Below are 288,358 nucleotides of genomic sequence, written 5' to 3'. Positions count from 1 at the left end.
TCTCAGGCACTGATCTGGGTGCTGGGGACACAAAGATAAAGTAGAAGACCCCACTGCCCTTGAGGAAGTCACAGCCCATTAACATTTGGATATTGCTTTCCTGCTTACAAAGCACTTAGACTCACACGCTGCACTTGGTTTCCCCTCCACAGGGCTGGGAGATGGTGAGGGGAGGGACCAGTGCTACTCTCAGTGTAGAGACAGGTGACCCGAAGCGCAGATTCTTAGTGGTCTCCCCACAGTCTTGCCATCAGCTGGTGGGAGTTGCTTTCAAGCCCTTCTCTTGCCACTGTGACCTTGGGCAATTTTCTCCTCCATAAAACAACAACCTCACTGGGTTGTTGTAAAGATCAAATGTGTGACATAGCACACCTCTGGCACGTAGAAGGAGACTATAAGGTTAGTTTTCCTTTCTTGGGCGTAGGAGCACATCGTTTGTTTATGCCATTCTCCGTGAATGTTGATTGAGATGGAAATTCCTGCGTCCACCCCTCTCCCCTTGCCTCGATTCTTGATGAGAGCCAGGCGGGCTGGGACAAGGTAGTGGGGAGGCTGGAGGGTGCCGCCCACAGGATAGGAGAGAATCTGGGGCTTTACGAACACAGGAACTGCATCCTTGGCTCATCCCAGTGGGCGGAGGTTGGGCAAGTTGGTATCCTGCCCCGCCTGCTGGCGGAGGCAGCTTATGGATTTGGTGACAGATTCCTCTGAAGAGATGAATGAAGCAATTGTGCACTTGGTGTAGAAAAGATTCCAGATAGAAGAGATGTTTTCAATGGCAATAACCCTGAGATGGAGTATTTCACTGAGTCAACAAACAGAGCTATCGGTGCCGGCTTGCCTTTGATGGTCCTGTGAGCACTTGTAAGCCTCTGAAGCTGTTCTTGGCACGGCCGGGCCATGTCTAAAAGCTTTTATTCTCTTCTTTGTTTTAATCACCCTCCTACCTCCTGGAGAGATTCCTAACTCAAATTCTTGGACAACAAAGGCGGCTAACGGAATCCTGGTGGGTAAGGTCCCAAACCAGAAAAATGATTTTCACAAGGCTCCGTAGATGTTCCTCCTGGCTCAGCAATGGTTTTCAGAAACATCTGATGACCAGACTAGAAGGGGTTTCTGAGCCGTTTAGGGGGCTTTGTGGGGAGAAGGGCTCTCCTCACCTGCTTATTAGAATTTAAGAGGATAGGTAAGGGCTGGTGGAGGGCAGAGTTGGACTTGAAGAATGTTTGCTTGGTGAATATTGGATTTGTAAAAATTTTCCTCTGGAAGCTGGAGGTGAGGCTCAGAGTGGTGGAGGACCCAGAGATGTTGTGTGCCCCTGGCTTATCAACGATGAAGGGCAGGCCGCACACATGAGGCCCCATCTGATGCTGCTGAGAACTGGGTGTGGAAAGCAGTCAGCATGAAGCAGTGCTAGTGGACAGCCACAGAGCAGCAAGAATGTGGTGGGGGTGGGGCTAGGGGACAGGGTCATTGGTGAGATCTGGAAATTGCAGGAGATGACAATGGAGATATCCAAGGGAAAAATTACTTTCTCTTCAGAGACTTAGAAGCCTCTTCCATCTTGCCTTAGGAGTCTTAAGAAGGTACCCCAAGACCACATTTTCTGGTATTACCAGAGATTGCTCAGGACTTGCTGTGAGAATGAGTGAGCTTGGCCTTGGAGAGAACCCTCCAGCCCTGAGGCTCTCTCTGGGTGGCACCTTGGCCTGTGGTAGTGTCAGCCAGGACGGTGCCCTTTCATTGACACCACCACAGCCAGGCAGGGCAACATGGCGGCTCCCGGGGGTGGGAGAGTGAGGTCAGAAACAGAAACTGTAATTAAATCTTTTTTTACCCACCCTCACCCCCAGCAGGAAGTTATTCTTGGTGCTCAGTGAGGGGGAAGAAAGGGCGGAGTGTGAGCAAAAAGGCCACTTTTGACCTTGTGGCCTTCCTGGTGATTGGGTGGAGAGGTTTTTAGATTGAAGAAGAGATTTCCTTGAGCATCTTCTGAAAATAGTGACCACGACTTCTAGTTGGCCTCTTTGCAGATTCTACTGCTTCTTCAGGGCCGAGAGAAGGCCAAAGTGTTGAGCATTGGCGTTCTCCAGCTAACTCCAGCTCCCTGATCCTCTTTTCTTGGACATCAGGGTTGAAAGTGGACAGTATCCTGGAGAGACAAATGGAGTCGCCTCGCTTGTGTGGGCGGAGGCAGGTGGCTGTGGTCAGCCAAGGGCTTGTGTTTTCCAGATTGGTGGCCTGTATTTTGGCTGAGCAGGTCCTGGAAACAAGCTCCATCAGCAACTCCTCCTCCCCTTCCCCTGGAGTCAGATAAGGGTCGAAACTCCAGGCTGTGGATGCTGAGCGAGAAACCAGAGGCAGAGGATTAGCTGTTTTGCCAGGACTCCCTTCCCGTCCTTCCATCCAGGGGCTGTTGGGAAGGGTGTTCCATTCCTCCTCCCTCATCCCCCTGTGATTTCTCCACTCCATCCGTCTCCCAGCCCTTTCCTCTCCCCTCAAAACTGGAGCCAGAGCCAGGGAAGCGAGGCCAAGAGTGCAACTTGGTCTGGTCTCCTGCGGAAAGGATTCCAGCATCTCCCATTCGACAAAAGCCAAAAGTCTGCAAGAAATAGGACGTGGGGTCCAAGTTCTTGGAGCAGGGACTGCAAACATTTCACCTGCAAGAAGAAAAATTACTGGCCACTCAGGGAGCTGCCTCCAAAATGAAGACTTAGGATCCTGTTCTTCTGCTCCAGCTGCTCCTTGGGGCAAAATTCTCTTCCACTTGCATTTTTATGTGAAAGAAATCTCCATTTAATTGGGAGCATCTCTCCCCTTTAGTTCCTTCCTGTCTGAGCTCAACAACCCCCCCTCCCCCGTCCCCCCACCTGTGGAGCCAGCTGGAGCCTGAAGCATTTCCCACATGTGTATATGCAATTTCCTTTCTGCAATTAGTAGTCAGTCACCCTGATGGTGGCAGCACGGGTGACATTGCTGGCATCTCAGCAGAAGATGAATGGGTTGGGAAGTGGAGGAGAGTTATGGTAGGGTCCTAAATCTTGACGGTGGCCAGGGCTGTCCAGCCCTGCCCTCATGTCCAGGCTGTCTCCCCTCCTCACCCTGCACTTACAACCACTCCCCAGTCCTGCTGTCCTGTCCTCTCTAATATTCTCACTCTGTCCTCCTTTCTCCATCCCTTGCCTCCACCACCTTGGCTGAGGCCTCCCAGATACCTGCGACAGCCTGTCCCCTGTTCTTGCAGCCTGCTCCCTTGCTCCTTCATTGCATCCCCACGCCAGAGTGATTTTTCTAAACTTCAAGGTGGCCGTGCCAGCCCCTGCTTGGAGCCCTCCATTGGTTCCCATATCTTCGCAATGATGTCCAAGTGGCTCAGTGTGGCCCTTCTGAAAACTGCTAGGATGTGGCCTTGGTTCACAGCTCCTCCTCTCTTGCCACTTCCACTGAATTCCTGCTCTTCCCCGTCAGGGTGTGCTCTCAGTCTTGCCTGCAGATCTCTGCAAGACCCTCCCTTGGCCGGGCACACCACCCCCTTCCTAATGTGTGCAAAGTGTGCCAGCACACATACATACATACACACACACACACACCCCCATATACTATCATGGTTCCACTCCCTTCTGGGAATTCACATGGCCTATGCGTGGTTCAATTCCCTTCTGGGACTACGATTTCCAGGAAGAATTTATAATTGGACTCTCCACACCTCGCTTCCCCCCTACCCCCGCCCCCACCACTACTATACAAAACACACCCACTCAACTTAGGTGTCCCTTAATCTCTCTGTTTTTACTGCTCTTGACCACTTTCTCCCCCTTGAAAACTCTCATCTGTGATACTTCACATCGTGATTGCCTCCTGAACACCCATTCTTTCTACTTTTTGGTAATATGATAATTATCCTGCTTTTAATTTAGGGAATCTACTCCTCTGTCTATGTGCTTTGTGGAAAATCAACTCCATTTTCTGCTCCTAAGTCTGAGGAAAATATTTTTGGCATAATCTAATCAAAACCACAGAAATTGGTTCACGGGTAGGGATGTGACCACATTCAAGCCAGTGAGCTTGGGGAAAATTTGGTAGTTTTCTGGGCATGAAATGTCCTCACTCCTCTAGGAAGTCTCTGGGTATGTTGGTCTTTTCCCCCTGGACTTGGAAGGGGCAGTATGAAATGTAGGATCAGACGGATTAGAAGAAAGCTAATTCTACAGAAGGCAGAGCCAAGAGACGGAAAGAAACTGGATCCTTGATGTCATTGTTGAACGGCTGAATCCAGCTGAACCTGAAGCCAGTCTTGGTCCTGGATTTCCAGTTACATGTGCCTTTAAATTGCTTTTATTATTTAGGCCAATTTGAGTTGTTTTTTTGTTACAGGCAGAAAAGTCCTAATGTACTCCCTTTCTTTCCCCTCCGACTTTTCTTCTATCTCTTTAGTCACTCTTTTCAACTTTTCCCAGGTTCCTCTTCCTTTCCCTTTCTGTTAAGGGATGGTGTTCCTTGGGGGGAGGGGGTATCTCCTTGTTGTCATTGACAAACTGGATGACTTCATTGGCCATTGCCTTCCAACCTGTAACACCTGAGGTCCAGGCAGGACCGTCTAACAGCTTTCCAGTGTCTCTTATTTGTCCCACAAACAGCTCAAACTCAACAAGTTCTAAATTGAACTTTTTATCGTTCCTCACAATCCTGCTCCTTGTCCATATTCCCTACCTTTGTTAGTGATGCAACGACCCTCCCTGTTGATCAAGCCAGAAGCAGGGTGTCATCTTCCTTCTTGCATGCTCCCCACATCCAGTGAGTCACCACTCCCTCCTTAAATCCGTCAAATCTGCCCCTTCCATCCTACCCTCACGCCTGTTGCCTTGGTTCACTTGTTCATCATCTCTCACTAGACAAAGGCAGGATCCTCCGAGACAGCGTCCTCCAACTCTGGACAGTCACTTTCTGAAATATCAGTCCGACCATGCCTGGGCTCTGCCTAAAGCAGAGGGGTTCTCCTGTCCTGTCTAAGGTCCAGCTCCCAGAGCTATTGCTGTTCCAGGCCTTCCAATCTTCTGGAAGGTTCTAGGTCTTCAGGGCCTTTGCCTATGCCCCTTCCCCTATTGTTAGCATTCTGTTTTCTCCAATCTCTTCCTATTCTTCAGGCTTAGGTGCTCCCCCACCCCCAGGGTTAGGCCCTCTTCCCCCGCCCTGGGTTAGCTGCTCACTTCTGTGTCCAGTAGCCTACCAGGCTGACCCCTCTCCCAGCCTTATCACATTGTGTCAGCTTTGATGCTGTAAGCTCCTCGAGGGCAAGGACAGGGAACTCCCAGCCCCTCCTTCCCACAGCCCGTCCCAGGTACCTCCCACTAATGGTGACCTTTATCCCACTGTCTGCTCCTTATCTCCGGGAGGATGAATGTGTCTGGTGTCCTCAGTCACCAGCAAGTACTTGGCCTTTAGTGAGTGCTCAGTAGATGTCCAGCCAAGGAAAGGAATGAGTGAGGTGCCCGGGAACTGGAGCCTTGAAGCTCAGCCCGGGAGCCCATGCCTGCAGCACCATCCTTGTTTGTGTGAGCGGCAGCCCCAGCCAGCCCTGAGGTGAGCCTCTCCTGGAGGGAAGGAGACCGTGAAATATCTAAGGGGCTCCCTTGGGCTGAATCGTCCCCCATGGCCCTCTGACAGGTGGCAGCAGTAGGTGTGAAGAGGAACTGAGATGCGACATCCTCAACACCAGGTCTATTAAGACCACTGTGATCTCCAGAATTCCCAGGAAAATGCTTTTTGCTGCTTTGGCGGCAGACACAGGGAAACTGCCAGGCTAGTAAGGAGTGTCAGGCAGGGGAGCAGAGGCATGTGGTGAAGGAGGAAGGAGGCTCTGGCTGCCTTCACTGCTCTTCCGCCTTCAGGTGCCCCTGCCTCCATTTTGCTGGGCCCAGCTCCGGCCCCTCCTCACTCGAGAGGTCTTCCAGCACCGCCAGCACATGGATCCCTCTTTTCTGGGGGAGGGGAGGCTCCCTCTCACTTTTAGGCAGGTCTAGAGGCCTGAGGCCTTGATGAAGCCAAGTGCTTGTGGATTCAAAGTTGGAATGTAGGTTTGGGGGAGCCTGGCCCTGATCAGCCGATCCCAGGGCAGCTGCAGCCAGTGAGAGGGCACTGTCCTGACTTACGAGTCTTGAATCATGATGAAAACTACTGATAATAACAATCACATGATGGGAACTCGCTGTGATCCCTAATCCTCTTTCCAGCAGGCCCTCTTAACGAGGTCACGTTCTGTGGAGCAGGATGAGATTTCCAGTGAGCACCTGAGAGCGCCCCCTCCTCCTCTCCCCCTCCTGCTCCCTCTGCAGTGGGATGTGGCAGGAGAGCCTTTCAGCACAGCCTCAGCAGGGTGCTCGGTGACCCGGCAGGGCTGACATCCACGTGGGCTGCCGGCGCTGGGAGGAGAGGCTGGAAGGCAGGCCTCTGACTGCAGCAGCCCCGCTCCTCCATTCGCGCCCGCGCCCACTGTGGAACTTCGGTTAGTCCAGTCCGTGAGGGGAGACCCCGCTCTTTGATTACAGAGGAAGTGACGGGGATGCAGGGCCCAGGACAGCAGGGAGCCGGGGTAGGAAGGTGTTTAGGACAAGCAGAACACAGCAGGCAGCTGCTCAGAAGCCACCTGGAGCAGCGTCCATCTGCTCTGTGGCCACAAGTGGACGCACAGGCCTCTCCCCACTCTGGCCATTGGTGTGCTCCTACCCAGGGCCCAGGAGCACTGGGGCTGTTGTGTTTGTCACTGCTGCCATTACCCCTCCCACCTGCTTTCCTCCACCTTTGCCAGACTCCAAGCACACCCTTTGTCTCCCTGGAAGAAAGCTCCAAGAACTACCATTTCCAGAGATATTTGAAATTTATTGGCGCTTTTCAAGGCCAAAAGGTCTTTGAGAAATGTGGCAATATTGGTAGAATCTGACAGACTGTTTTGGAGGCGATTAGCAGACAGGAGGCTCTCTGAGGCTCCACTCTGAATAGTCAGGCCTGGGGAATCCCTTCTCTCCTCCCTCCCTCCCTGGGCTCACTCTGGGCTTGGCCCTGGCTTGACACCGGGATGCAAAGGGGACTGAGACCTGGCTGTTACTGACTCTCCACATCCCTGCCCTAATGAAGTGCTGGTTTCCCCAGAGGAGGGGGCAGGGCTTCTGCTGGAGATGAGCTTGTGAGTGAATTCTCTGCTCCCTCTTGGGCTCTGGATCACACAGAGCCTTAAATGGATTCTCCCTGGAGTGGGCTCCACCTTGGTGACCTGGGGGCTGACGGCATCCAGCCAATAGCAGCAGTTTCCTCAGGGTTGACCTGGTGACAACTCTAGTGGCCGTAGAAAGATCTGCAGCTGGCACCAGCCCAGGGCCTGGTGAATGGACAGAAGTGAGTAAGCATGGGGATGAGCCACCATTGCACGCCCTGTGCACACCCAGAGCTGGGAGACAGGGGGACACTTTCTGACGTCCTCTCTGGGACACAGTGAGACCCAGAAGCTCTCAGCTCAGTGCTCGCCTGGCTTTGGTGACTTGGGAAAGGCTGGTGAGGGAGGGGCAAGAAACAGAAATTGGCTCAGCTTGAGGAGGTTCCCTGAGCTGCTGGGGGCTGTGGCATCTTGTGCTCTGTGGCCTGAGTGGGGCGGGGAAGCTAGCCCTACTCTCAGGGACAGCCCTGTTAGTCCTCACCAGTCCCCTCCCACCTGTCCCCATCAAGAGCCTATCCTGTCCTGCACCCTGGTCCTGAAGAACCTTGCTCACCACTGACCCACACATTCACCCGTATAGTTGGCAGGGCCCAGCACACACTGAAAACGCAGGGCGTCTCGTTAAAAACCTATTAAGAATCTCCAGATGGCCACAGCAGAGCATTAAACCAAGAGTGGGGCCCTTTAAGGGCCATGAAGCCCCTGGCTGCCCAGTATTGACTTCTCAAATGGAGACTTTTGGGTCATCTCAGAAAATGACTCGAAATGGGAATTTTCAGTCATGGTGACAGGTGGCGGAGGAATTAGTCCTACCTGATACTCTCAAATTGCACCTTGGGGAACGGGGACCACCTATTCCAGTCCCCTCGTGAAAAGTAGTTTTGTGGGCTTTTCTTCTCACCTGTGTTCTCCTTTGAGTTTTCATGTAAGGGGCCAGGGAAGGAGGAGGTGTCTTTATGTGTAGGGGTGTGTGTGTGTGTGTGAGTGTGTGTGTTGGAGGCAGAGGAGTGACCTGAAGGAGAAAAGGTGGTATACAATCAGGGTCTGGTTTTCTATTAACCTCTGCCCCAGCCCTGTTCCTCAGGAGGGGGGCCATGACACTGGGTGCAGTTCCTGTGGTTTGGGTGACCCGGGGCTCCAGGTACGGTCTCTTTCCTACTTTCCCCACGCAGAGATAGACCCTGTCATCCACCCAGCTGCTCGGGAGGGAAGACAAACACTGCAGAGTGCCTGGGAGCTCGTGCTGAGAGCAGAGATGGGGCTTTAATGGGCTTGTTATCAGGCACCTGCTGGGCTGCACGTCCCTTTCCCGAGAAGACAGGACACAGAGATAAATTACCTGGCCGGAGCTGCCTTCCTGGTGGGAAGAGAAATGCCTCAGAGCAGGAAGGGGTGAATTTGCAGAACAGGCAGGTCACGGGGTACAGACAGAGACTCAGCGGCACTGATCTGGGGGCTAAAAGCAGCCTTCCCTCAGCACTATCGTCGACTGTCCAATTCACCAAGTAACCCAGAAATATTTGCTGCAGGCCTCCTGAACTGCTGCTGCCATGGGGGATGCAGAGAGGTATCCGTTGCCTCCCGCCTCCGGTGACTTCAACACTTGCTTCACCTCCCTGGGGCCGGGGCCAGGGCTGGGCAGCTGACGGGGCCTGGCACATGAAAGGAGATGAAGAGAGGCTGACTGAATGAATGAATTAAACTGAAAATGTGGGGGCAAACTGTAGCAAGGACAAAAAGAATTCAGAATGATGAAAGATAACTTCCATTTGGTCGAAGGTGGGGGCTGTCAGAAGAGACAGGATTTGAGCTGCATCTTGAAGGACTTAGATTGTTGGGAGCTGGAAAGAGTGGGGGTGTCAGGCATGCAGGGTAGAGATTGAGAGCAGGATGATGGAATGAGGATGGCATGGTTTCCAGTGCTGGCTCGACTTTGAACAGCTCTGTGGCTTTGGGCAAGTCACTTAACCTTTCTGAGCTTGATTTTGCTGTATTTAAAATGGGGAGAAATATGTCTACCTCTTAGAAATGCAGTAAGGACTTCAAAACATACTACAAAGCTACAGTAATTAAAACAGCATGGTACAGGTACAAAAACAGGTGCACAGATCAATGGAACAGAATTGAAAGCCCAGAAATCAAACCACACATCTATGGACAGCTTATCTTCGACAAAGGAGCTGAGGGCATACAATGGAGAAAAGAAAGTCTTTTCAACAAATGGTGCTGGGAAAACTGGAAAGCCACATGTAAAAGAATGAAAATTGACCATTCTTTTTCACCATTCACCAAAATAAACTCAAAATGGATCAAAGACCTAAAGGTGAGACCTGAAACCATAAGGCTTCTAGAAGAAAACGTAGGCAGTACACTCTTTGACATCAGTATTAAAAGGATCTTTTCAGACACCATGTCTTCTCAGAGAAGGGAAACAATAGAAAGAATAAACAAATGGGACTTCATCAGACTAAAGAGCTTCTTCAAGGCAAATGAAAACAGGATTGAAACAAAAAAAACCCCACTAACTGGGACAAAATATTTGCAAGTCACATATCTGACAAAGGCTTAATATCCATAATATATAAAGAACTCTCACAACTCAACAACAAAAAATCAAACAACCCTATCAAAAAATGAGCTGGAGACAAGAACAGACATTTCTCCAAAGAAGATATACGGATGGCCAATAGGCACATGAAAAGATGCTCATCATCGCTGATCATCAGGGAAATGCAAATCAAAACTACACTAAGATATCACCTTACCCCCATTAGAATGACAAAAGTATCTAAAACTAATAGTAACAAATGTTGGAGAGGTTGTGGAGAAAAAGGAACCCTCATACACTGCTGGTGGGAATGCAAACTGGTGCAGCCACTATGGAAACTGGTATGGAGATTCCTCAAAAAATTAAAAATAGAACTACCATACGATCCAGCCATCCCACTACTGGGTATCTATCCAAAGAGCTTGAAGTCAGCAATCCCAAAAGTCCTATGTACCCCAATGTTCACTGCAGCATTATTTACAATAGCCAAGACACAGAAGCAACCTAAGTGCCCATCAACAGATGAATGGATCAAGAAGATGTGGTACATATACACAATGGAATACTACTCAGCTGCAAAACAGAACAAAATCATTCCATTTGCAATAACATGGATGGACCTTGAGGGAATTATGTTAAGTGAAATAAGCTAGCTAGAGAAGGATAATCTGTGTATGACTCCACTCATATGAGGAATTTAAAAATGTGGACTAAGAGAACAGTTTAGTAGATACCAGGGGAAAGGTGGGGTGGGGGGTGGGCACAAAGGATGAAGTGGTGCACCTACAACACGACTGACATACATTAATGTACAACTGAAATTTCACAAGATTGTAACCCATCATTAACTCAATAAAAAAAAAAAAAAAAGAAATGCAGTTAAGGATTACCTAAAATATTCCCTATGAAGCACTTTGCAGGGTGCCTGGCATATACGAGATACTCCAGAAATGGGGGCAGCTTATTGTTGTTGACTGCAAAGACACAAAGAGGGAAAGGACAACATGTTCGAGCGAGAGGCAAACACTTCTGTTTCACTAGAGAAAAACGGGGTTTATTTAGGGTGCATAAGGCTTTAAATTTTATGATGGGGCTAGACTGTGTAGGGTCTTGAATGCCAGGTTCAGAAAGAGAGCTTTTTTGGAGAAGATAAAATTAAGTAATCCTTTGGGACCTCAGAGAGTCATTCCTCTCCCTCTAACTAGTTCTGTTGAGTCATTCTTATGTTGGTACTAACATATTGTCTACTCTATGTGTGTATCATACACTTTCTTCCAATTATTTTCAGACGTGATGAATTTTGTCTAAATTTGGAAATAACCATGAAATCTTTGGACTGTATGAGCAAAGGGATTATCAGAAATTGAAAGAGGAAACACTTGGAATCTTAGAATTAAAAAAAAATATTCATATGCAAGGATTTGCCTGGTTTCCACCTGTGGTCATGCACAGGAAGGCATGAGAAGATGTGATGTTCCCCACTCTGCCTCCCAGTGGGAAGTGACTGGACAGCCAATGGCACCCTTTGTCATTCCCTGAGCTCTTGATTCTCAGATAGGAAAGATAATTCTTTACATAAGATCTTCACAACAGGCCTCCTTTCTAGAAGGTGATCTAGGAATATACTTCAAAATGTAAAATATGCAACTCCTTTGGTTCAGCATTTCCATTTCTGGGAATTTATCTCAAGGAATTTATCTCAAGGAATGTCCATTGAAGGCTTGTTTAGAATAGCAAAAACATGAAAACAGCTTAAATATCCATTAACGTAGTGTTGACTAGTAAAATTGGGGGTTTATCCAACAGAAAATTAAGCAGTTCTTAAAAATTATGGTGTACTGTACATCTATATGTATGGTCATCGAAAGCTGTCTATAATAGAAGCTAGAAGAAAAAAGCAGGTTTCAGAACAGTATATTTGGATGATCAAGTTCATGCAAATTACATTCATATTTATATATGCATTAAACCCCTGGAATGCTATAAACCAGCCTATTATAGTGGTAATCTTTGGGAAAGAGGTTATGAGTAGATGTTTGATGTTTACTGTAATATTTCTGTATTATATGAATTTTAACAATGTATCACTTTTATCATAAGAAAAAATATATTGCAGATTTTTAAAAAATCCTTCTGCCTTTTTTTCTGAACTTGAAAGGGAAAAAAAGAATCAGTACATGTCCTTGAAAAGTAGCTGATCTGAGAGTAAACAATATGAAAACGAGCGACCGTAGAAGAGAAGAGGTCTCAATGGTTGGCATAATTAAAGTCAATATCAGTTGTAAGAAAAAATTATCTTCACCGTAAATTATTTTTAAAGATTGTTTTGGTCAAACCTACAGCTCGTGATTGACGCTGAACCCTTAAATTCACACGACTGTTGTGAGGGTGACATCTGCGCTCCTCCTCCAGGTTCCTCAGGTTCCGGGGTCCCCTGTGAAGTCAGAGTTGAGCGGGATCCGGGACAGGTGGTGCTCAGCGGCGCCGTCTGCCAGGGACAGATTGCAGGAGGGCGGGCTCCCACGGTGAACACAGAGGTTAGTGGGCAACGTGGTTACCTCAGTCCTTCACACCCAGTCCTTGTCTTGGCCATACATCAGCAAGTGAGGATTTGACTGGGCACTTAGTACATGCCCCACTGGCTGAGGAGATAGATCTGAAGAGAAAAAAGGAATCTTGCTCTCAAGGAGCCCGTAACCATCCCCTTCTAGGGCATCAGCAATATTAGAGCAGCAATTCACTTAGAAGGCTGTTGACCAACCTACACATTAAGGAATCAAGGGGAGCGGGTGAGGGGAAGGGAATAGATGAGCGGGCAGGGAGCTCTGTCCTGGAGATGAGTAAGACTGGGCCGTATACGCTCCTTGCTTGAGATGCAGTGGCTGTGATTTCCGAGGCGAGGACGTGGTGCCCTAGAATGAGGTCTGAGGTAGAGTGTGGCAGCACGACGTGGGGGCTAACGAGAGCAGGGGTGGTGGGAGCAGGCCAGCTTGGGTTTGCATCCTGGCTCTGCTGTTTACTAGCTGTGTGGCTTTGGGCAAGTTTCTTAATCCTCAAGCTCTAATTTCTTCACTTGTTGAAGAAAAAAGAGGAATAATAACAATGTGAGATCATATAAGTAAAGCACCAGGCATAAAGTGGCTCCTTTTAATAACTTTTCCAGTCAGGTGTTATGGTACCCATTTTACGGAAAAGGAATCTGAAGCTTAGGAAAGAAAGTGAAGTCTAACTTCAAAGCTTAAGCTCCTGCTTCATGTCAGCCTCGCTCCCAACTTCCTCGACACCTGCCCGCCTCCTCCAGCCCCCCTGAGCTCTTCTCCAATCTGCCCCTCCATCCCTTGTACAAAACTATACACGGTCTTGTCGTGCTCACCCTTCTGTCACGTTTTGTGTGAAAGACTGGACTCTCATGTGCTTGAATAGGGCATGACTGTGAGACTGGAGAGAAGAGTGAGAGGAGTCAGAGAGGAAGGGTGAAGATGAAGAGATGACTCAGGCGTGCTGACTTCCAAAAGGCAGCGGAAGAGCAGCATCTCCGGGACTGAAGGCTCAGGAGAAATGGGGCTAAAGGCCTTGTTTTCTGACACGGCTGGAATCTGGAGAACCCAAGTCTGAAGAACTTCCTGTTGCCTTGGCTTGGGAGAGAATCCGTGGGCTGGAATTAGAGAAGAGAAATCAGCCTGCAGGTGAGGGAAACATGCTGAGAAGGGAAGACTCACAGATTCATGGACAGCTGGAGGCAGTGAAGTAAGGGGACAAGGCCAGAGTCTGAGGACATCATGTCCCCATCATTGGGGGACCCCAAACTCCAGGGTTACATGGGGATATTTGCACATGAATTAAGCTGTTATGAATTTATTATTTTCACTTCATAAACTTGTAAGCATTTAATTTCCAAACCTGATTCTTTTATTTTCTTCTGTTTTTTCTGTCACATCTTCATTTTCTCCGATGTCATGTGAGCAAGGACCTCTCTAGGAAAAGAACACACAAACGTGCCACCTCCTCGAGGATCCATACATTATTTTCAATCAAGGAAGACTGCTGGAAAGTTTGCAAACACCTGCTCTGAAGCTCTGAAGCCTCCATGTGCTGGTGCCGGAGCTGATGTGCAGGACGGAAGGATTGCAGCCCAGGAAGGAGGCCCCTCCACACCCAGCGGCAGGGGTGGTGGCAAAGGGGGTAGCTAGAGTCCTTGCTGGCTGGAGGAGGGTTGGCTGTCTCCAGGAAAGAGAAGGGAGGGTGGATGTGTGTGCGTGGGGTTGGTGTTGGCTCAGTGTCATGCTTGACTTCACCCCTTCCAACTGTGGCACTGTGAGTTTCCTCTTTACAGAGATAAGAGTAACATGCACGAAGCAGCTGACCTGTGGTCTAATGGAGAGTAGATACGCAATAAACGCTCCCTCTCCTCCCCTTTTGAGGGTTCCCTGAGGCCAGTGTCTCCATGTGGCAAGACGCCCTCGCCTCCTGGTATGCTTGGAATCCAGCGGATAGTTATTCAACCTGCAAAGCTGCCACAGTCCTTCTCTGCCAACTCCTGCTTTCTGACGAGGCCCACCTGGCTAACTTCTGTCTGGGCAGGTGAGATGGCAGGCAGCAGAAGAGTCAGCTATTTCTAGCATCCCACGTAGGATGACGTACATGACTTCCAAGGCCACATACCTGTACCGGTGCTTATCAGACATATGCACATAGACGCAGCATTCAGTGAAGAAGAAATCTCAGTAGGATAGCGCCAGCAAAGGGGCCTCCTCCTGGACCAGGCAGAGCACAAGCATTCCATAGTTTGCCCTAGCCAGGCATGCAGGATGAGGTCCCAGCCTTTGGAAGTTTCTTCTGGAAGGTGCCACCTTTTCACACAGCCCTGTAGCTTTGCATCCACCATCCCTCCCTACACTTCTTCTTAGGCCCTGGTGAATTCCTACCAATCTTCCCACACCTTCTCCTGACTCCCCAGGCAGTGATAGGCACCCCATGGGGGCTGCCATACCACCTCTGCTGCCTCCGTTCACACACACTGTCATTCATACACACTATTGCTAACAGGCACCATTGTTAACAAACACTGTGACAATCATCTGCCTCTTAAACCAAACCAGACCTTGCTGAGGCCAGGGCCCTGCCTGATCCTTGTTTGCAGTTCCTGGATATTGCATGGTAGTTGGCACATGGTGGGTGTTTGTTGAATGAATGAATTATATGGACTTGTCAATTCTATGACATCTTTCCTTCCTCTCGGCTCCCACAAAGTACTCTACAATTTTGCATTAATTTTTTAAAAAAATGAGTTCAAATTGCTTTTGTTTTGAGAATTTCACAGCCCCCCACTGAAGCCACTGCAGATCTGGGGACTCCAAAAGAGAAGGATGAGAATTCCTGTCCCTCATCCTGACATTAGAACATGCTTGTCTCAGGGTTGGCTGCTGTCAGCAGGGTGGGCGTAACCCCGGCAACACAGTGAGGAACACAGAAGCTGGTCAGCTGTGTGCCTGGGGCTGAGCTGCACCTGACAGAAGCTCCTGTGCTGGGTCACTGGTGGGCTGGCTGGACCTGGCTGTCACCAAAGAGCTGCCTTCACAGTGGGTTAAAGCAGCCTGGAAAAGCTGCTGCTCTAGGAAGTCAGGGCCAACCCGGGGTCTCCCCTCAGAGTTCAGGTGTGCATTTGGCATGTGGGCCACCTCCACCCTGGGCTTGATGAACACAGATTGGATATGAATGCCCAAAATCTGGGACTGGTGTATACCCTGCTTCCCTCAAAAGGCTCAGACTGGTATGTACCTCAAATTCCCTGGGGGCGTCCTCATGGGGATGCCCTCCCGATCTCCAAGGGGTCAGGGCAGAATGGAGTGGCTGAGGGGCTCTGCTCTGCTTGGAGCTCTCTGCTCTGGATACAGGTGGCTCTTCTGCTCTGGTGGCTGAGCTAGAGGGCCATCCTATGGTCTCACAGATAAACTGACTCAGTCTCCATCATCTCTGAGGGGTCAGGATTCAGTGGGGTTAGAGTTTAAAGATGCTCCAGGGAAGATGCCTGGAAAAACTATGAGCATTTTAAGGGGAGGGCATGCAGATTACAAATATGGCAAGAAAAAGAAGAATTAAGCCCAAACTTGGACTCGGAGAGAGCCTCCTGGTAAAATCTTGGAGGCTGGTTGTGAAGAGCCTAGTCATGGTGGGGGCACTAGCAGCCGGGGAGTTGGGGCGGAGCGGGGCGGGGACTTGCCTTGAGTCCTGTCCCTGGATTTTCCCTATTGCATCAACAAAATGAGATACCAGAGCTCTGAGAACATGTTACTTCAGAGGCTGAAATTACAGACTCATAGCAGCCCAAACGGCTATTTGCGGTAATAACTATTCTAGCGCAGGTTGGAAAAGCCTCGTAAATGTTGCCCTTGTTTGAAATCTTCCCCTGATCCCCACCCACCCCACCGCCTTCCCGGTGCTGGACAGGTTGGGAGGCAGAGTGGCTATTTTCTGTTTGTTTGTGTTTCAGAGCCACGCTGTCTGGAACTCCTGTCTGGAAGAGCCTCTTCCCCATCCGGCAAGTGTACCCAGCAATCTGGGGCCATTGCCGGACCCCGGGCTGCCGGAGAAACATTCAGACCCTCCTGGGGATCATTAGCAGGGGCAGAGGAGGTCTCTGAACCTCTGACAGTCACCATCAGTCCAAAGTGACCTCGGTCATTGCTCTTCATCTCATAGGAATTCAAATGTCGTCTTGGGAAGGAGAGAGAACAATTTAGTCAATTCAACCTTGCCTGCACTTTAGAATCACCAAGAAGTCTGAATATTCCAGATGCCCAGGCTGCCTCCAGAGGGTTAAATCAGAACCTCAGGGGTTGGGACCCAGGTGTCTGTAGTTAATGCTCGCCAGGTGATTCCAATATGCAGCCCAGGCTGAGAATCTCTGACTTCCACGGTCCTTGGGTTTCTGCCAGCCGTTCTACCTGTAGAGTGAGTATGCGATGGGAGCTGTGGCTCGTCTACTCCCGTGGGGGGCCTGCTTCCTTGGGTTTCTCACGCGATGAGTGTATCTCCATGCTGCGTATGATTCTGGGGTTTAAAGGTCGTGTACTACAAGGCCCTGGAACTTTATGTAATTCAACCAAAGCAACTGGACTTTGTGGGTAACCTAAGGGATTTTCAAGTAAGATGTTGACCAAATGAGAGTTTATGTACATCCACACTTACAGCCCTGAGCCCCGCCTGACTCCCCTGCATTCTCTTTCTCAGTGGATAGTTCACCATTCACCAGTGGTCCTGCCAGAATCCAGGCATCGTCTTCATCCTCCTGCATTCCCTCAGCCCTACGTGGGTCCCCAGGTCTCAGAGATGCTACTCCCCAATCTTTCTCTGCACCTGCTGTGGGTCAGTCCTTCACCTCCCATCTATCACCATCACCTCCTAACCGGCCGCCCTGTCTCTGGTTTCATTCCCTTCTGCTCCATCATATCTGCCACCCGTCAGAACAAACAATCCAGATACAAACCGCCCACATGGTCCTCTGCTTAAAATCCATCAGTAGCTCCTCATTGTATTCCCAATAAAGCTTAAACTTCTTGGCATGGCGTTTAGTGCTCTGATTGCCAAGAACCTTTCCATTCTCATCTCCTGTTACATCACCCTAAGGACCCGATGCCCCAACCACATAGAACTTTGCTTTTTCATGAGCCTTTGCTTAGGCTGTTCCCTCTGCTGGGCATTCCTTTCCCTCTCCTCCTAGACTACCTCTTACTGGTCTCTCAATAGTCAATCAGCCCACATACCCGATCCTCCTCCTTCCCCAGGCTGCATCAGGTGCCGGTTCATGCCCCTCCTCTCCGTGCATCACTCATTGAAGCACTTTCAAACTGCGTCATGAGCATCAACTCCCTTGTGTTTCTCCGCACTAGACTGAGCTCCTTGAGGACAGGAGCTGGGTCTTTTCTTTGCATCCTTGGTGCCTCCACAGTCCCGGACTGCAGAAGGTCTTTGGGTTCAATGCCTGAACTTGCTCCAGGGCATTGCTCCTCTCCCCCCTCTTGCTGATTTGAGACCTGGCTCAGACTCAGTTGGTCTCTGCAAAGCTCTGAGACAGGGAAAGTGTGGCATAGGGCCCTTCCATCTTTCTATGCTACAGTTGTTTCTCCTTTCTTTGAGGCTTCTCTTAACTGTTCTCAATTCTCTTATTCTCTAATTCTTTCTCTCTCTATCAAAGTATGCTCTCAGAATAAGTACATTTTCTCTGAAACACAAATAACTGCTGTTACCCTTTCCCCTGCTTATTAGCATTTTAATGGAAAAAAGTTGAAGGAAGTAATTTCTAACTGTGGAAATATCTGGCCATAGGAGAAGCCAGAGAAAAAAACTGAGGGTGAGAGCCTTCCATGGGGACTTTCTTCAAAGAGTGTCATGCATTCTCATGTACCACACTATGGACTGGAAAAGGGTGAAGTTGACCCATCTTCTGTGGCAGAAAGAAGAACAGAGAGAGCAGAGATCTTTTTCAAGACTGGTTTCTCTCTCTTGGTTCACCCCACACACCTCCCTGTCGGGACGCTACATGGGGGCGGTGTGTCCTAGGGCTTGCAAAAGGTGCGGTTCTTGAGGCTTAGATCTGTCTGTGGAAGTACCACAGCTCAAGGCAAGAAAGGAGAGAGCTGAGAGGATGGAATCCAAACACGAGACAGGAAGGTACCAGTCAGGGCCCAGCTGGAGGGTACTGCAGGCAGAGCAGAAGCTGGACAATGGTCGTCAGGGAGGAGAGTGAAGTGAGCACGGAGGAGGTGGCTGCTCATGACTGAGACCACCAACACTGGGCAGCTTGGAGGGTGACTTTTAGGTAGGTGGGTCCTGGTGGGACTCGCCCGGCTGGGCGAGACCATGTTCTGGGCAGGGTTCAGGGCTCATGTTCTGCAGTTAAGCCACAGGAGAGCTCCGCTTCCACTGTCTGGGGCTGAGGTGTGACCCCTGTGCCCAGAGGCTATGACTCCCATGACATGAAGACCATCACCAGTGGGCAGTTTGGCGTCCAGTAGGCCGAGTATTTTCTGTGAGGTCAGCACTGTGCGGGTTTCTGGTGGGCAGGGTTCGTGTTTTCCACGGGGCAGAAGTGCAAAAATATATGGAATTCACCTGCAGACTTGCAACCAGCACCCAGTGGTCTTTGGCCAGGTCATCAAGGTGCTTATCCCTGCCGCATGGCCCCTCCTTCAGCAGTGTGTGTGGCTGCTGGGCAGAGTGTCCAGCTTTGGCCACTCACTGAGAGACGCTCACATCTCTATGTGATACCGGCTCTCTCCTTTGACCGTGGCAGCTGCAGTTTCCACCACCCTGTTCAGAGGCAGGAGACTGTGGCAAATGCAGGAGCAGGGAGCTGCCACTCGGCTTCGAGGGGCTCCGCAGAGACCCCTCACTCTCCTTTCCCCCATGTTTTATTACACTTTGCTTAAACACCCTAATTCCTTATTGGGATTTCACTTCTTGGTCTTAAGACACTACTTCTTGTGAGGATACAAATAGCCTGACTTCTTCTTCAGCCCCTTAGCTCCCGTGTGTGCTCGCCAGATCCTAACTGGGGCTGATTTCATCAAAGGGGAGGCAGAGGGAGGATGGAGTGGGGTGGGTAGCAGGCAGCACTGTGTGAGGGGAGAGCAGGTAGCTGACAGAGGCCATGGGACATTCAGAAGACCAAATACACCTACTTTCCCATCAGCCTCTAGCTGCAATGATCATAGTTTCCAAAACCCAGCTGGGACATTTGGGCCAATGAAATATTTTGATACCAACTCCAAATGTGAGGGGGCAGTTTTGAAATTGTAGTTTGGACACTGAAATGTTATAATTTCCAGGCCACTAGGATAGTTTATGAGGTCAACATTTGAAACTGGAACTACCCTAGGAAATCTAGGCTGCCCGGTGGCCTTCACTGTGGTGAGAGATAGTGGGTCTCACTGGAGACCACCGTCTGCTGACCTCTGTCTAATCCTTTGTCCATAAGCATTTAGAGGATGGGGCGAACGTGCCCACCCTGAGGTCCTGTCCTGTCAATGGGACCCTCCTCCCAGCACAGGCTCTGGCTCTGGCTCAGCCCTGACATGAACCACTGTGGCCCCAAGAGTTCAGAGAAATGGGGGAGAACCCAAGAGATTCTCTGCTCTTCTTGTCTCGAGGTCTAATCATGAGTTTTTCTTCTGTGGGAATGGAAAGAAGAAAACAGGGAGCGGAAAAAAGGACTGGGTGGGGTGAGAAACCAGCAAAACACAAACAGAATGGGAACATGCTAACCAAAACCCCTTCTGAACTTCTTGGAGGACACCGCAAGTGTCTGGTTTTTGGCAAACAGCTTGGAGCCAGCATCGAGCATGCTTTGCATTTCAAGGGGGAAAGGCAGGGGTCTCTAGTTCTCTGGTGGAGAAAGAAGGCAGGGTGTGAAATGCTCCACATTTCTATCTAAATCCCTCTTACCCTTGGAGGGCCAGAGGAGAGTCTCTATACTCCCTCACCCTCACTGACAGATCCTGTCTCTTTGCAAAGAGAGTCTTGTCTTTTAACTTAGTCTCCTGCTTGCTGGCAGGCTCTGGGTCTTGTCCATCTTCATTCTTCCCCATGGTGCCTAACGGCACTGTGCGTGTAGCAGGCGCTCGGTAACTTGGCCATGTCCCCACTGGCTTCTCTTCAGCTCTGGTCCTGAAGCTGTGGGGGACCTCCCCTAGCATGATCCACGCTCCCTTAGGAGCAGAGAGGCTGCGTGATTGTAATCGGGTGGGAACAGCGCTATCACATCCACCTGCATTTCCCTGTGACCTTGGTGGAGGCACCTTGACTCTCTGTCACGCCCCTTCCTGGCCCCCACGGGCTCTCCCATCTGTGCACAAAATGCTCCAGATTCTGGGATGAAGCCTGGTCTGTCCAGGTGCAAATGATTGCTGCGTTACTACTTCAGACATCCTCCCTCTTTCCTTTTAAGTAGTCTTTGAAATTAAACTAAAAAAGAAATATTTGCACAGAGATTTCCCCCAAGGCCATTTTTAATACAGCTGGTAATCAGCACTGGCTTTCAAAAGTATGGTTATTATTGCCTTAAAATTATTGCATCATTTGACTAAAATCCTTTTGCGAATGTTTCTGATAAAATTTTTTATTAAAAAAAGTTTTCTAATGAGGCTATTTTCCTCCCTTTTCATCTGAGGGGCAGAGCAAATTCACTGTCACTATTTATTTAAATGGTAGAATACTTCCCCGACTATATCTCACGCTTTTTCTTCTAAGGGCCTTAAGAAGATTTCCGTATCCAGGAGAAACTAGTCTTACCTCTAGGATGAAATTGAGGCCCGGAGGATGGGGTGGCAGTGGCTGTAAAGGGCTTTGCCCCAAATCACACAGTGATCAGTCCTGAGCATGGAAAAGGATCTTCTGAATCTCCCTTTGTTTTTTGGGAAAGTGCCTTTGGAAAAATTATGATGGAAGAGATTTATCTTTATCACTCACCTTTCCTGTTCTAAAATTTTTCTCCTTATCCAGTCCACACCGTTCTGGTAAAGGATGTTTGGTGCTCAGTAGACCTTGTTAACTTCTGACTTAGCAGTATTTTTCAATTTTTATATATATATATATATATATATTTTTTTTTTTTTTTTTTTTTTTTTGAGTAGCATTGCAGTGTCCTTTGGGAGAATTAGCGCTCCTCTTCTGGATCACTTGTGATGGTTAATCAGATGCTAACTTCCTCTAGCCAAGGAGTGAGCACATGAGCTTTCCTAGCCCAGCTGAATGCTTATATTTATTGGTAATATTTTAACACTTTCATAGAACTCAACTGGATTCTTTGGTGTATTCTTAGTGTTGCCAAATTTAGCAAATAAAAATACAGCACACTCAGTTAAATAAGAATTTTCGATAAACGACCAATACTTTTTAAAGTATAAATATGTCCTCAATATTGCATGGGATACATTTATACTACAGAAGTATTCATTGTTTATCTGAAATTCAAATTTAACTGGGCATCCTATATTCTATCTGCCAACCCTGTAGGTATGCTGAGAGGCATTCACTCCTGTGAAAAGTTTAGTTGTTGGTCCAGCAGTTGAATGGAGCCCAAGCAACTGAATGTTGCTATCATGGTTTTCTTATAAGCAGATATTGGGGGGAACAGGTTCTACATGGAAGTACAGCCTCTCTGAATTTCTAGCTGAGCAAACTCAAAACAGTGCCCCTTCTCTTTGTAAAGATGAGGCAGGCCAAGAACTCTGCATATTTTGTCGAGTTTCACAACTAGAGGTGGAAATAATATAGAGGTTTAGAGATGCGTTCCTGGGTATGAGGCAAGAGACCTTTAAAAGCAAAAGAACCATTAGATAGTGATTATAATATTGGTCATTGGGCCAGAACATCATGAATTTTCCATTTTAGGGCAGCGGTGAATGGGGCTGGGAGAAAATCAGCAGAGACTTAGGAAGGGACAAGCTCTGAAGAGAGGAGACCGGGGTGGACAGAGGGTGCTGGGGTGGGCTGGTCCAGATTCTGGGAGAAACCAGAGACGAAGCTCTTCTGCTGCTGGAGCCTCGTCACTATCTCCAGGGAGCTGGGACTCTCCAGCAAGGCCCATCACAGATGGGAGGGATGGCTATTTGCGCCACAGGTAGAGCTCCAACGTTAGATTGTGGATGTTCTCTGCAGATAGGGTTTCACTACGGGCACCGAGCTACCTGACAGGCATGGAGTAGGGTCCTCACATGACCCTCAGATGGCAGACGTTTCCCCCACCACACCACACGGCCGGAGCACGCTGAATTCACAGGGGTTTCAGTAAATCCTGCAATCAATCATCTTGTGAATTTCACAATTATACTGCACTGTATATTTATCGGGGGGGGGGGGTTAAATGTATCTGTTTGCTTAAGGTGAACACTTATAATGGGCCCCTCTTTTGGGTGGAACTTCAAAAGCTGAAGGTGGCCCAGACCGACCATGACTTCCAGGAGGACCCGCCATCTAGGGGAGAGTCCTTGAGAACCTTGTGCTCCCAGCTTTCCCCCCTCACCTAAGTCATTGGAAAACAGTCAAGACCCTAAAGTCAGGTTTACATCCATGGCCAGCTGGGTATGCCTAGAATGGTCTTAGGCCCTCCCCACTGACTCTCTCAAGTCTCTCTGCTTCCAGTGCCTGAAATTACATTCTTAGACAAGGAGACTAGTTTCAAGGTGAGTGCGGGTGGTGAGGAGGGGGTGGAAGACCTGAAAACTGGCACCCAACTGGGGGAAAAAGTTTCAGCAGAGAGAGGAGGCTGAAGCCAGAACACAGCTTTCAGAGTCTGTACAAGTCACCCCAGGCCGTGCGGTACAGTAGGGAGTGCAGACTCCAGAGCCCCACTCCAGGGGTTGATCCTGGCCCTGTCATGTTCTAGCTATGTGACCTAAAGCAAGTCACCTGACCTCTCTGTGCCCTGGTTGTCCCATCAGTGTAATGAGGATAATAATAATGTCTTCTTATAGGCTTCTTATGTGGAATGAAACAACAAACATATGCAAAATGCTTGTGACAGAGCCTGGCACAAAATAAGAGTTATCTTAGAGTTAGCTATTTGGCCCCCACTGTTTGCCTTCAGTTGTTTGCTCAGCCATTCCAGTCCTGCAGGTTTAAGGCCAACAGCTGGGTCTCACCTGATTTAGGAAGATTTAGGAAAGATAGGTGTTTTTTTTTTTTAATACGCTCACTCTCAAGGACAGAACACATTTCCCATAGGATTTTTAATTAATTATCTCTATAAAACTATGGCAAAATACCTTCTGATGCACTTTCATTTTAACAGATCAAGAAAGTCTGGGTTTCTGGAATGCAGTGCGGGGGAATTTTAGGCATCCCTCTGTTGATAGCATCCAAAGACGCCACTGGTACAGGAGGGATGGCTGGGGCTGCAATGGCTCAGGAGGTAGAAGTAGGATTTCACAGGGCTGAGTTAGACTGAGGGTTCTTGTGAGGGTAGAGCTGTGCCATAGTCTGGAGCAGGGGTTCTCAAAGCACGGCCCCTGGACCAGCAGCATCAGTGTCACCGGGAACTTGTTAGAAATGCAAATTCTTGGATCCGTCCCAGACCTATTTAATTAGAAGCTCTGGGGATAGAGACCAACAATCTGTGTTTTAACAAGTCCTCTTGGTGATTGTGATGCTAGCTAACGTTTGAAAACCTCTCTGGTCTATAGGATAAGTAAAGCCAAGGTTCAAATAACTGAGGTGAAGTCAGAGCCAAAAGACTGGAGGAGGGTGAGATGGAATCTGAGCCAAATCAGAGAATGGAGGTTCTGGGAAATTGCTCTGAACACCCATGGCTATTTTCAGCTAGTCTTTATCTTTTGCAGGTGCAGCCTGCGGATGGGTTGGGCTAACTTAAAGGGCCAGAAGCAAGGTGGCTAGGTAGAGAAGTATTTACAGGTGTTTTTGTAGATCATTCTGACCCCTTTGGAATGAGAAGTTGTGGTCTGTCACCTTTTCGGCATTCAAAAGGATGAGATCTTGTCAGCGCTTTTCTGAGAGAGTTGACCTGGCTTGAACACCATATTATGGAACCAGAATTTTGTCATCAGATGGGCCTTGCAGGTTGGAGTCTAGCCCTTTTCCCCAATACAGGAATCAACTCTGCAGTATTCCTGATAAGAGGTCAGGGATCTTCCTCTGACAATACAGCGAGATGGAATTACTTCTGTTTGTTGGAAAGTCCCTCCTTTGGATGGCCCAAAGCACCTATCACCTTGCGTATAGCAAGTGCTCATGCATATTAATTGAAACACTAATGCCTTGTATTGAACAGACATCTAATCCATACAACTCACCTCTCTAGCTGTAATACTCCCGCCTGGAGCAACACAGGACAGGTCTACTTCTGCTTTCATTTGGAGATGCCCATTATGCTTGCCACAGTCTCTTCTCCAGGGGAAATGTTTCCTGAGTTTCTTCAAAGTTCCTAGTATGAGCTGGTTTTCAGAGACCCAAAACCTACAAGTAGGATGAGTAAGGAGCAGAGATATGAAAAAAAGGTCTAGGAAACCAATTGTGCATAAAATGAGAGGGGTTAGGTTGGGGTACAGAAGAGAACAGGCAGAGGTTGGAGTCAGTGTGGGGCCGATGAAGCAGGGTAATTTAGGATCTAAGTCCATGGGTGCTGGGCGACCACTGGGGAGTTCTTTTTCTGTGGGCCCCATGTATCTCACCAAAGCCAGGAGGATTTGGGTAGGAGCTGAGCAGGACCAGCCAGGGTCAGGTTGAATTTACGGTCACTAAAACCCCCAGGTCCTTTGTCCGTGAATTGCTGCCAAACCAGGGCACAACAATCCTGTGATTCACAATTGGTATTTTGGACCCAACTTCAGGGCTTTACCTAATCCTTATTAAATTTAATCTTGTTTATTCTAATCAGTTGGAACCATTTGAACCTCATTTCTGGAATGTGTTATCTGTCCCTTTCAACTTTGTGTCGTGCATCAAATTTATAAACTGGCTTTAATCTCGATGTCTAAAATGTTGACAAAAATGTTGACCAGCAGCCCATTAGAGACTGCCTTTCAAATTGAACCTACGTTAACCATCACAATGGGCTATGAGCTGTTCAACTAGCCATTTGTTCATTTGTCCGTTTGTTCACGAGTAAAATGCTATTCAGATGATAAGGTACCTTGTTCTGATGGTGCTGGGAGGAAGACTATGTTAGAAATGTCTCCGTTGGTGCCTGCTGCATCCACAGGCCCTTCTAAGGAAATCATCCTCCTTGAAGTAGCATTCGGTCACAATATTTTATACCATGAGAGCCCACTCCTCCTCCAGCTGCATCCCATTGGACCCGACTCAAAAGCAGCCGATGCATGGGCTGCCCACAGCCTGTGTGAGTCTTGGAGTGAAGAGCTCTGCCTAGACATGGTGAGCTGGTCCAATCAAGTGTCTAGTCCCAGGGATTGGCACTAAGAAAGGTGGCGAGGCCAGGTCTTTGATGGGAGGAGCTGAGGCTGACACAATGCCCAGAGAGGCAATATAATTATTAATATGAGAGTTATGAAGAATCTGAGTAAGCAAACTATGAGAAAGCAACAATTATGGAGGATCAGACTTTACTTTGTCAATACAGTGAACTAATATAATTTGGGAACTCTTTTGCTACAAAATACCGAGAAATCTTGAATACACTATAACAAATTCCCTTTTAAACATATAGCTGAGCTTATAAAAAAGTAAAAGAAATCCCCAGGGCCAAAAATGAAGAGCAAACTGAAAACCAAAGCTGGTAAAGATATGGTCAGAGACAATGGCAGCCCTAGGAGAGGACCAGCTTGTTATCAGACCTGGTAATGGCTAGGGGTTGGGTCTGAACCTCCTAGGAGACAAACTGTGCACTTGCATCAGGCAGAGGAGTTGGAACTGAGGCTCTTGCTTAAAGCTAGGATCATTTATGGGCTACATGGTCAGTAAAATAATAGACTAAAAAATATCCACCCACCTACAGCAAGAGCCAGCAAGGACACTTGTCTGCTTTGGCTCGGGTCTGGGTGGGAAAAAGTATCCCCCGAGAATCTGTAGTCACAGCCTGTATCTTGCCTGAGGTTGGTTCTAATTTACGCTCTGGGTGGTCCAGGAATCTTCAAACTAAGATGTTATCATTCAAGTGGCCCAAGGCCGGTGATACCTCTGGGGAGACTGGCAATAAGCAAACACAAAATCCCACTGGAAGGACACACCCTGATCCCAGGCCTTACAGGATTCGCACAGATGGAGTTCTGCTGAATGTGGGCTCACAATTGAAAACTCACAAGGAAACAATCCATCATGAGCGTGTGTCGGTGGACATGACTAAGAATTGTGGAAAATGTGACTATTAGATAGGAATTCTTAAAAATATATGCTTAAAATGATTAAAGACCTAATGAAGTAATAAAAAATAGAAGACAAAGATATGAAAAAATAGTAGGCATATGGAATGAAAAATATAGGCACTAAAATGAAAACATAATAATTGTATGAAACAGCAAGTTTATATAAAACAAGAGAATAAAATAAAAGCTAGAGCTGAAGAAATTGTCCAGAATTCATTGCAAAGGGTTAAAGAGACATGAAATATTAAAGAGATGTTAAAAGACATGGGGGATAGACTAAAAAGCTACCATATCTATCTAACCAAAGTTCCAGAAAGAAAAATAAATACAAGAATGAGGGAGAGTCAATGTTTCAAGGAGTAATGGCTGATAACTTTTCAGACTTGATGAGACACAAATCATAGATTCTTAAATTACATGGGTTCCAGGAAAAATAAATTAAACTAAATCCACAACTAGACATGTTGGGGTAAAAATGCAGAGTCTCAGAGACTAGAAGGAAGACTTAAAAGCAACGAGAGCAATCCACAAAGATTAGACTATTGTCGGATTTCTCGACAGTAATAACAGAAGCCTGAAAATCACGCAGCAAAATTTCAGAATGTTGGTAAAAATGTTTATGCCTGGCTAAACTATCATTCAAGAGTGAGGGGGGAAAAAAGCCACTTCAGAATGAAGACTGAGAGACACTAAGACACTCTCACTGAAGGAATTAGGAGAGGAACTTTAGGAAGAATAAAATTGAAAACAGAAGGAAGGATTAAGGTGCAAGAAGAAATGATGAACAGAGAAATTAGTAAACGTGTGTAAAAATCTGAACAAGCATTGATTTTATAGAACAATAATAGCAATGATGATTAATTTGCGGATGTAACAAAAGGTAGGTACTGGACACCTATGGAAAGATGGGCAGAAAGCATTGGAATTAGAATGCTAAAATCCTAGTATTATTTAGGAAGAGGATAGAGATGTTGATGAAGCCAAATATACATGCTATGGCAGACATGGAAATGTACGAGCTAACTCTTCCTTTGGGAAAGGACTTGCTGCCCAGTTGGGAGGATACCTGACAGGCTTCAGTTCTTAGCTTCATCAGCATCTGCCTCAGCTTTCAAGCTAAGGTCATACCATTCTTGGAGCAGCCTCTGGCCAATGACTGAGCAAGATGATAGCAGCTAAGGTGGTGGAAAAAGGGCCTGGCTATTTCTGCCTGATGTGGGGCTCCACAGGCCCCCATTGGACTGCCAGATACTTTGTTGAACATGGGTTGTGGTCTGAACGCTCCGCCTTGTCCAATTCTTCCTTTTCTCTTTCACAGTGTTACTCCCCAAAAATCCTCTTGCACACTTAATTCCATCTCATCATTTGTTTCTCAGAGAACAGAAACTTGTGATACATGTTAAAATTTTTATGGAAGCACTCAAAAAAATAGAAATATAAAGTATAATTTCTAAAACAGTAGAGAGGAAGAAAATGGAATTGGTATGGAGAACAAAACCCCAGTCAAATAGAAACACAATATAACATGATAGAAATAAATCTAAATATATCAGTAATTATAATGAATGTCATTGTATTAGCTTGGCAATTAAAAAAACCCAGAGATTTCCAGATTGTTTTAAGGAAAAAAAAAAAACAGGCAAAATCCACTGATATGTTGTTAACAAGCACACCTAAAATATTAATCTACAGGAAAAGTTGAATATAAAAGACAATTCCAGCTAAAAGAAAGCTGATGTAGCTCTATTGATAACTGACAAAATAGGGTTCTATACAAAAAACATTATTAGGGTGAAGACACCTAACAATAACGTACAAATCCTCAGAGAAACATCAATTATGAACATGCCTATGTCAATAGAATAGCCTCAAAATATACAAACAAAAAAGGACAGGCTTGTAAGAAGAAATTGGTAATGTTATAATCATAGTGGTGGATTTTTACAGTTCTTTCTTGGTAATTAATAGATCGACCAGACCAAAAAAAATTAGAGTATAGAAGATTTGAATAGTACTATTTTTAAGCTTGATCTAATGAATGCTTTCTTTTTTGAGTACACATAAAATCTTTACAAAAATTGATATGCACGTGCACAGAAGGCAAGGAAGTCAGCCAGCATCAGGAGGAGAGCATCTATGTTCAGGGAGAAATAAGCATGTGACGAGTAACTGAGTTTCATTATTGACACAAAACTTGAGGGGAGATCTGTGAATACTTGCTGGATTTTTTTTTTTTTTTTGAGATCTTATCTCCCTTACTTGACTCATGTGCCCTTACAATAAAGCCTCATTACTTGATATAGTCAGAGTAAATTTCTGTTCCTTGCAGCTGAAAGAGACCAGCTAAATCAGGACATTCCAAAGGGACTCAAGAACATCTCCCAGGAAGGCTGAGAAATCGTTGTCTCACCCTGGACACCAAGCAAGAGAATGTATGTCGCAACTTGGCAAAGAGAAAATCCAGTTTCTCAGATATATTCCTCCAAATCCCCTACTATTTATTAATCCCACACTGGCAATTAACTGTCTGACAAAGAAGTATGTACTGGAATATATTTTCTTATGGGGCTGCTACAACAATATCACTTCTCTCTCTTCATTTACTATCACTCCTGTGTTAACCACTTTGCTTTCATCTTAGAATCACAGATTTCCAAAATAGGTTAGACTTTCTTGACCCAAATTGATGAACTACCCTTTGATTTACAAAAAGATCTATTTCTTTTGAACAAGTGTATGTTCCTCTTTTGCCATGCTGCACATCTGGGTCCAATCTACCCTCTTCTTGACTTAAATAGCAGATTCCCTTGTTATTGCTTATATCCCATCCATGGACATGTGGACATCTTGGACCATAAAGTAGGGTATTCCTTGGGATAGTAGGATTCAATTTACGTTTCCAGTCTTACCCTCCACTGCTGCACTTCCCTACATGCATCATGTTTACTTCCCATTTCTGATCATGCCTATTTCCACGTCTTTGTTTATTTATGTTCTTTTTCCTGGACCATTCTCCCCACCCCTCTTCACCTGTCAATGATAATAGTCATTTAGTCAGAAAGACCCTTCTAAGCATGACACAAAGTCCAGAAGACATAATAGAAAAGATGGAAAAATTAATTTACATAAAGGCTAACACTTACTATATGGTCCAAAATACCATCAACCAAATCAAAATACAAACAACAAACAGAGAAAGGTATTTACACCATAAACAACAGACAAAGGGCTGTTTCCTCAATATATACAGAGCTTCTACAAATCAACAGGCCACAACACAACATAAAGGAAATGCACAGACAATTCACAGAAAGGACAAATAGCTTTTTAAATCATATGAGAAGATACTCAATGGCACTTGTAAAAGAAATACAAAATTAAAACCCTTTGAGATGTTACTTCTCACCTCTGAGACTGGCAAAAACCCAAAAGTTTGATTTCTGGTTTTTTAGTAGAGATGTGAGGAAATTGGCCCTCTAATGTATTGTTGGTGAGAGCATAAACTGGTATGAGCTCTACGGCGGGTAATTGACAATGTCTATCAAAATAACACATGCCCTTTGATCCAGGGATGTTTCTTCTAGGAATACTCCTAGGGATCCTAGGTCCCTCATGCAAAGATAAACATGCAAGAATATTAATTGCAACATTGTTCATAATGACATAGGAAATAACAAATGTATCAATTACCTACCTCTGTGTAACAAACCATTTCAAACTTAGCGGCTTTAAATAAACATTTATTGTTGCTCTTCAGCCTACAGATCAGCTGAGTGGTTCTTTTGTGTCACCTGGGTTCCCTTGAGCAACTGGCCAGCTGCGGTCAGTTAGGAACCTCTGCTTCTGGGGTTGCCTGGCTCTTGGTTGGGGTGACAAGGATGACTGGGCATGCATCTCTTACTACCCAACAGGCTAGCCTGGGGTTGTTGGCATGGTGTTATCAGGGTTCCAAAAGAGCGAGTTCAAACGTGCAGGGCTTCTTGAGTCCTAGTCTTAGAAGTAGCACCGTGTCATTTCTGCTGCATTCAACTAACCAAAGCAAGCCACAGCGCCACCGAGACTCAAGAGGCGAGGTAAAAACTCTCTCTCTTAATTTGAGGAACTCAAATCATGTTGCCAAGGCGCGTGGATGGAGGGATGAGTGAAGGATTGTGGCCATTTTTGTGTCTATAACGAACACAAACGTTCATCAAATAGACAGTCTAGTTAAAATAAACAAATAAGGAAATGGCCATAGAGAAATTCTATGCAATCTTTTAAAAGAATAAGGCAAACCTGTATGCATGAGATGAAAAGTTCTTCAAGATTTACTGTTAAATGAAAAAAGCAAGGTGCAGAACTGTCTACAGTATTCTACTTTTTGTAGGTATTTTTAAATGGACATAGACATTTTTGTTTGTAATATGTATAAATCTGTGGAAGGTTACAGAAGTGGTTGCCTTAGGAGAGGGGAATTTGGGGGCTGGGTCATGGGTGGGAGGAAATTACATTTCATTACATAGTCCATTGACTTAAAAGTTTTTTCTCCAGTTTTCAAAATTATCATACAATAAATTTACTTATTTTTTCCTTTGGTGTACAATACTATGCATTTTAACACATGTAAAATTTGTGTAATCAGCACTGTAATTAAGCTACAGAGCAGTTCTATCATCTCCAAAAACCTCCCTTGTGCTGTTCCTTTATATTTCCCTTCTCCCCCAACCCTAACCCCTGGCAACCACTGATCTGTTCTCTGTCACTATATTTTGTCTTTTTCACTTTGACCTTTGTTCTTCCGGAATTTTTTTAAGACAATTTTTTTTTTTAGCAGTTTTAGGTTCACAGCAAAATTGAGGGGAAGGTATAGAGATTTCCAACATACCTCCTGCCTCCACACATGCATAGCTTTCCCATTATAAACATCCCCCACCACAATGCCGCATTTGTCATGGTTGATGAGCCCACACTGATGCATCATAATCATGCAAAGTCTATACATTACGGTTCATTCTCGGTGTTGTACATTCTTTTGGTTTGGACAAATGTATCTATTTTTACAGTATCATACAGAGTATTTTCACATCCCTAAAAATTCTCTGTGCTCCACCTATTCAGCTCCCTGCCCCCAAGGCCTGGCAACCACTGATGTTTTCACTGTATTCATAGTTTTACCTTTTCCAGAACGTTGGAATGTTCCATTTGGTTGGAATCATATGATATGTAGCCTTTACAGATTGGCTTCTTTCACTTAGTAATATGCATTTAAGGTTCCCCCACATCTTTTCATGGCTTGATAGCTCATTTCTTTTTAGCACTGACTAATATTCCATTGTCTGAATGTACCACAGTTTATTTATCTATTCACCCACTGAAGGACATTTTGGTTGCTTTCAAGTTTTGGAAATTATCAATAAAGATGCTAGGACATCTGTGTGCAGGTTTTTGTGTGGACGTAAGTTCTCAGCATCTTTGAGTAAATACCAAGGAGCATGATTACTGAATCATATTGTAAGAGTATGTTTAATTTTGAAAGAAACTGCCAAAACTGTCTTCCAAAATGGCTGTACCATTTTGCATTCACACCAGCAATAAATGGGAGTTCCTGTTGCTCCACGTTCTCGCCAGCATTTGCTCTTGTCATTGTTCTGGATTTTGGTCATTCTAATCAGTGTGTAGCGGTACCTTATTCTTGTTTTAATTTGCCTTTCCCTAATGAGGTATGAGGTGAAGCACCTTTTCAAATGCTTATTTGCCATCTGTACATCTTTTTTGGTGAGTTATCTGTTAAGGTCTTTTGCCCATTTCTTAAATCAGGTTGTTCGTTTTCTTATTGTTGGGTTTAAAAGTTCTTTGCATATTTTGGGTAATAGTCCTTTAGCAGATGTGTCTTTGCAAATACTTTCTCCCTGTCTGTGGCTTGTCTTCTCTTTATCTTGACAGTGCTTTTTAAGGGCAAAAATTTTAATTTTAATGAGTCCAGCTTACTGATTCTTTCTTGTATGGATCATGCCTTTGGCATTGTATCTAAAAGTCATTGTCACACTCAAGGTCATCTAGATTTTCTCCTATATTATTTCTAGGAGTTTTATAGTTTTGTATTTTACATTTAAGTCTGTGGTCCATTTTGAGTTAATTCTGTGAAGGGTGTAAGGTCTGTGTCTAGATTCATTTTTTTTTTCATGTGGCTGTCCAGTTGTTCCAGCTCCATTTGTTGGAAAGACTACCTTTGCTCCATTGTATTGCCTTTGCTCCTTTGTCAAAGATCAATTGACTGTATTTATTTAGATCTATTTTAGGCTCTCTGTTCTGTTCCATTGATCTATTCTTTTGCCAATACCACACCATCTTGATTACTGTAGCTTTATAGTAAGACTTGAAGTTGGGTAGTGTCAGTCCTTCGGCTTAGTTCTTCTCCAATATTGTGTTAGCTATTCTGGGTCTTTTGCCTCTTCATATAAACTGTAGAATAAGTTTATGATTCAAAAAAACTTGCTGGAATTTTCATGGGGATCACATTGAATCTATGGATCAGTTTGGGAAGAACTGATATCTTGACAATATTGCATCTTCTTATTCATGAACATGGACTATCCTCCATGTATTTAGTTCTTCTTTGATTTTGTTCATCAGAGTTTTGTAATTTTCCTCATATAGATCCTGCATGTATTTTGTTAAATTTATACCTAAGTATTTCATTTTGGGGGTAAAAATGTAAATGGTGTTGTGTTTTTAAGTTCAAGTTCCACTTGCTCATTGCTGGTATATAGGCAAGCAATTGACTTTTGTATATTAACCTCATGTCCTCCATTCTTGCTATAATCACTTACTAACTCCAGGAGTTTTTTGTTGATTCTTTCAGATTTTCCACAGGGACAGTCATGTCGTCTGTGAACAAAGACAGTTTTATTCTTCCTTCCCAATCTGTATTCCTTTTATTTCCTTTTCTTGTCTCCTTGCATTAGCTAGAAATTCCAGTACGATGTTGAAATGGAGTGATGAGAGGGGACATCCTTGCCTTGTACCTGATCTTAGAGGGAAAGCTTTGAGCTTCTCACCATTAAGTATAATTCTTTTGGAATTAAAAAAGATCATGAGCATGTATCATCAATTAAAAAATAAATTTTGTTGTCCATTGTCCAAATATACCTCTGCCCTAAAGCATTTCCTGATTCTCTCAACCAGATGATTTCTCCTTCCCTTGAAAATCCCATGCCATTAATCTTGATCTTTTATGGCATGTATTATATTCTGTCTTGTTTTATAGTTACTTGTAGACTTTTCCTAAGTCCTTCCTCCTGGATTTTAAACTTGAGAGGAGGCACCCTGCCCTACTCATCTTTATATTCCCAACTGTCCTTAACTCTATGCCTTACATCACTGAGTTCTTAATAAATATTTGTTTCTTTTTTTTTTTTTTTAAAGATTGGCCCTGAGCTAATATCTGTTGCCAAAAATTTTTTTCTTCTTCTTCTCCCCGAAGTCCCCCAGTACATAGTTGTATATTCTAGTTGTAGGTCCTTCTGGTTCTGCTATGTGGGACGCCACCTTGGCATGGCTTGATGAGTGGCGCCAGGTCTGTGTCCAGGATCTGAACCTGCAAAACCCTGGGCTGCCAAAGTGGAGCGTGCGAACTTAACCACTCAGCCATGGGGCCGGCCCCCTTAAGTATTTGATGAATTGATTCCAATTGAATCATTTGACCACACACTCTTACAACTTTTATTTTGCTGTTGTTGACTATTAGCAGTAAGCATGCTTCTCCTACTTCTTGCAATATATTTCCATAGTGCAGCATCTATCAGAACGCTTTCTTCACTTCTTGTCGTGGAGCAGGAACAAGCTCAAGACGTTTTTTGCTCATAGCATTTTTCTGCCTGGTCTGTGTCACTCTATAAGGGTTTGTTCTGTGAAATACATGGTGGAGCTGACTTCTTGGTAGCCTGACAGCCCTTACTTAGCCATGCCTCCTTGGAGAAAGTTTCTTGATTTCTGACACTTACAGTCTGAGGGGAGGAGTATTGAAATCCTCTGAAGATGAATGCTGACAAAGACCTCTTTGTGCTGCTGCCAGTGTTGTTCAGTGTCTGGCTTTGGAGTGATAAGGGCTGGGACCTGTTCTCACCTGGGCATGTCTCTGTTGACGGAAGATAGCTGTCTGAGCTCAGGTCCAAAGTGCACAATGGAGGGCACAGCCTATCCGGTGGGGGCAGCAGTCTGTATGCGACACTTTTACAAATCAGGTTCAGAGAAACTCGCTGCAGCTGGTGGATGAGGAGGACTCTCAATTTTTTTGGAGTGTGATCTTGAAACAGCATGATTTTTTTCCCAATTGCTGCTTTTATTTGTACAGTGTAGACACTTTGTCCCTCTGGTTAGTGCATTCCTTAATGACTCCTCAGCTGGGTGCTGACTTTCCTGTCACCTTGAATCATTTGCACAATCTTATTCCAACCTTTAAGACTTGATCCTGTTAACTTTTCAAAATTTCAGTCTTAAGCACAATGCAACACTTTTCTTCTCCCTCCTCCTAGGTGGCAAGAGCGTTGGCTCCCATCTGCCTAGAGGGCAGGAGGAGGGGTGGAATCTACTTTGGAGACCCTTCCTCCTTTTCTCTCTCCTAGAAGGGGCTGGCAGGTAGAGGAGGCAGAATTCTCTTACCCCGCCAGCCCCATGTCAACGTGGGGAGATGCCCTGGGCTGGCTTTCTTAGGGGCAATATTTAGATTCACCCTGGCCTCCTTCAAGGTGAGGAACACCCTTCAGGGTGGAAGCAGAGAGTCTCCCTTTGGACCTGTCATGGAGCATGCCCCACTCTGGTTTGGATGTACTATTACCCAGCTCTGTGGCTGCCCCGGAGGCCCTGGTTCCTGTCTCCCTGCTAACCACAGGCTCCTCCTTGTGCAACCACAGGAATCCCTGGTCCTCTTTATATCCTCCGGAAGCCATGCAACTGGAATAGATGGGAATCACCCCTCCTTCTTTTTAGGCAGTCTGTGCTACAGTCCCTTCAAGTCCAGCTAACAATGGCCAGTCCAGTGAGCCTCCCACCTTTATAAATCTGTGATCCAGGAACAGTACATAATAGTAGCTGTTATGGGTGGAATTGTGCCCGATCCCCCTGAAAGGTATGTTGAAGTCCTAACCTCTAGTACCTCAGCATGTGATCTTATTTGGAAATAGGGTCATTGCAGATGTAATTAGTAAAGATGATGCCATACTGGAGTAGGGTGGACCACTCTCCAGTATGACTAATGTCCTTATAAGAAGAAACCATGTGAAGACAGGCACAAGTTTTCAAGACCCAGGTTGCCTCAGAATGAAGCTTATCTAGGTTTCAAGCCATATCCAGGGAGAGCTGGGTCTCAGACAATCCCTGAGGGCAAGTGGGGATCTCATTACATTTCTCTCCCCGGATCAGTACTCTTCAGTGGGGGTATCCCACTGTGAACATCCAGGGCAGCCCTGCAAGTGGAAATGGTCACAGTTTGCTGACGTCCGAGATGGCTGTGGAGATGGGGAGAGTCAGGCCTCACGCCTTGCCCACGTTCTAGCAAAAGAGGAGGGAAATGTCCTCAGTGGAATCAGTTTCCCACTCATGCCTTCTCCAGGTTCCTCTCTGAGGGGCTGCCTCTGCATAGGGCTAATGCTGAGCCCCAGATAGCTATCTTGCCTGGGTCACCCTGAAGACCAAGGGGACAGATGCTGACTTCCTGTGGGGGCTGGAGCAGGCCAAGCTGGCTGCTCTGAGGTGATGGGATCGGGGGTAGCCTTGACCACATGTCTGCCCCATTCCACATCTGGAGCCCCATCTGGAAAGCAATTAAGCTAAGATTTGCTTTGCTTGGCTCTGTCATCTACAAGGAACCTATGCTCCCCAGACCACCTGGAGAACAAGGGACTTGTGATGCCTCAGAGCTAGAACCAGAGAGTTGCTAGTTGCTAAGGCAGCTCTGGGAGCTGGATCCCCACAAGCTCCCTTGGGCCATGGGGGCTCCCTGTCCTGGCACACTCGCTTCTCTCTGTGGGTCTCATTTTTGACTAGCTCCCCAATCTACTCTTTTTGTCTATGTCTAACATGGAGGAAGCTAGTCAGATGGGCCAAATTCTTCATTTTCAGGCCACCTCAAGGGTTGCCAGCTGGCCTGTGGGCGGGATGCCCTTGGGTCAGGCACCTAACTCTGGTCTCATTATAGGCCAGCCCTGGGCAAAGAGCAGCTTAGCACCGCACCCTGAGCGGAGGCTGTGGGCAGGGCAGAATGAGGTAACAGGCCAAGGTGGGCTTGGCAGCTCTGAGACTAACATGTCTACAGCTCTCCCTCAGCTTACGATCGGGTTATGCCCGAATAAACCTATCATAAGTTAAAAATATCAAAAGTCGAAACTGTATCTAATATACTTAAGCTACTGAACATTGTAGCTTAGCCCAGCCTACCTTAAACATGCTCAGAACACTCACATTACCCTACATTTGGGCACAGTCATCTAATGCAAAGCCTATTTGATAATAAAACGTTGACTATCTCATGTAATTGATGGCTACTGTACTGAAAGTGACAAACAGAATGGTTGTCTGGGGACAGAGTGATTGTAAGTGTATCAGTTGTTCACCCTCATGATCATGCGGCTGAGGGGAGCTGTGCTCGCTGCCGCTGCCCAGCATCATGAGAGAGGATCAGACAGCACATCGTTAGCCTGGGAAAAGATCAAAATTCAAAATTCAAAGTAGTTTCTACTGAGTGCGTATCACTTTCACACCTTTGTAGAGTTGAAAAATCGTAAGTTGAACCAAGGTAAGTCAGGGACTGTCTTACTGTGGTTTGAGCACTTGCTTCACAGTGATCTGTCTGTCCCTCCCTGACTTCTCCTTTCCTTCCTAAATCAACCCTCTGGATGGGCTAAGGCTGTAATTTTCCCCACTGTAAATTCCTCAGGGACAAGAGAGGCAACAGGAGGGCAGTGGGTGCTGGTGGCAGGTGGAAGGGTGCTGAAAGTTGGGAGAAAGGGTGGTGAGGCCCTTGTAGTGACCAATGCAGCTCTTTTTGTCCTGCCTGAAGGGGTGAGACCACGGGCACCTTCAAGGTGACAAAGTCTCAGAAATCCCCCTTCCATCCCTGCCCGATGAGATGAGTAACTCGATGCTGTCTGCCAGCCCTCGGATCCTCCCCTTCTTCCACCCTTCTGAAAAGAGGCACCAGGTAGAAAAATCCAGCAGTGCCAGAGCTGACACCAAGCCTACTCTTAGACCTGGAGACCCCAGGACGTGATAGCACAGGCTGGGACAGGGGTGAAGCAGAGCTTCCAGGAAGGAGTCAGACCACGGGCAATTCTCACCTGGAGCTAGGGAGGATTAGGGTTAGTATCAGAAACACCTGGAGATTTTAAAAATGACACACGGTTTCCATCTCTTCTTCTCCTGAGATTCTGATGGTTCCTGGCAGGGGGCTGGGCAGACACATTTTGAAAAGCTTCTCTCCAGGCATTCTGATTCTCTTAGCTACTTCCCATTGACTGCTTGGAGAACCACTGCTCTGCACCTGTTGTCTCTAAACTTTTTCCATCAGGCACCCCAGGGATAAAATTTTTAAGTATGTACCCTCAATATTGAGATATTTATTTATTTAAAAATAACACCCAGGAACTTCTGTATTCACACAGTATAGTTATCATAAAAGAAACACAAAATAGAAATTAACAGAGGGCAAGCTTAAAAATAAATAGAATAGAACTTCCAATATTTCTTACTGACCCCTAACTCGCCTGGCGTCCCTCCCCAGGGTGCGTGTAGCCCTATGGAGACCACACTCTCCAATCGTATTTGTGCCCCCCATGCATAGCTCAGGTCCTAGCATGCAGTTGGTGTTCAATAAACAATTTTGTGGGATAGATAAATAACAAATGAAAGAATTAGAGCTAGATCTTAAAGAATATGAATATTTTGAAAATATATGAGTAGCAAGAGGGAGCAAACTGAGAGCCTCCTTTGCAGATGGACGCTATGATTTATTGACCTTTCTTAATAGAAACATTAAGATTAGACCTTATGGGAGTACATTATGTTTGAGTAATGATTGATTTTTTAGTTAATTAAATTAAATGTATTTATTTATCCCTCATCTCCATTAGCATAGTGGCCACAATAGTCCCACATTCTAAGTGCTTGACCGTCTCCTGGCGGCCAGTCACCCTGTGAGACGCGCTCTATCAGCAAGACACCCAAGGGGCCCAGGAAGCGCTCTGGGGGAGGGATTCAGGGAGGAGTCGCCCAGGAGAAAAAAGCCCCAAATCTCAGCTATTAGTTAATTGGGTGCTGTGTAGAACAGGCTTGAAGGGCTGAGTGAAAGAGACTATTGCAGGCTTCTATGGCTGGGAGTGGATTTATTAGCCCGGCACCACATTTGCATGCAAGACAGAAAGTGGGTAATAACCCAGAGTGGAGGCTTGCACGCAGAGGGGTGAACGGTTCAGGGCCACTGGGGTAGCCTCTCCGGGGATTTCTTTGAACTTCTCCCTGCCCACCCACTTCGGGAGCCTTTGTTGGGGGGAGCAAAGAGGTGCTGACTTTCCAAGCAGGACACCATTCTCAAAGACTGCCTTTAGGAGTACCACCCACTTATCAACAGAATGCCAAGACTGTCCGGTCTTCTTCCCTCATTCTGTAGATAATAATAGTAACACTTATATGGTACTTACTTACAGCTTGTGTGCCAGGCTTTGTTCTCAAAATGCTTTACAGATCCATTGACTAATTTAATCATTACAACAACACGGGAGGATGGAGCTAAGAGTTTCCCTCTTTTACAGCTGGGGAAACTGAGGCACACAGTGGTTAAGTAACTTGCCCAACCTAGTTAGTAGCTAATAAGTGGCAGCTCTAGGCTTCAGATCCCAGCAATCTGTCCTCAGTAACTTGCCCTCGACCACTGTGTCATTGATGAAGGAGCAGAACTTTCCCTGACTTGAAATGACTTAGCTTGTCTTTGGCTCAATTCAGTACTTCCCTTCCCCTCAGAACCCTGGTACCCTAGACTCCCGCCTCCTAACTTTCTAAATTAATCTGGTCTCAGATCCTTCATTCACGCTAAAATGTAAATGACTGAAAATCTGTTAAAAGGCCACCCCACCCTGGGAAAACATTTTAGCAGGATCTGGAGTGTTAAACACCAGGGATGAAGCTTTGAAAATGGAATCTGAAGCAACTCCTGGAATGTGTGTTGTGGGTGGGTATTTGGATACTTCAAGGTCACACTCTGCAGACTGGCGGGCAGGCAAGTGCTTTTTCCTCTGCCAGGAGGCCGGAGCTGGACAGAGCCTCAGCCTTGCCCCGCTCTGGCTGCAGGCCCATGCTCGTGGTCTCTGCTGGAGCCACTGGGGAGCATCGCAGAGCAGAGCAGAGCAGCTGCCAGCCATGACCAGCTCCATCGTTAGAAAACCTGGTTCAAAGTATATAGCACATTTCACAGGTTTAAAAGTGTGTGTTTGATGTAAATCTTCTCAAACTACTCATTCTCATGGGGCAGGTTGGCTTGGTCCTTGTGCCAACCCTGCAGCCGTCCTGGACACGTGGGACTTTGAATGGCAGTCCCTGCAGCTGGGATCAAAGGCGGGATGTGTGTGTGTGTGTGTGTGCATGTGAGTGCGTGCAGTATGCTGGTGATAGGATTGGCCTCTTAGAAGGCATGGGGAGAGAACAGAGACCCCACTGAGTGGACAGTAGAGGTCCAGGTCCTCATCAGGTGTCATTACACATGTGGCCTACAGAGAGGGGTCCTTTGATGGAATCCTGGGGAGACCAGGGTTGCAGGTGGAGATCACAGAGACTTCTGAGGCTCCCCTACAAGGGAAGCAAGCCCCGCCCTGACTCCATGACTCGTGTGTGGCCTTTATGGGCCGTGACCAATGGCTCAAGGCCTGGGCTGGCAGCCGTAAGCCTTCATCTTGGGCAGGAATTCTAATTAAACTGGGGCTCCCGGGTCTCACTTACAAAGAGCTCAGCACCAGACTCTGCCTTTCAGGCCCCAGGCGGATGGTCGTACTCTGGAACGCCACCTGCAGAGAGCCCAGCTCCGAGATTCCTTGCTTGCCTCTGCATTGGGCTGCAGAGGACCAGGGCCCAGTTTTGATCCTTGGGCCCTGTGCTTTGATTCAAACACATCTCTAGAGAAAACACTTTGTGGCCTTTCAGATCATTCTAGTGCTTCTCTTCCCAGACACTCTTCTTGCTATTTGTGCCACTCTTCTGTATGTGTTACATTCATCTCTTTTCTTCACAATGAATGGGTTGGTTTAGGTATTCAGGGATCTGGGGAAATTTGGGGGGATAGAATCCTCTCATCCAGGTTTCTCCAAGGGATCAACAGGTGGAGTTCATTTGGAAATACCCAAATGATTACTAGCCCTGGTGGTCTAGAGGTTAAGATCCGGCGCCCTTACCGCCATAGCCAGAGTTTCTCACCCAGCCAGGGAACCTCACTACCTGTCTGTCAGTTGTCACACTGTGGCGGCTGTGTGTTGCTGTGATGCTGGAAGCTATGCCACCGAGATTCCAAATACCAGCAGGGTCACCCATTGTGGACAGGTCTCAGCAAAGCTTCCAGACTAAGCCAGACTAGGAAGAGAGACCTAGCCACTTACTTCCAAAAATTGGCCATGAAAACCCTCTGAATAGCAGCAGAGCATTGTCTGAGAAAGCACTGGAAGGTGAGAGGATGGAGCAAACAGATGAGCAGGGTTCCTCTGCTGTACACAGTGTTGCTAGGAGTCAGAATCGACTCAACAGCACTGAGTACCAGATGGACCATGAGTTATGAGCATTAAGGTCCCTGGCTCATGAGGGATGGATGAGCAATAGAGGGTTTCTAGAGAAGCTGTACCTGGAGCTGAACCCCGAGGGGTTGGTAGGATTTGTGTAGGCAGAGAGGAAGCCCACAGGATGAGGAAACAGCTACCTTGCACATTTTAAATAAAATTGGAGGTTCATCTGCACATTAGAAATCCTTACTTTCCAAACTCACCTCCTGATAATTCCTAAAGCAAAGAGCTGGTGCAACCCTGCTCCCTTTCCATATTTGACATTCAGATTGTTCTGTTGCTGCTTATTTTTCCCTTTAAATAATGTCCATTAGCCTGATTTCAGCAGCATGAAATGAGAATGTGTGTAGGTATGGCTGATGATGCCATGATGGGGGGTGGGGAGGCAACATCCCCCCAGGGCTTTGAGTGAAGTGTGTCAGCAACTGTATCACTGCCCCCGACGCCCTCCCCAGGGCCACCTGTCCTCTTCACAACCCCCACCACCCCCACTGAGCCCTGGCCTCCAACCCATTTCCATGTCCTCCTCTGAGTCCCATTCCTTGCTGAACAGAGTGCTCAGTGAAAAAAAGGTGGAGGGTCTAGGGTGAAAGAAGAGATCCAGGGTGTACCTGGTGCAGCCTTTTGGGAACAGAAACTTGCAAGTCTCTGTGGGCCTGCGCAAGCTAAGGCCTGGGCTCCTGGCCGACTTTTCTGCTGGTCCAGAAGACACCCACACGCCCAAACCTCGGGGAATGTGGCTTGCTGACCTTGGCAGGAAGGAGGGCTGAGTCGGCCTTTTGCATAACATAAATACTCAGCACAGCTGCCTCCGACCTGCCCACTTCTTGTCAAATCCAAGAAGGAAGGGACCTACTGGCCAAACCTTTTACCCCACTGCACCTCAGACCCCAAGGAACTTGGACTCTGCTCAAGTCAGTAAGTTGGAGCTCCCCACGTCCCCAAACTGGCCGCTCATGGAGGAAAAACCTAGGGAGGAAGGACAGAGAGAAAACCCGAGGAGCTGCCTGTTATAATGGAAAAATAAAACGTCTTCTTGGGAAGCTCCCTACAAACTCTGTTAGGGAAGCTCTGGTCCTTTCTGCCTTGGCTGATCCAGAGGAGAAAAGGAAAGAAGAAAGAACAAAATAATTTAACTTGGCAAAAGAGCTCTTTCCCAGTGCTTTTCTCACCCATCCTCACCATGAACGCTGGACCCTGCATCACCTTCCCAACCCCATCCCTGGGGCTGATCTTGACTCAGTCCTTTGTTCAAAATGTACTGTCACCACCCCCATCCTTACCACCATTGGTAATGCCCTCCCTTCCTCCCTTCTGCCTGTCTACGTCCCACACATCCTTCTAGACCTGACTCAAGTCCCAGGACTTCCACGAAGCTTTCTCCCACTCACTCTGATTTCTCTCTTCTTGGAACTCTTGACATCCTGGAGTCAGTCCCACACACACTGTTAGCACTTAATTTTTCTCTAATACTTTCATGAAAATTAGCTCTGTCTTACCAGCTTCTTGTCATCGCTTAGAGAGCACAGCCCAGTTGCGTACTGGGATGGGCTCAGTAAGTACAGGTTGATCGATGGGTTCCTGGAAAAATGGCAAGTTCTTCCAGCGTATGAGGATTGGTCACCATGCTCATCTTCCAGGGTCTACCACACCATAGGGTAAATTGGAAGGAGGGTCTTTGGTCCTGGAATTTGGAGATGAGGCTCCAGCAGGAAGGAGAACTGAGCTGCTATGAGTGTAAGCATTTTTGGTGGAGCCTACATCAATTCCAAGGTGTCATTGGTAGCCCTTATGTGAGGGCTTGTCAGGAGGTAAGTGGGCAAGATGTTGCTTCAGCATTTCAGGGCCACAGTTTCCTTACCTGTATGAACGGTTTCAGTAGGTTATCTCCAATGTCCTACTGCTATGGGCTGAATTGTGTCCCCCCAAATTTCATATGTTGAAGCTGCAATCTCCAGTTTGGACATAGGGCTTTTGGGAGGTAGTTAAGGTTAACTGAGGTCATAAGGGTGGGCTCCTAACCTGTTAGAAGTGGTAGCCTTATAAGAAGAGAGAAAGAGTGAAAGAGATCTCCACACACATGCACCGAGTAACGGCCACGTGAGGACACAGCGTGAAGGCAGCCATCTCCAGGAAAACAGTCCTCCCTAGAAGTTGAACCCTGCTGGATGTTGATCTTGGACTTTGCAGCTTCTAGAACCGTGAGAAATAAATTTCTGTTGTCTGAGCCACCCAGTCTATGATATTTGTCATGGCAACCAAAGCTGACTAATACACCTACCTTTGATTCACTTACTGACACAACCAATATTTATTGAGTGCTTACTGTGTGCCAGGAACTCTTATCTCTAGTGAGGTGGTAGTATTGAATGAATAGATAAAAAGCCCTCTCCTTATGGAGCTTAAATTCTAATGGGGGAAAACAGATAAAAAAAGAATAAATAAGTACAATAAATAGTATGTCAAATGGCGATAAATGCCATAGAGAAAAATAAAGCAGAGAAGGGGATAGGCAGCGCTAGAGAAGTGTACGTAGGCAAAGCCTGAGCTCCTGGTGGGCTTGTCCAGAAGGCCTCAGCAAGAAGATGACATGTATGCAAACACCTGGAGGAGGCGAGCAAGTAATCCACATGAATATCTGAGATTTTAGAAAATATCCATTGTACAAGTAAAAGTTTGGGAGACCCTAGTCTAACAGTGGTTCATAATTTAGGGCTTTAGTTGATGGCAAGTTCACAAAGAGTCCCGAGTGTCCAGTGGCAGCTCAAAAGTTAATATAGTCTCAATAGAAGTATAGTGGCCAGATGACGGTGGTGATACTACAACTGTGCCTCATCTAGACTATTGTATTTAGTTCTGAGCATCACATGTTGGAGCATTCTAGAAGACCACAGCAAAGGTGTTCAGAGATTTGGAAACTATGTCCTTGGGGAACAGTTGGGGAACTGGCAATGTTTAGTCCACAGAAGAAAAGATTTATATGGCTATGAGAGGGATCTTTTCAAGTATGTGGACAGTTGCTAGCTGGAAGAAGGGCGTATTGCCTGGAGATACTGAATGCAGAACAAGGACCAACAGGTAACGATCCCAAATCCAAGAAATCAGTGTCAACAACAGAACAGACACCAAACAAGTATATTTGATAACCAGGCTTTAGAGTTTCTCCTAGGATTGTTGGAGGACGGTGAGAGCCAGCACAAGGGTTGGAGGGAAGGGGATAAATGTCGTATGTATTAGACATGCTATAGAAGAGATGTCTGGGAGGAAAGAAGGACTGATGGCTTTTTGGTCCAGTCACTCTAAGAGGTCAATCAGACCGTACATGAAACACTATGGCATAATGGGAAGTCACTGAACTGGGAGAGGGGAGCCTCCTCTCTGCCATTAACTTCTCTGGGTCTCAGTTGTCGCCTGTGAAAAATGTGGATAACACCTGCCTTATTCAAAGGAAGGGGCCAGCCAGATGATTGCATAAGGGTCCTTTCAGCTCAAAGATCCACTAATATAAGTTATGAGACGGGAAACGGCTGTCTCTCATATAAAAGAATATTTCTAATCCTAAGTGCCATTTGACAATGGAAGGGTTATCTTGACAATGGATGTGTTTCAACGGGAGCTGGGAGACATCAAAGGGGATGCACTAGAGGCTAGATGACTTTCGAGGTCTACTCGAGCAGTCAGGGTCTTCTATGAGGCTATGACTCATGCCTCTTTATGCTCCTTGCCCTTTGCTCAGCCAGCATTAGCCACTTATAGTCAGATATAACCACATATTATACCTGAGTGTGAAAACCAGAGCCAAGTTCAAATGTAAGGTTCTCCAGCTCCCCAAATTGATAGTTATTACCATTTGCCTCTTGAGTGGGGAGATGCTTTGTGTCTCCCAGTCTCAGGACCTGGGACTTCCAGTCATGGAAACTTAAACAGAATAAGACATATCCTGGCAAAGACATCTAGTGAGATGGGGCTTTGAGGGTAAGGATATATGATGGATATGGAGCAAATAGGCACAGAGGACCCTTCCCAAGAGTGACAAGGGACTCACTGCCCTACTTGGGTTCTTGCAGAACTGCCCAAGCCTCTCTCATCTCTCTACTAACTGCCCACCTGTCTTCCTTTAGAGCCTCACCTATATTCTATTCTAGTGGACATTTCTACGGATCCATAGAACCCCAGCATTTCCCATCTGGAAGGATCCTTTGAGAATATATAATTCAGTCTTTCTCCAAATGTCAGTCTTTCACACACCACTTTCACAGTTATTGCTATGTACATATGCCAACTGCTCTATTATTTACTCATAGCTTTATTTAAATTGAGGTTTTTCCAAAACCTGCATGTTTTTATAATACCAGTATAAATGGAAAACCAGCCTTATTTGCTATGTATTTAAGATAAGCATGATTAATATTAACCATTAAAATTAAAAAATATTTGCCCATGTACCCATGTAAAATTATCCCAAGTACCTCATCACGGAAACCTGGTTTGGAAACATGGGTCTACTGCAACCCTGTTTCTGAACAGATATGGAAACTAAGGCTCAGAGAGGTTTAGTGACTTGCTCAAGTTCCACAGATGGTGAGTGGTCCGCACTCTTGATTCTCAAACACTTTTGGTTCATTCCATCTCATGCCTCCTCAGATGAAGCTGATGGGGGTTAAAGATATTTACTATCTGTATTTGTTTCCTAGGACAGCGCTAACAATGTACCACAAACTGGGTGGCTTAAATTTTTTTGTCTCACAGTTCTGGGGGCTTGAAATCCAAAATCGAGGTATTGAGGGAAACTTACTCCCTCTGAGCCCTCCAGGGGGTTCTTTCTTTGACCCTTCCAGCTGCTGGTAGCCCCAAATGTTCCTTGGCCTCTGGTAGCATAACTCTAACCTCCACCTTTGTCTTTACATGGTGTCCTCTGTGTATTTCTGAGTCTTTACACGACCATCTTCTTGTAAGGACTTCTTACAAGGACCAGTAATACTGGACTAAGTGCCCACCTTACTCCAGTATAACCTCATCTTAACTTAACTAATTACATCTGCAATGACCCTAGTTTTAATTATTTGGTCATGGTCTGAGGTACTGGGGTTAAAACTTCAACATATCTTTTTCGGGGAATACAATTTAACCAATAACACCATCCCTTGAACTTGAATTTCAGAGGGAACATTAAAAGACCCAGATACATCATAAATAAAATTTAAATGATGGAATTACATACATTGATAAGATAATAACTTACATTGTACATGGCGGTGTGCAAGCACCATCTCATTTGATCCTCACCATAGTGCTCTGGAGTAATGGTCCCCAATGAATCATTCTTCCTATATCCATGTCTTTGACAATGATTCTGGGCTTGGCCTTGTGACTTGCTCTGGCCAATGGAGTATTAGTAAATGTGTTGCAAGTGTAGGCTTGAAAAGTGCTTTTATACAGCGGTTTTGCCTTCTTTTGTTGCTGGGAACTCTTCTGCTATCATGTAAAGAAGCCTGGACTAGCCCATGGAGGATGAGACTTCACGAGCAGAGATGGGCCATCCCAGCTGAGGGCCCCTAAAGCAATCAACCTCCAGCTGATCTGCCAGCTGACTGCAGCTGCATGAGTGACCCCAGGCAAGACCAGCAGAAGAACTGCCAACTGAACCCAACCCAGCTGGCTGACTCAGAATCATGAGGAAATAAAAGGGTTGTTTTAAGCCACTAACTTTTTGGGTGGTTTGTTACTCAGCAATCCATAATTAGCACAGCGGATATTGCTGCTATTTTATAGAAGAAGAAATTGACTCTCCAAGGATTTGATTGACTTGCTCATCAGGACAAGGACTGGAAAGAGAGAGAGAGAGACTTGTCCTTCTTTGATTTAAGAACCTAGCAGTGGAATGCAGTGCTATGGGCATTTCTGATCTTGTCTGACCAGCAATACGTGATAGAGTTTGAGAAATTCCAGAAGAAAGGAATAAAGTATACTAGGGGCTGAAGTCTGGCCAAGTATAAAGAGACTACAGAGATGAGGCCCCTTTCGACTGGAAAGTCAAATGCGTGTGAGCTAGGAGAAGTGAAGGCTGTAAAAACATGATAGGAAGTTAGACACAGGCATGGATACCAAATCTGAAAATTACAAAACTGGGGAGCAGGGGGAGAGCCTCTAAAGCTTGAAAGAGGCAATTTTAGGACAAACAAAGGAAAGGGCTGCTTTTCACAGTGGGCATTCAATTAATAGGACTCATTACTTACAAGTGTGGTATAGGTTTAAAATACAAATAATTTTATTTATTTATTAATATACCTGATCACATTTGTCGAGGGCCTATTATACACTAGGCACCACACTGGGAGATGGGGATTCAGAATTAATAGCATCCAGTCAGTTCACTCATATGCCAGCAGGAGACAGACATGTTGATTACTCAATCAACAGATGCTGATGGAGCATTGCCCATGCCAGATCCTGGGCTGGTACTGCAGACGGAGTGGCGAGCAAAACAGAAATCGCTCCTGCCCTCCTTGAGCCCACAGTTTCCTACAGAAGACAGATGTTAGAGAAATAACTAAGTCACAACACAAGATTAATTCATCACTAGTGAACATGGTGTTGTAAGAGAGGTACAGGGAACTTTAGGAATATATAAAAAGGAGTTATTATTTAGCCTGGGGAGTCATAAAAGACCTTGCTGAGGAATTTAGGCGTAAGCTGACAACAGGAAGCTGAACAGCAGTGAGATTGGCAAAGAGAGGGGAGAAGAACATCTGTAGAGGGAAGATCATGTGGCAAAGGGGGGGAGAGAGTTATTTGAGGAACAGAAAGATGTCTAATACGGCTGTGTTGGAGGGAACAATAGGGGCAAAACTGGGCCACAGTAGGTCCTTCTCTCTCTGCTCTGCACCCCAGGAGGCTGAACTCCAAAAGCTGTATCACCTGGGCCCCCTTGCCCTCTGGCTTCCAGTTGGGTCCAGGTAACGGAGGCATGAGTAGATCAGAGAACATAGGGGAGAGAAGGTAGGGCATTTCCTCTCCTGCTTGCTCTCTGCTTGGGTGCTGAGGTGCTAACAGTGGCTGTATCTATAACAACAGCATATGTTGGGTGGCCTCACTCCATGGCCTCAGCTTTATTGGTTCTGGCAGCACCCTCTGTTCACTCTGCCCATTAGGGCCGAGCAGTCACAATGGCTTCCCACCTTTGCTAGTCCCAATGTCTTAACCTCCCTTTCTGTTTCCTCCAACTTCTGTAAACAGTCTCTTTATTGAACTCTGTTTAAAATCCCAGTTGAGAATGCCCTCTGTTTCCTGCTCAGGAACCAAACTGAAGGTCACACTAAGGATTCTGCACTTTATTCTAAGGGCAATGATAAGATGTTTATGAGATTTTAGCAGGGGAGTGACATAAAATTTGCTTTTCAAAATACCCTGGGATTTCTGCTTCCAGTAAGGACAGAGTAAGTTCTCACCAGACTGACTGTCCTGTGAAAATCAACTAAAAGTCTGGACAAATAGCAAAACAGCAGCTACATGAGACACTGGAGAGGGAACAGAAGCAGACAGACTCTTCAGGAAAGTACACACTCAGATTAGAGGAGTTTTACCAAAGTGAATTCTCATTTTTGTGGCTTTTTTCCTGGGGCCAAGTGCAGTGATGCGATGTGGAGGTGGCAGGATGCTGGTGGAAAAACTGGAATCTTTCTGGATTTGGAAACCAGGAAATTGAAACCAGAGAAATTGTGGGTGCTGAAGAGAGTGGAGGAATCATGGAAGAGAAGGAGCTGAAAAGAGGATCCTAAATTCTAATTACCCATATCGCCCCACAACTTCCTGAACCATACACATGCAGAACAGAGTGAAAGTGATTCAATTAAAGAGAAAATACTTGAACAGATATAGGAACTGCCATCCAAGAAACAGAGTTTGTAGATCTCATCAGAGAAAAAAAACAGAATCAAGATTTTCTCCAACTTAACATTTACAATGATCAAGATACGATCCCAATTTATCTGTCATGCAAAGAGCCATGAAAATGGAACATATACTCAAGAGAAAAGAAAATCAACTAAAAATGACCCTGAGATGACTCAGATATTAGAACTAGCACACAAGGATTTAAAAATGACTATTAAAACTATCCTCAATGAAGTAAAATAAAATACGCTCATGATGAATGAAAAGCAGGTAATCTCAGCAGAAAAAGAGAAATGATTTTAAAAAAACCTAAACAGAAATTTTAGAACTAAAAAATACAGTATCAGAAATGAATGGACTTAATATCCAGTGGAGATGACAGAGGAAATAGTAAATGAACTTGAAAATGAATCAATAGGAATTGACCAAGGTGAAGAACAGAGCAAAAAGATGCATCATAGTTAAACTGTTGAAAGTCAAAGATAAAGAGAACATCTTGAAGGCTCTAAAAGAATATGATACTTTACATGCAAGGGAACAACTGTTTAGTTTAGGGCTGATTTCTCATCAGAAACCATGGAGGCCAGAAGAGGAGAATATCTTTAAAGTATGGAAAGAAAAAACTGTCAGCCCAGAATTCTATCCAGTGAAAATATCCTACAAGAACCAAGGTTAAATACAGATATTTTCAGATGAAAGATAATTCACTGCCAGAAAACCTGTACTACAAGAAATACTAAAGGAAATTTCTCTCTCTTTTTCTCAACTACAACTTAAAGGATGGGGTGGGGTGAAGGAAGATGCATCAACACAATTACAAGGTTTTCATAATTTGTGTGAAATGGTACCATGTTTACTCTAAGTATTCTGTAAAAAATTAAAGTGTATTGTAATCTCTAGAGCAACCACTACACATAATACGAAGAAGGATAGCTGAAAAGCCAATAGGAAAATTAAAGTTCAATCTTTAAAAAAAGTTCAAACAATAAAAAAAATAGGAAAGGAGGAACAGAGGAACAATAACAACAAGAACAAAAAAAAGCAAGAGGAAAAAATAGAAAACAGACTTACATGGGAGCTTCAAACCCAACCATACCAATAATTACATTAAACACTAATGGATTAAAACACTCCATTTAAAAGACAGATATTGCCATATTGGAAGAAAACAAGATCCAATGGTATGCTGTCTACAAGAGACATACTTTTAATATAAAGACACAGATATGTTGAAAGTAATTGGATGAAGAAAAGAGATACAACATGAACTGTAAACATAGGAAGACTGAAGCAGCTATATTAATATAATGAAAAAATAGAATGCATGACAAGGAGTATTACTTGAGGAAAAGAGAGACATTTCATAATGATAAAAGGGTCCATTTCATCATGAAGACATTGCTTATAAATGTGCATATGCCTAATAAAGCTTCAAAATATATAAAGCAAAATTAATGGAAGTAAGGAGAGAAATAGACAATTCTACAATCATAGATGATTTTTATCATCTCTCCCCCAGAACTAATAACACTAGACAAAAAAAATCAGCAAAACACTGAAGATTTAAAGAACAGTATCAACCACTTTGATTTAATTGGTACTTATAGACCCTTATACCCAACAATGACAGAATACACATTCTTTTCAAGGGCACATGGTATGTTTACCAGGATAGATCATAAGTTAGGCCATAAAGCAAGTCTTAAATTTAAAAAGATTGACATCGTAGAGAATATGTTCTCTGATCATGGTGGAGTTAAATTAGAAATCAATAAGATGGGGGCCAGCCCCGTGGCTGAGTGGTTAAGTTTGCGCGCTCAGCTTTGGCGGTCCAGGGTTTCACCAGTTCGAATCCTGGGTACGGACATGACACTGCTCATTGAGCCATGCTGAAGCGGGATCCCACATGCCACAACTAGAAGGACGCACAACTAAAAATACACGACTAAGTACCAGTGGGGCTTTGGGAGAAAAAGGAACAATAAAATCTTAAAAAAAAAATCAATAAGATAACTAGAAAAACTCCATATATTTGGAAATTGAGTAACACACTTCTAAACAGCCCATCAATCAAACAAGAACAACACATCAAAATTTGTGGGATGTAGCTAAAGCGGTGCTGATTCTAGGACTGGGACAAGGAATATACAAGATGAGCCTGGAAGATTCTGTTCCAGAGACTAAGGAAACAATCAAGAATCAAAAGGATGGGGCATATTGAAGGGATACAGGAGCAACCTAAAAATCACCAAAGCGGGGACAATTTGAGCTACAAAACCAATAATGGAGTATTGGATGATAGGCCAAAATATAAAATAAATATCGATGAATCTATACTGATATAAATAAATGGTTGAATAAATAAATGTGGGAGAAAAGACAAGTCTTCTGTACCAAAGAATTCCAGATAATTTATGTAGATGCTATACCCTCACCTTGAGTAGAGGCTGTACTTAGTGATTTGCTTCTGAAAAGAGAAGTAACTTTACAGTGGAGAAACGTGACAAACACAACCTCAGCCAAATTTTCCAAGTTAACATTGGCATTGATAAGCCATGCTGATATATACCCTTGATATGATGTGATGAGAAGAGAGCTTCACCTTTTTGGTCTTCCTTCCCAAAACCCATAGCACCAATCTAACCATGAGAAAAACAAACTGACAGAGAGTCCACAGAACACCACACTGGTACTCTTCAAAACAGTCAAGGCCATCAAAACAAAGAGTCTGAGAGAGAGACTGTCACAGCCAAGAAGGCACTATGGAGACCTGACGCCTAAACATAAGGGAATACTCGGGATGGGATACGGGGAAGTAAAAAGGACATTAGGAAAAAACTAGTGAAATCCATAAAAACTGTGGGGTTTAGTCAGTAGTAATGTACTAATGTTGGTACCTCAGGTGTGACATGGACAGCAGCAACATAACATGTCGACATTAGGGAAATGGGGTCAGGAGTATACGAAAACTCTCTGTACTACCTTTGCAACTTTTCTGTAAATCTAAAAATATTCTAGAATAAAAAGCTTATTTAAAAAATTATGTAATGGACCTAGAGTCATGCTTAGAGGGAAATTTATAGCTTTAATGCATATATCAGAAAAGAAATGGGGTGAGCCCTGTGGTGTAGTGATTAAGTTTGGCATGCTCCACTTCAGCAGTCTGGGTTTGTGGGTTCAGATCCCAGGCACAGACCTATACCACTCGTCAGCCATGCTGTGGTGGCAACATGGGAGGAAGATTGTCACAGATGTTAGCTCAAGGCAACTCCTCTTCAGCCAAAAAGAGAAAGAAGAAGAAGAAAAAGAACTAAAATCAACAACCTGAGTTTACAACTTTAGATGTTAGAAAAGAAGGAGAAATTAAACCCAGTATAAGTAGAAGGAAGGAAATAATAAAGCCCAGAGGTAAGTGAAACAGAAAATGAACAAACAATGAAGAAAATCAAAATAAAAAGCATGTTGTTTGAAACGATCAATAAAATTTATAAGATTCTCATCAAACCGATCAAGATAAAAAGAGACAAGACAGAAATTAAGAATATGAGGAATGAAAGAGAAGACACCGCTATAGAGCATACAGACATTAAACGGGTCATAAGGGAATACTGTGGACAACTTTATGCCCAAGGATGTGAATACCTAGATGAAATGGACACATTCCTTGAAAGAGTAAAATTGCCAAAATTGATTAAGAAAGAAACAGAAAACTTTAACCGGGCTATATAAAATAAAAAACTTGAATTCATAGTTAAAACTCTTCCCACAAAGATAACTTCAGGTCCAGGTGGCTTCACTGGTGAATTCTATTAAACATTTAAGGAAAAAATAATACCAATCCCACAAAAATTCTTTAAGAAAATAGAGGAAGAGGGAACACTTTCCAACTTATTTTATGAGGCTAGTATAACCTTGATTCCAAAACCAGGTAAAGACATCACAGATAAAGAGGACTACAGACCAATTCCCCTCATGAATATAGACACAAAAATCCGTAATAAAATATTACCAAATAGAATCTAATGACATATAAAAAAGATAACACATCATGACCAAGTGAGGTTTAATCCAGGAATGCAAGATCCGCTCAACATTTGAAAACAATCAGGGTAACTCAACAAGTTAATAGAATAAAGAAGGAAAACAATATACTCATTCTAATAGGTGCAGAAAAGCATTTGTCAAAATTAGGCACCCTTTCATGATTGAAAAAAAAAAAACTCAGCAAACTAGGAACAGAAGAAAACTTCCTCAATCTGATGCAAGGCATCTTCCTAAAACCTCCATTTTCCTCTAAGGCGAAAGGCCCAGTGACTTCTCCCTTAGATTATGAACAAGGCAAAGATGTCTGCTCTCACTAATTCTACTCAACACTGTACCAGAGGTTGTAGCCAGTGCAAAACATGTCACTCAGAGGAAATAAAATGCATAAGCATTGGACAGGAAGAAGTAAAACTGTCTTTATTGGCAGATGATGTGATTACGTATGAGGAAAATCCCAAAGATTCTACAAAAGAGCTATCAGAACTGATAAATGAAGTTAGCAAGGTCTCAGGATATAAGGTCAATGTGCAGAAATTAATCTTATTGGTATATATCAGCAGTTAACACTTAGAAAATATTTTTTAAAAGTCTCCATTTTACAACAGCATCAAAAAATACTTGGGAAAGATTTAGCAAAAGATGTGAGAGATCTGTGCACTGAAAGCTAGAAAACATTGCAGAGGAAGACACACTTAAACGGATCCACGGTAACGTGCCGGAAGAGTCGATGGCATTAGGATGCTATTCTCCTGAATTGACCTGTGGATTCAATGCACTCCTGACAAAAATCCTAGCGAGCATTTTTGAAGAAACTGAAAAACTGACTCGAAAATTTACATGAAAAGACAAAATACATAGACTAGCCAAAATAATTTTCCAAAAGAAGGAAAAGATGGATGACTTACCTTACCTGATTTTAAAATTTATAAGTAATAGTGATTAAGACAGTATGGTATTAAAATATAGGTAGATCAATGGAACAGACTAGAGAGTCAGAAATAGACCCACCTTTATAGTCAATTGATTTTATAAAAAGACTTTATATTTTTTTCTTTTCTTTTTTTAAATAGACTTTATTGTTTAGAGTTTTAGGTTCACAGCAAGATTGACTGGACAGTGAAGCGAGTTCCCATATACATCAGTCCCCCCTTATCTGTGGAGAATATGTTCCAAGATTCCCAGTGGATGCCTGAAACCGTGGATAGTACCAAACCGTATATATACTACGTTTTTTCCTATATGTACTTACCTATGATAAACTTTAATTTATAAATTAGGTATGGTAAGAGATTAACAACAATCACTTCTCTTTGGCATATCCAAATTGCCAGCATCACTACTCTTGTGTTTTGGGGCCATTATTAAGTAAAATAAGGGTAGCCTGAACACAAGCATGGCAATACTGGGGCAGTCCATCAGATAACCGAGAGGGCTACTAAACGACCAGTTGGCGGCTAGTGGATACAGCATGCATACACTGGACAAAGGATGGCTCATGTCCCCAGCGAACATTTCATCATGCTACCCAGAATGGTGCGCAATTTAAAACTTATGAATTGTTTATTTCTGAAATTTTCCTCTTAATATTTTTGGACCTCAGTTGACTGCAGGTAACCGAAAGTGCAGAAAGTGAAACCGTGGATAAGGGGGGACTACTGTATTTTCTACTTCTACACTCACAGCCTAACCTACCATCAACATCCTGTACCAGAGGGGTATGTTTGTTACAACTGAGGAACCTACAGTGACCATCACTGTCAAACGTGTGACAGGTATCCAACATATGGTATCACATAGAACGATTTCACTGTTTTAAGAATCATCAATTGATTTTTGACAAGGATACCAAGGCAACTCACTGGGAAACAAGATAATCTTTTCAACATATGGTGCTGGGACCACTGAAATATCTGTATGAAGAAAACGAAACCTTGTTCTTTACCTTAAACCATGCAGAAAAATTAACTCAAAATGAATCATAGACTTAAATGTGAGAACTAAAACCAGAAGAAAATATAAAAGAAGAATCTTTGTTACATTAAGTTAAGCCATTATTTCATAAAGATACAGAAGGTACAAACCAGTTGATAAAATTAGCTGGATCAAATTAAAGACTTTTGCTCTTCAAAAGACAGTTAAGGGCCGGCCCCATGGCCGAGTGGTTAAGTTCGTGTGCTCTGGTTTGGCGGCCGGGGGTCCACCAGTTTGGATCCTGGGTGAGGACCTACACACCTCTCATCAAGCCATGCTGTGGCAGCGTCCCACATAGAAGAGCTAGAATGACCTACAACTAGGATATACAACTATGTGCTGGGGCTTTGGGGAGGGGGAAAAGAAAAAGAGGAAGATTGGCAACAGATGTTAGCTCAGAGGTAATCTTCCTAAAACAAACAAACGAAAAAAGGAAGTCAGCACCTTAAAAAAAAAAAAGACAGTAAGAAAACAAAGAGCAAGTCACTGACTGAGAAAAAAATATTTGCAAAGCATATGTATGACTTAGGATTTGTATTCAGAATATAGAGAGAACTCTTACAACTCGATAATAAGACAAGCAACCAGTAAAAAATGGGCAAACAATTTGAATAGATACTTTCAAAAAGAAGATATGAGAATAGCCAGCAAACATATGAAAAGATGCCGACATCACTAGGTATGAGGTAAATGCGTACTAAACTCCCACTGAGATATATTACACACCCACTAAAATGGGTAAAGTTAAAAAGACTGATAAAACCAAGTGCTGGTGAGGATGTGGAGCAACCAGTATGCTCCCACATTGCTAGAGGGAATGCAAATTGTGCAGCCATTTTGGAAACAGTTGGGCAGGGGCCAGCCCCATGGCCAGGTGGTTAAGTTCACATGCTCCACTTCGGCAGCCCAGGGTTTCGCCAGTTTGGATCCTGGGCGCAGACATAGCACTGCTCATCAAGCCATGTTGAGGCGGCGTCCCACATAGCACAACTAGAAGGATCTACAACTAGAATATACAACTACATACTGGGGAGCTTTGGGGAGAAGAAGAAGAAGAAAACAAAAAAAAAAGATTGGCCACAGATGTTAGCTCAGGTGCCAATCTTAAAAAAAAAAAAAAAAAAGAAGTAGTTGGGCAGCGTGTTACAAAATTAAACACATACTCACCCTATGACCAGCAATCCCACTCTTAGATATTTACCTAAGAGAAATGAAAACATATGTCCACACAACGACTTGTACACGAATGTTCACAGACGCTTTATTCAAAATAGCTAAAAATGAGGAAGAACTCAAATGTCTACTGCTGAGTGGATGAACGGATTGTAGAATATCCATACACTACTCAGCAACAAAAAGGAATGAACGAACCTCAAAAACATCACGCTAAATGAAAGAAGTCAAAACAAAAGACTGCCTGCTGCCTGATCCCATTTATATGAAATTTTAGAAAAGGCAAAGCCATAGAGACAGCAAATAGATCAGCGGTTGTCGGGGGAGGGTATCAACAGCAATGGCTGCATAAGAAAAGTGTTCACGGCAGTGGAAACGTCTGCATCTTGAGCGTGCTCATGTTTCCAGGACTATATATAGTTGCTAAAATTTCATCAAAACTTTACACTTAAAATGGATGAATTTTTTTTTATTTAATTTTTTTGAAGGTATGCTTTCTGGTGAGGAAGCTTGGCCCTCAGCTGACATCTGTTGCCAATCTTCCTCTTTTTTTTTTTTCTCCCAAAGCCCCAGTACATAGTTGTATATTCTAGTTGTAAGTCCTTCTAGTTCTTCTATGTGGGATGCCACCACAGCATGGCTTGATGAGTGGTGTGTAGGTCCATGCCAGGATCCTAACCCTTGAACCCTGGGCCACTGAAATGGAGAATGCAAACTTAACCACTACGCCACTGGGCTGGCCCCAAAATGGATGAATTTTATTGTGTAAAATTATACCTGGCTGCAAAGTGCCGAATAGTTTGGAAGGGAGCAAGGGTGGATGCTGGGAGGCCAGTGGGAGGCTGAGGTCTCTTCTCATCCCCACCTTTCATCCAGTGCCCCTCCCCGATTGCTTTGCAGCTGGGGAGTCTGACAGAGCAGAACTGGGGGACCTGGCTCTTTTCCAGCTTGCTATAATACAAAGGATCAAATCACCACCACTGCTCTGGTCACTATCTCCGTCTCTGGCTGGTTCCCAAGGATGTTATTGGGTTAACTGAGATCTTGTCTACAAAGCAATCCCACTTCCATGGAGACCAATATCAACTAAGCCCAAGGAGGTTAAGCAGCTCATCCATTGCAACTGGATTTCTCTAGGCCTCTGCTTTGTCTGCAAAGGGAAGGGCTGAACCACATGGCTTCCAAGGACCCTAACAGCTTGTGATGTTAAGTACAATGCAGATTTGATACGGGTTTTTATTTATAGTCTTCGTATGTCTGCTCCTCAGCAGGAATGCCCTCTCTTCCTTGGCACCTGATTGCGTCTTACCCTTCAAGGGCCAGCTGAAGTCCCCTTCATACCCCATGAAGCCCCTTCTTACTATTCTAAGTCCCACTGATTGGCCTCCTGTGGCAGTTGTGGTCTGGACTGAATAACTTGGCACTTACAGTCATACGCTTGCTCACATACAGTGTAATGCAAACCACTTTGGGCTGTTCTTTTATATATAACATTGGTCGTTTCTCCTCAACCAGTTTGCAAGCAGCTTGAGGGCCTGTGCTTCTCAGGTGCTCCCCTTCTGCAGCTTCCCTGCCAACACACGCACATGCGCACACACGCGCACGCACACACGCACACGCACACACCCACACATACAAAACTGCTGAGAGTTTTGAGCACTAGGTACACACTCAGTACAGTCCTGTTAGATGCTGTCGTCTTTGCTCTGCTTCCACAACTTGCTTTTCTTTATTCTGCTTCGCTCTCAGCCTTCCAGTCCCAGCACCGGCTGCTCTTGAGCAGGGGTCAAGCAGGAGACCTGCAGCTGGTTCTCAGAAATCATTAGGAAGCAGAAATCCTATCTGGCTGCCCAATGCCACCCACTGTCCTTATTGCTCCTAATTTCACTAGAAGTTGACAGTATTTGTACTCACAAATCTGCCCACCAAACAGACGCGTGTCTGAAGACGGGGAAGAGGAAAGCTAATGAGAGGACATTTTCCATGTTCTCTCAGAGATGATCACTGGCCCCAGAGCATGACCAGTTTTTAGGCATAGACCAATCTCTATTTGGTCCTGAGCACATGGATCCCAAATACACGTAGATCAAGGCTTATTTCCAGGCTTTTATAGAAATAAAACCAACTTGCCATATGTTCAAATGGGGGGTCTTGGAAGTCAGCTACACTTAGGATCAAGTCTTAGATCTGCCACCTACTAGCTGTGTGACCTTGGTCTAATTACAGAACCTCTCTCTGTCCCAGTTTCTGTATCTTTAAAAGTCTGTGAGAGAAATAGAGAAAGCAACTCATGTGCAGTTCTTAGCACTGGGGCTGGCACACAATTAATTACTCAACAAATGGTACTTGTTATGGTCTTCCTGTCGTGCCCAAAATGCAGGGTGCAAAGCCAAACTGTTCCCTTTTTCCAAGGGGGAGGCCCAGGCTGGGTGTGCTGTAGAGGAGTGGCTGGTGGGACACTCTGATTCCCATTCCAAGCGAGGAGCTCTCCAGCGCCCGCCCGCCCGCCGGGAATGCTGCCTGCGGCTGGAGGCTGTGCTGTTCTGGGCGGTCCTTGCAGGCTTCAAAGGCTCAGCCCTTCCTTTTGAAGGGGAGTATTTGCAGTTCATTAGCTCTGTGGCGGGGACCACCAACCAAATCAAATAAGGTTCTGGTTTAGCCTCTGCAAGGTCCCAGAAGGCCTCTGCAGCTTTTCTGGAGAAGAGAAGTTTGCTTCCCCTCCATCTTTAGGCTAACACAGCAAGGAGAGGCGGGGCGTAGAACACAATTGTATGAGTGTGTAATTAGAGAAAGCTTCAGACACTGCAGAAAGACCCAGCTTAACCAGCCCATCACCGTGTCGTGAACATCTGGACACTTTGAAAGATAATGTCATTTGACGATGATGTTGGTGCGATGACATTGCTCCCCAAAGAACTCTCTGGCAAGATGCACATCAAAATCCAAGACAAATGTCCTCCTGCTGTGCCACCCACACACCAGGCGGTGCCGCATTTTGATCAGAGCCCTAGAGAGAAGGGGTGGGGCTTCTTGTTTCCAGCTCGGCAGAAACCAGGGGCTGGGCCGCAGAGAGCCCCACAGGCACAGGGCTCGCAGAAGCTCCAGCCCAGGGTTCTGTCTGGCAGGACTGTGTCCAGGTTAATCTAATTGTGATGAGTACACTGAGTTCCATCTTTCCAGTCCCTTGAGCGGGAAGATTTCGCAAGTACGCTTGTTCCCCACTGGTGGCATTTCATGGCCGTTTCTCCACCCCAGAAGTGAGGACAGGAGGCCTCTTCACTTGGCTTCATGGGATTGGGCCCTCAGCTGACTCGGAGGGAAAGGAGTCCGCAGCTGCCTGTACGGTCTACAGCAGGAACAGGGGAAGAGCACTCAGCCCCTTTAACACTTTCCCCTGGAGGATGCTGCCTGCAGTAATTGTAAGGCCTTTAATTCCACAATTAGGGGAGATTGAAAGGCAAATATCTCCAGGTTAACCTAAGCAGGGTTTTTAATTCACACACGAGTATAAATGATTGAGCTCAAAGACTTTCCTAAGGGCATGTTTTGCTAGGCAGGCAAGGGGTGGGTCGGGTGCTAGGTTTTACAAACCTGGTGGGGCTGGGGCTGCGAGGGAGCAGAACCAGTACCCACCAAGCAGCTCTACCCAAAGCCTTTACTTAGGGTCGTGGATTAAAGGCTGGTGTGGACCAGAATGGCCCTTCCTTACTGGAAGTCAGTAGAGGGTAGACGTGGATTGATGGGCGCAGGCTGGGTGATGCCGTGTGGCGGGCACTTGATACCGATTCCTGAGGCATTCCTGCCAGCAACGGGCTGACATTCTTGTGAACACTGAAGGACACATCTTTTGTCTTCTCTATTTGTTTAAGACGCTAGATGTCCCCAAGGCTGTCAACACTCTACCTCCATTTAATCATAGGGACTTACAGGGAAGGAGAAAGAGACTGCACCCACTAAGAAAGGGACACTGGGGAAGTGAAGAGTCAGATTTATTCAGGTACTTGTGAGTGTCCACGAAGTGGGTTGGGGTTGAATCTGAGAGGGGCAGGGAACTGGGGGTGAAGAATGAAGGGGGTAGGAGGAGGGAAAAGGAAGCACGAAAATGCTTTTATTTCTTTCTTTACATTTTAAATGGAAACGGGTGCATGGAAAAACGGGGAAGGAGCGGGGAGAGAGGCAGGCAGTGCAAGACAGAGACTTTTCAGACACAAAAATGGATCTTTCACTCCCTTTACTCTCCCTGCAGCCAGGAGTCAAGAGGGTTTCTGGAACGTGCTTTCTTGTACAGCTGTGCACGGTACATCCCATGTTACTCCCATGGCCTGGCCCTCCTTCTGAGACTGAGATTATTTTTTGAGGCTTTTTCTCTCTGCCATCTGAGCTTCACAGCTAGCCAGCAAATAGTTAAGGCCCTCTCACTTTTCCCCTCCTCTCCTCACCTCTCCTCACCTCTCCCCTTCCCACCCTGTCCCCTCCCCCGGCTCCTCCTCCAGCGCTGACCTCTCTCTTCTCCTCTCCCAGGCAAGCCTGGCCTCTGCATTAAAGGGCAGACAGGATTGTGCCGAGCAGCCCACAGCTCTGGCAGAAGTGATGGAGACAACTGGCCCAAACTAACGAATTCAAGACCTGCTGGGCTGGCCCAGAGAAAGAGTTGGGCTTCAGCCTTGCAGGAAAAAGCAGAAAACTGCCCCCTTGTTGGCGAGATTTACACCCAGAGTCCCAGCAGGCCCTATTGCATCAGGCAAACAATTACTTGGAAAACGGCATTTTGTTGAAACAAAGAACACATCAAAAAAAGTCCTTGAATTCCTTGTTGCTGCCTCCACAACTGCAATTCTGCTTTCCCCAGTGCTGGTGCCCTTTCTCATGGGGTCCCGCGCACTCCCGAGAACCGCGGTTTGGGGATTCAGGGATTCAGCTGCTTTGAAATCCAGGGAGAGGCCAGAACACTGTCTCTGGAGGAGAGCGAGCGGGAGGCAGCAGAAAGCCTGCAGCCCAGGCCTTGACTCCTGTCTGCGCCCTGCAGCCCTCTGTGGAAGCGTTTTGGAATTCCCTCTGACCGGCCGGGTGGGGTGGCGTGGTCCAGGACTCTGACAGGGAGTTCCCAGCATGGCAGCCTTGCTACGTGATCAGGAGCACTGAGCTCTGCCTGGCTCCTAGATCCTAACCAGTTAGGGGCAGCCGCAAAACACTGGCAAAACATCGGCTCCCCCAAAGTGCCCACAGGTCTGTGGAGAGCTCTCTGTGGGACTTGATGACTGTTTTCAAAAACTTAAAAGGCTGTCATTTGGAGAAGAGAGAGATTTATTTGGTGGGAGCCAGAGGAGAAATTTAAGACCAAAGGTGGAAGTTATAAGAAAACAGATTTAGAGCTCGATAAAAAGAATAATTTTGCTGCTGGTGTCACTGGGCAGAGTTCTCTGTGACCTTGGGAGGTAGTGAGTTCCCCGGCACTGGAGGCGTTCCAAGAGAAGTTGGAGAGGGCTGTCTCGGTATTTGCTATCTTTCCCAAATGCTTCTGGAAGATAGGTACTCTGCTTTTTACGGCCATATACAGAGCCTGGCACACGCATAGCAGGTACTCAACGTTTGTTGAGTGAAATAATGATTAAAAATCATAGGGCAGAAGATTGTGTGAAGTGATGTCTAAGGACTTTTCCAGCAAGACTCTCTGGGAGTCTCTGAATGTTTTCTCACTTCTCAGAGGCCAGGCGTGGAACAGTTTCGGCTGGGAGAGAGCTGGGCCCACACCCAGCTCATGGGGGCGGAGGCAGGGATGGGCGTGGAGCTGTATCGGTCCTTTCCTAGGGCGCAAAACCAGGCTGGTTTCCAGCAGGATCCAGCACACACACAAGGGGCTGGAGGGGTGATTTCGTTCCCTCTCAGCTTTGGATAGAACTCAGAGCGCTCTGAGAGAAGCCCGGGGATCTGTGAGCCCCTCAAATGCCACTAAAGGGAGTAATGGGATGAGGGGCACAGATGGAGCAGGGCTGTGTGTCCCTACCCCTTGGTTCCAGCAGGGCCACTGTGCTGTCCCCTACACTCTTTCTTGAAGAAAGGGCCAGATGCTGAAAAGTTGAAAGTCACTGTCCTAAAGGATTCATTCATTTATTGAGCACCTACTGTATACCAGACATTGTTCTAGATACTAGGGCTATAGCAGTGAAACAGATGGACAAAAATCCCTGCCCTCAGGAACTTGTATTCTAATGGAGGCAGACAGACAAACAAGAAAATGAATTAGAGTATGTTAGAAGGTGCTAAGTGTTATGGGGAAAAATAAAACTGGAAAAGGAATAGACAGCATGGGGGAGGGGCCATTACAATTTTATTTATTTTCCATATACATATTTTTTATTGAGGTCATATTGGTTTATAACATTATGTGAATTTCAGTTGTATGTCATTATATTTCAACCTCTGTATAAACTGCATTGTGTTCACCACCAAAAGTCTAGTTGCCATCTGTCACCCTACACATGTGCCCCTTTACCCCTTTTGCCCTCCCCCACCCCTTTCTCTCTGGTAACCACCAATCTGCTCTCCGTATCTATGCAGTTGTTTATCTTCTGCATATGAGTGAAGTCATACAGTAATTGTCTTTCTCTGTCTGACTTATTTCCCTTAGTGCAATACCCTCAAGGTCAGAGAAAGCCTCACTGAAGAGGTGACATTTGAGTGAAGACTTGAGGTAGGTGTGCAAGCCTGTGGGAAGTGCATTCCAGGCTGAGGACCAGTGAGGACGAAGGCCCTGAGGTAGGAGTGTGCCTGATGTGTTGCTGAAGGAACAAGGGAGAGGCCAGCGCAGATGAAGAAGCAGGATGTGCTAGACAGCTTCTAGGGTGGCTCCCAGGACCCCTGCCTTCTGGGATCCATACTTTTGTGTAATCTCTTGCCCTTGGTTGTTGGCTGGATCTAGTGATTTTCTTCCAATAAATATAACACAGCAAAAACAGTGGGGTGTCCTTTCCAGGAATAGGTTACCGGGAGACTCTGGCTTCTGCCTTGTGTGCCTCCTCTTGTTGTCTCACTTGCCTGCTCTGATGGAAACCACCTGTCATGTTGTGAGCTGCCTTATGGAGAGGCCGCACAACATGGAAGTGAAGGAGGCCTGTGGCCGACAGCCAGGGAGCAGCCGGAGCCCTCAGTCCAACAGCCTGCAAGGAACAGAGCCCTGCCAACAACCAGGTGAGTGAGCTCAGAAGTGGATTCACCCCCACTTGAGCCTTGAGATGACCACAGTTCCAGCCAACACCTTGATTACAGCCTTGCGAGAGACCCTGAGCCCTAGGGCCCACCTAAGCCACATCCCTCCTCCTGACTGGAAACTGTGAGATAATAACTGTTTGCTGTTTTAAGCCACTAAGTTTTGGGGTAATTTGTTATGCAGTCATAGATAAGTAAGACCCAAGGGGAGACTAGTAAGAGATGAGATCACAGAGCTAATGGGAGCCAGATCGTACAGAGTTTGTTGGTCATTAAAGCCCCTTGGCATTTCCCCGAGGGAGCGGGAAGCCATTGGGGGGTTTAAAGGAGAGGAGGGATGTAATCTGACTTAAAAATCTTTAAAAAGATCATTTCATCTGTTGCTTGGAGAATAGAGTTAGCAAAGAAAGCAAGTATGGAAGCAGGCAGACCTGTTTGTAGGCTTCTGCAACAACGCAGGTGCCACATGATGCTGGCTTGGACATGGGTGTAGCAGCAGAGATGACCACGGGAAGTAGTCAGAATCTGGATTTATTTTGAAGTAGAGCCAACAGAATTTCCTCATGGACTAGATATGAAATGTGAGAGAAAGAGAAGTGGGGTCAAGGCGGTTTGTTTTGTTTTAAGATAGGCAAAATAATAGTATGTTTGTATGGTGATGGAAATGATAGAGTAAAGGAGAAACATTAATGATGCGGGAGAGGAAGGGGACATTGCTGGAGGGATGTCCTTGAATAGGCAAGAGGGGATGGCGCACACATGCGGGAAAATATGGCTCTACCTGAGACCCTGAAGGTTCCACTAATCCTAAACTGTCTTTCCAGATTCTCCTCTCTACCTCTTCATTTCACTCACGTTGTAGAGATACCATCTCCTCTTCCCTGAGTGAGCCACCAACTTTCCTGTCCCTGGACCTTTATGGTGTTTCCCCCACAGGGAGTGTCCTTCCCTCACTGTGGCACATCTGCCTCCTGCCCTCTCAAGTCCCGCTGAGGGCTACCTTCCTCTCAAGGGCTTGCCTCCTCACCCCACGGAGAGGGAGTTCTCCCTCCCCTCCCCCCCCCCCCCCCCCCCCTCCGCAGTGCTTCATCACGCCTTCCTGATTTCCTTCTCCACCTTCAAATGCTGTCTTATCTCCCTTTCTAGACTAACAGCTACCTGAGGGAGGATTCACACCGGCTCCTTCATCATCACCACTATCTTCGCAGACATTTACTGAGAGCTTCCTCCATGCAGCACTGTGCTAAGTGCACTACCTCTGTTCACGAGATTGACGAGTAATTTTACATAGGAGCACACAGAGGCTGGGATAACTTGTCTGAGTCGCAGAGGCAGAGAGTGAGTCATAGGGGATCTGTGTGCTCTTACCTGAGGCTCGATACTGCCTCTGCATCATCGCTCATTTCTGCTGCTCGGGACCCAGCCCAGAGCAATGCCCAACAAAACTTCTTCATTCCATATACAGATAGACCTAGAGAAACAAAGCCTGCCCTAGGATGAATGGCTCCACACCTGTAACTTATTCCACCTTTTATCTGAACGCTGTCTTTAGAGACAGGCAAGAACAAGACACCGCAGCCTTGCCTGCTGAGTGCAAGGTGTGGGCGGCACAAAACAGTGAAGAGAAACAGGGACTGTCTCTAGGAGGCACCCCGCCTGGCTGAGCCCTAACAGCTTTCCATGAATAAGAAAACTGCCAGAGAAATGCTCTCTGTGGAAGAGGAGGAGGAATCAGAGGGAAGGAAGAGGAGAAGGAAGAGAGAAGGGGAGAGGGGAGAAAGGAGGGGGATGAATTGGGAAGGAGAGGGCAGAGTGGGGAAGCGGAAAGACAATTCCTTGGGCCCTCTGATGGGGTCCTCTGGTGGGATGTGGTTGGGTTTGCAAGCTGTGGGATGCTCACCCTTACAGAAGAAGTGAGCACCTCCCTCTCCCTCCCTGCTGCCCTGTTCTACAGAGAAGGAACTTGATGACTCTTCCTGGGAAGCAGAAAGGGGCCTTCTCTAGCCTGCGAAGTTCGTCTTGCTGTGTGCAGGCCAGCAAGTTGAGAGGAGCCAGGCAGGGGCAAAGCCTGGGCATCCAGCCTGTGGAGAGCTAGCTCCTAATAGGGGGCTAGCCTTGGACTATCCTGTGCCTCACACAGTCCTGCTTTCACATGCCTTCATCCAGTATGCGCTCAGTGTAGTCTTAACAGTTATTGTGTCTAGTAGATACCTTAAAAAATTATGAACTGGTGCCATTGTGGAAAATGTGCTCATATGGAATCACTGTTTCTCCTGGTGCCCTACTCCAGTGAGTACTTTAGGTTGGGCGCATAGGATTCTCAGGCTCTCTCTTGAGAGCTGCTTATGGCTGGGGAAAGAGCCTCAAGGGCACCAGACTGTAGGGAGTGGGAGAACGGTACAGAGTGTGAGGCCAGAGAGAGCTGTGGGAATGCTGTCCAGCTCCAGAACACATCCATCTTGAAGGCATCGGAGGCTCTGGACAGCTGGGCTGCTCTGGAGGCAGGAGTTCAATCAGTGGACTCCAGGGCCCACGTGAGAGGCCATGACCTTCATTCTGGTCCAGGAATACTCTGGGGCCTCCTGGAAAGGAGCTAGCTTCCCAAGTTCCTCCTCAGGACTCTGGCCTCTGAGGTGTGGGCTGTTGAGGTGGCCAAGGCCTGCCAGAGTTGGCCCCAGGGGACAACATCCTGTCTCCACTCTACCCTTGAGCCCGTGGCCTGAGGCAGTGAAAGGGGTGGGGAGTGTCCCAGGGCAGGGCCTCTACCTTCTACACAGAGGATCTGATCTCAGGCCTGAGCCATTAACGGAATGCCATGGCTAAAAAAGAGTTTGGCAGGATTCAAAGAGAAGATAATTGGCCATCTACGCCAACAGCTCATTAGCTCAAGCTGGATGCTTCTGCCCAGACAGACGGCCTCATACCCTGGGCAGAGGGTGCCCCAATTCCTGCTGCCAGCTGGGAAGGGGTGCCTACAGATGGGCTTGCTTGTCAGCTGGCTCCTCATCCAGCCTAGGAGACGAAACAGACAGCCATTCCTCAGGACGATGGGCAACTCGGCACTGAAATGCCTCCTGCTTTCACACTCAGCTTCCAACACCCAGTGAAAAAGCAGAAGAAAGAGAAAGGGGAAGAGGCCTGGTGGGAGGTTGAGATCCTGTGCTCTTAGACAAGATGAGAGCCTTAGAAAGTGGCTTTATTCACAACTCAAGATCTCTATGGGGACCTGGGAGGTCTCCCCATTGGCAAACATGACTGCTAGGTTTAGATTCCTGTCATCCCACCTACCCACAGTAAAAAACTCAGCATTTAGAGTCAGAAGTCCTGTCCTGCCTATTTGCCAGAAGTGTGACCTTGGAAAGGCCCATTGGCCTTCTGAACCTCAGTTTCCTCATCTCTATCTATATTGGGATTGGTGTGATTTTATGAGATCATGGGAGTGAAAGTGCTTGATAAATAAGGAATCAGTAAATAAGGAGTTTATAAGTTGTGGGTAAAGTTCAAAATCAGTGAGTATCACAGTGGGAGCCTTATAAAATCTGGTTAATCAGGTCTGGCTACCAGGTCTATGTTATGAGTCAGAGATGGAGAGGCCATCTTTGGGGCTAGTGGTTAGGTCTGTCTAGGAGAGTAGGATTGTCCTGTCCCGACCCCGGGACTGTTAGGACATCAGATGGCGTACCCCGAGTTAGAAGTCTCATCGTGGGGGAGGAGACTGTCCAGCGTTTGTTCAATTAACTCTTCCCATTCCAGGGGCCTCCAGCGTGTTCCTGGATGAGAACGCTGATCAGAACATCTCAGGTCTGCTCTGGATGAGCTAATTCTGAGCTCAGGCCTCCAGAACCTTCGGCAGCAGAAAGGAAGAGAGCTCACATCTGGGGGTGGGAGCAACCTTCACTGACATTCCAGCACATTCCAGGGAGGGAGAGTTTCAAAACAGGATATAAAGCCAGGTCACTCTCAAGACCGGATGCCCCTGAAAGCCATGGGGCTCATGACCCACTGACTCCTGGGAGAGTCCAACCCAGATAGAGTATGCATGGAAATGCTCATGTCCTTCGAAGAGGAATCAGAAAGTTAGATTATCTTGTCTTTCATTTTTTAATTGATTACATGTAAATTCCATGAGAGGCAGATTCTGTCCAAGAATGGAGGCTGGTACCAAACTAGGCACTTAGTAAATATTCCTTTAATTGAATGAATGGTATAGTCTTCCAACTTGCTTTTTAATCTCTTCCCCTATGTTCTCTTCTTTTTATTTTATTTTTGCCCATCCCTACTCCAGCATAGGAACCCATAGGATAAATGAATTATATACTGACAAATGAGTTTTTCCCTAGGGATAGACCATTCTTTTTTTTTTTTTTTTTTTTTTTTGCCTATTTTAACTTTTCATTTTAAATTTTTCAAACACACAGAAAATAGAAATAGCACAATAATCATATATCCACCATTTAAATACAATTGTTAACCTTTTGCAATATCACTTCACCAACATATATTTTTATTTGATTACATATAAATTTTAGTATTGTAAAACAATTGATTATGCCTCATGATTCGTGGATCAGCTGGGCGTTTCCTCTGCTGGGCTCACCTGGGCTCAGTCCTATTGCTGCAGTCCCCTGGGAGGTCAACAGAGCTGGAAGGGCAAGATGGACTCAGTCCCAGGTGCAGTGGTTGGTGCTGGCTGTTGGCTGGGCACTCGGTTCTCCCCTACGACAGTTTCAGAGCAGGTTTCAGGAGGGAGAACGTGAAAGCTTCAGGGCCTCTTGACGTGTATGCTCACACAACATCACTTCTGCCATATTTTTTTAATCAGTTTTATTGACATGTAATTTACATACTATAAAATTCAATCATTTTAAGTGCACGAATCAATGATTTTTAATCAATATACAAGGTTGTGTAAATATCACCATAATCCAGTTTTAGAACATTTTTTTCACCCCAAAAAGATCCCTCATGACCATTTGTGGTAAATCTCTCGACCCTCAGCCCCTGACAACCACTAATCTACTTACCGTCTCTATAGATTTGCCTTTTCGAGACATTTCGTATCAATGGAATCACACAATATGTGATCTCTTGCATCTGGCTTTTTACTTAGCATAATGTTTTTGAGGTTCATCCCTGTTGTAGCACATGTCAATAATAATTTGTTCCCTTTTATGGCTCAGCAATATTCCATTGTATGGACAGATGACATTTTGTTTATCCATTCACCAGTTGATGGACATTTGGATTGTTTCCATTTTGAGGCCATTGTAAATAATGTTGCTATGAACATTCATATACAAGTCCTTGTGTCAGTATATATTTTCTCTTGGGTGGATACCTAGGAGTGAAATTACTGGATCACGTAGTAAATTTACATTTCACTGGGATAGACCATTCTTATATTTATTCAACAAAACTGGAACTATACATCAATGTTAGGTGTTTTATAGATACTTCTTTTAAGATTTTATTTTTTTCCTTTTTCTTCCCAAAGCCCCCCGGTACATAGTTATATATTCTTAGTTGCGGGTCCTTCTAGTTGTGGCATTAGATACTTCTTTTAATTCTCTTTTTTTTTTCTTTTTTTGTGAGGAAGATTCACCCTGAGCTAACATCCATGCCAACCCTCCTTTACTTTGTATGTGGGATGCCTCCACAGCATGGCTGACAAGTGGAGCATGTCCGTACCTGGGATCCGAACCAGCAAACCCTGGCCACTGAAGCAGAGTGCACAGAACTGTAACCACTCAACCACGGGGCCGGCCCCTTTTAATTCTCACTTTTAAAGTCAATAAAGAGAAACAAAAAGTAAAAGGATTGAAGAGGAAGAAATGAAACTATCATTACTCACAGGTTACTTGATTGTGTGCTTAGAAAATCTGAAAGAATCCTCAGATGATCTCAGAATTAATCAGTGAGTTTAGCAAGGTCACTAGATATAAGAGCAACATGCAAAAGTCAATTGTATTTCTATATTCCAGCAAAAAACACTTAGTAAATGAAATTTTTTAAATGATACCATTTATAACAATATAAAAAATCAAATATTTAGGAATAAATCTAACAAAAGATATGTAAGATCTCTTCAAGGAAAATTACAAGCATTATTGAGAGATATTAAACAAGAGGTGATTAAATATACTGTGGAATATACCATATCCGGGGATTGAAAAACTCAGTCCTGTAAAGAGTCAATTCTCCTAAAGTTTATCAATGGATTCAACATAATTCCAATAGAAATCCAAGCAGAGTTGTTTTTTTGATGGAAATTGACAAGCTGATTCTAAAATCTACTTGGAAATGGAAGGGGCTGTGCATAGCAAAGACAATCTTGAAGAAAAGGAACAAGGTTGGATGAGTTATATTATCAGATATCAAGACTTATTACAGATCTACAAGGATTAAAACTGCCTGGAATTGGTACAAAGAGAGACACGCAGACCAACAGAACAGAACAGAATTCAGAAATAGATCCACATATGAGCAGTCACCCAGCTTACGGCAAAGGTATCACCGAAATGTAGTGCGATAAGAATGGTGTTAATAAATGGTACCAGACTAACTACATGTCCAACTGGAAGAAATAAATTTGATCCCTACCACATGCTATACACAAAAATCAGTTCCGGGTGGATGATAGACAAGAGCGAAGAGTAAAACAATGAAGCTTCTAGAAAATAACATATGTGAACATTTTCATGACCTTAGGGTATGTAAAGATTTTATAAACAGATCACAAAAACGCTTGTCAAAAAGGAGAAAACTTCATTAAAATTAATCATTTCCACTCATTAAAAAACACCATGAAAAGAGTGAAAAGTCAATATATGTTTTTGTGTTACACATATCTGAGAAAGGAATCATATTCAAAACACACAAAGAATTCCTATGACTCAATAGAAAAAGAAAGACAACCCAATAAAAAGAGAATCTGGCAAATGACCAGAATAGGTACTTCACAAGAGAGGATCTCTGAGTAGATCACAAGCACATGAAAAGGTGCGTGTAGAGGATGCAGCTCAGACCCCCTTTCACGACTAAAGAGCTCATTCCCCTAGCTTCTGGGAGTGCTCTCAGCTGTGTTCCTCTCTGGGAATCGCCTCTGGCAGAAAAGAACTTTTTATCCAAGGTCTTACTCCTCCCCAGGGACAGCCCATATTCAGTGATTGGTCAGGGCTGGGTATGAAGGCCTGGCCCCCCTGCCTCAGGGCAGGACCACTCTGAGGATCTTGCCAGCTCCAGAGCTGCCCATGGGATCAGCCTATTACAATGGGATGTCAATCCTGCTGCCTTCACTCTCGCATGGGGCATTCTCTAATAAACTTCCTGTGCACAAATCTCCATCTCAGTCTGTTTCTCAAGGAACCTGACCTGAGACCTTACTCAACTTCATTAGTTATCAGGGAAATGCAAATTCAAACCACTATGTGGCTGAAATGGCTAAAATGTAAAGATTGACAATACCAAGTGTTGATGAGGATGAGAAGCTGTGGGACTGTAAACTGATATAAGCACTACTTTGGTAATCTGGCATTATCTACTAAGTTAAAAATACAGATACCCTATGGCCCAGAAATCCCAGTCTTGGGTATATACCCAAATGGAGTGTGAGCATATGTTCATGAAAAGACCTGGATGAGAATATTCATCGCAGCAATAATTATAATAGCCCCAAACTGGAAATAACACAAATGCTCACCAACAGCAGAATGGAGAAGTGAATTGTGATCCATTTATACAATGCAATAAAAAAAGAATAAATTACTATGATACCAGATGAACCTAAATATCAAAGAAAAGAAACTAGACACAAAAGAGTACATATTGTTTGATTCTATTTATACGAATTCCAAAGACTGGTTAAATTAATCTATGATGCTAGAAGTCAGAATAGTGGTAACTTTTGGGGGGAGGTAAACCTGGGGCCCTAGGGGATCTAGAGTGCTGGTAATTCACATCATTTATGTGGGTGCTCACTGGAAAAGTTTACTGGGCTTGAATGTATATGTGTTATGCTTCAATAAAAAGTTAGAGAGATTCAACGATAAAGAGAAATTAGCTATCAAGCCATGAAAAGACACAAAAGAACCTTAAACGCTTATTGCTAAATAAAAGAAGCCAATCTGGCAAGGCTACATACTGTGTGATTCCAACTATGTGACATTCTGGAAAAAGCAGGAAAAAGATCACTGGTTGCCAGGGGTTGGGGCTGGAGGAGAGACGAATAGGTGGAGCGCGGAGGATTTTTAGGGCAGTGAAAGGATTCTGTATGATATTGCTATGGTGGATACATCTCACCGTACATTTGTCAAAGCCCATAGAATGTACGAGACCAAAAGGGAAGATATTAACAATAGGGTGGTGGATGAAAGAGTATAAGGGAACTCTGTACTTTTCTGCTCAATTTTTCTGTAAACCTAAAACCGCTCACAAAAATATAGTCTATTAATTTAAAAAAAAAATTGAGAAAGTGAGAGAAAGGCACAGGGAAGTGAAGTAATATGCTCCAGTTTCCACTGATAGGAAATGGTAGAATCAAGAGTGAATCCAGTCTGTCTCATTCCCATGCTCTGTGTTCTTGCTGCCAGTCCCTGTTCTGAGTGCTCACCCAGGTCTGCCGTCCCTGGGGAAGGTACCCTGTATTCTGAACCTTCTCTTTTAATATGATTCTTCACCCAATTCCAGTATATGGGTTTTTTCCCCCGGACACCAGCTGGGTGTCCTACAATTCAACTTAATTCTGACTATCTACCTGGCGATAGTGTCAGATCCCACAGGTTAAGGGCTTGGTTCTATAAGAGTGCCCCCGCTTCAGACACCAACTGCAAGTCCAGGCTGTCACCTGTGCTTCTGATTGACCTGCTATAGATTAGAGGTTCCAACAACCCCCTCCTTGGGTTCAATTAATTTCCTACAGTGGCTCACAGAACTCAGAGGAACATTTTACTTACTAGATTACCAGTTTATTATAAAGGATATAACTCAGGAACAGCCGAATGGAAGAGATGTATAGAGCAAGGCATGTGGGAAAGGTCGTGGAGCTTCCATGCTCTCTCTGGGCCCGCCACTCTCCCCACATCTCCACATGTTCATCAACCCAGAAGCTCTGTGAACCCCATCTTTTGGGTTTTTATGGAGGCTTCATTACATAGGCACGATTGATTAAATCATTGGCCATTGGTGACTGAACTCGATCTCCAGTCCCTCTCTCCTCCTGGAAGATGTTGGTTGGGGGGGGGCTGGCGATGGGACTGAAAATTCCAGCCCTCTGATCGCAGGATTGGTTCCTCTGATGACCAGCTCCCATCCTTAGGTGACCTGGAGGGCTTTCCAAAAGTCATCTTATTAACATAATAAAAGATGCTTTTAGCACTCTCATCACTTCGGCAACTCCAAGAGTTTAAGAACTCTGTGCCAGGAATGCAACGAAGACCAAATATATATTTTTTATAAATCACAACATCACAAATATTTATCCTCGAGTTGTGGAAAAATTAGAAAGTAATGATAACAGAGTATTGATGAAAAGTAATACCATTTGAGGATTGTTCCTCTTCAAGGTATTTTCATTGGAGCCCAAAGGAATGGACATACCCATGAGAAAGAGAGGAAGCCATCTCCGTCCCCCTGGTCCTCTCGTGATCCTAGGGCATTACTAGAAGCTCGCTGACCTACACATTATCTCTAAATACCAGCCTCCCTCCTTCCCTCGCCATCATAGCAAAAGCTTCTGCCAATTGAAGGGAGGAAAGGAGGGAGGTGTGAGAAGCTACTTTTTGGCCTCAGAATCACAAGCTCTTGAGGTGGTAGTTATTTGGGATTGATCCCGGGTCATAGGAAAGTGAGAGCACTCATTTCTGAACATTCTCAATGGATAATCAGCCAGGACGTAAAGCATCTGTCATTGTACCTGGGACATGAGGAATCTCAATGAATATCACATTTCCTTTTCTCCCTAGGTTGCAGCGTTGTTTGAGGATCCTATGGGGGAATACAAAGAAATATAAGGCACCGTCCGGGCCTTCAAAGAGCTTAGTGACTTAACAATATTCAGCCATGAGTTCAACCCACCAGAACGAAGGAAAAAGCACCGAAGCCCTCCCCACTGAGCCTCAGCCCCCTTGGAGGTGGAAGTCAGAGGCATCCGTCCCAGCCTGCTAAGCCCCCTGCCCCTTTCTTCCCAGCCCTTGAGTTTAATCTGTTTAATTATTTCTTCATGTGTGCTCTAGAGAGCCTGTTATTTTTATGGGTCTGCGTCTATTAATTTTTCTTCCTTAACCTTCCCTCTTTCAGCACGACCAGAGCAGTGCAGACAGAGGGCTGGAGTCAGGCTCCAGCGAACAGAGATTACATAGATATATATAGAGATGAGAGGAAGCAAGCAAGAAAATGCGGTTACCTCTGAGGCTGCAGAGAAGCTGTTAAGTGCTGGAGATTTAAAGCTTCATTCGCCTTTGTGCTAACTTCAAGCTGTTCTAAGCCCAGACGGCAAAACTCAGAGCAGCTGCGAGAGAAAGGAGATTACTCCCTCTGGAGCCCTGGGTCTGATTTAGAGGGTGCTTAGAGGAGGCAACTGGAAGGAAGGAGTAGAACACTCAGAGTTTTATTTCTGGGGAAACTTTCTCTGCTGAAGAGAAGGCTAAGGACAGAAAAGAAACACTCATCAGGCGTTTGTCACTGATGCAATGGATGAGATGAGAATTGGGGCCTCAGTTAGGGCAGGAAAAAGTCAGGTTTCATCTAAAGAAGAGCTCACCTACAAGAGTCATTGCATAGTGCCGGGACAGTCAGAAGGTAGGGTGGAATAATTGCCTCATAAGATTTGGAGATTCACCTTTCCAGGAGCAAGAGGCTGGACCCAATCACCTCATAAGGTTGTTTCCCACTGAGTTTTATTGGTCTTAAGAGCCTGTGGTTGGGTACCCCGGAGCAAGGCAAATTAGGTTTCCAAATAGGACTGACTTGGTGGGGGTCACAGTAAGGAGGCCAGCTACAGGGTTGAGGGGACTTACCTGCCTAGCTCCCCTACTGGAGCAAGCAGAAATAACTTTGAGGAGGCTGTAGTAGGAAAAGCCTGAATCTGGGAAAGAAGCAGCAGAGAAAAGACTTTTTAAAGTGGCCGTTGTGAAGGAACGTGGAAGCTGAGGAATAGCAAGAATGAAGAGAGCTCCCCATCCACCGGGAAACCCAGAGAATTTCAGAGATCTGAAACTGAGTAATCTCTCACACAAGGGCAATTGGGGCTGAGCCTGGGCCGGACCCTGAATCCCAAGGGCAGGCTTTGGGAATCTGAGGGGCAGCAGCTAACTGCCGGTGAGGAGGTGCTGTGTTCATCCCTCAGTCAGAGGCAGAAGCTTTATGTAACGAAGGGTTCTCTGAGCCAGCTCTGCAGCTGGTTAGGGCTCAGGCTTAAGGATCTACAGGTAGAGGGTTGCCTTTTTTTCCTTCCAAAGGTATGTGATTGGGTAAAAGAGACAATGCTACATTTTCCTCAAAGAAATATCTGGCCTACAGATCAAGATGGACCTTCCATCCTGGAATGGAACTGCTACAGGGAACGACTGGGCATGCCTCACCTCCTGGAGCCATGCTGGTGGCCTGCATGTATCATGGGAATTTCTCAGAATGGCCTAGCCTTGGCAACGGGTTGAGACAGGGGAGTTTGAAGCTTGTTTTAGGATTCTCCCTTCACCAAAAACCTTTCTAGCCACCCACCCTGTGCTCCATTCTTCTGGGACTTCTCTATCAGTATTTTGCCTTCCCAACTAAGGGGTGGTTGAGAGTCAATGAAAAAATATTTATTGAGCCTACTATTTGTCCAGCAAGCATAAATAGTCCATTCATGTTACTCCTTATGCCTCGGCTGCCAGAAAAACAAAGGTCAAATTTATTGCTAAAATAGAAGCAGAACATTCTCCATGTCTGAAACCATCATTCCTTCTGGTTCTTTCAGATGGATTCCATTTAAACTGATCCCAGACTGTATCCTTCTTTAGAGGCACCTTGAATGATATCAAAAGTAAGTTGGGTACAAGATGAAATCAATTACTCATTACATTTCCTGCTCTGGACAATGGCAGGCAAGTGATCGGGAACCAAAAAGAACATGAGGCATGCATCATCTCTAACACATGTGAGTAGGGAGAGAAGCAGCACACAAAGGTGAGAGCTGCATCTCGAGGTGGTTTGGCCCTCTGTGGTCAGAGCTGGAATAGAATGAAAGATAGTTCAGACTTTGCTCTTCTACCGTCCTTCCAGTCAGAGCTTGTCCTTGGGCCTAGCCAGATTTTCCTGCTTCAGGTGAGGGTTTCTCTTCTTTCAGTCATTCCACAAAAAAGGAAGCTGTGGTCCAGAGAAGAAAGGTCACCTGCCCAAGGTCACAGAGCAAGTCACCGATGAAAAGTGCCAGAGAAATCACGTAGAATGCTAGGATTTTGAAGAGGGGAGAGAGCCCTTTGCACGGGCTAAGAGGATATGGCACCCACAATCCCACTGGGAGTCTTTCAAGGCCCCCAATGAATCTAATAGCAGAACTCAGGGAGAGCATACTTTTTTGAAAAGGGAAGGCCTCCTTGCAACCCTCAAAATGCTTGATGATATGAGGCTGGCCTGAGCACTTAGCCTGCAGTGAAGCACTTCGTTTCCATGAGAATTGGAAGCTTCCAGGGCTTTACTCCTAGGAGAGCAGAGGGGAGAAACACGAGAGGAAGTGTCCATGGAGAGGGAGTGAATTTGGAGAGAGGCATTTTACAGGGAAAGCAGTAGGTCCGCTTGAGACAGGATGGCTCAGCAAAGGAAGAGAGGGGCGAGATGCTTAAACATCCAAGCCAATGGGAGTGGAGAGACACGAACTTCCGTCTCGATGCCTCTCTGGGTACAGAGTGAACTCTTCCTGGAGAGCTTGGTTCCTCTCAGCTGAGACAATGATTACATAACCTCTCATTTTCAGCCAACTAATGGGCTGCATTAACAGCCTTTTTTATTAGCTTTTTATGAGAGGATGATATAGTCCTGGCTCTTCAGTAGTTAGTCAAATTGTCAAGTTGCCCATAAACCAAGACAAATTAGAAATGACCACCCTCTCTCCTGAAGGAGTCAGACATGTTAGTGATGATTTTTCGAGACGGTTCTGACTGGAAGGAGGGTGGCTGCGGAGACAGTGGAGGTGAGCAGATTGTTCCCCAGAGCTTATGCCCTTTTAATTCAACAGCCCCAGGGATGGAGGAATTACTCAATTCTGGCCTCAGTAACAATAGGCCAAAAGCAGAAGCCAGGAGTAATGATTTAATGGAGCTTAATTAAGTATCATTTCCGTTTGAGGAAGATTTTCTAGGTCATTAATCTGCAATCTTCCTATTACAACTGATTCCTCTCTGGGAGAAGGGGAGAAAGTTTCTTCTTCCATTTGAAGGAGTGAAGCAAAGGGATTTTAGGAATTTAAGGCCCAAAGTTCTCTTCTATGAGGTTGTCTTACAGCCGCACAAGTTCAGGACAGACAAGGGCTGGGATTTTTTTTTTTTGAGGAAGATTAGCCCTGAGCTAACATCTGCCGCCAATCCTCCTCTTCTTGCTGAGGAAGACTGGTCCTGAGCTAACATCCATGCCCATCTTCCTCTACTTTATATGTGGGACGCCTACCACAGCATGGCTTGCCAAGCGGTGCCATGTCCACGCCTGGGATCCGAACTGGCGGACCCCGGGCCACCAAAGCGGAACATGTGCACTTAACCACTGTGCCACCGGGCTGGCCCCAAGGGTTGGGATTTGAAGTATAGTTAGAAATGATGTTGGGCTCAATGGTGGTTTCTAAGTGAATTATATAACACAAGAGCTAACAGACCTTAGATATCAATTCATCTAAGTGCCTCATTTTAGATGTGAGGGTCAGGAGGAAAGCACACCTGCCCACCCACAGAGCAGAGCAGCAGAGACCCACTGGAATTCTGGGTCTGCTGCCTCTCCTTCTCTTCTTATCTTGTATCACGGCCTTCCTCCCATGAAAGTTAAATATCCTCTTTGGCTGGTGGTCCCACCAGGGGGGTACACTTTCTTTCTCCTCTGGTAGTCTTCTGCTTCCATCTATTCCCTTCTTTTACTTCTAGATCCTACTTATCTTCCTACGTTCTTATCCATCCCACATAGCAAGGCTGGAGCACAGTGCTTTGCATCCTTATCAATGCACAAAGAAGGACAAAACCCAGAGACTCCATCTGTGGCTGGGATGCCTAGACCTTCCCAACAGTTGCTGCAATGGCTTGACTTGATTTCGAAAATGCTGGACACTCACGAGGGCTAAATCTTGCTCCTACTCATGCTTGGTTCTTTTCCTTACTTTGTTCTTTCTCCATGTCATTTATGTATCCATGTCGGTTTGGTGCTGGGGTGAAATATTGAATGATGGAGACGCCAGCCTTCTAACTCCGGAGCAGATCCAGAAGTGGTAAAGAAAAGCTGTTCTGACAGGATTCTATCTCCTCTCCGGACAGTGGCCCCGGCTCTGTCCATTACCAGGAAGAGGACATTGGCTACAGCTCATCCCTTTACAGAAGGAGGCTGGAGGCATAAAGAAGATAAGCGTCTGTCCAAGGTCACCGAGCAAGTTAGGGGCACACGGGAAGAGGATTAGACCCCCTGATTTGTAATCTTGTTCTCCTTCCACTGCACTTCACTTTTTGAAACCGATTGTCAATGCGCTATAGCAGGCTTAAGTCCAAATTAACGGAATCTTCAATGGATAGAATTCTTCAGGTATTATCACTATTACTCATTTACTAGATTTTTACAGCTATCTTTCTAAAAACTTCAAGACACATTATACATAGACATTGAGTCTTGTCATGAAGGGTAAAGTAGAAGGCAAGGAAATTATGTGAAAAAAATGGGTAGTAGGAAAACACTAATTTGTGCTTTTATTTGACCAGTGTTTATAGCTGGCTTACTCTACTTTAGCACACAATGCTGGCTGCCGAAGGAGATATAAGAAAAACATACACCAGCATTTGACTGTGTTAAAAAACAAAATTCAGCTGAGTAAATTTGAAGATCTAATTGGCTTTATTTAATGATTTATGAATCGGGGCAGCATCCTGTCTGAGCAGGTAGAAAGGAGCTCTAAAGAGCTCTACAAAATGAAAGCCTTTTCCGGGCAGAAGGCGGCTGGAAAAGGAAGTTTCTAGCAAAGAGTGGATTGTTTCAGGCAAGGTCACCTTCCTCTGGGGAAAGGCGGGCTCTATCAGGCAGGTGACCTCACTAGTGCTGACCAGGTAATTCCAGACTGACTGGTTAAAGGTCACATTCCTGGGAGAGGCTGACTCTGCAGTTAGGTGAGGTATGAAGTCTGGGTTTGCTGATGAGGGGCTTAGCACAAGCGACTCCATATAGGGCCTCCTGTTTCTTTTTTAACACTCTTCATGGGCTTACACTGAATTAAAACACATGGAGGGAAAAATCAGTGGAGGCTTGAGTCGTCAGGAAGGGCTTCAGAGATGAAAATAAATTTGAGGTGGACCTTGAAGGGTTGAAATTTGGATTGGCATGAAGAGAACAGGGAGAGAAATGGGATTCCCAGCAAAGGCACCATTGGAGTCAGAATAAGCCTGGCTTAGTTCAGCCTTGATGAGGAGTAGTATTTGCCTTGGGAAAGGAATGGAGATAAAACGGAACAGGTAGGGCTAGAGCATTGAATGCCATGAGAAACAGGGGCTTATGAGCCAAGTGGGGGAAAAGACTAAGTAATGCTTGATTTAAAACTTCCAGCAGGCTGAGATCAAAAGGAAAAAGAAGGAGCCTTTTTAGCCCCGCCTACCCAAGATCAACAAAAGATTCTGGCGCAAAATGATGAACGTGACCTTGCCTCAGAGTCTTTCCATAGAGAAGACCTAGGCGCCTGGGGTGGGTAAAGGACCCTCGGGCTCTCGGCGCCCGTGGACATCACAGAGGGAGGGCGCCATAACGCAGTTGCCATTTTCCTGCATGTGTTTGAAATCTGGACTGACAAGACGAGCTGGATAATTTTGCTCAGTTACGTATTGAATTCTCTTCTCTGTGGTACAGGATCCCCTTGAAGCGTGACAGCTGCAATGACTTCCAGATGTTCGCCTCCTCTCTTCTAGCAGACTAGGGTGGATGTGGTAAACTCCGCGATGGAAACCAAAAACCCAGCCAGATGTACCATGTCAATGTCAGCAACACACACATCTGGCTTCAATACCGGCAGCGATAACCAGAACAAATGGCTGTTATTCCCGCTGTATTCAACTTGTCAGCATTCCCCGTTAAAGGGCGGTGGGGGCGGGACGGACGGGGCCTCGGGAGCGACGTGGACAGGCCGGGCAGGCAGGGGGAAGGTGGGCCTTGCCGGCGTGGGCAGGGAGCCTCGGCGTCCTGGAGGGCGCGGCCGTGGCGGCATGGCTCTCCCCGCCCTCGAGGGGGCCCCCGGCGGGCAGGCTCCGGGAGGGCGGGCCGCGCCCCTGCCGCGCTGCCCGCGCGGGGTCGCCCTCTCGGCGGCCGCCACCCGGCCCCCGGGTCCCGCTCCCGGCGGCTCCTTGCTCGCGCAGCTGCTGGGCCGGGAGGCCGGGCGCAGCCCGGAGGGACAGAGGGAGAAGGTCGCGCGAGCGTGCCACGTCCGAAGGGAGCCGGCCGGGCCGGGAGCGGCGGCCGCGCAGGAAGCCCGAGCCTGGGGTCTCGGCCGGTGGGAGGGCGGGGCGGCGCCGGGGCCGCGAGCCCGAGCTCCAGGGACCGGGAGGAGGCGGGCGGCTCCGGGAGGACAGCCCGACCCGAGCAGCGCGGGAGGTGCAGGGGCGGCGCCCGCGGGCCCTCCCGCCCCCTGCTCCCCCCAGTGCGGGCTCCTGCGGGCCTCTCTCCCGCTCCCCTCCTGAATCTGTGAACTGGACTCCGCACAGTAAGGGCGCATGAGTAAATCTTAGCTGGTATTAGTTCTATGATCATATTTTCTAAATTAAAAAACCCAGCAAATGGATGTTCTGAAAACGGGACAGAGTTTGAAACCCGGACGTCTGGGAAGGATGGTACCCGTGTCCCTACGCAGTCAGGGGAGGAGCTGGCACTAGGATGCTTGCGAGCTGCTTCTCTCTACCGTGTGGTCTTATTTACTCACAACAGATTATGTATATTAGAAAAGGCCCTTAATTTAGCACCAAAAGAGTTGAGTTGGGATTCTGATTCAGATGCCAACCAGCCAGATGATGTGAGATATATCTTGGTTTCCTCCTCTATAAATTGGAATCATATATATATATATATGTATATATTTTGCTTCATTGAGTTTCTCTGAGTCTTAATTGAGACAATATTTACGAACAAAAGTGAACTATGTTTGGGACTAGAATTTGAGTTCCAGTGTTAACTAGCTGTGTAATTTTATGCTACTCACTTCATTTCCCTGAGCCTCAATTTTATCTCCTGAAAAAGGGGCTCAGGGAAATGGAAAATGAAAAGTGGCTTTGAAAAGCATGATGTACTCTACATATGCAGGATTTGTTATGTATCGATTTTTTGCAACAGAAAAAACTGAGGCTTGGAGAAATTAAGTGACTTGCCCCAACACGTAGTAGATAGACAAGTAAAGTTTCATTACTTACTTTGGTTTGGCTTAAGTTGACACAGAATTGGGTTTTAATTGGTCACCTCAGGATGGCTGTGCAGTTTGTCTTTCCTTCTACCCTCAGTTTTAAGGCCAGAGCTGTTTAGTTCAGCTGAGAAAGAAGTCTCACGTTAGAGGCCCAGATCAAAAGCGCTCTGCATAAAGCCACTGGAGGACTAGCTCAGTAGCTCCCCTGGATTCAGCCCACAGAATTTCCATGATGCTTGTTGCTTCCTTTCTGGATCTTCAGCCCGGGACAGACGTTCAGGAGTGATGTCTCCACTCTGTCTTATTCAATCTCTTCCCTTCTCATTCTCTCTGAACCTCTTTCTTTCTGCTTGTCATTTCTCCAACAATACCATCCTCTTGTTTCCAATTCTTTTGGAAACTTCTCTCTCTCTTTTTCTCTAACTTTCCCAGCAGCCTCACTTGTGTAATTTACCCATTAGGCTCTTTTTGACCTTCTCTTCTGGGTCACTGTCTCTCCATTCTCTAAGTTAACTTAGCCAGGCACATTCTTTCTATCATCTCTGTTTTTTAAAACTTTACTTTGATCGAAGTGATATTTAAAATATTAAAAAATTCAATCATTACTATTGGGTCTGTAACAACACTCACAAGAAAAACAGCAATTCCTTGACCACTCCCAGTTACCCCCTGACCGGAAGCAATCACTTTAGACTCTTATCTGTTTCTTCTCGGTATTTGTGTCCTTATTTATAAATAACATGCTTATCCTGTATTTCTTGGTTTTTGATTTTAGGCATTGTCTTTTGACTTCCTACCAAGGAAAGTGAGACTGTGGAGCATAGTAACTGAGAGTACGGACTCTGGAGAGCAATCACCGAGGTATAAATCCCAAGTCCAATACTTACTAACTGTGTGACCTTATGCAAGTTGCTTGATTGCTGTGTGCCTCAGTTTCCTCATGTGTAAGATGGATGAAAATGGTATTTACCTTATAGAGTGATTATGAAGATTAAAAGTGGAGTACATTATGAGCTTAGAATAATTTCTGGCACACAGTATAAGAGACACAGCTATATAAATGTTGTTTATTATCATTAAACTGGCCTGCACACACTTTCCCACTGCTCATCCTCCTAATATAGTTACATCACCGTTTTTGGGTAAATCAATATTAAATGTTTACATTATGACTATGTAAATATTATTCCCAGCTAAGCCACATAGAATCCTATAATTATGTTTCCTTTCTTGTTCAACCTTTTGTTTTTCCTGGAATTAATACTTTTCTATCTTTTTTAATATTCTGTTTAGTTTTCTATGTACCTATTACTAATTCACCCGCAAAATCTCCTGTCAATACATTCAAATACAGGTATTCTTTTGATTTCATTATTTTCCTTGGCAAACTCCCTGGAGCCTTTGCAGCACTCCTCTTCCTGCCTGGACTGGCTGCTCTGTGGCCCGAGTCACAGCTCCAGTCTGTGACTGGGACTTTCTGGGATGTCCCGTCAGCATCATCCTGGGATTTATCTTCACTGCTTTCCTGTATCGGAGTCCATTTTGCCTGGATTATACACGTGATAGAAACTGCTGGTTATTCTCTCAAATCCATCATTTCCTTCTCTCATAGTGATAGAATTGTAGCTAATGTTTGGCTGCCCAGCTGAAGACTACATTTCCCAACTCTCCTTTGAAGCTAGGGGTTACCACATGCCTAGGTTTTGCCCAGTGAATGCAAGTGGAAGCAATGCATGCCACTTCCTGGCCTTTCCATAAAAACCTCTACACTTTCTCCCTCTGGTGAGCTGGAACATGAAAGTGCCTGCAATCAAACTTTGATCATACAGAAAAGGACAATGCCCTGAAACATTTGTTCTCAGACTTTAACATATGTCAGAATTACTTGGAAGGCTTGTTAAAACACAGATTTCTAGGCTCTACCCCCAGAGTTTCTGATTCATTAGATCTGGTGTTGGGACCTGAGAATTTGCATTTTTAACAAGTTCTCAAGCGACGCTGGTCTGGAGATCACACTTTGAAAACCACTGCTCTAAGGAGTGGCAGAGAAATGAGAAGGAAGGAATTTGGTTCCCTAATGACTAAATGGAGCAGAGCTGCCCTGCTGCCCTGGAATACTTACTTACCTTGGATTTTCACGTGAGAAACAGTAAGCTTGTGTCTTCATCAGCTATTAAGTTATTTTTGGGTCTGAGCTTTCCCATCACCATTTCTTCTTTTCTTTTTCTTACTCTCTTGCTTTAGCAAAGCACATCCACCAATAACTTCCTGAGAAAAGAAGATAAATTTCTTGAGACTTTGAATGTCTGAAACTGTATGTTTATATTAGTATACTTGGTTTATAGTTTGGCTGAGTATAGAATTCTGGGTTAAAACCATCTCCCTCAGAATTCCTCCGTTGTCTTTAATTGTTATTTTGATTCTCAGTCTTTTTAAGGGATTTGTTTATTTCTTTTTAGAAACTTTTATGGTCTTTTTGCTCCTGGTGATATGAAATTTCAGAATGGTGTGTCCTGGGTATGCCTTTTCTCATCCACTGTACTGTGTCTCGCTTTTCTTCACTTCAGACCCAGTATTAATTCTTGAATGATTTCCTCCCATTCGTCTTCTTGGTTCCCTCTTTCTAGAACCTCTGTCTCAAAATTTCATGTCCTTTACATTTTCTATAAGTTTTTCTTTTTGTTCTACTTTCTTGGAAATTTCCAGAACTTTACCTTTCAGAAGAAAAGTTTATATTTTTCTCATATATTTTACTACTCAGAGCACTTTCTTGCTTTCTAAATTTTTTTATAGCTTCCTTTTCTTGTTTCATGAATGCAGTATTTTCTCTTTTTTAGAGATTTTCTTCTGCTTCCTGCCCTGTTTTTTTCCTGTTAGTTAGTTTTGTTTTTGTTAGTTTTGTTTAGTTTGTTTTGTTTTGGTGTGTTTCATGGTAGGGGCTTTTCTCAAATGTCTCGTGATCCTTTTCTGCATGGAGAGGGAGAGAGGGTGCTTGTCAGGTGTTGAACATCACTATAGTTTATTTGGGGAACTGACATGTCCTTGGGGGAAACTCCCTAGTCTTTTCTCTTGGATTATAAATCTCATAGAAGAATTCTCCAATCTACTGTCTTGGGGGAGGAGGCAGAGGCTGTGAGCCTGGCTGCCAGCACACTGGGAACTGAGCTGGGGGAGGGGACTGGGAATCTTACCTTCCAGTAGGTCTGTCAGCTTTCACTTAAATACACTCCTTTCATTAAGATGGTTCATCTTACCCTTGGAGGTGCCTAAAGTTCCAGATCCAGAACCCATCTGGTTCAGCCTCTCTAGAGGGTAAATCTTCTGTCTTCTTCCAGGGTCAAGGAGGGGCCCTGGAGGGTCTAACTGCTTCTTTTAAAGCCAGTCATGGATTTTAAGTCATGGCATGGATTTTAGTTTCCTCTGATCCACTAAGTCAGTTCTCACTCAACTGGTCTGCTTTTCAGCTCTCAAAATTTTGATCACATCTTTTGACTGTTGTCATCTCCTCCTCCATTTTCTTTTTCATTGTGGGTTTATGCTTTTTTCTTTTTTAGTTCTTTATTGTCATTTTAGTGGGTTTCAGAAGGAAGCAGAAATAATAAGCACCTGCCCATTTTTTGCTTGAAGCTTCTCTTCTTCTAAGTAAAAATGAAAACATCAGAATATGTGAACACCCAAATTATATTAGTAGTTGTATTAGTGTGGTGGTATTGTATTTTTTCTTTCCTCTATTTTCTGTAATGTGTTTGTATTCTTTTTAGAATATTTTAATTGCATTTCTTTTCATTCAGTGGTTCTACTTCTGGGAATTCATTCTAAGACAGCAAACAAAGCTGTGTGCAAGAAACCTCTACGAGGTGGTTCCTTACAGGCTGTTTATAATATCAAATATTGGAAACATCCTAATTGTCCAACAATAGCAGGTTGGTTAGATATTTTAGGGTACATTCATGTAATGGCATACTCGGCAGCCATTAATAATGATGTTGTGGGAGACTAAGGATGTGTAAAAATGTTCATAATACTTTGTAAGTTTTAAAAAGATCACCAAAACAGTATATAAAGTATAGTCTTTTTTTAAAAAAAGAGTGTGTGACTCTTTGATATCAGTCTTACGAGTGTCTTTCTGAATACCATGTCTAGTCAGGCAAAGGAAACAAAAGAAAAAATAAACAAATGGGACTAAATCAGACTAAAAAGATTCTGCAAGGCGAAGGAAACCATGAACAAAACGAAAAGACGACACAGCAACTGGGAGAAAATATTTGCAAATCATATATCTGACAAGGAGTTAATTTTCAAAATATATAAAGAACTCATACAATGCAACAACAAAAAAATGAACAATTTGATTGAAAAATGGGCAGAGGATATGAACAGACATTTTCCAAAGCAGATATACAGATGGCCAACAGGCACATAAAAAGATGTTCAAAATCACTAATTATTAGAGAAATACAAATCAAAACCACAATGAGATATCGCCTCACACCTGTCAGAATGGCTATAATTAACAAGACAGGAAACAACAGATGTTGGAGAGGATGTGGAGAGAACGGAACCCTCATACACTTCTGGTGGGAATGCAGACTGGTGCAGCCACTGTGGAAAACAGTATGAAGATTTCTCATAAAATTTAAAATAGAAATATCATATGATCCAGCTATCCCACTACTGAGTATTTATCCAAAGAACATGAAATCAGTGGTTCAAGAGACTTATGCACCCCTATGTTCATCACATGTGGAAGCAAACCAAGTGCCCATCAACTGAAGATTGGATAAGGAAGATGTGGTACATAAATAGATATACAATGGAATACTACTCAGCCATTAAAAAAGACAAAATTGTGCCATTTGCGACCACATGGATAGACGTTGAGGGCATTATGCTGAGCGAAATAAGTCAGACAGAGAAAGACAAATACCACATGATTTCACTCTTAAGTGGAAGATAAACAAGCACAGAGATAAGGAGAACAGATTAGTGTTCTAGACTAACTAGACTATTAGTGGTGAACATGATGCAGTCTTTACAGAAACTGGTATATAATAATGTACATCTGAAATTTACGGAATGTTGTGGGCAAATATGACCCCAATAAAATAATTTTTAAAAAAAGGTGTGTGAATGTGTATATACATAAATAATATGACAATGAGATATGTATATATATAGTAATGCTTATAATAATAGCATTATTGAACACTTACTACTTGCCTGGTAATGTTTTGAGCCCCTTATGAGGATTTTTTTTTTTTAAAGATTTTATTTTTTCCTTTTTCTCCCCAAAGCGCCCCGGTACATAGTTGTGTATTCTTCGTTGTGGGTTCTTCTAGTTGTGGCATGTGGGACGCTGCCTCAGCGTGGTCTGACGAGCAGTGCCATGTCCGCGCCCAGGATTCGAACCGTCGAAACACTGGGCCGCCTGCAGTGGAGCGCACGAACTTAACCACTCGGCCACGGGGCCAGCCCCCCCTTATGAGGATTTTCTTAGTTCATTCTCACAACAATTATATGAGATTAGTCCTATTATTATTTCTATTTTACAGATGAAGAAACTGAGGCCTTGAGAGTTAACGTAATTGACCAGGGGCACATAGAGCCGTGATTCACACCTAGGCCTGCTGATCCTAGAGTCCATCTGCTTGATCATAATCCTCATATTCCAAAGTATTAAGAGGTTGGTGGCATTTCAAGTAACATTTATTTCCTTTGTGTGTTTGGGGAATGAGGAAGAGATGAAGAAATAGGAATGGGTTTGAAAAGGTTGACCTTGGTTGCAATGTTTTCTCTGCAAGTAATCAGTGGAAAGCTGCCCCTCTCCCCATTCGTTAGGTTTTATAAGGAGGTCTGAGATTTAAACAGTTTGTCTCTAATATATGTTTAAGGACAGTACTTTTTTTGTTTGTCACGTATCATTAGATTATAAGTCATTTAAGGGCACAAGCCATCTACTTTAAGTCAGATTCCATTAGAAACCAAACCCTGAAATGCAAATCAAAACCCAAAGAAATATCACCTTACACCTTTTAGAATGGCTATCATCATCAAAGAGACAGAGATAAGTGTTGGTGAGGATGTGGAGAAAGAGGAAGCCTGAGTACTGTTGGTGGGAATGTAAACTGGTGCAGCCGCTATGGAAAACTGTATGGAGTTTCCTCAAAGAGTTAAAAACAGAACTTCCATATGATCCAGCAATCCCACTTCTAGGTATGTATCTGAAGGAAGTGAAATCACTGTCTTGAAGAGTTATCTGCATCCCCATGTTCATTGCAGCATTATTCACAATAGTCAGGACATGGAAACAACCTAAGGGTCCATCACCAGATGAATGGATAAAGAACATGTGAGATATGTATATATGAATATTATTCAATCATAAAAAAGAAGGAGATCCTGCCATCTGTGATAACATAAATGGACCTTAGGGCATTATGCTAAGTGAAATAAGTCAGGCAGAGAAAGGCACATTCTGTATGATCTTACTTATATGTAGAAACTAAAAAAGCCAAACTCATAAAACCAGAGAGTAGACTGGTGATTGCTAGGGGCTGAGGGGTGAAGGAATGAGGAGATGTTGGTCCGAAGGCACAAACTTCCAGTTATAAGATGAATAAGTTTCAGGGATTCAGGGGAGAGCATGATGACTATTGTTAACAATACCATACTGCATACTTGAAAGTTGCTATGAGAATAGAGCTTTAATGCTCTTACTGTAACAAAACAAAATGGTAATTATGTGACGTGAAGGATGAGTTACTAGCCTTATTGTGGTAAACATTTCACAATATGTATGTCTTTCAACTCATCCCATTGTACATGTTAAACTTGCGCAATGTTATACATCAATTACATCTCAATGAAGCTGGAAAAAGAAAAAAAGAAACCAAACCCTGTAACAAGAAATCTGAGCAACAAAAGGACAAACAAGTGCCACTTATTTTGAGCAATACTCTGTTGACTAAAGTTCCGGAATGTAGAGTTTGTTATAGTAGAGTTTGGCCTTCTTGTGCTCGTGTTTTTCCATCACACCAGTGCAGAGTGGTTTATGGGCTCTGGATAAGGCGGCCGGCCTGCTGACTAGTTGTCCTAAGCAATAATGCTGCTGTTCCTGCTTCCGCTCCCCAAGGTTTGCTTTGAGCCTGGGACTCAGGGAGCTGGGTCCATTGCCTCTGTTGTGCTGTAGTCAAGGACAGCCGCTCTCAGGAATGTTTGTGAGATGCTGGTACCTGTCATCCTCTCAGCGAATGCGGTGGGTCCCAGCTGAATCTGATTAAAGGTTCTTCCTGATTTATAGAACCTCCACCCCCCAGTCTCACCCTGTGCTGCTTGAACTAGATCATTAAGATGCAGCAGGTGTTCAATATTGTTTTGCTATAAAACCAAATGGGTTTAAAGTGCTCAGAGATATAGCATTCCTAGATCAGAGTATTTATGAAAGAGGAAAGATAGTCTGGTTTGGCCCAGTCCCAATGTATTCTCCTCTCCAGGCTCCACACATTAAAAACTGTGTTTTTTATTTCTTTCCGTTTTTTTTTTTTTTTTAAAATGTCCCTTCTGCAATGGTTGCCTCTGATTAATATCCCTGTGCTCTGAGACCCTGAAAGTGGTTTAGTTTTGCTAGGACACTTTAACAACAACATGATTTACGGAGCAATTCATCGGAGCCAGGGGGCAATGTAATATAACAAAACATTTTTCACAGGCTTTCTCCCGTAGTTACCACAAATGCAAAACCACTATAGGAAAAGCTGAGGTGCAGACAACACAGGAACCAAGGTAAATTCACCAGAAGAACAAAAGGCACAGGTTTCCAAAGGCCATTTGAATGATTAAACATTTAGTAGGGACCCATCAACCCCAAGGTAAACCCAAGCCAAGTGGAAAGCAGGGGCGGGTTCTCCTCGATGGGATTCCAGTCTGAGATTTGGTGTTGCCTCTTAGATATGTCAGCTGCAACGTGCAGTTGGTTGGCACCACTACCTGTATTTCACCAGCACTGGGCTGATTACAGCTTCCTTTGCAAGTCACCCACTGTTGTGTGATTTAGTGCTGAGGAGCAGACTAGAATCAGATCCATGTGACACACTGGTGTGTGCTGATGACATTGTGCAAGGCGAGTGGCCCTTCTCCTGCTCTACAGAGCGGACGTGCTTCACATCTCAGAGCCACGTAACAAATCATGGAGAGATTTAAAGGGAAGTTCTGCTTGTTAGTAACCATTTCCCCCTGAAGTATTAGTGCTTGCCTGGAAGACTGTGCCCAACCAGCCCAGGCTGTACAGAAATGAGGCTTCCAATAGCCTCGTGAGTTATTGGGCAGCTCACTGCAAGAGAGGCTGGATCATCAGACCCAGCTAAATGCAGCATGCGGCCTCTGAGCCTCAGACTAAGAGCCGGTCTTCTTGCTCCAGCTGGGATAAGCAGCTGCCTGTGGAGTTTTGCTCTGGACCTGACTGATGACTCATCTGACCAAGTTTTTTCCTTGCTGACTCCTCAACTTCCCAGACTATGAAAAGGAGGATTCGAGGAGGATCTCTAAATCAGTCAATGAATAACTTGTGATTAAACAACTACTATGTGTGTAGCATTGGGCTTGCTGCTGTGGCCCCTTATAAATAAAAAGAAGACATACAGTCCCTTCTCATGAGGAGCGTATAGTCTAGTTGGGGAAGCCATGTAAGTACATGTAAAACAATGAGAAAGTGCTGAACTGTAGAGTGTTGCATCGAAATGCAGTTGAAGTTTAGAAGGCTGGAGTTGTACATTAAGGGTTCGTGAGTGGGAATGGGATGGAAACGCTGGAAGTCAAAATGCAGGCAACATGAAGTTCACAAAGTTTCCTACACAGTAGTAAGGGTAGGAAAAAACAAATGAAGAGAAAGTATCATGGGTCAAATTGTCTTTCCTTCTGGCTGTTTAACAGGTGCACTATAGGATAGAGTGCTCACCAGAACTTTCAGTGTGGTATCCATCCTCCAAGATGGCCCCAGTGAGCTCTGCCTCCCGGTTTCACACTCTTGTGTGATTCTCTCTCACATTGTACCAGCGTTGGTCTGTGTGACCAGTAGAATACGGCAGAAATATTGATATGCCTCTTCTGAGATTAGATTTTAAAAGATATTGTGGCTTCCACTTTGCTCTCTCTCTCCCTCTTAATGCACTGGGTAAAGCCAGCTTCCATGTCATGAACAGCCCTATGGAGAGGTCCACGTGGCAAGGAATTGAGACTTTCTACAAACAGCCATGTGAGTGAACTTGGAAGTGGATCCTCCAGCCCCATCAAGTTTTCAGATGACTATAGCCCTGGCTGACAGGTTGACTTCAACCACATGAGAGACATGGAGCCAGAACCAGCCAGCTAAGCTGCTCCTGGATCCTTGACCCACAGAAACTACGTGAAAATATACATATTTATTGTTTTAAGCCACATCGTTGAGTGCTATCTCCTTCTGGGCCAACCCCAACTCTGTACTCCACTCGTCAGCTCAGGCTGTGCTTTGTCCAGGCTCAGTAGAACCAGGGCATTGGATTGAAATGTTTTTCTTCCTGGGACCAAATTTGTACCAGTTCTTTCAAATTTAAGACTGTAAAAATTCCTCTTGGTAATTGAATTGGCCTCTGCCACTACTCTGGGTTTTCGGGAGTAGCCAGAGAGTCCCCTGGCTATGGGTACACCAGACAGTGTCACCGAGTACTGTACAAGCTTGGGTCTTCAGCCTGCTGATGAGACGTGACTTTCAGTCTTCCACGTGGTTTGTGAAAGCCACCAGCTGGAAAAAAGTCTGCAAAAGAATAGCATCCCCCACCTTCCCACAGTAGTAGACATGAGAGCATAGATGCTCATCCAGAGACCTTTCAGTGGCTTTTGCAGTTGAGAAAATGGTCTGAATCAAGAATCATGAGGCTGCCCACAGACTTTATGGTGTAATCCTGCCGTCGGCAAAGCACTTACTGAACCCACTGCTTTCTCTTGGTCAAAGCTGAGAGCCGATGATGTTCCCAAAGTGTCTGGATTGTTTCAGGGCTTGTTATACATTAGGAGGATAGCAAAGAACCAGGTTGAGAAACCCCAGTGCACCACTGGGGAGAGAGAAGAGCAATGGTTCAGTATTGTGGACACCTTGCCTTCAGGGAAGTCACAGTTGTCTTCTTATTCCAGCATTCTCTGCCTTGGTGAGTGGCAGGACCATCCACTCAGTTTTCTAAAGCCGTGGAAAGAGCTGTTTTGGAGCATGCACACATCTCCATCCCCTTATCCAGTCATTGTGTCTTACAGAGGACTGCTATCGTTCCTGCCCTTCTCCCACCCTCCATTCCCACTGCAATGGCCTTAATTTGGGCCTTTGTCATTTCTTGCCTGGATTGTTACAGTTGCCTTATATCTGGTGATCTGAGATATCTGTCCAAGACAAGTGTCTGATAATGTACTACCTTTGTTCAAAAACATTCAGTCTCTGTTGCCTACAGGAGACAATCCAAACTGGATAAAGGGATGGAGATGTGTGCATGCTTCTTCTGTGCCTTCACCTCTATCTTTTCATCCATATTCAGGCACAGCAGTCATTCTTCTATCCTGTCCTTGAGTGATTTGTTTTCTCTCTATATAGCAGTATTTTCTTCTTGTTCCTAGTGAACTTTTTTTGTTTGCTGTGTTTTATTTTTTTCTTATATGTTTACCAAAATCCTTTTGAAAAGTAAGCCTATCCTCCTGGGTGTAGTCAGACCTCCCAACCCTTCTCTTCTCCCAACACCCTTAGTAAGCGTGCTCTTCATGTTCTCACAATTTGATGGAAATATTCTGGGTCCCTCCCTACAGATCGCTTTTTAGATATTTCTCCACTGTATTAAGGCCCTCAGCAAGGAAGTTTTCCACATCCTTGCTCACTCATTAGGCAAGCAAAAGCCATTTGCAAAGCCTCAGATGAATAGAACTTCTCTGATACTAGAAACCCCAACACAAAGAGCAGAGAAAGCTCTTTATTTGTGAGGACACAACCCCACCTAAGATAATTAAATTTTATGTCTTCAAAATAAGAGAAAGCATGAAGAAAATAAATTAAGCTAAGATATGTGAGATCCTGACACATAGTAAGTATTAAGGTATTCCACATTGAGTCCTTTCATATTTGTGTCAGACAATATTTCCTGTTTGGAAACAATAAAACCATCTGTAGCTAATTGGAAAAGAGAGGAAAAGAGAAGGAATTAGAGAGATTTTGCCCAGGTACTGTGCTGCCATGAATGCTCCCTAACCTTTTTTTTTCCTGCTTCACTCCATTCTATCTTCAAAGTTCCAGGAGGAATAATTTTGGCATTCCTAGCATGGTCTGGCTGATGATAAGTGCCCAACCTGCAGAGTATTATTAAGAGTGGTGAATGGATGCTAGGTGGCCAGGACTCAACAAATGTGCACTACAATGACTCATAGGAGCCTTCCCAGCTGCCTCAAGCTGCCCCTCCTTCCCACAGGTGCTCCGGTCTCAACAACACACTCTTTCATACCCCTGGGGCTTTTGTTCCTTTCTTCTTCCTGTTTGGTATCTCCTTCCCCATCCCTCCCCTTAGAGGTCCTAGTTATCCTTCAAAACTCAAATGTCTTGTATACATTCCCAAAGAAGATATACAAATGACCAATAAGTACATGAAAAGATGCTCAACATCACTTATCATTAGAGAAGTGCAAATCAAAACCACAATGAGATACCACTGCACACCCAGTCGGATGGCTACTATCAAAAAAACTACAGAAAATAAGTGTTGGCAAGGATGTGGTGAAATTGGAACCCTATGCACTGTGGTTGGAATGTAAAATGGTGCAGCCACCATAGAAAACAGTATGGCAGTTCCTAAAAATATTAAACATGGATTTATCATACGATCAGCAATTCCATTTTGGATACAGATCCAAAAGAATTGAAAGAAGAGTCTTGAGGAGACATTGTGCACCCATGTTTCTGGCAGCATTATTCACAATAGTCAAAAGGTAGAAGCAATCCAAGTGTCCATTGATGTATGAATGGATAAACGAAATATGTTGTATGCACACAGTGGAATATTATTCAGCCTTAAAAAGGGAGGAAATTTTAACACATGCTACAACCTGAATGAACCTTGAAGACATTATGCTAAATGAAATAAGCCAGTCCCCAAAGGATAAGTACTGTATGATTTCACTTATATGAGGCAAATGCATAGAGACAGAAAGTGGAATAGTGGTTGTCAGAGGGTAGAAGGAGGGGAAATGAGGAGCTATATTGTCTAATGGGTAAAGAGTCTCAATTTTGCAAGATGAAAAGAGTTCTGTGAATGGATGGTGGTGACGGTTGCACAATGTGAATGTTCTTAATGCCACTGAACTATAGTACACTCAAAATGGTAAAGGTGGTAAATTTTACATTATGTGTATTTTACCACAATTTTTTAAATAATAAAAAAACTAAGATTATAAAAAAGGGCCACCAGAGTTTTATAAGCAACTGCCTCATGAAACTGGATCCACCCCTGTATATATGGTATATAATAATAAAGTATTGATGATTTCACATAAGGAAAAACAAAATTTAAATAAACCTTTAAGCCTTTAAAAAAACCCTCAAATGTCATCATGTCAGTGCACCCTTCCTAACTACCCCTAAGACACTAGCTCTCAAACTAGACAGTGGTCCTCAAAATTTAGTGTGAATAAGAACCTCATTAAAACACGTCTTCCTAGGCCCCCTTCCCTGAGATTATGATTTAGAAGTTCTGGGATGAGGCCTGGGAATCTGCATTTTAACAAGTCTGTATCTGACTCAGATGGTCTGTGCATAGCCAGGATGGTCTTTCCATGTTACACCTGTCGCTCTTTGGATGGACCTATTGGTGCCCTCAGCATGTCCCGCTGCTTCTGTTCCTGCCTCTGGCTCCCTACCTGGAAAGGGGTCCCACCACCCGGAATCCAGCACAGTGCCTGGCACATAACAGACACGTGATGTTTATGCTTGTTGAATGAATCACTGTCTCTCGAGCTGTGCTTGTGAAGACCAATAATCAAAAGAGACTCATCGAGTATAGAAAAGGTTACACTAGAAATGAGAGACACTGACCTTGTCTGTAGGAAAAGCCACAGACAGCGGAGCCCCCCTCCTCACCCAGACAGGCTTCCCCGGGGGCTGGAGACAATTTCAGACCCTGCAGGGGGCGAGGGTAGGCAGTGATTGTGGGAGTTCTAGAGAGAGAAGGAGATAAAGTTTATCAATAGAAATAACCAAAGTCCTGAAATGCCAACGAGAGAAAAAGGGAGGCAGAGGATGACCATTTAAGGCCAGGAGATCCCCAGAAAGGTCCCCGGCTTTTCTGAATGCTTCAAACTAGCTACACAAGAAAAAAATCCCTGCCAGAGAGGGAGGAAGACAAGCTCGGGCAGTGCCGCCAGGCTGGGGACCTGCCAGCACCGGGGGCCCTGCCTCGCCAACAAGCACAGGGGCTTTTTTGTGAGGAAACAAGAACGGCGAATACTCTAGGCTGGCAGGGCCCTCCCTGAGGAAGTCAAGAGGCTGGCCCTTTAGTCACCCTCACTTCCCATACGCTGGTGTGTTTGTTGGCATCGGGCTCCTGTTAATTAAAGGAAGTGTGTGTGCCTTCGGCACTGGTACCCTGGCCCCAGACAGCATTCTTTCCAGGGGTCTCCACCACAGTGCCGCCACCGGCAGAATCAATTAGGCTCCCTCCCAAGAGTCAGGCTGTGTTTCCAAGGCTGGAGGTAAGACAGCCCCCCTGCTGCTGCAGCTTGGGGCTCACATGTCAGCCCCACGTTTCTCGCCGGTACCCTGCCCTCGGAGCTCCAGGCGCCTGCTTTGGGGGAAAATCAGCCCAAATTAATAGAAAAATAACTCTCGTGGGCAATCCGCCAGCCTGTAGACTGAGGCTACAGGAAATCTGCCTGTGTAATGGGCTAGAGTCTTCCACAGCCCATCCCCACCGCCCTGCTATACTGTTTTAACTTCATTTGAACCTGGCCTTATAAACAATGTTTTATGAAGCCAGAGTAAAGGTGCCCGAAGCAGAAGTGAGTAGCCTTCCCATGAGTCAGTAAAAGTTACACCTGAGGGATAAGTCTTCATTAAAACGCCACCAGGGCGCTTCCAACTGTCCAGCCAGCTCTCCAAACCCTCCAGCTACGGGCCGAGGTGGAGAGCAGATCCACACTCGCTGGTGGAGGGGACCCGGGGCTCGTAGGCTGCATCAGACTGGCTCTGGGTGTTGGAGTGGAATGCTGAGAAACACTCCGCCTCTGAATCCCGAGCCCCATCAGGGGGAAGGCTGGTCCAGCAGTAAGCTGCCCGGTGTGCCCAGGCTGGTCCTTGGGGAGGTCTTTAGGACTCTGCGCTGCATCAGCCTGTGCCGAATCCCGGAGATCTGTGCTCCTCCCTCCTTCCTCTCCACGGTCCCTGCCCCATGAGGTGCTTACAGAATCTGTTCATGGATACACACACACACGCATTTATGTCTTGATCACAGCCTTATAATGAGACAGGGATGGTTATTGCCAATTTACAGATGAGGGAATTAAGGCATAGAAAGACAGTAGAGCCAGAATTCAAACTCCATTTTTTGGACTCCAAGCTAAACCACATTGTCTCACTGGGCTTCCTGCTCTAATTAAGTCGTTTACATCAAGCTGTTCTGGACTTGGTGTGCTTTCATTTCCAGGCGTGTATGCAGCTTACAGGCGTGTTCCAAATCCCCGTCTTTCCCCCTACAATCTGAGCACCAATAACAGTTAGTAATGGAACAGCGGATGTCACTGGGGGTATCATTGAGGAAAGGTCACCCCTAAAATTATGCCACAATAAGCAGTTACCATGAGTAATTCCAACCCTAAAGGGGAAAAAAACAACATAGAAAACCAGCCCTGGGGTAGTTTTCAGCTCCCATGATGCTTTCTAAGTGGCAAGATTTGACTCTTCTATTTGATTGGTCTTTGCATCTCCAGCTCAAATTCAGCTAAAAAAATTAAATGAATGAGAATGTGAAGGTATGAGAGAAGATGTGCTTTAAAGGGATGTCACCAGTCATAGAGGAAAGGCCCAAGGGCCCAAAGTCACAGATTGGAAATTCTTTCCAGCGGTGTGATTCTACATCTTGGAACTAGTCTGTGGGTAGATACGTGACAAGGCCCTCCGCCCCGGGCTGGGTAAGATTCCTGGAAGTGAGGCACACCGCAGGACTGCTGAAGCAATGGGGTCAGCTGGGACCATGCACTCAAGCCAGCATGAGAACTTGAGAACAGTTGGAGGAAAATACTGTGCAGCCCAGCCTGGCTGAACACCTTCCTCTCCTGGAGCCTTGTGGGCCCGGGCTCTGGTTAGCAGAAGAGGATGAACCACCAACACGCGGCTGTGAGGTTTGCCACTGTCTAATAAGGTTGGGTGGAGTGCTTATTGAAACCTAAGGAAACATGGCTTGGAAACTGGAGTCCTGTTTGCCAGCCCTGCCTCAAATGCAGCCATTGTGCTGGAGAACCAAACTCAGGCCCTGTTCGTGCTAGCATCAAGGACTGCACTGTTTCTTTGACAGAACCAAGCCCTACACCCCCATGGCTTGGATGAGTTCCCTTTGACCGCCAAGGAAGAAGAGGAAGAAAAGTGCAGAGACTTTATCCAGCAGGTTCCTAGCATCTGACCCAAATCTTGGACCTTGGGTAGAGAGGTAGAGAGAGACTGGAAACAGAATCAGTGAAAAAAGGGCATTTTGTAACAAGTTGTTCCAAGTTCACAAAGACCTCCCAGCATCAAGTGTCTCTTAGAGGAGTTTTTTGTACATGATTCAGAGCCACATGGATTAAATTTCCCTTAAAATATACATCAATTTGAAAATTAAAGGGGAAAGTGCGTGAGACAAGACATGTTTGGATTTCTGTCAAACACAGAGCCTTTGGAAAGCAGTTCGGAAGCCAGGATGTAGCTTTTTAGGACTTCCCCTGTCCTCTACCTCTTCCATTTATGTCTGCGCCATGCTCAGGCCCATTCTCTGCTCTGGTCATCTCAACACGACATCCCTTCCTTCTTGTAGGGACTTTAGATGTCCAGTATCAATTGTCTTGTTTTCAGAAACTGATGGAGCTCATCTTTCAAAGTTTCAGAAGTCTCCATACCCTTCGTCCAGCTATTCTCAAAAGTCCCGTTCCCGTATCTCACTTTAGCCAACACTGTAGAATGTTAGAGCTAGGAGGCACGTCAGAGATCATCAAATCCAACCCGACACTCCAGACAAGAAAACTGAGGCCCAGAAAGCAGCTCAGTTCCTTCACAACCCCTGGGAGGGGGACCGAATATCCCCTCACCAAAATTCTAATTAGCTCTCCAAAGCTTGTTAGCTCCATTCACATCTCTCCTCCATAATTCTGGAAACCTTATCTCAGTCTCCTCTGTGACTCACGGTGATCGCCCACAACGTCAGTTCCTCTGGCCCCTCTCCTCTCCTGCAGATCCGTGTCCCTGACTCCTCTCATCTCTCACCCCAACCCCCATCAGATCCTCCTCTTTTCTCATTACTGCTTCTTGCATGCCATGTCTTCCTTCTGGAATCAATTTCCTTCTTAAAGTACCTCCTTTAGTAGTTCTTTGGGTAAGAGTTTGTGAGTGGTTAAAAAAAAAATCCCAGTTTTACTCTGAAAAATACCTTTATTTCACCTGCAGTGGTAAATGGCAGTTTATCTGATTTTGAATTTTAGCTTGACAGTTATTTTCCCTCAGCATCTTGAAGACATGTTCCTTTCCTTTCCGGCCTCTTTTGTTGCTATTAAGAAGGACCCTTGTTGTAAGTCTAATTATTGTCCCTTTGCAGGTAATCTCTCTTTCCTGTCTGGTTGCTTTAAGATTTTTCTCCCTGTCTTTGATGTTCTGCAGTTTAGTATAGTATATCTAGGTATGGATTTATTTTTATTTATCTTCCATGTCATTCTTTACACTGTGGTTTGAATCTGTTACCAATATGAAATAATTCTCATTGATAACAATAATAGCCACATGCACTATGTTTCTTGTGTGCTGTGCTTTACATATGTTATTTGATTCTCGCAACAGAGTCCTATAACCATTTTACAATTAAGGAGATTGGTCACAGAGAGGTTAAACTATTTGCCCAAGGTAAGACAGTAATGGGCAAGGCCATTTTTTGGACCCACATATTAAATTTTGAATATTGCTTCTTTCTATTGCCTTCTTCTGGTACTCCTATCAGACACATGTTGGCTCTTTTCATCCATCATTGTCTTTTAACCTGTCTTTTTATGTGTTTAATCTCTTTGTCTCTCTGTGGAGCATTCTGGAATATTTCCTCATATCTCTCCCCCATTTCACTAATTCTCTCTTCTGTATGTCTAATAGGCTATTTAATGCATTCCTTGCACTTTTAGTTTTGGTAACCATATCTTTCATTTCCAGAAGTTCCCTCTGGCTCATTTTAGATCCTTCTATTCTCTTTAAAATAGTGTCTGGTACTATTCTTAGGAATATCCTTCTTTGATTTTTAAATCATTTAGAAATACTAACGTTATGGTCTCTAATAGTTTATCTACTATCTAAAGTTTTGAGGAGTTGAATCCTGCTGTTTATTTTGACTGCTGACTCTTGTACATGGTAGATTACTTCTCTCTGTTTTTATAATTTTTATTGTAAGCAGGGCTTTATTTTTCCTCTGGGAATTCTCTGTGGCCTGGAGTGTTGAAGTGTAATTTCAGAGTGGTTTTGTCTTTGCTTCTGCCAGGTATCCTAGGGTATCACTGGCTAAAGACCAATTTTATGTTAATTTCTTGGCTTGGGGTTTCTTTCTGATGCAGGTAGTAGATATTTGGACTTGAAACTTGTGGAGGCATATCGCTGCGACTTTGAGGTTTCACACGGGACTGTTTTTCACCATCTAGAGTCAGGGCAGCAATGAGCCTCCTTGATGTCTTTCTGGGTGGTTGTTTGGCTTTTCTGAGAGCATCTGTCTTATGTAGGGGACTCAGTTCCAACTCTTCATTTCACCCAGGCTTGAGACCTCGTCTTCTGTCCTGAGTGGTTATTAACATCCAAGCCCACAGCCATTACTGGATCAGGTCATCTCCCCAGGACCACTGCAGCATAAGTTCCAGAGTCTGCTGTTCTAGCTGGGTTTCCTCTTCACTTCAGCACCCAGAGATTTCCTTTTCTAACTTTCAAGCTTATCCATGCATTATTTATTTATGTTTACTTTATTTTTTAAGATTGTGGTAAAATATACACAACATAAAATTTACCATCTTAGCCATGTTTAGTGTGTACTTCACATTCTTGTGTAACTGTCGTCACCATCTATCTATAGAACACTTTTTATCTTGCAAAACTTAACTCTATACTCATTAGACAATATAGCTCCTCATCATCCCTCACTACCCCCACCAACCCCTGGCAACCACCATTCTACTTTCTCTCTCTATGAATTTGCCTCCCAAAGGTGAAATCATGCAGTATTTGTCCTTTTGTGACGGACTTATTTCATTTAGCATAATGTCTTCAAGGTTCATCCATATTGTAGCATGTGTTAGGATTTCCTTCCTTTTTAAGGCTGAATAACATTCCATTGTATGTGTACAGCACATTTTGTGTATCCATTCATCTGTTGATGGACACTCCACCTTACTATTGGTAGACTATTGTGAATAATGCTGCTAAGAACTTGGGTGTGCAAGTATCTCTTCAAGACCTTGCTTTTGATTCTTTTGGATGTGTTAGTGGAATTACTGATCATATGGTAATTCTATTTTTAGTTTTTTGAAGAACTGCCATACTGTATTCCACAGTAGCTGCGCCATTTTACATTCCCATCAACAGTGTCCAAGGGTTTCAATTTCTCCACATCCCCGCTAACACTTGTTATTTTCTATTTTGTTTTGGTTTTGGTTTTATAGCAGCTGTTCTAATAGATGTGAGAGGGTATCTCACTGTGGTTTTGGTTTGCATTTCCCTAGTGAGTAGTTGAGCATCTTTTCATGTGCTTATTGGCCATTTGTATATCTTCTTTGGAGAAATGTCTACTGAAGTTCTCTACCCATTTTTAAATTGGATTGTTTTGTTGTTGTTGTTCATGCATTTTAAAAGTGTTTTATTTTGCAAGACATTTCTGAGTGTTTATATGGGAGAGCTTCTGTGCTATCCTATCCCCATCTTGCTGGACCAGGAAGTCTCTAGGCTTCCCTTCTGATGTCTTTCACTGTGCTCTCTTCAATTTCCAGTTTCACAGCCAAGAAACTTCCTGTCATCCTCAGCTTTTTAGAATGTGCCCTCTCTGCTTCCTTGTCCTAACAGGCTTGGTTTTGCCTTGATGATACACTGTCCCTGAAACCCTCTCAAGTGAAGGACCCAACACTCTCTTCCCAGTCTTTCAAAGCACACAGGCATCTCAGATTCAGGGGAAGAGTTGAGCATTTATTAAACACATTTAGTGTCCCTCTCCACTCTAACTTCTGTCATCTTCTTCAGCATCCATACTGCGAACCCAGTAATCATCTGAGCCTCAGCTTCCCTGGGTGGTGTGAATAGAACCCTGACTTTGGTGATGGATATATGGGACTTCAAAGTCCCATTTCCATGATCACCATGGTTCCTAATCACTCTGCACTTTCATCTCACCAATAAGAAAAGATGGAATGAGAAACCTACCTTAAGAGGTGGTTGTAAGAATTAAATGATATAATGTACTTCAGATGCCTGGCCAGCTCCTAGCACATGCTAAGGGCTTATGAGGTTTATTTCAAATTCATTTCACTTCCACTCTTCTTTCAGTCATCACATGGCTACAAATTGGATTTTATTCTCACCCCAAAGAACCCTCCTCTTGTGATGTGAAACTCTGTGATTCTGTCTTCATAACCTGCTATGTAGTTTCCTGTGGCTGCTGTTAAGAAGTTACCATAAACTTGGTGGCTTAAAACAACAGAACTTTATTCTTTCATAGTTCCTAGATGTCATAGGTCCAATGTCAGCATCGGCTGAAACCAGGGTGTCAGGAGGGCTGCACCTCCTCTCTCCGGAGGCTCTAGGGGAGAATTCTTGCCTCTTTCTGCTTCTGGTGGCTGCCAGCATTCCTCAGCTTGTGGCCACATCACTGCAATCTCTGCCTCTGTGCTTACATTGCCTTCTCCTCTTCTGTGTGTCAAATCTCTTTCTATAAGGACACTTGTAATTGCATTTAAGTCCATCTGGATAACCCAGGATAATCTCCCCATCTCAATATACTTAATTTAAGCACATCTGCAAAGTTCTTTTTTAACCATATAGGGAACAGTCACCAGCTTTAGGGATTAGGTCGTGGCTGTGATTCAGGGCGCCACTGTTCAGCCTACCACACCTGCTCTCCCACACACTTTCCCACCTCCACTGAACCTGCTTTTCAATTGCATCATGTTATCTAGTCCTTATTCACTTCCTGTACTTATAATTTATCATTGGTCCCCTAAATTCACTCCCCTCTTCCTCGCAATCCCTCCCCCGCAACTGTACCCCATGATTGGTCATTCCCCCACGCTCTCCCCAGTGCCCTCACTGCTTTGGCCTTCCACCATGTTAGTCCTTCTATTCCACCCAAAGAAACAGAAACCTTCGGGTGGGAGCTCTCTTTTCTTCTTTCCTTTTCCTCCAAAGTGAAGAACATATTTCCTCCCTCTACCTCCTTTTTTACTGCCCTCCCTCTCTTCGTTCTTATGTTTCTCCACTTTGGGGCAGGGGCTGTGTTTGAAGGAGTGGATTGAGTGGGAGAGGAATCGGGGGGTCCCAACTGCAGACTTGATTGGCAGTGGGCTCTGGGACATCTAGGAATGCGTTGGTTTGCCTTGGTTTAGCCAATACAGCTATCACCCCAGCCTGAGTCAGAGATAACCTGGCAGGATATGATGGTCAGGTTCTTGCCGCTGGCAGTGAGAGTAGGGTGCTGTCACCCACTAAAACTGGGGTGGCAGGTTACAAAAAGCAGATAGTGCTCTCGGGCAGTCTGTTTCCTATAGGTGCTTAGGTTTTTCTGGATATCTTCCAACCTGATTAAATATTTCAGAGGGTGGTTGTGGAGGAATCCTCCACTTCTGATCCACTTGGGGCAATTTAAATAGCCAAATCCTTAATAATACTCTTCAGGTCATATAGGGCTCCCATTGAAGTCCTTTGGCCTGATGAATAGAACCTCCTTACACCCTCTGAAGTGGAGATGAGAGAGTGCTCACATTTTATTCTTCCTAGACCTGGACCTGTATGAGCCTGTGGCTGGACTCTCTTGAAGCACCCACTATTAGTATAGTCCAGTTGAGAAGGGTGACACTTTGTCTGGAGCGAGATTCTGCAGCAAGAGGGCTTAAGGCACTTTTGATGTCTACCTCTGTCCTGGCCCACCCTAACCAAGCTTACATAACTATGACCATTTCTCTAGCAAAAAGAAGACTCTGATGAAGATTTAGGCCCAGGCATGTACTTATGGAGTCTATCCACTTGGTTTGGAAGTGAGAAATGGTTGCTTTTGAACCCTGGGGACACCGTCTGGAAGAAGGCTCAGCATCCTGTGATAATGAGGTGCAACCCTCATACAAACCCGAATTTCATTTTTTAGGTCTTTCCATTGACCCAGAAATCAAATCCCTTCACCTTCTGTCTCTAGCATTCCTATTCCTTTCATCTTGCGAGCTGGAACTGAAGCCAGCTCTAGCACTCTATGCAGAGGGAGGGGAAAACACCAGAAAGAGGGTAACTCAAAGGACCCTCCTCTCTCCCAGACTCTTGGGGTTTCCGCTGGGCAAACCTGAGCACTCTGTGGCCCTGCCACACCTGGACCCAGGGAGGGTACTTTAAGCCAATAGGTGGGCTCCCAGCTCCTCAGTCAGAACCAAGAATTAAAAAAGACCTGTCATGTTTGTCTTTCTTGAAGCCCACATCCTGTACTTTGCCTCCCATGCTATTTCTCATCGTCTAACTTCCTGACTCCTGGACTTATCTCCTTTCATGTTTTCACGTTCACTGCTTGGATCAGATGCTTAATACTATTCCTCTAGTACTAAGACTGCTCACTCACCTCCACTATTTTCTGCTGTGCCAGGTAAACATTTCCCCTGGTCCAGGTGACCCTCCCTTGGCCAGTACCCTTTCTGGGAGTCCTCTAGGGTTCATGAATGGGATCTGGACATTTCCAACCCCATATAACCAATGCTTCCTGGATAGCTTCTCCAGGATGTCTTCCACACTTTATTCTCTCCCCCATACCTGCTCCTTACTCGATGTTCTTTCTCTTCGTTAGTGATATCATTAGTCATTCAGTTATTAAAGCCAGAAATCAAAGAACCACCCTTGACTCCTCTTTTCATTTATCTTTACTTCCAGTTGACTTGTTTCTTGTTAATATTACCTCCCTAAGTCTATCAAATCGATCCCTCCCTCGCGATCTTCACTCTGCTGCCTTAGTTCAGACTCCTCATTTCCACCAGACTTCCTTACTGGCCTCTCTGACTTCAGTCTTGCCTCATCCCATCCTTAATGCGCCTTCCACAGTGGCACTGGATGGTATATAAGATGCAGACTTGACTCGATCTGCTTCCCAACGAAAAATACTTCAATGGCTCCCCAGTTGCTGTAGAATTCAGTTCGAAATCGCTAGCGTGGTCGAGAAGATCCTTCATGGTCTGCTAGCTGCTTTGTTCTCCTGCCTTACTTCTCACCGTTCCCCCCGCAATTTCCCGTGGCTTGTTCCCAAACCTCCATACCCTTTTACCTTCCCACTGTTTGCATGTTTCCTTTGCCTTGAATTCTCTTTCTAACCTCTGCCACCTTTCATGTCAGGCAAACCTCCACTAGTCCTTTAAAAGATAGATCAAATGTCATCTCCCAATAAACATCAAACCAGTATCACTCATCTCTTGTTGGAAAGGGAGTTATGGTGATTTTTCACTTTCTATGTATCATATTTTGTTTAACTTTTTTAAATGCTGTATTACTGTTATAATAAAAAAACAATAAAGATGATTTTTTTTTCACCTTCTCTTTGGAAATTTCACTGCCGTTCTTCTCCAGATGGAATTAATTATACCTTCTGATAGTCTGTCAAAGCATGTGTTCATATATTACTTTCATAAATGATTATAGAAAACTGCGTTTTTCTGGTTTATATCTGCCTTCTCAGGCAAATTGTAAGCAATTTAAAGACAAGAATTGTTTCTTATCCAACTTGGTACCTCCAGCACCTAGTACCATCCCTGGTTCCTAGGAAGAGCCCCAAAAATGTTAGTAGAACAGAATTAAATCGCCCAAGTTCACTAAGCTAATTAATTAGTGGCAGAGTCTAGATTAAAATCCAGCTCTCCTGATTCCCACTCCAATGTTTTTCCCATTTCACTCTATCGTTGTTCATGGCAAATTGCGATTACACAGCTGCTGGGTGTCCTAGCAAGGCAGCCTGTGGGGAGGAAAAAGCACTTCCTCATTTGCTAAGTGAGAGAGTTATTCTCTTTGTCTGCCCAGTATTTATCAGGGCCAAATGGGACAATGTTTGTGAAAACTCTGGGTAAAATGGGAAGGTCCATATAGAGGAAACGGATTATTACTGACATATAGTTCACTACATAGTTTTCATCTTTAACAAATGTTTCTGCACTATTCTCAAGCCACCAGAAAGAACTTATTCTTTATTCTCTGACCCTCGAGGCCAATTAGTAATGGATGAGAAGCTTCCTGCATAGTTAGGAGACAGTGCCTTTCTGGGTTTGTTTGCAATTTTTCTTCCTATATTATGCGGGTAAAATCTCTCCTCTCTCTCTTGGAGATGGTCCTCTATTCACTTTACCCTGGCGTGTCACAGTGTGAGTCCCAGGGATAGGTTTACAGGTAGACAGCAGAGCGACACATTGCCCTCCTCACTGTGTGATTTCCAAAGTCCTTGATGAGATAAGATATTGCACTCTTTAAAAAAAAATTTTTTATGCTTTTTGGTAAGGAAGATTGGCCCTGAGCTAACATCTGTCCCAATCTTCCTCTTTTTTTTCTCCCCAAAGCCCCAGTACATAGTTGTATATCCTAGTTGCAAGTCATTCTAATTCTTCTATACGGGACGCTGCCACAGCATGGCTTGATGAGTGGTGTGTAGGTCCTCATCCAGGATCCAAACTGGCAAACCCCAGGCTGCCCCAGAGCCTGCAAACTTAACCACTCGGCCATGGGGCTGGCCCTGATATTGCCTTCTTGAAACAACAACAGAATGCTCTGCACAAGGGACATTCTGAAAACAGAAGGAGACCTTAGAAATTAAAAATAAGGTAGGAGAGATGAAAGATTTAATAGAAGAGTTGGAAAATAGAGATGAAGAAATAACCAGGAAGTAGAACAAAAAGACAAAGAATTTGAAAATAAGAGAGAAAAAAACCAAAAAAATTAGAGAACAAATCCTTGGGATTCGATATCTGAACAAGAGGAGATCCAGAAAGAGAGAACAGGAAGTGCAAATCCAAATCACAAGGAGATGTCGCCTCACACCTGTTAGTATGGCTGTCATCAAAAAGACGGGAAATAACAAGTGTTGGTGAGGACGTGGAGAAATCCTGATGGACTATAGGTAGGAGTGTAAATTAGTGCAGCCACTAGGGAAAACAATATGGAAATTCCTTTAAAAATTAAAAACAATTACCATATGATGCAGCTATTCCACTTTTGGGTGTTTATCCAAAGGAAGTGAAATCACTGTCTGGAAAAGACATCTGCACTCCCGTGTTCATGGCAGCATTATTTATAATAGTCAAAACATAGAAACAGCCTAAGTGTCCATCAACAGGTGAATGCATAAAGAAGATGTGGTGTATACGTATATACTACAATGGAATATTATTCAGCCATGAGAAAGAAGAAAGTCCTGCCATTTGTGACAACAAGGATGGACCTTGAGGGCATTATGCCAAGCAAAATAAGTCAGATGGAGAAAGTCAAATACAGTATGATTTCACTCATAAGTAGAAGGTAGAAACAACAACAACAACAAACACATAGAGACAGAGATTAGATTAGTGGTTACCAGAGGGGAAGGGTGGAGGGAGGATGGTGAAAGGAGTGATTAGACACACGTGTGCGGTGCTGGATGGTGATTAGTCTTTGGGTGGTGAACATGATGTAATCTACACAGAAATTGAAATGTAATGATGGACACCTGAAATTTATGTATGTTATAAACCAAAGTTACCACAATAAAAAAAAAAAGTCAGGTAGAGAAAGACAAATACTGTACAATCTCACTTATATGTGGAATCTAAAAAAAGCTGAACTCATAGATACAGAGAACGGATTGGTGGTTACCAGAGGAGGGGGTGGGGAAGGGGTGAAATGGATAAAGATTGTCAAAAGGTACAAACTTCCAGTTATAAGATAAATAAGTCCTGGGGCTATAATGTACAGCATGGTGACGATAGCAAAAATATTTTTAAAAAAGAGAGAGAGAACAGAGTAAGCGGAAGGAAGAAATTATTAATGAAATAATTCAATTTCTGACTCTAAGGCTTGTGCTTCTTGACTGAAAGAGCTCACTGAGTACCTGGCACAGTGGATGAAAATCATCATGAAATTTCAGAACATTGGGATCAAGTAGAATATCCAACGAGCTTTCAGAGGGAGAGAGGAAAAACGTTTCATGCAAATTATCAAGTATCAAAAATGGCATCAAATTTCTCAACGGCAACCAGAAAGTCAGAAGGCAATGGAGCAATACTTCCAAATTCTGAGGGAAAATCATTTCCAGCCTAAAATTCTATCTCCAGTCAAACTCCAGGAGAGAATAATGAATTTTCAGACAGTCAAGTTCTCAAAAACTTTGCTCCTCTACTCTTTCCCCAGAAGCTCCTGGTGGATAGATGCCACAAAAACAAGGAAGAAAACCAAAAAAGAATAAGACCAGAGATCCAACACAAGAAAAAGTGGGAATCCCAGGCTGATGGTGAGGGGGTCACCCTGCAGCAGCCCGATGAGGTGCCAGTCCAGATTAGAGGTCTCAAGGCAGTGAGAATGATTCCCTCAAAAGATTTCAACCGGTTGTGAGGAGACCAATCTGGGGAGAGTTTGGGGTTGAATTAGTAATAAGCACATAGAAAGATAAGCAAAAAGAGAAGACAGTCATAATATGAACATCGATGTCACCAAGTTCTAATAGTGTTGGGGTGATGTGGGGGCTGGGAAGTGCGAGTTTTTGAAGTGTGGTTGGGGGTGGCATGAGAGAGCTAAATCTTATTTTCCATGGTGGGAAGTCAATAGATGGTTAAAGCTGAAAAATTAAGTGGCAATATAATCACATAATTTAGAAATACGAAGGTAGATACCATATGAATCAGCGCAGATTGTTGAATATATTGTTTCTGGAAAGTGGGAAATAAGGGAGGTAAGGTTTGGGGGGTTGCTGTTAGGCTTGGTCTGGTTCTGAACACGCCTTGTAGAAGGGTCTGCCGCAAATCTGTGTCAATGGCTCGCGTCTGCGCTGCGTGACCTGGGCCATACCCCCAGCAGGTTTTCACTTCCCTGGTCTGGAGTGAAGTCTAGGCTTCAGGATTTTAAAATATCCCCCCAGATGAGTCTAAATTTCAGCCACTTTTGAGAACCACTGAAGAAGGTGCATGCATAACTTTGACAGACATTAAAACTGACTTTGAAAGAGACTAATACATAAATAAAGCACACAGGATGGTTCTGGGAACTCCACCCTTAAATATTATATACCAGATGGGAGTCGGGAAAAGTTCCAGAAAATGGTGGCCTGAGATGCTCAAGGCGGGCCTCCCCCAAAACCTCCAGCATCTGATTCTTACCACCCAAAAAAACACAGCGCATCATCAACCTGAAATTCCTTTAACAGAGGAGAGCCTTTGGGGTTATGACTAAAACAGCACCCCTGGGAAATGCCAGAGGATTAACTTTACATGGAGGTGTGAATGGCATGCATCTGATCCTTCCTTGGAAGGGTCAAAGGGCAGAGGTCACGAGAGTAATGAGAGCCTGAGATGGAGATGAAGTGGAGGAGAAGACTTGAAGTGGAGGAGGGGAAGGAAGAAAGGGCCTCTGAGACAAACAAGTCAAACTTCAACTACTTTTTATCTAACTCCAGACAAATAGCCTTTCCCTCTGCTCTCTTAAGAAACACTTTAAGAAGCCAATTTGAGTCTGTGTGTTAATCAATGGCCCTGGCTGGTGGTGGCTTTCAGAAGGCAGAGTCTGTGTCTCCTATTCTCTTTTTTGGTCCTTGGGTCAAGAAGAGCTGTGTTCCAGCCCCTGAAGGGCGGTGACTGCCTGCGCTTTGGGTCACCTTAGAAGAATGGCGTTACTGTGGCGCAGTCATCAGTATCTTCCCTGACACATCTACAGGTGCGCCCTCTCTTACTGTGCCTCTCGAAGGTTTCTTTTTCCCTCTGCTGTTGGCCTCCTATGGATACAGGAGCCTGCCTGTTAATCACCCTGTGGTGTATTGTTACCCTCTTTGATTTGCTGCTGTTTGAACCAGATGCTGTCTGTCTTGAGGCATTTTATCCCTTGAAAGGTTGAAGGATGCAATTTACGTGAATGATGGCTCTTTATAAGAAGGCAAAGTCATACTGTACTTCATGCTTATCTTGAGCAGATTTCCCTGTCTCTACTCCCACCCTAACTAAGAGATTAATGAATCGAGAAGTACGTTTTGGTGGCTTTAAATTGACAGTCTCCTGAGAGATGCCAGCACATTCCAGTGATTGCTAGGAGGCTAGAGGCTTCAGTTGCTGGTCTCTCCTTTCTGCGCTGGGACATCTCAACTCTATCCTGCATCATAAATCGAGAGAAATGGCACTCTTCCTTGCAGCATTGTAAATGTCTGGAAAGGAAGAGACACAGTCCGGAGAGGTTGTTTTTAAAATAAATTTCTGTATATTGAGTCACTTGTATATTTTGAATCATTTTTCCCCCATTGACTTTTATTCAAATTTTTAGATATAGTGGGGATGAGATTGACATTATAAATAAAATCACCCTTCAAATTATTCATTTAGCATTTTTAAAGCCTACATGAAAAAAATCCCACTCTGATGGCTGAATGAGCGATGTCCGGGTTGCGGCTTGCCCACCGTAGAAGAGAAGCCCTCAGATCAACGGGAGCCAATTAACTTTATTAACACTTCAAGATGCCCCGTTAACTTACACTGCGTCCTCTGAAACCTAAGACATTGCACTATACAGACGTGCGGTCACTCTCAGTAACCGACGCTAGAGAAAACATATCTTAAGCGAATAAACCTAATAGGAGGAAAAGCACTTAAAACAGTGACTGGCACGGAGGAAACACTCGATGAACATTTTAACCGGCATATTATTTTAGCACACGGCCACCATATAAAAATGGCCACAGTCCTTTGTCGAAGAAAATGTTGGATTATGGCTCTGCCCTCAGTCCCCACTATGTGGCCTCGACCCCATGCAGGTTCTGAGGATACCTGGCCTCTGGTTTGGTTAGGGTGAGAAGACATAGCCTAAGAAGAAGGAACAATCCAGTCTTGGGGGTGCTGGGAGAGGCTGAGATGTTTCCTGAAGGAAGAAGCCTTGCTTTAAACTCAGTCCTGAAAGATGAGTAGGTGTTCACCAGATGGGCGCGAGGGAGGACTCTGCAGGCGAAGCGAGCAGAGCTTGCCTGTGCACGAAGGTGTGAAAATGGCCGGAAAACGGCGGTGGGAGGAAAGGATGTGTTTCAGGGGAGGAGGACAAATGAGGAAGCTGGGAGGTCAGCAGCAGACACCAGAGAGTCTTAAGCGCTCCTTCAAGGAGTTTGGACTTTACTCAGTGGAGTTGACTTGGAAAGGTTGTCAGCAGAGTGTGTGTTTGCATGTGTGTTTGGTGTCTGGGGACTGTGTTAAATGACCATAAACACTGACGCTATCTAGAGATTAACAGACAATTCAGGAAAAGACTAGAGATTAGAGGAACAGGATGAATCATAGAATCATGATCAAAAGAAACTCAATAATCCAGGGACTAGGCAGACAGCAAAGATCAAGAAGGGAGAAGTTAAGGAAGGGGGAGTCTCTCAGGAAGGGCGGGATTAGGAGTGGAACCGTGGAAACTGCTGAATGTGACTCCCTCGGTGGAGGAGATAGAGAGACCTCCTCTTACACGGTGCTTATCAAAGTGCAGTTCATCCCACGGATCCTCTGGAGTGGGTGGGGGAGGGGGAGCTAGCCTGGCAAGAACGCTGACTCCTGGGCCCTGTCCCAGGCCTGAGAATGGGAGTGTAAGCTCGCTCTGCAGACAGTTGGTAGGCACACTAAGGTACGAGGACGAGTGTGCTGCTCATTTCCGTTCGTGGTACAAGGGGGAGGGAGGGGGTGTGAGGGGAGAACACACATGACAAGCTTGCCAGGCAGGGCTGACCCCCAGGTGAGAAGCAGCCTGGAATCCAGAGCCGGGACACAGGTGGGCCCTAGGCGTCTGCTCCTGAGGTGTGTGTATTGTCTGCATCCTGATCAGTTCTCACCACAATAGGGCATAACTCTGTGCTCTTCTGAAAGCCCAGGCAGAGGAAAGAGAACCGAGAACATACCTGTAGGAGCTGGGTTCCAGCCATCACATCATTCTTTACTGGCTGTTTGGCCAGCATCAAATTGCTTGAACTCTCTGAGCTTCAAGTTGCTATCTTTTAAAAAGAAGGTGATGGATGGACCAGCCTGGTGGTGCAGTGGTTAAATTCACATGTTTCGCGTAGGTGGCCAGGGGTTCGCTGGTTTGGATCCCGGGTGTGGACCTACACACAGCTTGTCGAGCCATGCTGTGGCAGGTGTCCCACATATAAAGTAGAGGAAGATGGGCACAGATGTTAGCTCAGGGCCAGTCTTCCTCAGCAAAAAAGAGGAGGATTGGTAGCAGATGTTAGCTCAGGGCTAATCTTCCTCCAAAAAAAAAAAAAAAATGATCGCATCTGCGCCAGCTCCCTCCACGGGCTTTGGCAAGGGGACTGAGGAGAGGAAGACTGTAGCCTGAGCTGTGGAGAGCCAGAGGGAAGAAGCTCCAAGTGAGGAGGGAGCTCAACGACATTGTAAGACATTCATATGACGACTTCCATTGTTCGATAACAGGATGGGCGTGAGGAGGTTTCCTGGGGGTTGGAAAAGGTCTATATTCTTGATTTGGGTGCTGATTAAATGAGGGGTATTTTGATAAATTGTCAAAATTCATTGAGTGGTACGCTTAGGATTTGCACATTTTACTGTATGTAAATTATACCTCAGTTTTAAAAAAAACCAAGGAGAAGATGAAGACGTCTGAGCGGAGAGTGGCTGGCTCTGTTTTCCTCTGTGGCGCAGCAGCAGGCAAGGCAACAGGGCAAGCCAGTGGCAGAGCCAGGCGGGGGCCCTGGGAGGGCCGGGCAGAGCCCTGGTCACAGTCCTCACGAGAGCAGCACCGCTCCTCCTGGTTGCTCCGAACCCGGCCGTCTCAATGCATTTGGGAAGGTTTTCGCCTTTCAGAAACAAACAGGATGACCTGAGCTGAAGGGAGGGGGAGAGTCAGAACCACGGCTGAAGTAATAATGAAAAACGCAGCCCTACATGGACTGGCGGAAGAACAGATGCCCTGGAACACTCTGGCGGAGAGGCCTGAGAATTCTGGAAAGTCTTCCTTCCTGAAACGTGTATCAGTTCACTGATTTGTGCCTTCCGACAGGAGGCGTCTCTGTACTACAGCTTCTGGAGACGGATGTGTAAGTGTCACAAGCCCAGTGCCCAGGGCTGTTTGTTGCACACTGATTTGCACTTGACAACGGAAGTCCTTTCCCCTTGGCTCCCTGAACAGTGCTCTCTCTCCAGAGAGGGGGTTCTGTCAGCATGGCTGCTGGCTGTGTCTCAGTGTCCTTAGCTACCCACAGAAAAACACATCTTTTCTCTCTAAGCCACATGACCTCCTCTGGTGAAACAGAACGCAGTTACCTAAGAGTTTACAGGACAAACATTACAAACCACCTCCCTGAGGGAGTGTTAGAGTCGTCACTGGTCCAGGCAGGAAGCTTGGAATCTGAGTAGCCACCCTTCCTGCAAAGAACCCTGGGGGCAGAGACTCCAGGCCCACGTTCATCTCCAGAGGCCAGAACCCTGTAGGGGGTGGAGGGTGGGGGTTGGAGGTAGGGCCGGAATCCAGCTCTCTCCAGAAGACAGGAACAAGGGAAAATGATCCACTGCCGTTTCTCCCAGGAGCCACTGTAGGGGTAATTTCAAATTCTCCTTTATGGTTGCTATAATTAAGACAATAACTCAAAAGTTTTAGAAAGGCAGCCAACATGAAAAGTCAAGGACCTTAGCCATCCAAATGTTCACAGTCTCTTCCCACACAGTCTGAAAAAGGGAACTTTTCAAATAAAGCAACAGGAGAGATACTGGATATGAATGAAGAGACGGTGATGGAGCCTGAATTAGATAGTGGCAGAAAGCCAGCTTAGTGGCCCCATTAGGAGCCTGCATTCAGCATTCCAATCTTTGTCCTCCCTCTGAGCCTTCTTTCAAACACAGCAATAGTCTCCTTTAAATTAGCTCAGAAACTTTGACGCCCCCTCTGTCCTGCCAGGACCTCTCAGAGACTAGGGGCTCCTTCTGGGTCACAGGGGGCTCCCACCTCTCTCTGACCGGTGAGAGGGCTTAGCTCTTCTTTTATTACCGGAATGTGAATCCCATAATCACTTTGCTCCTGCTGTTGAGTTGGCTGACCTCTGTGAAATGATGGTTTTCATCAGAGAAATACCGTGTTCTGCAACAGTATTCAAAAGGATGTGATGCCAAACCAAGGGGAAAAAATTGTTCAGAGACAGCTCACTGATATAAAACTGGGCCTTGTGGGAAAGATGGACAGGTTCCGGGTTCCCCACCCAGAGAACGGCCGGTAGTACAGGCTCCAGACTGGTCCCAGTGTGGTTTGCGTGACTTGCCCTGCTTCCTCCCTTTGCAGCCTCAACTGGTTCCAGTTCTGGACCCCAACCAGCACTTCCAGGGGCTTCACACACGTGCATGCACAGACGCTGTGTGCACGCGCACTCTCAGGTCTTCTACCCCTGGCAGCAGTCAGGGTAGCACTAGATATCATTAAGTGTCAGCAAAGATTTTACAAAGATTAACCCAAACTGACAGTGTGATGCTTGGAATTTTTGCCTACTGTGTGTTCCTGCAAAAATTTCAGTTCACCTGACTGCCGTAATGATGGATGGATGGGCCCTGCTGCAGTCTCCTGCGTTCTTTTCCAACTTGGTAACATGGCCTGAGGGCTGACTTTAAAGCCTCTGGGATAGGACTGATGCCAAAGCGCCCCATTTTTCCATTCATCCACAGAGCTGTCTGCCTGCAAAACATGTCTAAAATTAGCCCTAATTCCAAGTCCTCACTACACAATCAGCCTCTCCAGTGTAGTAATTCCAAAACCTTTCTTGATTCCTGCTTTTAATAAAGTACATTTACAGAGGATATGAATTCCAGATTTGATTTCAGACTCTGGGGATGTATATTCCTCTTCTGGAACTTGTATATCCGGTCTTGGGATGAAAAAAAGAAGAAAAGGAAAGAAAGAAAGAGAAAGAGGGGGAGAGAGTCCACAACATAACAAGCATTCCTTGCACTTCTGTCTTTTACCCGCTGAGCACGGAGGAGAGAGACAGGCCGGTGCACAGCATCTGGTTAAAGTCAGGTAAGCGACACTCTAGGGGAAAGGCCTGAAGTCAGTTGCCAACCTCTTTCTCTATCTAATGTGTGTTTGCAGATGGATAAAAACTGCAGCCAATAAAGGTTTCAATTTTAGATGATACTTGGGAGAAAAGAAGGAAAAAGAAACACTTTACTCAATCACTGTCTTATCAGCTTCGTGCCGTTCCGAACATTTGGCGGAATGAAAGGCACCTCCAGGTGTAATATGCCAGAGGAGCATCTTCAGCCATAGGATTCTCCTGAATGAAGACTAGAAGATGTGGCTGGGGCCTGAACACAGGAAACTGAAGGCAAGCTTCTGGGCGTAAACACCTGTCATCATTATTCCATGGGCCCATTTACTTGGCATCTCCTGCGGGGTCACTGGGGAGGCTCATAGCCCTGCAGGGGAAGCAGGGAACTGGGGTCAGGAGGTCCAGCTCCCCCTGTGGTTTTGCTCCCCAGTTGCCTTTTGATCACAGATGAGACATTTCATCGCTGGACCTTGGTTTCTGCATATGTACATGGAGATAATAATATCTGTTTCACCTGGTCCCATGGTCCACATGAGCCTTTTCCTGCACAGAAAGGAGAAGGTCAGACTCGGGAGCAGGGTCACCAAAGCACTCACCCTGCTCTCAGAGTACAGAAGACTTGTAGAAATGCTCTGATTTTTCTCAATGAGCCCCCATCCCCCTGTGATGTGGCAAACCAAATTTACTCCAATCCTCTAATCTCAGTCCAATCCTGTGCTCTGGAACAGTGTTCTTTAGATAAATTGGTCTATTTTTTTTGGAGAGATGCCAGAGTTTCAAATGTATCTCTCCTTCCCTTCTCTCACCAAGATGGCGCCTGGGTGTATGAGGGGCGCTTACTGTATTCTCATGGGTAAAGGGGGACAGGCTTGAATCCATGTGGTATTTTCTGGATCCTCACTGCATCTGCTATAGGGTGGTTGGTCTGGGCTCCTCCCTGAATTGGTGCCCACTGATGTATAGCTTGTCCTGCTGGCATTCAGCCAGCGTTTGCTGCTGAGGACCATGGGTCAAGTAGCTTGTGGTTCATTTTCTCTCTTGGCTGTCTCAGAGCCCAGCTTCTTCTTTTCCTAATTTTCCCCCCTCCCCTCCCTTTGGCTCTTCCTTGGTGCTATGGGTCCCTGGGTCTGGTTGTGACATCAGGGCTCAGGCAACTCATTTTGCAGCCCTTGGCCACGGTTCCCTCTTGCCCCCACCATGGCCATCCCTTCCTGGTATGTTCTCTAGCCAGATTCCAACCAGCATCTGTGCCCCACCCCCTCCAGGGGCACACAGGAGATTCTGAGTTCCTTCCACACCACACAGGAACTGAGGGTAGCTTGGGAAGGCTAAATTCTAGCCCTTCCACTCCCTAACCACACTGTACTGCTGAGTTTACTCTGATGTGGCCACTCCCAGATTGGTGTGGGGAGCCTGTGTTTCCATGCAGTCTTAAATGGGAGAAAGGCCTCGTGTTGACTTTAACTTGTGTAACACACCGCCCACTCTGAGCACCCAGGGCGGAGAATCACGATCAACATGTCTCTCTAACACCTGTCTCCCTTCTCCTTCTCATGGTCCTTTGGAACAAGAAATGGGCAGGCGTCTGCCTCTACAATTCATCATTATCCTGTTACCCGAAAGCGCCTAGCCTTATGGCCTAGTCATCACAGAGAGAACCAGTACTTGGATGCATGGAAACAGTTTTATGGTCTAAGTGATACCTACAAGCTTGGTTCTTGTTATGCTAAATGGAAGCTAAAGAAATTTAGAAAATCCTATTTTACTCTCAACAAAGCCTAGTTTTTGCAACTATTCTTCCTACAAAATCCCATTTTTGGTTGTGAGAAGCTAAATATTAACTTTTTTTTCATTTATACTGTAGAAATCTAAAGGTAGACATATGTCTCTGATAAAATGGGAAGAGGAAGGGATAGATCAATCGATGAACTACAGAAGAGAGAAGGATAGTAATATTCAAAAAAGGTTATCCCCATTTCAACTGGATAACCTTCAGAACTTCCAACTCAAAGGGATTTAATGCCTAAGATGGTGCTTGAGAGTGCAGTTTGGAAAGTATGACACACTTTTCAAATGTGTGCATATATACTAACTTTATTATTATCCTTATTATATTTCCAAAGTGCTCGGAAATCTGCCTGGGGCAGCTGTAACTTTGATGAATGACCATTTAACATGCTGTTTCTGAACAACACTTATTAGCATCCAGCAACTTCTCTTGTGGTAAAAACTGTTTCATGAATTATTCTAACACATCTGCCTTGAGCTACCTTCCACTCTCTAATGCATCACTTTGGAGATTATAAGTCAGAGTCTACTTGCTGTGTTCTTTTACTTGGATAACTCGCTTTACCCAATCCCCTACCCCTTCATGATCAGGACTCCTTCGAGAACAGTAGCTGTGACCTGGGAGAGGAATCAGAGAAAGTGAGTGCCTCAGCTGCTCCAGAAGGGAAGCAGACAGGCAACTCGACTACAGAAGGTGAGTTGGCCTTTTTGTCCTTCCCTGACTTTCAGATGAATTCAATGTTGGCATCAGGCATTGGAGAAGCAGATCTCCTAGAGTGAGACCACTGGGTTATTCATCAGAGCTCCTACGTCACACTGTGCTAGGGTGCCTTCTGGTCTGATGCCAATTTCCTCCACCAAGTGAAATCGGTCACCACACAAGTTCCATCTCTGAGTCCGGCACTCTGTTCTGCCCAGTGTGGATCATGAAAAACCTATGAGAAGGTCCTTGACTTGGGAAACTTACAGTCCAGTGGAGGAGATAAAATTAATAGTGAGACAATTAGAAAACAAAATTAAACACTAAACTCTGTGGCACCTGCTATAGGAAGAATAGAAATCCAGCAAGGAAGAATAGTCTGGGAAGATTTTATACAAGACTGGAGAGATGTCTAGATTGGGGTAAGCATGAGAGAAGAGAAATAACATAACAGGGAGAATAACAATGACGGCACAGAGATGAGGAGATGGACATGTGTTGGGGACTGTGAAGAGACCTACTTGACAGGAGAACAAGGGACAGAGAATGGGTTAGTAGAAAAAGTAGGCCAGGCAATGGAAGATCTAAAAAACAGGGCTTATGATGGACAACAGGATGTTGTTTGTAGGTTCATAACATGTAATGTGATGAGGACAGCTGGGCTTTTAGGATGACTGGGGACAAGATTGACTGTACTGTGGGAAGTGTCTGAAGCTGGAGAGGCTGATGTCTAGTTATTCAATTGGACTGCAGTAGTGGCAGTGGGAGAGAAGAGGGAAAAGCAGGTTCTACAGACCTACGCAACGAAGAAATAGGAATTCCTGGTAATTGACTGCAAATGGGAAATGAGGGAGAAGGAATTTCATGGCTTTTAGCATCAAAAGTAGGAGAAATAGCAGTGCGACTGTGAGGAAAAAACTAGCTGATTGGAAAGGAGGGCTATCATGGATGGGAGAGTAGGGGAAGAACCCCATCTAAAAGCAGAGTGTGGTTTCTGGTGGCTATTTGATTTATTTCTATTGGCTACTGGTTATTTCTATTGGTTCCAGCTTGGCCTCCCAGCTGGAGCAATCAACATGGACCAAAATGATGCCAAACATCTTGACAATGTGGATGGTTCTGTCTCTTAGCAACTGGACCTGTGGTTCTTCAATCATCAGAGGAAGCCATACAAATCTGCCTGCCTCACCAGATGGATGTAAGGATAGGGGGCTGCAGAGTACTGGAGTTAAGGCTCTGGAGTCATGCTGCACTACCTACTAGCTGTGTGGTTTGGGCAAATTACAAAAACCTCTCTGTGCTCAGCTTCCTCATTTATAGCAATGGGATAATAATACCTACCTCAAAAATGAGAAAGTTTGCGTTGAGCACTTGACACTCAATTCAGTGACTCAACTTAGTAATGACTCAACAAATGTTAGCTGTTTTTCATTTCCGTCAAATAAAATAATAAGTACTAAAACAATTTATAAATGTCAAAGCTTTCAAGAAAGGGAAAGATTTTTTTTTTGTCAAGACAGTGGGGCAGATTGGAAAAAGTCTCTGTTCTAATCCTACATCCGATACCAATTAGGTGTTACTCAAGGCAAGCCTCTTAACCTCCAGCAAGTCTCAGTTTCCTCAGTCATTTAACGTAAATAAAAATGCACGTCCTACCTACCATGAGGGTCTGAAAATGAGGGGTGATTAACGTGAGGCTATTTTGTAAACAATAAGTGCTTTACAAAGGAAAGGTATTAATTAGTTATTATCATTAGTCTCTTAAAGAACCATACTTCATTTATGTGTGATGGTCAGAAGGAATACTTAATTCACTAGAAATGCTTTCACGGTGTCTCAAAATAGCATTCCATCCAAATCTTATTTGCACATGTTTCAAGCCTTCATCGCTTCCGAGGATGTTCAGGAGCCCCCCGGAGAGAAGTCGAGTGTCGAGTTCCTTTACATTGGCCTGGGCTCTGGAAATGGGTGGCAGTAACTGAATAGATTCACTGTTAGGGTTTACACATTTATTGTTTATTTTGGTCAGGGCAACCAGCGGGGGCGGGGGGAGGATTTGGCGCAGGTAGAGCAGCCTGAGCAATGGTTAAACTGTGACTTTCCAGCTCCAATCAATTCTTTTAGGAAAAGCCCCACCCTCCTCGTTTCTAATGGATGTCCGTCCCAAATTGCATGTCCTCGAGGGTGCTCACCCCAAGCCCTCCCCGGCCCAGCAATGCTGAGTCCTTAGTATGGACGGTTCATATACAAACAAAGCTTTGAAAGGCAGGACAGAAACAAATTCAGAGTCGACCTCAAACTGCTCCTGAAGCCCTGGGTTCATGTTCCCACTCTGTACGTCAATCTCAGCTCCTCAGCTGGCAAGACGGGAGCGGAGTTCAGGGCGCCCTTCAATCAGGGGTGAGCTTCAGGCAGCAAGGACGAGCCATTCATTATGCGAGCTACGAGCTCCTGCCAGTCTGTTTCTTTAGTGCCTTTGTGTTCCTTCACAGAACTTAGTTCTATAACGGCCTTGGACCGGAAGGAAGCAAGGATTCTAAGTCAACATCACCTTCATCTGACATGTTAGAAACACACCTCTTGCATCCCAACTTCCTCTCTCCTTTCCTTCCATTGTTTATTTGTGCAGTTTTAATCTTTGGGAGGTTATATTTATTTACTTATAAGCTGAACTTATTGAAAATTCCAATTGTTGCTTGCAAAAAGGGCACAACCTTCCCAACTTTTGCTATGAATATCCATTTGGTATAACCATTCTGTTATACCTCAGTCATGGGACCAATCTGAAGTCCAGGGTATGTTTTCCACACACAAGGTGCAACTTAAAGCTCCATAAACCGAGGCCGGTCTGTGGTCTGGTTCCTCCCAGGCTGTAGCAATAGCAGTCGAGGGAGCTGGCTTCATTCTGGCTTGGGCCCTGGGGCCCTGAGCAAGGGGCTCTACCTGCGCTCCTGCCTCCCAGGAACCAGTCCATCAGCAACCTTTGGGAAGAAAGCACTCTCAGAGCACCCGAAGAATAAGATGTAACTATGGGACGTTTCAGAAGGCGGGGCTTTTTCTTTCACTTCCCAGAGTATCGAGGTGCCACTTGGAGCTCATAATTAAAGTACACTTTTAGTGCTGTTGAAATGGATGTAAAAGATGAAAAACCACTAGATAGGTTCTTGCTACTATTTTTCAACTGACATTATTCACTCTCTCCAAATCCTTTATTTAACCAGGGTCAAGGGTCAGAAATATGCCTTCTATTCTAAAAGCACAGGCATTTTCTTTTTAAGTGCATTATATTCAAAGTAAAGTATATTTGCATTGGGAATTTACCTCTGTTTAAGTGGATTCACCATCTTAACATCTGATGTAATTATTTTAAGGCAGTGTACCCAGCAATGAAGCTGTGGTTTTCAGTCTCCCAGCGAGCCTGCCCGGCAGAGGCTAGTCTCCCAGCGAGCCTGCCCGGCAGAGGCGGTTAGGTAGAGGAAGCCGAGTGACTTAATTTGTAACAAGATTCCATTTCTCTTGCATCATTGGGAGATTTTCAGTAAGGGAAATTGTACCTTTTTGACTTTGAAAGTAATTACCTTGCAAAAATTAAAAACCCTGAGAAATTTTAGCATAAAATTTCTGTTGAGTAGCAAAGTAGCAAAAGACAGTTTGGTTCCAGTGAACTTTCATCTCAATGTTGCCAGACTCCTGGCTCTGCATTCCCAACAAATTCACAGGAGAAGATTTCTGCAAAGACAATTTTACGCAGAAGTGTAAACTCTTCAGCACTTCCAGCCCAGACGATCATGAGCAGGTTAACCTAGCATCCTTTCTTCTTCCTTCCAGTTTTGATAAGAAGTCAGTTTGGCAGCATGAGGAATTTGGTTATGTGCCTCATTCTGCTGCTATCAACTGAAGACTGCCTCCTTTCCAGCTGGTCAAGTAGAAGATAGATGGTACTGTTGATTGTCCATCACTACAAACCATGTCACCAGTAATGACAAGAGGAAAAGGTTCTCCTCCTTCCCTTCCCAGGTTCCCCTCAGTCCAGTTAACTGAAATCTTCATGAAGGCTTTGATAGGGCAGCCGGGTAATTTCAGGTTTAGAAATGGAAACAGCAGCACTGCCTTCCCTTGTACTGTGGTGGTTAGTTTATTGCTTGTAGTGCATTTTGAAGAGCCTTAGTTGGGGGCTGTGTGATTATATCTCAACTCCCATTTGGAAAACTGGCACTCAGAGTCTATGCAAAGAAAACCAATACAGACCAGCTAATTTTCATCACGGTCTAACGTCCTTTGCATCTGAAGTGACCTATGAAGTGTCTTTCACTTTCTGGGGCCCTAAAGACACGCTACCAACAGACACAGGCTCTGAACTAAGCAGGCCAGGGTGAACAGTGAACTCAGAATGCTTTCCCTCTTTGGGAGTTGGGCTGCTCTGTTCAGTTGACCTGAGTCTGGAGTCTGGTGTGCCTGGGATGAGCAACTTCGGAGACTGAGTGTCACCTGGAAGTTCTGCCCTGCCTCCAGCCATCCCAGAGTAGACTGCAGTATTCCAGGCCCTTGAACTTGGTAATTTGGACTGCTGCTGCTCCCTGAAAGCCTTCCTTTTGTCCTCTATATTTTACCATACACGACCCTTGGACTATTCCCAATGACAGGTCCTACAGTTGACCTATAGACCAGGCTCTATATTGTTAATGTGTATGAGATAGTTGAATTAGTTACAATAGGCTAGGTTGTGCTGTGATAACAAATAAACCCTCAGATCTCAAAGTTGAAAGCAAAAAAGATTTATTTTTCACATATGCTACATGTCCATTGCAAGTCAAGGGTAGGGAGGTGTGTGTTGGGGAAATTCTGCTCCATCAGTAGCTCAAGGATCCAGGCTGATGGAGGCTCCACCATCTGTAGCTGCAACACCTAGAACGCATGACTCTTTTGGTCTCCTTGGCAGGGAAGAGAGAGACTGGACCTCTGACCTGCTCTTCAGTTCTTCAGCTGAGGAGTGATAGCTCTCTCTTCAGCTCACACCCCATTGGCATAAACCAGCCACCCGACTCCATTTAACCACAGAGAGCTGGGCAGTCTAGTCTTTTGTGTGCCTGGAAAGACAGGAGAACCAGATGTTGGTAAGCACTGGTAATATCTGCCACAATGCCTATGCTTTTGTTTCAGGCCTGAATTATTTATTTACTTAATTTAATGAATAAACACCAGGCTCCTCAGGGAAGATCTTGCCCAGAGAAGTGAGCTGTTTCCTGAATCCCGGTAAGTTTGCCCTGTAGCTTCAAGCAGCAATGTGCAGGTTTTGAAGGTTTTTTTCCTCCCACTGAAGAGGTCAAAGACCAAAAATGTTTTGAGGTGCACTGTCTTAGAGAGCCAAGCTACACAGCAGCAGCTGGGAAGCCCTGAGCAGTGCAGCCTTGCCGCACTGAAGCAGCCTCCAGCTAATTAACCCCATGGCAGTTTGTGGTGCCATCCACCCTCAGGCATGCAGATTCAGCCTTAGTCTGCGCTTAGAATTCATCTTCAGTATGGCAGGCTGCGTCAGTTCTGAGATGCCAGAGTTTAACTGACTGGAACAGAAACCACATTAAAAGCTAGTCACATGACAGTGCCAAGAACTCAAACCCCACATCCCAACACGTTGGCTAGTGCAGAAGTCCTGAAATGTAATGTGTATTCTTCACTGGGAATTAAGAACATGTGGGCCCAGTCCTAAGTATAGCCTACCCTTAAAGTGTTTTTAATTAGGAATCGGGGCACTTGGGCTTTAGTGGCCAGAATTGACCTGGCTCCGAGATGGAGGCCACATTGACTGCGTCTAACTTCTAAAGAACTTAAGTGGCCTGCACACCATGGGAACTCAAAAAGTTTTTTCTTTATGATGATGATACGTTGTACGACTTGTGATGGTAGTGATAAAACTCAGTTGATTTTGCTCTGTTGGTTCTTTAGAGGATTTAGACACATAACCAGATGCTGCCTTAACTTCTTGGCAGTGAGTAGAAAAAGCTGGCCATTTTCAGGATCTGAGAGCCACGAGCAAGCTTTTCTTATCAACAACAACACTAATAATTTTTACCATTTATTGTGTGTCTACCCAGTTCTAAGGCACTGTTCAAAGACCTTTACACAGATTATTGCATTTAATTCTCACAACTACCCATGAGTAAGGTACAATTATTATCCTTTTTATACAAATGAGGAAAGTGAGGCTTTAAAAGTTTGAGGAACTTGCCCTAAGTCACAAAGATAAGAAGTAGTGAAGCAAGGTTCTAACATAGATCTGATTGCAAAGTCCATGTATGTTTCAGAATAATTTCCTTTCAATAACACAACTAGTAGAGAAATCAAAAAACACAAAAATGAAGAGGGAATGAAATAAACATCCTTTGTAACCCACTATCCGGGGATGCGCACTGTCACAATGTGGTGTACATATATCTTGGACTTTTCCTATTCAGATGTTACTCATAAGTGACTTGAACTTCCTTACGCTACCCTTGTTCTTAGCCTGGCTCGTCAACATCTCCCAAAATCATCCCTAAAAGGATACAATCCAACAACTAAAAGAATTGCCAAAAAATGCAGATTTTACCAAGGGTTTCTTACAGCAGAATTATCTCCACCCACCCCTTAAAACAGCTCATCCTCTCTGCTTTTGCTTCAGACATCTCTTCCTTTTCTCATGAAAAACAATTTTTCATGATCTCACTTTTTCTAGTTTGCACCCTCAGCCATCACCATGCTCAGGAAAACAACAGGGTCTTCTCAGGATCCTCTCTTCTTAATGGCAGAATTTAGGATCGTAAATAATGAAAAATTTTACTCTTGTCTCTCTCACACACATTTTCTTACAAAAGTGGGTTTATACTATTTAGGAACCCATTTTATTTTCCTCAAGAGTTTATTATGTTATACAGGAGAAATCTTTTTGTAAGTTCTGTTTGTAATTATTTTACTTGATCGATTAGAAAGGAAAGCAGGTGTCAGCCTGTGCACTGGGAAATTTCTGGTAGAACACTGTTACAATCATATCCTTTTGAGTCATGAAAATCATTCTCACTATATTTAGGTTAATATTCAATGTAGTTTGGTTTAAAGTATATCATAGGAAAAGAGAAATTTTTTTACGGGTCATCAAGACCTGACCAGATAGATGTTTTATTTCTACTATTAGCCAAACCCTGTTTTATTAAGCAAGATAAAGCTGCGGCGCCAATAAGAATTAGACTCTAGGGGCTGGCCCCATGGCTGAGTAGTTGAGTTTGCACACTTCGGCAGCCCAGGGTTTCACTAGTTCAGATCCTGGGCGTGGACATGGTACCACTCATCAGGCCATGCTGAGGCGGTGTCCCACATGCCACAACTAGAAGGGCGTACAACTAGAGTATACAACTACGTACGGGGCTTTGAGGAAAAGAAGAAGAAGGGGAAAAAAAAAAAAGAAGATTGGCAACAGATGTTAGTTGAGGTGCCAATCTTAAAAAAAAAAAAAAGAACAATTAGATTCTATTTCCCCCCACATTATCCTATGTATATTCTTCTGTCTATGTCTTTGAAGTAAATAAGCCATTAAGAGAAAAAGTTGAGCCTCATTTCTGATGAAACAGCTTTGGGGAGGTACACCATGGGAACAGACCAGCTTCTGATGGGCAGGAATTCCTTATATAAGAGAGCAGAGCCCCAGTCTGGGGATGGGGCTACTGGCACATAATTTGTTTATGTAAATTAGTGGTCTTCAGACATTTATGATAACATGCCATGTGGTGGGTTAAAGATGGCCACAAATTCTTGGACAGACTACTCATTGAGAGGTGGGGTCTATGCCTCCACCCCTTGAATCTTAGATGGATTCTCGGACTGCCTTGACCAATAGACTATGATGGAAGTGACCCTATGATATTTTCTTGCTCCAGGCCTTAAGAGACGGGCAGCTTCTACTTCCTGTCTCTTGGAACATTCCTTCTTGGAACCCAGCCACCATTCCATGAGGAAGCCCAAGCAGCCCAATGGAGAAGCCATAAGGAAAAGAACTGAGACTTCCTTCTCCTCCAACAGCTAATAGCCCTGGCTGAACTACCAACTGATAGCCAGCATCAACTTGCCAATCATGCAAGTAAGCCATCTTGGAAGTGAATCTTCTAGATCTAGTTGAGCTGCTCCAACTGATGCTGCTTGGGGCAAATATAAACTGCCCAGGTGAGTCCTTCACAAATTTCTGATTCACAGATCATGAACAAAATAAAACGGTATTTTAAGGCACTAAGTTTTCGGTTTGTTTGTTACACAGCAGTAGATAACCAGAATGCACTTTTATCATCAAAAACATTTTTGCAATCTTTGTATACTTATTTGTTATAGACTATCCAGCTGTATTATATACATTATAAAACATATCAGAAATAACAAGTGAAAGAGGTTTATCCATAAATAGAAGTTCTAAAATTTTATTCTTATAGCCCAGTGGTTTGTTTTGAGCATATACACATTTTGGTGACCATTGGTCTAGAATAGACAATGCTTAAGACCCAACTCACTACCAATAAATAATCTTCCAATACTAATCACGTGTTTGAAAAATGGAGAGTGTATAGATATTGCATAGTCCAAGAGGGGCTAATTAACCACACAGCTATGGGGAGCTGAATTTGACCCAAACAAGAATATCTAAACTGTTAGACTAGAAGCACAATTTTTTTTTCTTTTTTTTTTTATTGAGTTATTGATAGGTTACAATCTTGTGAAATTTCAATTGTACACTAATGTTTGTCAGTCATGTTGTAGGTGCACCACTTCACCCTTTGTGCCCACCCCCCCACCCCACCTTTCCCCTGGTATCCACTAAACTGTTCTTGGTCCATAGTTTTAAATTCCTCATATGAGTGGAGTCATACACAGATTATCTTTCTCTCGCTGGCTTATTTCACTTAACATAATTCTCTCAAGGTCCATCCATGTTATTGCAAATGGAATGATTTTGTTCTGTTTTGCAGCTGAGTAGTATTCCGTTGTATATATGTACCACATCTTCTTTATCCATTCATCTGTTGATGGGCACTTAGGTTGCTTCCACGTCTTGGCTATTGTAAACAGTGCTGCAATAAACATTGGGGTGCACAGGACTTTTGGGATTGCTGACTTCAAGCTCTTTGGATAAATACCCAGTAGTGGGATGGCTGGATCGTATGGTAGTTCTATTTTTAGTTTTTTGAGGAATCTCCATACTGTTTTCCATAGTGGCTGCACCAGTTTGCATTCCCACCAGCAGTGTATGAGGGTTCCTTTTTCTCCGCAACCTCTCCAACATTTGTTGCTATTAGTTTTAGATATTTTTGTCATTCTAACGGGTATAAGGTGATATCTTAGTGTAGTTTTGATTTGCATTTCCCTGATGATCAGCGATGATGAGCATCTTTTCATGTGCCTATTGGCCATCTGTATATCTTCTTTGGAGAAATGTCTGTTCATGTCTCCAGCCCATTTTTTGATTGGGTTGTTTGATGTTTTGTGGTTGAGTTGCAAGAGTTCTTTATATATTAAGGATATTAAGCCTTTGTCAGATATATGACTTGCAAATATTTTTTCCCAGTTAGTGGGTTGTTTTTTTGTTTCAATCCTGTTTTCATTTGCCTTGAAGAAGCTCTTTAATCTGATGAAGTCCCCTTTGTTTATTCTTTCTATTGTTTCCCTTCTCTGAGAAGACATGGTGTCTGAAAAGATCCTTTTAATACTGATGTCAAAGAGTGTACTGCCTACGTTTTCTTCCAGAAGCCTTACGGTTTCAGGTCTCACCTTTAGGTCTTTAATCCATTTTGAGTTTATTTTGGTGAATGGTGAAAAAGAATGGTCAATTTTCATTCTTTTCCATGTGGCTTTCCAGTTTTCCCAGCACCATTTGTTGAAAAGACTTTCTTTTCTCCATTGTATGCCCTCAGCTCCTTTGTCAAAGATAAGCTGTCCATAGATGTGTGGTTTTATTTCTGGGCTTTCAATTCTGTTCCATTGATCTGTGCACCTGTTTTTGTACCAGTACCATGCTGTTTTGATTACTGTAGCTTTGTAGTATGTTTTGAAGTCAGGGATTGTGATGCCTCCCGTTTTGTTCTTTTTTCTCAGGATTGCTTTAGCAATTCGGGGTCTTTTGTTGCCCCATATGAATTTTAGGATTCTTTGTTCTAATTCTGTAAAGAATGTCATTGGGATTCTGATTGGGATGGCATTGAATCTGTAGATTGCTTTAGGTAGAATGGACATTTTAACTATGTTTATTCTTCCAATCCATGTACATGGAATGTCTTTCCATCTCCTTATGTCGTCAACCAATTCTCTCAGAAAGGCCTTGTAATTTTCATTATATAGGTCCTTCACTTCCTTAGTTAAATTTACCCCAAGGTATTTTATTCTTTTTGTTGCGATTGTGAATGGTATTGTATTCTTGAGTTCTTTTTCTGTTGGTTCATTACTGGAGTATAGAAATGCTACTGATTTATGCAAATTGATTTTATACCCTGCAACTTTGCTGTAGTTGTTGATTACTTCTAACAGTTTTCCAATGGATTCTTTGGGGTTTTCTATATATAAGATCATGTCGTCTGCAAACAGCGAGAGTTTCACTTCTTCCCTCCCTATTTGGATTCCTTTTATTCCTTTTTCTTGCCTGATTGCTCTGGCCAGGACCTCCAGTACTATGTTAAATAAGAGTGGTGATAGAGGGCATCCTTGTCTCGTTCCTGTTTTCAGGGGGATGGGGTTCAGTTTTTGCCCATTGAGTATGATGTTGGCTATGGGTTTGTCGTATATGGCCTTTATTATGTTGAGGTAGTTTCCTTCTATGCCCATTTTGTTCAGAGTTTTTATCATAAATGGCTGTTGGATCTTGTCAAATGCAGAAGTGCAATTTTTAATTATGACAACTACCTAATAAATAGGCTTTTTTGTTTTGTTTTTTGGAAAAACATGGAGTCAAGAGTGAGCAATTTATTTGAATTTACCTATGGCCTAGAGAATTTAGATGTGCACTCCAAAGCCATTCCACAATATGGAGTATTATTCCAGGTCATTACATAACAGTTCACATTATTATTTTAATAAATACATGATATTCCAATGGGTGGACATATCCTTTTTTGACCCATAAGTTATCATTGGATAGTCAGGCTGTTTTCTGATTTTTAGTGATTATAACAGTCATTCTTATAGCTAAATTTTTGCATACATCCTTTTTTATTTAATTATTTCCTTTGGATGCATTCCTAAAAGCAATATTGTTGGTTATGGACAAGCACTGGACATAAATAACATTGTCAAATTTCTTTCCAGAAAGTTTGCACCAATTTATAATTTCTCCAACAGCATCCATTTCCCAGCACCCTCAACAATACTTGGTATTACATTTAAAAAATAATTTTGTCATGGCTGGCCCCATGGCCGAGTGGTTAAGTTTGCGTGCTCCACTTTGGTGGCCCAGGGTTCACCAGTTTGGATCCTGGGCGCGGACCTGGCACCACTCGTCAGGCCATGCTGAGGCAGTGTCCCACGTAGCACAACCAGAAGGACCTACAACTAGAATATACAACTATGTACTGGGGGCTTTGGGGAGAAGAAGAAATCAAAAAAAGAGGAAGACTGACAACAGATGTTAGTTCAGGTGCTAATCTTTAAAAAATAATAATAATAATAATTTTGTCAGTTTAACATAAAGACTGTACTATACGTATACACATGATATATATTTTATGTATGAAAACTACCCTTTGATTTTCAGCTTTTTGCCTATTTTTCCTATTTATGTTTATAAACTCAAATTTTTTTTTTTTTTGTGGAAAGGAATAAAGCATACTACAAATAAACAGTTTTAAGGAGTTAATTTCCTAATTCTCGGAAAGACAGAGCTGGCACTTTTATTAGTCAATAACTCCCTTCATTTGCAAGTGTCATAAATACAACTCCAACTGGCTTAAGCAAAAAAGGGATTTATTGACTCACTGAAGAGTTTCAGGCACAGCTGAACTCAATAGCTTAAACAACAACATCAGGACTCTCTCCATCTCTCAGCTCTGGTTGTCCCTGCCTGCCTTCATTCACAGTCAGACACTTGCTTCATGTCAGCAAGGACCCAGAGAAAGAGGGTGCATGTTTTCTAAGAGCTTTAACAAAAAGCCCAGAGAAGGCTGTGATTGGCCAGCTTAGGTCATGTGCTCATAGCTGAGCCAATCATTATGGCCAGGATAATAGAATACTCTGATTGGCCAGGCTTTAGCTCCATATCTTCAGTTAGGGACATAGTGGGTTCTCCCACAGACAAACCAAATGACTATTACAGCATTGGGGACTGAGTGATTCCCCAAGAAAAGGATGCTGGATGGAAAAAAAGCACATGTCCGTTTGAGAAGATTTGATGGGGTTTGACCAACCCATGGCTCTCTCTGAGTCTTAATAAAAGGTGATTTGACTCAACAGAAACAGGGTCTAGCAGCTAGGAGACATGGAATTAGTGCTACCTGTTCACTACTACTGTGGGAGCTCTCTGAGCTTCAGAGACCTCATTCATCAAAGGGCAAAATTAATCCCCACCTTACCTACCTCAAATGATTCTGATAAGGCTCAAATGAGATTATGAATGTGAATGTTCTTGCTAAAAATAAAGTATTATGCAAAATTTATGCTGCAACAAATAAAAATAAAACTAGGAAATTCTGTGCATTCCCAATTGCAGTTTTGCATGAGCACCCCCTTGAGAAGTCACATGAAAAAATCAGTGCATTGTGGCTCCGAGTCCTACAGCCCCCTCAACCTTGGTTCTGTCTAAAGCAGCTCATTTTAATTGTGCTGGAGTCATATTGAAGTGTCGTCCTCAGGAAGCAGGAAAGGGTAGTCACTGCTAAAAGTTGGAAATAGTGTTGACATCACACCATGCTAGCGTCTTTCTAGGAAAATTTGTATCCTGTCTGTCTTTGCTTCCCATCTAATTAACAAGCCTGTGACTTTCTCCAGCACAGGAATGACCCACAGTCCAGTGTGGAGCAGCAGGAAGCACCGAAGTGTACCTGGGCAGCCACGCAGTTGCCATCCTGCTGAATCCCAGTCCACGGCAGGGCCAGAGAACGAAGCCAGGCCTGAGATTCAGTGAGAAGCTGAGGTCTTCTGCTGGGGAAAGGCGTTTGGAAGTAGCCACACGCAGGCAGGGAATTACGCATGGGGCCTGGTTTTTGCCCGGTTACGGAGGGAAACCTGCAAGAACTGTTCTCGGCCCATAACGATGAATAGTTCATGCTCTGCGCAGAAGGGGAAAGCAAGCCTTTCACAGACACCCCTGCTCACCCTGCCAGGATATGGAAGGAGATGGGAGGCCGGCCAAAGGAAGTCACAGCCGGCCTCAGCCAGGAATGCGCATGTGCGGGCAGCGCGCTCTGCAGAAGGTGGTTTGAGAGATGTACCTACCCCCCAAACGCAATTCCCCTGTCCCCAGCCGCCTCAGCCACTAGGTGGGTGCTAAAAATTCTCACAATCAGACAGTTCTTTTAGAGGCATTATCTACAAAAAGCCCTGTTAATATGCAAATATGGCGAGAGGGTAGCGTAGTTGAGGAAAAAGACTAACAAATCCATTAAATCATTATCCTCCAAGAACTGTAATTGGTGGGGGGCAGAGCGAGCAATTAAACCGGGGCGGAATGAGGACACTCGTTACTCGAGAGGAATGAAGAGTCTTGAAGAAATGTTGCGAGTCTCTAAGGATGGTCTCTGTCCGTTAGAAATTACTTAAAATGCGTTACATCTCCATGCACTTGGTCACGTCTGACCTCAACTCTTGATTTAAATAAGGAGGACACGACAACGGCCTTCGACCGTCATCTCGACTGTGGATTTCGCTAATGACTGTTTATATCTTAGGGCCCTGCTGGAGACTTCTGAGAATTGAGGTTCCCTGGCAGGAACAGGTTTTCAGTACAAATCTGTAAAAATGAAATCCGAGTTTTGTTGATTTCCAGATGATATCTGTTAACGTTAACACTGCTGCTTCAGGAACACTTTCCAGTATTTTCTCCTCCTCAACTTGATATGAAGTTCTGGGCCCCAGGGCAGCCTCCCTCCATTTTGTGCTGCTTACATTCTCAGTCGCCTGTTCTCTCGCTCTTTCCTCCCAATTCTTTTGCCTCTGATTAGTGACTAGAACTGTATTTGCTGACTGTCAAGTCCTTGCTTTCATTGGCTGTGGCGCCCCCATTCAGAGAATCTGGATTACCTCATGACATATGGCACAGTGCACACTTTGAAAGCTAAGAACTGGAAAGTTTCTCTTTTGGCAACGTTTCTCAGTCTCCAAGGCAATTTCCACATGCAACACTTTCCATACTCATTGAGCACAGAGTTTAGAGGGTTTCAAATAAAAGACCTCTGAAGTTTTCAGGCCTGGCCAAAAAAAAGCCATGTCCCCCGGATGCCAAGACAACTGGTCGGTTCAAACAGTTTGGTCTGAAGCCTCAGTCAATGCAGAGAAATTCAAGGGCTCATGTCTCATTATATGGGGAGCATTAATGGTAGATATTTTTTTCCCAGGCTGACATTTAGCCCAGTTATAAAGTCAGGCAATGAGACAGTCAGCTTTTGTAACAGCAGGGCTTACTGCTACTGAGAAGAAAGGCAACCAGCGACGTTGCTGGGAGGACAAGAATGATCACCGGGAAGGGTGTCTCTAGCCAGGGCTGTGGAGTGGAATGCCAGCTCTGGGACCTGATGGCCGTCACAGACAGTCCTCTCAGGGGCTCCCGGCAGCAGGAGAGCCAAGTTAACTTACTTAGGAGTGCGTGGAGTTCTAGTCAAGCCAAGAGAGGCCATTTGGCGTATTAAGCAGCCTCCGTTTCACCTGAGAAGGCCATCAGGACAAGCAGCGAGTGGGAAGACACAGGAAAGCTCGCTGGACCTCCGAGGATGCTGAGGGTGCCCCTGATGCCCTCCCTCTGGAAGCCCCACACAGCTCTTCCTCTGTGTGCCAGCCGCCACATTAGGGTGAGAAGTAGGGGGAGGAGCATTTTTATCCGGCATACCCTGAACCCTACCCAAAGGGACTGTTTGAATTAGTGAAGCTTTAAACCGGATTGGACAATTAGTTACCTTTTTGCTTTCTAACCAGTGGGTAAGGAGGGCTCAGGGGGAAGACCAACAAAGTTTTAGACAAAATAAATTAATTACACCTTCTCTGCACAGCCTGGCCACAGTGTGGATTAATTCGGTCATCTTGCTACAGAAAAGTAGGACCTGCCTGCTCTACTCCTTGGCCCTCACTGTTCCTACACCTTGACCTGCAAATAGAACCGTCTGGGCTTTGGCTCCTGCCCAGAGCCTCACTGTGAGGACCGGCTGGGTTTCCCTGCCAGGTGCTCCGGGAGTCCCGGGCTCTTAGGCTCCTCTACCCCGCACTTGTGTTTGCAGCAAGTTGCTCACATGTTTGTGTTTTGCTTGTTTCCCCTCTGCACGTTGTCTTCCCAGATCTTATCCCCCGGGAGTTCTCCTTTGTTCTCTTCCACAGTTCCAAGGGGCAGGGCCAGACCAAAACCTCAGACTGACCCCAGAGCAAAGAATGAGAATACAGAAAGAAATCCTTGAGAAGAGTCTCAAAGCCACATGCCAAGTAACAAAATGCAGGCTCCTTTAGGGCATCTGATATAGAAGCAGTATATCTAGAATTCAGTCAACAAAAGGTCTAGAATCAAGACCAAGAAAAGAAGAAATGACCTGTATGTTTCTAGTGAATGCCTCCTGAGGACAGCACCCCCACCCGACCCTCAGCACCCCTCCTGCCGGACCCCTCCCTGGAATATGTTTCTTCCTTCAGTTTGCGTATTTTGTTCCTAAACACTCTTAATTAATAAAAATAGTAACAATAGCTAACACTCGTTGAGCGCTTACTGTGTGCCTGGCTCTGTGTTAAGTGCTTGTCACATGAAGCCACATAATATCCTCTGAGGTTGAAAAAATACTTAGGATTGAAAAATAAGCAGAGGAAACTGTGGTAGGGGATGTGGAAAGGCGGAGGGAAGCTGCTGGGTTGGAATCTGAACAAGACACATACACAAAATAATACTGGACTCTCCTTCTTTCTAGCTAATTTCCAGACTTCCCTCTTCCTTTTGCTGCCCAAATCCTCCACATTGTGGCCGAAACTCAGTGCCTCCATCTCCTATTCTCTTAACCGCTGACCATCCACCCCCACAATTCTATTGAAACTTCTCTCATCAAGGCCACCATGACTTTCTTCTGGCCAAACACAATAGTTTTTTTCCTTAGTCCTCATTCTTTCTGACCTCAGGGCTGTATTTGACATTGTTAATTACCTGCCTGCCGGACACGCTTTCCTACCTTTTTGTCTCCTGCTTGCTTATTTGCTGGGTCCGCCAAGCATGCCCCTGAGAGGGGGATTCTGCCAGGGCTCCTCGCACGGAGGCATTCCCCTTTGTCCTGATTTTAACCCTCAGATCTCTGTGTGACTCCCCATTTGCCTCTCCAGCCCAGACTCTGCCCCTATGGTTCTGGACGTTCAGTGGTTATCCCACACCCTTCATGTCCGAAAATAAATGTGTCTTCTTCCCTCAGATTAGTCTCTCTTCCAAATATGCCCATTTCCAAAGTGTGTCTTAAGCACATGCAAGCCCAATGCCTTGGAGTCATCTTCTCCTCCCCCCTCCACTCTACAATCCACACTCCCAAATTGCTGCTGCTTCTCAACCCTCTCTTCCGACCCTCCACTCCACCCCGCTGCTCTGGCCCCAGTTCAGCCTCTTCCCTGTCTCACTTCACACCTCCTCCTTACATTGGCCTTCTAGCTAATCTCGGAGCGTCTACCTCTCCATGCCTCAGTATTTTCCTAAAACATTACATTTGAAAGCAGTCTCTGTTAATCAACACCTGTAAAATAATCTTTGATCTAGAGATTCTACTTGTAGAAATCTGTCCTCAGGAAAGAATCAGAGATATGTGAGGACAGAGATTCATATATAAGAATATTAAGTGAGAACAAGTTAAATGGACAAGGAGGGGTTAATAAATACATTATGGTGAGTCCACTACAGGGGAACATGGTGGAGCCACTAAAAATCATGCTTCAAAAGGATATTCAATGATATGGGGAAATGTTCATTTTATCTTATTAAATGAAAAACACAGGCTACACACTGGAATTTACACCATGACCCCTTTCTCAACCCACTCTCGTCCCTGCTCATTACATCCCAGCAACATTCCTCTTCTTGCAGTTCTACTATGCTCATTCCTTCCCCAGGGCATTTGCACATGTCAGGAAAAACTGGGAAGGACTTTGAAATGGGGGGGAAAATTTGTGGGTGTCCTGACTAGGTTACCCATCCTGATTATCTCCATCTTTCATTTTCTCTGAGCTAGTTTACAACTGCATAAGTTGTAGGTAACTGAGAAGAATGCAAATTACTATTTTCTGTATGCCAGTGAATTCTGTCCAGGGGAGGGCCGGCTGATTTTTCTCCAGCCAGTTTGGCATCTATTTACATCTTCATTTCAGCATTCCTGATTGAGGAGTATGGTACTTGGAATTCTCCTTGGAACCAGTTGTATCATTTTACTGGCTCCCTCATTAACTAATGAGTTAAATAAAATCTTTGACACGTGCTCATTTTATATTTATATGAGAGCCATGATTTACCTTTTTAAAAACTGTATATGCCCTTTCCCCTCTTCACCTGTCTCGTCGCTGCCTGTCCTTCCGGTCTCCGCTGGAGGCCACACCCTCGGAGAGGCCGCCTCTATTCTAGATCAGGTCCTCCTGCTTCTAGGTTATTGATTCTCTTTTATCTGTTTCTTCACAGCACTTGTTACAGTTTCTAATTACATATTCTGTGTTTAGGAATGTCTGGGAGTCAAATTACCTGATTTGAATTTTCTTCTTTATATTTTTCTTTAGTTTACAAATGTTCTATAATGAATACGTATACTTTCATAATTTTTTACACGTTATCTTTAATCACTACTTTCAAAAGGAAAAAAAAAGAACCACAGTATGTTACTGTCGGTTGCCTCTCTCATCTCCATTGACGTCTCCCTCCTCCAACCACTCCAGCCCACCGAGATTGCTCCCTTACACAAACTCCTATTGCAATTCTATTCTATTCCACACAATTGTACTTTGGTCATGGCATAATGAGCAACTAACTATGTGTATAGCACTGCGCTAGAAGTCATGTGTATGCGTGTGTGTGCATGCCTGTGTGTGTGCGCTGAGATCCTGAGAAGGGTAGGTGGTGCTTCCCACTCTGGAGGAGTTTATAACCTAAAGGGTGATACAAGACAGATTGAATAACCGTGCAAGGTGTTGTTTAACAAAGTGCCGTGGCTCTGCAGAAATGTTCAGGTTTGACCTCACTGAGGACCAGAATGGTCGTGCAGCCTTGTATGACAAACTTGGGCTTTTGCGTTTGTTTGTCTTGTGAGTTGCACTAGAATTCAACCTCCCCCAAGAAACCGTGAGGAAACAACCTGCTGAAGACTCCGGTTCGGAAGCATTGAGGTTACAGCTCCACCATCACCCTGTTCTACGTCACGCATAACATCCGTCTTCTCAGGGGCCTCCCTGAAAGTGTCCCCACCAGCCACCATGAAACCTCTGGTAAGGAGACATAACCCTGGCCCCTTCCGTGTCTGGATTTGCGGAATAAGTGGGTCAGAAGAACGGGGCCTGGAGCGGGAGCTACTCCTTAACCAGAGCACACTCTGCCTCCCCCAGGTAGTCTTCAAAACTGGCCTAAACATATGTTTCTTAACTTTCTGATTTCAAGCTAGTTTGCTACATCCTACATCTTTTTTTCCAAAAAACTCCCTGTCTACACAATCTGAACTTCCCTGTGAAACGAGACACGGGAAGGCTGGTATCTTTCTTCTCTCTTTTCCTCTCTCAGTCTTGGGAGGCATCCCTTCCCTTTAAGACTGACATCAAAGAAGTCACTATGATCCGCAAGATCCTGTGTGAGGCTGTTTTCAGGAAAGACTCTTGGGGAGGGTGCACCTGGGTCTGAACCAGTATAGCAGTGATTCCTGCTCTGGAGGGGCACCACTGTGTCAGGATACCACGCACGGAAGCCACAGGCGCCAGGTTGGGGCTGAGAAGGCAGCCAGAGTCCCAAGAAGTGAATTCCAAGGCACAGTTGGAATCTCGGTGCCGGGGTTATCTCAAGAACATTGTGGGTTGTCTCTTTCTGACTGTGAAAGCCTACAGTACAACAAGAGCAGCCAGACGTGGGCCTGGAACGCCAGGGCAATTGTTCTCTCCTCTCACAGTGCAGCCTTTCATCTGAGTCCAGGGAAGGATAAAAAATTGTCATGTAAGTTCTGCAACTTGGCTGTGATGACTTCCATGCATGCATGTGGGCCACATTGTTCTGCCTCTCCTGGCAGATCTTTGGCTCTCAGAGTGGTTTGGCACTCACACCCCTGCCTGGCTCCGGGCAGGCCTCCCTACAGCTCCGTTCTGGGGCCTGTATGCCTAGGCCTGATTAATGCAGTCCAGCTTTCCCCACAGATGCCTGGGGGGGATTTAAGTCATTCTAACAGCCTAATTGACGGATCACTTTTATTTCTCCTTTGCTGTTGACTTCCTGTTTACTGCCCCTTCCAGCTTGTATGAAGCCATTTGCAGCCACATGATGTTTTAAGATTCTCTTCATTCAGGGAGAGCCAAGAGACAAAACTGCAGTCTGCCCGAGAAAACAAAAGCAGCAGTGGCTCCAGAGCGCTCAGGCTCTGTGAATGTCTGATTCCCCCATCGCGGGGGCGGCTGCCGACCGCTTGCCGACCGCTTTGCCCTGCAATGTGATGATTGCCAGTTATTAAGCCTGTCTGGTGGAGGGGGAGGCCAAGGGAGGAACAAGAGCAATAAAAGGGAGATAGATGACTCGCAAGGATGAAGAACTGTGCAGACAAAAAAAAATCCCCTATGCTCCTTTCAGAGTTCATAGCCAGGAGGATAAACACCACTTAATTTGCAAATGATTGCCATTTGGAGATGATAAAATATTAAATGTCACTGGAAGAAAAGTTTATACGGAAATCACAAGATCCTGTGTTGAGAACGTTTGTGAATTCCTCCTCTGCTGTCTTCTGAAGCACAATTCACTAGCAGACTCCGTGACATCTTTTCCATGGGCAGTTTGGGTTTTGATTTTTACAACAATGAGGCGGAGATTCTCAAACCAGGGCGATAGGGTGCTTTCACGCCTCCTTTCCTGGGGACATTTGGTGACGTCTGTGGACATTTTTGGTTGTCACGACTGTGTATGTATGGGTTGGGGGGGGTGAGTATTACTCGCAGCTAGTGTGTAGAGGCCAGGGATGCTGTTAAACACCCCACAATGCACAGGACAGCCCCTCCACAACAAAAATATTTCCAGCCCAAAATGTCAGTAATGCAGAGACTAGAGACACGGGTAATAAGTTTTCTGAAAGCAGAAAGGAACAGAGATGTGTTGGCTTTAAATTCTAACTTCCTACTTGTAAAAAGATGCAATACAGGCAGGGGATCCATCTAAGAAGTCCCAGCCTTTCTGGAAATACACAGAGCGAATAAGGTTGAAGACTGTTACTACAGTCTTGGTGTGATCAGAGTGTCTCCACCGTCTTCTAATATGTAGGTGAAGATGCGGGCACCCATCACTCCCTTCTAATGGACCAAATCAGTCAGCTGTCCACGCGTGTGCAGCCACTGCCCTCTAGGGGAAGAAATGTGTGGCACTGCTCACCATGGGTGTACGTTCCAAGGCAGTGTGATAAACCCTCAAGGCCCTTCTTCGCTCCAGCAGGAGAGGAAAGGCTCCCTAATTTTATGGGTAAGAGACTGGCTTCAAGTCGCAGCTGTACCAGTGCTGCCTTTTGGACTTCACAGGTCGTGGACGTGTATGAGCAGGCACAGTGTGAGCATTAACACATCGCATAAATAAATGCAGGTTCCTGTAGTACCTCTAGAATTACAATGTCGGAGGTGCTCCATTATTAACAAATAGTTATTGAGGGCCTATCATGTGCTATGCCATCTTGTAAGGGCTGAGTATATAAGTAGACATGACAAAGTCCATGGTGGGGGGAGAAAGATAATTCATCAACAAATAAGATAGAATGTAATTTCAAGTAGTGTTAATTGCTATGAAAAAAAAAGCATCTAGGTTAATGGGATAGGGAATGACTGGGGTGGGGAGATGGGCACCACTTCAGTTAGGCAGGGTGGTCAGGGAAGGTCTGAGAGACATTGAAGGTAGTGACTCTATGGCTGGAACTACCCTTGGACCAAGGCAACAGGAGCCCCTGCCCCGGGCCCGGTGTGAGAGGACCCTGAGCATCGTCATTACTTAACACTGCTTGGACTCCAGGGAAATGCCTCTGCACCTCTGCGTCTGAGTGCAAAGAGCATGGAGAGGACTAGGATGCTGGAGTGCTCAGGAAAGCGAAAGGACAGATTAAACCCTTCTTCTCAGAGAGCATCAGTGCAATAGTTTATTGCATGAAAAATTGTTTCCCAGAGCTCCTAGCGTCTATTTTTTTTGTTTTGTTTTTCTTTGTGTTCTGGAGATGCTCATGGATTAGAGTGGTATTTGCAACATTTGCACGTGGTGTGTGAGGAACTCTTTGTGATGTGAAATAATTCATATTTCTTTTAAAGTTCTATGTATGCTGGTCTAGATGTAAGATGCTCGAAGTACACCAATTCTTTACCTTGACAACCACATGAACATTTAACACTAATATAGAGAATTGGTTTTTTGATAAGAATACTTAATGTAATTTAGATACATTTTCCTAAAAAGCTCTTCAGCTTTATTTAAATAATTCTAAGTTAAAATTTTCAGTGGCCGGCCCAGTGGCACAGTGGTTAAGTGCACACATTCCGCTTCATCGGCCCGGGGTTCACCGGTTTAGATCTTAGGTGTGGACATGGCACCTCGGGGCAAGCCATGCTGTGGTAGGCATCCCACATATAAAAAGTAGAGGAAGATGGGCATGGATGTTAGCTTAGGGCCAGTCTTCCTCAGAAAAAAGAGGAGGATCGGCAGCAGATGTTAGCTCAGGGCTAATTGTCCTCAGAAAAAAAATTTTTTCATATCTGCTAACTATAATATGCATTTAATTTTAAATAATTTTGAAGGTTTGAGAAAAATGACTTTTTTGAAAGCCTACATGAAAACCATTTTAATTTTTACTTTCAATTACTTTTTAATGATAATATATACAAATTTTGTACATTTTGAGGACAATAATATTTTTTAAATCTTTTATATCACATCTCAGTAGAATACAAATTATTTGGAAATCATTACATTAGCGATTTCATTTAAATGACAGCAAAAAATTAATTTTTGTGAAATAAACATATAAGTTATGAATAATGTGTCTCTATTTATTACTCATTTAAACATCACCAACCATGGGCCGGCCCCGTGGCCCAGTGGTTAAGTTCGCGCACTCTGCTTCGGCAGCCTGGGGTTTCGCCGGTTTGTATCCTGGGCACGGACATGGCACCGCTCACCAAGCCATGCTGAGGCGGCGTCCCGCATGCCATAACTAGAAGGACCCACAACTAAAATATACAGCTATGTACTGGGGGTCTTTGGGAGAAAAAGGGAAAAAAAAAAAATCTTTAAAAAAAAATCACCAACCAACTAACAGAGCACCAAATATGCACAATAATAATTAAATTCAATTGTCTTTTGTATTTTGCTAACTTACAGTGATAACAATCATATGTTTACATATGTTTTTCAATTTTGTCATGATGAAGGCATTTGCCATGGTAAGGCGATAGAAGATATCTTGTGTGACAGTGTTTACTGGCATGTGGGCCTCCATTTATACCCTTATCCCGGGCCCACTAATGTTAGGGGTGGGCCTGTGGCTCAAGATTTGGAGAAGAGGCAGTAACACTTTCAAAGGCCCTGAAACAGCAAAATGTGTGGCACGTCGGAGGGGCAGGAAGGCCAGTGTGGCCGCAGCTTGGCGGATGAGGTTGGAGAGGTGGGCGGGGGCCTGGTGACAGGGTTAGGAGTTTGGATCTTCCTGTATCAGCAACGGGAAGCCACTGGAGGGTTTTAAGCTGGAGTAGATGGTTCTGGCTGCTGTATAGAGATGACACCTAGGGGAACAAGGGGAGAGGCAGGGGCCCCACCGGGAGGCTGTAGCATGAGTTCTAGCAAGATGACAGTGACGCAGACTTGGGTTTTAGCAGCGGGTGCTGAGAAGTGGTCAGATGGGGGATATGTTTGAGAGAAGAGATGACAGGGTTTCCTGATGGATTAAGCGCTGGAGGTGGGGGAAGGAGAGAAAGATTCCAGATCCTTGGTTGGAGCAAGTGGTGTGTGGTGGAGGGAAGCCTAGAGAGTGGAATGGGGGAGTGGAGGATGCCTTGCATTTGGAACAGAAGTCCCACTTTTGTAGAAGTGCCTGCGTTACTGAAAATGGCTAGGGGAGAAACTAACAAGGTAGGAGAAGTTTTCCTGTGGTCTTTCCTTATGTTCCTATCGACAGCTCGCGGGGCTCCCTGGGGCTTACTACCCAGGGGCCTGTCAGAGCCTGTCCCATCCCACTTGTCCCCAACTATCCCTGCAAGGTGTTGACAGGCTAACTGAGCTGTTACCCGCTAACCCCCTTTCTACCTCGAAACTCTGTGATTTTAAGGTAACAAAGTGGCACCCAGAATTATTTGAATTTTAGAAAAAGACTTCCTGAAGATGGAAGAGGAGTCAGTCTGTAAAGGTGGAAGTGTTTGTGTGGCAACTTTCCAACTGCCCACCACCCACATTGCTTGGGTGCACTTGGGTGCACATTCACACATGTCCTGTTTTTAGGACTTGCAAATTTGGTTAGATGTCACCATACATTCTGTGAACCCACAGTACTATGGATCCAAAATAAAGTCATAGAATATGAGAACAAGAAGGAACTGTAGGGAGCGGCTGCTCTGACTTTTTGTTGCCCTGATAAGGAAACTGGAAGCTAAGCTAGCTTGTGATGTCCATGATATGATCACATAGCTGGCTGGTGAGAGACAAGGGTCCCAAGCCCAGGCTTTGGGACTTCCAGCCCAGCGTGCTTCCCACAAGTAGAGTTTCTGTCCCAGGGATGAAGCAATGGATCGTGCAGGGCGAGGACCTGACATCAAAATAGGTCTCAGATTTCTTCTTGCAGTGACTGCAGATTTATGTCACATTCTGCTCTGTAGAGTCTTCTCCTACCTCCAAAGAGCTCAAAGTTCCTTCATAAATACAGTAACATCCATCTCCACCACCATTCATTCAACCAACATCTATATGAGTGGCGAGCCCTGTGGTACAAAAGATCCAAGGAAGAATAGGGTGTGCCCTCAAGGTGCTGCTAGTGTGTGTGTGTGTGTGTGTGTGTGTGTGTGTGCATGTGTGTGTGGTGGGTGAGATGGGGGGGGAGACACTGACATTGACGACTCCAGTGCAGGATGTTCAGTGCTGTGATGGCAGTGTGCACAGGGTCACATGGGATGGCCAGCACTGACAGGAAAGGAAGAGTAGACAAGTCATGTGGAGTAACTTAGCCCCGGACTGTGGTGAGGGACTAACAGGAATTAAACGGGAGAGCAGGGAGGGGCTGCTGAAGGCAGATTCCGGAAAAGGGAGCAGCCTGTGCAAAGGCAAGGAAGGAAGGCAGAATCTGGCACATTTGAAGAATTGCCAGTGCTTGATGTCGCTGAGGGAGGGAGAAGTGAGAGACAGGATGGTGAAGTGGGCAGGAAAGGTTATCTCCATTACACTGGTGCGGAATCTAAACCGGCAGCAGAGAGATTCCCCAGCCTTTGCGCTAGTCACTCGAGTCAAGAAAGCCCAGGCGGGAGCTGCATTCCAGTCACACCTTCTATCTGCCTCCATCAGCCACCCCTCCTTCAGGGAAGAAGCCTAACCAGGTGAAATCTTCAGAGAGAAAATCAAAGATGGTCTGAAAAGTTTAGGGACAGGCAGAAAGGCAGCCACAGGTGGGCCAAGTGTAGCGACAGGCTCTTCCTCTTTTCTTTTAGCAGCATCTGTGCGGCCACTGCCTTCTGCGTCTGCCTTATCCAGCGACTCTCCGGCCTCCCACCAGCCTGAGTAATTCGTGGAGCCCAAGACAATCTCTGAGTTTACCCCTAAGGATGGCACAGGCTTAGCAGAAGACAATAAACCTATTACTCACAAAGTATCTGGCACGTAGTAGGTGCTTAATAAAGCCTTGTCATATGAATGCACAACATGAACCCATGCACAGGGAGTCTTTGCCTTTTCCCCTTGGGTTTCTCTTAGTTGCCAGACCCGACTCTGATGGGCTCGGGTGAGAGAGAAGCCCCAGAGGACTCTTCCAGCCCTTGTGCCAGCTCCTTTGGACCAGTCACCTCCTTTTCCCCTCAAAGCATCTGTACTCAGTACTGCAGGTCCACGATCTCCTACCCAAAAGCCAGATGTGCTTCAGGATTCCATTTTTTTCAGATTTTAGAAAGGTGATACTGCGCATGTGCCTTTTGTTATATCAAACCCCAGTTGGCCGGGAGAGCACCTTGTAATCAAACACATAAACCCTTTTTACAGTGAAATGTAAGGATAGTCCCACTAAGTAGAAAAGACGTAACTTCAGGTCAGTTTAGGCCAGGTCTTGCTGGCCAAGTGAGTTACGAAATGCTTCCGGTTTTCAGAGTGTGGGAGTTTGGAAATGTGGGTAAGAGATTCTGGACTTGTGAAATCCTCACTTTTTGAATGAGGCCACTGAGGTTCAGAGAGGTGAAGTGATGTGCTCAAGGTCACACTGCTAAGGCAAGGAGTCTGGATTAGGACACGGCTTGGTCCAGTTCCAAACCCCATGCTTTTTCTCCACTGTGACAATTCTGGGCCACTCGTCTTGTCTTCTGCCCAATGGAAAGGAGTAAACAGCAGCCGCTTCTGGGTCTCAGCGGGCTTGAGCAACACGGAAGACCAAGACTGGAGAATTTTCCTTCTGGAACAGCAATGCCTCCATCTACTGGACATACACGAGAATGACATCTGACTCACATTGAGGAAAGATTGTTCTGGTAATGGCCTCTAAAGGAGGGCCACTGAATCGTCTTTCCCTCCTGTAACTGTGCAAATCGGATTTCAGGGACCAGAGAGCTGCTGCTAAATTACCCCCACATAATCCATCCTTCAAAATTTACAACAACAGCAATAATAATAATGAAACCTCTTTCACCCAATTGCCAGACATTCTAGAGTGAAGCTGCCAGTTTCAGCATTCCCAGTAGCTCTCCGAACAGCTCTTCTAAAACGTGACACTCCCTCGCTTCAGACTTTTCAGTGGTTTCCCATCAATTACAGAAGCCGCTCCAGAGAGCTCCTGTGACCGCACCTGCCCCTCCAGCCGTTCCCCACACCTACGCTCCTCGCCCTCGCTGGGCCCTTATCACACCTGTGTTTTCTATTATGGCACCTGGAACAGCCTGCCACCTTTGTCCGTTTGCTGCTTCCTCTGACAGACTCTTAGCTCCCGCACCTTGCAGGGTTCCTGGGACATCGAAGGAGTTTGATCATTTTTGAGAGATGAAAAATTAGAGTCAATTTATTTCATTAACTTGAGACAACCAAAAATTTGCTCACCAATTAAATGCACATAGAGTAGTCGCTGTCAGGCTCCTAAATCTCAGTGTAATCAGACTTTTGAAATCCTTCCTTGAATATGAATTTTGGTGGAGGGCAGGATGGAGAGAGCTTGGGGATATTTGTTTCTCAAAAGAAGGAAGATTGTCAAGAATCATGATATGCAGAATAATTTGTTCCTAGAAGAAATGAGTCTTTCCTTGAGTCTTCCACATCATCTTTTCTCTTCTCAGATAACATCTTTAATTTCTCAAAATAAAACCTCAAAATGAATTAGCCAAGGAAACAAGAAACAGTTCATGGACTATGGCACTTTAGAAGTTGAGGTGGGTCACAAAAGAAGCAGATGGAGTTCTTTTTTCAGATATATGTATTGTTTTTCCAGTAGCACTACTGAGATGTAATTCACGGACTTAAAATTCACCCTTTTAAAGTGTACAGTTCAGTTGTTTTCCCTATAGTCACAAAGTTGTGCGACCATCGCCACAATCAATTTTAGAGCATTTTCATTATCCCCAAAAGAAACCTGTACCCTTTAGCTATCAAGCCCCAAGCCCCTGTTCCACCACCACTCCAGCCCCTGGCAACCACTAATCTATTTTCTGTCTCTGTGGATTTGCCCATTCTGGATATTTCATACACGTAATGAAATCGTATAAGATGTGGTGTTTGGTGACTGGCTGCTTTCATTTAGCATCATGTATTCAAGGTTCATCCACATTGTGGCATGCGTCAGTACTTCATTTCCTTTTACGGCTGGGTAATATTCTAGTGTTTGGCCATATCACATTTTGCTTATCCACTCATTAGTTAATGGACATTTGGGTTGTTTCCATCAGCAGCTGTTACACATCATGCTACTGTGAACATTCGTGTACAGGTTTTTGTGTGGACATATGTCTTCTGTACTCGTGGGTATATACCTAGGAGTGGAATTGCTGCATCAAATGACACAGGTAGGTTTATCTCCTCCCCCTGCTAGATTCAAAACACCCCCAGGGCAGAGTTTGAGGCACTCATCTCTTGGCCTAGTACTATGGACATAGATGTTCATTAAATGTTTGTTGGCTGGAATGCATGAATGGATGATACTTGCCATTCTAACACGGAACATGGTAAGGGGTCAGGGGACTAGACAGACAGTGTGAAAAAATAAATCTTGAAAAAAATTCAAATCATGAACAATCTTAACACTGATAGGTAATATTACAAAATGTACTTCTCAGAACCCCAGCTCCCTTTCTGCAAAATGAGAGCAACAATACCTTACAGGGTTGTCGTGTTGAAGTTGTTTTCATCTGAGGAGGCCTCAAACAGACCTGGCACACACAGTAGGTACTCAGTGCTGTACAGCTAGTTAAGCGCAGTATGGCCCCTCACCCACAACCAGTGCAAGCCTTGGCCTTCTGTGAAACACTGTCTAGCTGTGATCTTGAAAAGACTGGGTTTTTGTCTCACCTTCAGCTCTGTCTTTCGCTGCCCAATGTGAGAGCATTATGCCTGTGTCTACACTCATGATATTGAAGCAGATAGTCTAACAACTGAAAAGAGGTGACATCTAGGGAATCTTGCTCTCAGCATGAGAACCAGAAGTGCCACCACCAAGTCTGCCTGACAGCATGCCTGCGTCCCTGTGGTGAGCTGTGCCCACTATGCCACACACTATTCAAGTCTGTGGAATTAGACTTTCGCCCTCAATTGGGGGCATGATCCATCTTTTAACAACGTGCATTGTCTATTGTTTAGATATCAAATAGACTCAGTCTCCCCGCCCTTTTCAGAGTGTGATTCTTGGGATCATGCGGGGACAAAAACCAAGTGAGGAAGTTCTCTGTTTATTTTACTATTACGCTTAAATATGTTAAAAAACAAAATAGGTATCTAAAGAAATACTTTTAACGATGGGTCAAATTTTGTTGATTAGGATTATTTCCACAGCAAAATGGATTTGAAATGACAGAATCTCTAAATTTCAGAATATAAATGCATTTCAATTACTTTCAAGTTCAGGTACAAAATGCAAATTAGAACAGAAAAATACCCCCAGGTCAGTTTTGCTTCCCTGACTAGATGAAAGGAATATGTAATCAGTACACCAACTTAACAATCTAAAAATTGCTAGCCTCAGCCCATTGTGCACGCAGTATAATTTTTATAAATGAGGAATACTTCTAAAACATTTGTAACATTCTAACCTGAGGAATTAGCAAAAATATTTTTTCTTATGATTTTGCTTACCCTGTTAATTTATTACCCACTTTTCAAAAATAAATCGAACAGAGGAGACGTTGTACTCATTTCCTGTCTGTGAACGAATTCCCAATTAGCAATGTGAGAACTACTGAGTTTTATTGCAGGAGTCAACAGGTACCCTAAAGGTTCCCAATTTGTGGTGGCATTTGACAAGTCACAGACATACCACCCTCCAGGTCATTATCAACAACTGAATCTTAGGATGGCCTCTCCCCCCCCAGGCACTCCCACCCCAGAGCCTCCAAGAATCACAACCAGGAGTCTTCCAGCCCCACCCCCGGGGGCTGAAGAGGCAGAGTTTGTACCTTGAAACTGGGTCCCAATCTGGAAAGGTTGCCAATTCCTGTGTTACCATCATAGAAAGACCTAGAACCAAGAGAGGGCCTTGAAGACCATCATTACCCTTCCTTACCACATACCCCCCCTCACACACACAATCACACAGCACTGTGGGCAGAGATGTGAGCATGGAGAAGGCTGACCTGGACCGGACCCAATGAACCCACAGTTTAAGAACATTTTCACTGCAATCTTTTACCAGTTATTATTGCTGCTATTTTTCAATTAGAAGGGGGAAAAAAAAACAACCAAGAGGGATGTGGATGTGTATATTTCTTGGAATCCAGAGGTTCAGGGGGAAAATAATCCATCAAAAATGTCGCTAGTACAAAAGTTGGCAAAACAAATAGCTCGCTCTTTTAAAACTGAGCCGTGTAGCAGGAGAAATTCTCTCACAAGGAGAGTGTTCCTGCGCCAAGTTTAGGCAGAGGAAAATTTTTCCAGCATGTCAGGAACGAAGCTGACTTTCCATTAAGAACAACAACAAAAAAACTGCTGGAGGAAAGAGTAAGCTGGGAAAAGCAGGAGGATTCAGACGGAGCTTTAAATTCCAGACGGGCTGGGGCTGGGAGCGCGCGGGAAGGTCCCCTCTGAAGGGAGACTGCAGGGCGTTTTTCCCCTGAGCTCTCAGCCCCAGCGGACATTTCCTGTTCTGCCTCTGGAAATTCAAGCCAAGAATTACAAAACATCCTTTTCCCTCGAAGCAAGTGCTGGGTTCGGAGACCATCCCCTCCCCACGTCGGTGATCTCAGCGCCTGCGCTCCCCTTCCTTCCGCGGGACCCTCCCTGACCGGCGGTGCTCGCTGTCCCCAGAGAGAGGATGGAACCGCCGTAGCAGGTGGTGCGAAAGAGAGAGAGGCGACCCTGGGGACCACAGCTGGAGAGGTAGGACCGGGGCCTGGACATTCTTGGGATCATTTGACATCCATTGAGCAAAAACGAGGCACTTGGGCTGAGGGCGTTTTGTTGCTGTTGAGTGTGTGTTGTGGGTGTGTGGACTCACCGGGCGATGGTTGGCATTTCTTTTCCCTCTGTCTTTGCAAATTTCAGTTTAGTTCTTGGGTCCCTGGAAGCACACGGTTCATCCGAGTACTGGTGTGGAAAGTGTGATGGCAGATTTCTGGGAATTCCTGATTTTCTTTTCTTTCTTTGCTCCCCCCCCCCCGCTTTGGAGTCCCTAGAATGTCAAGAAGCATTCATAAAGACCTTTAGGTCTGAATAGATTCATTGAGAAATGACTGAAGTGGAAGGGCTGGGAGAAGGCATTTGGACCATGATGAACTGGGCTGCAGCAGTGACCCAGGACCTGGACTGGCCGGTGATGCTCTCTCCTTTCCCCGTCCCGCCCACCATCGTGGGGTCTTACACCTTGAATTGTTCCTCGGGACATGGAGATGTGGTGCAGGGCCCCAAGGGTGCTGTGTGTTTACCGGCAGAGCCCAGAGGCTTAGCTGTCTGTGGCATAGCTAGCTGCTCCACCCAGAAGACTGCGTGTGGCCCTTGGCTTCATCAGGGACATGCTCCCAGCAGTCAGCTTCTGAAAGGCTAGCTTTGACATGTGCTGACATTGGACTGACTCAGAGAACTCAGCATGGCTTCTGCACAAGGAGTACCTGAAAATTTACAAGCATCACAAATAAGCATTTCAGATGCCTTTTCTCTGAATTCCTATGGCTTGACTTCTCTGTACCACACATTTTTCTCCTTAGCTACATACCGCCATGCTCTGTTCTCTAACAGGCTAAACAAATGAGGGAATGAAGTGAACAAAACTAGTCATAACCTATTAGTTGCTGATCCCTAGACAGCAATTAACTCTTCTTGTGCACCTGCTGTATGTCAGGCCCCATTCCAAGGTGGCGAGTATCATCATCATCATCCCCACTTTACAGACAAGGAAGTTGAGGCTGGAGACACAACTAGTAAGTGGCCGAGCAGGGATCTGAGCTGAGGTAGCCTCAGGCTCGAGTCCAGGCTGCCATGCTCCGAAACCGGGAAGATTGGAGTTCGAATCTTGGTCCCAACACTGTCGAGCTGGGAGACCTTGGACAAGTTCAATGTCCTCAGCCTAGGCTTCCTCATTGGTAAAATGGGATAATGATAACCCCGCCTCACAGAGGTGTCGTGAAAGGTAAATTAATTTTCAAAGATTATTTTCCTGAAGCAGGTGAACAATGAAAGCATCACTTCCCAGTCCCTCCACGGTGCAGTACAAACACGGAGGGCTCTCTGGTTCTGTAGGAGGTAGCCACAGTGCCTTGCAAGGGTTTGTACCTTCCACAGGGACATGGGAGTTGGCTTGCCAGCCAGGGCAAGACTGTAACTGCCAGCTCACCTGACTCGAAGGTCCCTAAGGGCAGGGTTCATGTTGTATATATACTTGTTTCTCTTAGAAAATATTTCTCGGACTGTGGTCTGAGGACATCATTTCTCTTCGGAGGGGACGCAGGGTCCTCTGGGAGGAGTTCAGCGGGAGCCTGTGGGTTCTCCAGGAGGCTCATCTTCCCGCTTCTAACAGAGCTGCTCCATCTTTACCTGACTTATACATTGGGGTGCCCAGTTGAAAGAAAGTTTTGAAGACAGTTTGCAGAACTGCTAACCTGGAACAAGTAATGTTGTGTCTAGGCCGAAAATGACTGCTTATGGAATGGAGTTGATTTATAGAGGGATTTCTGGCTTGCCCCTGTCTAGGCTCTCACTTGGCCTTCCCGATCACCTCCTACTTACTGGTCATCTCCTGCCTGGGGGAACCCACTGGGGGTGGGTGCTAGCCAGGTTCAGGAGGTGAGTTCTTTGGTCTCAGGTGGCCCATCCTCACGTGCAGGAACAGACAAGGGGCAGGATCCCAGAGAGCTTATAATACAACCTGGCCTCTCTCTAAGTCCTTTCTGAATGTGCCCTTCAATTCTGCTCACGGGTATGGACTGTGTGATCAATAATCACAATCACTATTATTGATCTTCCTTAATGATAACAGCTGACTTATTGAGCCAGGCACTGTACTGAGCACATTACACAGATTAGCTCCTGTAATCCCCACAAATGCCCTATAAGGTAGTTTCGGCGTGTTCCCCACTCTACTGATGCGGAGTCTGAAGGTGGAGACATTAAGTGACTTGCCCAGGGGCACCCAGCCAGTTAGCGCTGAAGGTGGGACTGGGGCCCTGTCCCGCAAGTCTGAGCCACACTGCCTCGAACGTTTCTGCAGCCCTATTTTAGAGGTCAGAGGGATGTTGTTGTGAGAGTGTTTCTTTCACATTTTTGGCAAAGGACGCCCCGAGGATGGGCTGGGAGGAACAGAGTGACAGGGCTAGGACAGACTGTTCTGTGGAAGAAAACGTGCTGCTGTGAAAAAGCAGAGTCAGGACTCCGTCTGAGCTGATCCCTGATAAACTTCTCCTCTCCTCTGAGAGGTGGTGTGCTTTAGGGAGAGAGAGCCAGCTCTGGAGCCAGACTCCCCGCATTCAAATCCCAGCTCTGCCACGTGTTAGCTACGTGATATTAGGCAAATTATCAAGATAATAATATCCCATGAAGAAGGATGATAATAACAGTATCTGTTTCACAAAGATATTATTAGGATAAGATGACTTCATCACATGAAGCATTCGGAACTGTGCCTGGCACATAGCAAGCAAGTGCTCAATAAATACATGGTGCATAAGATAGATTGTTGGATCAACCTTAGATGGCAGTCGGAAATAGAAGTAACTGGTGTTTGAGACTATAAAACGGACACCAACAACTTCAGCTGTGAGCTGGGAGGGGGAGGGTTGTGTCTGGACTCTTGCTGGGAAGGACCCAGGGTCCCGGAAAGGCAGCTTAGGATCCATGAGAAAGAGCTTAGATGTTCTCCCAGGGTTTAAAGGGGTAGAACTGAAACGACTAGTCTTTAGGGTTGGTCTTGCCAAATTCGATCCTGTGAAGAAATGAAGCATAATTTATTTATCTTTGTAGTTATGGAAATTAGTCCCACCTCTGACCTGTTGTTATTTAAAAAGAAAAAAAAGGTTTGGTTGTTTTCCTTCAATGAGTAAATGCCATTGGCTGAACCACTTGTATATTTGGAAGGATGGCTTTACGACTTCAAGCTGAGATATAAAATTTAAGAGCTAAATATAACTGATAAAAAAAAACAGGAAGCAGATCATGACTTACAAAAGAATTTTCTGGCTTTCTGAAAGAAGTAATTTGTGAGCACCGCCTAAGTCTAGATTAAATTTGCAATGATTTTGAAAGTTGTATGCGTCAGTTTGCCAGCCTTACTGGAAGTAAAAGTAGGCAAGAAATGAATTAATGACTGACACTTATTGAGCGCTCACGAGAAGCCAGACCTTGTGCTAAGCGCTTCATATCCCTTAGCTCATTTGTTTAATCCTCATGACTGTCAGGTGAGTACTATTGCTATTCCCAGTTGACAGATAAGGACAGCAGAATTTAGAAAAGGAAATAGTATATGCAAAAACACACAGCAGGTAAGTACTAGGGTTGGGATTCTAACTCAGGACTTTGATTTGGGTAGGAGCGCTTATGTCTTACATCGTGGTTCTCATAGGTCTAGTCCTCCCTGATTTAAGCATTTCTATCTGTTTGAAGGGTGCTGTATTTGGAAGTGGCTGGAAGGAGCAGCAGCTCTCACAACGTGAGGTCTGAGCAAAACACTCTCAGGCGTTTTGGAGAGCAGGCATCAGAAGACAGGAAGGGTGCCCGACGGGAGAGGCACAGGGCAATTGCATCCAAGCAAGCGCACGGTCAGGCAGGGCCAAGTGTCGTGTCCTCTTAGCCTTTCTCGTGCCCTCCCAGAGAAGCCCTGTCTCCAGGGACTCCTCCCTCCTTTTCTGCAGGGATCCCACTCACACTCTGACAAGACAGAGAGTGTCCCGGAGCTGGCCTCCCACTGAGCCCTGCTCTGCACCCAACATCCTTGGTAGCCCGTATCCAAGATTAGTCCTCCTATTTGTTATCCATCAAAACCCTCTTTGACCAGTGCTTGACTTTTAGCAAGCCACTGGAAAGTGACCAATAAATGAATGGAAATGCAGGTACAGCCCTAGTGGCAGACTTTGGGGTTTCACCGTGGCAGTGAATAGGAGAAGCGTTTTGGAGTAGGGAGACTCCCCAGAGCCCCCCTAACCACACGCCACAGTTGTTATCTACTCCATAGCTGGAGAGGCCAGCTCCTTTCTGAGAGTCTGAGGTCCAGATTGCAAGCTTTTCAGTGATACTTGATAGAGAAGCTGCTTATCTGAGTTCTTGAAACATTTCCAGCACCGCCTCCACCGGGACAGCTCTGGGCAGCAGCATGCAGTGACTCATCCCTCAGCCACAGCGCGCTCTCTTTGTCCTTTTCTCTTTTCCAGCACCCCCTCTTCACCCACCTTCTCAGCCTCTCACATCCAGACTCCCATTCCTTCCTCATCTCTGGACAGGCTTTCAGGCCCTCAACTCACTGAGCAACCTTCAATCACACATCTCAATAGTGTGTGTTGACAACAAGAATCTAACTTTTTGGCTGGAAACAAGATGACAATGGAATTTAGGAATCAGCAGTTTGAGAACATTTTTAAGGATTTTGGAATATAGGTCCTTCTTAGACACCCCTCCTCCCCAAATCACACACCATAAACCAGTGCTCATGTGGGGCCCACCAGTAATTACAGAGGGTCCTAGTTAACGACTAGGCGTGGGGTTACAGGCAGGGAGGAAATCTGTTGTTTATCCCCGGCCACCCAAGGTCTGTGGGATCGGGGGAGGGTTGCCCCTGCACTCTCAGCCCTGGAGGGATAATGAAGACATTCTCTTCCTTAGCCTTACCCTCTATTTTCAAAAGGAGGTTCGAAAGAGACAGAAGCAGACAGGAGTAGGTGAAAAAGCAGACACAATACAGAGCAAAATGTCCCAAGGCAGCAGAGGAAGGCTTGGCGTATGTTCATTGCTCAACATGGGGCTCTCCTGGACCCTTGCAACTTTCCGTAGTTTAACTTTCTAGCTAATTATTACCATCTGCATGATTGCTGGCAGCCAACTCTTTACTGGGCCTGCCAGTTAGTTACTGGGTCAGCTTGGGGGCTGCACCAGCTGCCGCCAGCTGCTGAGGCCCCCTTGAGTTTTCTTCGGGAACAAGCAGGCGTGTCCACTGACTGTTGCCCCAGCCGTTGGGTGAGTGGCTTGCTTTCTGTCTGCCTCCTCGCCTCTGACAGTTGGCTGTTCAGAGCCCAGCCTGGTTTCCCAGCCTCACGTTGCGTTTTCCAGCATGCCTGTGATGTGTCTGCATGCCGTGGGTGAGCACAGTCTGCTCCTTTCCTTGGAGTGGCTCGATAACCAGCACGCACTGCACATCCTTGCACAGATGCAGAGCTGCGTCATGGAAAAGAGAGGTCTGCATATGCTTTAGTAAACGAACAGCTGTGAGGACTTGAGGCACTTAGCCTTAGTCTTAGGCATGTCGGCCTTAGCCTGATAAGGCATATAGTCTGCTTCTAGAGTCATGAGCATCAGGACTGAAAGGGATCTTAGAAACTTTCTAGTCTAAACCCTTCATTTTACAGATGAGGCGAATGAGACCAAGGTCACAGAGCTAGGGTCCAGGGGGCTCTCTGTCTCACAAAACCAATCTGTTCTGTGGATGGTCTTGAGAAGGGATGAAAATTACATGGGTGCTGGATATTTCCATCTGCCCTTATAAATCCGCTCTCCACCCTTCTCCACCTTCTCTGTGTCTAGGAGGCCGACGTGAATGCCTCCCTTGCATTTGACGGCCAGTTAGTTTCAGCCACTGGAGGCCACGGGCAGGAAATCAGAGGGAGAGAAGAGAGTAACATGAAGGTGCTCGTTCCCCTTGCTTCTTTCCTGCTGTGTTGCCATGGGCTGGTTGTGTCCCCGGACTGAAGGCCACGGCTTCTGTCAGATGGCCCTTTCCACACAGCTCCATCCCCATGACCCTCTAGGCTAGAGTAGTAGCAGGGGCTCCCCATTGTCCAGCACTGGGCCACTGCCCTATCTCTTGAGTTCTCCCAAACTTTATTAAGACCTTTGCAAACAGTCACTTTATTAAGCCCTCAGATGGGAGCGTGTTACCTGCCAGGGTCCTGATGGATACATGTGGTTTTGTTTATTAGAGAAAGAAAAATCTGTATGAATGGAAGGTGAAATTTAAGAGGAGGGTGTATTAGTTTCCTGTGGCTGCTGTAACAAGTGACCACAAACTTGGTAGCTTAAAACAGCAGAAGTTCATTCTCTCCCAGTTCTGGAGGCTAGCAGTCCAAAGTCAGTGTCACTGGGCAGAAAGCAAGGTGTCAACAGGGCCGCGCTCCCTTCAGAGGCTCTAGGAGAGAGTCTGCTCCTTGCTTCCTTCAGCTGCTGGTGGCTGCCACTATTCCTTAGCATGCGGCCACATCACCTCAATACCTGCTTCTTCAGCCACATTGCCTTCTCCTCCTGGGTGTGTGACATCTTCCTCAGCTTCCCTTTTATAAGGACTCTTGTGATTGCATTTAGGACCCTCCCAGATCATGCAGAACAGTCTGCCCATTTCAAAATCCTTAACTTCATTACATTTGCAAATAAGGGATCATGTCTGCAAATAAAACAACATTTTTCTAAATAAGGGAACATTTACAGGTCCCAGGGATTAGGACCTGATGTCTTCGGGGTCTTTATTCAGCCTACTACAGAGAGTGATAGAGGCACAGGAGAATTCCTTCAGAACAGTTGTTTTAAGACTTTATTATTTTAGAGCAGTTTTAGATTACAACAAAATTGAGAGGAAGGTACAAAGGTTTCCCATATGCTTCCTGCTCCCACACATGCTTAGCCTCCCCATTATCAACACTCACCAGAATGGTCCTTTTTTTTTTACCAAGGATGACCCTACATTGGTGCACCATAATCACACAAAGTCCATAGTTTACTTAGGGCTCTCTCTTGGTGTTATACATTCTGTGGGTTGGGACAAATGTATAAAGATCTATAGCCATGATTATAATCTCTTACAGAGTGTTTTCACTGCCCTAAAAATCCTCTGTACTATGCCTATTCATCTCTCTCCACAACCCCCTCCAACCCTGGCAACCACTGAACTTTTTACTCTCTCCATAGTTTTGTCTTTTCCAGGATGTCATATAGTTGGAATCATGGAGCTTGTAGCCTTTTCAGATTGACTTCTTTCACTTAATTGTATGCATTTAAGGTTCCTCCATGTCTTTTCATGGCTTTATAGCTCATTTCTTTTTAGCCCTGAATAATATTCCATTGTTTACATGTACCACAGTTTATTCATTTACCTACTGAAGGACATCTTGGTTGCTTCCAAGTTTTGGCGGTTATGAAGAAAGATGCTATAACAGCTACATGCAGATTTCTGTGTGTACATACGCTTTCAACTCCTTTGAATAAGTACCAAGGAGTGTGATTGCTGGATTGTATGGTAAGAGTATGTTTAGTTTTATAAGAAATTGTCAAACTGTCTTCCAAAGTGGCTGTACAATTTTACATTTCCACCAGCAAAGTATCAGGCTTTTTGTTGCTCCACATCCTCATCAATATTTGGTGTTGTCAGTGTTCCAGACTTTGGCTCTTTTAATTGGTGTGTAGTGGTATCTCATTGTTGTTTTAATTTGCGTTTCCCTGATGACATATGATGCGGAACATCTTTTCAAATGCTTATTTGCCATCTGTATGTCTTCTTTGGTGAGATGTCTTTTAAGGTCTTTGGCTTATTTTTTAATCAGCTTGTTTGTTTTCTTCTTGTTGAGTTTTAAGAGTTCTTTGTATATTTTGGATAACAATCTTTTATCAGATATGTCTTTTGCAAATATTTTCTCCCAGTCTGTGGCTTGTCTTCTCATTCTCTTGACAGTGTCTTTTGCACAGCAGAAAATTTTAACGAGTCCAGCTTATTAATTCTTTCTTTCTTGGATTGTGCCTTTGGTGTTGCATCTAAAACCTCCTTGCCACACCCTAGGTTATGTAGATTTTCTCTTATATTATTTTCTAAGAGTTTTACTGTTTTGCATTTTCCATTTCGGTCTGTGATCCATTTTGAGTCAACTTTGTGAAGCATGTAAGATCTGTGTCTAGATTCATGTTTTTGCATGTGGATGTCCAGTTGTTCCAGCACCATTTGTTGAAATGTGCTTTGTTCCACTGTGTTGCCTTTGTTCCTTTGACTATATTTATGTGGGTCTATTTCTGGGCTCTCTGTTCTGTTCCATTGATCTATTTGTCTATTCTTTTGCCAATACCACACTGTCTTGATTACCGTAGCTTTATAGTAAGTCTTGAAGTTGAGTAGTGTCAGTCCTACAACTTAGTTCTTCTCCCTGAATATTATATTGGCTGTTCTGGGTTTTTTTGCTCTCCATATAAACTTTAGAATCAGTTTGTCAATATCCATAAAATAACTTGCTTTTGGTTTTGATTTTGGTTGGGATTGCATCAAATCTATAGGTCAAGTTGGGAAGAACTGACAACTTGACAATATCGAGTCTTCCTCTTCATGAACATGAGATATCTCTCCATTTATTTAGTTCTTCTTTGGTTTTGTTCATCAGAGTTTTATAGTTCCCCTCATATAGATCTTATGCAAATTTTGTTAGATTTATACCTACGTATTTCATTTTGGAGGGTGACAATGTAAATGGTATTGTGTTTTTAATTTCAAGTTCCATTTGTTCATTTTTGGCACATAGGAAGCTCAGTGCTTTCTGTTTGGTGAGGTTATTAATTATTGACTCAATTTCTTTAATAGATATAGACCTATTTAGACCACCTGTTTTTTTCCCGTGTGAGTTGGCAAATTGTGTCATTCAAGGAATTGGTTCACTTCAGCTAGGTTATCAAATTTATGAGTAGAGAGTTGTTCATAGTATTCCTTTAGTATCTTTTTAATTTCCATGGGATCTGTAGTGATGTCCCTCTTTCATTTCTGATACTAGTAATTTGTGTCCTCTCTCTTTTTTCTTAAAAAAGGCTGGCTATAGGCTTTTTCTTCAAAAGCCTGGCTATAGGCTTTTGATTTTATTGATCTTTTCAAGGAACCAGCTTTTGGTTTCATTGATTTTGTCTATTGATTTCCTACTTTCAATTTCATTGATTTCTGCACTAATTTTTATTATTTCTTTTCTTCTGCTTCCTTTGGATTTAATTTGCTCTTCTTTTTCTAGTTTGCTAAGGTGGAAATGTAGAGTATTGATTTTTAGATCTTTCTTCTCTTGTAATCTATGCATTCAATGCTATAAATTTCCCTCTAAGCATTGCTTTTGCTGCATCCAACAAATTTTGATACTGTGCTTTAATTTTCATATAGTTCAAAATATTTTTAAATTTCTCTTGAGAGTTCTTCTCTGACCCATGTATTATTTAGAAGTGTGTCATTTAATCTTCACATATTTGGGGATTCTCCAGTTATCTTTCTCTTGTTGATTTCTAGTTTAATTCCACTGTGGAATGTCCACTGACACAGACATCATATGACTTCTACTCTTTTATTTAGGTGTGTTTTATGGCCCAGAATGTGGTATGTCTTGGTGAATGTTCCATGTGAACTTGAGAAAATATGAATTCTGCTGTTGTTGGATGAAGTTGTCTCTAGATGTCCGTTATATCGAGTTGATTGATGGTGTTGTTGAGTTTTTTTCTTGATAGCCAGACATGATGTACTGAGTAAAAGAAACTGTTGTAAATTGCCCTTTAGTAGCGTGGTGGTGAGGTGTGGGGATGGAGAAGCGTTCTGTAGTCCTAGGATTAGGTCTCAGTCTTTTAGTGAACCCATGACTGTGGACTGTGAACTTTATAGTGTTTCTTAGTTTTTTTCCCCTGTTTATTTGGGTCAGGATGGTGAGGATGGGTTGGAGTTGAGTGTTTTCCTTCCCTACGTCTGTTAGTCTCGATAATACCCTAGCAGGTCAGGCTCTGGTTAACTAGTTTCCCCTGAGGCCTTGTTGAGAAGAACAGAATGCTCTGACATTATCTGACATATGAAGAACCAGGAAAATAGAAGTTATTTTCAAGTGTGGAGGATCAGAATTGGCCATTCCAAATGTGTCTCTTTGGCTTGCTTTTGTTTTTTGTTTTTTTGTTTATTTTTTGGTGAGGAAAACTGACTCTGAGCTAACATAACAATCCCTTGACAATCTTCCTCTTTTTGCTTAGAGAAGGTTGTCACTTAGCTAACATCTGTGGCAACCCTCCTTTATTTTGAATGTGGGACGCTGCCACAGCATGACTTGATGAGCAGTGCGTGGGTCCATGCCTGGGGCCCTAACCTGCGAACCTGGGCCCCTGAAGAGGAGTGCACAAACTTAACCACTACAGCACTGGGCTGGCCCCTGGCTTGATTGTTTTTAAGAACAAAGACTCTGAAAGAAACTTTGATCTTCCCCCAAGTGCCTAAAAGAAAAAGGCCTGTTCCAGGAGTGTTTCAAAATGGTTTCTTTCCCCCTCCCCCTGCTGGAAGTCCAAGAGAATTTTTCTCTGATGTTTACTCTAGGAATCTGACCAAACTCCTGGAGATAAATCTCACAATGCTGTGGGGGCCCCTCTATGACTTGGTCCCCCTGGAGTTTTTAACTCTCAGAGTTTTTGGCGCTGAGCCTCCAGCAATTCATGGTTTCCATGGTGTTTCTGCTTATGAGTTTCTGCTCCAGCGAGCAGTGACTTCTTGAGTCACCTGACTGTCTCTCCAATCTTGGGGGCAGTGATTTGCCCTGTGTCCTCCCCTCTCTACAGATCCAAGAAGAGATTTTGATTTTTCAGTCTGTTCAGCTTTTTACTGGTTGTTAATACAAAGCGGCAACCTCCAAGCTCTTTATATGCAGAACTGGAAAACTGCAGAGCAGTTTTAATGGCACATGTTTATGACACCTTATGCTTGACAAAAGCATTACCCAATCTTTGGGGGACACACGTTGTTGAAGATGACTTTCAGCCGCTAGACTCTCTAACTCTCTTATCTTTGGGCCTGGCAGCTAGATACCACTGTGACATTCCCGTTCTGAAGCCAGCTGATTAGTCACCAGGCAAAACACTGTGGGAGGCAAAATGGTGGCGATGTGCTGGCGACATGATAGTTGTAGAAGGGCCTAGCCTAGGGATATTCACTATGTGGAAGTCATTTGACTCAAAGGGTTAGATCCTAGAGCACAAAAACTAGAAGGCCCTCAGAAATTACCTGGCTCACCACGTCCTTTTACAGATGAGGAAAATGAGAACTGGAGAGGGGAATTTCCTTACCCACAACTGGTTAATGACAAATCCAGGACTAAAATAGAAATCTTAGGACACAATCTAAGTACTTTCCCACTATGCCACCTTATCCCACCTTCTCACCAACTGCCCTCCTTCTGGGCAATCTTTGAGTATTCTTTCTAGGATTTTTACTGAATGGTTCCATTTACTAGAAATTGGCGGGTAGTGGGAATGCACTAGACAGCGAGTGTATGTTACAACACAGAAGAAGCAAAGAATGCTGAGAATTGTGTCTTAGATCAGTGCTACTCAGAGTGCCAGTCCACAGTGAGATGAGGCGCCTGGGCCAGAATATAGACCAGCACACAGCTTCCTACATCAAGAAAGTCTTCTGTGGAAGCAAGGCAGCTGAACTAAACAGTGCACTTGGTGAGGTAATTGGTTTCCATTCGGCCACAAGCTCCTTGTCTCATCACAGACCAGTGTGAGGGCCACTGGCCAGAAGACAACAGTGACCATTGCTTCACTGCTGCTTAAGCAAACCTACCCCCCAAATAGGTCATGTTGGTAGATGAATACATCAGGGAAGGTAATAGTTCTTCTGTCCAGATTGCATCTAGTCAGTAGAGTTCAGATCTGGGGCCATTATTTAAGTGGGATAATGACATTCCAGAAATCGTCCAACAGTACCTGACTCATAGAGCATAAATTTTGTGAAGATAAAAGACTGTTTTAAAAGTGCTTACTTAACACAGTGCACAGCACATGGTAAAGCCTTAAATAAATAAATTTTTTTATTACTGCTATATTGTTATCCAGTACAAGGAGATTATGTCAGATGAGAAGCATGTGAAGAATCTAGAGATTTACAGCTTGAAGAAAAGAAAACTTAGAGGGATGCAGGATCATATGTTTGAAGGACTATCATGAAGAGGGAAAGTAGACCAATTTTGTATCTGTTCATTCAACTAGTATTTTTTTAGTACCCGCTGTATTTCCAGGCTCCTTTCTAGGTACTCGAGAAGATCTCTGTGGGCGAAACTAGTGAGGGCCTGGGCTTCATAGATGAGGGTGGTTACAAGACAATACACAAAATCAAAATAATTTCAGAATAAGCAGGACAAGGTAAGATGATAGGGATGGGTACTAGGGATGCTCTTCAGACTAGGTAGTTAGGAAAGCCCTCCCTTAGGTGGTGATGTTTGAGCTGAGTCCCAAATGACAACAAATGGCAGCCACGTGAAGATCCAGGTTAGGAGGGATCCAGGCAGAGGATCCTCAAGTGTCACTCAAGATGGTAAAATTATCGGCAGGCAGATGTTAACTAAATATAATAAAGCTAATTTTAACAATGTAAGGGAGTTTTTAAAAAATAAACTTCTTATTTTACAACAGTTTTAGGTTTACAGAAAAATTATGAAGATAGTACAGTGTTCCAATATAACTCACATCCGGAATCCCCTATTATTATCATTTAATGTTTGTGTGGTACATGTCACAATTAATGGACCAATATTGATGCATTCTTACTAATTAAAGTCTATACTTTATTTCAGTTTCCCTAGCTTTTGCCTAGTGTACACTTTCTGTTCCAAGATCCCTTGCGGGATGCCATAGAGCATTTAGTAGTCATGCCTCTTTAGGTTACTCTTGGCTTGACAGTTTCTCAGACTTTCCTTGTTTTTGATGACCTTAAAAGTTTTGATTGCCGATCCCACATTTTGTAGAATGTTTCTCATTTGGGACTTGTCTTATATTTCTCTCATTATTACACTGGGGTCATGGGTTCTTGGGTGGAAGACCGCAGACGTAAAGTGCCATTTCATCGTGTCATATCAAGGATACGTACTATCAACATTGGTGTTAACCTTGATTACCAGCTGAAGCAGTGTTTGTCAGACTTCTCCACTGTAAATTTACTCGCTTTCCCCCCTCTTTCCATATTGTATCTTTTGGAAGGAAGTCACTATGCACAGCCTATGCTTAAGGAGCAGAGAGTTAAGCATTGCCTCACTGAGAGTAGAATATCTAAGTAAATTATTTGGAATTCTTCTCATGGAATATTTCTCTCTTCTCTTCATTTATTTATTTGTTAAACCACTTATTTATATTCGTAGAGACTCATGCGTTTTTATTTTATGCTTTAGGTTATAATTCAATACTAATTTATTAGTTTTGTTGCCCAATTTGTTCCAGCTTAGGTCCTTGGGAACTCTTTCAGTTGGCTTCGGTGTCCCTTTGTTATACACCTATCAATGTGGGTTTTGGTGTTGTTTTTTGAGAACTTCTCTACTTTCTGGCACTACAGCTTGCTCCAGGCTCATCTTGCGTATTTCCTGCCCCAGTTCTAGAATCAGCTGTTTCTCTAAGTAGCCCTGGTTCCTTTGATTGGAGAATGGTATTGAAAACTAAGTTCTGGGTGTTAGGTCTGCTTGCTGCTACTGAGGTGCTGTCGTTTCTAGGCCCTCTTAGATGACAGAGCAAGAAGATATATGTATGCATACTAACCTGTGTATATATACACATTTATAAATATTTCTATATGTAACCATCTGAATCTATATCAAGCAAAACGTGAATTCATACTGATGTCTCCAACCCTAATCCATTCCCACATGGATTCATCTAGACCTCCCCTTGGTTATCCAGAACTTCTAATTCCAACAATAAGAAACCTGGCTCCCACTGTCTGCCGTCCATCCATTTACTCCACTGTTCAATTGCAATATACATGTATAGTGGCATTAGAATTATTAACACATACTCCCACAGGAAACAACTTTATCAGCTAGATTTATAGCAGTGCGTATGTATAGTTCCTTTTGTCTTTAGTCTTACAGACTCACTTGTTTCCAAAGTTACTTAGATCAGAACATTTTCCCCAACAGCCCCTTCAGTGAAAGTATTTCATACATTTGTAATACAGTTAGATTGTTTTGTCACAGACTGCATTTCATCCTGGGATCCCCTGCCTCTTAAATAATTTTTCTTTAATTTTCACATATCAAGATTCACTCTTTGTGGTATAACGTTCTATAGGTTTTGATAAATGCATAGTGTCATATTTCCACCATTACAGTGTCATATAGAATAGTTCCGTGCCCTAAAAAAAAAAATTCCCTGTGCTTTAAATATTAAGGCTTATTGAGGAGTGACACCTGGGGAAGGAAAGGGAGAGAAAGCAAGATTGGCAGGAGAGCATTCAGACTTTGATGCAGATTGGACTAAGTCTGCCAGGCCGATGTGGAGCGCCAACACAGAGATTGCCCATTCGAGGAGTCCCATGTTGGTCAGAAGTGGTCAGGCCTTTAAACTGCTGCCTTGCTCAGCCATTGGCTGGAGACTGCCAGAAAAGACTCATCTCAGCTCAAACGTTGAGGCAGACCCTGAAAGCACTAACAGCTGGAGGTTATCAGCTAACCACATTCCTTGAGTTGGGTTGCTAAGTCCTCTCCTGGAGAGTGATCTGAGTGCAGGCATCTCTGTGTCTGCCAGAAGTATCTTTGAAAATTCCAAGCAGTGATTGGCCGAGGAATCTTGAGCAGAGGATTCCTGCATCAGGTGGGATTTGGAATCAGATGATCCCATTGGCCCCTTTCAGTTCTTGGGCCCTACGACTGTCCTTTAGCCTGCTTTGATTCAGGCAGCCCAGGTATTCAGTTCCTCACATTCATTCCACCTTGCTCGAGCCCCTGCTTCCCTTTTTGCGCTGACCATCTTATGCCCTGCTCTGTTCTAGAGGTAGGATCAGAGCCCCTTCTTTTTTTTTTTAAAAGAAGATTTTATTTATTTTCTTTCCCTTTTTCTCCCCAAAGCCCCCCGGTACATGGTTGTATATTCTTAGTTATGGGTCCTTCTAATTGTCGCATGTGGGATGCCAGCTCAGCTTGGCTTGATGAGCAGTGCCATGTCCGTGCCCAGGATTCGAACCAGCGAAACCCTGAGCCAAGGCAGCAGAGCACACGAACTTAACCACTCGGCCACAGGGCCGGCCTCAAGAGCCCCTTCTTTTTTCTAGGGACTATTCCTGGAGCTGCCGAGGAGCCAAAAGATGGAGTCTATGGCTCCCACTTCTGCTGCCCACACCTTTTTAGATCTCAGATGCTCAAGAAAATGGTTACAGTGTCAACAGCAACATGGATCACTGAGTTGAACATAGATGAAAAGCTTGTGAGTAAGAAACTTGGCAAGAAAGTTGAAAAATGCAAAGCTGACTACCCAAACCAAATCCTCATCTGATGTGCTCCCTCCCTGGACATGGAAAAGGGAAGATAGCAGTACTCCCTACAGGTTTATGCCTATTCCACGCCTGGCAAGGGGTGATGGTTTTATTTTACTCCATCCTAACTCCCATAGGTGCCCCCGGATTTTCATCCGCAGGGGCAGAGTCATTCCCATGCAATTCTGGTCTTTCTCTGCAGGTGGATAACTTTCAGGCTTCCTGAAGAAACAGTGGCTCTGATGTTTTGTTCTACCTGCGCTTAATCTTCCTTTTGTTTAACTTGCTTAAAGTTAAAAGCCTGTTTTATTCTTGTAACTTGGCAGCTCTGTCTGGCTCACAAATGTCCCAAGATAAATAATTAAGGTTTCCACGTGACCTCTTAGGACAGTCTTAACTTCCAAGCCAAAGGAACATTTTCTATCAACTTGGCCTCCCTTTAGAGATTTCCTTGGCATGTTTGCTTCTGCTTTGCAGCATTTTCAGGCTCCATGCATGCTGTTGGTTTGCCCACCCAGAAAACAGTAGCATTTCTTTTTATATGCATGCTGCTATTTTTATACCATGAACCATGCATACTGATTTTCATGCCAAAGGCTCACAAATTAAAGTGCTTCCTTGAACCCACGCCCTCAGGACTCCTGCCAGCCTTCTGGGTTTTCTGTCCACTTTGTCATTTCTCGGTGGAATGACTGAAGCCGGAGCCTGGTGGGTCAGAGAGGAAATAAAGTATTGGTGGATGAACTCTCCCTACCCTCCCACCCCCAGGACCAGACAGCAGGGTTGGAATCCATGTTTAAATATCCAAAGCTTGCTCCAGGTCACTACCCCGAAGTTAGATGAAACCCAAAAAAGTACAAAGAGTTAATATTCCAAGAAGACACTTGTGGTTACTGAGTCCAGGATGTTTGAATTATAGGCAGCCTCTGTCTCTGAAAACAATGCCAGGGCACAAAAAATAGCCTACTTTAAAAAAAAAAAATCAATAAAAAGCACACAAAGGATGTACTGTCCCTGAACCATTATGCAGGAATAGAAATGACAAGTAAATGAAATAAAAAACGAAAGAAGTTCTTTTTTTTCTAAGCGCTTTCAGTCCTTCTCCTGAGAATACCGATTGAGACTGTGAACTTGGCAGCTGTTTCCGTAGCAGGAGAGCAGGGTCACAGTTCTGAAGCACAAGCTTTCTTCTGGAAACTGGCCGCTTCTTATAGGTGACAGCTGGATCACCTTGAAATAGGGGAACAAAGACTTTTTTTTTTTTTTTTTTTTGCCAGAATTCAGCTTTGCTAGCATGAAGTGTTAGAGAACAGTCACACACAGAGTGGCTGGTGGAATTATAGAGGAATTTCTGAGAATCAGCCTTAGGCCAAAGGTAATTGGCTGGAAACTTGCACTGAAAACTTACCTTGTAAGCAAGCATGTGACTTTCACCTGGGTTGACTTTCTTCGGTCCCGGGGGTTCCAAGGCCAGAGAGAAGCTCCTGGTCTGGGTGGCTGGAGTGTTCACTCTTCAGAGTAAACTGAGAACAAATTCAAAGACAGACCACCAAAGGTAATTTCTCTCTTTGACACTGAGTATAATGGGGATGGTTTTTAAAATAAAGTTTTTAAAATTTTCTAGTCAAACTAACGGATATGTATTCTTGGTATTTGGATTAAGTGGAAATGAAGGAAAGAAGGATGGAGGAAAGAACAAAGGACTGGGTAGAGTGGGGAAATCTGAGTCCTGGTTCGGCCTGGGCACTGACCCTGTAACCTTGGGCACGTCTCCAGCACGGCAGGGCCTTGGTTTGCGTATGTTAAATAAGAAGGTGGAACTAGACGGCCTTGAAGGGCCTTTCCAGCTCTGTTCCAGGAAGCAGTTCCTTAGTTTTGATTTTTTTGTTATGTTTAGGCAGTTCCAAAACAATGATGTGACGTGGAATTAGGGCATGGATTTGCCAGAAGGTCGTCGTGAGGCTGGTAGCTGGCCTCAGGCAGTTCATGACATGTTTGCAAAGATGAATTCAGATTAAGACAGTCCTCAGGGCAGGTGGCTGTAAATATTTGTCGTGTGAATGAGTGAGTGAATGAATCACTCAGGACTGCTCTGAGGGAGAAGAGAATGGAAACACCCAGTTGGAGGAAGTTTCTTTGGGATCGTGCATAGATTTGCTGAACGATGCTGGCTGGGGGAGGGTTCACGGACAGTCAGCCGGAGCTGGACTTCAGGCCCTGATAGCACTCTTTATCTGTGGAATAGGGTGGACTGATTGCTGGCAGACTGCTAAGTAATACAGTTCTTCCGGGTACAGCTGATTTGACTACAGTAATGGGACTCTTCTTCTCCCTAATTTAATGCCCAGAACGTTGATTAGGATTTGCTTTGGCTGAGTCTTATAGAAATCCAGAATAACAGTGGCTAAACAACATAGAAGTTTGTTTTTCTCCCACGTAAAAGAAATCTGTAGGTAGGCAATCCAGGGCAGGCTTAGAGGCTCCGTGGTGTCATGGATTCAGGCTCCTTCAACCTCGGGATTAAGTATGGCTGTGTGAATTCAGCTATCCCATCAGTGTGCCAGCCAGCAGGGGAAAGGAAGAGCCAAAAAAGGGCTCACCTCCTGTTCTAGTCCTTTTGGGCTACTTTAACAAAATACCACAGACTGGGTACCTTATAAATAACAGAAATTTATTTCTCACAGTTGTAGAGGCTGGAAGTCCGAGATCAAGGCACCAGCATATTTGCATTCCAGTGAGGGCCTCTTCCTGGTTCATATCTGGTGTATCCTAGCTGTGTCCTCACACGGTGGAAAGGGCCAGTGATCTCTCTGGAACCTCTTCTATAAAAGCACTAATGCCATTTGAGGGCTTCACCTTCATATTTATGCATCTCCCAAAGGCCCCTTCTCCCATCTGCTATCATCCTTAGGGGTTAGGATGTCAACATATGAATTTTGGAGGGACACAAACATTCAGACCATAGTACCTCCCCGCTCTCCATTAATGATGCTTTCTGAAAGTTGAACTTGACACTTCTGTTTTCATCCCATTGACCAAAACTCAGTAACATAGCCACACCTAAGTTCAGCGAGACTGAGAAATGTAGCTTTTATTCATAATAGCTAAAACTCAGGGTTGCTTTTTGTTTGCTTGTTTGTTTTACTGAGAGAGGAGGGGAGAACAGATATTAGACACTATTAGTCTCTGTCGCCCGGAGAGATTATAGACTTACTCCAATTATACAGTTGTGCTTCCATTGCTCAACTCCTTTGGTCCTTATCCCTTAAAATTGTCTTCAGGGCCCATAGCAAATTATTTTCCTTTTTTTTCTTTCCCTTTCTTTATTTTTGTGTGTTTGTGTGTGAGGAAGATTGGCCCTGAGCTAACTTCTGTTGCCAACCTCCCTCTATTTTATGTGGGATGCCACCACAGCATGACTTGACCAGCGGTGCTAGGTCTGCACCCGGGATGCCAACCTGTGAACCCCAGGCTGCCAAAGCGGAGCATGCAAACTTCACCACTGTACCACCGTGCCGGCCATAGCAAATTATTTTCATCATTCCAAATGAGTCTTCATCCTGTGAAGGTAGGTTTGATTTTTGAAAGCAAGCTGAGGTCACTCAGGACAATGGTAATGGATAAGGTGGGGGATAAAGCTGAGTATTACCACTTCATAAGAACAATGTATGGGCTTATACCTCTGGATATTACAGACTATTCTGGGTATTATGACCATTCCTGCAGAAAATAACTCTAAAACCTGGACATAATACACAAAGTGACTACCTGAAGGTACTGAAGAGGAAACAGGAGTAGATCCATCTGGGGCTGCATGTTAATCTGGAGAAGAGGAGATGAGGAGCTGTATAAATAAATCCCCAACTCCTAGACTTTCAGCCTGGGGCTAAGTGTAGTCCACATTGTGGTTTGTGTAGCAGAGGGATGTATATGAAAAACTACAGTCTTTCTGTTCTGGACAACAAGAAAAGTGAAGCCAGGAAATCATGAATGCTGAAAAAGTAGGAGAACCCAAAAAGGAAAGAGCCTGCAGGTGGATCCCCAAACCAAATCTCTGATCAACCCTGAACCACATATGCACAGAACACACTCAAAGCAGCTCAAGTGAAGACAAAAGACCTGCACTCAGACTGGAGCTGCCACCCAAGAAACAGAGTTTGCAGTTCAAACCCAACAAGAAAATTGTCTGCTAAACAAAGGAAAAACAACTCTCATCAGAGAAAAATAACAGAACCTGAAATCTTCACAGCTTAGCATTCACGATGTCCAAGATTCAACCCAAAATTGCCTAACATATGAAGAACCATGAAGGTGAACACATTTTTAAGAGAAAACTTAATCAAATCCAATTTGGCAATGAATAAGATGTTGGAATTTAAAAGGCAAGGGTTTTAAAGTGTTTGATAGCTATCCTCAGTGAATTAAAAAAAAAAACAAGGGAAAAAAACTTGTCTTCAGTGAATCTAAATCTCAGCAAAGAAATGGGAAGTTTCTGCAGAAAAATTGAAACAATAGAGCCAGCCCTGATGGCCTAGCCATTAAGTTCGATGTGCCCCGCTTCAGCATCCTGGTTCAGTTCCTGGGTGCGGAAACACACCACTCGTCTGTCAGTAGCTGTGCTGTGGCAGTGGCTCATATAGAAGAACCAGAAGAACTTACAACTATACACAACTATGTACTGGGGCTTTGGGGGGTGGGGGGGGAGGAAGGAAGAAAAAGGAGGAAGACTGGCAATAGATGTTAGCTTAGGGCGAATCTTCCCCTGCAAAAAAAAAAAAAAGAAAGAAAGAAAAAGAAAGAAAGAAACAACAGAAAAGAACCAAATGGAAATCTCTTTTTTTGTTGCTTTCTTTCTGCTTTCAAGACTTATGACATTTTGACTGCGTGCTTGGGGTGGACTTCTTTATGTTTATTTTACTTGGTGTTTGTCTAGCATCTTGTATCTGCAAATTTCTGACTTTTATTACATTTGGGAAGCGTTTGATTATCATTTTTTCAATATTTTTCCCACTTCAACCTCTTCTCCCCTTCTAGGATTTCAATTACCTGTACGTTTGACTGTCTGATATCATCTAAGTCTCGGAGATTTTGTTCATTTTATTTTTGATCTTTATCCTATTACTCATCTTGAGTAATTTTGATGGATCTGTCATAAAGTTTACTTATTCTTTCATTTAACATGTCCGTTTGGCTCTTAAGTCCGTCTGGTGAATATTTTTTTCAGAAGTTGTACTTTTCGGCCCTAGAATTTACATGAAGTACTGTATTAACTATAAACTGGCTATGAAAAGTTAAGGATGTACTTTGTAATTTATAGCTCAACCACTAAAAACAAAATGCAAACTCTATAGCTAAAAAGCTATAAATAAAACCGAAATGGAATGATTTAAAAAATATTAAAGTAATCCAAAAAAAGGCAGGAAATGAGAAATGGACAAACAAATGTCAGAAGAGAAAAATAGAAAACAAAAAAATAAAATCATAGATCCATACCCAACCATATCAATAAATACATTAAATGTTAATGGCCTAAACACTCCAACTAAAATATCGAAATTGATGATTTTTTAAATGGATAAAAAAAGCCAAATATAACACCTCATTGAAGAAAATATACAGATGGCAAATAAGTATATGAAAAGATGCTCCACATCATATATCATTAGGACACTGCAAATTAAAACAATGAGACACCACTACAAACCTATTAGAATGGTCCAAATCCAAAACAAAGATGACACCAAATGCTGGTGAGGATGTGGAGCAACAGGAACTCTCATCCATTGCTGGTGGGAATGCAAAATGGTACAGCCATTTGGAAAGATAGTTTGGTGGTTTCTTACAAAACTAAACATATTCAACATATGATCCAGCAATTGCATTCCTTGGTATTTACTCAAATGAGTTGAAAACTTATGTACAAACAAAAATATGCACATGATATTTATAACAGCTTTATTCATAATTGCCAAAACTTGGAAGCAACCAAGATGTCTTTCAGTAGGTGAATGCATAAATAAACTGTGGTACATCCAGAAAAGGAATATTATTCAGCACTAAAGAGAAATGAGCTATCAAGCCACAAAAAGACATGGATTAACCTTAAATGCATATTACTAGGTGAAAGCAGCCAGTCTGAAAAGGCTACCTACTGTATAATTCTAATTACATGACATTCTGGAAAAGGCAAAATATGGAAACAGTAAAAAGATCACTGGTTGTCAGGAAGTGGAGTTGGGGGAGGGATGAGGAGGCAGAGCAGAGGGGATTTTTAAAGGAGTGAAACTATTCTGTATGATACTACAATGTTGGATACATGTCATGATATGTTTGCCAAAACTCATACAATGTACAATACCAAGAGTGAATCCTAATGTAAACATGGGCTTTGGCTGATAATGATGTGTCACTGTAGGTTCACTGGTTGTAACATATGTACCACTCTGGTGTGGGATGTTGATAGTAGGGAGGCTGTGGGTGTTTGAGGGCAGGGGATAGGTGGGAACACTCTGTACTTTCTGCTCAATTTAACTGTGGGCCTAAAACTGCTCTAAAAAATAAAGGTCATTTAAAAAGGCAAATAGATATACTTTAAACATGAAGACAGAGATAGATCAAAGGTAGATGGGAAGAAAAAGATATATTGTATAAATAGTAAACACAAGAAGGCTGGGGTGGCTATATTAGGATCAAACAAAATAGATTTCTAAACAAAATGTATTACCAAAGATAGAGAAGCGCACTTCAAAATAATAAAAAGTGTTAGTTAATCAAGAAAACATAAAAGTTGCAAATTTGTGCTCAATAATAACTTCAAAATACATGAAGCAATAAGGAAGAAATAGGCAATCATAATTGGAGATTTTAGTGTCTCTCTGAAATTGATAGAATAAACAATCAAAAATCAACAAAGACAAAATCTTAACAACATTATCCACCACGGTGACCTAATTGATATTTATAGAACACTTTACCCAACATAGCAAAATAAAGATTGTTTTCAAGTGTACACGATATGTTTACCAGGATAGCCATATTCTGGACCATAAATAATTCTCAATAAATTTTAAAAGTTTGTTTTCTGACCACAACAAAATTAAACTAGAAACTATGAACAATAAGATAACTAAGAAAATTCCAAATATTTGGAAACTAAACAACACACTTTAAATATTAATTGGGTTGAAGAAGAAATCACAAGAGAGATTAGAAAATATTTTGCACTGAATGATAAAAAAATACAATATATCAAAATTTGTAGGCTATGGCTACAGTAGCACTTAGAGAGAAATAATTTATAGCTTTGAATGCCTGTAAGAGAAAAAAGGAAGGTCTCAAATCACTGATCTAAGTTTCCATCTTTAAAAACTAGAAAAAAGAAGAGCAAATTAAACCCAAAACAGTCAGAAGGAAGGAAATAATAAAGACAGAAATCAATGAAATAGAGAACATAAAAAAGAGAAAATCAACAAAGCCAAAAGGTAGTCGTTTAAAAAAACTAATAAAATTGGTAAATCTCAAGCTTGATTGACCAAGAAAAAAAGGAAATTGCCAATATCAGGAATGGAAGAGAGACTGCCACTACAGATCCTTCAGACATTAAAAGAATAACAATCCATTATCAGTAGTATGAACAACTTTATGCCACTAAATGTGACCACTTAGGTGAAATGCACACATTCTGGGAAAGACATAAATTAAAAAGCTGACCCAGGAAGAAATAGAATGCTCGAACAGTCCTATATCAATTAAAGAAATGGAGTTTGGAATTAAAAAACTTTCTGACAAAGAAACTCCAGGCTCAGATGGCTTCACTGGTGAATTCTATCAAACATTTAAAGAAGAAATAATACCCACCATACAAAAACTCTTTCAGAAAATAAAGGAGGGAACATTTCCAACTTAGTTTATGATGCTGGTATTATGCTGATTCCAAAACCAGATGAAGACACGTTAAGAAAGCAAACTACAGACCAATATTCCTCATGACTCTAGATGCAAAACTCCTCAACAAAATATTAGCAAACCAAATCTAGCAGCATGTAAAAAGATTATATGCCACAATCAAGTGACAATGCAAGACTGGTTTTACATACAAAAATCAATATAATTCAACAAATTAAGAGAATAAATGAGAGAAACAGTATGATTATTTCAGTAAGTGCGGAAATAGCATTTGTCAAAATTCAACACCTTTTATCATTTAAAAACACCCTCAGCTAATTATGAATAAAAGAGAACTTCCTCTGGGCCGGCCTGGTGGTGCAGTGGTTAAGCCCACACATTCTGCTTCTGTGGCCCGGGGTTCGCTGGTTCGGATCCCAGGTGCAAGACATGGCACCGTTTAGCAAGTCATGCTGTGGTAGGCGTCCCACATATAAAGTAGAGGAAGATGGGCATGGATGTTAGCTCAGGGCCAGTCTTCCTCAGAAAAAAGAGGATTGGCAGATGTTAGCTCAGGGCTAATCTTCCTCGGGAAAAAAAAAGAGAGAGAGAGAACTTCCTCAACTTGATTAAGGAAATATGCAAAAATCCAACTGCTAATATACTGCAATGTGAAGAATTCAATGCTTTCTACCTAAGGTCAGGAACAAGGCAAGGATGTTAGCTCTTACTACTTTTATTTAACATTGTATGGGAGTGCCTAGCCACTGAAGCAAGGCAAGGGAAAAAAGGTAAAGAAGTAGTAAATAAAGAAGTAAAACTGTCTTTATTTGCAAGTGACATCATATAGAAAACTCTAGGAAATTCATGAAAAAGCTATTAGAAGTAATACGTGAATTTAGCAAGGTCGCAGGATACAATATACAAAAATCAATTTTATTTCTACATACTAGCATCCAGCATTTAGAAGTAACATTATAAAACAATTCCATTTACAATAGCATAAAAATACTTAGGAATAAATTTAGCAAAAGACGTGCAAGACCTGGAGGCTGAAAACTGCAAAACATTATGGGAAATTCAAGAAGATCTACATAAATAGAGAGTTATTCCATGTTCATGGATTGGGAGTCTCAATATTGTTAAATAGGCAATTTCCCTCGAATTACTCAATAGATTCAATGTACTCCCTGTGGAAATCCAAATGGGTTTTTAAAAAAGAAGTTTACAAGTTTATTTTGAATTTTATATGGAAGACAAAAGACCTAGAATAGCCAAAACTATTTTGGAAAAGGAAAACAATGTTGGGGTACTTATATTACCTGATTCCAAGAACAATATGTGGCTCTTAAGTAGTAAATCCAATTGTATCCTTTGGCTTGTAAATTGGCATTTAAATAATTTCCCAAAGAGGACAGAGGGTGCAGCTCTGAGAGAAGCATGCAGCTTCCCAAGATGGCTACTTTCAAGGGTAGTACTCATTTGGCATGATTGCTGGGGGGAAAAAATCCATGTTGAATATAAGCTTTGTAATCAAGACAGAAATTATTTTAAATACTGGATACACCATTTACTTCTCTAACCCTCAATTTCTTTGTCTTAAAATGGTGTGCACAGTGTAAAAATTAAAGAAATAGAGCATAAAGGCTAAGCTCTACGTTACAGCTTTAGAACTAGCCTACCTGGGTTTGAGTCCTGGTTTTGCCAGTTCTTGGCTGTGTGGCCTTGGACATGTCTAATCTTTCTATGCTTCACTTTACTCATTTGTAAAGTGAGGATACTAAAAGTGCCTACCCAAAGGTGGTGATAAACATTCAATGAGTCAATAAATCTAAAGCACTTAGAACAGAGTCTGACACATACAAAGTGCTCAACAAGTATTACCTACTGTTATCATCATTTCCCAGTGTTATGAGGACTAAGTGTGGTTACTTTTGTAAGCAAAGTCCCTGGGATCCAATAGATGTTAGCTCCCATCTCTCTACAGAGGATAAGGAGCGTTCTAGGAGTAGGGTTTGACACTGAAGGGTGTATTTTGCAATCTTGGGGCAGTCTTTTTTTCTTTTAAAGATTTTATTTTTCCTTTTTCTCCCAAAGCACCCCGGTACATAGTTGTGTATTTTCAGTTGTGGGTCCCTCTAGTTGCGGCATGTGGGACGCCACCTCAGCATGGCTTGATGAGCGGTGCCATGTCCAACGCCCAGGATTGGAACTGGTGAAACCCTGGGCCACCGAAGCAGAGCACGAGAACTTAACCACTCAGCCATGGGGCTGGCCCCTCAGGGCAGTCTTGAATTTCAATTTTTAAAATTTTCTTCCTTTACTATTTTTTCAAGGTTTAAAAAATGCCTTACTGACAGAAGTATAATGCACAAATGGAAACCTTGGATATCAAATACTACCCCTCCTAGACTCCATCACAGAGCATCTTTCTCCTTCTACTCCAGCCAGCCATCACGTTCAGCAGCCCGCTGCCCAGGGACTGCAAAATGCAGGCTTCCCCCTCCTCTCTTCTGCTCTTTTTTCTCCTTCTTTGGTCACGTCAGGCAGAAAGTACAGGACACCATAAAATAGTCAGGTTTTATTCTCCCTTTATTTCCTGTCAAATGTGATACCAAGTGGTCCCCAGCTATTAGCCTCTTGCCTTCCACTTGAAGAACGCTTCAGCTGTGTAAATGGTTCCGAGCCCCAGAACTGGCATTACTTGCTCAGTCAATGGGTCAGACGACAGAAGGTTGTCCACGACTTCCAGCTGGCCTCTGAGTGCACAACTTCAGAACCACACCAAGGCAGAGGAGGTGTTTCCATTCCTTTAATAGTTTTCCTCAGAGAACTTGTGATGGCATGGCAACAATTCTGTATCTGCATTAGGGATGCTGAGGCTTTTTATTTTTGTTTTTAATTGCAATATAAAAATCAAGAAGAATTTTAAACCCAGGGATAGTAAGCAGAAAATTTGGAGATATCCCATAGGCCGTTCCGTTGCTGGCAATCTGCAGCCTGTCTCTGGGATGGAGAAACAGATCTTGGCTTTCCTTCCATGAGAAGGACAAATCATATGTTACGCGGAAGAGGGGTGTCTGGGGCTCTCAGGGCTATCCTGGGCACTTTCCCTGAAAAGCCTTCCTACGTTTACTTCCTGTAGACAAGACCTTCCCTTCACTGGAGCCCCAACTGCCCATGCCTCTGTACCAGCCAGGGCAGCAAAACCAGTAAACACACGCATCTCTGCAGAGATGCCCTTTGGGCTCCATGTAGACAACTTTTCACATTATTTTGCAGACTCCTTTTTCCCTTCATTGTCTCAGTTTCTCTGCACCACCGTAGGGTATGGACTTCACTTTTTTCCTTTTCTTTTAAACCATTTTAGTGGCACTGCCCTGTGCCTTTCTGCACTAGTAGTAATAAAACTCTTCCCAACGGCCCATCTCGTCCATCAAGTAGAAAGAAAACGTTTCCAACCCCACCCTCCTCTCCTGTCACTTCCCCTCCCATTTTCCCTTGGAATGACCCACTGGGAATAAAGACCTTTCTCACTAGGAGAGGCTGAGTGTTCCTCTGGAGGGGACCACAGCTCTGACACGGTTATGTTTGCAATATCAATGGCACGTGCATCACATTGCTGAAGTATTCTAGACAGAATGTGTGAAGAATTTGAACTTTCTAAAAAACTGGTCTGCCAAGAGTCAACTTTTCTTCAACTATTTGAAATCCTTCCCATCAAATCTCAATTCCAGTCTTACTACACTTTTACTAATTAATGTTTATTTTCCCACCCTCAAATACTCTGCTTGTATATATCTACAATGTGGGAGCATCCTGAACTCCAGGAATCTACTGGCCATAATAAAGATAATGTATAAACAGGCAGTCGAAATTGGACATAAAAGAGAGGGATCTGTTGTAAATATGTCTCTAATATGAGTTTTCTGATCCCTTCTGGAAACATGAAAATGTAGCCACATTTTTATTCTCCTATAGCTTCCAGGCAAGAATGAAGTTAATGTTGAACACCATTCTGTGTGCCTCACCACAGGATCATTCATTCACTCAGCAAATATGTATTGTATATAATCCAGGATACAGGCCCTGTGCCAGGCACTTAGCTTGGATGCAGAGATAAGAGAGCGTTCCTGCCGCTAAAGGACTCATATTCAGTGGGCAGACAGACAAGTGAAGAGATCACTACAAAATAAGCTTGTAAGCGCCGTGTTAGAGGAGTTAACTGCTATAGGAAGACTGGGGAGGAAGGTGGTAACACGCGTTGGGGTAAATGCATTTCTCGGCAATTGTGAGTGTCTACTCTGGCCAAGCAGTGTCGGGGGAACAGTGAAAGCAAGTTCTCTGTCCTCAGGGAGTTGACATTCTAGTGGAGGAGGCAGGCAACAGCAAAAAGGATGTACTGTCGAGTTGCAGGATAGTGTTATCGAAGGGAGGTTTGAGTTGGGTCTGGAAGGATAAACAGGTGTTAGAAGAGGGCATTTCGATCTTCGTAAACACACAAAACGCGGGGCTGGAGGAGAGATTGCTGGTGAAGAGGTGGATAGGAGACGGGAATGGGTGAGAAAGAGCATGAAATATTCTGAAAAGGGAGTTATTAAGTGTAGTATTAGGTGGATCACAGGAGCAACGGGAGGGTTAGGGTGCATTTTTTTCCTAAGAGAGTTTGGAAGAGAATTTATTCACTGGTTGTCAGAACCGGGAGGGTCATTAAGAGGTAAAAAATGAACATACCCCCTCATTTTACAGATGGAGAAAACAAGACTCAGAGAGGGTAAAGTAACCTGTGCAAGTCACCCAGGTAGCCGGGGGCAGAACCAGGGCTAACCCAGCTTTCTGTAGCACTCAGCCCAGACCTGCCTCCCGCGCTGTGCCGGAGAAGCTGCCGGGGGCGAGGGCGCGCCTGGTCGCCCATCCGGCCCACACACCGCCCCCTACTGGTGCTTCTCTGCAGAGCCGCCGCCCGGCGCCTGCCAGCCGCTCCCCTGCTGGCCCCGCGCAGGGGCTCCGCAGACCCCCGCCGGCTGCCCCAGCGCCGCCGCCCCCCGAGGGCTGGGCGGGCAGACAGAGTGACGTCTCCCGGGCCGGGCCCAGGCCTCCCGCCCACTCCACCTGTTGCCCTTGGCCGCCCAGGGGCTCCTCCGCTGGGGATGAGGCGCCCGCCCCCCGAGTCCCTCCGGCAGCCCCGCGGGGCCCCAGCGCGCAGCATCTCCTGGCGGTGTCCCCGGGCGGGTGTCCCGGGCCGCGGCGCAGGCGGAGCCCTGCAATTGGCGGAGAAGTTGGCCGCGTCGCCAGCACCGTCCTCTCGCCGGCCTTCGCGGCGGCTGGGACCCCGAGGCCGGGCTCCCCAGCGCCCCCGCCCACCCCTCGGCCCCACCCTTCCTCCTCCGCCCGCGCCCTCCCCGCGCAGGGTCCGGGGCGAGCCGGCGCGCCGCGGAGCACGGGCGGCCGCGACCGGGGCGCCGAGCTCGGAGCATGGGAGGCTCCCACTCTCAGACCCCGAGGGCCCGGGAGCCGGCCGGGGAGAGGCCCCCGAGACCCCGAGAGACCGCGTGAGTCCCAGAGCCCTCCCCGGGGCCGCGTTTGGGGGGTTGCGAGCCAGCCGGGAGTGGTAGCGCATGGTGCCTATCCCCAGGGCTGGGAAGGTGGGGCTCGCGCCCGCCCCGCGGGGCACAGGGGCTCCGGGGTTGGCCTGGTGGGACGTCCCCCTCCGAGCCTCGCCCTGCTGGGCCCTGGTGGCTCCTGGCCACGACCCCATCGCGACAAGATCGCGCCCAGGCGGGGCTGCTGTCCGGCGCCTGTTCACGCGGCGCGAGTGGGAGAAGGGGACCTCGAGTTTTTCCGAACTTCTCCAGGCAGGAAAACACACGTGTCCTCAAGGGCTCTGAAACATTCGCGAGACAAAGCTGTCGGCGGGGAGGAGTAGATGTTAGAAAGGGACTCCAGTCTCAAAGATAACTCAGCTCGAGTTGGCCTTCAGGGTCCGGGAATTTCGATGCAGTGCTTGCTGCTCACGAGAACTCCCTCTCTTGTTTGTTCTGAGGGCTTCAGGGTGATCTCAGAGAAAGGGCTGTATTGTCGCAGAAGCAATCAGGCTTTTGTTCTGGGACAGCCACAATTGGGGACACCAAGTACTGAAATGCAGGCTGCGAAGGGGCATTTTTAGAGAACGTGATTTAGAGCAAGTTGCACGGTTTGAAAGATAGCCGTCCTTGCCAGAGAGAGGATTCGTTGAGAATTGTTTATTTGAGAAACCAAACAATCTTTAAGCGTTTAGTTTAAAATCTTTTAGTGTGTGTGTGTCTTTGAGGTGAGGTAATGTCCAAGAATCAATACTCTGTTTTAACTCAGCCCATGCCGAAGGTATTTAGTTTGAAAAAGGTACTGTTAGCCATCGGATACGGGCAGCCTGGGCCATGGGAGGGCTTTTGATCATCTTTTCGAGAAAAAGTACCTTCGCGAATATCCAAACGATAGACGTGTTAGTCGTGCCTCTTGGTGTTAACATGTGATCACTAATCTAAACTTAGTTCAGGCAGCTTATTCATCATAATAGCTGAGAATTACTGAGTACCTAAAATGTGCAAAACACTGTTCTGAATACTTGGTGTGTTACTTAATCTCCAAGAACGCGGCGTTAGTTTCTCTTGCCCTCATTTTACTGGTGAGCAAACTGAAACAGAGAGATTAAGTGTCTTGCCCAAGGTCACACAGCTAGAAGGTGGTGGCCCCAGGTTGTCTGACTCCGGAGTTCCTGCTGCAGCTGCTCCCACAGGAGAGTTTGGACTGTGCCAGAAACAATCCAACTTCTATGTCAACTGGCGGAACACACCCCATTTCTTTCTTTAGTTCCTCCTGAACAAGGGACAAGTCTGACTCAGCAAGGTTTAACACTTAAGAAGAGGAAATTGCCAAAGTTGATTTAACTTTCTAAAAAGAAAATGTGAGAGGCACTAAAACACTGAGAGGAAGAGTTTGGGGGTCACATAGCCCTGGGTGTTATTCTAGGCTGTGTTGCGGGATGGCTGGGGATCTTGAATCTGTTCCATAACCACTCTGTGTGTGTCTCCTTGCTTGTGAAAAGGGAGTGAAAACCGTGTTTGCTTCATAGGCAGTTCTGGGTGACACAGGGTCATGTATATAGGAAGCAAGTGATAGTTTTCTCTCTGAGCAATACGTTGTTTAAGCCAAGGGTAAAGTTGACTAATCTTTGTGAATGTGCGGCTGGTTTTCTTGTGTAACGTGGAAGACAATATTGGACTCGTTCACTGAAGGCATCTGACGAATTGGACTCGGTGCCTTCTCTGTAGGATCAGTTGTGAGGGTGAGGTGCTGGATTCCTAATTCGATTATTCAATGGCTTGGCAATAGATAGAGGATCTCTGTCCAATGAGGTTCTGCATGTACCTTATGTGTTTAGCAAAGCTTGCCTAAAAATGATGAAGATAAAAGCCCATGCTTGGTCTTCACCTGGGAATATAGCCCAGGGATGGCCTGTCCTAAAGTGAATACATTAAGAAACAGGTAAACGCATGTGGGCAGTATTGGGATTGTTGGCCTCTTCAGAGTGTGCTGGTTCTGCTTGATGAGTCAGCCCTACAAACCACGTGGCACGTGTCAGGTGACAGACTCTTTAGGAATATGCAATTCCATGCCTGTAGTATACACAAAAAGCAGAAAGTATGCTTTTTATCCAAGTCCTGCCTTGTTCAGATGTGCAAGTCACAAGTCTCTCCAGGGTATAAGAGAGTGGGGGATTCATTGTTAATGTCACCCGGCTGCACATTTCCTCCCGGACATATGGCTGTCGTGGATAACAGTGACCTCAAGGAAGTTCTCCTACTCAGGCTGCTGCGTTTTCGAAATCTATTGTTCCTTTGTTAAAAAATAAATAAATACATGAAAATCACACAAGTAATGCTTTTCTACTGGCATTTGTCTCAAGGGAGAAATTATATTTCAGAATGTTCACAGTTATATTTCAGAATCGTTTAATCAAGTGCTAAAATTAACCAGATGAATTTCTCTTACCAAAGCTGTATTGTGAAATAGAAACAAGTCTGGATGTATATGAAAAGCAATGTCCGATTTTAAGGTAAAACTCATTATTATTGAAAATTATAACTGTCTCCCTTACCCACGCCCAGGGAAACGGATGAGCTGGCATTGGTAAGAGCGAGGGGAAATTTCCCTTCATTTGTTCAGGGAGGCTGCACAGTGTGGTGAGAAGGAACAGAAGCTGTGGAGTGAGGAGATCTGGGTTGGAATTCCAGCTAGATGGCTTGCTGGCTTAGTTCAGGAAGCTTTGGAAAATAATCATTTAACTCTTCCGTTGGGCAAGATTCAGCATCTTTAAAATGGCAATAGTAGTCATACCGGCTTTATGAAGTGGCAAATACAATTAGTGCAAGGCTTGGTTCTTAATGAGTGCTCACTACCTGAGTCATTGTTGATGCACTTACGTGTATATGTACCGATAACCCGGACGCCATGCTAGGTTCTTTGGGATGTATATTTACGAGCAAGGCAGGGTCTCTTCCGAAGGGGAGGTTGACTTGTGTGGTAATTCAACAAGGCCTCTTAGAGAAGAAGCCAGGCAATAGCTTTTTCAAGTTAATTTTTTCCTCAGTTCATTTCCATTTTCCAGAAAGATGGGCTCTCAAGAGGATGGACATGTGTTTGGGGATATGGTAGTTTGGTGAAATATTTGAAATCCCTGATTCCATAGTTGATTATTTTCAGCCATGTGGCCAGGGTCGGTGTTCTAAGAGTAGTAAGTAATTTGTGGAGAGATTTGAGGCATGACATAGAGCAGAGCCTGGTATGCTTTAGGGAATATGGTGTGTCACTCATTCATGCAGGGCTTGTTGGGCTTGTCTGCCTGGAATGCAGGATATGCACCTGTTGTCAATTCTTACTAAATTTCTAGACCAATCTTTGTTTGCGTTTGGAATATATCATCGTGGAATAGGTTGGTGGCAAAGTCAGGAGGAGTTTCTGAGGTCCTGAGCGTTTTTGCCGTGCAGTGAATTCAGTGCAGGTTCTCCGATAGTCTAGTGAGCTGCATAGTCAGTTCCACTCGGCCGAAGTGCCCCTGGATGGGCAAGTCACTGTGGGATAGATGCCCCCGACGTGAGGAGGGAGGTGCTGGCTTTGAAGTTTTAGACACAAGAAAGCATGGTTCAAAATAAATAAACGTAGGGAACAATATTTCTGAAACCCATTGCTTTCAAATTCAAAATACTGATCACTACCTCCTCACCACACAATTATTGTTGTCATTAAAAACATTTAAGTTGGGCCGGCCTGGTGGCGCAGCAGTTAAGTGGGAACATTTCATGGCCAGGGGTTTGCTGGTTCGGATCCCGGGTGCGGACATGGCACCATGTGGCAAGCCATGCTGCGGTAGGCGTCCCACATATAAAGCAGAGGAAGATGGGCACGGATGTTAGCTCAGGGCCAGTCTTCCTCAGCAAAAAGAGGAGTATTGGCAGATGTTAGCTCAGGGCTGATCTTCCTCGGAAAAAACAAAACAAAACATTTAAGTCGACATTTGCTATAGAAATTTTTTAAAGGTCCATGTAAAATGTTTTCATGTACAGTTAAGAGAAATTGAGAGAAAGTTGGTGGAAAGGAGCCAGAAAGGCCAGCTATATGAGGAAAAGTTAAAAGAATTATAGTATTTAACTTGGAGGAGGGACTTGACAGATGTGGAAGTATATGATTCTTAGGGGGTACTGGCTGGCCCCATCTCCAGGGAAGCCAGCCCCAAAGGAAATGGTTTGAATGGCATGAGAAGGGAATATCTGTGTGGATATGTTGAGTTTAGATATCACAACTTCTAGCTGTGGTTGAAATAGTGAAAAGAGTTAATACAGGAAGGAAAATCCCTCTCTGCGCATCATTCCGAGGTAAGATCAGCTCTATCAACGGTGGAAACTCGAAGAGGATTCAGGTGTCGTTTTGCTCCACAATTTCTTCCCTCTTTTAGCTTCAGTGGCCAGTGGCGCCTCACCCCCACCTCCACCCCACAGCTTCTCCCAGCTGGTACATGTTTCAGTGTTAAAAATCAAGACAAGAAAAGGGAAAAGATAAATAAAGGAAGGGCACAGTTGCTGGTGTCCTGAGCTAGTGAAGTGGATTATCTAACACCTGAGTTGGTTAGTAGCCAGGGTGGGCTGCAGGGCACATGAATTTGTTGACCCGGGATCAGGAAATGGAGTGTGGCATCCAAATGGCCGTGGAACATGGTGGGCTGTCTTCTGAGGACACTCTCTCTGGCTATCGTGGGGTGGGCTGTTTTTTCCTTTTTAAAATTATGTTAAAATATACATAAATAAAATTCACCATTTTCATCATTTTAAGTGTACAATTTAGTGGCATTAAGTACATTCAAATGTGTAACCATCACAACTATCCATTTCCAGAACGTTTTCATCGTCCCACACAGAGGCTCTGCACCCATTAGACAATAACTCCCCATTCTCCTCTCTCCTAGCACCTGGTGACCTTCATTCTACTTGCCATCTCTATTTGCCTATTCTGGGTCCCTCATATAAGTGGAATCTTACAATATTTGTCCTTTTGTGTCTGGCTTACTTAGCACAATGCCTTCGAGATTCATCCATGTTGTAGCGTGTATCAGACGTTCATTCCTTTTAATAGCTGAGTAATATTCCATTGTGTGTAGATACCACATTCTGTTTATCCACTCGTCTGCTGATGGACACTGGGTTGCCTCCATCTTTTGGCTATTGTGAGTAATTCCGTGAATGTTGGTGTGCAAGTATCTGTTTGAGTCCCTGCTGTCAGTTCTTTTGGGTATATACCTAGGAGTGGAATTGGTGGATCATGTGGTAATTCTATGTTTAACTTTTTGAGGAACCAACAAAATGTTTCCCATAGCACTTCACCATTTTATATTCCCACCAGCAATGCATGAGAGTTCCAGTTTCTCCACATCCTTATGAGCACTTGTTATTTTCTATGTGTTTTTAATTAATAGCTATCCAGGGGTGGGCATAGTGGTTAAGTTCGCGTGCTCCACTTTGGCAGCCCAGAATTCTTGGGTTAGGATCCTGGGTGTGGACCTAGCACTGCTCGTCAAGCCATGCTGTGGCAGCATCTCACATACAAAATAGAGGAAGACTGGCACAGATGTTAGCTCAGCAACAATCTTCCTCAAGCAAAAACAGGAAGATTGGCAACAGATGTTAGTTCAGGGCCAGTCTTCCTGGCCAAAAGAAAAAAGCTATCCAAATGGGTATGAAGTGATATTTCATTTGGTTTTGACTTACATTTCCCTAATTATCAATGATGTTGATAATCTTTTCATGTGCTTTTTGGCCGTTTGTATATCTTCTTTGGAGAAATGTCTCTTCAAGTCCTTTGCCCACTGTTGAATTAGGTTGTTTTGTTGTTGTTGAGTTACAGGCGTTCTTTATATATTCTGGATATTAATCCCTTATCAGGGAGTAAATATTTGTAAATATATTTATATATTTATATATAATACAGTATATTACAAATATATTGTAAATATTTACTCCTATTCTGTGGATTGCCTTTTTCCTGTGTTGATAGTGTCCTTTGATGCACAAAAGTTTTTAATTTTGATGAAGTCAAATTTATCATTTTTTCTTTTGTTGCCTGTGCTTTTGGTGCTGTATCTAAGAAATCACTGCCGAATCCAGCGTTGAGTGCATTTTCCCCTGTGTCTTATTCTGAGGTTTATAGTTTTAGCTCTTAAGTTTAGGTCTTTGATCCATTTTGAGTTACGTTTTACATATGGTGTAAGGTAAGGATTCCTTCGTTCTTTTGCATGTGGATCCACTTTTCCTGGCAGCATTTGTTGAAGGAATATCCTTTCCCCATTGAATGGTTTTAGCACCCTTGTGGAAAATCACTTGACCATATATGTGAGGTTTTATTTCTTGGCTCTCTGTTTTGTTCCATTGATCTATATGTCTGTCCTCATGCGAGTACCACGTTGTTTTGATTACTGTAGCTTTGTAGTACGTTTTGAAATCAGGAAGTATGAGTCCTTCAACCTTGTTCTTTTTTAAGATTGTTTTGGCTGTTTGGGGTTTCTTGAGTTTGTGTGTGTGGATGCGTGTTTGGGTTTTTGTTTGTTTTTGCTCTCTCTCTGGCTTTTTCTTCTTGGCTGATGACAGTCAAGAATAGAGAATTCTTGCATGGAGAATGCTAGACTGCCTTCAGGTGGCAGTAGGCTGCCCCAGGAATTCTCCTTCCCCGCCCTCCCCTCTACCTTCCTCCAGCCACACTTTTCACCCCAAGATATTTGCTGAGAACCTGCTGTGGGCACTGAGTATCCGGAGAGGACCAGATGTGGGCGGGATCCCAGAGGTCACTGTGAGGATCAGAGGTCCCGAGAGACGCTCATCTGACCCTTGAAGGAGTCTTGAAGGATGAGTGAGTTCTCAGGCAAGGGGGGTCAAGGGAGGGCAGTCCAGGAGAAGGGAAAACTTACGCAGCGTGGCCTGGCGGTGTCAGGGGCCTGTCGTATCTGGGCGGTGGTGAGGCTTTGGGGCAGGGTGGATGTGGAGTAGACTGCAGGGTTGGGAAGCAGTGGGTCTGGAGAGCTGGATGAGGGCTGGGTGGAGAGGTCTCTGTGGCCATGAGGGAGTTTAGACCTAATTCCAGAAGCCATAGATCAAGGTTTTCAGCTGAGGAGTTGGCCAAGCCACTGTGGCAGCCCTGGACTGAGCTGGGGAGCAGTGTTCTCGCAGAGGGGCTCAGCTGAAGGGTGGGGGACGCCACAGCTTCCTGTGATCCTCCCCAGCCCCACACTGCCCACCCAGGCAGCACGTCCAGGGGCTGGATTCCCCCTCTTCAGCCCCCGAACTTGTCTTCATTTTTCTGTATTAGCGATTCAGTAGCATGTATAAATGTTTTCATTTTTCTCATTTTCCAGATTTTTCATAACAAACATATATGCCTTTTATAATCATAAAGTATGTTAAAAAATATATGAAAATTTAGAAAACCCAAAAACCTCTAAAGGAAATAAACCACTCATCATATCATCACCCAAAAATGACTGTTAATGTGTCAGTACATTTTATTACAATCTTTTTTCCAGTAAATATATTTTTCAAAAATAGGGTTAGTATATATGTTTTGCAGTCTTTTTTTCGCTTAACATAAACATGGCTTTGTATCGTTATACTGAAATGGTACATTGTCTACATGCACCCTAATTTATTTAACTTTTTCCTAAATGGTTAACATTTAGGTTGGTTACGGTTTTTGCTCATGTAAATAACACAGTTAATAAATATTCTTATAATTCTTTATGCATCTCTGATTAATAAGTTAGGATAGGGGCTGGCCCCGTGGCCGACTGGTTAAGTTCGCACACTCTGCTTCGTTGGCCCAGGGTTTCGCCGGTTCGGATCCTGGGCACAGACATGGCACCGCTCGTCAGACCACGTTGAGGGCGGCATCCCACATGCCACAACTAGAAGGACCCACAACTAAAAATACACAACTATGAACCGGGGGTCTTTGGGGAGAAAAAGGAAAAATAAAATCTTTTAAAAAAAAAAAAGTTAGGATATATTCCTAGAAGTTTAATTAGAGTCCAAGAATGTGAACATTCTAAAGGTTGTATTTTGTAATATATTACTATATGTTGTCAAATTATTCCCCCAAAAGTAGTACCAAATTATACTCCCCCCAGCAGTATAGCATCCTCTCTATATGCTCAAAGTATCCTTCCCAGTGCTGGGGACTGCCATTTTAAATCTTTGCCAGTTTGGTAAGAACTGGCAAAAAATATATATATAATCTTGTTTTAATTTTGTTATCCATTATCAGTGAGTGAACTTTTTTCCATATTAGCCAATTGTAATTCCTTAATTTTTAATTTACTTCTCTTCACCAATTTCATACTTCAGTGTTAATTCTTCTGTATTTATTTGTGAGGCCAGCTAACATCTATGGAGCACTTACCATGTGCTAGGAAGATGTTCGTGTCTTACATGCATTACCTCAAATGATTCTCAGAATAACCCTATCAGGTAGGTACAGCTTTAAATTCCCATTTTACACATGAGGAAAGGGGCACAGAGAAATTAAGTAGCTTGCCCACTGTCTCACAGCAAATGAGTGACAAAATTGAAATTTAAACCTAGACAGCCTGAATCCAGAGACTTATATGCCTAGCCATTTGTGTTATACAAATCTATTAACCTTTGTCTACCTTTATTTTGTTGTTCTATTTTGAGGGAGAAGTATTTTTTAATTAAGCTTGTATTTTAGAACAGTGTTAGATTTACAGAAAATTTCAGCAGATATACCGAGAGTTCCCGTAGACTCCACAAGCAGTTTCCCCTATTATTAACATCTTAGATTAGTATAGCACATTTGTTACAATGAAGGAAACCATCGTTCGTATATTATTATTAACTAAAGTCAATACTTTATTCATATTTCCTTAGTTCTTATCTGATATCCTTTTTCTATTCCAGAATCCCATCCGGAATTCCACATTAGTACATTTAGTAATCATGTTACTTTTTAATATAAATAAACCTATCGTGTTTTCTTTTGGGGTTTCTTCCTCTGCCTTTATGCTTAGTAAGCTCTTCCCTATTGCAAGATGAGATAACTTTTCTCTTCTAGTTGTTTTATGACTTCCTTTTCTTTATAGTAAACTATTTACTCTATTTGAAATTTCTAGACTCACTAGTGTAAGATAGGACTCTAACTTTTTTTTTCAAAATAGCTAACAAGTTAATTCCAGCACTAGTATTAAGTATTAAATAATCATTTCTTTTCTCACAGATTTGTAATACCATTTTTAAAATTCAGCATTATAACCTCTCTTTCCTTCTAACACTTGATGGTTTATCTCTTTCCATTCTCATTCATTCAACAAACATTAATTGACTGCCTTCTTATGTTCAGGCACTGAATATTATTTATTACTTATGTAGGAATTTACGTGACCAGAGAAAAGCATTTCTAAATGTTTAAGATCTGAGTATTCATTTATAATACTGGGGGCAGGGCATTTGCCAGGGACTCAGACAAGTGGAGGTGACCTTGTGACTGGAAGGGAATGTGCAGAACTGGGAAAAAAAGAATATTCATAATGGAGCTTTTCTCATAGATTTGGCAGCGACCAAGGCCAGTCTGCAGTCCATGTGAAGATTTCCTTTTCAACAGTGTAGCTTCCTGCATGGAGACAGTGGTGCCTTTGGACGCTCTCGGGTCGTCTGTGTGCTTTGTCACGCTTACATGTTTCTTGGACAGTCTAGACTTTATTTTTCACAGGCATATGACATCAAGTCCTTGCAGATTTATATAAGGAGTGGCAAATGGTAAACCACTGTTCTCTCCTCTTCCTTTCCCAGCTTTTCTACCCCTGGAGACTCGGTAACCTTGGGGAGAGAGACTTCTTCACTTTGACATTTCTTCATTCTCAGAATTCTTACTGTTAAGGATACTTTGGATGTAATTGGGTTTTCTTGCCTGTACATAGTACAGTTTCACCTTGACCAATCCTTTGGTATGTCTGCTGCAACTATTATTAATAACAGTTGTAGCAAATGAAATTATATTTGGCTTGCTTAAATTTAGGGGCATCACATGGAAACTTGAAAGTCATGGCTATTTTCTGAAAGCGGGATAGTTCTGGTTCTAATATAACCATCATCTGTCTTGTGCTGTGTGTCCCCATAAAAGCCTGACAGCGTGGCATATCACTGGTAAGGCAGAGAGCTCCCAGGAGTCTTGCCGAAATGCTTTGCTTTAGAGCATTAGCTCTTAAAACTTCTTTGGGTCACAGATCCCTTTGACAATGTAAAACTTTTATAGGCTTTCTCCAAATGAAAATACACATATAGACAATATACAAAAGTTAGGAGTGTCCGAGATCCTGAAGCCTACGCATTATCCAATTTAATCTTTTCATGGACCCTATGAAAGAGATATTATTATCTCCATTTTTCAGATGAATAAACTGAGACCTGGAAAAGTTGAGAAACTGAGGCCACAGAGCTAGTTAATGGTGGAGCTGGGATTCAGGTCTAGTGAACCTGGCTGAAGCAGAGGCAACAAGATTGCCAGTCATTTCCAGAGGGGGTTTGCCACGTTGGCAACTCATTAACCAGCAGAGGCTTCTGTTTATCTGCTAGAAAATAAGTTTTTATGGCTCTTTCCCTACTGATAACATAGTTTCAGGAAAGTAAATGAGGAAACATTGTCCAGCCCATTCTGTAGATAAATACTTGTCTACTGTATTGCATTTACACAGAGCTGAGAGAATGCCTCTCCTGGGTTTCTTTGCTGTGCGTCTTGCTTTCCTAACAACTGCAAAATGTTATGTTTCTATGGCTACATCAAAATTGTTCTTAAATAGTGGTTTGAGAAAACAAAACTAGGAAGGCTTGGACAAGATATAATGGTGGGAAGATGCCTGGCATTTTACCTGCTAGGCATCACCTCCTAAGCATTTTTCCGAGTCTGATAGGGTCTTCTTGTCTCTGTCCCCTCCCTGGTTCCTTGGTTTGCCTTTCAAACCTATGTAATGTATTCACTGGTTTCACCATGTGTGAACCTGTGGTTCCTAATGAATGTCCAGTGGCCCGTAGTGGTGACATTTGAGAACACAAGTCAAGTTCTGAATAGCATGGGCCACCTTTACAGTTGACATCTGAAGTGGAGGTTGGCAGATTTTCTTTTTTTTTGTAGAATAAATTTTTTTTTTAAGATTTTATTTTTTTTCCTTTTTCTCCCCAAAGCCCCCCTGTACATAGTTGTATATTCTTCGTTGTGGGTCCTTCTAGTTGTGGCATGTGGGACGCCGCCTCAGCGCGGTTTGATGAGCAGTGCCATGTCCGTGCCCAGGATTTGAACCAATGAAACACCAGGCCGCCTGCAGCGGAGCGCGCGAACTTAACCAGTCGGCCACGGGGCCAGTCCCAGGCAGATTTTCTTGAGGACGAGATTAGAAGAAATGTGCCCAGACTTCAGGAGTGGCTGACAAGAGCGGGAGGAAGAGAGACAGAGGTCCTGTAGTCTAGAGTCGGCCTCCTCCCCGTCTGCTACCACCCTGCTGCTCCTTGCCAGGGGGAAGGTGCTGTTCTCCAGTCCTCCCACCAGGGGGCGCCAGCTACCAGCCCCTTGGTTTTTGGCGGAGGTCGGCCTGACTGAGGGTGAGCAAGACTGTTTCTTCAGTCATCGCCTTTACTGGGGTAAAATGAGAAGGTCGTCTGATACTAATTTACAGTACATGTAGGAGAAAAGAAAATAGATTAGGGAATGAGGGAGGACGAAACTGAATTTTTGATCCTTCCATTTCCTTTTGCTGGCCAGGGTCCTCCTGTCATGGGTGTTATTTCTCTTCACTCCTCCTAATAGCATGCTTCAGATCGTAACTAGCGGCTTCCGACAGGTCGGAACTCTTCCCCTGCCTTCCTGTTGTTCATTGGCGTTCGTTGGTTGAATTGCAGCATAAACACCCTGTGTTAGATGCAGAGGGTGCTCGTTGTGGCTTTTTATATTTATAGAAATAGAAATCTTGAAGAATTTTGAAGAAATTCTCTTCAAAACGAATTTGTTGATTCAGTGTGTGGCAGAACTTTCTGGTGCCCTCTGGTGGCTGCTGTAGCTCCCGGCTGGTAGCTGTACAGCAGACCAAGGCTTTCTTCATAGAGAGAAACAATGCCAATCCTTCATTAACAGCAGTGGGTTATCCCAGCTCCTGAGGAGAGTTCCCAGAGACCAAAACCCACACAATCCCAATACTTACTCGACTGGCTCTTCCAACATCTCTTTTTCTCGGTTTTTGTTGCCCTAGGCCTACACTTTTTAATTTCTCCTTGTCTTTCTCATTTGGCAGCCCTTTCTCAGTTCATGGTCTTGTTCTTTAAGGTAAAAGCTATTTTTATACCTCTGTAATTGTCTGTCTTGTTTGATTGATTCCATACCCCTGTATGAATGGTCAGTGGGGCTAGGGAGGGTCTGATGTTGGGACTAAAGTGCTTGTGACTGTGTGTGTGTGCGTGTGACTGTGTGTGCGTGTGACTGTGTGTGCGTGTGACTGTGTGTGTGTGTGACTGTGTGTGTGTGCGTGTGACTGTGTGTGCGTGTGACTGTGTGTGCGTGCGTGTGACTGTGTGTGCGTGTGACTGTGTGTGTGCGTGTGACTGTGCGTGTGAGTGTGCGTGCGTGTGACTGTGTGTGTGTGACTGTGTGTGTGCGTGTGACTGTGTGTGTGCGTGTGACTGTGTGTGCGTGTGACTGTGTGTGCGTGTGACTGTGTGTGGGAGGTGTATGTATGTATGTGTGGGGATGGTGTGTCTGTGTGACAGTGTGTGTGATGGGTGTGTGTGTTTGGGGGGGGGTCACTGTGTTTGTGACTCTGTGTGTGAGTGTGAACGAGTGTGCACCTGTGTTGCCCGCCCTGAGTTTCCCACAAATCCTTCCTCACGCGCCGTGACAGTTTCCCCACCGAGATGCCAGCAGACTGGTTTCCTCTGCTGAGCCGAAGAGCGCGTCCAGGGCTGCCTTGCACAGAGCGTGAATGCTCTGGCTGACAGCCGCAGCTCCCAGGTTTCTCACCTTCTTTCCAAAGCGGAGAGGATTTTCGATGCTGCATTGTTAATCAGCATGAAAATATCTCCCCAGGAGCCGCCGCTTTCCTGCCTTCGGAATCATCTCGAGGAGGGCTGGAGGGGAGCGGTTCACGTTTCTGCTCTGCAGCCAGTAGCACGGCGCCCTCCGGTTCTCGCTCGCGTCCTCCCCCCGCCCTCCCCCGCCCCTTCTCCCTTCGCAGGTCTGAAAGCCCTCTATGGAAGCGGAATCTTGTCGCTGCCTTTTTTGGTCATACTTGCGCTTTCCTCCTCGTTCCTCACTGGGAGGCTCGGGCTGGGTGAACCCGGTCAGTTCCTTGCGTTGTGCTCTCTCTAACGTGCCTCCCTGCACGTCGAGTGCAGAGACGATCAGTCGTTGCCTCGGAGAGCCTTGCCCCTGCTGGAGCCACTCGGCAGATGTTTTTGAATGAGTGAATTTAATTAGAGTGTGGATGCTGAAGGTAAAGCGATTCTGAATATCTTATTTAAGAAAAAAACCCTCAACATCTAAAGGGAGAAAAGAGAGACTCCAGCACAAGGGCACCTTCACATCTCTGAGAGTTAGGGCATTTCTTTAAATTTGACCCTTGATGGTGTTGGCGAGGGAGGGAGGATTCTGGGAATATCTGAGGCCACTTTTTACCAAACAGATCTGCCAGGAGCCTTGGAATGAAGCTGAAGAATGTTGCCACACAATCTCGGTGTATCCTTTCCTGGCACCCGCCGGCCTGGGAAATGTGTCTGCCAGCCATCATTACTTGAGGTTTACCAAGTGTCTTAAATAAAGGGATTATTGAACCAAGAGGCAACTGACTAATGAGAATGCCCATCATGTTGGCTAATCCCAGCGCAGAGTCACATTTCTGCTTGTACTGTCCACTGATATCACCCAAACACACTCAGCCTGTGCCCTGGTGACTGCCATTACTATGTAGAGGTCATTTCTCCAATGGGTGGCTCCAGCAGGCAGCTTTTCGAGTGACTCCCTCCCTGAGGATGCTGAATTTTCCTCGGAATCCTGCTGAAGGGGCCCAGATTTGATACAGGAAATAGGAGGGTAGTGGTGAAAAAGTTTGGAGAGGTTGTCAGGAGGCGTAAGTTGGATGGGCTTGGGTCATGTGCTCTTTGCTGAACCAAGTGTGGGGGTGGGGGATGGGGTTTGTGGTGGGGTGTGCTGTCTAGTCAGGCCTGAGTCACTTTCCCGCCCCTGCATCAGGAGCTATCCAAACCACAACCCTGGTGGGGGGAGGGTGCCTCAAAGAAAATAGAGATTATTGCTGGAAGAAGGGGGAATGAGGTTAGGCAGACAGGAATCGGGAGTCCCTCTTGCAGCTGTAATTCAGCTGTTGCAAGTTAGCTGTTGGTGATGCTGTGGACTCATGAGTTTTGCTGAGGTAATTCAGAATGTTTTGGATGAAAGGAAATAGTAACTGATATTCAACCCATAAATACCATTTTAAGGAGGAAATATTGAACTTGCTGTTGATCAAAAAGCTTTTTGTCTGTAGTGTGGAGCTTAGAGACACATTTCCTGTATAGAGAGTGAGGGTCCATGGCGTGACTGAAAACACACTGATTGAAGGGACTTTAGCGCAATCCTGTATCGGCTTCACCTGGAGGGCACGCAGGTGGCTGGGCCCACCCCAGCGGGTCTGATCCAGTAGGGCTGGGGTGGGGCTCTAGGATTTGCCTTTCTAATACCCAGATGCTGCTGATGCTGCTGGTCCAGGGACCACACAGATGGTATTCCTGATTTAAGGCAAAGGACTTAAACACTTCGTTTACCAAAAAAGAAAGAAAGGAAGGAAGGCAGGGCGGGAAGGAAGGAAGTCAGTTAGCGTTTCCGACAATAAGTTACAGGATGTTCAGGCTGCATTAACAATCAGATGTGTTCGCGTAAAACCAACAATGGCATCTCATTTTCACCTATTTGCCAAAGTTTTAGGAGATTGACTGAACTCCATGTTGGTTAAAGTTGAGGGAAAGGCTGTCAGATACACTGTCGTTTAGCAATGTAAACCAGTCCAACCACTCTGAGGGCCATTTGGCTCTCTGTCTCCTAATATAAAATGTGTGTGTTTTGACACTACAATCCCGCTTCTAGTTTTAACTCTTAAGAAATAACCATATATGTGTAAAAAGATGTATGCACAGGGTTGTTCATCACCATTTCATTTACAATGAGGAACAATGAAGCCCCTAAATATCCCTCCATGGGAGCAAATTATGTAAATTACGTAGACACACAAAGGCTTGTTATGCAGCTCAGAGAAGAGAGCGGAAGCCTGGGCTCTGCAGGGCTCCAGAAGGGCCTTGGCTGCACGTCCTGGTTCCACTTCCTCCCCTAAGGAGCAGAGCTATGATGAAAACAGGAGTAGGGGACAATGTATATATTTAAATCCCATTTCTTTAAAGGTATCTGTCCGTCTGTCTATCTGTGCTCCTAAGGACGGGCTTATGTGTATGTAAGAGGTGGATTTGGAAGGTTTTGTCTATTCATTCAGTCGCTAAATATTACTGAGCAGACAGAACAAGACAGACAAGGTGCTTTGTGTTCACGAAGCATACTTCTAGTGGGGAAAGACAGATAATAAGTAGAAAAATAGGAATAATTGGATTCCACATGTAAAAAGTTCTATCCCACTCCACCAGCCTCAGTGCTCACTCACTTCGCTGTGGCCACACTGGCCCCAAAGCAGAGGCTCCCGTTCCCTGTGCTGGACGCTGTTACCCCCACGCTTCCCAGGTGCATCCCTCAGGCCTCTGTGTGTCACCTCCTCAGAGCGGCCTCCCTGATTTATGTCCACTAGTCCCCCCATGCCACCCCCTGGCATTTCTCATAGCCCCCTGCACTTTGCTTACTTATCATGCACAACAGTTTGTAAGTTACATATTTCTTTCTTTGCTTACTAAACTCAAGCTCCATGAGGGCAAGAACTGGGTCTGTTTTGTCATAAAATTTGTGGAATGATTAAATGAAAGAATGAAGAGATGTATTATTTTGCCTTCAACAATAAAGGTATTTTAAATACTTTTACAAACAAAGCACAGTGTTATTTGTATATGAAAGAATTCTTCGCTTTACAAAATAGTTCACGTTGCTTTTTTTCCCCCTCCCCAAAGCCCCAGGACATGGTCCTATATCCTAGTTGTAGGTCCTTCTGATTCTTCTATGTGAGCCACTGCCACAGCATGGCTACTGACGACGAGTAGTGTGGTTCTTCTCCTGGGAACCGAACCCAGGCCACAGAAGTGGAGCGCGCCAAACTTTAACCAGTGGGCCATCAGTGCTGGCTATCTCGTTGCCTTTTAAAATGAGGTGAATTTCGGGGGTAAGTTGTATCTCTTTTACACACACTAAGGGTGCATACCCTTTAGGATTGGGGAGAAAGCCTAGAATTCACACTTCCACAAGAGGTCCTTGTCCTCATCCTGCAGACTTTGGTGGCTGAGTGCTCCCTGTGCAGTCCTTCGTGTTTTGGGGACTCATCTGCTTGTCTGAAAACAAGGATATTGAGCCCACTGATCTTTGGCAAAGGTCCTTTCCAACTAAAAATTCCTATGGTTCTGTGAGATCTGGGACGGATGCTTAGGTTTGGAGTCAGTGACTTATCATTTATTCAGAAAACAATTTAAAACAATACATTCTACTCGGTAGCTCTCTATGCCTTGGCCAAAGGAAATAGAAAATACATATGATTATATATCCTACATGATGAGGTACCAAGAAGAGCAGTAAGGATAACGTTGCTTCTGGTAATTCTGTCAGATAATACAACACAATAACTTGACCAGTTATGAGTCCATAAGAAAATGTTTCTAAAAAAATATTTTGTGGGTGAGTGCTAGAGATCGTCACTAACACCAATTAGTGTTACAGCCAAAGAACAACAATGATTAATTCGTTTATAGAAGGTGGGTCAATTATTATTTTAGCCTTTGAATTGGGAAAATACTCATATCTATTATATAGTATTTCTAGACTGATTAAATTATGTTATTTTTCCAGGAAATCTCCCCAAAGAAGATAATATCCTTTGTATAATATCCAAATCTATTCTGCCTGGAAGACTTGGCCTTTGTAGGCACCCAGGTGTTGACTCCCTGCCCACTGCAGCTTTCTTGTCCACACCCATCATCTTTAAAGATGCAACTGCCTAATTGCCAGAAGTGCAGTATTACAACTCAAGTCATTACAGGAGGGGGAGGGTGGGCTCAGTCCTGCTTTCAGGAGAGTCTCCTGGTTGGGGAATTTTCTGGCCTGAGGAAAAATGATGCCACTGAGATATAAGATGAATTTTTGAAGGAACCTAAGTATAATCCTGCTTCCAATGATGTGCAATGAAATTTAAGGCAAGGTCTTCCCATGTAGCCATCTAAGGGAGTTTAGATGCTGAAATGCCCGAAAAGAGGTTGTATTGTTAAGGGGAGGAGGTAAGAGCGCCGTAACCAAGAGACCCAGCAGTACAGTGGTGCAAAGATGGACTTTTATTTCTCTCTCGCTTAACACTCCTCAGATGGCAATTCATATAGGGCAGCAGGATGCTCTGCTCCATAAGGTCAGCCTGGCCTGGCTCTGCCTCGTTGTTCCACAATCTCCCAAGTGCGGTCCTTGTCCACACAATAGAAGCTGGCTAACCCCCAGCCCACTGGACAGGGGAAAGAGGGTGCAGGGCAAGCAGTTTTCTTTATAGAGACATTGCCCCAAAGTTGCATCTGCCACTCAGCTCACATCCCACAGGTCAGAACTGAGTCACAAGGTGACACTGAGCTGCAGAGAAAACAGGGAAGTGTGGCCTCTAGCTGGGTGGCTCTGTGCCCAGCAGAACCGAGGGGGTTCTTTCATCAGAAGAAATAAGGAAATAATGGATGTGGGGGGAAGTTAGAACGTGCCATGATGGTCTTGTAGAAATTCAAAGGGTCAGGGTACACTCGGCACACACTGCCAAAGCAGCATTACTGTTTTTCTTTTTTATCTTAATTAAAATTGTGTGTGTGTGTGTGTGTGTGTGTGTGTTGTATTCACACCAGTACAGAAGGAATGGAGCCATAAGTTAGTTTTCCAATTTGTGTAGGAGATATCTTTTGACAGTTTTATCAAGTTTCCAATGGTTAAAATATTTCATTTCCTCTAGGAAGATAGAGGAGGTCAGTGTGACCCTCCCTCAGTATATCAGTGTGTTCACTTTCCACACTGAAGCCAGCTGCCTCAATCCTGAGCCACTCTTTTGCCCTCTGGGCATGGTTGAATTTACCATGAAGCTAGTGAAGCTTAAACTTCAGGACCTCTCATTGGCGGAGGCCCCCTCCCAGGTCTCCGAGGGGCCCAGCATTGTGTTCACAAGGTCTTTTTGTATTTTATTAAAGAGAGCTCCCCAAACTCTTAAGCTTCCTGCTCTGCAAAGTCAGACCATGGCAGCCTCTTCCAATCCCCCACGCCCCACTGAGTCCCCCCTCAGTTCCCACTTTTTCCCAGGGGGGAAGAGGCTCCTAGTAGTTCTAACTGCCTCATCAACATAGTTTCTTGGAAGAAACCACCCTAAAGAGAAATACACCAAAAGAGAGAGCACCCCAAAGAGAGATGCTGAAATTGGTTCTTTCGCATCTTCCGCTTAATAAAGAGCCCCTTTTATGTCCTGCCCCAATTTTGTGTGTCTTTCAGGACTCTCATGTGTATCAGGAGGAGTCCCTGGAGAAACTCCCTTTGGATGGCACCTTGGCCCTCCAGGCAAATGCCTCCTTGTAATGAGGGTCACTCTCTGGTCACCAGACTGTGGGTCTCTGACGTTAGACCCACAGGCTGCCCACTGGGCCTTCTTCCCCTTTCCACCACTGTACGTCCTCCAAGCTTGCTGCTGCTTGTAGTAATCTGTGGCAGGTCTGGGCCGCATGTGAGGGCCTCTTTGGTTAGAATTTCCTTGTAACTGTTGGAGGAAGAGAATCTTCTGGGGGTTCCACTTTCAGATTTGAAAATTAATCTTTATCAATTAGTGTAAAGCATCGTTCCTGGAGTGGAGCTTGACTGTAAATGGGGAAGAGGACGGGGAGAGATGGGCACAGATACGTACACACACATAAGTTTGCATATAGTTTCAAGGAGATCCCGGTCTTCTGAAACCCTTCCTTGCTAAGCCCAGATCAGGAGCCCTTCTAGAGGTTGAAAATGTAGCCAACTTACCCTGTTTAAGAAAAAAAAAACGCAGTAATGATACCTTCCTCATGAGACTGTGGGGCAAGGGGGTGGGGATTACATGAGATAATTCACACGAAGCGCTTAGCACAGTGTCTGATGCACAGCAAGCAGTTATCATTGCTCCCTTCTCTGTCGGGGTTTGGACGATCTTACCGGTTTTCATGAGTTCCTTAGATAAAAACAATACTAGCTTTTGGCTGCTACTATTTTCCGCAGCCTGTCGATTTCCTTTTTCATTTGAAGGCAGACATGTAGAAGCTTTATGCTTCGTATGCAGCCAAATCTGCGATCTCTATTTTGTGTGTGATTTCATTAATAACTTTGAAGTTTGGACAGTCATCCTTCCGACAGAGCTTTGACAGATTCTGTTGCTTCTAGGTTGTTTTCTCTCCTGGTTTGATTTTTATTATTTAGCCATCTAATCCATCTGGAGTTTATCTTGGTCTGTGCTCTGAGGTAAGCATTTAACTTGATCTTTTTTCCCCGTTGCCGACCAATTACTCTCCAACCATTCATTAAATAATCTTCTCTTCCCCACTGCATTGTAACATCCTCTTTATCACATCATAAATTCCTCTGTCTTGTAGGGTCTTCTTCTGGGCTTTCTGTTCTGTTTCACAGAACAACGATATGCCTATTTTTACATAAATGTGTCAATATCTTATAGACCTAATCCCCTCTTGAGTCTTTTTTTAAAGAATCTAAAATATGCTCACCAGTTTATTTTTCCAGATAAACATTTGAAAAATAGTGACAAATCCTAAGAAAAACCCCCTAAGAATTTTCATTGAAATCACATTAGACCTATAAATTAATTGGGTAGTATCGCCATCTTTACAATATTTACCTTTGCCAACTTGGAACATTATGTCTTTCCGTTTATTCAGCCAGTCATTTAGCTTACATTTATTAGTGAAGAAAATGAGTGATGTGTTAATATTTGGAGTTTGAAAAAATTTTAACACACCCAAAAAGGACATGTTTCCCCTCTCCCTGCTTCGTACTATAACAAAGAAGTAAAAGGACATATTTTCCTTCAATTCTCACACACAGGTAGTTTCAGAACCCAAATACAGCAGTTAAACTTTTTCTCTAAAAAGATAAAAGCTGGGCCAGCCCCAGTTGCCTAGTGGTTAAGTTCAGCGCGCTCTGCTTTGGTGGCCTGGGTTCGGTTCCTGGGCATGGACCTACTGCTGGGTTAACAGCCATTGTGGTGGTGGCCCACATACTAAAAAGTAGAGAAAGATTGGCACAGCTGTTAGCTCAGGGCAAATCTTCCTCAGCAAAAAAAATAAATAAAAGCTGGAAGTAACAGGAGGCTGCAAAGCGTGTCATGGAATTTCCATCTTAGTTTCCCATCTTTTTCTCTCTTAGAAACACAGGAAGATTATTGGTCACAACAGAGTTACTATAATGAAATCCTCCCATGTCCCCAGAGTGGGGACATAGAGGAGTAGGTGTCTCAGATATTTTGGAAAACTTTTTGTGGTTTTATTCTCTCTTCTGGGTGCTCACTTCTCCCACATCCTCCTACCAGTGCATCTCGGCTGCCCTTTCCAGGTGTCCCTCCAATCTGTTCCTTCTAGCTTCTTAGTGACACTGATTCATAAATTGAAAATGGGGACATGTATTCACGAGGATAGTGGGTAGGATACTCGTTATCGCGATAATCTCAGGAAATCTGGGCCATGTCCTCAATGTTCTAGTCTTCCAGATGCAGTATTTGGGAGATTTATTTTATTTCGGAGGTAGGGTAGAGGGAGTAAAATGTCTGCGAGAGAAGGAATATTTTTCTATTTCAATTTCCTAAATCCCTTCAGCCTCTTTAACTCAAGCCTTAGATTCCACCCTCCCCCAGCCCAGGGAAATGAAGTAAAGTAGATCTCTCAAATTTGGAGTGATGTTCACCATTGGAAATGTCCATTCACAAACACCTTAGAAAGTTTCAGATGCTTTTCTTGTCTGAGGCTTTACATAGAAAGCTCTCTGACTCGGAGGGCCCACTTTTCTTTATGGCTACGCTGCTAAAAAGGAACATAAGTTCAAAAGTTTCGTCTTCAGAAGAAAACAAAATCTGCTAAGTCAGTAATTTTGCAAGATGATATACCTGTTTAACAGGCTCTGTAATTGCAATAATGTTGTTTAGCAGGAAAAACCAAATATATCCACTGGAATAGAAGATATTTCTAAATTTAAAGATAGCTCACTTCTCTATGTGGATCTTTTGTGTTTAATTTTGGTTGGCTTGTTTTCGAGTTGGGATTTGTGGTAGGTGGTGGGAAGAATTAGGGATAGTGCTGGGGTTAATTTCCTCACTTAGAATGAACAGACTGGCCTAATTCTGTTTATGTCTTTCGTGCTCAACAGCTGTCTCTCTCATACTCTTACATCCCAGGGTAGAGAACTAAAGTGAACTTTCTTATAATAAAGTCAATAAACATAGTCATGATATCTGACGGGGATGAGAGAGAACCTCATAGAACTGGCTCTTAAGTGACACAAGGTTAATGTAAACACCATAAAACATATTTGCTTTTTTTCCGCTTGTCTGAAAGCTGACAGTGTATAACTCTGCTTTGTGGCAGTTCTGCTGTACAGCTGATTGTGACCTGGGTCGAATGGCATACTTTCTGGGGAAGTCAAACTTTACTTTTGTGATAGAGAACAAAATATATCAGAGGCTGGATCTGACAAGAGTTGCTCACCAGAGCAAAGCCGGGACAAGGGTCTGTGAGCAGGCCCTAGGTGGGGAGGTTGGCCAAGTCTTTAATGGATGCAATCTGGATCCCTTTTAATCTTCCTGGAGCTCTGAAAGAGTCTTAACTGTGGACATAAATCTAGCTTTTCTCTTTTTTAAAAAAAATTTTTTTTAAATTTATATTTATTTATTTTTGAGGAAGATTAGCCCTGAGCTAACATCTGCTGCCAATCCTCCTCTTTTTGCTGAGGAAGACTGGCCCTGAGCTAACATCCGTGTCCATCTTCCTCTACTTTATATGTGGGATGCCTACCACAGCATGGCTTGCCAAGCGGTGCCATGTCCACACCTGGGATCCGAACCGGTGAACCCCAGGCTGCCGAAGCAGGACACTTAACCACTGCGCCGCCGGGCTGGCCCTAGCTTTTCTCTTTTAAAAAATTACAAAGGAGCTTCTCTTTATGATCTAATTTTCAGTGTACATGCGTAGTACAAATTCCCTGATTTGGGTGTGTTTGGATAATGGAGGGAAGATTGAAATTCTGTGGGTGATTATGGCCTAGAGGTAAAGGATAACATCTGATCTTGCAAGGTTAAGACTGTAATGTTGACATTTGAATACTGTCGAGTGCCGTTATTGAAAATGCTGTTCTGTACAGACATCAGCATGTTCTTGCCTGATTGAACTGAGGTGGGTCAGAAAAGCAGGCCTTGGCAGAGGCACTTCCTCACTGATGGAGATAGACATTCTGAGTTGTGACTTTACAGCCCGTGCCAGGTAGGCAGGAAGCCAGGACTGCAGCAGCAGCAACAAATTGAGAGGAGTGTCTAGCTGATGGAGTCGCAAGGTACAGAGTGGCAGCAAGGGCATCCTGCTCTCTTCCAGTTTGAAACAGCGTGAAGGTACTGCGAGTCAGGAGACCAGGGCCCTAGGTTCACCTCTGGCACTCATTAGCTGTGTGACTTCAGGCAGCTGGCTGCCCTTTCTGTCTCAGTTACCTCATCAGCAAATTGAGAATGAGAAAACCTGCCCCATTACCTGAGAGAATGCTTATAAGGACAGATGAAACTTTATTGATAGAAGGTACTGTTATCTTGACATCCTGGAGACCCTCTACATTGAAATATTCAAGAAACAAGTTAAGGATTGAGGGTGTGTTGGCTTGGTGAGTGAGGAGAGGACATTCGGTAATCCGGTAAATGGAGTAACCACACGCAGAGCATTCCCCACCACGTTGTGGAAACCTCAACAGTGAACAAAGTGGCTCTCAGAAAGCAGGGAGCAGCCGTGGGTGATGTTCTGGTGAGGTTCCATTGAGGTACCTCAACCTGGTTGCCATTAGCTGTTTGTTTCGTATGGGCCCGTGCTCTTCCTAAGCGCTTCGGAGCTGCCCAGCCACTTTGCTTACATCACCAATCTGGCATCTAATCTTGGTAACTTTTGCTCATCAAATTCCTAAAATGTTAGAAAATACAGATAAGTTGATGGGCTTGTCTGCCTGCCTGCCTTTCTGTTTTCTCAGCGGTCACTTTATCTCTGCGATTCCCTAGTGCCATCTGGACCCCACGCTCCTCCCTGCCTCCTCCACTCCCTCAGCAGCATTTCGTACGTACACAGATGCCTCCTCACTCCACCGACTGTCAGAAACTCAGTTTCCTTAGCAGTAGTAGTCTTCTTCTCCTTGTACTGGAAAAGTGTTCTCCTTGTCTCGGATTGCTCACAGCTCTGATGCTTATTGAAGACGTGGAGTGCAAGCTAAAGATACTAATTCCCCTTCTGCTTCTTTACTCTCTGGGGTGAGGCTGTCTCCCTTCTCTGGCAGTTTAGGGCAGGGAAAATAGCAGTTTCACAGGTCTCCCAGTCTTCACTCCTTCCATCCCAGCCCCCAGGTTGTTGCCAGAATGATCTTTCTAAGTGGAAATGTTACTTGCTCAAAGCCCGATGACTCCTCTCTGGCCATCCAGCCCCCACCAGCCCTGCAGGAGCACAAATGGCTGTTTGTCCTGCACCGTGTTGGCCTCCACAAGGTTTAAAACAATTTGAATTAGTAAGAACATTGAAGATTGGAAGATGTCTTATAAAATCCAAGACTTGTGTTTCTCTTGGAAGATTGTTAAATGGCAACACTGGGCAACAGGAGCTGGGTGGGGCCGCTGCTTAGCATGGCAGTGTTCTCCAGATAGCTCAGCTACCACCCAGGCCGTGTCAGTCCCTTACATTATCTGGGGACTTGTATTTGCTCCCCCCACTACAGACGCATGTTCAACTTGGGTTAAGATCAACTCCTTAGCAGGTGTACAGGATCCTTCTCAATTTGGCCCCACCCTGCCTGTGTCCCTCACCTCCTGCCACATTCCTGCAGGCATTCCCACAGTAACTGTGCTACTAAATGGATAGTTGTTTGCCTGTTTGAGTTTGGTTTCTCATATGTTTTATTTCGTTTTATTTTTTACCAAAGAGACTCATTTTGCAGATCCCTGTGGAGCAGCCATTAGCAGCAAGGTGTGTGCCTGGCCTGGCCACAATTGTGGAGTGTTTCAAAGGGGTTACATTTTAGATTTTCATGGTGTATTGATCCAAAGCTTCTGTGAAGGGCAAGAAGCAGAGGAAGGAAGAGAACAGATGGGGCCCTTTCTGTGCTTAAGGTCATTTCCAAAACAAATACGTTTAATTTGGTTACTCGGTTATATATTAGCAGACATTCTGCTCTGCGAAGCTAAGGTGTAGCAGCAAAATGATGGTTTACCTTGATTAGGATATCTGTTGTCAGACATTGCCCATTCTTTCCCAGAATTATGGGAAAATTGATGTATCAGTTATCCCCATTACTTGTACTTCTAGACAATAAAATCAATTCAAGCTGGTGAGTAGTTACTTACTTTGTTGCTGTTCACATTAAGGCCAGGAGCTTGCAGAGGAGTGATTTTTCAGAAACTGAGCATTTGATTCTCTAGTTTCAGGAAATTGCTGTATAGGTTGGGCTTTATCTTACTGGGGCCATCGCTTGTCCCAGGTTCCATTCTGTGCTGGTTCAAAAACGTGACTTCCCCAGGAGTCAGGCTGTAGGAATTTATGTCATCCTAGCCAAACTCATAAAGTCTATTTGTAAACTAGAATATTCCTTTTCTGCACATTTATGAAACACCTACTGAGTGTGTGGCCCTGTCCTAATCTCTGGGGAAACAAAAATAAATCATAAATACGAATGTGGTCCCTGCTGTTGAGAAGCGTATGGTCCAGAAGTGGGCTGAATATGTAAACAAATCGTTACATACAGTGTGGTGAGTGTCGGGTGACCTTACATCATGGGACGGCCTGGTTTATGTCTGTTGTCCTGGTGTAGCTATTAATAGGGTCCCCTATCAGAACTATCTAAGGGCCACAGTAAAAAGTCTCAGTGAATCTTTGGGGTATAGAGATGGTAGAAAGGAGGGAGAAATCAGCCTGCCTTCCCAGAATAGACAAGAGCTGGGTGATGAAGGAAGTTTGGGTAGTCAAGGTCTGGGAGCTTGAGGTGGGGCGAGGGGGTAGGAATGTGTAAAACTCTGCAGGCGAAAGGGAGATTGTTCCAGAAGCTTCGGTTAGTTGGTTCAACCTACTCATTGTTTCCCAGATTTATCCTGTGAAAAAAATTCCCCAGGACACTTGGTAAAAATATGGCTTTCCAGATCCTGCTGGCAATTTGGATTGTGTTTTTAAAGAAGCATCCCCGATGATTCTTGGACATTAAGGTTCAGAACTAATTCTCTACTGATTATGGCTAAGAATTCAAAGGGTGGGGAGTAGAGGAGAGCAGGAATAGCAAAACTAGAGCACAAGTCACAGATCAGCCAGGCAGGGGTGACCCTACATGAGAAAACCCTGAAAGGTAGAACCAGTTGGGGGACATTTACAGTAGATCTATGATAAATGAGGAGTGCAACAACTATGTCAGTCACAACAGCAGAGGAATGAAAAGGTTTGAGAAGTAGTCGGGGTTGAATAAACAGGACCTAGTATATGCCAAATACTGATATACATAGGGTAATATTATTACAGGTAACACTTATGTCAAATCCAGGAACCTGGGGGACCTTATATTCTGAAGGTTTATGCAGTGAGCCATAAACCTAAAAATACTGACTGTTGGAGAGTCTTGTGGCACATTTCATGTGGACCTAAAAAAAAGACTCCTGCTTACTTTACACGTTTCTAGTCTCCAGAACAGTAGCGACAGTTTTGTTTATCTCTCGGGGGGAGCTGGATGCATTCCAAAGCCTCCTGTCACCCCCACCCTTTTCTCGAGACTCCAGGCAAACCCCTGCGCTTCTGTCATGGTAAAACTACCTGCCACGCCTTATCTGGCATTATTTTTGCTTTTGTTTTTGTTATGGAATGTGTAAGACACTCAGAAGTCATGAGCAATATATGAGCCAACCCATTTCAGGGGGTCGGTCTGTCTCCTGGACTTTCAGCACGAGTTTGAGTTTGTTGCTAGATCCACCGCCACTCTGGGAAATTACAGTAGTACGAGAAACGCCTTCTCCAGCAAGGAGATCGTGAAGCCTGCTGTGCACTGGGCATTCTGAGAAGCAGTCCCTAAATGGAAAATGAAGAAACTCCGAGGAGAGCTCTGCTATTCCCCTCTGCCTTCAAACATAAAGAGGGTTTTTATTTGGAAGGCTGCCTTCACCAGGCCTGTTGGCATTCTGAAGCAGCTAACGAAGTCAGAAATCAAAGACTTGGGAGTTATGAAAAAAAATCCTCAAAACGGAGAATGGAAAACCGATCAGGCTATAATTTCACGGGGCAATTTAGCACCCCTCACCCAAGACCTGGCCACGGAGCGTCCACGAGTGCGGACTGGGGAGGGACAACGCCTCTAAAATTCCAGTCCTTGGTACTCCTGTAGCGTTGCTGAGGGCTTTCCAAATCCTGGGAGGACAGGGTTGAAGGTGAACGGGCTGAAATCTTCCACGCTGTCAATGTCAGGGAGGAGAAAAGCACCAATCAACAACGGCCTCAAAGTTTTCTTCTAAGGGGCTTAACTTCTGTGCGACCCGCTATCACCAAGGCCATTAAGTCACAGTAGCAGGATGAAAAAATAAAAATAAAAAATGGAGGAGGAAAGTCCAGCGGACACGGACCCAGAACGTGGGTCTCCGCTGCTGCGGCTGCTGACCGAGCTGTTGGGGGCGCCTGGGTCCTCGGCCCGCGGCCAGAGCCGCGCCGGGAAGCCCCTGCCCGCAGTCCAGGCGCGACCAGCGTGGCGCCGCGGGGGGGGGATCCGGCCGGCGCGCCGCCGACTTCAAAGGCCCGGCGCCGCCGCCGCCCCCGCCCGCGCGCGCGAGTAGTACGGTCCGAGGGGGCGGCTCCTGGGGCGCGGCTCCCGCCGCAGCTGATGCGCGCCCGGCCGGCCGGAGGCGGGAGCCGGGAGCCGGAGACCCCGAGACCCCGAGACCCCGAGACCCCGAGCCGGGCCCTGCGGTGGCCCCAGGAGAGGCGTCTTCCCGGCGGGAAGGGGCCCGGCGCGGGGGTGCCGCGGCCGCGCGGTTTGGGCAGGAGGACGAGGAGGAAGCGGCGCTGCCTGCCGGCGAGAGGAAGCGCTCCACCCGGGCCCCCGACGGCGCTCGTTTAACCACATCCGCGCCTCCGCTGGAAACGCTCACAGGCGCCTGTCACCGGTTCCCTCCATTTTGAAAGGGAAAAAAGGCTCTTCCCCCTCCCCTCCTCCTAGGAGCTGGAGCCAGAGGAGCCGCGCTCATGGCGTTCAGCCCGTGGCAGATCCTGTCCCCCGTGCAGTGGGCGAAATGGACGTGGTCCGCGGTGCGCGGCGGGGGCGCCGGAGAGGACGAGGCCGGAGGGCCCGAGGGCGACCCCGAGGAGGAGGACTCGCAAGCCGAGACCAAATCCTTGAGTTTCAGGCAAGTACACGCATCCCTGCCGAGATGCAAACGTGCTGCCATCCATCCATCTGCGGCTCATTCTGTGTGCGTGTGTGTGGTCGCCCACCCGCGTAACCATCTTCACGGCAATGCTACGTCCCTGCCCGTAACCAGGTCCTCGCTGTGCGTTCGGAAGTTCAGGATGTTCTGTCCTCCCGTGTATTTTCTTTCCCGCGTTTCAGTATGAGCTTTCTGAACCTAACGCAGAATCTGCAGTCTCTCCGCATCCCGGTCTGCCTCGGTCACTTTCTCTAAGCTTCGATCCCCCACCCCCCGCCCCTACACATAGACACACGCACATATAGACACTGTCGTTGATCACACCCGGTGGAACTTGGGGCCCCTACTGTGGGGAAGGAGTCGCTCCCAGGCCCTCCTGGGGCTCCACTGTGTCCCGAAAATGCAGCCATGGTAGAGAAGGTCGCGTGATGACAGGCCCCTGGCAGCTGGTGAGAAATGGTGGTCTCTGCTGCGCTGTCACCCATGTGATTGCGGAAGGCAGGTGACAGCATTTTCAGCCTCGGGCCGAATGAATTCCAAACAGGTAGAGGCCTGCCGAGGAAAAAGGCGACATGGAGAGAATTGGCTTAGTGTTTTAGGCGGGGGTGGGCGGCAATCTTAATTTTTAAGCCTCTGGGAAAGGGCTCTTGTGAGAAAAGGAGTCTGTTGGAAAGCGCTTTTTTTGGGTGTCAGAGGGAAAGATGACCTCAAAAATAAATGGTGCTGGAGAAAAGCTCCGGAGGATGGAGGAGATATCAGGGCGACAGGATGCCAGACAGAAGCCCGAGGAGGGCCCTGCTAGAAAACCCGCAGCAGCTCCCACAGGCGAGTCCGTGCTGAGGACCAGTGGGTTGTAAAGTTAGGCAGAAATCCTGGAGTAGCCTTTGTGGATGTTTACATTCCTAAGGGTGTCGGAAATACCGTTGAAAGTGGTAATTCCTCATTTTTCCCCCTTGGCAGCTCGGATTCTGAAGGTAATTTTGAGACTCCCGAAGCAGAAACGCCTATCAGATCACCTCTCAAGGAATCCTGTGAGTCATCTCTGGGATTGGCAGGACCCGAGGCCAAAACCCAAGGTAAAGACAGACTTTCATTTTCTGGCTCTTTTGTTTTAAAATTTTGGAAATGTAAATGAGGGAAGGAAAAGTGTTAACTTTGGGCCACATAAAAAGGTTTGGATTGTCTCTCTGCTGAGAAAACGCTGCTTTGAAGCTGGCTTATTTGACGTGTTTTTTTGTTTGCGTTTTAGGAGTGTGGTGGTCAGAGGCTTTCTTCCCTAAGCAGTTTGTGCATTTGCAGTATGAGATTGTGGTTATCAGACATTCCTCCTGGGCCCATCCCCTCAGCCCCTACAAGACAAAAATGTGTGTAGTGATGCAGTGGTGGAGGGACGTAGAGATCTGGCTTCACAAATTTCTCAGGCTAACTCACTTTCCACGGGGTGTGGCTGGAGACAGCAATTATAGATAAGAGTTGACTCTTTTAGATGAGGAATCTTGAGAGGCTTTTTCAGAATTGTTTACGTCTCCCTCTTTTACACAGCGATGGTGGTGAGCCCTCAAGTCTACCTAAGAAAACCTGGCGCTGAGATTCTCTCCTGGCCCCTCAGCCCAACCTTGAGCCTCCCCTTCATCTGCTGAAGCTTCTGCTGTTCTGCTTAATTAGTAGAAACCTTTTTTGTCATATGGGCAGTGTTGAGTAAAATTTCTCCCGTCCTGATAGAGTTCGTTTATCCGTTCAGTGAATAGAATGTGCTGTAATTCAGCAGTGAAAGAGTCCTGCTCTCAAAGTTAACGTCATGGAAGGAGATGGACCTTTGAAAGGTTAAGCAAAATACATATGTCAGCTTTTGTCTTAAGTATCGTGGAGAAAAGTAAAGCAGGGGAAGGAGGGCTGGGGTATATGGGCTGGGGACAGGAGATGCTGAAGGTGAATTAGGGGAGAGCCTTACTAATAAGGGGACTTGAGCAGAGCCCTGAAGGAAGGTTGAGGGGACAGCCTTGCAGATTCCTAGGGAGAGAACCCTTCTAGCAGAGGGAATGGCGTTAGCGAAGCACTGAGACAGGACCAGCCTGGGACAGGGTGAGGCCTTCTGGGGGAGGGTGGCACATGTTTGAGGACCAGTGAAGAGGCCAGTGTGGCTGGAGTGGAGTGACTGGCAGGGCGCCGTGGGAGCCAAAGCCAGCCAGGTAAAGGGCGGTCCAGAACATTTTGTAATGCTGTTTTGATTTTCTTTCTGAGTGAGATAAGCCGTGGAGGACGTGTTAGTTTCCTAGGAGTGCCTTGAGAAAGTACCACAAATTGAGTGTGTTAAAACAACAGAAATGTATTCTCTCACAGTTCTGGAGGCTAGAAGTGGGAAATCAAGGTGTGGAAGCGCCATACTCCTCTAAAGGTTCTGGGGAAGAATCTTCCTCATCTATTTTAGCTTCTGGTGGTTGCCAGCAATTCTTGGTGTTCCTAGGCTTGTGGCAACGTAGCTGCAGTCTCTGCCTCCTTCATTCATGGCCACCTTCTCCCTGTGTGTCTCTGTGTCTTCACGTGGCATTCTTATGAGGATACCAGTCATTGAATTTGGGGACCACCCTACTCCGGTATGACCTCATCTCAACTCCATTACATCTGCAGAGATGCTATTTCCAAATAAGGTCACATTCGCAGGTATGGGGAGTTAGGACTTCAGCGTTATGTTTGAGGGAACACAGCTCACCCCACAACAGAGTGCTTTGAGCAGAGGGTTCGTGCTTTGACTTCTTTTTTAAAACTGCTAGCTGGCTGTTCTCTGGAGAAGGGATTCTAGGTGGCTGTCCTTTTTGCATGCTTTCTCTATTCCAGTGTCTGTCACTGTCGCCCAACAGTGGCACATAGAGCCAGCTTTCAGTTATCCACTTACCTAGTTTTTTAACTGATTGCGACTTTTTCCTCCCAACAGTTGCCGTATTTTATTGTTTAGTAACTTCTTCACAGGTCGCCCAGGGAAGTCAGGCTCTCTGGGATAGACTCCTGATGGAGCTGGAACTGTTGGTGAAATGAGAGCAGCTTTTTGTGATTTGGTTTTACTTCACAGTGTGGGCTGCATTCTGTGCTTCCCCTGCTGGGAATTCAGCACTGCCCTCACCTTGCCCCTGGCTGCTTTTCCCCTTTGTTTTAGGCAGAGACTGCATGGGAACAGGCAAGTTTATGTCTTGGGGAACCTGCATGTGGACGCTGCTCTGTAGCACTCTCAGCGACGGAAGATGTCGCTTGCTCTTCAGGCCTTCCCTTTTCTTCTCTCTAGATTGGCACACCAGAAGGGAGATTTGCAAGTTTCAAAGGACTATTTTGTGGCCTTCCTATCAAATTTGAATAAAGCTCACAAGACAAGTTGAGTAGCTGTTTGAAAGCCTCTTTGAATTGCCCTCAGCTAGGGCCAGCCCCTTCCTCACCATTCTGGTAGCTGGTAGTCTGATTCATCCTGACAGATTCTTTGCTAATTGAATAGAGGCCTGTATGGCCAGACCCCCAGAGCCATAGAGACCCATTTGTTTGGTCCTTCCTGTGCCGCTGACTCATTATTACAAATTTTGGTAACTTCCAGCTCACACTCTGTTTTTCACTCTCTCTAAAAATTTTTCTTTTAGAGAGTCATGGACCAGGAAAGCTCTGGGATGCAGTTCATGATTCAGACCACGTCTATGGTGGAGGGGTGGGAGGGGGGTGTACAGTCTAGGAAACAGCCGCTACCTTTTGTGAAGTCTCTCAGTTTAGGGTCTTTAAATAATAGGGTGGTTGCTCCTCAGCCTGGTAGTGTCCTGCCTTCTAGGGCGCCTTCCACCCATCCTCTAGAGCTAGTCCTGAGTCCTGTTGCTGGCCGTGTCCACAGGAAATGTGAGAGTACAACCAAAGAGGAGGGCTGAGCAGGGAAGATATCAGTGGGCAAAAATCCCTGGGGAGTCATTTCATGTTGAAGTCTAATTCCTGGGTCTGGATGGTTCTCTTTCTCCCCAGATTGTTGATTGTTTGGCTCCTGATAAAGTTAGTCTGTCCTGTTTCAGTGGTTCCAGAACATGGTGGGACAGCAGGTGTAGATTATATGAGACTGTATCTTCTGGAGAGATGACTTATGAGTTGTTAGCTAGCCATGGGTCGGAGTTAACGCATGTAGAAGATCCTGGCTTCCCAGTGTATGGTGGCGCTCCAGTGTGTGGCCTGTATCCTGTATACCATACCCATGGCCCCCACTGTAACGTCTTTCAACTCAGGGAAGCTTCGCCATCTATTCTGAAGTCAATTTTTGGAGGGGAAGTTTTTTAGGGACTTACAGTATCTGAACTCTGTAATAACTCTTCTTAAGACAGAGTTGTATGTCATTCTCGAATTAAAACAGTGGATGAGGTTGTGGGGGGTTTTTTAAGCCACAGATAGAAGCCGGTTCAGTCTAATGGTAAAATAAAACTATAGCCCAAGAGGTTTCTTGAAGATACCAGAGTGGTGGCTCCAGTGTGTCTGGGCTGGTGGTTCTGTGTTTGCTGTCTGTCTGCCTTCCCCCACAAAGGGTGTTTAAGCTGCTGCTGTTGCTGTGCTTTTTGCGGGGAGGTGTACCAGTGAGGAGACGTCACCTAGGAGAGGACTTGAAAGAGGTACTATCTGAAATTCAGTGTTTTAGCCTGTAAAAGCTGCAGCGGATATCCTTTGCTACTGGAGCCTCCCCACTTCCCTGTATTTACCCATTGTTACCTTTCTTTGAGAAAGAATCTTAATTCATGCTGAAGCTCTCCTACGCCCTTGGAACAACAAGTTAAACCTATCCTGTTTGATGTGTTAATTAGATGCCTGGAAACTTCAAAGACGTTCTGTAGTCCTCCCAATAGAAGGAAAGAGATAAACAGGATCAGTCCGCAGGTATTTACTGCTGGAGGCCTGTGGGGAGTGCAGGGTTGTTTGTTGACGCAATTTTGGTAGTCTAGATCAGGAATCAGCAAACTGTGGCCCGGAGACCTCATCAGACCTGCTTCCTGCTCTTGCCTATCATTGTTCTGCCCTGCAGCTAAGAATTGTTTTTACATTTTTAAGTAGTTGGAAAAAAAATATTTTGTGACGTGAAAATTATATGAAATTCCCATTTTTAGGGTCCTTAGAGTTGTGTTGGAATGCAGCCACACTCGTTCATGTAGGTGTTGTCTGTGGCCACTTGCACAGTACAGTAGCATGGTTGAGTGCTCAGAACAGAGACCAGATGGCCAGCAAAACCCTAGAATATTTACTCTTTGGCTCTTTACAGAAAAGTTTACCAACCTAGATCCACACTTTGGACAATTTCAGTAAAAAGTACAAAGTTTAAGTAATTTGGGATGATGACTTTAAAAAGGGCAGCAAGGCTATACCTGATTAATTAACAAATGGGTACTGGGTCCCGTTGGTGTAGGCTATATGGTCTGGGAAGTCTTTAGGGAGAAACTGGTTTGGGTGGCTGTTTGTCTCCCTTGCAAAACAGAAATGATGTGGTTGGTCTGTCAATGTACCTGATTTTCAGTTGACTAAAAGATCTGAGGAGTTACGAAAAAAGGAAATTAGGGAAGAATGAAGAGAATTTTGGAATCATTTGCTACAAGTACAAACATATAGACTTAACTTTTGCCCATTAAGTATTTTCAGTGTAACTTTGGGTGTTTGAGAATTTGTAATTTGACTGTTTATATAGTAAACTGTTGGTATATGTTGTGTGGTTAATAAGGTATATTTATTGGAATGCTTTAGACTGTACAGATATAAGACCTAGAATGAAGATCTTGTTCAGCTCTATGCCTTCGATTTTCAGTTTTCAGGATTTGGGTTACATGTATCAGCAAATATAGTGCAAACTTTTTTTTTTTTTTCGTGAGGAAAATTGTCCCTGAGCTAACATCTGTTGCCAGTCTTCCTCTTTTTGCTTGAGGAAGATTGTCTCTGAGCTCACATCTGAGCCACTCTTCCTCTATTTCGTGTGTGGGATGCCACCACAGCATGGCTTGATGAGCAGTGTATAGGTCTGCACCCAGGATCTGAACCCATGAACCCCAGGCCGCCAAAGCGGAGCAGGTAAACTTAACCACTATACACCGGGCTGGCCCCTGTACAAACATTTTTCGTTAGGTGTTCCAGTCAATCTATGAGTCTGGTTCTTCTGGGGAGTTAGTGTGATGTCCATGTGGGAGTACCTCTTCTTCTTATGGTGCTCCTCCCAAAGAGAATGCTTTCTTAGGGAAACAAGCGTAGTTTTTCCAGCAGAGACCTCAGAGAGTACGGAACCACCGTGTTTTAATAAAGAACTCAGGGGCAGAGGCAGGGGCAAGGTCTGCCTGGCGAAAGTAAAGATTTTTGGTGACTGTCAAAGCAGTATTTTTCTTGTAAGATGCATAGTAAATTCAAGCCCTTCCTAAGAAATATTATAATGGTCAAACTCATTTCAAACTTTCATTCTTCCATTTGGGGCTTACCTGAGCATCAAATAAAGCAATATAGCTTACCTTGATAGTTTCTGGTGGTGGAAGCATTCTCTACGTGTGTGTGTGCATGAGTGAGTGTGTGTGTAAACCCTTCTAAAATTGTGTTTCTACCGTTTAATTCTCCACCTAAACAATGGTTAAACATTGAAATTAAAGAGTAGTCATAGTGTCTTTTTCAAGTGACCAGTAATACTGTTCAAAGGAAGTCCTGGTGGTATGAACCATTTTGTCACAATCTCCTACACTCAGATTAGTAACAGGAAAATTATGGTTTGTCCACCCAAAACAGCCGTCTTAGTGGGGATTTGATAACTGAAGGTTACTAAATTGTCCGATAACTGTCAATGTTAGGCCTGGAAAGGAATTGCTGTTTGTAAGTTCAAGATCTCACCCTCACCTTTGCCTGTACTGAACCTAATTTTATGAGTTCATACAAACATGATTGGATCCCCAGGGGTTAGATTGATGATGGCTAAACTCACAAGGGAATAGTAACCGAATGTAGTGTTTCATTAATTCACAAGTGAAAAATGTAATTTGACGGTTCTGTTGGGCAGATACAAGTGTTCTCCTATCCAGTCCAGGTACCATCTTTCCTATGTCATTGCTGGAAATATAACAACAAATTACTGTTCTCTAGCTTTTCCACTGCAAGACTCCCACCTAGCAGACCACCAGCTTTCTGTTTCAGCCTTGTTTATTGGATGTATTAGAAGCAAGTAGATTTTTTTTTCCAGCATCTTATTTGATTTTTATAACAATGATGCTATGAGATAGGACACGTGTGAGTTCTATTCCAAAGATTGGGAAATCCAGGCCAGAGCCTTTACTACTAGTAGTAGGGCAGGGTGTTAAATTCAGCTTAAAAAAAATTTTTTTTTAAAGATTTTATTTTTCCTTTTTCTCCCCAAAGCCCCCCGGTACATAGTTGTGTATTTTCAGTTGTGGGTTCTTCTAGTTGTGGCATAGTGGGACGCCACCTCAGCGTGGCTTGATGAGTGGGGCCATGTCCGTGCCCAGGGTCCAAACCAGTGAAACCCTGGGCCACCGAAGCAGAGTGTGCAAACTTAACCACTTGGCCACGGGGCCAGCCCTGAAATTCAGTTTTTTAAGATCACGCATCCAGAGCGCCTTGGAACGTAGTCTACAGCTTCCCTCCCCAGTGAATGTGTGATTCTCTTCACAGATTGAAGAGAAGACTCATCAGAGGAAATAAAGGTTCATAAAATGTTAGCTGGGCAGAGTGTGTGGTGGGGGAAAGCATCCTCTTAAGGATCCGAAGTGATAGTAATTAAAAAAAAATTCAGCAAAAAATTCATCCTCCACGTGTGTTAACCTGGCACATATAATGTATGAAGTATAAAATGTATTTTAAGAATCTCAAACGTCAGAAGTTTGCAGCACAATTCCAGAAGCAAAAGAAAAAAAACAAACCCAGCTTCCCTGGATAAGCGGTGCTGTTAGATTGAAAACATTTTGCTTCTCTAATGCTTAGCTTCAGCTCGTCCGTGAGAAATAAAGAGGGGATGGGACACATTCAGTAATAGCTTTTGCTTTCCTTCGCCACCTGTAAGTCTTGGATGGGTGAGGAGAGGCAGGTGCATGGAGGGGTGTGCAGCCTCCCGGGACTCTGCAGCTATTTTGGGGTAGGAAGAGGAGTTTCTAAGAGAACTGTATAGTTATTTATTGCTGCATAACAAATTTCTCCAAACTTATTAGCAGCTTAAAACAATAAACATTTATTATCTCCCATAGTTTTTATAGGTCTGGAATTTGGGAGCAGCTGAGCTGGGCGGTCTGGCTTAGAGTTACTTGTGAGAATGCAGTCACTATGTTGGCTGGGACTGTAGTCATCTAAAGCTTAACTGGGGCCAGAGGATCCTCTCCCCACGTCGCTCACTCATGCCTGGCAAGTTAGTGCTGGCTGTTGGTGGGAGGCCTCAGTTCTTCACCTCATGGATGAACCTCTCCATGGGGTTGCTTGAGTGTCCTTCCAGCATAGCAGCTGACTGCTCACTGAGCGAGTGATCCAAGAGCAAGATGGCAGCTGCAAAGTCTTTTATGACTTAGCCTTAGAAATCATACTCAGTTATTTCCGCAGTATCCTTTTGGTTACACATGTTGGTCCAAGGGCAAGAACACCTGGAGGTAGGACTCAATGGAGGCCATCTTGGAGGCTGGCTCCCACCAGGCCCTTAAACTTATACCAAAGGGTGTAATTCCAAAGACTGCAAAATGTTTTCATTACTCTCTCCCTCTGGGGCCTCTTCACTGCCTCCCCCACCCCTTCCTTTTGCCCCGTTTCTTAGAGTGCAGGAGCAGAAGAGGCAGGAGAAATAACATGGGCTTCAGCCAGGGTCTGTGTCCCATTGTGGAGGCGTCTCGTGCACTGGTGTGCCGGCTGCTGTTGCTCTCTCTGGAGGCTCCTCTCTTGCCGAACATTCCTCCCTACTTTTCTTTATCCTGCATCAGCTTCCCAGCTCTGTGTGGGTGGTTGCTACTTTGTGAGAGAGGCAGTTGGTATTTTGAATTCTCCAGTAATTATTTCTGAAGAGATGCACATTATGGTTGTTTGGCAGCAACAGAGTGAAGTTGCACAATTTCACATTTCTGCAGAGGAGCCCCATCTGTTAGCACGTGCTCTGTCTCTCCTTGCTCCTGCTGCTGCAATCTTGGGGAGGCCTTCTCAGACTTCTGTCTGTGGTAGGGGTTTCGACTCCATTTGAAATGTAACCTCAAACAAATCCAGATGCTTCCAAAGCTCAGGGGCATCTCATGAGTTAGAGGAGAAGACATATTCGTTGTTAGCTCATCTTCTCTGGAGAGGGCTTCCTGGTGAGTGGGCCCTGCCTCTCACCTGATTGTAATCTTGGCCTTGGAGGACACGGTTTGGGTCTCTTTATAAATAAAATAGTATAAGGCGTGGGTTTGGGAATTTTAAGTACTTTCTTCATCCTTGGTACAACCTTTTTCAGATTATCAAGAGGCTCATACTTTAGAGTGAGCTTCTCTCAGGAGTTGGAAGCGGATCTCAGGAGAACGATGTGGCACCTGGCGCCCTGTCTCACAAAAGCAGTTAAAATTCCACCTGCCCCCCTCATGATGTTTTTGTTTTGGTGTTTTTTGGAGGGTGTGGAGGAGGAGATTTGCACAGTTAGTTCCTTGTCTGGGTTCAGTTTGGGGGGGGAGGGTGTTGGTGTTATTTTTCTGCTTTAAGTAATGACATTTTAAAATTACGGCATACCTAAGAGGATGTTCTGCCTTCTCCTGCCTCGACTCACCCACTGGGACCCCCTGCTTGCTCCCAGGCTTCTGGAAGACCTCGGGCCCCAGTGGTTGTCAGCGCAGTGTGAGCTCTGCAGCCACGCCCGTGGGTTCTCCCTAGCATTCCTGGAAAAGTCCTTCTTGTCTCGTTGTCCCGCCCCGGACGGAATATCATGTCCACTTCTCCATTTTAAGGCTGTTGACCGAGTGGCTGAGAAAGTACAAACATAAAGTATGTTTCAACTTTGGGGGAATCAGAGGGACTGGGAACTCGCACGCATGAAACTGAAAAAAAAAAACAGCGAATTTTGGACACTTGCCTGAATGCACCTTATTAACAGTCCCCTCAGGTCAGACCTCTTTAGCAGAAAGGGGTGGCCCATGTGCCAGAGTCGCACTTGTTTTCCTCCTGAAGCCCTTGCTCAAACATGGGAGGGTAGGGGGTGGGAGGGCAAGGCACAGGCGTCATGTACAGAGGAGGGGTCTTCAAAGGGAGAGGGTTGAATGATGAACAAATGTCATTCCTTTGCAGCTGTTGTGTAGAGCTGAGCGGCTTTATCTGTACTTTTTTCTGTATAAAAAAGCTAATCAGGTGAGAAGGAGTCCTTTATGGATCAGGCATTCACTCGGCAGTGGGCCCTGATGGACCATCAACTCTTTGGGCACTCGGTTTCTGCTTTGGGGTTTCAGGGGACCAGGGCGTAAGGCCCCGCAGAGCTCAGAGTCTGGAGGGAGCTAGCTGCCTTGTATTTCTCGGACCTCTTGGCCTCCTTGGCTTCCCCAGATGTTATGGCAGCAAATAGGTAGTTTTAGCAAAGGAGTGTGTAAGGAGGTCTTGGAAGAAGTCAAATGTTAAAAATTAGAATTAAAGAAAAAAACAACTACCCCCCTCCCCACAAAAAAATAGAAGCCTTTTGTGCTTGACACTTGCCATATCTCTAGGATGGTTCGTAGATTTGGCTGTATCTGTTGTGGGAGCGAGGAGTGATGTCATCTTTTCGCCTCTTTCTGTAAATAGAATTTATCTAGCACGTTGTAGGCTTCCTCAAGAGAAAGTTAAAATCCCACATTGCTGTGATGGTGAGATCTGCCACCTCTCTCAAGTGTGCATCCCTGCAAGTGACACACATAAAAGACGAAAGCGTTTCTGAAGTGTGAGTCTGTGGTGTGGTGGAAGGTTTTCTTAGGAGTGCAGCACACTGCTCCTGCTCTGTTGCCCTCTGAGCCTCCTTTTGCTCTCTTTTTCTTTTTAACAGTTTTGAGAGATAATTCACATGCCATACAATCTGCCCATTTAAAGGGGGTACAATTTAATGGGTTTTAGTATATTAACAGAGTTGTGCAACTGTCACCTCAATCTAATTTTTAGAACGTTTTATCACCCCCAGAAGAAACCCTGTACCCAGTAGCAGTCACCCCCCCCTCCCGTTTTTGTCCCATTCCAGCCCCCAGTCCTAGGCAACTGATAATCTACTCTGTGTCTCAATAGATTTGCTTATTCTTGACATTTCATATAAATGGAATAACACAGTATGTAGTCTTTTGTGACTGGCTTTGTTCACATACCATAATGTTTTCAAGGTTCATCCCTGTTGCAGCATGTGTCAGAACTTCATTCCTTTTTTATTGTCAATTAATACTCCACTGTATGGAAATACCATATTTTATTTCCCCATTCATCAGTTGATGGACGTGTGGGTTATTTCCACTTTTGGGCTGTTATAAATAATGCTGCTATGAGTAGTTATGTTCAAGTTTTTGTGTGGATGTATGTTTTCATTTCTCTTGGGTATGTGCCTAGTAGTATATTCATTTCTCTTGGGTATAAACCTTGGGTATATATCTTATGCTGGGTCATGAGGTAACTCTATTTCTAACATTTTGAGAAACTGTCAAACTATTTTCCAAAGTGGCTGTACCATTTTACATTCCTATTAGCCACGTATGAGGGTTTCAATTTCTCCACATCTTTGCCAACACTTCTTGTTATCTGCCTGTTTGATTGTAGCCATCTTAGTAGGTATGAAGTGGTATCTCATTGTGGTTTTGATTTGCATTTCCCTAATTCTAATGATGTTGAGCATCTTTCCATGTACTTGTTGGTTGTTTGTCTATCTGCTTTAGCGAGACGTTTACTTAGATTCTTTGCCTTCTTTTTAGTTGGGTTTCTTATCTTAGAGAGTTGTAGGAGTACTTTATGTATTCGATATATAAGTCCCTTCTCAGATATGTGATTGTAAATATCTTCTCCCATTCTATGGGTTAATCTTTTCACTCTTTTGACGGTGTCATTTAAAGTTATAAAAGTTTTTAATTTCAGTGAAGTTCAGTTTATCTATTTTTCTGTTGTCCCTTGTGCTTTTGGTATCATATCTAAGAAGGCTTTGCCTAACTCATGGTCACAAAGATTTACTGCTACATTTTCTTCTAAGAGTTTTATAGTTTGAGCTCTTACATTTAGGTCTTTGGTCAGTTTGAGTGAATTTTTGTATATGTTGTGAGGAAGTGGTGCAGCTTCATTCTTTTGCACGTGGATATCCGGTTGCCCCAGCACTATTTGTTGAAAAGACTGTTACTATCCCTATTGAATTAATTTTGCACCCTTGTACAAAATCAATTGACCATAGATGTAAGGGTTGATTTCTGAACTTTCGATTCTGTTTCATTGATCTATATGTCTCTCCTTAGGCCAGTACACACTCTCTTGATTACAATAGCTTTGTAGTAAGTTTTGAAATCAGTCAGTGTGAGTCCTCCAACTTGTTTTTTTTTACCCCAAGATTGTTTTAGGTATTTTAGGTCCATTGCATTTCAATATGAATTTTAGGTTCAGCTTGTTAATTTTGCAAAGACGGCAGCTGGGATTTTGATAGAGATTGTGTTTAACCTGTAGATAAATTTGGGAAGTATTGTTATCTTAACAATATGATGTTTCAGTCAAGGATGGAGTACATGTACAACAATGGTCCCATAAAGTTAGTACCCTAGAGCCTAGATGTGTCATAGGCCATACTGTCTAGGTTTGTGTAAGGGGAGGAAGAAGTTCTCCTCTACCCTTCTAGGTTTTTCTGGCTGTTCTAAGATTAACAGGAGAAAAACAAACAAAATAACATGTACCCCTGGGAAAAACCCAGAAAAACTGAATAATGCACCAAAATGGCCAAAGCCCTCACCTTAAATACCATCCTCAGCTAAAGACAACACAAGATGCTGGCATTGGAGAGAGACAGTGACTTCAAAGGGAAGGAAGGCAGTTCACAGGTAGGTGAAAAGGAGCAAACATTTGAAAAATGTGTTTGGCCACACAGAAACAGAAGGACACAGAGGGGAGCCCAGCAAACAGGCTCTTCTAGGTTCCTCCCTGTCTCCAACCTAGTTCATGTTATGTAAAAGGTGATGGCTCACTTCCTGAGACAGGTTTTTTAATCTAACTTTTTTTAGACAGTTAAGGGGGAGGTAACAAGAAAAACTTTCTGAGTCTTTTGTTTCTTAAAAATAATCAGCCTGAAATAATCCTCATGTTAAAGAGACACATTTTGGGGTGGCAAATTTTGTTCCCCTTCAGTACTCTCTATGATGTTTGCACAACCACAAAATCACCTAACAAGACATTTCTCAAAATCTATCCCCATTGTTAAGAGACACATGACTCTGTTAGGTCATGGGATGTCTTTCCATTTATTTAGATCTTCTTTAATTTCTTCAAACAATGCTTTGTAGTTTTTAGAGAAGTCTTGCACTTCTTTTGTTAAATTTATTTCTAAATATTTTATTCTTTTTGATACTAATATAAGTGGAATTGTTTTCATAATTTCATTCTTGGATTTTTCATTGCAAGTATATAGAAATACAGTTGATATTTGCATATTGATCTTGTATCTGGCAACCTTGCTGAATTCATTTATTAAGTTATAGTAGTCTTTTGGTGAATTCCTTAGGACTTTTTATACACAAAATTATGTCATCTGCAAATAGAGATAGATTTACTTTTCCTTTCCAGTCTGGATGTGCTTTTTTCTTTTTCTTGCCTAATTGACCTGGCTAGTAGAATTTTGAAGAGAAGTGGTGAGAGTTGACATTCTTGTATTGTTCTTGCTCTTAGGGTACAAGCATTCAGTATTTTACCATTAAGTATGACATTAGCTGTAGGTTTTTCATAGATGTCCTCTATCAAGTTGAGTTTTCCTTTTATTCCTAGTTTGTTGAGTGCTTTTTTATCATGAAAAGATGTTGGATTTTGTCAGATTCTTTTTCTGTGTATATTGAGACGATCATGTGGGTTTTGTCTTCCATTCTATTGCTATGGTATATTACACTAATTGATTTTCAGATGTTAAACCGAGCTTGCATTCCTGGGATAAATCCCACTTGTTCATGGTGTATAATCCTTTTTATATGTTAGTGCATTCAGTTTGCTGGTATTTTGTCTAGGATTTTTATATCTGTTTTCAATAAGAGATACTGGTCTGTAGTTTGTTGTTTTTCCTTCTTGTGATTGCTTGGTTTTGGCATCAGGGTAATACTGCCTGGATAGAATGAGTTGAGAAGTGTTTCCTCCTCCTATATTTTTTGGATAGTTTGTGAACGATTGATATTAATTCTGCTATACATATTTGATAGAATTTACCAATCTGGTCCAGGTAGTTTTTTCAGGGGGAAGTTTTTAATTTACCAGTTCAATCTCTTTACTTGTTTTAGATCTATTTAGATTTTCTCTTTCCCCATGAGTCAGTTTCATAGTTCGGGTCTTTCTAGGAATTTATTTTATCTAAGTTATCAAATTTGTTAACATACAGTTACTCATAGTATCATTTTCTTGTTTTTAAATGGAATTAATCAGCCCTGCTGTGCCTTTTTCACAGAGTTTGAGAATCAAGTTACATAATGTTTATGGAAGTGCTTTGAAGATCATATCAAGTGGGAAGTGTTTTATTTGTGCTAAATTCTTAGTTCTAGGAAAACATAACCAGGTTACACTGTCTTCAGTTTATGCAATTTAATGTTTATACTATGCTCCTCCTTTGTGAATTGCATTTCAGGGGAGAGATTGTTGCCCTTGTTACCAAAGGAATATGAACTGAGGTTAAGTCGGAGGGGGAGTTAACATGGTTTTGGGGCCCGTGTACCTATTTCTTGAGGGTAGCAGAACATAGTTCCTACACTGTTAGGGTCAAAGGGCGTCAGTGCCCCGTTAGGAAATCAACTTTGGGGTCTGGCCCATTCAGCTCCCAGCCAGCCCTGAGAGTAGCTGTTCCTTTTCTTCTCTGAGGACGCACTGAGCTTGATCCAGTCACTGATTCTCTAACCTCTCCGGTAGCCCATACCTTAGATGCACTGTATTCGTTCATCTCACCTTGTCCCAGCTTGCTTCTAAGTCAATAATAAGGTCCTTTAAAAATACAACCCAGCTGCCTTCAAAAATAAAGAATTATTTTATATAATGCTTCTAGAAGGTTTTCTTGCTCAATACGAAGGCAAATCCAAAGAGGAAATAACTCATTTAGAAAGGGAAGAGAAGTTGGTGACGCAAGAAACTGACTCCTTAAAATCAGAAATCTCTCGGTGGTAGTGTTTTCTGTGTAAAAACACATGAGGTGGCAATCATAAGAGAAGGTGGTAGTTATTCCTCACGACTCAACACTTACCTGTTCTGCAAAGGGGCTCGGAGTGTGACTCTTATCTCCTTTACTGAATTATAAGCCCCACGCACTTATTTTATCATCTCTTCATGCCTAAAACAGTGTATGCTGCGGGTCATAAGGGCCTGAGGTTGGTTGGTTAGATGATTATCTCAGAAAGTATTTTGTCATTTGATTTTAGGGCTTCAAGTCCTGATGAAGCTAACAGTTTAAACTAGTTAGGGAGTGTGACATTGAACATCTGGTTTGGATCTTTATGTAGAATTTCTTAGTACTGTGGCTTACAGTCAATTATACATTTGTAAAGCTTCGCTATCACGGCTGGGCCCTCCAAGTCTGTGGGATTTCTGCATATCATTTATGTGGCCCTGAATAGCAGAGACTCACACTTTGGGCTTGAGTTCAGAAATCCAGGCCAGTGTCTTAGTAACCAGGGATCCTATTCCGTAGTTGTCAGATTGAGGTCTGCTGAGTATGAGACATATTACATTAGGGTTGTGTGAAACCTTCACCAGTGAGGATAGATTAGAGCAGGGAAGTAGGAACAGTTGCATCTGTTTGAGATGTCTAGCCCAGCTTAGTCATATGGATTCTTCATCTCATTCTGAGCACTCAGAAGTATGGCGCTGTTGGTTTGTTCCTAGAAACCAGCTGCCCCTCTGCTTCCATCCTGACTCTCAGATGCCCGCCCCTCAGTAGATGCAACAACACAGACCGATGTACTTGACTGGGTCGTACCATAGCATTGAACCTCCAGCCTGGAACCCTTCTTCCTTGGCTCTGATCCCACATGGGTTTTCTCAGAGTCACCCCCTGAATGAAGAAAAATCAGATGAATGAAGATAGCTCTAGAATTATTTGAGGGGCTTTCTACTGTGGTTGAGCCATGACCTGCCTGTGCCCCAGATTTGGCTGCATTGCCTCCTTCGCTTTCCTTCTCCCTTGCTCCCTCCCTGTCTGGGTTTTAACCTTTCTGAGCCACAGTTTCTTCATCTGTAAAATGGGGTTAAGAAATACCTCACAGGGTTGTTGTGATTAAATAAAGTAATGTATCTGGAGCTCCAAGCACAGTTACAATAGTAGTGTAATTATGAAGAATTTTTCAGGAGGCAGACATTTCAAAAACAGCCCTTAGCAATAAATTCCACCCTTCTGTCTTGGGAAGACAAGGAGAGGTGGCTGGTTGAGGTTGGGAGAAGGGGTCCTACGGTGAAATGAAGACAAAGGAGAAGCGGGTAGAAGAGGATTAGGTTTGGGCTGAGAAGAGATTTTTGTGCTTCATAAGAAGGATTCTAGGCCTCAGGATGGGGGAATTGGCTTACTATTAGTAATTTGTTTATGTATCTGTAACATTTGGGGATAATTTAATGCTTGTCTAAGGTTTGTTGCATGAAGATCGTCTCACAACAAAAGATCTGTGGGTGAGTCTAGAAGAGAGGCCAAGGCTGTGTCCCAGGGTTTTGTGGAACTTTTCTTTGATAGTACATGGTGACTGTCTTTCCATGTCAATAACTACTTCAGAACATTATTTCTACTGTTGTTGTACCACAATATATTGTTTTTGTTTTTGTTTTAGTCATTGAAGGGGAGTCAGACAGCTAGTTATGAGGGAGTTAAACAGTGACTGGGGAGACTTTTTCTTTATTCTTTTTCTGGAGGACGTAGGGCTGGGCACCACCGCTGGAAATCTTGCAGAGTCTGGTTGCATGGGGATTTGCCTGGTTTCCCTTGTGAAGATCATCAAGCCTTGCGTAATCACAAATCAAGCTGCTTTTTCCATCACATGGAGACAGAACCTTTGTCCTTGCTACTGAATAAGACTGAATTTCTCTACTATCTGTGAACAAACTCTTAGCTTATAGGGTACATGAAAATGGGAGTAAATAGCACATGTAGTTGAGAAGGTTTTTCCTTGACATCAGATATGTGGTGTCTTTTCAAACACTGATTTTCTGAGTGGTTCACACACTGCCTGGGTGTCGTACCATTCAATCCTGTTCTGAGGCTGACTGTCCGGGCCACAGTGACTTACAGAACTCAGGAGAATAGTTTACTGGTTTATTACAAAGGATGCAACTGAGGCACAGCCAAATGGAAGAGATGATAGGGCAGAGTGTGGAGCTTCCTGTCCTCTCCAGGCATGCCGTCCTTCCCGCACCTTGATGTGTTCACCAACCTGGAAGCTCTCTGAGTCTCACTGTTCACGACTTTTTATAACCCAATCTCAAGCCCCCTTCCGGTCCTCAGAGGTTGGGAGGCGGATGCTGAAAGTTCCCACCCTCTAATGACGTATTTGGTCTTTCTGGTGACCAGCACCCATCCTGAAGCTGTCTAGGGGCCCCACCTGAGATACCTCGTTAAACTCAGGTGTGATCCAAAGGGGCTTGTTATGAATAACAGAGAACACTCCTGTCACTCAGGAAATTTCCGAGGGTTTTAGGAGCCCTGTGCCAAGAACCTTGTGCAAAGGCCATTTTTATTATACCGCAGATGTCTAGTGTGAAAAGATATACATGAAAATGTTCATCACAACAATGATTATAATGACAAAAAAATTTGGAAACCCTCAAAAATTACCTGACAGGCTCTGTAGCACAATGGATAGTGCATTGGACTTCTAAAAATTACCTGACGTGTAGTATGACTTTAGTGTTTCTGTCATTAGTTTAACAAATGAATGTATATTTTAGGGTGGAGGATGGGGGAAGGGTGGAGTCCTGTGCCAGGTGGTGCTAAGCGCACAGAAGCGACCCCAACAGGGGACATGCCCACCTGCACGCCCTGCAGCGTTTTAGATTTGCTGGAGAGGGAGAGATTGCTCTCTTCATTCATGTCACTTTTTAAGTTGCTGTTCTCAGCCAAAAGGCTGACACTGCGAGTTCTCTGCATAGGGAAATGGTTAACAAATGTGGCATTTGGATGTGTTAATGGCGTCCCCTAGGAAACTGCCGTGTCCATTAAGGTAGCCGCTAGTCATGCGTGCCTATTTAAACTAACCAAAATTGAATAAAATTAAACATTCACTTCTTCAGTCATGTTTCAAGTTCTCAATAGCCACATAGAGCTAGTGGCTGTCTCATTACACAGCGCAGATGATAGAACAGTTTTTACCATTGGATCCACACAAGGTCACATGTTACATTTGGTAGAATTATGTCTTTTTGGTCTCTTTTAATGTATTAATCTCTTCTCTCCATTCCTCTACCACTTTTTCTTACTTCATTTTGTTTAAGACAGAGGGCCACTGTCTGTGTACTGTCCCATCTTTGGGATTTATCTATTTCCTCATTTCCTGTAAGCTGGAAATTAGGTCTAAAAACTTGATTCAGGTTATGTATGTATTCTTTTTTTAACAAAAGTAGAAAGAGGATGAAAAGGGCCCATACTTAGGTTGCATGTGTGCCCACCCCTTCCTCTTTCTTTGTTAGAAAATTCTAACAATACCGAAAGCCTCTTTCCACTTTTCCCCAAAGGCATCAATCACTGATGAGTTTCCCCTGCCTTATATAATAAGTTGATGTCTTTGTGTATTTAAACTGAATAGGGTCTCAGGCCGTACGCACTGTTCTTCCCCTTGCTTTCTCCAGATAACCTGTCTGAGATGCTCCCACATTAGCACACACAGGTCTCCTTCATTGTTCCACGCCCATACAGTATTCCAGTGGAGTGTTGTGCCTTAAATTATCTATCAGGCCCCTGTGATACTTTATAATAGCACAAAAAAAAAACATGTGGGAACCAGCACTTCAGTGAACATCCCCATCCTTGTACATATGTGTGTTTGGTCCTCTTTGTGAGCATAGTTAAAGTAAATTCCTAGCATTGGAAATCATGATCTGAAGCATCTGTTCATTCTGGATTTGGTAGGTATTGCTACTTCCAGAAAGATCCCACGATTGACTTGCCCACAATATGTACGGGAGTGCCTCCTGGCCGCCTTACCTGGCTGCTGTTACTGACCATCATATGTGTTAGTTTTTACAGATCTGAAGGGTTAAAAATGCTATCCTGTTATGAAAAACTATATGCCAACAAATTGAACAACCTGGAAGAAATGGACAACTTCCTAGACTTCTGCAACCTCCCCAAACTGAATCAGGAAGAAATGGAGAATCTGAATAGGCCAATCACAAGTAAGGAAATAGAAACGGTAATCAAAAACCTCCCCAAAAATAAGAGTCCAGGACCAGACGGCTTCTCTGGAGAATTCTACCAAACATTCAAAGAAGACTTAATACCTATTCTTCTCAAACTATTCCAGAAAATTGGGGAAGATGGAGCACTCCCTAACACATTCTATGAAGCCAACATCACTCTGATCCCCAAACCTGACAAGGACAACACAAAGGAGAACTACAGGCCGATATCACTGAGGAACACAGATGCAAAAATCCTCAACAAAATTTTGGCAAACCGAATACAGCAATACATCAAAAAGATTATACATCATGATCAAGTGAGATTTATACCAGGGACACAGGGATGGGTCAACATCCGCAAGTCAATCAACGTGATACACTACATCAACAAAATGAAAAACAAAAACCACATGATCATCTCAATAGATGCAGAGAAAGCATTTGACAAGATCCAACACCCATTTATGATAAAAACCCTCAATAAAATGGGTATAGAAGGAAAGTACCTCAACATAATAAAGGCCATATATGACAAACCTACAGCCAACATCATACTCAATGGACAAAAACTGAAAGCCATCCCTCTGAGGACAGGAACAAGACAAGGGTGCCCACTTTCACCACTCCTATTCAACATAGTACTGGAGGTGTTGGCCAGAGCAATTCGGCAGGAAAAAGAAATAAAAGGACTCCAAATAGGTAATGAAGAAGTAAAACTCTCGCTGTTTGCAGACGACATGATCTTATATATAGAAAAGCCCAAAGAATCCATAGAAAAACTATTAGAAATAATCAACAACTACAGCAAAGTAGCAGGGTATAAAATCAACATACATAAATCAGTAACATTTCTATACACTAACAATGAACTAACAGAAAAAGAACTCAAGAACTCATTCCCATTCACAATCGCAACGAAAAGAATAAAATACCTTGGGATAAACTTAACCAAGGAAGTGAAGGATCTATACAATGAAAACTACAAGACTTTCTTGAAAGAAATTGACGACGACATAAAGAGATGGAAAGACATTCCATGCACATGGATTGGAAGAATAAACATAGTTAAAATGTCCATACTACCTAAAGCAATCTACAGATTCAATGCTATCCCAATCAGAATCCCAAGAACATTCTTCATAGAAATTGAACAAAGAATCCTAAATCATATGGGGCATCATATGGGGCAACAGAAGACCGCGAATTGCTAAAGCAATCCTGAACAAGAAAAACAAAGCCGGCGGAATCACAATCCCCGATTTCAAAACATACTACAAAGCTACAGTGATCAAAACTGCATGGTACTGGTACAAAAACAGGTCCACAGATCAATGGAACAGAATTGAAAGCCTAGAGATAAAACCACACATCTATGGACAGCTAATCTTCGACAAAGGAGCAGAGGGCCTACAATGAAGAAAAGAAAGTCTCTTCAACAAATGGTGCTGGGAAAACTGGACAGCCACATGCAAAAGATTGAAAATTGACCATTCTTTTTCACTACACACCAAAATAAACTCAAAATGGATCAAAGACCTAAAGATTAGGCCGGAAACAATAAGTCTTCTAGAAGAGAATATAGGCAGTACACTCTTTGACATCGGTTTCAAAAGAATCTTTTCGGACACTATAACTCCTCAGTTGAGGGAAACAATAGAAAGAATAAACAAATGGGACTTCATCAGACTAAAGAGCTTCTTCAAGGCAAGGGAAAACAGGATTGAAACAAAAAAACAGCTCACTAATTGGGAAAAAATATGTACAAACCACTTATCCAACAAAGGGTTAATCTCCATAATATACAAAGAACTCACACGGCTTAACAACTGAAAAACAAACAACCCGATCAAAAAATGGGCAGAGGACATGAACAGACATTTCTCAAAAGAAGATATGAATATGGCCAATAGACACATGAAAAGATGTTCGTTATCGCTAATCATCAGGGAAATGCAAATCAAAACTACACTAAGATATCACCTTACACCCGTTAGATTGGCAAAAACATCCAAAACCAAGAGCGACAAATGTTGGAGAGGTTGTGGAGAAAAAGGAACCCTCATACACTGTTGGTGGGAATGCAAACTGGTACAGCCACTATGGAAAACAATATGGAGACTTCTCAAAAAGTTAAAAATAGAAATACCCTATGACCCAGCCATCCCATTACTGGGTATCTATCCTAAGAACCTGAAATCAGAAATCCCAAGAGTCCCTTGCACCCCTATGTTCATCGCAGCATTATTTACAATAGCCAAGACGTGGAACCAACCTACATGCCCAGAAACTGATGATTGGATAAAGAAGATATAGTATATATACACAATGGAATACTACTCAGCCATAAAACAAGACAAAATTGGCCCACTCGCAGCAACGTGGATGGACCTCAAGGGTATTATGTTAAGCGAAATAAGCCAGTCAGAGAAAGACGAACTCTATATGACTCCACTCATAGGTGGAAGTTAATATATTGACAAGGAGATCTGATCGGTGGTCACCAGGGAAAAGGGGGGTTGGGGGGAGGGCACAGAGGGGGAAGAGGTGTACCCACAACATGACTAACAATAATGTACAACTGAAATCTCACAAGGTTGTAATCTATCATAACATTAATAAAAAAAAAAATAGTATCCTGTTTATTGATTGTGTGAAAGTGGGCATACTTTTCAAATATGTTTCGGCCATGTATTTTTTTTTAATTGTTCACTTGTTGAACCCTTTATCCTATAGAATTTATTCTTAATTTCAGTTGTTCATTGGAAGGCACCATGGACAGTATATTTTTAAATGGGAAATGAGGTGGAGGATTTATGGTCTGGTCGGGGCTTGCCACCTCCAGTTGGTAAAGTCCTTAAGACATGAGATTCTTTCTGTGTGTTGTCTTTAATTCTTCTTTTAATTACGTGAGTTTTTGTTTGTAAAATGCTTGGTCCTGGTGCCTGACAAAGTAGTCAGTGGTCGACTGCCTCCCTTTTCTTCCTTTATGTTCTTCTCTTGCTCTATACTAGGTCTGCGGGAGGCAACTTATCTGGTGTCCAGTGATGACCCTTGTGTTTCCTGCACGTCTGGCGTGTGAGCCTGTCTACCAGGGCTTCACAATGCCTGACCTCCCAGTGGGACTAGCCCAAGTGAGGCTGCCGGGCAGGCTGGCAGTCTGGCTCTCCCTTCAAATGAATGACCTGTAAATATCTGGCTGTTAAAAGAGCTCCTTGTCAGTAGAGCGGAGAAAGGTCTGCAGATTTAGGCCATACTTTGGCTGTCTCCTGACCTTATGCTGCATTCTGCAGAACAAAGTGTGAACCACCCTCTAGACAAGGAAAGTATTTACCTGAGTTTGTGCCACGAAGGTGGTTTCCCAACCCAGGGTAGCCTGTCCAAGTATCCCTTCCTACCACCCGTGTACTGACAGACCACAGCCCCAGCAACTTCCACCTGACGTCCAGTGCCCCTTAGGGGGCTGCTCCACCCTTCAGTCCAGTCTTTTTTTTTTTTTTGCTTGAGGAAGATTAGCCCTGAGCTAATATCTGTGCCACCCTTCCTGCATTTTGTATGTGGGTCACTGCCACAGCATGGCTGACAAGTGGTGTAGGTCTGCACCCGGGATGGAACCACTGAACCCAGGCTACTGAAGGGGAGCGCACGTACTTAACCACTAGGCCATGGGGCCAGCCCGCCTTCAGTCCAGTCTTAACGTTGACATGTATGAAGTAAGGTGACTGAATTTTGTTTAAACAAACCTATTTGAATTTGTGTTTGAGTGAATGTTGCCTCTCAGAGATTTAGTCCACACTTAAAATTGCTTAAAAGAGCCCCTGCAACACATTCCTTTTGAGTGTTCTCAGAGGTGACAAGCTTTATTCTTTGATGTTGAGATTTTTTCCCCAGTAGCTTGAGTTTAAACCCAGTGTTGTGATTGAAGTTACAACTACAAAGTAACGAGGGGAGCCCTTCGGAGGACCCTAGAAGTGGTCCCAAAGTGCAGTCTTCTGGAGCAGTGCTTCCTAAATGCCCCACTGTGAGGAAGGCTGTGGGTTTTCTCCCTTGGGGAATGCTCTGACGTCATTTTTCATTAAATTTCAGGGGCTCTATGAACCCTCTGAAAATTTTCCTTAAAACGCTTCCCGAATTATTATAGAAGATGCTCATTATCTTATATTGATTCTGAGATTTTGTTTGAAGGCTGTTGCCTCTGAGTCAGACCCTGTATCTTAGACTTGGGTGTGAGACACTATGTGCGTCTTGAGGTCAGAAGGAGGCCAGTGCGTGTGGCTCTGCAGTGCAGGAGTCCTGTCACGTTGTAGCAGCTTTCTCGCTTTACATATCAGGTATTTAGAAATCATCACAGGGACCTTCTTGTAGCTAAAGGAGAGGAAGTGATGGGACAGATTTAAAAGGAGCTTGCAGACAACATTTTGCCAAAAAGTTAAAATCTGAGGGGAAAAAGTTAAGCATATTTGAAAATAAGGCCAAATCTGAAATGTTAATATACAGTGTTTTCCAAACGGTTGCTGTTTTATCTCCTCTTAAATGAGATTGTACATGTGAAAGCAGCTAGCCGAGTAGGCTCCCAGTATATGTTAGCTGAATACGCTTCTGAGTTTCAAAAATATTTTGTGCTAATGGCATTTCCCCTCTACTAAGGCTTTCAAAGTTTCTCATAAACTTGTATTTTAACCCAGTGTATTTTCAGCATACCAGAGTGCAAACAAGAATGTCAAGCTGTTACCTCAGCTTTAAAACTTTGGCATTTGGTGCCTTTTTTTTTTAATATTATAAAGGGGGAGGGAAAATCTCTTTCTACATGAGAAAATCTGTATCCTGCATGAGCATTAAAGGCATCTACTCTTTTAGAGCACCCACGGGCGATTCACACAACCTTTTAGATTTTGGGGAGGCTGGTTATTGAAAGGAAGCGTTTCATTAACAACAACAAATGTGGCAGAAGTGGAAGTGCTGGTCTATTTTTGGATTTCCTCTGCTTGCTTTGAATTCATCTGCTGATCTAATCTCTGACTGACTGTGTTCGCTACGCCGCCAGGCAATGCTGTGCTTGTCAGAATCGGCCAAGCTCATCAGCCTCATTCCAGGGAGAGAGCTTTTCAGCACCCCGGAGGAAGGTTTTTAAGGAATATAGGGTTTTTGTAAAAATGGAAGGATGAATAGACGTAGGTTAGTTACATAACAGTGTTGTCAGATGAAAAGCAAGGGCTGACGGCTGTGGCTGGAACTTTAGCTGATGGGGGATTGGGAATGGAGCCTGCTGACAGCTTGGAGATTTTACTTCTTACTGACAGTTACTTGTGGTGTGACACTTGAAGTTTAGGTTCTGTTTTAGGGCAGCACTAGATATGTGGGGCCAGCTGGTACTGGGACACTTGCTGATAGAGAATGTAAATGCAAATAAAATCATCCTCAAACATACCTTTTTGAATTATGGGATTAATTGATTTTTTCCAGTTTTACATTCTCACAATTCCCAACGCTGGTTTAAGGCAGTGAGCAGTGCTCTCCCACGCACTCCCTCCTGCCCCGTCAGTACTTTGTACTGGTGACGGAAGATCCTGGACCACAGAGGGGCATGCAGGGGCTGGGTGTAGGACCAGGCAAGCCTGCCTACCGGGCACCTGTCCTGAGCTAGCCAAGAAATGCCTGGGCCAAGTGTCTTCTTCTTCTTTTTTTTTTTCCTGCTTTTTCTCGCCAAATCCCCCCGGCACACAGCTGTATATTTTAGTTGGGGGTCCTTCTAGTTGTGGCATGCCTCAGCATGGCCTGATAAGTGGTGCCATGTCCGCCCCCAGGATCCGAACCTGGCGAAAGCGGAGCACACAAACTTAACCACTCAGCCACCGGGCGGGTCCCCGGAGTGTCTTCTTGTTGGAGCTTCTTCACTGCCTGCTCAGCTGGGGCTGAATTCAGATGAGGGGTGATGTTTTCCTTCCCCGTTCCTCCACGGTGGGTGCATGCTTTATGATGCTGCAGATAAAACTCTTTAATCCCTGGAGCTACAGGCATCCTGGGTTGCTGGGTCTGTGCGGGGTTGGAACTTTCCTCCTACACTGAGACACATTCTCGCTTTCATTCCTCCTTCCTCCCCACCTTTCAGGCTGCCTGCCGTGTTCCCTAACACTGTGAGGTACTCTCCCTTTCTACAGTTTCACGTTCTCAGCTTGGTAAAAGCAGCCGATAGAGAAGGGGATGAGGATCTAAAGGGAGTAGATAGATGTGGAGGAAAGAGGGAGGTTCTGCCCTTTGCTAACGAAGATTAGGGCAGAAATGGAAAGCTAGGAGAGAGGTAGTGAAAGGCAACTCTCAGGTTTCCCCTTGGTCTCTGGGAGGCCTGGGATTGATGGTCAAGGAATGGAGAAACAGAAAAAAGGTTCCAAGAAGTGGGTGAGAGGTGGGACGACAGGAGGAAGGAAAAACGGCAGGTGGGTTGGTAAGACTGTACAGTGGGCCCCCAAGATCCAAGGTGGGTTGAATCTACAGATGTGGAACCCACAAATACTTGGATTTCGTGTCCTTGAGGAACCAGTCCCGTCAGGGATGCTACCTTCTCCTTGTCTCTAGCCTCACCCTTTCCCCTTAAATTATCTCAGGCCTGTGGGGAAGAACACAGAGGACTGAAGTACTGGGGCCCTGCGCTCCCAAGAGGGAGCGTGTTGATAAATGTTTAGAAGTCAATGGCAAGGAGAGAAGAAGGGGAGAGAAATTATGTAACACACAAAATTGTTTTTTATTGTCATCAGCTTCCAACATCATGCACAAAAATAGACCCTCCACATTCCCACTGCCCAGATTAAATAATGATGAAGATTTTCCTGGACTTCCTTCTACCATCCTCTTATTTTCTTTTTGTTTTCTTTTGTTGCTTAAGTGTTTTTAAAACAAATTCCAAGTAGCATGTCATAAATATTTCAATATGCGTCTCTAAATGTTTGGATGCTTTCCTATATAACTATGATATCCTTATTAATAATATTACTCTTCTAATTTACAAAGATGGTTAAAATTCTAACTTTATTTTAAATTGGATTAATCCTTTTTAGATAAACTTTTTAAAAAAAAAGAACCACTATACAAAATTTAGATTTAAAATATGCTAAGGCTCAAAGGTGAAAGTGTAGGATGGAGGTAACTTATAATTATGTAGTATTCACATCTACATCCATGGCTTCAATTAAGTCAAATATTATTCGCAGCCCAGATCTCCTCTCTGAGCGTACTGCCGTCTCAGCATCTCTACTTCAGAGTCCCAGACAGCTCTCAGCGTGTCAAAGGCCAAACTCCTTGCCCCACTCGACAGCCCCCCAGCTCTTTTGCTGGTGTTCCCTGAATCTCATTGAACGGTGAGACCATCCTCTCGTTCCACAAGCTAAAAACATACGAATCATCTTTGATACCTCCTTCTACTCCAGTCCCATGTCCAACCTGTCACCAAGTCGTGTCAATTTTACCATTTTCTGTCTCATATATTGTATCCTTCTCCTCCTGGTCATTAGCACCACCCTAGTCGAAGCCCCCAGAATAACATACTAGCAGTTCTCTTTGTCCCTTTTTGACCTTTCCAGTCCTTCTCCACTTTGCAAGGGGAGTGAGCTGTTCAAAACATACATCTGATTTTATTCCCCCTGCTTAAGCTGTCTGTGGCTTCCTCTTGCTCTCAGGGTAAAGACGGGAATTCTTAACAGGGCCGGCAGGGCTCTGCAGGCATGGTGCCTTTCTGCTTTCCATTCCTCCATTTTCTGTCTCCCCCTCGTTCCTTCAGTAATTATTTAATGAAGGTCTGTATTCCCTAGTAGACTCTAAACTGCATGGCAGCCGAGACCTCGTCTTTTTTGCTTGCTGCTGTTATCTCCGGTGCCTAGTAGAGAGCCTGGTACATAAAAAATGCTCAGGTATTTGTTGAATGACTGAATGAGTGAATCCGTCCAGAAAATATGTTTACAGATTACACTTTAAAGAGTCTGACCATTTAATTGCTATAAATCTCTTAAATATCTAAATTCTTGAAGGCCTGAAATCAGAGGGCTCTCAAGGATCTTTCAGCTCAAACTTTTCATTTTATCAGTGAGGAAACTAAGGCCCAGAAAGCTGAAGTGACGTGTAAAGTCCCTGAGCTGGTTAACAGCAAAATCAGTCCTATTGCTCGGGTCCTCTGACTGCCAGTGCAGACGTTCTCTGTGAGGGAGCCGCGGTTCCTTAAGCTTGTCCAGAATGTGCATTATTTGGCTGTTGTGTAGTGCTGTGTGTTCACCAGCGTTGCCCAGGCGTCAGGCCCTGCCTTGGCCTGGGTATGGAAGCTGTTCTTTGTTTTACTGACAGATAGGGAGCCGCTTCTTTGCACCCACTGCATTTTTGGTTAGTTTTCTTTCTTATAGTGAGTTGGAGTCTGTTTCCTTCTTTCAGTAATCCACATTATCTGATTTTATTCTCTGAAGCTGAAATAAATTTAATCCCTTTATCTAAGCAGCCCTTAAAGTATTCGAAGACCCTATGAGGTTTCTTAGTTTTGTAGGCTAAATACCTTAATTCTAAGGTATTTAGAATTGTTTATTGACACAACCATCTTCATCTACATTCATCTTGGGGCATTCACTTTTGTCCCTGATTTTTTTAAGATGAGGAGTTCAGAACTGAATTCAGAATCCACTGAATTCACAATCCCAGATATTATGTGATCAGGATACTCCAGGAAAACTACTTATTGATTCTGGCATCAAGAGGTGGATCCAACATAATGCTTCAGCAGCCGGGCCCTGGGGTTGGACAGACTTGGGTTTGCATCCTGGTTCTACCACTAGCTAGCTGTGTAACCTTGGACTTGACCTTCCTTAAAGCCTCGTTTTCCTCATCTTTAAAATGAGCTAATAAGACTGTTGTCTGGATCCAGTAAAATAAACGAGGTGTGCTGTTAGTAGCCCACGGCTTGGTCCATGCAAGCCCTCAGTGCTTTTGAGTTAGTATTGTTGTCATTGGTATTTTTGTTTATCTGACTGTGATCTAAGATTGCATTTGCTTTGTGCTCAGTTGTACCACAATGGGTTATATTGAGCTGAGAGAATCTAATTATTGTTTGTGTCACTTGGATGATGTAAATAGACCTATTTTGGAAAAGATTAAATTGATCATGGGAGATGAAATATATTATACTTGTAAAGATTCAGAATTTGAGTTTTTAAAACAATGGGATTTATGAGATTGAAAAATACAAAATAACTAGATCAGAGTCTAATTAAAATATAGTTATTTCCATTTCAATAGTGTTTGAGTTATATGTTACTGAGAGAAACTTGATTTACACAAGTCAGTAGTGACAAATGATCATTCTAAACAATTCCACTTAGTATTTGAGACTATTCTTCTGTTCCAGAAGCCTGAAAAAGGAGCAGAGAGAAATTTGTATTTCAAAGTTGAGTTACCAATAATATCTAACAATTCATCTAATGTCTTTTTTAAGTTAATTCTTATTGAGTTTATGATAGTTTACAATCTTGTGAAATTTCAGTTGTACATTATTGTTTGTCAGTTGTGTTGTAGGTGCACCCCTTCACCCTTTGTGCCCACCTCCCACCCCTCCGCTTTGCCCTGGTAGCCACTAATCTGTTCTCTTTGTCTACATGTTTAAATTCGTCATATGAGTGGAGTCATACAGAGATTGTCCTTCTCTAGCTGGCTTATTTCACTTAACATAATTCCCTCAAGGTCCATCCATGTTGTTGTGAATGGGACGATTTTATTCTTTTTTATGGCTGAGTAGTATTCCACTGTATACATATACCATATCTTCTTTAAACAATCATCAGTTGATAGGCACTTAGGTTGCTTCCACATCTTGGCTGTTGTAAATAATGCTGCAATGAACACTGGGGTGCATAGGACTTTTGGAATTGCTGATTTCAAGCTCTTAGGATAGATACCCAGTACTGGGATGGCTGGGTCATAAGGTATTTCTATTTTTAATTTTTTGAGAAATCTCCATACTGTTTTCCATAGTGGCTGCACCAGTTTGCATTCCCACCCGCAGTGTATGAGGGTTCCTTTTTCTCCACAACCTCTCCAACATTTGTTACTTTTTGTTTTGGTTATTTTTGCCATTCTAATGGGTGTAAGGTGATATCTTAGTGTAGTTTTGATTTGCATTTCCCTCTTCATCTAATTTCTTAATTTGTAGGTGTAAAATTTAGAGAAAGTACATAAAGTGGTTCCTCATGAGTTCAGATCTTTTTGGTAGAAAGTGTAATATTAAAATGTTTAACAGTATCATTTTTAGAAGTCTCAGATACTTTTGTGGCTGTCTCTATTAAATAGTCACTGTTTCAAGGCAAATTCCTTGTTTTGCAAAACATTTGAGATTCTCTGACACCCACTGGGGTGTCCAGCAATTTAGTTAGTTCTGACACTAACTATCCATAGTTAGCACAGACCCGGAAAATAAAGGGCTCAGTCCCACGGGACTGCCCCCCACTTCAGATGTCAGTCATGAGTCTCACTACCTCTGACCAGCTGGCTATAAATTTGGGGGTTTCCACAGTCCGCTTTTCAGGTTCCATAATTCGCTAAAATGACTCATAGCAGTCAGGATGCAGAGGACGAAGTGTGGGGGAGGGGTGCAGAGCTTCTGTACCCTCTCCTCCTCAGGCACACCACCTCCCAGCTCATTAAGGAGTTCGTCAACCTGGAAGCTTCCCGAACCCTGTTGTTTAGGGGTTTTTATGGTGGCTTCATTACATAGGCACGATTGATTAAATCATTGGCCGTTGGTGATTGAGCTGAAACTCCAGCCCCTCCTCCTGCCCTGAAGTGAAGGTGGGTGGGGCTGAAAGTTCTAACCCTCCAATCACGGCTTGGTCTTTCTGGTGACCAGCCCCCATCCTGAAGCTACACAGGGGCCACCAGTCATCTCATTAGCATACAAAAGACACTCTTACCACTCTGGAGATTCCAAGGGTTTTAGGAGATCTGTGCTAGGAACAAAAATATTTTTTATTATGCCACAGATGTTGAACCTAAAAAGCTGACAGTAAGCACCAAAACTTAAAATAAGTGATAACTACAGTGACACATGGTAATTAGTCTTTGGGTGGTGAACACGATGTAGTCTATGCAGAAATGGAAGTATAATGATGTACACCTGAAACTTAGGTTATAAACCAATGTTCCTGCAGTAAAAAATAAAGTAAGTGAGAACTATCTCTCCTGTGATGTGATCAAGACTCGATCTTATACAATGACTGATGCTAGGGCTTGAGCAGGTGTGCCCAGACCTGGCCTGGCCTCTAACCGTTGCACCTGGACACATGTAGATTTTTGCAGCCCTGGTTTTTGATGTTGTGTTTTCATTGTTACTTGTCTACCTCACCCCCTGTCAGCACAAAGAAACAATCAATAACACATTCATAACAGTTCGAATATATGGAGAGAGAGAATAGGAGAATGCACACACACAAGTTAAACTGTCAGGACACTCCAAAACATTCTTGTTAAAATTTTGTGTGTAATGCAGGTGTTTTAAAATCTTTTATTTTGAAAGGTTTTAGACTCTACGACAGATAAAATAGTACAATGAGAACTCCCATATACCCATCCCCGATTCAACAGTTATCAAGATTTTGCCACATTTACTTTCTCTTTTTTAAAAAAATACTTTTGAAGTACGTTAAAGCAAATCCCAGGTATCATACATTGAGAGCGTTTAAAAATTACAGTCTTCATAATAGTTATCTATATATTTAAAAACAAAACTTAAACTGGACAGTGGTAGCGTATCTGAAGCGCCTCTGCAGAATATGGTTTGTAAGCCACTGCCCGATTCCAGTCAGAGTGGAGTCCTGTAAAAAGAAGTGTGCGTTAAATTAAAACTGTCCTGGCGATTGCTGGCTCTTTGATCCTGGATTAGGATTAGGAAGGAGGATTAGAGGGGCATCTGTGAGTTTCCTTTAAAATCGTGGATCCCATGATAATAACCCGTTTCTTCCGTTTTTGCTGCTGGTCTGTTGTTATTCCAGATATCTAAGTCAGGAAAGGCGCTGTCTCAGTTAGTGTGTTGAAGAAATGCCCTCATTAACACCTTCCTAATTGCAGCATTTCTCTAATAAGACCCCAATTAAAAAGGATCTTTATTTTTCACAAGTGATTTGAGAGAATTTCCGGCTCAGCTTAGAGACAGAACTTCTAAAGAAAGAAAATAACTTTGTTGTTTTATGGTTCGTGTCTTGGTACAATAAGGGCTATTCATTTTTAAATCTACTTATATCTGCTTTTTCAAATTAGTTTTTTTATTTGGTTCTTTTAGTTTTTAAGTCTGCAGAGAAGGGGTTCTGAGCTGGTCATGGTGGCTTTTTCATTTAATTTGGAAGAGTCTGATTATTTAAATTCTGTTCTGTGGAGTAGTGAATACTTATGTTTTTAATATCCAAAGATTAAAATCTGCTTACCACATAAAATGTGGGCCCTGAAACCATCAGGCAGTGCCTGGAACTGTGTCAGTGCCAGCTCTCATCCCGGTTCCTGAGTGGCTGGTGTCTGAAGTTTCCTCCAGACCAGTTTTAACCTACAGAATTTTAACATCATATTAACACACTTTGCAGTAGGCCCATGATCTATTTAGCCTTTTCCTAAATAGCTCTGTTTGGTATAATCGTTATTTGTATAACTTGGATAATACACACACAGAGTTTGGTGTGGGAAAATTCATTTTGGGGTGTAGTACCAGCTGTTCCCTTTCAGGCTGCACTTGCCGAACCCTCGAGAGGCTTCAGAAAAGCAGAAAGGGAAGAGTTTGCTGTTGGTCTAGGTGGCTTCAGATGGTAGAGAATATTTACCAGTGCCAAAAAGATAATTCTCTAATAGACCGCTTTTGTGTTTTGTTTTAGAATCACAAGAAGCTGATGAACAGCTGGTCGCAGAAGTGGTTGAAAAATGTTCATCTGAGACCTGTTCTAGAGCCTCGGAAAATGAGGTATCCCCGCAGGCTGTCGATTCTTACTCAGTCAAGGATTTCAAAGAAGAGGTGGAACATGATATTAGCAAAATTTCGGTGGTGAGGCCATTTTCAATAGAAACCAAGAATTCCACGGATATCTCGGTGGCTCTTGGAGCAAAAGCAGCTCATGGCCGTGTGACCGCAGCCTTAGGGGATGCTTTGCCCTCCAGCACCCCAGAAGCCCTCCAGGACAAGGCGATGACCGAAGGCACCATGGGGGTTGCACTGGAGGCTCCCTCAGAAGCGGACCTGAAGGCCGGGAGCTCCTGTCCAGAGCCTGTGCCCAGCAGAAGCAAGCTAAGAAAGCCCAAACCCGTCTCTCTGCGAAAGAAAACAGTTGGCGACTTCTCGGAAACCGAGACCGCTATGGAGGGCACGCCTCTCCCCCGGGCATCCCATCCATTCGGTCCTGATGACATGGATGGGAACACAGATCCTTCTTTGCTGGGAGGCGCCAGGATCCAGAAGTCTCCCCCTGACATTAAGGAGACATCAGGCACTCCTAGTGACACCAACGACTCAGGGGTTGAGCTGCTGGAGGAGTCGAGGAGCTCACCTCTGAAACTCGAGTTTGATTTCACAGAAGATGTGGAAAATGTCGAGTCCAGGAAAGCCCTCCCAAGGAAACTTGGCAGGAAACTGGGTAACAGACTGACTCCCAAGGTACAGAAGGATGGCGTCAGTAAGCCCGTAGTCGCCAAAGGTCCAGAGCAGCCCCAAGAACCAGCCGCAGACAGTGCTGCTCTCTCCCCAGCGCCTTCTAAGCTGGACCCTAGCCAGTGGGACAGCCCCAACTTCAGTCCCTTTGGGGGCCGCTCCACCCTGCAGAACTCCCCCACCCTCTCCTCTAAGGGCTCCTACCACTTTGACCCAGATAACTTCGACGAATCCATGGATCCCTTTAAACCAACGACAGCTTTAACTAGCAGTGACTTTTGTTCGCTCTCGGGTAATCATGTCAGTGAAATCTTAGAATCACCCAAGAAGGCAAAGTCGCGTTTAATAACGTGAGTGACGGTGGGAGCGGGCGTTGTGTTCTGTGTACTCTCTGTGAGTTTGGCAGCAGCTGCTTTTGGTTTTGGTGAACTGAAGTTATCGTTGAGGGGCAGCGGGGCAGACCCAAAGCTTTTAACTTTATGCTGCACTCCTCACTGTGTCGATGACTCTTGTGTGGACTCAGAAATACCAGGTTTCCTTTTTAGATATCTGCCTGTTCCTGAATCCTCAGCTTATTCAGCTGGGCAGTTTTTCCCTTAGCTTGGGTACTTTTTTCCTGTTTTTTTTAAAAAAAAGAATGGCATGAGATAGGCTGGTAGAGATTTGATAGTTTTCAGAAATCCTATCTGGGCTGGCAGGACTCGCTTTCTGTACAGAATTGAGTGTCAGTGCTGGGCACCATCTTCAGATCTTCTATGAATAAAACAAAAATTCTAAGCCTGCAGATTACCTGTCTAGTATCAGTAACGTGTAGAAAAGGGTCTTACAGAAGTCTTTTCAGTTAAAACAGAAAGCTATGCTTTTTGTTGGAAACAAACCTATGGCTAAAAGTTGGTGAGAATTCTTAAGTCTCCATGTTTAGCTTCTGGCTCCATCAGTAAGGAGGTGAATTTCCAATAAGAATCAAGAATCTTTTGAACGATGTTGTAAATTGGACTGAGTCAGCCAGTCCTTTGTTGTGTGTTGTCTCCCCCACTCCTCTTCTCCTGGGAAATTTGCAGCCCCTTTTGCAAGGTCCTTGGAGCTCCCAGACTGATTACCTCAGGCCACGTTCTGTGTCAGTTTAAATGTGTCACAGGGTCACCTTATCACAAAAATGGAGTTGATAACAATACTCCCTTGTGGCCCTTGTGACATTTTACTAACAATTAGGTATAAAGAAGGAGCAAAGACATGGAGGATGAAATATGAAAAGGAAAGATGAGAAGAGGTGCCATATTTCTTGTCACCATAGACCAGTCAGGGAAATAATTTTCAGCATTACTGTGAATTAAAGAAAAATGCTAGACAGCGTGGTGAATTATACTGGAAAGAAAGGTTTAATGGTTTACAGTGCAGAAAGTATCAATCAGAACCAAGAAACTTGTTAGGAATCAGTTCTTCAGCAACCGCTGAAGATGCCCCTGAACGTCTAGGGGGAAGGAGGTGTCATCAGTAGTTCTCGATCTGTTCTTTGATTGTATACCGGCAGTTAAATGGTCCTGAAAAAACAGCGTTGCTCTGGTGTCCTCAGAGTGCCCTTCTGTGGCTAAGATTGGCTACACAGGTCCAGACAGTGCTTGGGGTGCGTGTTGGCCACGCCATCGCCTTGGTGCTCCTAACATGGGATATCCTAAATAAAGGTTGCCTCTGGCTAGCCAGCTTGCTAAGGAGTCATTTGGGAGCCTTCCTTTCAGCCCCATGTTGCCGGTATGTAGCCAGTGCGTTCATGTTAGATAAGAATAAATCTGGGCCAGAGGGACGGAAATTTGTCCTACACCTTATTTTCAGTAGCAAGAAGCACCCTCTCTTGAGTCCTACCACCCTCACCTGGTAGCATTTTCCTCCTATTCTGTTTTTGGTGAATGAACTTCTTGATCTAATATACTTTACAGATTTTTTTTTAACTCTTATGCAATCAAAACTCTTGTCCCCTTGTTCTCTCTGCAAGAGAAGGGTGCTCGCCCTCTTGTGTAACGCTGGCATTTTGTTTGGCAAATCCCTCCGTTGGTAGGGACTAGAAGTACACACGTGGAGGTGGAGTCTAGTGGAGAGCCAGACGATCTGTTAACAGGTTACTTGTGTGGCTTTTTCAAAGATGCATATAATTGGCATCTCAGATTCTTCTGTAAAATGGAGACGTACTGAGATTGGGATTTTTCTGGACCAAATAAGATAAATTAGGTAAATCATTTTAAGCTTCTTAGTGATATGATATACGTCTACTGTAGATATAAGCAGATACATTTTCAATTATATTTTTCTTCATGCATTGCCTTTATTCTGGATGACTAGACACTTAAGAGTAAGTGTTCTCAGCAGTGAAGTTGGTTTTATACATTTACAAATACTTGCAAGCTTACTTTTCATCTCTGAATTTGAATATGTGGCATTTCCGAATGTTCTGCCACCGTCTTACTCCGTTAGAGTTGAGGTTGCTGATAGTCATCCAGTCGCCAGTGATGACCTTCACGAGTGTGACAGTTTTAGTGTGTGTCACCTTGTAGAAAGAACTTTGCAGCCTTTACATCTGCCAGACTAGAGATAAATATTCCAGGCTTTACATGATTTTTTTCTCCATCTGTCTGTCTCTTTCCTGTCTCTGATTTTGTTGGTGCATCAGGACTACTGAGCAAGTGAAATTTCTCTGTTTTCTGTTGTAAGTACTCCTGCTGTTGTTTCGGTTTGGCCCTGGGACCGTTGGCAGTTCCTCTCCCAGCCTCCCCAGATCATCTTTCCATAGCATGTTGGCTTCCCTTTCTGAGTTTGACCTTCTGATGATTTTTTGCATTTCATTTGCCACTTCATGAGTCAGCTTAGCCTTGCAATTGTCTGTCCCTAAAGGAGTGGCCATCGGCCTTAGGTGCGAGAGCTTGCGCTCCCTGGCTTGGCTGGCCTCACGTGGCGCTTTGATACCGAGTGCTGGCTTGGCCCCGAGGTCATCCCAGTGGTGTTTTCAGGGACTACTCTGCTATTTAATGTTGGAAATAATTGCCCTTTTTTGTTGGGATAAGGCTGCTGGCTTGGAGCAGGGGATAAATTTGAGAGTTAACTCAAGTTTGGTGGCAGGAGGTAGCACTTAGTAAGAGCGTTCGTAAGGAAAACCATGAACTAGATAGTGGCCGTGCACATTCTGGTAACTCACATGCTTGTCTTTTTCCCCCTAGAAGAACAAGTTGCAATATTTTTTTCTTCTTTGTCAGAGTGGCATTTTCACTGGAAATTTTAAATTCATTAAAAACAGAACAGAATCTGAACCAGCCTTGACATCACAAATTATGTGCTAGTTAAAAAATAACAGCTTTCCCCAGTTCCGGCCTTTGCACAATACATGACATTCATTTTCCATCTTACTACTGAATAGGAACAGTAACAATTTACTCAAATATTTTTATTTTTATACTTTGTGTTGACCACAGTTCTTCTCTGTTAGCCCACAGGTCTGGAGCTGTCTTATCAGACTTCTGTGGCTTTTAGTGCAATAAAGAATTTTTAAAGAATCTGGTCCGGCGTGGTAATTTTTCCAATGACTTGTCAAGTGAGTGAGGATCAGATGAACGGAATGTCTCTGGGTGCTAAGGCTGCTCTCCAAAAGGCTTTTGGTGGCGTGTAATTGAACTGGAGGGGTCAGAGTCCCGGGATTGAACATCCCCAGAAGCACGTGAGGAGGTCTTTTCAGGGAACGAGCTGAGCTATAGTTCTGTGCTTGCCCTGGCTCAGGAGATTCCGAGACATAAAAGGTGTTCCCACCTCTGACTGTAGATGTGTGACTCGTGTGGTGCTGTATGCTTTGGCTTCTGTCCGCACACTGCTACCTCTGCTCCATCTCGTAGCGCGGAAGTTGCCAACGTGATTCCAAACCGGCCTGTTTTTTTTTGTTTTTTGTTTTTTTTCTTTCCAGGAGTGGCTGTAAGGTGAAGAAATATGAACCGCAGTCTCTTGCTTTGGATGAGTGTTCTCAGGTATGTCTGTGCCTGTCTCCAGAATGTCACTTAGACCAGTGGTTCCCAAACTGGAGATTGCATCCCCATCCCCCCAGGGGGAGGGCATTTGTGAAGACTTTCCAGTGGGTGTCTAAGGAGTCAGCTTTAGGGAACCGATTTCCAGATCCTTACCTTCCTAAACTGATCTGAGAAGGCCCCTGAGGACAAGGGGACCCTTTCACAATTACCCTATTCCCACTTTTGCTTGGTAAAGTTCCCTGTCACTCATTCTTTTTACTAAGATGCATTATCACTGGGTGGACACCTCTGGGGCACCAAGCAAAGGGGAGATTTGAAATGTGGGTGCAGGTTTTAAGAAGGCGATTGACTCTAACGACTGAATCATTCTTTTTTCTTGAGTCAGATGGTTTCAGCAAAACAGGAGAACCTGAGTTGTCAGCCCTAGACCATTAAAAATAATTTTTGATACAATGTTTTATGTCAATTATATCTCAATTAAAAAATAATTTTTGGTGGTATAATTTTTTGGTACAAAACTTGGAAAGCGGTGCAAAGAATTGAAAGAAAGTTTTAGTACAGAACTTCCTCCTGTTTCATCTGTTTATATAAATAAGGCTTCTTATTACAATTATAAAAATGAGAAACAGGAATAAATTGATGCTGACCCTTCTTTCATTCTAGCAATAAATATTTGTCCATGACTATATGAATTAATTGGGAAACACAAACAAAAAAGAAAAACCCAGGCCCATGTGATTGCGATGAGATCCTTTTTTCCTTTTTAAAACTTTATTTCAGCATAATGATGATTACAGAAATACAGTCATTGGTTAATAAAATGCATTTTAAGTTTAACTTATCCAACACAATCTGGACCAAAACCTTGGTACATGATTTAAGATTTTTTTTAAAAGATTTGCAATTTGATTTATTCTTCATCTATTAAAAATATAAAATATCCACTTTTAAATGCTGCTAAAGGAGGCAGCAAGAACCATGAGAAATTTGACTCAGAAAAATAACACATACTGCACTGTAAAGGTTTTTTTTAAATTGATGCAACAAAATGTAATTGATGTCTATTTTTAGTAAAAGTTTACTTTTGTGTTTGATAGTACTTCTCAAAAGTCGTAACATTTTTAGAATAAATTGTGCACTAGTAGTTGTAATGAAAACTCTCCAGAAGATGTTAATACTTAGAGAGTTATGGTCATAGAACAAGTTTTTTTAGTTTTTAACTTTTTTAACAGAGAAGTATGATAGGGAGGCCTTTAAGAGACTTTCAGGTGTGCAAATGCATTTCTTTGCAATAATTTCTTGGTGAAAGTGGAGTGGAGATACAGATTCAGAGAGGAAAAGGAATAATGTAAATTTCTGACTAAAGAGCCTATTCGTATTTGATTTTAAATAGATCACAGAGGATTAAATAGATTTTATATAGATCATAGAGTATGAGATCACTAGAATAACTAGATTGAGTTAAGCAAGGCCAGTATTTAAAATATACCAGATATTATATCCTTTGCAGTTAATTAAACTTATGCTGAAAAGTTCTTAAATGTCACCTGAAGATACAATGGGGTACATGGATTTTCAAAAGAAATTCGGAAGCATATGGATAAAATATTTGAAAACCGCTGCCTTGGACCGCTTCAACTTCTTGCTTATAAATTTAGGCTAGAGGGGCTGGCCCTGTGGTCGAGTGGTTGGGTTTGTGTGCTCTGCTTTGGCGGCCCGGGGTTTTCCCAGTTCAAATCCTGGGTGTGGACATGGTACCGCTCATCGAGCCACGCTGAGGCGGTGTCCCACATGCCACAACTAGAAGAACCCACAACTAAAAATATACAACTATGTACAGGGGGAGTTGGGGGGTTGGGTAGAAGAAGGAAAAATAAAATCTTTAAAAAATAAATTTAGGCTATAAAACCTTAATTTTTCAAGTCTCAGATTTGAGTTACAGAAGCTAGGTTCTAGAAAACACAGCACTGCGTGGTTGGGAGACCCCAGCTTCCTCTTTGATTTGTACCCAGATTTATTGAACATCTGTGTGGAATGGCGGCTGCCTTGCTCCATTCCTGAGAGGTCGCTTTCCCCACGGATTGCCCTCCTACACAGTAGCATCTTGTCTTCATCATTTCCCAGGATGAAGGAGCAGTGATCTCCCAGATTTCAGACATTTCTAGTAGGGATGGCCATGCTACCGACGAGGAGAAACTGGCATCCACGTCATCTGGTCAGAAATCAACCGGGGCCGAGGTGAAAGGTGAGCCAGAGGAAGACCTGGAGTACTTTGAATGTTCCAATGTTCCTGTGTCTACCATAAATCATGCGTTTTCATCCTCAGAAGCAGGTATGGAAGCATATCTTCATCTTTCTAATGTACATAAGCATGGACATGCCTGAAAGCCTAACGCAGGAGACGCCTTAGAGGTTAGAGCATTGGGCCACTGGAAGGATAGATTTAGGAGGCTGATCTCTGCTTTGCTTCTATACCTAGAAAAGGACCCAAAGGGGTGTCTTATCGAAGCAGCAGGGGCGTCTGGAGAAGTGTGGCAGGATGCACAGGGGACGTGATGTATGAGACTGCTTGGGTTTTTCAATGATTTATGTAATGTGGTCATATCTTAAAGCATAGTGGCCTGTAATCATGTCGTGATACTTACGCTCATTCTTCAACTTAGGGAAATAATAATAACTAACACAGTTAGTGCCTCACTCCGTATTGGCATTGTTCTACGTGGTTTGCGTATGTTAATTCAGTGCTCCTTGCTAGGTATTATTTTTCTCCCATTTTTCATAGAAGGAAAGTGAGACACGGAAGTTAAGTAACTCAGCCAAGGTCGTTGGCTAGTAAATGGTAGAGCTGGGATTCGAACCCCAGCAGTCTGGTTCCATGGTCTTCTAACCACAGTGCTGATGTGTGAAGAGCCTACTTTCATGACCCTAGACTATTATAAATTTCTCTGCTCACAGATGTGGTAGGTTAAAATTGACCAGTGCCCTATAAAATCCTTCTTAAAGTTCCAAGAAGAACCTAGACTGATCTGTGCTGAAGCTTCTCGCTCTTGACTCTTGAGAACATTGTAGAACTGAGGTACCAAGGTATTTCTGTGGCCTTAAACTTGACTTGAGAAATGTTTAGAACCATGTTCCTGACTACATTAAACTTTATTAAAAACTTAGATCTTCAGCATCATAATTTAATTTGCGGCTTTGCAACTTAGAATTTAAAAAATCATGGTCTCTCATCAAACCAAGGAAGCAGGTGGAGATCAGACTTGGCAAGAGTTATTCCCCGGCCTCCTCCCGGTCCCCAGGTCTCAGTTCCCGTCTGTAAAATAAATGTGCCAGGCACTGTTCCAGATGTCTTCCCAGGCCTCCTTCTGCTTGACCGTTTCCCAAAGATCTTGTTTGCCGTTTCCCTTTATGCCCCTGTACCCAGCTGTGTGGGCTAATCCTGAGTACTCTTGTACCTACACTTATGTCTCTTACTTGGAATACCTTTCTTTGCCATCTCCTGTTCAGTGCTGCCCATCCTTTCAGCTCTGTCTCAAAAATATCATTTGGCTCCTGCTGTGCCTTACGCTCCCACCACATTTCTTCTTACCATTCCTGCTCCATGTGTTAATCATAGAAGGGTATCTTTGATGAACTTCCTGAAGTTAAGGACCATGAATCTTTGCATTTCCTCTGGTGCAGGTGCATGGTAGATATTTGTTGAATTATATTATTCCTCACTAGCAGGAGGTTTCTTTCATGGAAATTTATAGAGCCGGGTTTCTGTTAGAAATAGTGTTGTCCTCAGTTAGTGAACTGCGGGTGTTACTCTGTATGTGACTGGTTATCCATGTCCTTGAAACAAGCAGAGGCGATGGTGATGCAGGGGCGGGAGGTGTATGAAGATGGGATGGGTGCACTGGCTCTGTCAAGTGAGCCAGAGTCTCTTTCCTGGGGAGAGTCACCTTTGAGCTAGGTCTTGATAGGTACGTGCATAGATGTGCCCCAGAGAACCAGACTCTCTCACAGACATGGGAGGGAACCTGCTGTGTTGGTAAAACACCCAGCAGCTCTCTGTGACTACAGGGTCAGTGAGGTCACACTGAGGAATCTGGGTTGATCCTGTAGGTATAGGGGAGCCATTGAAGGTTTTTAAGCAGAGTAGTGATGTTCACGTTTATGTTTTAAATAATTCACTATTGACAGATAGTACACTAAAATAGTAATTTGTTACTGCTATGTGGAGGATTATAGCTTTAAAATTTTGTGTGCTTTCCCAAATTTTAAAATTGTCTTCAATGAGTGCATATTCCTTTAATTAGGAAAAGCATAGAGTTGGGTTCTTTCCAATATTGCTTCTGGTGGTGGAGTGAAAGGTAGACTGGAGAAGAGGAAACCAGTTTGAAGGGTGTGGGGAGGATAATGAATTTAGTTTTTGAGGCATTGAAAGTTAAAGCTTCTTGTTTTATCTGCTACGTTGATTAGATTGAGGGTTCCCTTCTGGGCTGGAATTTAAATTCACTCAGATTTAGTAATAAAATAGCATTCAGTGTTATTGTTCCTCTTTCTGAAATAATCTCATGCTTAGTACAACTCATTTACAAAATTTTCATGGACACAAGGGGGCAGCCTTGCTGTTCTTTTCACCTGAGGACCGCGGATCCATTTATGGCTGACCTTGCACTCCTTTCTTCTGAACCTTTTGGACTTTTAACGCAGTACCTCAATTGACAGAAGGCGAGTGCTCCTTTGAAAACCTTGAAATGCTACTCACGTGCCCATAGATGTGCTTCTGGGCCTGCACTGGGGCTTCCAAGTGTCTTTTATGAGGAGGGAAAGGAACTGACTTCTTAGGATAACCATAAAAATGACTCTGTGTTTTAGGCGTAGAGAAAGAGATGTGCCAGAAGATGGAAAAAGATGGATCCGCTGTGCCTGTAAGTTCCTACATCGGGGTTGGGGGGATGGGTAAGTGGAGCTCCATTTATTCAGTATTTGTTTTGAAGCATTAAATTAAATAAATTCTAGTCGGTGTTTGGTGATGGGGATGAAATACAAATAAAACACAGTTTCTTCACTTGAGGAGCTCCTGTTCTATCCTGAGACATCCGATACGGTAGCTACGTGCCTGCTGAGCACTTGAGCTGTAGTCTGAATTGAAGTGTCCTGTAAGTGTAAAGTACAACCAGTTTTTGAAGACTAAGGACAAACAAAAGGAAAATAAAATGTTTCTAACTTTTCGTATCAATTAATGTTAAGATGGTAATATTTTGGATATATTGGGTTGACTATGTTATTAAAATTAATTTCACCTGTTTCTTTATACTTTTTTAATGTGGCTACTGAAAATCTTGAAATTACGGATGGCTTGCATTATATTTCTTTTGAACACCACTGGTTGCAGATACAAATGGAAACCTATACCCTGTGGTGAATGTTGTAACAGAACGTGTTCCAGGGGCTGTGGGAGCCAGAGCTGACCGGCTGCTTGGCAGGTGTCAGGATGGCTGAATTTGAGCTAATTAAGAGCAAATTTTTTTTTGAACTTTAGATTACAAAAATATACAAAGAATTCCCGTAAATCTTTCATCCCTACTCCTCAAATGTTAACATTTTATGCAATCACAGTACAGTTAGCAAAATCAACACTGATACAGTATTATTGTCTAATCTATAAACTGTTCATTTTATCAGTTCTCCCAGTAAAGTCCTTCTTCTGGTGGAGGATCCAGTGCAGGATCCCACATTGCATTTAATCGTCATGTCCTTAGACTCCTTTAATCTGTGACGGTTCCTCGGTCTTTGTCTCTCCTGACCTTGACCCTTTTGAAGAGTATTGGTCAGTTGTTTTGTAGAATGTCTTTCAATTTGGTTTTGTCCGGTGTTTCCTCATGATTAAGTTCAGTTTAATAGATTTAGGCATGAATATGAGAGAAGTGACATTGTAGATATCATTAAAGTTGGGGTGACTTTGATCACTTGGTTAAGGTGGTGTCTGCTGGTTCCTCCAGTTGAACTAAGTTTTTTAAAGGGAGAATGGGATTTGCCAGGCAGTTAAGGCAAGAAAGCCTGTTCCAGGCAGGAGAGTTGGCCTGTGCAAAGGCAGGGAGTGAGAAAAAGCATGCACATTATTGTAGGTATTAGTAATCTCACGTGGTTGGAGGATACTGTGGGTGAGGCCCAGATCACCCCCTCCACAGTGTGCCATAGTCATTGTGCCAGCAGATGTGGGATTCATGGTGGAAGCAGTAGATAACCATTGTGGGGTTATAAGTAGGGAGCATCATGATCAGTAAAAGTTCAAAGGATGGGATGGAGGCTGAGAGAGATTTACAGGTAGAACCATCACTGCTTGGTGACCTTGGGGACGTACATGGTAGCTGGGGTGGTGATGGTGAGGGGAGGTTGACGAAGGCCGCTCAAGGTTTCTTCCTTGAATATCCAAGTGGTCAGTGTTGCTATGAACCTGCCCCAGTGGGACCTCATTTCAACAGATGGCACCACTGTCCACCTAGTTGTCTGAGCCACAACCCTGGAGTCATCTTCTGCAACTCTTTCCTCCTTATTCCTACGAGCAAGATCTGTGGTTTCACTGTCCAGAAACCATAGATTGTAAATCCATCTACTTTTTTCAAGCCCACGACCACCAGTCTTTTAAAATAAGCTGGCGATTTCCCAACCACTCTTCCTGTTCCCAGGCTTATTCTCTCATCCTTTTACATAAGCCAGGGTAACGTTTTAAAACACAAAACTAACCTTGTTACTCTTTGCGTAAGCCTCCTCATCGGCTCTCCTTGTCTTAGGAGAAGTTCAGACTCTTCCTGTGACCAGCGAGGCTTTCTGTGGTGGGACTCTGCCTCCCTCTCCAGCGTCAGCTGTCTCCTCCCTCCCTCGCACATCTGAGACTTGCCCAACCGAATGGAGTTCCCTCCAGTTCTGTGAACCCAGCCCTTTGAGTCACTTCCCCGCTCTCCCTGCCTTTCTTAGAAAACCAAAGCTTGGTGAAGGTGAGGACCGTGCCTGTCTTGTTCGCTGCTGTGCCTCAGCACCTGCCACAGTAAACGCTGCTGATCATGGGAGTCCGCAAATGGGGAATGCAGGAGGAGGAGCAGGATCGTGGAAGTGTGTTTTTAGATAGGTGGCTTTGAGACTTCTGTGGGACCAGTTTCTAAATCATTATATGCAGCAGGCGGTTGTAAGTACACAGTGTGAGCTTTAATAGATTTGAGGGCCCTTAGGACCCAGGGGATAATTGAAGCTACCGTAGGATTAGATGAAGTTGTGATGGAAACATTCTTTACTTTGATCCACAGTAAAAATTTTGACTAATAAATATCCATGACACGTCACAACATATGTATTTATATATTTATAGAACAAATTGCGCCAAATAGTTTTTACGTTTCTTCATGTGATTCACTCTATTTTCAGTTCTATTTCTTACTTTTGGTGAGGAAGATTGTCCCTGAGCTAACATCCATGCCAGTCTTCCTCTTTTCTATGTGGGACACTGCTGCATCCTGGCTCGATGAGCAGTGTGTGGGTCCGTGCCCGGGATCTGACGCTGAAAACCTCAGGCGCCAAAGTAGAGCGCACAAACTTCACCACCATGCCACTGGGCTGGCCCCTCTATTTCATTTTTTTAATGCAGATTATTTGTCCCACTAAATTGTTTTCAGGACTCACTGTTAGGGTGTGACCCATGATATTTCCCCAGAGGACGCAGAATGAGCAAACGCAAAGGTGCATGGTGGAGGAGGAGCTGTGGAAGCACAAGCAGGAGGAAGGAGTGCACATAGGATTCAGGAGCACTGGCCTTCACAAGTGACAGGCACAAGCACAGGTGCTGTCTCCTCACACGTTCCTGACATTTGTTTCTGGGCAGATCACTCTTCTGGGAGCCCCGTCATCTGATCCCAGCTCAGTCCCTCATGGGCTCACGCCTGGGTTTCCTCAGCGGTGAGAGGGGTGCTGCCATCCCCACCTGTGGGAGGCTGGAAACAAAACAGCCTGGCTGTGCGCTGGGGAGACCCGTTCCTTCTGAAATTTTCCAAGCACTTTCTGGTATTTTCAGTGTGTGAAAGTAGCAGCAGGATGCTGGAAGAAGGCTGCGCCCAGTGGACCAGGCATTGGTCCGCGTGGCTGCAGGATTAGGTGATTCACCCAGTTCTCAAAACAAACTGGTTACGTTTCCAGATTCACAGCTTATTCATCCCTAGAATTAGCAGCACGTATCTGCCTCGTGGAGTGGGTGTGAGGCCCAGAGGCAATAATATCAGGGAAGAGGAACTGTGAAGTGCTGGGCCAGTGTGAGGTGGGGTGACGTTGAGAGGAAAAGGGTGGGAGAGAGAGAGAGAAAGGAAAGTGGGGAATGCTTGTCTCTGGAGGCAGCTGCTGAACAACGTATCATATGTTGTGATCTTTGAAAAGTAACTCCAGTTGAACTTCCAAAGATAAATTAATTTCTGTTTCTTTAGAATATTGAATAAACGTTGCATAAAGATATTGCAAGATTCAAAATGTGGAATACAGAAAACTGTGTAATCTAGCACTTAGTTTTTATGCCTCTCTGTGCTTCAAGTGCATCCCTGTAGCAGGCTCATGCCCAGTGGTAGGTGGTGGCCCAGGCAAGGTAACTAAGGCCAGAGCAGGGTAGGAAGTGGGTATTAAGTCTCATCGTGCTTTTCACCTGTTGGTCTGCAGCAGTTTTCACTTAGGAGTCAATTTATTTTTTAAGACGTCTTCAGCTTTCTAAACATTGAGTTCATGTGGCTTTTCCAAGCTTGTCTCAGTGAGAGAGAAGAGAAGGGGGTGGTCCTGCCCTAGTGAGTTCAAGGACAAATGAGATGAGCACAGTCAGCATGTTGTGACAGGTCTCCCACCGCAAGGACGTCAGCAAGAAGAATTACTTTGTGGCATCTGTGCTTGCTGTAAATTTGCAACCAGGACTCCATTGAGTTCCACTGTCTGTTGTTGGCCCTCAGTTGCCAGTGCTTTGTGGGACAAGGAGAAGGATTAGGGGACATGAAATGGGACCCTTTTGGAAGGGTGTGATTGATCAATTTAGCATCTTTATTAAACACATACTAGATTGCCCAGCCTAGAAGGAGACTGTCGGACCAACCTTTTATGAAGGTGGATTCTTTAGGCTTTCTACAGTGTTCAGTAAACAACTTAAAGGACTAAGGAATGTAGCATGTTAAATCCTAGGGGAAGAGATCACCAAAATAGGCCATGGCGTAAATTCCTGCCCTTACCACCTTGTAAGTGTTGCATTTTGAGCCATGAGGCTTGTGGCATTTGTCCATCAGAGTGCGGTGGCCAGGAGGGAGCCCCCGGCTGCAGAGCCCACTCAGCTGGATTAACATTACATGGATTACATGTTCGCCAGCATCTGAGGTCTGACCTTCCACCTCCGACTCAGAACGCTGCTTCTTCTGGCCCCACATGTGTTAGCATTAAGTTGTTAAACAGGGCGCAGACTGACTGCATTTATCCCCTCAACAAGTGGAAGTGATGCTGAGCTCTAGACTAGACGTTGATATTTTCCTTACTAAGAAAACTTTTGACTTATTTCCTAAATTCTTGCTAACATGAGGGTCTTGGGCGGCACAAGCGGGCTGCTTCCTGGAGTTGACTCGACTTGGGTATTCTGACTTAGAGTCATAAAAACTCTCGAAGACTGGGTTTGAAATGTATTAAATTATTATCAGAAATGTAACAACAAGGTGAACCAACGTGTAGGCTTGACCTAGTGCGTTGTCTCCCCGTAGACGGGTTACACAGGAAGCAGGATGTTGAGAAAATTTCTTGATGAGAAACAGCACGGGAAGTTGGTGGGCTGACTCAGATGTCCAGGGTGTACTGGTTATCTACAACAAACATTTATTTTCTCATCGTTTCTGGGTCAGGAATCCTGGGACAGCTCTGCTGGGTGCCTCTGACTCAGCGTCTCCCACAGGCTGCGAGCAAGGTATTGACCAGGGCTGCGGTCCCCTCCAGGCTCTGCGTGGGGTGGGGCCCGCTCCAAACTCACCTGCGTGGCTGTTGGCAAGTCTCAGGTCCTCAATAACTGTTGGCAGAGACAGCAGTTCCTTGTCACATGGGTCTCTTCATGGAGCTTCTCACAGCGTGGAAGCTGGAGTCTTTGTCAGCTAGTCTCAGCAGTGACATCCCATGACTTTACCGTATTCTGTTCTTTAGAAGCGAGTCATTAGGGCCAGCTCGCACTGAGGGGGAAGGGACTACAGGAGAGGATTAGTACCAGGAGGTGGGGGTCACCGGGGGCCATGTTAGAGGCTGCCCGCAAGTGGCTTCTGGCTCTAGTGACGGATCTATTCCAAGATAGAATGTTTCATGGGGCACCTTGGACTTCTGTCAGCATGGTGGGCCGCCCTCCCCAAATGCTGCTGGAAATGGCACTGCCAGCTTGTGGCTTCTGAGTTCCCCTTTCTGTGGCCTCTGCAGGGGTTTGTGTATTGGGCTCTTGGATGAGGTCTGTGAAGCTGTATTGCAAAAATTGTGTGTGTGTGTTTTAGCATTTTCTAGAGAGAGGGTGAGTCTGTAACACCCTGAGAAGCTTAAAAACCGCTGGTCTAAGTTGACCTTGGGACTTTCCCTTCAGTCTTGGTTCCAACAAGATATCAGAGAACTGATTAATTATAATCAATAACTAACTGATCAGTTATACTGTCATTTAAGATTATTAAAATACTCCCTAACTCTAACCCTAATCCTAAAAAAAAATTATTCCCAGGTCACTTTGGCTGGCATTTTACATGTTATTAGATCAGCTTCTTTCCCATTTATCCAAAAAGTTTACTTATATAGGTGGGAGGAAGTAGCCCAAAAAATGTCTTTTAGGAAGGAAAATAGCATGCAGTCCCTGTTCTTATGAAAACAAAATACTAACCAAATGTGGTTTTCTGGAACTTGAGTTTATGATAAATGCAAGCTGGCACAGCAGAAGGTGACGTGCTGCCAGAAGGGAACTGAAAACGGCAAGGAAGAGCCACAAAATAGAAGCCCGGGCACAGACCTTGACTTTCATGTGGCCGGTCTGTGGAGGAACAAATCACGGTGTGCACCTGACAGATCGCTGGGTTACCACACAGCATCCCTGCAGGGCAGCTAAGTTCCTGGTGGCCCTGAGTCATCCATGGGTGGGGCTCAGAGTTCACATATATTTGCCATTTCTACTGCCTTAGGCCTGAAAGTTAGTAGTGCATTTTAGAAACATTTTCATTCAAAGCGGCTAAGAAAATACACACAAAGCATCAGTACTTAAAAGAGTTGACACTTTTTTTGAAACTTATTTACATGGAACACATCCAAATGAGACATTGACCATGGGTGCTTTTCTCTTTTATGTATGTGACTCTTTGGTGACTGACCACTATGATAATTACACTTTCTCCTTTTTGCACAGGAAGAAAACTCTAGGCTCTATTACACAGGAGCTAAGACCACCCCACCCCCAATACTCATTAGAATAGTTTATCCTTTCGATAACACTGTTACTAGATTTGGTTTTTTTAAAGTTTTCCTCTGCTGCTTTTTTTCCTTGAAATATATTTTAAAAGGATGCGATCAGTTTAGTAATGAGGCAGTTATTGAAGGATATTTGGGTTAAGAAGCTGGAGACTGGTGTTTTAACTGTAACCTCTCCCCCAGGGACTGTTGGAGTCCCCCGTGGAGAAGGCCCCTGTGTCGGTGGCCTGTGGAGGTGAGAGCCCGCTGGATGGCATCTGCCTCAGTGAATCAGATAAGACAGCCGTGCTCACCCTGATACGAGAAGAGGTAAAGGCTTTCTTGTTCTGTCTGCCTATCACTCCATTTCTTTGTAACGCCCACGTGCCAGTGGCCAGATTCCATCTCTGTTGGCTTGAGTTCTCCCCGGCAGGAAGTTCTTATTTCCTGTAGCCTGTTTAGTTTGTAAAAAGGGCTCCCTGTAAAACTCCACATTGGTGCTGGAGTCCTGACGTTCTGTACCCAGAGAAAAAAGCTGACGCTTTGAAATATCCTTGAGAGTTTTGTACACTTGCTTATCTTTCAGCCTTGAAGTTTTAAATATCACATTTTGCCAACTTTACCCACGTAGGTAACTAAATCAGTGCCTTCATTTTACAGAGGATATATGCTCATGCCTAAAAATTCCTTAAATTCTAGACTTGCAATAATAGAAAATTGTTTCCTGCCTTTGTCTGCCCTTTAATTAAATAGTTCAACTCTTGATTTCCTGTAGTGTGTCTCTTGAGCAGCCTCTGTTCAAAATAGGTCACTGCCAGGCCTTTCCTGGGTGATGGGGAAAATGTGAAAGACAGTGTCATGCGCAGTTCCTCAGTTACCACCCTCTCGCTGTGTTCTGTGCTGTGTTTTACGTGTTTGGTTTGTGTGTTTCTTGATGACTCCACCCCTTTTTTTTTTTAAGAAGGTAATTCCCTTGATGTAGCAATTTTATTTTTATAATATGATGACAGTAGTTAACTACCTCTGAGGTCGGTCTTTTAAAGCTTTTAAAAAGTAGCATTAGGTTGGTAATGAGGGATGTGAGCTAGTCCTGTTGTCAGACTGGGGAGCAGAGGTAAGGAGGTCCGCCAGAATCCTGTGAATGAGAAAACTGGCCTCATCTTCTTCCCGAGAGTTAAGCTGTAAGATGGCCACCTAGTGGAGCAAAGCCAAGATGTCCCTAGTCACCTGAGGCAGACAGCTGGCTTCTAGGATCTTGAGATCCTGATTAAAGGCACCAAAATAAAGAATGTACCAAGGAGAAAGAGAGAAGCACAGAGGAGAATAATAAAATGGGAACAGTGGATCCCCTCGGAGCCCCACCCAGGGCAAAGGGAGTTTGAGGCAGTGAATTCAGAGTATTTTTTTCCAGTTGGCAAGGGCATCCCAAACAGGGATGTGGGTTCTGGTCTGACTAACGAGATCCTGCCTGTAATGAGACCCAGGCATCTGGCTGGAGGCATTGAACTTCTGGGCCCCTCGTTCTGGCTCCCTTCTTATCAAGCAGCTGGAAATCTCTGTCGAAAGAGAATATGCTGCTCATGCCAACTTCTAGTGCTCTCATCTTGTGGCAGTTTCATTTTTTGTCCTAAGTAAGGTTGGTGCCCTGGCATCCACTGTGATTAAGGTGAGTTTGCAGGACAGATGGCTCTGCTCTTGGTGCCCTGTCCCAGTCAGGGTTCTGGGCCCACCGAGCTGAGAGCCAGACCCTGGACTGAGGGAAGATTTAGAGAGGTTGTAAGTACCACTTGGAATTTTCCTGGGAGATCTCCTGCTCACCTGTACTCTGGTGGCCACGCTCTGCTGTGCTGTGTGGCTGAGAGCACATTTTTCCAAATGCTTATGATATTATATATGGATGTTGAGGTTTTATATTCCTAACGTAGATTGAATGTCTTGGGATGGACCTGGCTATGTGTTGTTTTAGCTCTCTGATCTTAAATTCAAACCGTAATAGATTGAGTAGATAAAAACAAGCTTTATCTCTATTATAATCTAGATAATCACTAAAGAAATTGAAGCAAATGAATGGAAGAAAAAATACGAAGAAACTCGACAAGAAGTCTTGGAGATGAGGTTAGGCGGGAGGTTTGGGGGTGGGGTTGGGTACCATTCTACTTTGTTAGATTTAATACAGATGAAGCAATAAACGTATCTGTTTATCACAGAGCCAGCTGTTGAGAACTTAGGGTTTTGCTATCTGCACTTAATTTGTGATTGATAATGTCATTGCATGAGTATTGCTGACCTGTTACCCTGTTCAAATACTGTAGCTTATTTCACCTTGTTCAGAACATTACAAGTAAGCAGAACCCACATAATTCTTGTCGTTTGAAAAGACCTAAATTTGTGCAAAAATACATGTTTAAAATACAGAGTAATAAGATTTATTGACATGATTATGGAGGCATTATAATTCATAATGCTTTTCTAAAATTATACATGGTCGCTTCAAATTTCATAACCATGAAGTAGATTCTAAAAAGCATATTATTAAGAAACAAAATTGATCGACTTTAAATTGAAATCTTTTTATTTTTGCTGCTCACTCTCTAGAGTTAGGCACAGTGAAGTAACTAAAGATGGTATCAAAGAAGAGGAGAAAAAAAGAATAAATAAAGAATATGCTGTTTGGTCAGCACTTGAATGATTAAGAAGCATTTTAAATATGTTCGCTCTATCTTGTGGCTCTTGTATTTGGGTTTTTTTGAGCATTTAATGGGTGTAAGGCACCGTGCTGGGTGTGGTAGAGAGGAAGGGACAGCCCCTGCCCTTAGAGAGCTCAGAGGAGCCACCATGAGAAACCTGGATGCAGGGTCACCGTAATGGGCACAACCAGCGAGGGCGGGGGGAGCCAGCATTTCTCGCTGAGGGGTCACAGGATGGAGCTCTGTGACTGGACGGGGTCAGGAAAACATTATTGCAGTTCGCTAAAAGAATAATACGACAAGGTGGTCTTTAAAGTCTTTGACTACCTGAAATACTTTTGGAATTAGGACAATAAAATAAAACTTGTAACTGAATCAGAGGAGACAGACTGCCTGCAAGGGTGGGTTGGGGCCAGGGGGACCAGGACTCAGGTCAGATCCTTCAGAGGAGCCCCAGCAGCACCATGAACTTGTTTTGTAGAAGATTGATATGTCTAGGCAGAATCAATCTGTTGCCTTGAGGTCGTTCACAGAGGTGCAAAGAAAAAGTGAGGGCAGTTTTTTCTGTAAATAGAGTGAAAGGCTTGTTAAACATAAAATCTTAAGGAAAACCTTTTTGAATGTTAACAAGTCTTACATCCATGTAAAAAAAAAATGAGAGCCCCAAAGCAGACAAGTGGGTTATGTAAATTTTTCAGTATATGTTAATGTGTTTGATTATTTGGGGCAGCATTTCTCCAACATCTATTGTCTGAAAATCCTCTTCTGATAATAATTTTTTTTTTTTAAGGAAAATTGTGGCTGAATATGAAAAGACCATTGCCCAAATGATTGGTAAGGAAATTGTTTCCTAAGGTATGAGCCCTAGGATCCACAGATGGTTTTCAAATCAGAATACAGGCCTCAGTTTGTGCATCGCGTAGATACAGTTGATTCTCGTTATTTTCAGTAGTTCTGTTATGTAAAGACGCCACAGACACTGAGTTAGCGAACACAGAACCACTGCTCCTAGGGAAAATACAGCGAGCCTCTGGTCACAGCATTTCTGTCAGTACATGGCCTTGTCTTACGTGTGTTTCTGTTTAAAGACGTCTTATTGAATGTGTGTGGTTGCTTCATTAACAGTGAACTCATGGCCAACAGTGCTATAGCTCGTGCCTGAACCAAGCTTGTCTCACACATGTTATTCCTCCTGGAAGACATCTCAGCCTTCTGGCTCTTAGGACGCTAGACAGCACTGCAGCACTAAGCTTGGGGGCCATTTTAAACAATGAAGTCACCAGCAGAAAGCACAAAAATGCAAAAAATGTGGCTCTAAATGGACTGTGGAAAGGACGCTTGTTTACATTATGAAACAAGAAGGCAGAGCATCCCCTTGTTCAGCCTCAGCTGAGGGCAGCACATGTCAGGTGACTCCGATCTTTTGCCGTTTTGCGCATGTCTGTGAATGCCCAGCAGTATTTTTTTTGAGGTTGCAAATAAATTTTAGTAAGTGGGCAGATTCACACATACGGAATCTGCGAATAATAAGGATCAACTGTAGTTAGGTTCGTTTTGGAAGAGAGCAAACTCTTGAGTTCTGTGCATAGCCCTCCACCCAGTACCCCGAGTGTTGATGGCCCAGCCACATCGTGAACACCCCCTGGGGGGCGTGTCTTTGTTGTGGGGCAGTGTCCTTAGCCCACTGCAAATTGGGCTTGCCCTGTATTGGACCGACAGGGCCTTTACAAGACAGCGGTTGATCCTCCTGTGTTGCGTTTAGAGCCTCTCGTAGGCAATATTGTAGGACCGACTGCCTAAATCGCGGTCTGGTCTCCCTGCACAGAAGCAGTGGAGCGAGAGCTTCTGTCCGTGTCCCCTCTGCCTTCCCAGCACAGGGCCGTGGCCCAGCTGTTCCTCTGTGTGCAGTATTCTTCTCCCGCCAGCTTCTTGGCTCTGCCCTCAGTCCTTCTGGGCCTCTGCTCACATCTCTTCTCTGAGAGAGGCTGCTCTGTATGAAAAAGGAACCCCTGGCCCCTCTCTCCCTGCTTCGTTCCCCCCCCGCCCCCCACCCATGACTTGTCACTTACGTCTGCCCCCACTGGAATGCAAGTCCTTGAGAGTGGGAGCTTTGTTCCATCCACTGCTGCTGCCCCCCACCCCCCCCGCCCAGCACTGCTGAGCCCCTGGAGGGCAGCTGCTAACCATTTGCTGGATGGATATGTCATGCTTTTGATTGTGATTCACAGAAGATGAACAGAGGACAAGTATGACCTCTCAGAAAAGCTTCCAGCAACTGACCATGGAGAAGGAGCAGGCCCTGGCCGACCTGAACTCTGTGGAAAGGTCTCTTTCTGATCTCTTCCGGAGATACGAGAACCTGAAGGGCGTTCTGGAAGGGTTCAAGAAGGTAGTGTGTCCTTTTCCTTCTATCTCCTTGCTAGCGTGTCTTCTTGGTAAGGAATCTTCAAAGGTGTATGCCAGAGGTGTGGGTAGCCTTTTCAGTAGGGACTCAGGGTCTCTCTCAGCCTTCTATCTTCTGTCGCAGTGAAGACTTTTCCCCCCTTTTTTCTTTCTGGGGTTGTTCAGGCATCTGGCCCACAGGGTGGCGTGTTTTGGTCATTCCTTTCCTGGCTCAGGCCAGTAAATCCTGGACACAGAGTGTGGCACGGAGTGTAAGAACTGTGGAGCCCTCAGACCTTAGGATTATTCTAGAAATGCTCTTTTTCATTATTCACCAATTTAATATTAGTAAAAGTAAAAAGGATTCTGGCCAAGGCACTGAAAAATTCAGGCTGTGTATTCTAGAAGAAAGTAAGTGTAAAGTTTCAAATTTAGATGCATATTGATTTAATTTAGTTGCATACCATCAATAAGACACATTTATAGCAGTGAACATTCTTTGTTTTCATATTAAAATAAAAATAAGATTGGCCAATTTATCTAAAATGGGAATCAGGTTGCCATTCAGTTTTTAAAAACTGCCCTCCTAAAGTAGGTGTGTTGGTGTAACTGAACCTTACTGTATGATTTGAAAATTAATACATGAAGAAATTATCTAGAATGTCTTCAATGAGAATTACTTGTGCCTGTTTCAGATTACCATGGAGTGTAATGTGAAGTCATCTGAATTGTTTTCTCATTTTTTAAAAAAATGAAAACTCTGATACATGGTATATGTTATTAGTAGAAAAAAAACAAAATGACCTGTTTCTTTTATTTTAAATTGTCACTTTGGAACAGAATGAAGAAGCCCTGAAAAAGTGTGCTCAGGATTACTTAGCCAGAGTTAAACAAGAGGAACAGCGATATCAGGCGCTGAAAATCCACGCGGAAGAGAAACTAGACAAGTAAGAGCTTGCACATGAGAATCTCACTTTTCTTGATGCTGTCAGAAGGTTGATGGAGGCAAGAAAGAAATCGCCGTTTTGCAACTCCAGTTTGCTTCTGTGTGTGTGTGTGTCTGTGTCTGTGTGTGTGCGCCCGCTTTATTGAATTTTTTGAATAGGTAGAATCTTCACATGGTTCAAAAATTTAAAAGATACACCATCTGTCCTCCCACCCCATCCCCCATCCCCCGCCACCCCGGGTTCCTGCCTCTCTCCTCACCTGAGTAATTGCTATGCCTTTATCCTTCCAGATGTACTTTTTCCCCTTTCTTTTTGCCCCAGCTTTGTTGAGATATAATTGACATGTAACATTGTGTCAGTTTGAGGCGTGTGAGTGTTGACTTGATGCGTTTACCTGTGGCACCACTAAAGCCTTAGCTAACACCTGCATCAGGGCACATGATTACCTTTCTTTTTTACGGGGTGAGAATTTCCTTTTTTGTACAGATGATCACATACCTCGCTTTTTTCACTTAGCAGTATATTTTGGAAATCTTTCCGTCTCAATCCATGAAGAGCTTCCTTATTTTTTTAATAGCAATATGCTGTTCCATTGTTGGAATGTGTTATTTAGTTAACCAGTCCCCTCCTGTTGGACATTGAGGTTATTTAAAATCTGCTACAAACAATGCTGCGATAAGTAACCTTGCATGCATGTGAGTTATCTGTGTGATAGAAAAGGAATTGCTGGGCCAAAGAATGTATGAGTTTATAGTTATGATACGTATTGTCAGATTGCCCTCATTAGACTTTTATCCATTTACATCCCTACATAATGTATGAGAGCATCTCTTTTTCCTACGGCTTTGCCAGCAGATCACATTTTTGGTTTCCTGCAAATCTTATAGGTGAAAGATGGTGTTTCAATTTACTTGTTTCGTTTTTGGTAAGGAACAGAGCATTTACTTTATTTGATGTAGTTTTGATTTGTGTTTATCTTATGACTGAAATTGAACATATTTTAGCAGCCGACTGTAAGTGTATTTGCTTTACTGTGAATAACTCTATTCTTTGCATGGTTTTCTATTATCAGTTTATATATTTTGTACGTAAATATGTTTATGTATTAAGGATGCCAGCCCTTTGTAATATGAGTTGTGAATAACTTTTCCAGTTTGTCATTTATCTTTTGGCTCTGCCTGTGCTGTTTCTGATATGCAGAAATTTATTTTTATGTGATGAAATTTATTGGTCATTTCTTTTACAGCTTCTGGATTTCCTGTTATAGTAAGAAAGATGGTCCCCGTGCCGAATATAAAATATTCTCCCTTATTTTCCTTCTAATCCTTTTATGCCTTAATTTTTTTAATCCTTAAATCTGACACATTTGGAATTTGTGCTGGGGAGTAGTGTGAAGGATGCATCCAACTTTAATTTTTAAGTAGAAAGTAGTCCATACCTGTGCGTTTTGCTGTCTTGTCTTCCTGTTTGTAAAACCTTTTAAGTTCTGCCTTTCCCATTCCCACCCCCAGAGGTACTGCTATTAAAGGTTTATTATGAGTCCTTCCAGTCTTTTCTCTGTGCTTTTACAAATACTACCCAAAATGTTTTTGGACTCTTTTTTTAGTAATATTGGAGTCAAATAATGCAAGTTTCCTTTTTCACTTAATAGTATGTCATGGCCATTTTCCATGTCAGAACATATGGTTCACTCTAGTGATTTTTATGAGGTATAGGACTATTACATTCCTTTATTGAGGGGCGTTTAAATAGTTTCACCCTCTTTTCCATGCAGACAGCACTGCGGTGAGTGTCCTTGTGCACTCACCATTGTGCCGGGGGGTGTTGCTGTGGCTGGATCCCTAAAAGGGAACTGCTGGCTCAGAGGGCGGATGCACGTTAAACTGTAATAGTTACCACCACCTCGCCCTCCACAAAGACAGTTTTCATTCCCCCATCAGCACCTGAGCCTGTCTCTTTCCTGGCATCTAGGCCAGAATGAGACAAGATCATCCTTATTCATTTTTGCCAATATGATAAATTTTATCATTTTAATTTGCATGCCTCTGATTACTAGTGACTTTTTAGCATTCTTTCATCAGTTAATTGGCTGTTTATCAACTGACATTCATGGCTTTTTTAAATTTCCTTTTGCATCTCATTATTAAAGTCACTTTTAGGTCTGTGTCTCATAGATGTCATTGGTAAGTGTCCTGACTCTTTAGCTGTGACAGTCCCACAGATAATCCTGTCTGCTCTTGTACTGGTTAAAAAAATCCGAGATTGTTGTAGAAACTGTCATGTGATTCCATTTTCTAGTGACATATGAATTTTGAAGGGCACTGTGAACTTTGAGATTAATTCTACCATCGGTTAGCGCCGTGGAAATTTCCTTAGCAATTGTGTATAGACTGAATTTTTATAAATTACAGTTGAATTACTTAGGTCACCGATTGCTGTTTTTTCCTCTTATTTGTGAAGTCAGTTCTGTAGGTCTGTGTCTCGCAGATGTCAGCGGTTAGTACCCTGACTCTTTAGCTGTGGCTGATGACTAACCATGTGCTTTTTGTCCCTTTGTTCTGCAAACAAAACACCATAAACAGAGCCAATGAAGAGATTGCTCAGGTTCGAACAAAAGCAAAGGCTGAGAGCGCAGCTCTCCACGCCGGACTCCGGAAGGAGCAGATGAGGGTGGAGTCCCTGGAAAGGGCCCTTCAGCAGAAGGTACAGAGGGGCGCGTGGTGGTTCCTCCTCGCAGTGGTAGCTTACAGTGGGTCTCGGTGACAGAGGCCTTGCCTTTTTGCTCAGACCCTTTACTCCAGCTCCTTTGTGAACTGATTCAGGTGGAGATGAAGCAAACCCTTCAACTCCCAGGCATATCAGTGGGGGCCAGCCCCAGGCAGGGGGCAGAGAGGAGGCTACATTCACTGAAGTTCAGGGCAGCATGCTGGTTGGGCTCTGAGGCGATCTTCTTTTCTTTGTTTTTGCTTTTTATGTAGTATGTGAAGTCATGTTCCCATTTCATTGCAGTTTTACCCTCCAAGGGACATTTGGACGTCTAGAGGTATATTTGGTTGTCATAACTGGGAGATGCTACTGGCATCTGGTGGGTAGAGGCCAGAAATGCTGCTGAGCATTCCACAATGCAGGACAGCCCCCACAACAGAGACTGACCCCGCCCAAAATGTCAGTGGTGCCGTGGTTGAGAAACTCTGCTGTAGCTAAATAAAAACCAGTGTTAATGATGATGCCTATTGCTCACTACTCAGTGATTCTTAGACTTCATTTTTTGTACCCCTCTGGTGTTTTTCTGACTGTCTCCTATACGTACTCATGCCTATGGCATCCATTCAGCTAGGGCTGGGGTTTTTATCATGGTCCAATAACCCCTAAGACAGTGTTCCCTCAGATACTCAGACTCCAGAATCCCAGGTCCCTGGAGATGCTGATGCATCAAGTGAGGCTCGCCTACTTATGTTTTTAACAAGTACCCCAGGTAATTCTGTGATAACAAGAAAATTTGAGCACTAAGAGGTTCATGGACAAGCCGCAGAGAGCTGATGACTGCCCTCAGCCCCTACTCAATTCAAGCATAACCTTGTGAACACATGACCACTTTCCAGAGGAGGCTATTGCCCTCCTTTCTCTAAAGGGTCTCTACGTAAAAGAGTTAAGAACCACCGAGTTAGGATGTCTCGATAGAGTATAGCCAGTCTTGGGACTAGTTAGCTGTAATTGGCCTTCATCTCAGGACACAGCTGGCCTGCATAATCATACATCATTTGTCTTTCAGAACCAAGAAATCGAAGAACTGACGAAAATCTGTGATGAGCTGATTGCAAAGCTGGGAAAGACTGACTGAGTTCCCCCTGTTAGCTCAGCAGAGCTGCATCTGGCTGCTTCTCTCGTGACCACAATTATCTTGCCTTATCCAGGAATAATTTCCCCTTTGCAGAGAAAAAAAAAACCTTTAAAAAAAAGCACATGCCTACTGCTACCTGTCCCGCTTTGCTGCCAACGAAACAGCTCTGGAAGGAGCCCTAGAGTGTCGCACAGTCACGGAAGGAGTGGCGTCTGGCTGCCCTGGAGCCTCTCAGTTCTCCAGCAGTGGGTCCACTTAGACAGGCTGCTCAGTCTGGGTTTGTGGTTTCTCTATCTTTAGTTCGTTTTAGAGTCATCTTTGCTTTCCCGGGTGCGTTCAATTTGTGATTTTGTGTCTACTGTTTGGGATCATTTCCTGTCCGCTGTGTGTCTGTTTGTGACCTGTTTATTTAATCTTTTAAAGTTAATTTCCATATTAGTGGCTTTACTTGAGGAGATAATTTGGCTTATTGTTACTTCCAGTTTATAAACAAGAAGGGACTCCGAGCGCACATTTTCACACACTCACACACACGCGTTTACATATGCTGCTGTTTTTGCCTTGAAGCGTAGTCAAATAAGAACTCTCTACAGAAGAGCATATTTCCATAAATGTAAAACCCTGTTTTGAAATAGAGTCCTGGCTCAGAATGCCACTTCAGCATTGGGAGGGTTGGAGATGTGAAGCCCCCAGCCCCTTGCCTGTTGTGACTCATAACCCAGCACTCAGGTTTCACATCTGGGAAGGAGGTTTTGCTGTGATGTTTTGTTACCCTGGGATCTGAATGCTCCTCAGCCTTGATGAGTGGGGCCCTTTGGGGGAGTCTTAAGACCAAAAGTGTCTGCTTCCTGCGTGAACAGCAGCTGGGGAACCCCTCAAAGCTGGGGTTTGGCGGGTCTGTCCTAGAACCATTTAGTCTCCTCTGCTTCCGTTTGTCGCTACAAAATTAACATTTACTCTTTATTGTCTTTTTATTTGAAATGTGCAAGGGAAATCTACTTGTAAAAGGTTTAGATGACCTTCTCTGATTAAGAGGCAGGTGTAACCCCATTAGCAATTATACAGTGAAAAACAGTTGGTTTTGGACAAGTGTGATACATTGTTCTTCAGATTTTTTCAAGGCAAAAAAAATCCTTTCAAACTTAAGATAGTAGAATTTTAAACACAATGGGCAGTAAGAAGCATGTGAACCACTCCAGAAATCAGCACGTTTTGAATCTTTTTAAAACAAAGATCATTTGAATAGTGGAGGAGGGGCACGCAGGGAGCAGGCTCACACTCACAAAACCAAATTCCTCAAGCTCTTCCTGGACTCAGTTCAGAGTGGTGGGGCCATTAACCCTCCACTGGAAATTTTCCATGTAAGGTCAGTGAATTCCCTTCCATTTGACAGGCAAACCAAATCCATGCAAGTGTTTTAAAGCACTCTTTTGTCTTAATCTTAACACCTTGAGAGTCTTCACCGTAATGTGCACTATATTCGGTACGTGTAAGTTTTCGTCCCATTCTCGTAAAACCATTGCATGATGCAGCTTCAGCAGTGAATCGTGCCTAGTGGAGAACCTCTGTAGATCTTTGCAAATGAATTCTTCCTTAGCAGTGTACTCTTCACAGGGTGCAATCTTTGGCCCCAGGCAGGTCAATAATGTCTTTTAAAGCCAGAAGTCACGTTTTACCAATATGCATTTATCATAATTGGTGCTTGGGCTGTATTTTAAAGCCTACTGTCTTAACATTTTGTACAAAAAAGGACAGAAATGATTTGTGGTTGAAGAAGTGACTTGACAATCATTTGGGCTTTGAAAGCAGTCGCTGTGGTCTCGTGTGAACGCTGTCCTGTAGTCACAGTGTCAGTGGAGGACCAGTGTCTCCAGCTGGCGGAGCTGATTTCCTCTTTCAGTCTTCTGCTACGAGGGAAATTAACTTTGCATTTTGCAGACAGAAGCATTGCTAAACCTTTTTGCTGCTGTGTCTTGGTGACACGTCCGTGTTTTGCATTGATCTGTTTTAAGCATGAAAGGCTTATAGTGGTCTCCATTATAAATCCATAATCTTCTTTAGGCTTCTTGTCTATGAAAAGAGAAGTAGCTGTGTGTTAAAACAAGTGATGACAATCCGTCCCTCGCGCACTGGCGGAAGGGATCCCTTCAGAACTAGACCCTAGTGAGTGAAGTTGTTGCACAAAGGATAAGAAAGGGGCCCTGTTAAGTGATATTTGCCGCTGGCCTCTCAACCACGCCCGTGACCAGGAAATGTTCTCCCTTCTTAGTTAATGGGTGGATATTCCCCAACACGAATAAAAATGTAGTTTACAGCTGGCAAATTAAGAGAATGTACTGGGCGGTATGAAGTATGTTTGTTTATTTCTCTTTAAAAATAAGCCAAAAAAAACCCCAAACTTTTAGACCTCTGGAGAGTAAGAATACAGCCCGGAGATGTGCTTCCCAACATGTCAGGGCCAAATTACTTGTTAGCTGGGCAAGAATAAACCCTGTTAGAGACATGGCGAGGGAAATGAGGGGCAGCTGCCGGCCCGGGTGTGGTTGGGGAGTGTTAGCTGATCTTGTTGAGGCTCTGGATCCAGAGCCCTGTCTTAAGGTTTTGACTTTGCCAAAGTGTAGATAGATAGTCTTTACCTAAAAGTATTTTAATTGGAGGGTTTAATGTAAGACAGAGCGACCAGTTTGTCACTTGGTTGGCTGGTCAGTTACTGTCAGACCTCTGGAGATTTACTTTATTTGGAGAAGCTCCTGGGAGCTGGTGACCTGCCCAAACCTTTTGTTCTGTAAAACTGTTCTGGAAATATTGAGAAGCCCAGTTTTCTCACGTGATCTCTAGCTTCTTCAGACCCGGCCCAAATTAGGAAGTGCAGACCACATGGTGGTGAGAAACTCTGAGGATCTGGCAGCCTTCCAGAATGATATGGGGTCAAAGGGAGGTTTACAGTTCGCTCGGGAGGACAGCTCAAGTCGAATTTCTTTTCCAGCCAGTTACCCTTTGTACCTGTGCCGCACTGTGCAGCTCTCACAAATGCTTAGATACTTGTTGGACAGCCCTGAATCCGTCCTGTTATAATGGGGAGTATAGACGGCCTCGAATATTCCTGGGCTGCCTGCAAGCACTCAGAGGGGAGCACTCACTCAAACCCCGTAACAAGGGGCTCTGTGGTGGCTCTCACGCGCAAAGGGGAGTTTTTAAAGGGCGAGCGCTGGAGAGTCATGTACACTAGTTGGAAGTGATTCAGCACATCCCTTTTTAGTGGAGTGAAAGCTCTGAGGCTCCCTTTTTATGTCCTTTTGGCCTCTCACTACCATTGGTAGCCATCTCATGAACTGGACCCCACTGCTGCCTCTGTAGCTTTGCAACCATGCAAGCTTGCTCTCGGACTTGGGTTTCTTACTTTATCCTCTTGTTGGGAAGAGAGAAACTAGGTGTTGAAAGAGTCAGTGACTGGGGCAAAGGATTTTAAAGTAAAGATGTATATATTCTGAAGAACTTAGAAGATAGCAGATTATTATTTGCTTATTAAAGAACAAATATAGTCTGGGAACCCCAGAAGGTCAAGCCAAAGGTCTAAGAAGTCATCTTCTTCAAGGATTTTATTAAAGAACTATTTTGGGGAGACATCTGTTCAAAAAGACTTTGCCTCCAGATTCTTGTGATTTTAAAAAAGCAATTTATTGCTCAAACCTTGAGTCTCCCAACTTGATATAATAGACACTTCTCTCTAAGGCTCTCCTCTGGAAAATAATGTAAATGACAGCATTTCCAGCGAGGACCCATTCCTTAGTGCCCAGAGCTAGCCGTCTTGGAGACTAAAGATTGCACTTTTCGTAGTTCTTTTTGTCCAAATGCAATCCCATTTCTGTGCCTCTTAGCATGCAGTTAGATTTGGACAAACGAGATTCCTAAGGAATGACTTTATTAACTATAATATGGTTACAGCTATTACACATATATATATATTTTTCGGGTTGTAGTTCTAACGTGGAGGCGTGGCGCTGGCCTGTGGCGGTCTGCATAACGCTTTAACTCATTTGCAGGAGGCCAGGCGTGGAGCTGAGTGGAGCTTAAACCTTCCTTGTGTCGATTCTTCACTTTAGAACTGTAAAGATGCCACTTTCTCCTCCTCTGCCTTTTAGTGGTATCTAAAATAAATTCCAAAAAGTATCTCCTAGTCACATGGTTAACCGACATTCTGTGTTTATGAATAACTTTCAAGTGGACCTATGAAAACTTGAACTCTGGAAGCGCCACCTGTGCAGACACAGGGCAGCCTGTGGGTTCCCCCCGCACAGCTCCAGGCGCGGGCCTTCTCCCCCAGTGCCGCGGGATCCAGGCATTTTCAAATCTCAGAGGTAGCGGTAAACTTTTCTGTGTTGCTGTTAGCAAGTGTGTGTTTGCCAGTAGATCCCATTCGTACTAATGTGCCAACAAGTGAACGCTAATTGCACATCTGCTTCCACTGTGTCCCCACGGGTGCCATGAAGTGTGTGAGGAGCCTCTTGCCTGGAGGAGTGGACGCTGCGTTGACTACTGCTGTCAGGATTGTGTTGTGTGGAATAATCATCTGCATAAATTTTATATGCACAGTAATTTCCCTTTTATATGTCAGGTAAATATTTGTAAAAGTTATACTCACACAAATGAAATTATTATAATGATTACTAATATATTTTTTCCATGTTTCATTGCCTGAATAAACACTGTTTACCACTGTTCTATTTGGGGTGTATGTTTTTTTTTTCCTGGTTAGAAGTCTTTTTATCCCCGAGAATGAAAATTTATGACAGCTTCGTCTTTATGAGCTCCATATTTCAGTTTGAAAATAGAAAAGACGACGTTTTCACTACACTCATTTTGTGGGAATTTATGCATTTGGTTGGGTGTGTAATTACAAACAAAACAAACTTTGGACCTCAGACCTTGCCATATAAATTTCTGTGCCTTTGCATCTGTGCAAACAGTCTTAATTGGGTGCCTCTTGATTTTGCTCAGAGACTGCTTGTCTGCCCTGGCATTTTCCAAGTCATAAGAACCCAAGTCACCCCAAGCTTTCTGACTCGTTGAAGGACACAGGATAAGGCAGAACTGTGTAAACATGGCAGGACGGCCCACAGAAAATAATTGACGTTTTACGTTTCTTCTAGGTTAATAGCAGGAAAAACTTTTTCAGTACTGGCCAGGCCAACTCGGTGCCTTGAGGGGTAGGGAACTGGGCAGGAAATTTCGTGAGTTTTACCACAGGAGAAGATAAATTAGGAGGCTAGTTAAGGCTCCATTTTACAACTTAGGTGGGGATCCACTGAGAAAAATCAGAGCACTGTCGCCTTCTTGGTACTCGCCGCATCTGAAGTGATTGCAGTCTATAAGGTTCCTGGAAAGAATCTTTCTTACCAGTGTGCTCCTGAACTGCCGGCGGGGCGTCCTTCAGAATGACTACAGCCTTGTACTAAATGCTACAGACAGAAATTATCATTCTCTAAGAATTAGTAGCATGAATAAAGTGGAAATTACCTTTCTACTCTCTTACAGAATTTTATTCTTGGATAATATGAGAATTTTATTCTTAGATAATATGAGATTAGTAGTGTTTTTCACACTTTTACAAATAGAGGTTCATGGGATCATTTTAGTGAGTGGCAATCAGTATTTTAATAAGGAAATATGACAGGAAATATCAAAGTACATTGTACAAGGTAAGGGTAAGTATTGCGTCAGGAAATTTGTTTCAGTTAAAAATGTGTGTCTACTAGGTCATGATGAAAAATGAATTTCTTGCTATGGCGTGTCAAAGCACGAAAAAACTGGATCTAACCAACTGAAGTCATTTTGCAACTGAAGAAACAGGCCAGAGAGAGAAGCGATGTGACCAAGACCAGAGCTTGTATAGAGTCGCCCTCAAAATGGACGAAGTTGTCACTTGGTCCTCTTTAAGCTCCTTAAATCCGAGCTCTCCCAGGTTTGGGTAGTACGTTTGGATCATTTTCTAAGTTTGTAGGCATTTAAGGACCAATCAAAACCAAATATCTTTTTCCTACATTCATTCATTTACCAAATACTAATTGCATTGGCAGAGTTTAAAGTGAAACATGCAAAAGTTCCCGAGGCTGGGTAGCTAGAGAGAAATTGTTTTCAAGTTTGAAACTCCACTGAAGTATAAATGATCTGCTAGTTAAAACTGTGTTTTCCCTGGGGGCCGGCCCCATGGCCGAGTGGTTAAGTTCACGCGCTCCGCTTCGGCAGCCTAGGGTTTCGCAGGTTCGGATCCTGGGCATGGACATGGCACCACTCATCAAGCCATGCTGAGGTGGCGTCCCACATGCCACAACTAGAAGGACCCACAACTAAAATGTACAACTATGTACTGGGAGGATTTGGAGAAAAAAAAAATAAGATTGGCAATAGTTGTTAGCTCAGGTGCCAATCTTTAAAAAAAAAAAATCTGCTCTTTCCCAGAAGAAAGCATCCCCATTCTACATTTCTTAGCCCAGTTGTGACTTGTAGGTTATTTAAATAGTGTGCTTGAGGATGGGAACACAGCAGTGCTTACAATCTAATTATAAGATAAATCTAACCCCAAACAGGACAAAGGTGGCGTGGGGTTGACAAGGAACGTGGCACTAGTGCCGAGAGTCCAGGCGGAAGGACGCAGTAACTGCATAGAGTGGGGGGCCGTGTAGAATACCACGCTCTGGCCTCGGCCCGGCTTCACATCCCAGCCTCTCCGTTATCTCACCTGCCTGGGCTTCAGTTTGCCTCACTCTGGGGATAGTAGTTCCCACCTCCTGAGGTGATCGTGAGGACTCGGCAATAATACTTGCATTAAGGGCCCTTAGGTCCTTAATAAACGCTAGTGATTACCATCACCTAAAACCTCGAGTTTATGAAATTGTCAAATGGTGGCTCCCCCTTAGAACCAAATGATTTGGTTCCTTGTTTTATTGGACATCTCAAAATAACAAGGTTTTGGAAACTTGCGAGTTACCTAACTTTGTTCTTTTATTTGAGATTGGTAGGAGGTGGAGGAGGATTTGCTGAAGACAGATTCCAAAGTTGGGGTGATGGAGCTATTAAATGGGGAGTGGAGGGCTCTGTTGGTGTGTTACAGACATTCCAAGACTCCCCAGACCTGTACCAGCCATGAAATACTAGGTTTCTGTGGTCTCTATTTTTCCTTTGCCAAAATGGGTACATTCTTTGAAGTTTGGTTCCCGTGGGAATATATATGCAAGAACAGACTGAAGCTATAACAACAGAAATTCATCTTCTAGCCAATTTAAAGGAAAGAGTCATTGACATTTGAGTCCTCTATGTGCCAGGTGCCTTTGCAAATATGTCACTTTAACAGTTCCATGTAGGTGGAATTGTTTTTTGTTTTTTTTTAACCAGTGGAAAAAATGAGGCTAAAAAACACAACACCAAACAGTTAGCTAAGAAGGTGGAGCTGGCATGTGGACCCAGGTCTTGATTTCAAGTCCCATTCTCCTTAAGGCCATGTTGGGACATACTTTGGAATATTTTCTTCAATAATGAAAAGGAGGACTTTTTATTCACTAAATGAATTTTCTTGCTCTCATCTGGAGTGACTATTTCAATGGATATTACAGAAGCCTTTACATAATCATGTCACCAAAATTCAGCAGAGGGAGAACATGAAACCTAGTCAAAGACCCTTAATTCATGACTGTTTTGGAGAGGCACTCTCGAGGGAAGACAAAACTATTCTCCTTCGTTTCAGGCATGTTTTGCAGAAGGAGCTTTGGCGTGGAAGGCTGAGATGCGGGGTCTAGTCCTCATTTTTGTCAACTGCTTTGGGCAGGCCCTTAACACCCTCATTTGGACTGAGAATGCTAGAAGGTGCCTTTGATTTTACAAGTTTGCCTAAAGTGCTGACCCTAAGGCAAAGCTCCCCTAGTTTCCCTTTCAGAATCCTCTGGAAACGCCTGTCTTGAGATGTACTGACTAGAGTGAACTTGCCACAAGATGGCGAGTCCATAGGACTTTCTGCCAAGTCCACTGTGGCTGCCGCATTCAGAGAGGTGGACACCAGCCCACATCACAGAAGAAGGGGAAGGGCCTCATGCCCCACACTGACATCCAAGTCTGCTGCGCTCTCGTTTCCTCTGGCCACTGCTGCTCTCTGGCCCTCAGTTTTGTCCACAGGATGTGAAGTTGGGTTCTGTCCTCCAAGCCTCTCCTGAGAGACGGTGTCATTACAACCACTGTACCCAACTCTCCTATGACTCAAGCTGGCACGTGCTAAATGTTTGCCCGTTGCATGCCCTGTGAAGATGGCCAGCCTGTGTCATATGCATCTTTGAGAATAGATTAAATTGACAAAATGTGTCAAGTTCTTCAGATGTGCAAACTCATAAACACGAATATTCAACCATTAGACATTGTATAGACTTAGAAAGGCATTTTTGTTCTAGACATCAAAAGTGACAGCACAATTAACTAATTCGGTGCATTCAGGCATAATCACAGTATTTTATAAAATCTTGAAGAGTCGGGACAGACCGGTTCAGACCTTGTGGGTGATGTGTATAATAAATATGCCTTCTGTGTCACCCAAAGGCCAATACTTCGTGTAACTTGTCTTTTATGAAGTCTTGATTTTCCCAGACACGTTTTTTCCTTTCTCCCTTTCAGCTGTCTTTGTAACATCACCAATTTTCAGCAAAAATAAGACATCTGAAATATGATTTTATTTCCTGCATCAGTTTCCAGTGGAAATGCGTGTGAATGGTCGCTGGGGGGCTCCACTCCCAAAGACTTAGAGTCTTTAGGGCCATGTTTTTCAAACTGACGGTCCAAACCCGTTTTAGAGGATATGAATTAGAACAGAAAAGAAGAGAGCTGGTTGAAAGTAAATAGTGAAGCAAAGTACTGTTTCGTGAAACTTAATTCATTTACATGTATGCATGTGTACATGTGTGGGGGTTGCAATTTTAAACGTCTTGGGTTAGAGGCCTGAAAAGTTAAAGTTTGAAGGTTTGAAAACCTGACTTTAGGTTATGGGGGAGGGAGATTGTTGACTCAGTCAAGGAATTTAGGGAAGCGAAAAATAACTTACGATGGCAATGTCCGTCTTCTCGAAGTAAGCTGCAGAGTCAGAGCACTTAGGTACTGACAAGCGCAGTTTATGGTAACTGAAGAAATCAGAAGTCGAACAGGGACATGAGGCTGCATCCAGAAAACAGGGCGTAAGGAAAATTCCTTTCTAATGCTCAGTTCAGAGGGAAAGAAGAAAAGAGGAAGTTAGGAGGGGGCATATAAAGAAGAAAAGCTTATAAACCTAAAATTGCTCTAAAAATAGTCTATTAAAAAAAAAAAGAATGAAAGTCAAATCCTTCCTTCCTTCCTCCATGCCCATAGCTCTTCCCCTCCCCGTGGCAGCAGAGGGCAGGCTGCTGAGCTCAGAGCTCCATTTCTGTTTGCTACCACCGCTAAAAATTAACCTGACTCACACCTGAGAAAACGAAACCTCCTCTGTGAGAAGCAAGAATTCTCCTTGGGTACAAGCTCGTATTCTAAACTCTCTTTACACAGTTCGAGTCTAGATTATAAATGTTTGTATAAATGCAGAAGGAGATCTCTTATTAAAATCTTAACTAGATTTGGTTGATTTTCTGTTGCCATCAATGCCATTCTTCACTTGAGTGACCACAAACAATTAACACACGTATGTTAAATGAATAAGTGACTAAGTCACCAGGTTACTGCATATTTTCAAAAGTGTGATAAAATTTGAAGTTGAGTCTGAGTGTTTGAGGTAAGGGTATAAACCTAAGGAGAAAATGAGAAGATTCACCACAATGTCACACAGGTCGAACTCAGAGAGCTCCAGAGATCTGGTAAAATAATTAGTCAATTGCAATATTTGCTGAAATAACCACCAGCTTCTCTAAACATTTTTAACTTATTTTGGAAAAATTTTAGACTTACAGGGAAGTTTCAAGGATTTTCTAACCTTCTCTTCCTTGTTTTGTGGTTAGCTGTCTACTTCAGCCCTTCCCTGTCTCTCATCCCTTTAGGATGTCCCAAGAGGGTTGGAGCATTTTTTGAGCACTCACCATATGCCGAGTCCTGGCCAGGTGCTGAGGGGAGAAGCTTTGTCCATTTCTTTCCCAGGTGTTCCCCCTCTTTTTTCGAGCATTATTGTACTTATGTGGTTTGTTACACAAAGGACAAGAAAGGACCATGAGCTCTTCACTCCATCTTAGAAATAAACTTTATCCTGGTTATAGCTAAGTTAACATATATTTCTTAATAAGTCCTTTTTTTTTTTTTTTTTTTAGTGAGGAAGATTAGCCCTGAGCTAACATCTGTGCCAATCTTCCTCTGTTTCATATGTGGGAGGCCTCCACAGCATGGTTGATGAGTGGAGTAGTTCCCCACCTGGGATCCAAACCCGCGAACCTGGGACACTAAAGCAGAGTGTGCGGAACTTTAACCACTTGGCCATGGGGCTGGCCCCGTTTCTTAATTATTTTTTGTTAAAGCTGCAAACTGATATGTGATAACTTTCCTTAGATGAAAGAAAGGCCCCTTTCCTTTTCCTGCCTGCATCTTCTATGCAAAGAACCTGAGTCAAGTTGAGAAGAGAGCTGGGTTCAAGACCCGCCTACACACTGGAGCTCTGGACAGTCACTGCAATACGTGGACCTCTTCCCTCACCTATAGAATCCCAGAAGCTTGGCCTCACTCTATGGCTCTAAACTATTTTTAAAACTACGTATGTGTTTCAGTATGCTAACATATTAAATGTGTCTTTAAAACTTGAGCTCTTCAATTTCTGTTCAGGTTTCCTTCATATTCCAGACATGTTCTCCTGACACAACTGTTCTCCTGATTCATTTGGTCATAGTCCTGCGCTGAGAAATGCTACTTTTTATGGAATTCCTGTTTGAAAGTCCACCATCCAAATTAACATTTGCCTGAGCCCTAAATGAAATTAAATCATAGGCACAAAAAAAGAAACGGAATTGCGAACCCCTAAGCAAAAATATAGCTGCACCTTTGTGTGTGTAACTTTAGTCACTCAGTGTTCATGGACCTGTGAGGCAGGACGCAAAGCAGGCAGCATCTGGAGATTCTAGCTGGGTCCATTTCAGTTCTGTAGGTGGATCAAATTTAGGGCCTATCTGTGCTTTTTGACACTGATCTGCCATTTTCCTATTTCTGGACAATTCCTAATTCTGGTCTATGAAATTGACAATGCCAATATCATATAGTCTGACAGCTTTTCCAGTTACTGTGGAGAAGATATCTTGTCATATCTTGTCATGTGAGTCTGGTCACATTTTTGGATCAGCAGATATTATTTAGACATTTATAATTCCATTTTATTCTAAAAAGGATTTAAGGCAGTTTACAGGCAGAGTATAAAGCTATCAACGTCATTGAAGATTTCAGTTAAGAGTGATTATGACAAAGGACTTGGTTGATGCAGTTGGGACCAGTCACTGCCACCCCACCCACATGACAGGCTTGGCCAAGCCAGCGATCATCCTGTCATCACTACAAATTGAATCTTTCTGAAAAGATTTAGCAAGTTACTCTCCTAAAATGTCTCCCTTTTGCCTCGATCCATTTGTTACTTAATCTGACAAATATTTGAACATCTGTCACATGAGAAGGACTAGATTAGGGTTATGTGAATAAGGCATACTTCTTGCCCTCAGTTACCCACTATCTAATTCAGGGGTCAGCAAACGATGGCCGGGGGCCAAATCCGGCCTACTGCCTGTCTGTGTATGGCCCTCGAGCTAAGAATGATTTTTATATTTTTAACTGGTCGGGAAAAAAAAATAAAAGGAAGAATGTTTCGCGTCTTGTGAAAATTATGTTGAATTCAAATTTCAATGTCCATAGATAAAGTTTCATTGTAACACAGTCATGTTCGTTCGTTTAGAAAATGCTGATGGCCCTTTAGAACCACACCAGCAGAGCTGAGTAGTTGGGACCCAGAACTTTTGACTCGGCAAGTCTGCAGTATTAACCACCTACTAAAAATAATTTGCCAACTTCTGTTATATTATTCAATTAACTTATTGACTGTTTGCTACGTTCTCTCTTGGTGCTGGTTCTACTGTTCTCAATGCTGGAATTACAAAGTTCCTATCCTACCGAACCTTACCGGGTAGGGGCAGAGGGAGCCTAATGAAGGAGAAACCCTAACAGATAGAGCTCAGTGTATGGAGTGCTATAATATAGATAATACCAGCAGTCAGTGACACTAGTGCCTTCTCTGTGCCAAGCACCAGCCTAAGGACAGTATGTGCATTAACCCACTTGATCTTCACAATAACCCTATGAGGGGTTAAAAGAATTTGTAGAAGAGGGTATTACCATGACTTTTGTACAGATATATAAAATGAACACATGTCAAAGATTTTATTAAACTCAATAATTAATAAGGGAACAGGTAAAATGTTATAAGTGGTTCAAAGAAGAACTCAAAGAATGTAGACATACAGAGAGAATAAGGAATTCTGAACTAAATTTATAAATAGAAGCAGAATAGTCTGTCCTCAAGGCAGTAATCAATTGCATTTTATCTTACACAGTTCATATTCATTTCCATGGACGAGAATCATTTTTATTAGTTTTCTACAATTTACAGAATTGAAAAGGAGTTCAAAGATGAAAGATGGAGATGACACAGAAGAGTGAGCTCATCTAAGGACTCACTAAGCTTTTTTTTTTTTCCTATTCACTCTTTCACAATTTTTTTCTGACAGAAATCAGTACTGCGGTGTGTCTATAAAATGTATTTTTTATAGATTGAAGATGCCCTTGACAACGTTACGTATATTTACTTATGTTTCCAGACTTTATGGATACCTTGTATTATTTTCCCCATTTTATAGATGAGGCATCCAGAGCAAGTTAACTTGCCCAGGGACCCAAGCTAGCATGTGGCAGTCGGCGTTAGAAATCAGACTGGCTGGCTCAAAGCATCTGTACTCGTGCATGTCGTGAATGACGCTCATCTGTACCACATACTCCTTTGGGCAGGACATCTAGGATATGCACAGTTCCCATAGGGCACTCCCGTCTCTTTCATTAAAGAAAGCACTGAATGAGATGACTTTATGGTTGCCTTAGTTATCATCTAGGGGTCTCCTTGACTCTTGATGATATGGATAAGGTTGACTTGACTCTCCATTCCATGGCTTAGGGAAAGTCCAATGGCCCAGATCACTGAGCATTCTGCAGAGGTTTACCCTCTTACAGTGAGCTTTGGATCTAGCTTCCTTCCTCCACCGAATTCCTGCTTTTTATTCAGAATCTAGTGGCTATTTCTATATCTCTATAATTGCATTGACTCAAATCTATACCTTACCATCTTTTTTTAAAATCTTCACCAAAGTAATAATAATAGTAAGGAAATCCTGTGGATGTGGAACTACTGCAGAACCAGTTAACGTCAGTGCAACAACGTCAATTTGAATATTATATATGGCTGGGAATATCTTGTACTTACTGAGTGCTTATGTGCTGGGTACTACCTATTTATTTATATACACAGTAAACTCCTCCATAAGAAATATATGGGGTCCAAAATTTTCAATCCCCTAAAATGCAGGATTGCCTTATTGTGAGGTTAATGAAATGACCGAGGTGAGCTTGCGCAACTTGCTGGCCGGGCGTTCCAGAGGTCCAGCTAAGCTATCTGATTCCATTCTATGGTTTGGTACTATCCAACTAGCGATGACTGACCCCTCTGGCTTAAACGTTGATAGAGCCAGTCTCCCTCTGCGGTTTGCTGGACTTCCAGGATGGTAGCAACAATTTCAGGAATCTCCCAGTCAGATGGTGACAGGCAGATGGGCAGGGAGAACACTGGGGATGCAGAATGCTCCTTCTGTCTTTTTGAGGTTGTGTCGCCCTTCCTCACATTCTCTCCTCCCCCCAGAGAAAATAAGAACCTTTGCCCAGCACAACAATGTGAATGTACTTAATGCTACTGAACTGTTTGTAAATGGTTAAATAGTAAATTTTATGTTATATATATACAACCACAATTAAAAATAAAAAGAATCTTAGCCCAACCCTGGATGAGAATGGGAGCTGGGCAGAGGATGGAAACTAAGCACCAATCCTCTTATATCTAAATGTGCTTTGTTGCAAGGTGCATAGTGGCGAGTTTTGTAGATGCGAGCCTAGGTGACCTAACTCTGGAGTCCCCATTTTCAATGCCATAGCCCAGCCCACACTACCATTCCACCTCTTGGTTTACCTATTTTCAACAACAACAACAAAGAAAGAATACAATCCATCCTCTTTGTTATGTAGAGCAATTCAGTGATTCCTCCATTGGATCTGGCTTTTCAGGCTCTGTCCCATCTTTTAAAACCTAAATGTCCCTTCAAGGTATATCACTAAATAAACACAGTTCCCTCCTTCAAAGGGATTCCTACAGAGGACTTTAAAAAAAAAATCTCAGTGTTGAAGGATGACCTTGAATCCACTCTAATTTATATTTTCAAAAATAAATAAATAAGAAAGTTTGAAAAACCTTCTTAAAACTTAAGTATTAATTAGTAATAAACCCTCCCGGGTGATTGAGAAGTGTTGCTCTAACTTTCTAACTTTGCACACATGTTAGATTACAAATCGGTTTCAAGGTTCAAGAGTACTGTTTCTGCACTTGTCTCCTCGCAGCTGGAGCTCCTGACAAAGGCTTGTTGCAGGGAGCAACTTAAAGAGGCTTCTCTCCCCACCCTCCTTCCCGGGACCGTATACCAGAACTGCTCTGCGCTTGGTCGAGTAAGTGTTTCTCCGCTGTCCTCCACAGCGCTGGTTTATGATTTTTGCCAGAAAATGTTGGCCAAGTTGTGATTTGATACAGAACAAAACCCAGGAGGAGCTGAGACTCAGCCCCAAAGCTGAAAACTGAGAATGGAGGGCTTTGTTTCCTAAGCTTCTGAAGTCATCAGGTCAACTTTCTTGTCTCTTTTTTTGTTTTCTTTGCAAAAGTGAGACCCTGAAGGGCCACAGCAGCTATATGACCTCAAGTGATCATCTCAGTTAATTCCTCAAATTAGTGCCTCTGGAGTTTTTTTGGTTTTTTTGTTTTTTTTTTTTTAAGGAAGATTAGTCCTGAACTAACATCGGCCGCCAATCCTCCTCTTTTTGCTGAGGAGGACTGGCCCTGAGCTCACATCTGTGCCCATCTTCCTCTATACGTGAGATGCCTACCACAGCATGGCTTGCCAAGCGGTTCCATGTCTGCACCCGGGATCGGAACTGGCGAACCCCGGGTCGCTGAAGTAGAATGTGTGCACTTAACTGCTGCACCACCAGCCGGCCCCAATGCCTCTGGTTTTAATGGTGCAGAAAAGATACACGCTCGGAATATCCAGGAAGAGAATCGGCACAGCGAGTCCACATTCATTGGACTTCAAAATCCTCAGCGTTGCACGAACTTACAGAAAGAGAACTCAAGAATACAACTCCATTTGCAATCGCAACTAAAAGAATAAAGTACCTAGGAATAAATTTAACCAAGGAGGTGAAGGACTTATGCAATGAAAACTAGAAGACATTACTGAGAGAAATTGATAATGACATAAAGAGATGGAAAGAGATTCCATGCACATGGATTGGAAGAATAAACATAGTTAAAATGTCCATACTACCCAAAGCAATCTACAGATTCAATGCAATCTCAATCAGAACCCCAATGACACTCTTCACAGAAATAGAACAAAGAATCCTAAAATTCATATGGGGCAACCAAAGACCCTGAATTGCTAAGGCAATCCTGAGAAAAAAGAACAAAGCTGGAGGTATCACAATCCCTGACTTCAAAATGTACTACAAAGCCACAGTGATCAAAACGGCATGGTACTGGCACAAAAACAGGCACACAGATCAATGGAGCAGAACTGAAAGCCCAGAAGTAAAACCACACATCTATGGACAGCTAATCTTCCACAAAGTTGCCAAGAACATACAATGGAGAAAAGACAGTCTCTTCAATAAATGCTGTTGGGAAAACTGGACAGCCACATGCAAAAGAATGAAGGTAGACCACTATCTCACGCCATATTCAAAAATAAACTCAAAATGGATCAAAGACTTGAAGATAAGTCTGAAACCATAAAACTCCTTGGAGATAATATAGGTAGTACACTCTTTGACATTTAACTAAAAAGGATCTTTTCAGATGCCATGTCTTCTCAGACAAAGGAAACAAAAGAAAAAATAAACAAGTGCGAGTTCATCAGACTAAAGAGCTTCTGCAACGCAAAAGAAACTAGGATCAAAACAAAGAGACAGCCCACCAACTGGGAGAAAATATTTGCAAATCATATATCTGACAAGGGGTTAATCTCCATAATATAAAGAACTCACACAACTGAACAATAAAAAAACAACCTGATCAAAAAGTGGGCAGAGGATATGAACATTTTTCCAAAGAAGACATACAGATGGCCAATAAACAAATGAAAAGATGGTCAACATCATTAATCATCAGGGAAATGCGAATCAAAAGTACACTAAGATACCACCTTATGCCTGTTAAAATGGCTATAATCACTAAGACTAAAAATAACAAATGTTGGAGAGGGTGTGGAGAGAAGGGAACCCTCAGACACTGCTGGTGGGAATGCAAACCTGTGCAGCCACTGTGGAAAACAGTATGGAGATTCCTCAGAAAACTAAAAATAGAACTACCATATGACCCAGCTATCCCACTGCTGAGTATCTACCCAAAGAATTTGAAATCAACAATCCAAAGTAACATATGCACCCCTATGTTCATTGCAGCACTATTCACAATAGCCAAGACAGGGAAAAAATGCAAGTGCCCACTGACTGATGATTGGATAAAGATGTAGTACATATATACAATAGAATACTACTTGGCCATAAAAAAGGACAAATTCATCCTATTTGCAATAACATGGATGGACCTGGGAGGAATTATGGTAAGAGAAATAAGCCAGACTGAGAAAGACAAACACCAGGTGATTTCACTCATATGTGGAATATAAACAAACACATGGACAAAGAAAACAGTTCAGTGGCTACCAGGGGAAGGGGGGTGGGGGGAGCACAGGGGGTGAAGGGGAGCAGTTATGTGGTGACAGTCAAGAAATAATGTACAACTGAAATTTCACAGTGATGCAAACTATTATGAACTCAATAAAAAAAAATGTAGAAAAAAACCCTACATCATTGCAAAGAGAAAGCTAAAGTCAGAACCAAGCTGAGCAGCTTGAAATGCCAGAGTGGCAGTGAAAAAGAAAATGACTAAGCAAAAGCTCCCATCATGTAACTTCTCTATCAAAGAAACTCCATTTTCCAGGTTGGCCCAGTGGCACAGTGGTTAAGTTCATGTGCTTTGCTTTGGTGGCCCAGGGTTCGCCAATTTGAATCCTGAGTGTGGACCTATGCACTGCTTATCAAGGCACGCTGTGGTGGCATCCCACTTACAAAGTAGAGGAAGAATGGGGCTGGCCCGGTGGCGCAGCAGTTAAGTTCGCACATTCTGCTTCAGTGGCGTGGGGTTCGCTGGTTTGGATGCCGGGTGCAGACATGGCACTGCTTGGCACACCATGCTGTGGTAGGCATCCCACATATAAAGTAGAGGAAGATGGGCACGGATGTCAGCTCAGGGCCAGTCTTCCTCAGCAAAAAAGGAGTAGTGGCAGCAGTTAGCTCAGGACTAATCTTCCTCAAAAAAAAAAAAAAAACCACAAAGTAGAGGAAGACTGGCACTGATGTTAGCTCAGTGACAATCTTCCTCAAGCAAAAAGAGGAAGACTGGCAACAGATGTTAGCTTGGGGCCAATCTTCCTCACCAAAAAAAAAAAGAAGAAGAAGAAGAAGAAAAAGAAACATCACTTTCTGCTGATCAGAAATTATTGCCAAAGGGGAAGACCCTTAGAGATGATCTAGTCCCACCCTTTCATTTTACTGATGAGAGATGTGGATAGCAAAGTGACCCATCCAAGGCCACAGAGTAATTTTGTTTACTTAGGTATTCTTTCCTCTCAATCATTTTACTTTCTTAACGTACAGAAGAAAAATAAAAGACATCCCTAAGTTTTCAAGGGAAGTGGCTTTTTATTGTGATAATTGTAGTCTACGTGAGTGGCGCCCCCTGGAGTTGCGACCAGCCCATGTGGCTATTCCTGGTAGGCCTGATAAAGGGACATATTTTAAAACTGAGAGATGAAGAGTCCGTATAAGGAACACCACATCAGACAAAGCTTTCAGTGGCAACATTACAAGAAAAGACATGAGAAGAGGCTACTCTTGTGGGCCTGTCGCAAAGGGTGACTGAGTTCTTGGCTGAAGTAGAGGACCCAATTTGCCTGCTTTTCTGTTTGACTGTCAGGCTCCTGTAAGTGTCATAATTGGAAAGCTGCTCTCCCCTTTGCTTGGCCTTGGTGACGGTCGTCCGCCTCCCTCTAGGCCTGTCTTGCTGCCTGTCTTGGGGCAGCTCTGGCATCGCACTGACCGCACCTGGCTGGGACAACGGTGGCTCGCCCTTCCTGACCTATGCCGGCTTCGCCCATCTGAATGGGCCTAGCTTTGGCTGAAGCCCGGGGGAGATAACTTTGAGAAATGGAAATTCCAGAAAGTTAGGGAAATATTTTAACAAACAGTAGAATCAGTTTGCATTTGAGTTGCTGAGAAATGGGGAAGTTGGTGAGTGAGAAAGAGTCGAGGTGGGGGTAGTGAAGGGAACAGCATAGGAATCAGTCTGACTGGACGTTTGAAAGAAGTCGCCTTAAAATTCGAAAATAATTTGCAGAGGAATGTTTACACAAAAGCTAATCTAAAGAAAAAACAGCTTACACACCGGAATCTAAATGTCACTTGATTCCCAGAGGGCATGAGCTAAGAATTTAAAAGTAGAAGGATCGTCTCCAACTATTAAACATATTTTTTAAGGCTCCTTTGGGTTTAAATTGGTTCCAGGAAGAACATAGGCGCTTGTCCCAGGGGAGGGATCTGTGGAGATGCTAATAGGAGGGCTGAGCAGCTCAGTATTCAGAATGGGGGTGGCGGGTGCGGAGGGCAGAGAGGTCAGCCAGAAATATTCTGTCAATGGTAGTTTCAGCTGATAAATTCAGCCAGAGTTGAGATCAAACATTTGGATCTTGAGAAACTCCCTCTGGGGTTGCTTTTGTTTATCAGACTTTCCTGGCCATGGGAGTTCACGGAGTGATATCACCAAGAGAACTTAGAGAGCGGGTCCAAGTTGTCTAAGGCGCGATCTTAGGAATGGAAAACAACGATGCGGTCGGTTGGAAAGGGTCATAAATAAACCCCAGTGGGCAGTCCTAACAAGCACAGCCTCAGCAGTGAAGGAAGTTGAAAACACAACCGCCCAACTGCAAGCAGCCAGCCCGTCGCTGGAGGAGAGAGAGGAGCCAGGATTCCCGATTCCCAGTCTGGTTCTCATTTTATTAACTTGATCCTATGTCATATGAGTCAACCTTGTAAGTATAATAATCGCTTCAAAAATGAAGTTGATCTATGTACTAAGTACTGAACGAGAAGCCTAATGTCCCCAGGCATCACACGGAATCCAGACCATGAAGCAACTTGTCACCATCTAAGGTCATCAAATGAAAAGGGAATGAAAAAGATGCTGCCATCCAGCCGGAGAGAGGGGAGCTCAGAGTGCGAGTGGAGGCCTGCAGGTAGGCCACTCGCCACCAGCTCCGTCGCTTCAGGACGCTCCTTCTCCCCGCCCCCTAAAACCTCCGACTTCCTCCCCCACGGCGGCCAAGTCCTACAGTCCTGCCTCTAAACCTGCATTTGTTGCTTCTGAACACACTTTGTCGCTGTGCTTTAGAAAACAAAGGCTGGAGGACTTAGTTTTACCGCAGGTGACAAAGGGAATGGTGGTAATTTCACCCACCGCTCTCTCCATTCACTCCCTGCAAACCCTCCCCTCCCCACCCCCTACCCCACGGTTGTTGTTGTTTTTTTTAACTCTGTTGTTTTGTATCAAAAAGTCTCCAAAGTAATTAGTGATAAGCCTGATCTGTTATCGCTGAGTCTTCAGCAATTTCCATTCATTCCACAAACTTTCACCAAGCTCCTTCTGCAATCCAGGCGGTATGCTAAATATTAGGGATTCAAAAGGCCAGTCCTGGTCGCTCTGTAGTCTGATGAGGCGAATCTGAGAGTAAAGCACTGAGGGATGCCCTGTGGGTAGGATGCAGTGAGAGGGGACCGGGAAGAACACTGTAGGCCCAGGGAAAAGCTTGTGTGGAGGATCAGGGTGAGAGAGGTCATCTCTGGGAAACATGGTAGTCGGGGAGTGGCAGGATCCCAAGTTGAAGGGGTCAAATCATGAAGGGTTTGTGAAAAGGCTAAGGTACCCCAAAATTTGGACTTCATGCCAGAGGAAATGGGAAGCCATTGAAGGCTTTTAAGCAGGAGACTGAGATGATCAGATTTCTAATTTAGAGAGGTCACCTGGGCTGGAGTGAGGAGAGTAGAGTGGCAGAGGGGTGCGTCTGGAGGCAAATTAGATTGGGATCCCCAAGCGGTTTCTCAGCAACCTTTGTTCCACTTTAGCAACTTCTAAATTCTAGAGAAAGCGGACCCTGTGCAGAGGTGGAGCCATCATCCCTCTGAGAAGAATTCGACAGAGGGCCTCTCCACACAGAGCTGTGAGCCCAGCTCCTAGGGCTTTTCTGAAATCCTCCCGTAAAGTTCCAGGTAGGAGAACACGAGATAATTCTAACACACCCTTATGGCAGTGCTTCAGAAGTGTGGGCCCCAGACTAGTAGCAGCCACGAAAACATTAGAAATGTACATTCTTGAGGCCCACCCCACACCCACAGAGTTAGGAACTCTGGGGCCCAGCTACAGTGTTTTCACCATTTCCCCTGGTGGCTCTGATGCAAGGCTGAAGTTTAAGACGTTCACAGTATCACGCACTCCAAGGGGCCAGATGGGAGGACAGACCGCCAGGCTCAGAAGATTCTCTTTTTGTTTTTTTTAGAGAAAGAAAATTTTCAAGTCTAGTCAAAGTCACTAGTAAGCAGGTTAGAAGTTCCATGTGACAGACATGCAACTATTATAATCATCATTTATTTAATGAAAACCTAGCAAATGATTTTGAAAACCTACCACGCGCTCTGTACTCTCCAGGCAGAAGAAGAGAAAAAAGTCACAGGGTTCCAGCCTCAGTAGGGTGAGCCTCATCATCATCATCATGATCTTCTAAAAACCTTTTTGATGCTAATAATAGTCCCTTGTAAGAATCCACCTACGAGAACTCGCAGGGCTTACTGAGCACTAATTTTGCACCCAGCTCTGTGCCCTAAGGTTCCTGCCCTCAAGTGATTGACAGTCTAGTTGAGTCAGAACTTGAACCCAAGACGCAATCACAGTTACCCAAGGCAGCATATCACCATGCACTACCTTGTGCCCGGTCAGTCCAAGAGGCCTCCTCCAGCTTTACTCAGATGGCCTTCAGTCTCACTCCTTTCTCAAAGTCCTGATTTTTTTCTCTCCTTTTTCTTAATCCAGTTAGTGGCAATTCAGTTCTACAAGATATCCAAAGTCAGGCCTCCTTTCATCTGTCTTCTTTCTTACTCTAACAACAATTTCCCAGACTGCTTTTCAAACATTCCAAAGGGATTGTCAGGCCTGCCAGACCCCAAATACTGCCAGAATGAGGCTAGAGTTTCCCAGGAATTTGACTCACACTCCCCGAGGCGGCTGAGTCAGGTGTCCCCAGGCAGGAGCATATGGACGCACCTCTGGGGCTCTGAGGAAGTCATACTGCTCAGTGGTCGATCATCCCTAGCAACTGTGGCTTCCTTGGGTTTGTCCCATGGAGGTGGGGGTAGCAGCCCTTTGTGCCCGGACTCCAAGAACACTGGCCTTTCCCTCTGGAGCACTGGGTCTCCATCATCATATCCCAGGGGGAGTTTTTGAGGATACGGCATCTGCCGCATTACAGACAACTCCAGAAAGGAAAGGAAGAGGCCTGTTCTATAAATACCCACACCACTCCTGGATGATGCACTATCCTCCTCCCTGCTCCACCCCCAGTCACCCTTGTGACTGTCAGAGCAGAGCAGCCTCAAGCCGAGGGATTAGTGCCACCACAAGGTCACAATAGACACCCTGGTCCATAAATACTCCTGGAGAGCTGTAGTCGTTGAACAGGAGCCAGGAGGGGAAAGAAAGAAGAGAGAGGCAGGAAGGAGGGCTGGAAGCCTGCTGGGGCTAACTTGAAAATCTACAGCTGAGAAAAGCAAAAAAAAAAGTCTGGCTTTCCTCCAGAAAGTGAAAATCTAGAGAGGGCCTGGAGAAGGGAGGGGAAAAGGGCGATTCCCACAGAAGTACTCTTGCTTTTAGGGTGGTCAGCCTGAACTTCAGAACACCGATGTGCCCCCCAAATGTTGTAAAAAGAAACCCAAGAGCTGGTACCACCAGAAGTTTCAGAATCTCTGTTAATATAATCAGCATCAGAATTACTGAAAGTTCAAAGAAAATGAATTTTTGGCACCTTTGCAGAGGAGAATCTTAGAGAAGCAGGAAGAGAGAGCCAGGCTCTCACCCCGATAAAGCTGGAAAATAGTATGTAATCTCCTTGGATGTGCAGACCATAGAGCGAGGAGACCATTTGTGGGAGGCGCCTGTTCTGTGGGTTCCAAGGACCCTAGGGATCTTGGGGTCCTCACCCTCTTTTAGGGCACGCACACTTTGGGTGTCAAGGCAGATGGAGATGATGGGGAAATGTGATCAGGAGATGAAAAGCTCCGGTGGGAGCAGGATGCCTAAGAGCGCTGTACCTAAATAAAGAAGGCCACGACGCGCCGGTGACAGTGCCGCAGAGCTGATATTCTGCATCTCCACCCCACAGCGGGGAGGGCAGAGGGTGGATCAGCTTTCCTGTCACCACCAGAGACAATTTCCAGAGCAGCGTGGATGAATCATCTAGTGCACACGCACACTCCAAATTTTTAATTATGGAAGATGGGGGCGGGGAGATGCCAACTAACCAAAGCTGAATTTGGGGTACATAATTTTTGGAGCTGGTGTGTCTAATTCTGTCTTCAGTTTTTGAGTTTCTTGGTCCCTTTTAAGTGAAACTTGGAGTGACTTACCCAAAGACTACCACTAAGCTTATGTTAGAAAGCAAAGACCTGATTACTTGGGGTGATGTGGCTAACGTAAGCAGCTAATCAAAAAACAAATTAGCTAATTGGGATGTAGTCACACATGTTATCAATAGCTTTGTTTTACTTTTTAGAACCAAGATTTAGGGTCTTAGTTCCAGAGTGAGTTTGTGTTTACAGCTGACGTTCAGAGCAAGGATAGGAACACTGCCTGCCTCCCCCACACCTCACTTGAAACCCGCATTGGAGACGGGGCTTTGCGTTGGCTACACAATAGACTTGACAAATTGTGCTAGCTCTTATCCACAGAGAAGAGCTATAGAATTCAACTCCTCCTTTGCCTTTGAAGACACAAGTTCTACCTCTGAAGAAGAAAAGATTAAAGAAGATCGGGGTCAGCCTGGTGGTGTAGTTGTTAAATTCGCACGCTCTGCTTGGGCAGCCTGGGCTTCGTGGGTTGGGGTCCTGGGTGTGGACTGACATACTGCTCATCAAGCCATGTTGTGGTGGCATCCCACATACAAAATAGAGACTGGCACAGATGTTAGCTCAGGAACAATCTTCCTCAAGCAAAAAGAGGAAGATTGGCAACAGATGTTAGGTCAGGGCATATCTTCCTTACCAAAAAAAAAAAAAAAGAAAAGGAAAGGAAAAAAAAAACAAAGAAAATTGTGATCCAGCAAATGGGAATATAAGAAACTCTTGTCTCAGAGGTTCAGAGGTAAAAACCAGCTGAAAACTGCAATAAAGAACTTTTTGTGTGCAATTGGAACTATGTGAATATGGACTCTCTATTAGGTGATATTTAATCAGTAGGAAATGTCTCACTGTCATCTAAAAAGCTAAAACTCCATATGTTGGTCAAGCAAAGATATTTAGTATGAGAGTGTTGTGTGCAAAACTGCATAGGCTGCTCTGAAGACATTGTGTCTTATGTATCAAATTAGATTGGTGAGTCAAGAAGTAAACGTATGGAAAGCTACAACAAAAGTCAACTGAAATTTTGTACCATTAAGTGAGGAGAAACACTGACTTGAACTTCACCGAGAAGCTGCACACTGCTTGCTGCATAAGACCGAGTGAAGTCACTGCAAATGGGACTGCGGAAGGGTGAGCCATCAGAACCTCTAGTTTGATGTAAAGTTTTCAAATCTTTCTTCAGAAACTGGTAATGATTACATCTCATCTGAGCTCCAGCCAGCTGCCCTCTCCTGAGTACGGCTACTTGCGATCCTGGCGCAGGCCATGATGTCTTCTTGGTGAAGCTGCTGGAGCTGCAGCTGTTTAGGGAGCAAGAAAATTTACTAGCATTGGTCTTCTTCATGAGAAGCACATTTGCCTTTGGTAGCCCATTATGCCTTTTTTCAGTGAGAACTCATAAAAGAGTAATCTGTGACAACAGTTCTCTTGACCTTGGACAGCAGAATGCACAGACAGCTCTGGTCCCATATATATTTCCCAGGGTTCAGCAAAGCTTGCAACCTCCAGGCTGCTCCAGGTCAATTTTCGCTCACCTTCTTCTGAGACGCAGCTGCTGAAAAGGCAGGACGGGCACACGTTCCGAATGTATTTCTCAGTCCGTGGCAAGCACGTTGATTATGTAGCAGGGAAACTACTCTGAGTGCTGGGCAGTCACTTCCTGATTCTCTTCTGGTTCATCCTCATTTGTGGCCCAGCCTATGATAAGCAGACACAAGCTGGTAGAGGCCACATATTGACCTGTGACATCAAGGTTAAGAGACCCTGAAAAAAATCTACAGCACTTACTGCCTGTAACATACCATCCAGCATTTGATCATACAGTCCTAGGTCACTTTCTAATTACGTCTCACATATCAGTGTGTCAACTGACAAATATCAATTAGTGTCTTCTATGAATGTAGTCATGATCTCCCTTCCCCAACTATAGGGAACAAGTGTTTAGTCCTTTATTCTCCCCAGCCTACACTCCACAGTGCGGAACACTTAGAGGAAATTAGAAAGTGATGAGTTCAGTGTCCAACGGTGCTGCACGGACTAGCTGATGGACCCCCTGGTACCGTGTGTGATGGTGTGCGCACTGCAGAGACGTGTGGTGATGTGCACAGTCCAGAACGCTTAGAGGAGCCTGACAAGTAAATAGGTTTCAAAACAACCCCTGCCACATAGATATTTTTACCTGCTCAAACTCTTTCCCCATTCCATCCTTACCAAGGAGGATCAACATGATGATGCAGCAAATGGTGGGGACACTAATAGCTCAAGACAGGTAGATCTGCTGTAAGTCTCATCTGACATTTTCATTAAAATTCTTCCTGAGCTTCAAGCATCTGGGCTCCTACTCCTTTGGCAGAACTGTCATGTGTATTCTAAATATGCAAAACGGAGGGAAACTCATTCTCTTTATACAACAAAGTATTCCAAGATCTATGCTAAGTGGTTGGGAACAAATATGAGTAAGAGAGGGTCATATGTGAACAAGGGAAGATGCATGTAAACTGAGAAGTGCCATAAGTGTTAATGGGATTACACTAGAAGTTCATGCAGTGCATACCAAGGGCACAAAGGAGGGACTGGTTCTTCTATTTGGGGGCAGTGATCAGGAAAGACGACACAGATGAGGCGACATTTGATCTTTGTCTTGGAAGATGAGTAGATTTTTGTTTGAAGATGGGGTAGGGAACACTGTGCTCGGAAGAGACGAATCATGAGTAAAGATACAGCGGTGAAATAGCAGAAGCCATCAGGGGATCTGAAAGTCACTTTGCACGGCCAAAGCAAAGGGGATAAGGAGGCACAGGGAGGAATAAGAATGGAGAGAAACATAGGAAAGATCATGAAAGGCCTTGCAGGCCAGCCCAAGGATTTTGGGTGTTATTCTGTAGGCAAATGGGAGCCATTGAAAGTTTTTAAAAGCACAGAGAGACATAATCAGATTTTTGTTAAAGAAAGATCAGCCTGGAAGCCATACTGAAGAAGGACTGGAGGAGCAGGCCCAGGAAGACATCTCACTCTCCTGCTCAAAATCTCCCAAGAGAGTAAAAGAAACTCCAGGCTTCTCATCACTGCCCAGAAGGGCCCTGTCTGCTTCTCCATGGCTTCTTGGAGGGTCATCCTTGTCTTATTCACCAACATGTCCCTAGACCTGAATGAATGAATGAATGAATGATGATACATCAAACAAGAGCTGATAAGGGCCTGAACTAAGGCGGGGAACGGGGAGGAGGGGACGGAATAAAGAGATGTGAAGCAGTGAGAATCGATATGGCTTGATGACTAAATGGACGTGGGTGGTGAGAGAGAGGAGGAGTAAGAATGACATTTAGATTTCTGGCTTGGGTGACTGAGTAGATGGTTATCCTTTATAGAGAGGGAATGCAGCAGAGAGATTTATAAGGCACAATCAATGAGGTCAGTC

At 44.2% G+C, this 288,358-nt stretch overlaps 1 protein-coding gene across 7 annotated transcripts; it reads left to right on the top strand.

Moving 5' to 3' along the window:
- The first annotated feature begins 146,230 nt into the window (after positions 1-146,230).
- Positions 146,231-266,556, top strand: TACC1 (transforming acidic coiled-coil containing protein 1). 7 transcript variants are annotated; one of them, XM_046648834.1, is made up of 14 exons: positions 146,231-146,558; positions 203,173-203,359; positions 204,341-204,456; positions 235,762-236,878; positions 240,469-240,529; positions 242,654-242,861; positions 245,393-245,445; positions 252,182-252,307; positions 254,016-254,092; positions 255,455-255,498; positions 256,893-257,053; positions 257,887-257,993; positions 260,576-260,696; positions 261,766-266,556. In XM_046648834.1, the coding sequence occupies exons 2-14, from the start codon at positions 203,199-203,201 to the stop codon at positions 261,832-261,834; spliced, it is 2,421 nt and encodes an 806-aa protein (XP_046504790.1). In that variant the 5' UTR covers positions 146,231-146,558; positions 203,173-203,198; the 3' UTR covers positions 261,835-266,556. The 7 variants fall into 7 exon arrangements, with proteins under 7 accessions (XP_046504790.1, XP_046504794.1, XP_046504787.1 ...); XM_046648831.1 differs by lacking the exon at positions 146,231-146,558 and adding an exon at positions 174,993-175,514; XM_046648832.1 differs by lacking the exon at positions 146,231-146,558 and adding an exon at positions 174,995-175,514 and having other exon boundaries at positions 242,654-242,774.
- Positions 266,557-288,358: the final 21,802 nt, after the last annotated feature.

The sequence above is a fragment of the Equus quagga genome, chromosome 22 (genome assembly GCF_021613505.1).
Source record: "Equus quagga isolate Etosha38 chromosome 22, UCLA_HA_Equagga_1.0, whole genome shotgun sequence".
NCBI classification, from domain to species: domain Eukaryota; kingdom Metazoa; phylum Chordata; class Mammalia; order Perissodactyla; family Equidae; genus Equus; species Equus quagga.
The sequence above is the reverse complement of the archived record's forward strand: the minus strand, read 5'-3'. Positions and strand labels throughout refer to the sequence as shown.

What these genes read in the sequence shown, in the direction of transcription:
- TACC1 (XM_046648834.1), top strand. Translation starts at nt 203,199, where the DNA reads ATGGCGTTCAGCCCGTGGCAGATCCTGTCCCCCGTGCAGTGGGCGAAA. An exon ending in GTTTTCATCCTCAGAAGCAG is followed by an intron (nt 242,862 to 245,392) that starts GTATGGAAGCAT and finishes TCTGTGTTTTAG; the next exon opens with GCGTAGAGAAAGAGATGTGC. An exon ending in CAAGAAGTCTTGGAGATGAG is followed by an intron (nt 254,093 to 255,454) that starts GTTAGGCGGGAG and finishes TTTTTTTTTAAG; the next exon opens with GAAAATTGTGGCTGAATATG.